Source organism: Oryctolagus cuniculus, chromosome 1 (genome assembly GCF_051225735.1).
Source record: "Oryctolagus cuniculus isolate XC-2025 breed Fujian yellow rabbit chromosome 1, ASM5122573v1, whole genome shotgun sequence".
NCBI classification, from domain to species: Eukaryota; Metazoa; Chordata; class Mammalia; order Lagomorpha; family Leporidae; genus Oryctolagus; species Oryctolagus cuniculus.
In genome coordinates this window covers 208,731,882-209,020,239 of record NC_142867.1, presented here as the reverse complement: position 1 = coordinate 209,020,239, position 288,358 = coordinate 208,731,882, and the positions used below count along the sequence as shown (strand labels likewise).

General features: G+C 42.9%; 3 protein-coding genes and 1 pseudogene across 5 annotated transcripts; 1 reads left to right on the top strand and 3 right to left on the bottom strand.

Annotated features, from left to right (window-relative positions):
* Positions 1–61,291: 61,291 nt before the first annotated feature.
* Positions 61,292–61,628, bottom strand: LOC100355999 (mitochondrial import inner membrane translocase subunit TIM14 pseudogene; annotated as a pseudogene).
* Positions 61,629–76,188: 14,560 nt separating this feature from the next.
* ABCA1 (ATP binding cassette subfamily A member 1) lies at positions 76,189–213,685 on the top strand. Of its 3 annotated transcripts, none has more exons than XM_008257418.5 (50): positions 76,189–76,514; positions 101,057–101,217; positions 115,981–116,074; positions 121,186–121,327; positions 122,064–122,182; positions 141,841–141,962; positions 143,875–144,051; positions 157,884–157,976; positions 161,154–161,394; positions 163,395–163,534; positions 163,868–163,984; positions 166,555–166,752; positions 167,468–167,673; positions 168,519–168,695; positions 170,540–170,762; positions 172,048–172,269; positions 173,251–173,455; positions 174,508–174,621; positions 175,922–176,093; positions 177,084–177,215; positions 178,127–178,269; positions 178,487–178,624; positions 179,425–179,645; positions 180,975–181,053; positions 181,890–182,092; positions 183,199–183,247; positions 183,425–183,538; positions 184,504–184,652; positions 187,073–187,197; positions 188,348–188,446; positions 190,007–190,196; positions 191,399–191,493; positions 192,440–192,472; positions 193,985–194,090; positions 194,805–194,879; positions 195,358–195,527; positions 197,127–197,304; positions 199,608–199,723; positions 199,832–199,976; positions 201,822–201,945; positions 202,810–202,939; positions 203,216–203,336; positions 204,098–204,160; positions 204,899–205,005; positions 206,013–206,154; positions 206,526–206,660; positions 208,004–208,107; positions 208,719–208,811; positions 209,439–209,682; positions 210,280–213,685. In XM_008257418.5, the coding sequence occupies exons 2-50, from the start codon at positions 101,152–101,154 to the stop codon at positions 210,418–210,420; spliced, it is 6,792 nt and encodes a 2,263-aa protein (XP_008255640.3). In that variant the 5' UTR covers positions 76,189–76,514; positions 101,057–101,151; the 3' UTR covers positions 210,421–213,685. The 3 variants fall into 3 exon arrangements, 2 of the variants coding, with proteins under 2 accessions (XP_008255640.3, XP_008255697.3); XM_008257475.5 differs by lacking the exon at positions 180,975–181,053 and adding an exon at positions 180,875–180,947; XR_016224583.1 differs by lacking the exons at positions 184,504–184,652; positions 187,073–187,197; positions 188,348–188,446; ... (18 more) ...; positions 209,439–209,682; positions 210,280–213,685 and having other exon boundaries at positions 180,875–181,053.
* Positions 213,686–220,080: 6,395 nt separating this feature from the next.
* Positions 220,081–234,786, bottom strand: NIPSNAP3A (nipsnap homolog 3A). The gene is made up of 6 exons (XM_002708134.6): positions 234,657–234,786; positions 231,613–231,823; positions 229,365–229,523; positions 227,204–227,353; positions 220,873–220,959; positions 220,081–220,781 (listed from the first exon to the last, which is right to left on the bottom strand). The coding sequence occupies exons 1-6, from the start codon at positions 234,714–234,716 to the stop codon at positions 220,705–220,707; spliced, it is 744 nt and encodes a 247-aa protein (XP_002708180.1). The 5' UTR covers positions 234,717–234,786; the 3' UTR covers positions 220,081–220,704.
* A 39,625-nt stretch (positions 234,787–274,411) lies between these two features.
* Positions 274,412–275,356, bottom strand: OR13D1 (olfactory receptor family 13 subfamily D member 1). Its single transcript, XM_008257694.2, has one exon. The coding sequence runs from the start codon at positions 275,354–275,356 to the stop codon at positions 274,412–274,414; it is 945 nt and encodes a 314-aa protein (XP_008255916.2).
* Between the last annotated feature and the right edge of the window lie 13,002 nt (positions 275,357–288,358).

Sequence of the window (288,358 nt, the reverse complement as noted above, 5' to 3'; positions counted from 1 at the left end):
AGGTTGGACATGAAATTACATGAAACCATTGGCTTTTGTATCTTAATTGGCATGGATATGCATGCACTTCGCAGCAAACATAGTAATATACCTGCTTATGGGTTGTTGTTCCAGAGCTCATTGGGGTGTTATGTAATATATAGTATATACGTGATACTTTTTTTCTAATATCTACCTCAAAACAAACTTGATCCTGGGGCAGGCATTTGGCTTAGTGGTTAAGGTACCAGTTAATATGCCCTCATCCCATACTGGTGTGCCTGGTTTCCATGCCCAGCTCTGCTCTTGACTCCGGTTTCCTGCCAGCATGTTCCCTCGGAAGCAGCAGTAATGGCTCAAGTAATTGGATTCCTGCCATCCAAGTGACAGACCTGGACTAATTCAGCTTCTGACTTCAGCCTGGCTCTTTCCTAGCTGTTACAAGAATTTGGGGGAATGAACCAGAGAATGGAAAATCACTATTTCTCTCTCTATCTCCCTCTCAAATAATAATAATAATAATAAAAGCTAATTGGGTCCCCAAAGCACAGATAAGGAGTTATGGAGGTACAAAAGGGGCCCACCATTTACGAAGTATAGGGGGTTGACTAACCCAGTATAAAGTGATGAGTTAATTCTGGTTTAGGGTGATCCCTGAATTCAATGACTTGACTTCTGTGTAAGTGAAGATGTGTGATAGAATCAGGCATTGGAGAGATATAGCTCCAAGCCAAGGAACACGAAGTACTGTGAGCAACAAGCAGACGCTGTGAGAGGCATGGGGTGGTTTCTCCTTCCGAGCCTCAGAAGGGACCAGCTTTGATGACACCTTGAATTTCTACTTCTGTACTGCTAAACTATGCGAGAATAAATTTTAGTGTTTTTTAAGCTACCCAGTTGTGGTAAGTTGTTACACTGGTCCTAATAAAGCAATATGTTGGCTGGTGCCGTGGCTCAATAGGCTAATTCTCCACCTGCGGTGCTGGCACACCCGGTTCTAGTCCCAGTTGGGGCGCTGGATTCTGTCCCAGTTGCTCCTCTTCCAGTCCAGCTCTCTGCTATGGCCTGGGAGTGCAGTGGAGGATGGTCCAAGTCCTTGGGCCCTGCACCCGCATGGGAGACCAGGATAAGCACCTGGCTCCTGGCTCCTGGCTTCGGATCAGCGCAGTGCGCCAGCCGAAGCGTGCCAGCCACAGCGGCCACTGGAGGGTGAACCAATGGTAAAGGAAGACCTTTCTTTCTGTCTCTTTCTCTCTCGCTGTCCACTCTGCCTGACCAAAAAAAAAAAAAAAAAAAAAAAGCAATATGTTGGGCCAGAATCAACTTAGTTTTAGGAATAACAATTAGAATATTTTAAAATCTTGCGAGTTTTACTAATTTGTTCAACAGAATATCTCCTTTAGTAAATGAATAGCAGTAAAACTACAGCCTACTAGGAATACTATTCTTTTTAAAACAATGTTAATAAAATATCCATTGCAACACCATTTTTAATATAAAGCACTGAAAACTAAGTGTCTACTTATAAGCAATGACAGAAGTAAATTTTTTTAAAGATATATTTACTTGTTTGAAAGGCAGAGTTATAGAGAAAGAGAGATCTTCCATCTGCTGGTTCACGCCTCAAATGGTCGCAATGGCTAGAGCTGGGCTAATCTGAAGCTGGGAGCTAGGAGCTTCTTCCAGGTATCCCACATGGGTGCAGAGACACAAGTACTTGGGCCATCTTCTGCTGCTTTCCCAGGCACATTGCAAGGAGTTGGATCAGAAGTGGAACAGCTGGGACTGGAACTGGTACCCCTATGGGATGCCAGTGCTGCAAGTGGCGACATTACCTACTATGCCACAGCACCAGCCCTGACAGAAATAAATTATAATGCAACTATACTAAAGAAAAATAGCTTAAAATTCACTTTTTATGACATGAGAAAACACTATGCAATAACGTTAGGATACAGGGCCGGCACTGTGGTGTAGCTGGTAAAGCTGCCGCCTGCAGAGACGGCATCTCCACTTCTGATCCAGCTCTATGCTGTGGCCTGGGAAAGCAGTAGAAGATGGCCCAAGTCCTTGGGCCCCTGCACCTGTGTGAGAGACCCAGAAAAAGGTCCTGGCTCCTGGCTTCAGATCAGCACAGCTCTGGCTGTTGAGGCCAATTGGAGAGTGAACCAGCAGATGGAAGACCTCTCTCTCTCTCTGCCTCTCCTTCTCTCTGTGTGTAACTCTGACTTTCAAATAAATAAATAAATCTTAAAAAAAAAGAGTTGTCAGAACTCATCATTCTATAAGATTTACACATTTCACTGTCTGTATGCCCTACAGTGAATACATCTAAGAAGAAGAATTATAAACAGATAGTGAACTATAGCTGGTTTTTGTAGTGGTATGAATTACCAACCCTGATATGTACTTTCTAGACTTAAGTAAACGAGTAGATAAACTGAGGGTGCTAGCTTTTTCCCTTTTGGAGAAGGGAGCTAGAAACATGAATAGGTAGAAATCTAGAATATACTCTGAAGTGTTGGATGATAACAAGAGATATTGTTTGATTTCCTGTTTTAAAATATATATTTAATACATATTATATGATATACAGATGAATATATGAAAAGCATAAATAAACATAAAAATGATTATATATAGATAGAGATAGTCCCTAGCTCTGTGTGCTGAGAGGACTGGAAGAAATGACTAAGTAGTACCAATGAGCACACACAACACCCACAACTTGGTTGCTAAATATCATCTTTCATTAAAAGGAACCAAGGCTCCTTGGAGAAATGAATGGCTTGTTTCAGGGCTGGGATCAGGGAAGCATTAGATAAACCTAGATTATTGTGTTTTAGAAAGTAAGGAATTTCATAAAGAACAAAGGAAAGAACAGAAAAGACAATGTGAAGAGGTCCTACTGGACAAATATGGGGTAGCTTGTGCATCAAAATAAATAATGGTAGTAATGGAATATAAGCTATTAAATAAAAGTAAAATCTATGAGGCCATATTGATAGCAATAAATGAATACATGAGTAAATAAATTAAAATGAGAAAGGAAGAGAGTTCTTTCATCCAACTAACAAATGCAGATAAAATGATGGAGATGGAAAATCAATGGATACTGAAACTAGCAGTGATGATTTAATAACGAATAGAATTTTTATATATCATTAATTAATTTTAAAAGGAAAGATAGGGACATTACAGTAGAGGAAACTGGCAGACTCCACTTCTACCAAATGATGAAATTTAGCAATGTTCTTTTTATTCTGACAAGGTGCACTGAGAAGAATATGGCATTCTGTTGGTGGTATTCCTGCCTAGAAGGCAAAACCTGAATCTAATCAAACAAATCCAAATCCAGGAACATTGTAACAGGTTTATACAAAATCCAGGGACAAAATAACAGGTTTATACAAAAATATCAAGGTTAAAAAAAGGGCAAGATCAAGAAATGCAAAAGAATGGGTGAGGAACTATTTCAAGTTAAAGGAGATGAAAAAGATGTGAGAATTAAATATAATATATGAGTCTAAGATTTGACATTAGATTAAGAAAAAACGTCAAAGGACATTGATGTGACAAGTGATGAAATTTGAATATAGATTGTAGAATTTCAAGCTGTTCTGGTTATCATTGATTCTAAAATTGCTACCCTCTCTTTTTTTTAAATTTTATTTATTTATTTTTGACAGGCAGAGTTGGACAGTGAGAGAGAGAGAGAGACAGACAGACAGAGAGAAAGGTCTTCCTTCCATTCGTTCACCCCCTAAATGACCTCTACAGCCAGCGCGCTGTGCTGATCCGAAGCCAGGAGCTAGATGCTTCCTCCTGGTCTCCCATGCGGGTGCAGGGCCCAAGCACTTGGCTCATCCTCCACTGCCTTCCCAGGCCACAGTAGAGAGCTGGACTGGAAGAGGAGCAGCCAGGTTGGCGCCCCAACCGGGACTAGAACCCGGGGTGCTGGTGCCGCAGGCGGAGGATTAGCCAAGTGAGCTGCAATGCCAGCCTACCCTCCTCTTACCTGTTATTTCCTGTTCCATTTTTCTGTGCTAATGGTGCTAGCTACTTTTAGTGATGAAACTTTGGAAATAACCAATCCTCCAATTTCAAGGATATTGGCATATAATGGTATATATACCATACAAATCATGTATACTTAAAAAGGTAGAAAGTGAAATTAAAATTATGAGTTTATTTTGGTGCAAAAAATTTTGGATTGTAAAAAATTTTTTTCAGAATATGTGGAAAATATATGTTATGACAAAACTATACATAGATTTTTTGCACCAAAGTATATTCAATACTCTAATTTCATTTTTTCCATGAAAATTTCAAGATATGCATATATACATAATATACCTATTTAACAGTGTATGAAGTACTATATGGTTATACACATAGTTGCATATTCATATGTAAGGGTACTTCAGAAATTTCATGGAAATAGAATTAAAAGATTATTTTGGTGCTAAAAATAGTCTTCATTTGCATAGTCTTTTTAATCACATGTATTTCTATGAACTTAAAAAACAAAAGCTTATTTATTTCAGAGGCAGAGGAACAGAGAGCTCCGAACTACTCCCAACAGCTGGGGCTGGGCTAGGCAAAGCTGGGAGTCAGGAAACCAAACTACATCTCCCATGTGTGTGACAGGAAGTTCTTGAGCCATCACGTGCTGCCTCCTGGAGTCTGAATTAGCCAGAACGCGGAGTCAGGAGCCAGAACCAAGAGTCAGACCCAGACACTATGGCTTGGAACATGGACATCTTAGTCAGTGTCTTATCTGCTAGGCTAAACTCCCGCCCCTCCATGAGCTTTTGTGAAGACTCTGCGTGTATAATCACATGGCCATATTCTAATTCTTAGGCAGTATATAAACTGGAAAATCTATGGTGTGTGTTCTCCCCCAAACAGAGGTTGGCCATTCTGCTTCTGGGCCTATGATCAAGCCATCAGAACAAATCCCTCTCTTTCTTTTTCTTTTAGGTGATTGGAACCTAACGTTCAATTTCCATTGCTTCTTTGCTTACTAGTCATATAACAGGCAGTTTCCAAGTTACTGAAACTCTGAGCTGTAGTTTTCCTATCTGTAAGTTGGGAACAATAAGAAGTTACTGGTTACTGGTGTTACTTTGGGAATCAAAAAAAAAAAAAACAATGCACACAGCATCTCAAGCACAGTGCCTATTCACTGTGAGGGGTCATCTGCAAGTTCTCCTACCAACTCCTACTTATCACTTCTTTGTGAAGTCTTCCTCTAGTCCCCAGGCAGAGCCAGATGCTCTATCTTCCTTGTTCCTGTAACTTTTTCTTTTTTTTCTAAAAGACCCATCTCTCGTGAAAACTCTAGATCCTCTAATTAGACAAAAATGTTTCCCTCTGGCGGGGACTCAGTGCTGTGACCACATTCTGCCTTGAATCACTGTTACTTGTGAGCATTATTTTTCCTTCTTAATGCGCCCTTTTACCACTCAACGCAGCCCCTGGTCACAGGATTGCTGGAACTGCCTCTGATTCATCTTGGAAGCCCCAGCAGTGTCTGCTCGTGGATTCTGTCATTTGTTTAAGATACAATTCTTGAGCAAGGAGGCAAGGAGATGACTCATATATACAGTACAGTTTTGGCCCTTTTTTCTGTGTAGGCCTGCTCAGCAAACCACTTCCCCATTGCACAATGGGGAGGGTGGGGCTGCTCTCAGTGTGAAAATCAGCCGGGGTTACTAGAAGTCATTCACCTACCTCTGGATTAAAGACGGTTAAAAAACATCAAATCATGACACGGCTTCAAACCTGGGCCTCTCTTTGTCACTGGAAATGTCAGGACAAAAATCTAAATCATTTTGTATGTACAAAATGTAATACAAACTCTGAGCAGGACAAGGATTAGGAGAGCTGATGAAGAAGTAAAAATGGAATATGGTGACTGGATTGTAATTCCCATGGGCAGAGTTTTAAAGAAGTTGTCTCAGCTGAGCAGCAAGGAAATTGCGCAAATCATGGCTATTTAAGATTAATTCCAAAGGTTGTATTTTATATTTTGGTATGGTTTATGTGACAGATGAATTGGGACTTTTTTAACCACCCAAGTGTTTACTGAGCTCCTGCCATGTGCCAGTGCTATGCAGTAAATGGCTGATAGAGAGATAAACAAACAGCTTTTCCTTGCCCTCATTTTTTTCCTTGCTATGAAACAATCCATGTTGACTGCATTTGTCCTGGTCACCAAATATGCAGATTGCTATAAGGAATGTCTAGAATGTTTATAAAGCAGTTCAGATGTTTTGGTAGGTCCTATATAAGAGCTCTATGTGCTTGTTTTTCAGGACAATATTAATGTGCTAAACATCAACCATGAAATTGCATTTTTGAGGCCATCCTGCTTTGGGCTTTAAAATTTCTTAATAGTCAATCCCTCTGAATTTCATTTGATTATCAGTTTTAAAAATTAAAACTTGTTTGCACCATTTAACAAAGAAATAGCGTTTTCATTACTTCTGGGATACAAACATGCTACTGTGAGTGGTGTTTCATTGGGTTGTTTTTCTTTAACATCCATTCCTCAATCTCATAGAACGTTAGAACTAGGTGGAAAATTTAGTATCATCTAACCCAATGCTAGTCAAACATTTCCAGTCATTTCACAGCCTTTGAAAATGTGTCTTTTCTGTGGTCAGTAGGTTTGGAAGACTTTTGCCTACTAAACAAATTATGTTTAATGATTAATAACTAATATTCTATTTTCTTATAGACATAACTACCAATTGGAGCTTCCAGTTAGCATGAGCTAGCTAATTGGAATTAGAGGTGGAGAGTGTGGCTATTGATTCTGGAGTCGTATTACCTAGCTTTGAGTCTTCTCTACACCACTAACTAGCTGTGCAACCTTGAAAAAATTCCTTAAGTCTCTGTGCTTCACTTTCCATATATGTAGATCAGTGATGACAGTAGTACATAGTATAATGAGGCTTCCTGCATTATCAAAGCCCAAAGAAAAGGCAGCTTTTATTATCCTGTCATACATGACATAAGGTAAATATATATTCCCACTAGGGTTTCTGAAAGCACTAGAAATATTTTGGTTTGTGAGTACTCATTACTACCTCTCAAGACCTCAGTGATAGTCCAGGACCCCAGGTTGTGAATCCCTATTTCAGAATAAATATCTCTGTTAAAGATGAAGAACTTGGGGCCAGTGCCGTGGCATAGCTGGTGAAGTGCCATCCCATCTGGGTACCAGCTGCTCCACTTCCAGTCCATCTCCCTGCCAATGTCCTGGAAAAGCCACAGAGGATGGCCCAAGTGCTTGGGTGCCTGCACCTACTGGGAGACCCAGAAGAAGCTCCTGGCCCCTGGCTTTGGATTGGCCCAGCTCCAACTGTTGCAGCCATTTGGGGAGTGGAACAGTGGATGAAAGATCTCTCTCTCTCTCTTTCTCTCTGTAATTCTGCCTTTCAAATAAATCTTTGAAGAAAAAAAAAAGATGAGCAACTTGGGAACCAGCACTTAGTCTAGTGGTTGACATGCTGATATTCTGTATTGGAGCACCTGGGTTCCATTCTTGGCTCTGGCTTCTGACTCCAGCTTCCTGCCAATTCCAGACCCTAGGAGGCAGCTGTGATGTCTCATCTAACCGTGTTCTTGTCACTTACGTGGGAAGCCTGAATTGAGTTCTGGCTCCTAGCTTCAGCCCTAGCCCAGCCCAGTCATTCCAGGTATTTGGAGATGGGATTACTCTCTGTATATCTATCTTTTCTCTTCTGTTTCTCTCAAACAGATTTTTTTTTTTTTTTTTGAGAATGACAAGGAACTTTTCAGAGAAGTGAGTTGCCTAGGGACACACAGGTACTCAAGGCCAAGCACTAGCACCAGAACCTGGAACTTCCAGATTGTAGGACGGTGCACTCACCTACCGGGCTAATTGGAAGGCTGACCAGAAAGGTCACAAAGCATCTGTATCTGGGGGGTATGAAATAAACGTAGAGTGGAGATGTTAGAAGCACGAACTCATTGTCATGGCTCTTGTGCATGCTGAAAGCAATCAAATCCTGAAATTCTTTTTCATTTGGAACGCTAGGAAACTCCTGACACCTATAATAAATATATCCCAGATGTCAATTGTCCAAATTGTTCAAGGTGACCATGGCATAGAACATCCTCCGGAAAGTGCAGTAAAGTATAACAGAGAGGGGCCAGCATTGTGACACTGTGGGAAAGGCTGCCACCTGCAATGTTGGCATCGCATATGGGTGCTGGCTGCTCCATTTCTGAACCAACTTCCTGCCCGTGGCCTGGGAAAGCAGAGGAAGATGGCCTTTGTTTGTGACACTGCCACCTACATGGGAGACCTGGATGACTTTCTTGGCTTCAGCCTGGCTAAACCCTGGCTGTTGCAGCCATCTGGGGAGTCAACCAGTCTCTTTTTCTGTGTCTACCACGCTCTCTCTCTTTCTAACTCTCTCAAATAAACAAATAGATAAATTAAAAAAAAAAGGCAGAGAAATGTAAATAGCCCTATAAGACCATAAATAAGTTTATAAATATTAATCTACAGTAATTTTGAAGAGTTTTAAAATAAATTATGTCACACAATAAACTATATACTGATTATGACATCATTATTGAAATAAAACAATGAGTTCACCTGAATGTGCAGAAATTCAATGATGATGATGATGGTGATGATGGTGATGATGGGTGCTGATGACTACACTACAGCTGCCCACTAAAGCACTGACGGATGGAGGTGGTGCTGAGAAGTGGCCACAATGCAGGATGACGTCAGCAAGGCCCTGTTCACAGCTCCCGCCCTGACTGGGGACTCTGGCCTCAGCTACACTCATAGCGTGTAAAGTGACTTCCTCAGACCCTTCTGAACAGTTTCCCAGTCCTGTCTCAAACAATTCCCAATTATTCCCTGTCGGGAACCTCCTGAGGAATGAAAATTTGAGAACAATAAGCCCCCAAATGCCAACAATGATGGTGTTCAGTGTTGGCCAGAACTCATTAATACTCATATTGCAAATTGATGCAACTGTAGGAAGGACAATTTACTATCACATTAAATTACAAAACTTAAGTCATTCCACCTCTGGAAACCCTTTCCAATTTTTTTTAAAGATTTATTTATTTATTGGAAAGGGAGAAAGAGAGAAAGAGAGATTGATCTTCTATCTGCTGGTTCACTCCCCAAATGGCTGCAATAGCCAGGGCTGAGCCAGGAGCCTGGAACTCCATCTGGGTCTCCCACATGGGTGCAGTGGCTGAAGTATTTTGGCCATCTTTCACTGCTTTCCCAGGGGGCATTAACAGGGAGCTGGTTAGGAAGTGGAGCAGCCAGGACCCATTGTACCACCAGTCCTATTTAGAAACCCCTTTTAAGAGAACAATTTGAGAAACATGGACCAAGAGATGTTCACTGCTGTCTAGCAGAATTTTACAATAACAAAACAAGACTCTTAAAGGCCATCAATAGGAATCTGATTTAAAATTATTGTATACAGGGTCTGGTGCTGTGCCACAGCGGGTTAAAGCCATGGCCTGCAGCACTGGCATCTTATATGGGCACTGGTTTGAGTCCTAGCTGCTCTGCTTCCTATCTAGCTCCCTGCTAATGCACTTGGGAAAGCAGTTGAAAATGGCCCAAGTGTTTGGGCCTTTTCTCCCGCATGGGAGACCCAGAAGAAATTCCTGATGCCTGGCTTCAGTCTGGCCCAGCCCTTTTGGGGAGTGAACCAGCAGATGCAAGATTCCCTCTCCCTCTCCCTCTTCCTCTCCCTCTCCCTCTCCATCTCCCTCTCCCTCTCCCTCTCCCTCTCCCTCTCCCTCTCCCTCTCCCTCTCTCTCCTACTCTTTCTGTAACTCTGCCTTTCAAATAAATAAATAAATCTTTAAGAAAAAGTCATTTAAGGAAAAAAAGTACATATTATGAAAAAAATAATGGATGGATTTAAATTCCTTCAGTGCCAAAATAAACTTATCTTTAAAAAAATTTATTTATTTGAAAGGCAGAGGTATACAGAGGCAGAGGCAGAGAGAGAGAAGTATCTTGCATCCGCAGGTTCACTCCCCACGATGGTCAGGGCTGGACCAGGCCAAAGCCTAGAGCCAAGAACTTCATTCAAGTCTCTCACATGGGTGCAGGGGCCCAAGCACTTGGGCCATTTTCTGATGCTTTTCCCAGGCAGGGAGCTGGATTGGAAGTGGAACAGCCGGGACTTGAATGGGCACCCTATGGCATGCTAGCTATACAGGCAGCGGCTTTACCCGCCACACCACAGTGCCGGCTCCTAAGCTTATCTTTTAATTCCATATTTCCATGAACTTTTTGGAACACTCTCATACATATTCAGCTCTTAAAAATTTAATGATCATAGTATATGATCATGAAAGTTTTATTTGCTTAGTATTAAGATTGTGTTTGTTTGTTTGTCATTATGTGTCTCCCCAGTATAAAATACACAGCTAATTGTTCATTGCAGAGGCAATGTCTGCCTTGCCACATTGCAAGTTTCTCCAAGTCTCTGAAACAGTGTCTAACTCACAGTAGGTAATTCAGTAAATATTGATTGAATAAGTGAATGAAAGAAATTAAAAGGTAGTTTCCATTACTTCCTGTTCTTTTGAATGAGTTTTTATTTATTTACTTTTACTTAATTTGAAAGGCAGAGAGACAGAGCTCTTCCATGCACAGGTTCAGTCCTCAGATGCCTCCAAGAGCTGGTGCTGGGCCAGGATGAATCCAGGAGCCAGAAGCTAGGAACTCAACCAGGTCTGCCGCACGGGTAGCAGAGACCCCAGCACTGGAGTCATTACTGCTGCATTCCCAGGGGTGCATTAGCAAGAATCTGGATCAGAAGTTGAACTGGGACTTAAACCAGGCATTTACCTGGGATTCAGGTGTCCCAGGCAGCATCTGCACTGCTGCCCCAAACATCTGCCCTTGGCCATTCTTCCTAACAATGTGTTCTTGTCTTGGGTCAAGTTTCCTAGCAGAGCCTGAGACAGGGCTTTGGTGGGAGTATTTATTGAGGGAGTGCAAACTGGAGAGGGGATGTGGAAAGGATGAGGGAAGTAGGATAGGCAGGTAAGGGGTCAAGCAAAGATGTTGCTTCAGGTCAAATATAGCCTTGACCTGACCCAAGGAGGCTTCTGGAGCTTAAATCACACCACAGAATTGGTCACCCAGAGGTGAGGGACCTGAGGTTTTAATTCTGTATCAGTCAGTATCAAGTTTGGGGGTAGGGGATGGGGAATGTGACCACCCAGGAGAAGTCAGCTCCCATTCTAACAGGCAGGAATTCCTGGAAAAGGAAGTCCTTATAAGTCCTTGGCAGTGAACATTAGAGGCAGCTGAGGGTCAGACAAGTGCCTGGCCTACAGGAAATCTGGGTGGGGCACCAACAGTCTTTCCTGTGGCAATTCAACCCTCCCTAGTTTTACTCACATTAGAAAAATTCATCCAGGGGCGACATTTAGCCTCACGGTTAAGACACTTGCATCCCGCATCAGAGCGCCTAGAATAATTTCCAGCACCAGCTCCCGACTCCAGTTTCCTGTCAGCAAAGACCCTAGGAAGCAGCAGGTGAGGAAGACTCAAGTCACTGGGTGCCTGTGAGCCACATGGGAGACCAGGACTGAACTCCTAGCTCCTGGCTTTGATTTGGCACAGCCCCAACCATCACAGGCATTTGGGGAATAAACCAGTAAGTGGGAGCACTCTCTATCCCTGTCCTTCAAATACATTTTTTAAATTTTATAAAAACATCATTGATAAATGTATTCATCGTTCTCATTTCTTATCTACCATATATACAAATATAGAAAGGTAAACAAATTTATTGCTTTCCCTAACTGATAAAAGTTTATACAATATTATCTTTGAATAACATGTATTTATTTAAGATATATACCTAACACACAGCAAAGTAAAAAAAAATTCATCAAAAAAAGGTAGATTTAACTAAATCAGTTGAACTGTTGGCCAAGAAATGAATACTTTCATCGTTCCTGAATTAGACTTTGTTTTTGGGCTATGATTGATGTTTGTGCTTCAATTGCAATATATGTCAGTGTTTGATAGGTCTTATTTGAAGTTTTTGAAATGTTAGCTTTTAGTTTAAAAATTTCCCCTTTTTTGGAGACAAGCAGCAAAGCTACAAATCCATACAAGAGATGACTGATGATTAGAGGAGAATTTAAGGCTTGACTAATCCACACCGCTAAGGTGTGAGAAATTGAGGCTCAGAGAAGAGAAATGATTTAGCTAAGGTCACACATCTCACTGGGGGTCGAAATGGGACTCAGGGCCCAGATACTTGGCTTCTCTTCTGTGCTCTCAAAGTGACTGCCTCCTGGTTCCCTCAAAGGAATATCAAAGCAGCAGGATAGGTATAGCTTGCATTTAAACTTGATCTTTCTTTGTAGTAACCCTGACATTTTTCCCCCAGTGGCAATGAACTGTAACAAAAAAAAAAAAAAAAAATCCAAATCCTCTGGGAATTAAAATTTTCTGTGCTCTCACTATCCTGAATTCAAGTGTGGGGAGGACAAAGGGCAGAGCGGGTGAGACTTGGATGTCTCCATCGAGTTTAAAATCTTTGCGAAATGCTTTAGAGGCTTGGTGTTCTGTGTGTCACAAGGCTCAGAGAAGAACTGGGGTTCACACTAATTATTTACAACAATCTTCCAGGGGAACTGCGTGCATCCTCTGTGGGAAGGTTTTCAGATCCCAGACCTCCTGCGTTTGCATCCTCAGGAGGCTGGGCTCTGATAGGCTACTCCTGGGAGCAGAGGAAGTCTCAAGGCAAGACATCTCCATGGAAGGGTAATTACAGTCTTCAGACAGAATGGGGTTATGCTTAATTAACAGTCTTTCTTTCCCCGAGGGCTCAACACTTGCACAAGTTTTTCTGCGGATAAGTGGGAAGAGGCAGATATTTCTGAGTTTAGCAGCAGGCTCTGAAGCCTATCTTGTGGCTAAAGGCAAACGAATGGGCTGGTCCTGGTTGATCTCTGACCTCTGATCGGGCACTGACTCAGGACGGGGAAGGGGAAAGCCGCTGCCACTTTTCCTGAGCTGATTATGTCCCTGGCATCTGGGTGGACACTTTACCTTCATCACGCTCTTCAGTCCCCACAGTGACGTCGTCGTGAGCAGGGTGTGGAATTCCTTAGTTTATAGACAATGCATCAGGCCAACAGCAAGGTGATGGCCAAGGCCAGAGATGATGAATGAGTCAAACCCTGGGTGGCAAAGCCTCAGCTGCCCGTGTTCCTCCCAAGAGGATCAAGAAGCATCCCCCAGTGCTTTCTTCCCTTTCCAGCTCTCTTAACCCCCTGGGTTAAGTGGAGGCAGTTTCTGGTACAGAGTTCAATTCTACTGAATTCTTATTTGCCTAAAGGTGTAAAGCCATCCTTGTTTTTTCCTGTTTTGGGAAAAAGTCTCCATCCTTTGCCTCTCAGCCAAAGGCCACCTCCTTGGGGAATTTTTCCCTCCTCAGTGTGCTAAGTTGCTCTGTTCTCAAACTCTCAGATCATCCTGTGTTTATAAATTCTATATTTTTATTGGGCCCCGTCCGAATAGGCCCTGGCATCCGACAAGGGCTGGCTGTCATGAATTCAGAGTGCCCGGAGCAGGGCAGGGCAGGGCACAGCGAGCCCCGGGGGACAGCAGAGCTCTCACCAGATGCAGCTGGGCCCTGGGCTGCTCCTTCCTCCTGCGGCCACGGGAGCTGTGGGACGCATCTGTGCTTCAGTAGGGAAGAGGTAGACAGGCCCACCTGGGCCACAGACTTCTGTGTTCCTCCGCCCCCTATCTTACCTGAAAACCTGACAGCTCGAATCCTTCTCAGGTTTCCAGTGCACAGCTCCCCCCCCCCCCCCTTTCCTGGGGGAAGGCTAACCTTCGTGCCTGCACAAGATGAAATTCTTCATATTCTCTTTATATTAAATTAAATTTAATGAATAGCACTTACTACTTATCAAGCCCCCTTTAAATATTATATATAATTAACTTTGCTTGCTACCTTTAAAATTACCCCCCATAAAGTAATTTTGCAACCATTTCATACATATATGGGGAACTTGAGACTAAATGGTGTGCGAAACACACACCCTGGCAAGATCTGGGACTGAAATCTAGGACCTTTTGCTCCAAATCTTATGCTTTTCTCCCTTGGGAGCAGGGACCATACCATATGCACTGACCTACCTAGTGCTTCCTGAAGAGTAGGAGCCCATTCAATGGAATGAAAGGCTTTTCTACTGATAGATTAGCAGCACTAATCACTTGCAAGAAGCACATGAGAGACAAGAGGGAGGGGGTGCGAGCCAGGGCTTGCTGCATCCACTTTCTGAGTGACCCCATAAAGTTTGTGGAAGGCAGACATTTGGCACAGCCTTTAAAAAACCACTTGGGAGGCCCACATCCCATTTTATGGTTCCTGGGTTTGAGTTCTGGCTCTGCTTCCCATTCTAACTTTCTGCTAATGCACAGCCTGGGAGGTGGCAGATGATAGCTCAACTGCTTGGGTCCCTGCCACCCACATGGGAGACCTGTGCTGGGTTACTGGCTTTACCTGGCCCAGCCTTGTTGTTGTGGGTGTCTGGGGAGTGAACCAGCACATGGAAGATCTTTCTCTGTCTCTGTCTTGCAAATAAAGTTGAAAATTTTTTGAAGTTTATAGAAAAATGGAATTAAAAGATAAGTTAATGTGTCTTCCATGAATGTGTTGAAGATTCCTTATATTTAATGATATCCTGCTGGACCCAGTAAATCTTTCACCAACATTTCAAAAAGAAGAATTTGAAATTCCAGCAGGACTATAAACTTTATCTGTTCCTTAAAATATTTGGACCTCATGTTAAAATTCTTCCACTCCTTATACTTTGGCTTATTCTTCTTTTGTTCCATCATCGAGAAATACTTATTGAGTGTCTACTATGTGCCTGGCACAATTCTAGGCACTTCATCCAATTCCATTTTCTACCTTCATTCATTCCTCGATAAAGTCATTATTATTTAACTGTACTTAAGGCATGGGATTCCACCTGTTATACATTTTGATTGAAAGATTTATGGGATAATCAGGAAAGAAAGAGAGGAAACTTGGGGAAGTTTTCCCAACCAGCTGCAAGAATCTGTCCACTGTGGTGTGGGGGCTCAATGCCTACAACAGTGAAAGAAGTTGGCTCGGACACACGTTTCACCAGCTGTGTGGTGTGGGAAAATCAGCTAACTCCTCAGAGCCTCAGTCTCATCCATTACAAAATGGGATCACACTACCTCCTGCGTGAGACTGTAGAGGACCATATGGGAATTCAAATCAAAGTGTCTAGCACGGGGCCCAGAGTGGGCAAAGGTCTCAGCACATGCGGCTCTCACCGGGGTGATGATGTAAGTCCCCAGGCAGCCTTTCTCCTGCCAACCACAGCAGGCAGGCAGCTCACAGAGGCGTCTTGACAGAGGCAGCACATGATCCGCCCCTGGTCACCTCAGGCAGGCTGCGAGGCGGGGTTACATTAGGGCAAAAGACTGCCCAATCGAAGCCTTTGTCAGCAACGCTGTCTAGAGGCATAAGGCAGTGACATTCCGATTCGCTGACGGGAGACTCAAAGGAGGGGATTCTTGGAAAGAGATGAGGGTGGGAGGGGGCTGAGCTGCTTCTCTGCAGCCTTTTCTCTTTTCCTGCATTTCTCTTTGTGTAGCTGGGTGCCTCTGCTCCCAAGGCCTCCTTAGGAGAGGGGGAGGGATGCTTCTCTTTCTGGCCTTTGTGACTGGCGGCGGCGGGGTGGGGTGGGGTGGGTTTGAGTGTGACTATGTGTCTGTGCCCTCTTCTCCTGGGTGGTGTACTTTTTGCCTCATAGGAAATCTTGATGGGCAGGGGGAATACGTGGTTCCAACCATGCTTGGAGGATGGCAAACTCCCAGGTGTCTAGGGCTGAGGGTCGGGTATCCCTCTTCCCCCAACCCCACTTCATAAGTTGAAGGCTTCATCCCCAGCGTTGTGGGCAGGAGGTGGGGAGGTTATAAGGTTTAGATGAGATCATGAGGGTGGCACGTTCACGACGGGATTAGTGCCCTTATAAGAAAAGATACCAAGGAGATTATGTTTCTCTCCCTACCACATGATACACAGTGAAAAAGGGCTGACTCAAGTCAGGAAAACAGCCCTCACGAGGAACTAAGTCAGCCAGCACCTTGGCCCTGGGTTTACAGCCTCCAGAGCTGTGAGAAATCATCGTTGGTTGTGGAAGCACCTGTCTATGGCATCTTGCCCCTGCAGCCCCCGAGGAGGACTTGGAACGGGCCTTTCAGGAAAAGCAAAGCCTTGTTGCCCTTGAAGTTGCCCTCCTGAAGTTCAGCTCTGTACACATCTCAGAGTGGGTGCTAGGTATGTGTGCGGAATGCCCAGAAGTGCCCTCACCCGGGAAAAGTCACCCATTGCAGACAAGTGCAGCTTCCTCCCCACCCCCGACCCCTGGGGTAGACTGGGTTTGAAAATGCGTTCATTTGGTTATAAACTCACCCAACACATACCAAGGTCAACAGCTGTGAGCCGTGAACTGTCTCTGCCGGCGTAAACTAACAGCCCAACTCTTTCCTAGAGGGGGTGGTCTCTCTGTAATTCTGTAACGGGGACATCCAATAATGACAACTGCTGTGTCTTGCTTAGTGCCTGAGCATTGAACTTCAACAACTCGTGGGCCTGTGGGGTGGCAGGGGCAGAACCTGGTCTTGAGCTTTGAGTTTCATCCCTCTAAAAGGGCGCACACAAATCACAGGTCTGCTGGTCTGTGTGATCCCAGCACAGCCTCCTTAAGTTTCAGCTTCCCATCTGCAGAAAGGAAACAGTAATACCGTCTAGCTCATAGGTTTCCAGTAAGAGTGGAATGAGTAATGCCTATGAGCCTTGCCTAGCGACACGTGCTACCTGTATCCTTTATTTCAACTCGGGCAAAACCCCACTTAGACTGAAGGAAACGGCCCTTTCTGATCACATGACTGCGCATGTCACATGAATTGTCTTAGCCTGTTTCCTTCCCCCAAAATAGGAGGTCAGTTGCCTCTTTCAAAGGGTTGTGGCAAACAGTAACAATGCATTGCTCCCAGCACTGTCCCAGGCACGCAAATGGCCCTCATTGAGTGGTTTTCTCCCCCGCACCGTGCCTGGACCTCATTTCTGCACTGAGGTTGGGGGGAACAAGAATTTTCCAAGTCTGTTCGATGCCCCCGCCCCAGTGCCTCAGGCCTTGGGCTCTGCCACTTGCACGGTTAGATGAAACGCAGACTTGGAGGACCTAGCTGCGGACCAGGCCCGCGCACGCGCGCCTCGCCGTCGCCCGGAGCAGCGTCTGCTAGTTACCTTTCACCCAGTTCACCGCGGCTCGCCGCGCGGGGTAACTCGAGGTCAGACGCCGCGCTCTGCGCGCCTGCGCACCGCTCTCTGCCCACCGGGGCTAGGTCCGGCGAGCGTTTATTTTTGTGGTTTCGGTTCCGCTCTGAACTGACGGGTGTGGGCTTTGCGGACGTGCTCCAACTTCTGGGCCGGGCGGGACTGGGCACAGTCGCAGGCCCCCTCGACTCTCCTGCGTGCGCCACGCCATCACCTTCCTTCTTCCCCCGGCCTGTGGGCCTCAGGCTCCCACCTCTCCCACTGCTGGCCTCCGTTCAGCTCTGCCCACATCCCCTGGAAAGGAGCGGGGCAGGGGTGGGGCGCAGAGCTCGGGGCTTGCACACGGAGCCCACGCGCGTGGGAAGGCCACGTGGGCTCAAACTTAACGCTCCCACTACTGCCAGGGGGCCGCGCCTAACGACCGGGTTTCAAACCAGAGGCAGCATGTTTTCTGTTTGTTTCTTCTCTAACCAAGGCTGCCGCGCTCTCGGGGTTACTGCCGGGCACCGCGAGGCTGGGCGTGCGCCGGCAGCTGCGGCTTGCTCGCCTTCGGAAACCAGCCCCGCAGCAAGGCTTTGACCCTCCTGGCGAGGTCTGGGGTTCCCCACCACACTGCCCTCTGTGATGGCTTTCCGAAGGCCTGTTAGCAACTTGGCTCCGGGGGTCTTCCCTCTCCTGGGGATCTGACTCCTGCCCAGTGTGTCTTTCCCCGGTTACCTCTCTCTAGGTCTGACCAGGCTCTGCCACCAACTGGGATGGTTTGGGACATGTCCCTTTCCCTTTCCAGGAGCAATGTTTTCAACTGTCGGTGCAGATAATCCTCAGTCCCTTTAGCGCTAAAGTCAGGTGACAAACCCTAAGAATTTTCCATTCCATAACGTCCTATCGCCTCCATTTCAGACAGGGCCTGTGGGGAATGCTACCAAGAGTTACCATCAAAGTTAGGAATTTATTCCGTAAGCGGACGTTCGGAGGTTTTCTAGGCTCCTTTGAGAGGTTGTGTAACTGAAGATATTAACGTTTAAGGTTGGGTATGTTCGAGGATTAACTGACTTGAAGGCACCATCTCAAATTCTCTTGGACTTTCCCATTGCCAGAGCGCAGGGTATAAAGCAACCAGGTGGTGTGGATTCATTCTTAATGAAAGAAAGGTGTGAGTCACAGGAATGGGGTTCTATGCTTTCGCTTTATTATGAATAGATTTTTTTTTTAAAATATTTATTTATTTGAAAGGTAGAGTGGCAGAGGCAAAGAGAGAGGTCTTCCATCCACTGGTTCACTTGCCAAATGGCTGCAACTCCAGAGCTGGGCTGTCCCAAAGTCAGGAGCCAGAAGCTTCTTCTGGGTCTCCCACATAGATGCAGGGGCCCAAGGACTTGGGCCATCTTCTACTGCTTTCCCAGGCCATAGCAGAGAGCTGGATGGGAAGTGGAGCAGCCAGGACTGGAACCGGCGCCCATAGGGGATGCTGGCACTGCAGGTGGTGGCTTTTACCTGCAGTGCTGGCCGCATGAATAGATTTTTAAGACTCATAGCTGCTCAGTGTATCCCAGGAGGAAAAAAGTAAAGGCTGAATATAGAAAAGCAGTTCAGAGCAGTGTTAATCTGAGTGATCCTAAATGAGCCTATATATTTTAACAGGGATTGTTGTGGTATTCCGTACTTGGTTAAAAGGAATCTGCCAATGCCGTTTGAAAGAAATGGAAATAAGGTACCAACAAATACATTCCTACCTTATGTAATCCCCTTAATAATGCTTTAACTGAATACAAAATTATGGCTTCTGTTTTACAGAGGAAGGACCTGACACACTATAAAATTCAATAAATATGAGCTGTAATAATAATTATAAATGGCCATCCTCTCCCTGACCTCCAGATAAATATCTCTGCACCACCCAAAATCTCCCTACCCCCCATAAGCCCAGTTTTGGAAAGCTCCAAGCAGAAGGCCTTACCTAGCCTGTTTTTACTTCTTCCATAGGCAGGCTGTGTGACCTTGTGCTATAGACTCAACTCTCTCTGCCTGGGTTTCTTTCTCAGGTTGTATCCCTGGGATAAAGAATGGAAGTGGGTTGAGGGGGTCCTGCTCTCCTGTGTGGTGCTCAGATCCCACCTGCAAGGCTGGGTTCTGGTCTGAACACCATGTATGAAGACATGGACACTTCTGGGTGTTGTCCAAGATGAGCTGCCCTTGGCTTCTCTGACCTTTGCCACCGATGTTGGAGACTTCAGATTCCTGAGGCTGTAGTGAAAGCTGGAGCGGAATGTCGTCGGTTTCCTGTTTCCCACTCCCATGAGTGAGAATGAGTTTAAATTTAATTTCTAAATTTCTAAAAAGTCATTAAGAAGGATCGCTTTACATCTTTAGCAACGCCTTTGATGGCAGAAGCAGTGGCCTGTATGAGTTCAGGTAGGTGTTTTAAACGGTTGTGGGCTGGACAGAACTTAATGGATTTGTCTGCATTGTGGAAAAAGAAGAGGACAAAGAATTTGGGTCTCAGGCTACTGGGAAGTGAAAGCTCAAGTACAGAAGATGCCTTGGTCTGGATGTGTGTGTCCTCCTAAAATTCCTGTGTTGAAACTTAATCCCCAGTGCAGTAGTAAATTAAGAGGTGGGGCCCTTAGAAGGAGGTTGTCGGTTGTGGGGAGCAACTTGGACTAGACTAAGTTACTGGAATTAAGACTTATTCTATGCATCTGCTCTCCCACAATATGGCGCTGGGAGAGGAGTAAACAGCTTCTACGCAGCTGCCTCTCGCCAACTTGAGTGATGACCTGCAGGAGCTGATCCTGCTCCTGATTGGAGGAGAGCAGCGTACTTGGCGTGTGGGTAGCAGAGTTGGGATTGGTGGAAGAGGACTATAAAGGAGGAGAGAGACAACATGCACCAGGAACATCTAAGGGGAGCACTTGAGGAACATCTGAGCAGCCCCCAAGAGAGCCGGCCGGCGGTGTGCAGCTCCCCCGCGGAAGTGGGGAAAGTGGCAGGGGGGCCCGCCCCTCCACGGAGGTGGAGGGACAGCAGCCAACCCGGGAAGAACCAGCAGCAAACCCGGGGAGGGCCGAGCAGATAAAAGAACAGCGCAGGGTCCTGTGTCGTTCTTCCGCGAAGAGGGGGAGCGACAGTCGGTGATGGGATTAGTGCCCTTAGAAAGAGGCCTGGGAAACCCATTAGCCCTTTCTGCCCTGAGGCCACACGGGAGGCACTTTGTGTGACACAGGGAGTTCACAGCTGCTCTTGCCTCGGTCTTGGACCTCACAGACCCCAGAACTGTAAGCAATAAACTTCTGTAGTTTATAAATGACCTGTGCTTGGGCTCAGAGCCCAGGATGTAGATCTGGTCAAAGGCCTTATAAAAAAATGGGGAGATCGATGATGGATTTCAAATCGAGTTGTTGTAATGCAGACTCTCCCTTTCCTGAGAGGTTCAGTAAAGGTTGCAACACGTGTGAATTACTTGATTAGTTTTGTCCGTATTAATTAGAATAAATATCTAAGAGACACCATATGGAGAACAGCAAAAGAATCCCCAAACAGTATGTCTGAAGAAGCTGGTATTCAGAGCTTGAGCTCATCAAGAAGTATAAAGCACTCTTTGAGATTCAAAGAACTTGTGTGGAGATTGGTAGGCTTTCCATAATTCATAGAAAGGGAGGTCTAAACCACTTATCTCCATCTCAAGAGTCAACATCACTCCACTGACATCTGAATTTCAGATAAAGAACCGAACATAGAGCATGTACTTTTAAAAAAAAAAGATTTATTTATTTGAAAGTCGGTGTTACACAGAGAGAAGGAGAGGCAGAGAGAGAGAGGTCTTCCATTCTCTGGTTCACTCCCCAAATGGCTGCAATGGCTGGAGCTGCACCAATCCAAAGCCAGGAGCCAGGAGCTTCTTCCAGGTCTCTCACATGAGTGCAGGGGCACAAGGACTTGGGCCATCTTCTACTGCTTTCCCAGGCCATAACAGAGAGCTGGATCAGAAGTGGAGCAGCTGGGACTTGAACTGGCACCCATATGGGATGCCAGCATTGCAGGCAGCAGCTTTACCCACTAAGCCACAGCACTGGCCCCAACCTATTTTAAAGATGCATCCCCTGGGTGAAGGAGCATATCTGGTGTGGCTTAGGAAGACCCTTCTTGGGCTGTTTGTTCCCTAAGCTGGAAATTCTGTAGAGGAGAGAGCCACGTGTAGTAAGTGATTGCTCTCTTGGCTGAGATGGACTGGGGCGGGGGTGAGGGGGGAGGAGGGTGGTCCCTTTTAAAGGATGGGATACTTAGGGCAGCTGGAGGGTGGCCAAGGGCTCTATAGAGTCATGTGAGAGGATGCTGTAGGGGGTGAGTGCTGCGGAGGAACCAAGAACACAGGGTTCTTGAAAGCCAAGGGAGTTAAAGCTTGGTTGCTGATGGGACCACACTGTTCTTTTTTTTAAATTTTTTTTTTATTTTTTACAGGCAGAGTGGACAGTGAGAGAGAGAGAGAGAGAGAGAGAAAGGTCTTCCTTTTGCCATTGGTTCACCCTCCAATGGCCACCGCAGCCGGCGCGCTGTGGCCAGCACACTGCCACACTGCGCTGATCCGAAGCCAGGAGCCAGGTACTTATCCTGGTCTCCCATGGGGTGCAGGGCCCAAGCACTTGGGCCATCCTCCACTGCACTCCCTGGCCACAGCAGAGAGCTGGCCTGGAAGAGGGGCAACCGGGACAGAATCTGGTGCCCCGACCGGGACGCCCCGACCTGGTGTGCCGGCGCCGCAAGACGGAGGATTAGCCTATTGAGCCGCGGCGCCGGCCCCACACTGTTCTTTCCACTTCTTGTAGCCACTTCTCTTGGTCCCCAACAAGACCACAGATGGGTCCTTCAGGCCTTTGAGAGATGTCAGGGCTCATGAAACTGGCATGGAGGGAAAAGTATTGTTAAGACCCAGGGGAGCCGGCGCCACGGCTCAATAGGCTAATCCTCTGCCTTGCGGCACCAGCACACCGGGTTCTAGTCCCGGTAAGGGCGCCAGATTCTGTCTCGGTTGCCCCTCTTCCAGGCCAGCTCTCTGCTGTGGCCAGGGAGTGCAGTGGAGGATGGCCCAGGTGCTTGGGCCCTGCACCCCATGGGAGACCAGGAGAAGCACCTGGCTCCTGGCTTCAGGTCAGAGGGATGTGCCAGCCGCAGCACACCAGCCAGCCGCGGCGGCCATTGGAGGGTGAACCAATGGCAAAAGGAAGACCTTTCTCTCTGTCTCTCTCACTGTCCACTCTGCCTGTCAAAAAAAAAAAAAAAAAAAAAAAAAAAAAAAAAAAACACCCAGGGGATGATTGGCACAAAGGAGCTTCCAAGACAGCCCCTTGTGGGAACTTGACCATAGACAGACACTTATTGGAAGATCCAAAGAAAGATAGCAAACAGACCAGGTTTGGAAACTGCATATAAACTTCTCTGAACCTCAATTTTCTCAAGTATGAAAATGAGCTTTTTGAGACTTACCTTTCAGGGTTATTTTTTTTTTAAAGATTTATTTATTTATTTGAAAGTCAAGAGTTACAGAGAGAGGAGAGGCAGAGAGAGAGAGTCTTCCATCCGTTGGTTCATTCCTCAGTTGGCCGCAACAGCTGGAGCTGTGCCGATCTAAAGCCAGGAGATGGGAGCTCCTGCCAGATCTTCCCATGCGGGTGGAGGAGCCCAAGGACTTGGGCCATCTTCTACTGCTTTCCCAGGCCATAGCAGAGAGCTGGTCAGAAGTGGAGCAGCTGGGTCTCGTCTCGAACTGGTGCCCATATGGGATGCTGGTACTGCAGGCAGTGGCTTTACCCACTATGCCACAGCACCGGCCCCTGCAGGGTTATTTATAAGATGAGATGAAGCAGGTGAACATGCTTTGAGACTATAAATACACTACAGAAGTGTTATTTGCATGGCTTAGAAAAAATGGTGCTTGGAACATTGTTCATCATCAGTCAACACAACCTCTCAGATACATTTTGGGAGTGAAGATCCAATCTCACCCCCAAAGACAAATCAGTGTCTTATCCAAACACAGAAAAAGAGCCCTTCAGTGTCTTCCTGGTTTGGGTCAGCTTGCTGTCTATCGGATCGTCCACAATTTGTCACACTGAATCTTGCCACTGTGCTACAGGCCAAAAAGCTGAGCTGAACTGAACCGGCCAGCGGGAAAGTGCTCTCTCCTCTGGTGCAGTCTTCCCCATCCATCAAAGGGCGTCTCGTGATGACGTTTTGCTTGAGTGTCCCCCTCTTCTTCCTCTGGCAAGTCTCTCTGTCCTTCCATCAAATTGCAAGCAATTTCTCAGGGAGAGAAAGAGAGATTGCCTTCTCCTGGGATTCCTCTCCCCTTGCCATCGACTCTCCAGATGCATTTTTCTTCTCACAATCTGCACCCCCAAGCTCTCAAATAAAGATATTTAATAGCCATTCCCGCTGTATAACAAGAAATCGATATACTAAAGGAAAATATAGATTTCCAGGGTGGAACAAAAAGGTTCTAGGAAGCAGACCATTTGTCACCTTCATAAATTGTGCCAAAGCTTCTCCTAAATGAGACAACAAAGGTTCATCGGTGTTTTCCCTTTGATCTCATTCACCTCATAAACATTAAAGGTAAAGGGTGGTGACTATTTACTTCATACTCCTTCGGTAGGTTCAGAGTTACCAAATGGATTTGTGAGAATTTAAAAAGTTCACAACTTGGAAACCCCAGTCATGAAGGTAGCAACTAGGCAAGATCATTGCGATTTGTGGATAAGGACTGTGGACCTGAGGAAGACGGGTTATCCCTTTTAAATGTAAAGTTGATATCAAGAAAGGTAACTATCTGATAAACACTCAAAATGGTTAATGTAGGTTATCTTACTCTTGAAGCCTGCTGCTGCTTTGGCTTCCACAAACTCCACCCTTCCATTCACAAGCAGACTTAATACTAGATAATAATTACTGAACGTTTATTTGCTGTGCTCTGAGCATTAGGCTGGCATCGTATGCACCTCACCTCATTCAGTTCTCTTACCATTGCCCAGTGAAGCGTCTGCCTTGAAGATGGGGACGTGGTGGGGAGGATGTTACCCCCTTGCCCAACGTCTCCATTGAATAAGGACTGGGGCTGGTGAGCAGGCCCTGCTTGTCTGACCGCAGAGATCAAGCTCTGAAGCTTTGGTGTCCCTTGTCTGCTGCCTACATAATCTCTTCACTCAAATTTCCCCTATGTATTTGACTTTGAGACTTATGCTAATAAATTACTTTTAAATTTGCTGCTCTTTTGGGTGAAACCAACCATTGTGATGATGACACGACAATACCAACTTCCACTGAAGGATCTACTCTCTATGCCTGTCCCTGGGCTGAACCCTCAAAAGCCGAATAAATTCGGGTCTTTGTCATCCCCACACTCTCATCCTTTCTTCATGAGTCAATCAGGAAACAAAAACGGATAGGAACCAGCACTGCTCTAAGTCAAAAGTCCTTGAATTCTTTACTGGCAAAGTTAAAATGACAGTCATTTTCTGCTTATTTCACAGAGTAATTGTGAGGATTAGACTGGATAATTCATATAATAGTGCCTTGGAAACTGGTTTACTCTCCACCAAGTGTTACCGTGAGCTGTGTCTGTATTTGGTGTGTGCTTTGACGTGGCAACATCTCTGAAGCTCCGTTTCATCAATAGAAATGGGAAGCCCAGTTCCTGCCAATCAGGGTGTTGGGAGGGTTCAGGGCTGCCCGGGCCACAATACAGGGCAGGTGAATCTGTGTTTCACCAATAGTCTTTTAAAGTTTTTCTTCAAGGCCATGATCTTTCCAAGGTTCTCAATGGCCTCTCTTCCTCCTCTCATTCCTTGTTCCCATTTGCTGGTAACTTCTTCTACCTGTGTCGCTGACTCAGGTCAGACACTCAACTCTCTGACTGGTCTGAGCCCACTCTGTAGGGTGCCCCTGACATACAGGAGCCCAATCATTACTTTACCTGAAACACTCCCACAGCCTAGTCTATGCTGCAGTCACTGAACTTTCTCTGGGGTCTTCTAGCCCCATGCTGGAAATCTTATTAAAATACAACTTCTGATTTCACAGAGCTGGGTTGGGGCCTGGTTTGGCATTTCTAACCAGCTTCCAGGTGATGACAATGCTGCTGGCCCACCTTTGAGAAGTGAGAATGTTGCCTACCTGCTACACCAGAAATCAATCAATCTCGTAGTCTTCACAACAGAGCTTTTCAAAACATTTTTATTTTATTTATTGAAAGGCAGAGTTAGAGAGAGATGGCGAGAGGAGCTCTTCCATCCACTGGTTCACTCCCCAAATGGCCAGAAGAGACAGGGCTGGGCCAGGCTGAAGCCAGGAGCCAGAAGCTCCTGGGTCTCCCACATGGGTGCAGGGGCCCAAGCACTTGGGCCATCTTCTGTTTTTCCAGGCCATTAACAAGGAGCTGGATTGGAAGTGGAGCCAGGACTTGAATCAGCATTGATGGAGGTGGCTTAACCAGGTCCATCACAATGCTGGCCCCTTCAGCAGGGCTTTTATAAGCTCTTAACCATTGGCCCTGGGTGGCAGAAGCTGCTACCTACCTCCTAATTCCACTTTCTGCAACATGATAGAGCCTCCTCCCCTCACCAGTTTTAGGTAGGCACCCGCCTGCCTGGAACAGAGACAAAATGTCCTTGTCGTCCTTCCTGCTAGCTATGGCTTTAGATTCTGGATAGAAGCAGACGTGGCTGATGACGCTTCCCAGAGCTATCCTTAAAGGGAGGGGAGAGGCCTATTTTCCTCCCTTTCCTCATTCCTGTTGGGGCAATGTCCTCAAGGTGGCTGACGCTCAGCAGTCAGTTTGGGCCACGAGGTGGGTGCGGCCTGCAGAGCAGTAGGGTGGAACTAGCCTGACTGCCTTCAGTCCTCTTTCACGAGGAAGCACCCACTTGAGGCCTTCTTATTTAAGCCACTGATATCTGGGGTTCTCTGTTTCCCACAGTGTGGGAACTAACTGATGGGTGCTGAGAACCAGTGGACTCCCTTCTGTAGCCCCTGTGTTCCACCCTAGCCTCTGAGGTGCACAATAGTTTCTTTCTTTTTAAAAGATTCATTTATTTGAAAGGCAGGGTTACAGAGAGAGAGAGAGAGATCTTCCATCTACTGGTTCACTCCCCAAATGGTCTCAACAGCTGGGGCTCAGCAGCGCTGAAGCCAGGAGCTTCAGCTGGGTCTCCCACATGGGTTAGTAGGGGTCCAAGGACTTGCGCCCTCCTCCACGGCTTTTCCCAGGCACGTTAGCAGGAAGCTGTATTGGAAGTGGAGCAGCCAGCACTTGAACTTGTGCTCATGTTGGGTGTTGTGATGCAGGCAGTGGCTTAACCAACTGCACCACACCATGGGCCCTGACATGATAGTTTCAACCCTATCCCAGGTTCTGCATGAGTCAGCCAAGAGGTCTTCTCACTTTCTGTTTTCCAGTAAACTCTGTTCTCCTCCCAGAATCTGTACATCAATCATCTAGGAATCACCTGCTGGCTTTGTTTGAATATCAGCCAGAGTCTCTGTGGCCCTAGGAGTGGGAGAGACCCAGGAATCTGTATTTTAACACACATCTGAGCAATGTTGATGCAGGTGGTTTGTGGGCCGAATGTGGAGAACCAATGCCCAGAGTTTTTTGTTCTTGTGAATTTATAAAATTATGAAATATTTCAGTTCAACAGAAAACCACATAACAGTTTTAAAGAACTCCATACTCGAAGAATAAACCAAAATTTATTGTTTTGTTTATGGACATGTAGGGTTTTTTTTTCAAATATTGACTAACACAACTAATACAGGAATGAACACTATTTTATGTAGCTCCTTGTGCACACTTGGGAGATTTTAAGTATGCTCTCCATAAATTTTACCACCTTTGTCGCTTACTCAGGACAGTTTATATGCGTGAATCCACCTTGAACTCCATCAAGAGCCTTGAGAGCTCCGAGACACCTTATCATCCCCCTATTCCAGGGAAGTGAGGAGAGGCTGAGTGCATGGCTCCAAGTCAGTCGGCAGGAGAGCAGAAGCAGAACCTGAAGCCAGGATCATGCTTCCCTACTACTGTCCCTGGTGCAAGGAGCCTTTCCAGAACCAGCTGTTCCTCCACGCGTCCCAGTCACCACAAGCAGATTTTTATTTTTTTTATTTTTTATTTTTTTTGGACAGGCAGAGTGCACAGTGAGAGAGAGAGACAGAGAGAAAGGTCTTCCTTTGCCGTTGGTTCACCCTCCAAGGGCCGCCGCGGCCGGCGCACCGCGCTGATCCGATGGCAGGAGCCAGGTGCTTCTCCTGGTCTCCCATGGGGTGCAGGGCCCAAGCACTTGGGCCATCCTCCACTGCACTCCCTGGCCACAGCAGAGAGCTGGCCTGGAAGAGGGGCAACCGGGACAGAATCCGGTGCCCCGACCAGGACTAGAACCCGGTGTGCCGGTGCCGCAAGGCGGAGGATTAGCCTAGTGAGCCGTGGCGCCAGCCGCATATTCTTTCTTATGTCACACATTTCTGTTGTCTCACTTGAAACAACTGGTAGAGTAGATATTACTGGCTCACCCAATACTGCTGGCCCTTTCTTCGTTATTTCCAGACTTTACTTTTTGGGGGAATGGAAATAGGACTCGAACTAGCACCCATACAGGATGCTGGCCTCGCAGGAGGCACCTTTATCTGCTATGCTGCAGCACTGGCCCCAGGGTGAATGTTTTTAGCTAACTAAAGTCTGATCTGTACAGTGATGAATTCCAGGTTATCTGAGGACATTCCAAATCTGTTTAATTGAATCATTCTGATTCTCTGCCACAAGAGAACCTAATTTTTTATCTTGATCTAATGTTGTGGAAATTTCCCAGTCTAAGAATGCACATGAATTGTTGTAAGTGAAATACTAATTTCAACATTGTCTCTATACACTGCTGTATACTTGAGTTTTTAATAGTAACATAAACCCTAACACTGAAAGTAAGATCTAACACAATAATCAGTTGTTTCCCAAAAAATTGGGGCACATTAGTAAGGTTGGAAATTTCAATGATATGGAAAGATGTTTTCATAGTTGTGCTGAAATGTATCTAGAGAAACTACTATTTTGAATATCATGCATTATTGCTCATTGACATTTCATTTGAATCTTATCAGCATTTTCCTGATAAGTGCACTTATATTTATGCTTGGCTTCAGCAATGCTGAGCCACCTCACAAGAGGGCTTTGCAGAAATATAAGTGATTATGATTGTCATGCATTTTGCAAGTACAAAGTACTACCCAAATGCATAATACAACAGTATGGCACCATCTAGGGTGATACATGCTGCCTGATGCAGCTCCAGAAGACTCACTGAAGTATTATAAAGTAGACATCCTGTTATGTTCACAGCCAAAGCTAAAAATCTGGATTTTTGCTATGGATGTACCATGAGGTAACAAATAATTGACAACTTTTGTTCTTAATTCTTGCTTTTTCAAAAAAATTTATTTATTTATTTGAAAGGCAGAGTTACAGAGGCAGAGGCAGAGCAGAGAGGGAGAGAGAGAGGTCTTCCATCCACTGATTCACTCCCCAAATGGCTGCAATGGCCAGGGCTTCTTCCTACCTGGGTGCAGGGGCCCAAGGACTTGGGCCATCTTCTACTGCTTTCCCAGGCCACAGCAGAGAGCTGGATTGGAAGTGGAGCAGCTGGGACTCAAACTGGTGCTCATATGAGATGCTGGCACTGCAGGCGCCAACTTTACCAGCTAAGCCACAGCTCCAGCCCCATTTGTTGCTTTTTAAATATTTATTTATTTATTTGAAAGGCAATGAGACAGACAGAGTGATCTTCCATCTGCTGGTTCACTCTCCAAATACTTGCAAAAGCCAGGGCTGGGTCAAGCCAAAGCCAGTATCCCAGAACTCAATCTGGGACTCTCACATGGGTGGCAGAAACCCAAGCACTTGAGTCATCATCTGCTGCCTCCCAGGCACATTTGCAGGAAGCTGGATGAGAAGCCCAGCTGGGCTTGTACTGGCACTGTGATATAGGATGCAGGGGTCCCAAGTGGTGACTTAACCCACTGTGTCACAACACCCACCCCCTAATAATTGCTTTTCAGTGTTTCCTTTTCCTGAATACAATTTTATCTCTGATTTAAACAATTATTCATTTGGAGCATGAGTTCATGTTTAATAGTACAAGCATTCATACAGAATCAACTAGACTATGTTAAGCTAATTATTAATTAAAATCAGTATTAACAGCTTGTAGGTGAGTTGTTTTTGTGAACATGTTTAAAGATTAAAATTTGTGTTAAAAATAGCCAGAAGTTAGGGTCTGAAATCCCTCCAAATAAAGAATTCTCTGCTTTCTAAGCAACATACTAATTTATTAATTCAACAAATATTTAATGTGATAGATACAAAATGCCAGTCATGGGGAAAGGAATCTGGGAGCAGTATCATGGGGATTATATGGGACAGCATATATGAAAATGCCCTGTACACCCTCAGTTGCTATTAAACAGAACCAGTAACAGAGGGACTTCATACAAATAGAGGAGGCAATCTAGAAGAAGAAGAAATAAGGCCATAGTCTATTCTGACATGGGCTTTGAAATGGAAGGTGAAAATTTGGCGATTGAAATCTATAGCAGTGAGCAACTCCCTACAGTCCCTCAGGACACCAGGACAGACGATAGCTGTCATGCTCAATGGGCCGAAGGATCCGTGGTACTGGATCAAAGACAATGAACTTCTACCATGAAAGGTTTGACAACATGTTTGTCTGGTGACCCCCTGACCTGATCAAGGGACTCTTAAACTGCCCATGGGAGGGGGAAGGGAAAGGTGCCTAGACAAACCTGTTCAACCTGTTACCATGGAGGATGTATAGAACAGAGAGCAGAAACATGGTGTGGGAGTTTCCCAGTGAGTCACATGAAAAAATAATCGGGAATTGGAAACAACACTTAGACCTTTGATATCCATGTGCCAATGAGTTATACCTAGGTGGTAAACAACAGGCACTGGGAATCATAACAGAAGACAATATGTACAATCTCTTAGAGCCCACTGAGGCAGGGTAGGAGAGGAATCAACTGCTGTGAGTCCCTGTTGCATCAGGCAAGATGGCTTCAACGACACCCATCATGGTGCCTAGCAAAGGGCAGTTATTATTTGAAACAGAAAAACAGCTATAAAACCCTTGTAAATTCCTGATCTTCTTGTTACCCCTACTCCTGTCTCAGTAAGTGGACCATAATCTATTCAATTTTGCAAGCCTAGAAACCCAGCACACTGTCTCCTTTGTGGAGCAAATATCAACTCTTGTTGATTATACCTCATAAATATTTATGGAACTTGTCCATATTTCTGCCTCTCTACTCTCACCACTTTATTACACCATCATCATCTCTGGGTCTATGCGAGTAGTTTCCTAACAAGTCTCGATTTCCGTTCTTATTCCACTCTGATCCCATCCTCAGCATGCAGCCAGGGCCTCCCCTGGCCCTGCACTTAGTTTCTTCTCTGGATCAAACACATAATAAAGAGAATGTTTGGAATCTGAAAAAAAAAAAAGCCATTGTTTTCGAATAAAATTCACTTATCACCTCCTATGTAAAATCCAACCACTGTTTCCTGTCACTCCTGGGTAAAGTCAAAAATAGTGCCTTAACACAGCCTATAGCATCCACGTGCTCTGGCCTTTTCCCCAGCTCTCTGGCCTTCTCCCTCTCTCCTTGTCTCCCATCTTTGAGCTCCTAAAATATGCCAGGCTGCTTCTTTGCAGCCTCTCTTTCACTCTCCTAAAACACTTTTTCCTGCCTAGTTAATTCCTGTTTATCTTGCAGACCCCAGTTTGCCTGTTGATCTTCTCTGGGAAAGCTTTTCCTGACCACCCATATCCAGGGAATATTGCTATTGTACACACTCATGGTTCCTTCTGTTTCCTTCAGTTTGCACGTTTTTTTAAAAAAATTATTTTTGTACTGGATCCCTCTCCCACTTGACTATAAACAGCAGGGGGCAGGGGGCAGGGAGCATGCCTATTTTGTGTTATGGACAGTATGCCTGACAAAATTCCACACACATGGTGAAATTCTCACTATGTATTTGTCAAATAAACAAAGCATCTATAACCTGAATCTGATTTTTTTAAAAAGATTTATGTATTTATTTGAAGGGCAGAGTTAGAGATCTTCCATCCACTGGTTCACTCCCCAAATGGCCACATTGCTGGAGCTGAGCCAATCCAAAGCCAGGAGCAAGGAGCTTCTTCTGGAACTTGAGCCGCCTTCTACTTTCCCAGGCTAAAAGCAGAGAGCTGGATTGGAAGTGGAGCAGCTGGGACATGAATTGGCATCCATATGGGATGCTGGCACTGCAGGCAGAGGCTTAGCCCACTACACCACAGTGCCAGCTCCAACCTGAATCTGATGTAAAGACTAAATTTTAAGAAATCCCTATAATGGTGCCACATGTTGATGGGGCAGAAGCTGGACACGTGTGGAGACAAGGGGTATATGAAAACTATCTGTACTTTCTGCTCACTTTTCTTGTGAACCTAAACCTGCTTTAAAAAAATAAAGGCTATTACAAATTTAAAATCAAACTATTATTCAAAATTTAAAATTTATATAAAATTAGAGAAAATAGTCTAATGAATTCCCATGGACCCACCACTTTAGATCTTAAATATAATTTTGGTGTTTAGAGGTATTAGTGGAATTTTTTTTTTTTTTGACAGGCAGAGTGGACAGTGAGAGAGAGAGAGACAGAGAGAAAGGTCTTCCTTTGCCGTTGGTTCACCCTCCAATGGCCGCCGCGGCCGGCGCGCTGCGGCCGGCGCACCGCGCTGATCCGATGGCAGGAGCCAGGAGCCAGGTGCTTTTCCTGGTCTCCCATGGGTGCAGGGCCCAAGCACCTGGGCCATCCTCCACTGCACTCCCTGGCCACAGCAGAGAGCTGGCCTGGAAGAGGGGCAACCGGGACAGAATCTGGCGCCCCAACCGGGACTAGAACCCGGTGTGCCGGCGCCGCAAGGCGGAGGATTAGCCTAGTGAGCCACGGCGCCGGCCAAGTGGAATTATTTTTTAAAACATTACTTGAGATTTCACAACAGGTATCATAGAACACAATGATTTATATAGATACTGTCGCTCCCCCTCTTCACGGAGGAACGACACAGGACCCTGCGCTGTTCTTTTGTCTGCTCGGCCCTTTCCGGGTTTGCTGCTGGTCCTTCCCGGGTTGGCTACCGACCCTTCCACCTCCGTGGAAGGGCGGCTCCCCCTGCCACTTTCCCCACTTCCATGGGGGAGCGGCACACTGCCAGCCGGCTCTCTCGGGGGCTGCTCAGATGTTATCCGGATGTTCCTGGTGCATGTTGTCTCTCTCCTCCTTTATGGTCCTCTTCCACCAATCCCAACTCTGCTACCCACACGCCGAGCACGCTGCTCTCCTCCAATCAGGAGCAGCTCCTGCAGTTTATTGGTCGAACTGGAGGCAGCTGCGTAGAAGTTGTTTACTCCTCTCCCAGCGCCATATTGTGGGAGAGCAGATGCATAGAATAAGTCTTAATTCCAGTAACTTAGTCTAGTCTGAGTTGCTCCCCACAGATACTCTGTGGGGAAGTCACAGATCCTTTTTTAAAAAGGCTTCATAGGGTGCCGGCACTGCAGCTCAGTAGGCTAATCCTCCGCCTTGTGGTGCCGGCACCCCAGGTTCTAGTCCCGGTCGGGGTGCCAGATTCTGTCCCGGTTGCCCCTCTTCTAGGCCAGCTCTCTGCTGTGGCCCAGGAGTGCAGTGGAGGATGGCCCAAGTGCTTGGGCCCTGCACCTCATGGGAGACCAGGAGAAGCACCTGGCTCCTGCCATCGGATAGGCGCAGTGCGCCGGCCGTAGCGCACCGGCCGAGGCAGCCATTGGAGGGTGAACCAACGGCAAAGGAAGACCTTTCTCTCTGTCTCTCTCTCTCTCACTGTCCACTCTGCCTGTCAAAACAAAACAAACAAACAAACAAAAAAAAAGGCTTAATAGGAAGCTTTCTAGTTCCGATCCCTAAAGGGTCTGAGTGACTTTCACAGCCGTCTCAGCGCAGTGGGACAGCAGGGCATGTAGCTTTGGCCATTTTGCTGTACTCTTTGGGCATCATAATGCCCTGGTCCCTTCAAGAGCATTGGAAAGCAACACAAACACCTTAATTCATTCCAGTGGTCACTCACCCTTACTTGTCAGCTCTTGTGGACAACAGCCAAGACAGTCAGTCACTGTGAGCTATAAAATAAATAAGTAAAAGATATGAAAACAAAATGTCTATAAGATAGAGTTCCAGGCTCCTGCTTTTTGCCTGGTCCAACTCCAGCTGTCACTGCCATTTTGAGTGAACCAGTGGATGAAGGATCTCTTTCTCTGTCTGCTTCTAACTCTGCCTTTCAAATACATACATATTTTTAAAAAAGACTTTCGTTTAAAGAAAGACATACAGTTCCTTGAATGTGTTGGTTGCTCTCCACCTGCCAGGCCTTTGCTGTGTGTCTGTCCAGAAGACACTCCTGTCTTGATCCATCCCTATTCTACAGATCTCAGTTTGAGTGGCCCTTTTCCTGGGAAGTCATTGCCAATCCTCCTACACTGCCTTAACATGGATGCCTTCTTTGCAGTCCAGTCTTATTCTTTGCTAACCTCTGACCCGCTTGTCTGATTCCCACTTGAAAGAAGAACCAGTGACTGACACAGTTAGCCACTAAAATGTAGGCATTAAGCAACAACTTAGAAGCTTTGGAGAGGTCTAGATTCAAGTATGATCCCAGCATGGACTGGCTATGGGTCTGAAGCAACTTCTTGAGTCTGATCCCTGGTTTTGTCACATTTAGAAAAAAATACTTGCTTATATATGTAAGAAGCAGAGACAGGGAGAGAGAGGGCTTCCACCTGCTGGCTCACTCCCAAATGACTTCAATGGCCAGGACTGGGCCAGGCTGAAGCTGGGAGCTAGAAACCCAGTCCAGGCCTCCCACGTGGGTGGCAGGGGCTCAGTGACTTGTGCCATCTCTGCTACTCCCAGGTTCTGCACTGGCAGGAAGCTGGAATCAGGAGCCAGAGCCAGGTATCAAACACAGGTATTGTGATGTGGGGTGCAGGTGTGCTAGCTGGTATCTTTAGATACCACCTGGCTAAATGCCTGCTGGGATTTTGAATAGCTAAGACCTACGTCAAACAGTTGTCATGGGGGGTATGAGAAATTCTGAATATAAAGCTCTGAGAAGATTGAGCACTTAGCACATAGTTAATGTTCAACAAAGCACTGAATGAAAGAAAGAAAAGAAAAGGAAAGAGAGGAAGTGAAGTGAATGATTACCCAGGCAAAAACCAAACTGATGAACAATCCCGTCAAGTGTTAATGAGAATCTAATCTTGAGGATTACTTTTCTCTACTTAGCTATGGCCAAATTAGAAGGCCCTCAACAGTCTGAAGTTGAAAAAGTGTATGTTTATACTCTTTTATGGAGAAAAACATGCTTTTCAGTTCTTTGTGAGTGGTTACCCTGAAAGGGAATGGGCTGAACTTTCCATTTCTCTCCTCAGCAGATGAGGAACTCATCCATATCCTTTATTAATTTCAAGATTGCATTTGCTGGGCACTGACTACAGAGCACTACAGCCAACACAAATCTGCAATCACGTGATCTTTGCAACCGTGCTTCCCCCTCATTCAGGAATTGGCAACATTAACCACGCAGGAGGCAAAGTGGTGTGATAAGAGATTCGATGTGCGCCTCCTGTGCTTTTGGCCTCTCCTTGCTGGAACAGGGGTCCTGAATGAAGGATAATTTCATTTTTTCTGGAAAGTTCAGCTTTAAGCACCCCCCATAAGCCTGGCACTGTGGGAGAATCTCAGGGGGCACCGAGGGAAGAAGGGCCCAACTCCTGCCCCAAGGAGCTGGCTATGTGGTTGGGTATGTGGGGCATAATTACACAAGATCAGAGCAAGCTAAAGAGAAAGCCACAGGAGAGAAGCAAGGAAAGTGCTTGAGGCATCAAAGGAGGAAAAGCTCTACCAGGCTGGAGACATCACAAAAGGCTTTGTTCATTCATTTATTTATTCAATGAAAACTATTTATTAGGTGCCTATTACAACAAAGCCTTAAGTTAACTATGAGGAATAAGATATAAATGGGCCCATATTCTTAACTTCAGATTTAATAGTAAAGGGAAAAGACACATATGTAAATAAACTATGTAATTCATTTATTAAATATTTATTGGATATCTATTAAGTCTCAGGCTCAAGCATGAAAAGGAAAAAAAAAAAAAAAGGTCTGTGTGGTAGAAGAATCCATTGTACGGTTCAGGAGATGGGTGTGTAAACAAAAAGTTTCATTATCGTGTGCTAGGTGCCGTGATAGGTATTCCAAAAAACTGCCAAGTCACAAGGTGGAGGGTGAAGGGGCAGTTAATGTTAACTCTGGTGTCCTGGAAGGTTTTTGAAGGGAACACAATAGAAGAGGTATCAGAGGATCACTATGGTTTGGATGTGGCTTTAATGTGTCTTCCAATGTGCCTGTGCTGCAGGTTTTGTCCTCAGTGTAGGTGTGCTGGGGGTGGGGGAAGCTTCAAGAAGTAGAAGTTTGAAGGTGTTCTTTGGGGGTGCTACCCTCAGAAGGGATTGAAGAGTTTTGATGATGCCCCAGTTAGTTCTCTTAAGAGTGAGTCATTATAAAAAGAGCAAGCCTGATCCCTCCTCTCTTCCTGTCTGTGTGATCCAGTCCTCTCACTCCTGATTCTGCTGCTACAATGCTGTCCACCAGAATGTGATGCAACTGGGGTACCCCAGTCAGAGGTGGCCCTACGTTGTTCTGACTTCAGTCTTCCCAACTGTGAGCTAAATAAGTTTCTTTGCTTTGTAAGTTATCCAGCCTCAGGTATTTCATTATAGTAATGGAAAATGGATTCATACAAGGAGGAAGAAGTGTTCCGGGTGGGAGGAAGAGTATTTGAGGCAGGTTCTCCAAGGTGGTTGTAATTAGAAGCATAGAGGCCAGAAGGTAGAGGGCTTTTAAGCCCTGCTGCTGAAGGAATGAGGTGTTGGCTGCAATGACTGCTCAGAGGAGCAGGTGAACAATTGAGGCAGAGGGCACACAGGGAATATCAAGGAAAGGCTCAGTGTAGCAGGTGTCTTAGAGTTTTAAGCAAGAACTTGTTAGGAGGAAAGACGGTAAAAGTATTCAATTAAGAAAAAATAGCATTCCTTGGGGTGATGGTCCCTCTTCTTAGCTTTTATAGGTGAAAATAATGGAGAAAAGGAATTCCAGAAAAAGAAAAGCGAGACAAAAGGCTCACATTTATATAATCAGGAAGGAGTCAAAGCCTATGGAAGTGGCTTTTCCTGTGTCTCTGTAATCTCAGTGGCCTCTGCCTGGTTTTGCCACTGCCCATTGTACAAATTAATATAGTAGGGGTGTCCTCTATCCACGCCTTTTCTTCTTCAAGTGTGGCTCTTGGGTATTCATAGTTTTCTAAGGTTAAGAGACCAGACTTGTTTTTAAGGCCTCTAGATGAAAGCTAACTGCTACACACCTTGAGGGTCCTAGAACCAAAAGGTTTCCAATGCAGAAACCACTGGGCCCAGCTCCTCCTTCCAGACTAATCCATGCCAAGGCTTTGGGGCTTGGGTGGCCAAAAAGGAACATCTCTATTTTCTCTTTTGATTCTAGAATAAACTCAGAAATAAGATCAGAAGGCAGACCAGTGATCAAAATATCAGCTTTTAGTATTGGTAAAGCTGACCCGGACAGTGTGGCTTGACTTGCAGCCAAATGGGTTTTCAGAGACGTCCATCCCCATCTTTGCTTACTCTGAAAAACTGCCAGCTGCCCTGTGCAGGTCAAAAAGCTGCTTGGCCGTGCTCATCACAGGGCAGACAGAAGGAAAGTGACCTGTAGACAGGCTGGCCCTGTAAAGGACACACAGAGAGAACAGGGAGGGGCAGGTTCAGCAGTCGGGCTGGTCCCCTTTTCCCTTTGGGGAGCAGCCTGGAGTTCCTCCACACTTTTGCTGTCAAGAGGGGTAGAAATTCCCTGCTCTCTGTGGAACATGAAAAACAAGGACTATTGACACATTGACCCCCTTAGCGCTCACCCAATACACACACTAACCGCCTTCTTTCGTGGAAGGATTTTTATTTCCTATCACCTGACTAAATAAACACTTAGTCATTTACTTCCTTAACCAGGAGTCTGCAAGCTCCCGAAAGCTGCAGAGCATCATTTTGCAATTTTTCCCTCTCTCCTCCCTCACACAGACTGGGAAAGGAGAAGGGAGGGAAGGAAGGAAAGAGAAAAGGGAAAAAGGAAGGGAGGGAGGGAGGAGTTCATGGAGGGAGGGAAGGCAGGCAAGCAGGGAAGGAAAGACCAGCAGCTTTTCCCTGACTCCAGATGGCCCCCAGTCCTTCTGTCCCCAGGCTGGAGCCAGAGTCCATAGCTGCAGGCTCTGGGACCAGTCCTGACTTCTGACCAGTCTCAGGTCCCCGTGTGTCCTGCTTCTTAGAATGGAGCTCTTGCTGCCTGGGATTCAGCCCCAGCCAAATAATTCTCCTGCCTGAATTCCCTACTCTAATTGGTTCTTCTAGAGATAGAATGATCTATGAAAACCTTCATTCTTAAGGCAGAATCTTTGCTTTTGGCCCCTTGTACTGCCTGCATGAGCTAGTTCCTACCACAGGCAGTATGGGATTCCAGCACCCGCCTCCCTCTCTCCAGGGTCCTCCTTGACAAGGCTCCCTCAACTATTCTGAGCAAGCGTTGCTGGCTTTGGAGTCCCTGCCACCCCTCTCTGATTTGGCCTGTTGGGTGTCATCAGATTCTTGCTCTGACATCAGGAATCAGGAATCTGACTTCTTTGAAGCAGCACGCGACCACTGACACACATCCAAATTAAGGCTGTCACTGAGGAGTCACCTGGGAAGGCTGCATTGCCTGCCTAGCCCAGGGATGCGCTATATTTCAACAACATTTCCGGAATTCCTCTGTTGGAATTTCATGGAGTCACAGTTGGAAGAAAACAGCCCAAGAACCACCGCCCACTGAGTCCTAACCTCTACTATGCACGTGGGGACACTCGGGCTCTGGGAGTCTGGAACCATTTAGAGCACACATCCAACTGCAGGCTAAGTTGAAACCTGCCCTTTGCTCTCTAACACATGACATTCCTTCAGGGCTGGTTTACAAGCCACAGAAGAAGTGATCTCATAACTCCAGATCAGTGGTTTTTCATCTCTTTAGTTATTTATTTATTTATTTTGTGGAATCAGGAAGTCTTTGGGGGAATCCAATAAAACCTGGAAAAGTGAGCCCTCAGGAAAGTCCACATATACTTAAAACTTCTACACAATCCAGGATGAGAACTCTTCCCCTATTAACAAACATTCCCCCGCCCCCTCGCTCCTCCCAAATCTCAACAACAGCTCTTATGGAGCACAATCAAATTCCTCATTCTCCAGACCTGCATCCAAGTGACTTTTGGCTGTTTCCACATATCAAATCCCTGAAGGGACGAGATGTTCCAGTGCTGAAGAGGTCCAAAGGAATGTGTTGTAAGCTCAAAAAGCATTTCCAAAAAGAGCATTCGAAAAGCAACCGGGGAAAGTCAAGGTCCCTGCACAATGTAGCTTCTCCCGAAGGCTACCTGGAGGACACAGCTCCCGCGGACCTGCTCTGGTCTGCTCTGAAGTCACTAGCCCCTTTGCTTCCCAGGTGAAGTTCATGCCGAGGCTTTGGTGCGGTAACTTCTTAGCTGCTAATTCAATGAGGCACAACTGCAAAGTGTAGCTAGGCTCCCTCTCAGCAGAGACGCTTTCCCCATGCGGGTTTCTGGCATCTCTCCAGGCGGTTATGTGTCTTCCTTCCTGTTCCCCAGCTTTGTATAAACCTGTCTCTCTGTTTGCATCTCTACCTGTCCCAGCAGACTTTGGGTACAGACCTGAGGGGGCAGAGACTCCACTGATGCATTGCATCAATTATAGGCCCATTTGACACTGATGAAGAGAACACCATATGTTAGCCCTGCAGAGACCAGGGGCAACCAAACAGTGCTGCAGCCTCACAAGAAAGGTACACAGACAAGCAATACCCCAAGGACGGGAGACCAGGCCTATTCTTTAGGAAATACAGGAGATTTACAGCATAGTGTGGTCTCTTTGGGGAAGGGTTATCTTTTAAGCTAAGAGCTGACAAGCATCTTCCCAGGGCCCAGCACAAACTATATTCTCAATCTTAAACAGGATTTCCGGAGGCAAAATCCCCGGTGTTCACTCACTGAAGGGTAATTGCTCACCCTTCAATTTTTAATTTAATTAAATTTTTCCCTCTCTCCTCCCTCACACAGACTAGGAAAGGAGAAGGAAGGAAAGAAAAAGGGAAAAAGGAAGAAGGGAGGGAGGGAGGAGTTCATGGAGGAAGGGAAGGCAGGCAAGCAGGGAAGGAAAGACCAGCAGCTTTTCTCTGACTCCAGATGGCCCCCAGTCCTTCTGTCCCCAGGGTAATTTAAGAGTGGCTGCAGTGAACCAGGGCCTGAGGGTTCTGAAAGCTGGGTAGCAACAGGTGCAGCTGATCACCTCCTTTAGCTCTTTCTGAGACACCCAGGAAGTGGGGGTTAAAGCACTAGACTTAAAACTCCCATAGGTTTCAGTCCTGGGGTTCTGCCACTGACGACGTGTGTGGTCTCCATTGTCCTTCGGTATAATGATGCCTCCCAGAGCCAAGGAAGCTATGAAATCCCTTGCAAACTTAAGGACATACAATGAATCGGTTCATCTACTTCTCATCTATTATCTAGTCTATCACGCGGCTGCTCCCAGCTTTGCAGGGGAACTGGAAATGAGAACTGGCAAGGTCACTGCTTCGCAGGGCCTTGTACCTCCAGCCTTTCGCCGCCTCGCGTGACCTGGATTTGGCTAAGAGGGGGCAGTGTGAATTCCAGGCGGGCTAAAAGGCCTTGGCTGAGAAGCTCTAGCGGGATTTCACAACCCAGCAGGGAAAGGCTTCCCACGGAGAGATCGGGGTAGGGGGTGGGGAAAGCTGCAATTCTGCAACCTGGCAGGAGGTGGGAGGGTCCTGAAAAGCAGGATGGGACAACGAAAAACCTGATGATGTCCCCCCACCCCCCGCTAACGGCCACGGCCAGGAACCCACGCGATCACAAACTCGAGCTGCAGGCCCTACCTACATCCCGCAGAGCGCGGGGAGACGCAGGCTCAGCATCTGCACATGCGCGCCGCTTGTGCCGCTGGCGCCGCAGCGAAACACTCAGCAGCGCCCTGATTCCCGGATTAAAAGCTATTTCTCCGTTTTTATTAAATTCCCGGTCCCTGCCTTCAATTCCTAGTAATTTCAGGGTCCAAACGCTGCTGGGCAGCCGTGGGCTCAAGGAGAAAGGAGTCAAGAAGTGTTCGGGACTGGAACTACAACTCCCAGCAGACACCGCGCTTGCCCCGCCCTCTTGTGGGCGGACCCGAGGGGGGGCCACTGCGGCTTAAAGCGGCGAGGCTTCCCCGATCTTAACCCGGGAGGCTGGGGAGCGTGGGTGTTTGCTGTTTTCTCTGCTGTGACTGAGCTAGCAAACAGCACACTACAAGTAAAGAACGTGTAAGCGTGTTTCGAGGCTTGTGTTCGGGTTCGGCAGCTTGTTGCCGTTGCTTCACGGGTGCTGAGTTGCTGATTTAGGACATGAAAACCTCAGAAATCGTCTGTCTGTCCCATTTCTGTAAAAGGGAGCGTTCTCTCCGGCATGTCTAAGCTGCTTTATTTTCCTTCCTAGTTTGCAGTGTCAGTGGATGACAGTATCATTTATTTTCTGGAAAGACTCAAGGGAAGTGTGTTTAAAGAAACCCTGCAATCAGAAAAGTCAAAACATGTTGACTTGATAAATTTCGTGCTTTAATTTTCTGGAAAGCCAACATTGTAGTGAAGCATCTTGAAAATGTGGAACACCTGAAATCGTTTTTGTAAAGCACAAATTTAAAATCTGTTTTACATTGTAACCTAATCGTTACATAGGATGTAGGGAGTGAGGTTTGAAACTGCCACTCTGTTTCTTGTTGTAGAAGGCAAAAAATGCCAGCTCTCAGATGGTTTGGGGCATAGCTACTTTCTAGTATGGTAGCATTGGTCCTCACCACTATGGTGGCTTTCTGGAAGGGAGTAGTTACTCTGGTTGGAACTGACTTGAGCAGCTAGCGGCTCAGATCCAGTTCTCTGCTAATGTGCCTGGGAAGGCAGCAGATGACAATCCAAGTACTTGGGCCCGTGCCACCCATGTGAGAGACCCGGATGGAGTTCTTGGCTTCTGGCTGCAGCCTGACCCGGACCTGGCTGTTGCAGGCATTTGCAGAGTGAACCAGAGGATGGAAGAGAGTCTCAGTCTCTCTCTCTCTCTCTCTCTCTCTCTCTCTCTCTCTCTCTCTCTCTTCCTCCCTGTCACCCTGCCTTATAAACAAATAACTCTTTTAAAAAGTGACTTGAGATTTTTGACTTGCACTACAATTGAAGAACTCCCTTACTGTCTTCCTACCCCCAAGTCCTTACCCTGATTTCTTACAGCCACTGAAAAAACAACCTCCACATGCTAGCAATGAACTCCTTTTCTTGGCAAGCAAATTTTAAGAGCCTCAGAGGGAGTCAGTTCAGAACTTGAATGCAGAATAGTTTTAGAGTTGGGTTTATTTCTTTGTTTCTGGACTTGATGGCTTCAGCCTGTTTGTTTTATGACTGACTGTGCATTGTCTATTTAGTGTGGCGTTTGTGGATAATCTGAGTTTTCTCAACTGTGCCAAAAACGAACAAGATGTATAATTTTCTGTCTGATCTTTTTGGGGGGCAGTCCAGCAATGGGCATCCTGGAAAATGTAAATAATAGTTGACATATGGTGATTTTAGAGGTGACTAGAGCAGCTATGTGCTCTGAACAACCCCCTCCATCCTGTGCATTGTGAAACATTAAATAAAGGAGAGAGCAGTACTTATAATATTTGGTAGTATTTAGATTTTTTCCAAATTTTCAAGTGGTATCTTTATAGTCATGGATAGAAAAAGTTTTCTGGCTACCAGCTCTGTTTTTAAGTATTCAGTTTGTCAAATACTAGCCAGCGCAGTAAAAAAGAAAGCCTAAGATAAAACATAATGTCATTATGTATAAAAACACTCTGAGAAAACTGACAAGTTATTCACACTTTTAAGAAAGGACAGTTGGAAATAAGTATAATATTCAATAACCAATTTTATCACTATCAGCAACAACAAAGGACAAGCATTAATTTGACAAAAGATACCACTTAGAGAAGTAACAAAAACCTCAAGACCTGGACTAAATCTTAAAAAGGAAGAGTAAGATATTTGTGGAAGAAAGTATAAAATTTTATTGAAAATCATTAAGAAAATATTTAAATAAATGGATAGATATGTCATGTTCATGGATGGAAGGACTCCATTTTATAAAGCCATCCATTCTCAGGTCTATACAGTTCATGCAATCTGAATCAAATTGTCACTACTGTGTGTGAGTTTGTGTGAATTGATAAGCTTATTTTAAAATTTATATTGGAGGTCAACAATTCATGAATAACATTTTTCAAAGAATAAGGTAGCTGCTGTAGTAGATATTAAAGGTTTGCCCTACTAGCTATCAAGACATTTTATTACACTGTGGTAATGAAGTAATGTGGTATTGTTGGGATAAGGCAAATAGAGAACCGAATGGGACCTGTGCATAAATGAGAACTTGTATGTTACATGATGGATAACTGGGAGAAGACCGTTCAAAAGATGGTGCTTGGAATAACTGGTTAAACATAATAATAATAATAATAAAACCCGGATCCTAACTCTCATCATATAAAAAATAAAGAAATAAATAAATTCTAGGTGAATTAGAGACTTCACTGTGCAAAGCAGGCAGACATTTGGCGCAGTGGAAATGATATAACTTGGGACACCTGCTTCCCATTTGGGGACGTTTGGGTTTGAATCTTGCTCTGCTTCTTATTCCAGTTCCCTGTAAATGCTTCCCGGAAGGCAGCAGGCAATGGCTAAAGTACTTGGGTTCCTGCCACCCATGCAAGAGACCCAGCTGGAGTTCTGGATCACTGGCTGTGGCCTGACCCATTCCCTGGCTTTTGTGGGCATTTGGAAAGTGAACTAGTAAATGGAAAATCTCTGTCTGTGTCTCTCTCTGTCTCCCTACCCTTCAAATAAATAAAAAGTAAGTAAAAATAATATAAACTATGTTTAATGTTCAAAAACATGAAAGGCAAAACTTTAAAACTTTCAGATGTTCTGTATGTCTTTATGAATTTGATCTTGGAAAAGATTTCTTAAGCAGGCCACATAAAATTCACACTAAAAGGAAAAGGTAAGTGAAACTGACTACATTGAAAACAAGCAAGCGCTCAAACAAACAAACCTTCAATACATTAGGAAATAGAAAACAAAAGTGAAAAGGCCAGGCAGAGACTGGGAAGACATATACAACTCAAAGGGAGACATGGGGTTGGTATCCAGAAGAGTTAACTCCGACAAATCAATAAAGCAAAGACAAATGACACAATGTAATAATACAATATAAAATTAAGCAGGATATGACTTGGCAGTTCTCAGGAGTGGAAAACTGAATGGCTAATAGATAGTAAAAATATGCTTAGACTCACTGGTGACCAGAGAAATACTAATTAAGACAACAGACACTGTTTCACATTTCTCTGGAAAAATGAAAAAGGCCCATAATATCAAGTGTTATCATAGCTGATGAATAATAGAAACTCATATATTGCTGATGTCATTGAAATTGGCTCAGTTTGGCAATGCATGCCATGAAAAGTCAAGATCGCAAAACAAACCCATTGTAGGCATTTATTCTAAAGAAGCTTGTGCACATATGTGTTGAAAAATATTCATGGCAGCAATGATGAAGATAGCCAAAAATAGACAGCAATGAAACTGTTTCTCAAGAGAAGAATGGATAATTAATTCATTCAATAGAATACCATAACGCAGTAAGCATGAATAAATTAAATTGCATTATCAACATGTATAAATTTCAAAAATGTAATTTGTCAAGAAGAGCAGTTACAGAATGATGTATACAACGTCAGTATTATACCACTGGACCAGTGTTGCTTGAGGTGCCCCCCTTCCTATCAGAGCATTGGTTCAAGTCCTGGCTATACTGTTTCCAAGCCAGCTTCCTGCTAATGCACCTGCAAAGGCAGCAGAAGATGGCCCGAGTACCTGGGTCCTGCCACCCATGTGAGGAATCAGCATGGAGCTCCTGACTCCTGGCTTTGGCCTGGCCTGGACTTGGATATCTGCAGAGTATTATGTTTTGCTTTGTTAAAGATATTTAATTGGGAAAACCCAATTCTACTAAAACACTTTATCCCTTGTTTCCTTATTGTATTGGTAGTACTGTCATGATCATAATTGGCTATTGGAAAATTTTTTTTTTTTTTTTGTAATAAGAGCAGATAGGACTTGTTGACTCATTACCACCTCCAACTTCACACCTGGAGTCACAAGTCCTCCCGGCTGGTCTAGTGATGTATATGACCTTGGAATGTTTTTCCATGTATCAGCAAACAACATTTATGAATCAGGCGCCCACATTTGCACAGTACTGAGTTCCTAATAAGCAGGTTTAAAGAAGGCACTCTGCGGGCCTGGTAGAGCCTAAGGTATCATTCCTGTGGGCTTTGCAGGCTTCCTCTGGGACCACACACTGTCACTGCTCACTCCTTTATATCCTCTGGATTGTTGTGACTGTTTTAGTGCCTGTGCAGTAGTCATTCAATGTACTGGCTAAAGATGATATGGAAGCGTTTTATGTCTTTTTTTTTTTTTTTTTTTTTTGACAGGCAGAGTGGACAGTGAGAGAGAGAGAGACAGAGAGAAAGGTCTTCCTTTGCCGTTGGTTCACCCTCCAATGGCTGGCGCGTCTGGCACGCTGCTGCTGGCGCACCACGCAGATCCGGAGCCAGGTGCTTCTCCTGGTCTCCCATGGGGTGCAGGGCCCAAGGACTTGGGCCATCCTCCACTGCACTCCCTGGCCACAGCAGAGAGCTGGCCTGGAAGAGGGGCAACCGGGACAGAATTCAGTGTGCCGGTGCCGCTAGGCGGAGCCTATTGAGCCACGGCGCCGGCCCTGCGTTTTATGTCTTTAAGGAAAGAGAAAAGCTAAGCCTTTGCCATGGGCAGTTGGCTTTTTCTCTTCTCAATAGTTTTAAATACACATTTGCTGGAGACCAAAAGACAGATATAGCTTGTTTCAATTTATTTTTATTTTTATTTTTTTAAGATTTTGTTTATTTATTTGAGAGGTAGAGTTACAAACAATGAGAGGGAGAGACAGAGGAAAAGGGCTTCCTTCCATTGGTTCACTCCCCAAGTGGCCACAATGACCAGAGTTGTGCCAATCCGAAGCCAGGAGCCAAGTGCTTTTTTCCTGTCTCCCACATGGGTACAGGAGCCCAAGCACTTGGGCCATCTTCCATTGCTTTCCCAGGCCTCAGTAGAGAGCTGGATTGGAAGAGAAACAGCCGGGATTAGAACCTGCACCCATATGGGATGCTGACGCCACAGGCGGAGGATTAACCAACTGCCCTATGGCACCGGCCCCTCAATTTAACTGCACCCAGGGAAGAGGAAAGTCATCCCTGTGTAGACCACAGGATGCAGCTCCAGCAGCCAAAAAGCCAGCAAGGCGGGGCCAGCAGCCGATAGCATCTACCCATAAATACACTTAAATTCATTTTATGGGGTTTATTCCCATAAGAAGTAAAACTGAAAAACATTCACCTGTATATGATAAAGTTCTGGAATAAATAGCAGCAGTTTAGATAAACAAAATTTCTTGGTTGACAAAGCTATAGTGCACACAGATTAATGCAAAAAGTTCCATTTCTAGCAAAACAAAGGACAATTCTGAGTGCTATTCTGCCTGAAAGCTTGCTTTTTTAGTTTGTCAATGGCTATCCCATACTGACTTTCTCTTGGCCAGCATGGCTGTCCAGAGCACAGGTTTCAGACTCCCAGGCTGGTGAGGAGAAGGACTTATTTCTCTTATAGAGAAGTGATGTGGTAGGGCTTTCTTATTTGATGAAAATGGGAAATGGGCAACTGTTGGTGAGTCCTGAAGATACCTGAGGGAGCCATGTGTGTTAGAGGTCAGGTGAGGTCTGCCCCTAAAGGCGCCGGGTGCCTCACCACCTTCCCAAAGAACCAGGAGAGGATTCCGTCTGTTCTTCTATTCCTAATTGGTGGAATGCTTAACCAAAAATGCTGATTATCCACATGGATAGTGAAACTCCTGGGGAATTTTGAGTGGAGAGTTTATTTCTTTGGGATTACTCTCCCACCTGGAGAGCTGGGAAATTAATCCTTCACAGCATGCTCACTTCTGGTTTGCAAGTATTTCATCCAGTTGTTATTAAAGGAAAAAAAGCTATTTCCTTCTTTCTTTTCCTTCTTTTCATTTTTTTCTTTCACCCCCTTCCTTCCTTCCCTCTTTTCGTTAATCCACCCACCCATCCATCCATCCAGTATTTACTGGGTACTTTATTTTTCTTTTTTTTAAGATTTATTTTATTTATTTGAAAGGCAGAGTTAGAGAAAGAGAGGAAGAGATAGAAGGAGATCTTCCATCTGCTGGTTAACTCTTCACTTGGCCACAACAGCCAGGACTGGGCTACACCAAAGCCAGGAGCTAGGAGCTTCATTTGGGTTTCCCATGTCGGTGGCAGGGACCCATCTTCCGTTGCATTCCCAGGCACATTAGCCTGGGAGCTGGATTGAAAGTGGAGCAGCTGGCACTCAAACCAGAACCCAAATGGGATGCCAGCATTGGTGGCTTAACCCATTAAGCCACAATTCTGGCCTCTGTGTACTTTCTATGCCAACCTCATTAGACAAATGACTGTCAAATGGAAAGAGAGATGGTGAAAGCCTGTTCAAGTGCACAAGGACAGTGGAGATAGAGAGTAGGGCAGAGAGATGAAGGAGTTGACAAGAAATGACAACCAGTAGGAGGTGAAAGGTGATAGAGAAGAAGGGACCGATGATAACTCCTGACTGGAAGCTGATCGCCTGATCATATGAAGTTCCATAGTCTCTTCCAGGAGCTCTGCAACTGTGGTAAGTCCTGCAGTGTGTCTTCATTTAAAACACTCAGACATGCCACTCCAAGGTTCTGGTTGAGATTTTCACCTGTCAGTCAATATGCTACCATCCAATGATGTGTGCCACAGTACATAATTAAGTGGTAAGAAACTTTAATGACCTAAATGAGTAAATGTTCCCCAAAAACATATAGAATATGTTATAAGAAGAGCTAATGAAACATGGAGCAATCAAATAGTCCAGGAGACCAACTCTAAAGACAGCACACTAATGAAAGAGAAGGGCAATGGACTGAGACATGCAAAAATATCCTGGGACCAATTATGTACAAATGCTGAGGACAAATCAGTAATACACCCGGATAGACAAAGTAAATATTTTTAATAACAAAGAGCGTTTCAGGAAGGGAGGGAGGGAGGGAGGGAGGGAGGAAGGAAGGAAGGAAGGAAGGAAGGAGGGAAGGAAGGAAGGAGGGAAGGAAGGAAGGAGGGTAGGAAGGAAGGAAGGGCATGATGGTTACATGACTGTCACAGCAGGAGGATTTCTCTTGACCTACTGTTGGAGGCACCTGGTCTATCACAAGAACTGCTCCCGGGGCACAGGCAGGGCAGAGAGCTGCAGAGACATACAGAAGGGTGACTCAGTAGACATTGCGATGTGGCTGCCTCTAATCACAGACCATATGTTACTTTCTCAAGAGCCTGATGATTGAATTCATCAACTGTCTCCAAAAACATAACTGTTAATTTTGCTTATAAGGAAATGAATAACTAAACACACAGATTACAACTGTAGTAAAATGTGTTAAAATATGATGGTGTGTGGAGGTGCCACATGCCGGGGAGGCCAGGGAAGGCAGTGGTGTCTGGCTGGCAGTTACCTTCTGTGTCCTTCAGTGTCACACACGGGTCCCAAAGACATTGCCGTTTCCTTCTACTTGTTGTACTTCCTAAGACAGGTGCAGAGGCCAAAGTAATTTTAGAAAATTTTCTAATAATAAAAATAAAAGCAAAATTAACTTTTGCCTATGGTGCTAGGGAGAAGAATAGAGCTGGCTGAAGGCGAACTTCTTCAGTTACCTGAATCCAAGCCCAGAAATTTTCTTCTTACATCCTCCTGTAACTGAAAATTATACTTTACTTGTTAATTTTTATTTTTAAAGAATTATTTATTTGAAAGGCAGAGTGATGAGGGGTGAGCAGAGAGTTGGAGAGAGAGAGAGGTCTGCCATCCACTGTTTCACTGCCCAGATGGCCACAACAGCCAGGGCTGGGCCAGGCCAAAACCAGGAGCCAGGGATTCCTTCTGGGTCTCCCACATGGGTAGTCAGGACCCAAGCACTCGAGCCATCACCCACTGCATCCTAAGCACAATCCCAGGGAGCTGGATCAGAAGTGGAATGGCCAGGACTGAAACCAGGCACTGATGTGGGATGCAGGCGTCCCATCTGGTGACCTCACCTGCTGCACCACAATGCCTGCCTGGCCGTTTGTGTTTACATTTACTTTAGGAAAAGTCACTCTTTTTAATGTAAAGTTACATAAATGCCATCAAGTAGTTTATTACCCACTAAAGTACCCTTTGTTATCCCTTTGTAGTCAACTAGTTCTTTTACCTTTAACCCCTGGAAACCACTGATCTACTTTGCTTTCTCTTACCTTTGCCTTTTCCACAATAGCATGAAAATAGAATTATCTCCGGCGCCGTGGCTCACTAGGCTAATCCTCCGCCTTGCGGCGCCGGCACACCAGGTTCTAGTCCCGGTCAGGGCGCCGGATTCTGTCCTGGTTACCCCTCTTCCAGGCCAGCTCTCTGCTGTGGCCAGGGAGTGCAGTGGAGGATGGCCCAAGTGCTTGGGCCCTGCACCCCATGGGAGACCAGGAAAGGCACCTGGCTCCTGGCTTCGGATCAGTGCGATGCGCCGGCCGCACCGGCCATTGGAGGGTGAACCAACGGCAAAAGGAAGACCTTTCTCTCTCTCTCTCTCTCTCTCTCTCTCTCACTGTCCACTCTGCCTGTCAAAAAAAAAAAAAAAAATAGAATTATCCAGAAACACAATAACTTTTTAGTTAAAGAACTTAAAAGTAAAAGCCAGCCAGCCAGCCAGCCAGCAAACAGAGAATAAAATCAGAGTCCTGTTTCCTGAATATTCTAGTTAAGGAAAACCTGCTATGTTACACATTTCACATCTTCCTAACGCTTCCAAAAATATACCTCCCGGTCAAAGCAACCCTGGGTTTTCTGTTTCTCATCCTTGATTGCTTAAGAAATTGAAGGGGGTGGCAAATTTGCAGTCCTTTTCTGTATGACAATGTTACTGAGTTTGGCGGGACAGAGGAGACTTGCTTTGCAATAGTCTGTTGGGAGTTGGGGTGAAGCAATGTGTTTTTCTAGGAATTTTGTAAATACAATGTGAACTACTCATTCCATGGGGTTGAATCAGGATTTTCCAGAAAGAGAGCCGAGAAGAGTAGGCACATAAAAATTTTAAAAACTAGAAAGGCCTTTATTTGTGAAGGTCAATTTCCTACATAAAGGAGCAAAACATTTCCAAAAACAAAAGGTCACAAAGTATGCAAAGGAAAACTCATGCTTGTAAAACGGTTTGGATGTCCACAAGCTCAGATGCAGACAGGCAGGTACAGCATCAATTGATGCCTTATTCTCCACCACTGTTTCTTATCTCCATGATCCAGAACATACTAAATATAAAAACCAGTGGGACAAAAGCTGGGTTTTACCTTGAGTTACCCTTGGTCTATTATTGTTTTTTATTTTAAAGAATTTTTGGGTGTGGTTGTATTTTGCTCCATTCCATGAACTATGAAATTGACCACACCATGTATTAAAGATAAGGATGGGGTAAAAAAATAGGTGGTTTCTGGCCTTCTCCATCTTCATGAGTAGTGGTTATTATTTGGAATTGTATTGCTGTTGTTTGGTACCATTTTGGGGAAGTTCTTTTCTTTCTAGTATGTCGCTGTGTTAGCCTGTTTCCTCCTGCTTTAGTAGAACATCACAGAGTAGATAACAAACAACAGAAGTTGGCTCACACCTTTGGTGAGGGGCTTCTTGCAGCATCATAATGTGGTAGAGGAACAGGTGAGCAAGTATGAGACAAAGAAAATTAGATCAAACCTACCCTTTTATCAAGAGTTGACTTCTGCGATAATGAACCCCCTCCCTTTAATGGCGTTAATTTATTCATGCGGGCAGGTCTCTCATATCTGAATCTCCTCTTAAAACTGTTACTGCTCAACACTGTTGTATTGAGGATTAAGTTTCCAACACATGAACTTTGGGGGACATGTTCAAACCGTAACAATGCATTGGTTTTCCTGTGGATGAGTGAATCATTTGCATCAAGCCACCATGTATACCCATTGCCTTGTGTATATCACTGCTGTTGGGACACAGGAGCAGTGAAGGGCATCAGGGGAGATCCACGTCAACACAGTGATGGATCTAGTAGTCTAGGGATCCAGGGGGTACCACAGGAGTGAGAGCCCCATATTTTCTCACTTCCCAAGTTGTGATGGAATCAGGGCCCTGGCAAGTCATAAACACAGATTTTATTTGTGAGTACATTATATTCAAAGTCTTGTTTCAATTTGTTATGCTATTTTAATAAAAATAAAACCAAATTCAGCTCTGCAGGCAATATATCTAACTTGTAAGACAGTAGACGTCACAAGCCTGGTGAGCTTGAGGTCCAGTCCCTGGCATCATGTGGTGAGCAGATGGTCTGTGAGCACACAGCAAGGCCAACAGTGTGTTTACCAAGAGCAAGCCTTGCTCTAACCTTGTTTCCTTTCATGATGAGATTGACACTGCTAGAGAAAAAAAAAAAAAAACTCCTTAAAATCAGTGAATCTTGATTTCAGTCAGGTTAAAATGTTTCCTGGAGAACAAGGTGGAAGAAACTTAAACTTGACTGGTACAGTAAGTGGTTAATAGGCCAAGGACAACTTCAGGGAAAGTATGGCATTGGACTATTAATTGGTCCACAGGTTTATCCATAGTTTGAATGAAATATATAAGTACCTTTATATGTTTTTGAGAGACATTAAATACAATATTTATTTGATAGTTGATATTTGAATATCAAAATCAATGTTTTTTAAGAAGAAAAAAGTAGGCTGGCACAACATGCCAAAGTAAAAAAGGAGTGTGTGTGTGTGTGTGTGTGTGTGTCCGTCCATCCAGGAAAGTGGTCAGATAGCAGGTGAGGAGTGCATACCTTCCAGCTCTTGCAACTCTCAGAGTGACTTCCCTAGGGGACTCCTAGCTGTTCTCTGGCACATCTGCCCACTCATTCCATATTTATGTTTACCAATGAACTTTGTGCCAGAGCTTGCACTCAGAATCGGAGCTACAAACCTGAATTCAACCCCATCTGTAAACAAAACGAGTCCTCAATCTAGAGGGACGAATAGGCATTGTGCCTGCAGGTCGGCTCACCGAGCGCCCACGAGTGAAGTTGTGAGTGCAGAGTTCCTCGGTCACCAGTGAGACCACTGAACGCCAGCTGTGCAGACTTTCCGAGCTGGAGGCAGTGGTGGATCCGTGCTCAGGATCTAGTTTTCAAACAGTGGCTTGTGGAACCTCGGGTCATTTGCAAGCTTCCTTAGGGATTTCTGTGTGTGAGAAGGGAGATGCAACTGGAAGGAGTCTGGGATTCTTCACTCACACTTAAACCACAGCAGCTCCGCTTCTGTTTTATTTATTCGTTATCCCTATAGGAATTAATCTAAGGAAAGTACCTGCTACTGCTAAGCATTGAACCCTGTCCACTTCCACAGAGAACTGTGATGTCTGATGTCATTAAGGAAATATTTCTGCGGTGTGGTTACACATAAAGATTAAGACATCTCTCCATTCAGTGATTTGCTGAATTTCCACATAAGCAAAGAGCCTATGATTTTTCTCTCAGATGTTTGGCTTTTTCAAACTCCCTGAGGGCAAGACTTCTGCTGTTCTGTTTTTGTTTGTTGAGTGTCTAACACAGAGCCTGATATGTAAGGGTTTTCCAAATGTTTACTGAGTACATAAGGAAGGAATTAAAATAGCACCTTAATTGGACCCAAAACAAGAATTTTTAATGATTTTGAAAACAAAATAATCCTATTAACCTAATAAACTGAAGAAATAGGTGGTAGGTGATAGATGAATATGATGATGATGATAGATAAACAGACAGACTGACTGATGGATGATATTTTTTTCTTTCTTTAAGTGGGATCCTCTTCTTGATTATCACCAAAAAAGTATTAGCATTAACTAGAGCAGTGAAATCATGTATTGAATGGTGTCACAGAGGAGCTGAACATTTGGCTATGAAGTTTCTTCCATCTGCAAATACATAATCTCTCATCCCCTCTTAGTGAATCCTGGAATTTAAGTCATAATGATAGGATTCTGCCAAAAATACTTCTCAGAGAAGGGATATGTAACTTCCTTTCTCATGATGTAGACTCACTAAACAGCTGCCCTTATGAATTCCAATTAACAAAACGTGTTGTTCTATCTGGCCAGATTTTCAGACAAATCTAACATCCTTAGAATTCCTATAGCTGTTTCTAGGTGTGAATAGGAAGTATTCTGTCCAGAGTCACTCAATAACCAACTGATCTATAATTATTCTAGTTGGCCAGATTGAAAACTGTTGGTGGCTGGCACCATAGGTGGTATCTTTTGAATATGAGATAACGATAACATGACTAGTTAGTGCATGAAGTGGGTGATTTTCCTATTTTAACCAAAAATTTTAACCTGTAAAACTGCTACCCATGCACACACACACACCCACGCACACACCCAGAACCACAAACTCATGGTAAATAGTCTTCAGGAGAGAACAGAAGCCAAGATGTATAACCATAGAAGGTGATGGGTGATGTTCCTGGAAAAGAGTTAGCAAACAATAGCTCTAAGCTGATTCAAGAAAGCAGAGATAGGGCCCGAAAAGCTATGGGAGACATTAAGGATTCTGCTTTAGATTAGCAATCAATAGCTCTTAAATTTCATACAGTCTTTTAGGGTTGTATCTAGAGCAAGTGGAATTATTTTATAATTGTTCCTCACTTGTATTTGTACAATCTGAGACAACAAGCTTAGAAGAGAATGTGAGAATAAGATTTTTCCTTATTCTGGGAAGCTGAGTTCTATAGTTAAGGACACTGATACAAACCTTTTATTAAATAATATTGGGTTTATTGTTTCTTCTTTTATGAAGGTCAAATGGTTTTGGAAACAAAGCCCCATTTTCAGCTATGGGACTTGAGTGAGTAGCTGCTGTTCTTTTTAGATTCCTTCTACGAATTTCCCGATGACCCCATCTTCTCAGTGAAGCTTGCTCTTTCTCTGAGCTTGCTTTTCAAAACCTGGAACCATAGTTTATTTTTCCATCCACATTCAATATGAATAGAGATCCTATTATATTCCAAGTTCTGGAAATACACCAGTTACCCTTTCACTGTCTTTACCTTCAAGAATATTCTAGGAAAACGGACAAGTGCTCTTGGTAGATATTGCTGCATAAAAAGCTACCCAAAGTGTAATGCTGAAAACACTAGCAGTAGTTCATTTTGCTCACAAATCTCTAATCTGGGCAGGGCTCAGAGCTCAGCTCATCTCTGCTCCATGTCTTCCAGGGAAGCGCAAGGTGGGGACTAGAATCACTTGAAGACTTGCTCACAAACCTGTCTGGAAGTTGATGGTGGGTGTTGGGTGGCCCCGTGGCTAAATAACCTAAATGTGGCCTGTGTGTAATCTGTTAACTTCTTCACTCCATGGTGTTTGGGTTCTAAGAATGAGAAACCAGCTGAAATTTTTTTTATTTTAAGATTTATTTTATTTATTTGAAAGAGTTGCAGAGAGAGATAGAGCCAGAGACAGAGAGAGGTCTTCCATCCACTGGTTCTCTCCACAAATGACCATGACAATGGCCAGAGCTGAGCTGATCCAAAGCCAGGAGCCCGGAGCTTTCTTCTGGGTCTCCCAGGCAGGTGCAGGGGCCCAAGGGCTTGGTCCATCTTGCACTGCTTTCCCAGGCCACAGCAGAGAGCTGGATCAGAAGTGGAACAGCCAGGACCTGAATCAGCGCCCAAATGGGATGCCAATGTTGCAGGCCGGGGTTTTACCCCACTGTGCCACAGTGCTGGCCCCAAAACTAGCTGAAATTGTATGGCCTTCTCTGACCTTGTTTCACAAGTCACACAGCACTGCATTTGATCCTTCAGGCAATGACAAAAGGCCACTCAGATTCAAAGGAAGGGGAATTGGTTCCATCTCTTCAATGCACAAGAGTCCATATGCAGACATGCCTTAACCTAATTACCGTGCAGTGAGAGAAATGCTAAGTGGAAAAAGTAAGTAATGGGGCTTGGGCAGAACCTAGGATTAACATCTAGCTCAATGGTGGAGGCCAGGAAAAGTTTCCTGGAAGAAATTATATATATCACCAATTCATGGACAGTGGTTTTGGATTAGCCAGAATGACCAGAAGGGTGGCACTTGTAGAAACAGGTAAGAAACAGCTGATCAGGTTCACAGAAGGGCACTTAATTGGCAAAGGCAAATGGAGAATATGAAGAAGAGTGACAAGGTATGAGAATGGAGAGGTGGCTACAGAGCCTGGTAAACCTTTACAGGGTCCTGATTTTAGCCTGTAGGTCATGGGGAAGTCATTGAAATATTTTAAGCAGGGAGTGATAGACAAAATTTGCATCTTACCAAAACACACATTATGGCTCTAGTGTGGAAAACAGTATGGAAGAGGTATGAGGTATAGACTGGCAATAATGATCCATTCAAAGCCTGTTAGAGTGATCTAAATAAAGCAGGGTGATGAAGCAGGTTAAGGTAGTAGCAGTGAGGTGAGGAGAACATGACAGAGTCAAGACCTGAAGAGTTAGCATTGACTGGATTTGGCAGTTGTTGGTTGGTGGAAGGGAGAGCAAGGAGTCAAGTGTGAGAACAAGACTTATGCCTTGGGTAACTGGGTGTTATAATTCATATTGGACACAGGCACAGGAACAGTTTTGGGAAGCAGGATAATGGGTCCTATTTTGAGTTTGGAGTATTTGTGGAACATCCAAGTGGAACTGTGCAGTAAGCTATTTGGACATAAAAAAAAGTCTATAAAACTCAAGTAGGAAGTTTGAACTTTGAAAAATAATGTAAGAGTCATCAGCATATTAAATTTATAGGTAGCAATTGATGATTTGGGCAAACAGAGTACAATGAAAGCCAAGAAAATACCGTGAGGATTACCAATATTTAAAGAATGAGAAAGTTGAAGAGAACCACACAAAATAGATAATAAACTAAGACTTTCTTAAGTCTCCATGAAATCAAGAAGTGAGACATCATAGATGCCAACTGACTATTGTTTCAAGAAGAGAATGGTCAACAATAATACAGGCTGTAGGGAGTTGAAGAGGCTCACGGGTAACCAGGATCAGTGGGCCCCTGACAGTCTGCTTTCTCCTGTACCCTCTGTGAGGTTAATCTCAGGGCAATGGGGGTCCCAGATGTCTCCTAAAATAAATTTTAATATAAATAAATCAAATGGAATTTTACTGAACATTCTGTGGGGAGATAGAGATATAATTGCAAATATAGGATCTATACCTGATTTATTCTCAGCTCCTTCTCCTGGGGGAGTGGGTCTCAAACTAAGGCAGGTACTGCTTAGAGATGACAACTCTTCCTCAGCCCCAACACACACACACACGATCTATGTAAGCTTATCGTCACTTTCTGATATGATTCCAATAGCTATAAAGGCTTATCTTCTGTAAGATAAAGCAGAGACTCAGATTTCTGGTGCTCAGGTTAGTCAATTATTTCCTTCTAAAAACCTCTTTGTACAAGTTCAAACACATGCACTTGGGCACGTTGTGGTTTTTGGCGACCGAGGAAAGAGGTGTTGGATGTTGTTGAGTCTGTGTTTTTGTGCGCATGAGTGCGTTTGGGGAGGCAGGAGGGGAGATACAGACTCCAGAAGCTAGGAAAACAGGGGATGTATGGAAAGTTGCTTCAAACTTTTTCCTCACTTCAGTCTCATGGCTCAGGGGCTGGTTGTGAGTCCCTAGGGAAATGACACCAGGGAAAGTCATGGGAGTTATGTTCATGAACCACTAGGGAGACTTGGAGTACACATGGTTCTGCTTCAGGATCAAAGGAGCCCATGGCAACGCACAGTGAATTAAAAATGCTCCATGCCCTCATTTCCCACCTTGGCCCCAGCCTGGACCCCGAGAACTCAGTGATCATTCTGGCTGAGAGACCAGATTGCATGTACTTGCATAACTTGCTGGTGCATCACAGAGACTCAGCAGAGCTGCATTGCCTGGACTAAAGGAGAGTCCTTGCCTCCTTTTTTTTTTTTTTTTTTTTTTTTTTTTTTTTTTTTTTAATTTGACAGGTAGAGTTATAGACAGTGAGAGAGAGAGAGAGAGAGAGAAAGGTCTTCTTTCCGTTGGTTCACTCCCCAAATGGCCGCCACGTCTGGCGCTGTGCTGATCCGAAGCCAGGAGCCAGGTGCTTCCTCTTGGTCTCCCATGCAGGTGCAGGGCCCAAGCACTTGGGCCATCCTCCACTGCCCTCCCGGGCCACAGCAGAGAGCTGGACTGGAAGAGGAGCAAGCGGGACTAGAACCCAGTGCCCATATGGGATGCCGGCACCGCAGGTGGAGGATTAACCAAGTGAACCACGCGCCGGCCCCAGAGTCTTTGCTTCCTATAAAGGGCCTGGGGCTGCAGACAGGCCAGGGATAGCGCAAACTATCATGGGTAGAAGAGCATTTGGGAGGAGGATAAATTCCTAAGTGAGCAGGTAGAGGCCCAGAGCTGATCAAGTTCAGGAGATCTTGATAATGTGACCTAATCTGCAGTGAAACCTGGGTTATGCAGCAATGCAATGTTTGTTATAAGCTTGCTGGCTCCTGCGGGACTTAATCATCTGTTGTGCACATAGCCTGGCAGTCAAATGTCCCAGGCTCCACCTTTGTTGCTAGCAATCACCTTGAGCAAGCCACTCAACCTCCCTGTGCCTTAGCCTCCTTCATGCATGTCCTCACCAGGCAAGATGAAAGCCAAGGTTTTAGTAATACCAAAGTCATCAGAGTTCTTGCACTACAAAGCACAGCCAGACATGCTGATGCCTAGGTCATGTCTCATTATTTGGCTCCTGTCCTTGAGTTCAGGTGGCCCCTGGCCAAGGGTTACTTTTTCCTTATTGTGCTCCGGGATGGAATTCCTGGTTATAGTCAGGCACTGTGGAATTGAAGGAACAGTGTTAGTCACAGCTTTTGCATGAATGTCTACATGGACCTTTATCTTAAGATAACTTTTTAGGGGCCAACGCTGTGAGGTAGCAGGTAAAGCTGCCACCTGCAGTGCTGGCATCCCATAAGGGTGCCTGTTCAAATCCTGGCTGCTCCACTTCTGATCCAGCTCTCTGCTATGGCCTGGGGAAGCAGTGGAAGATGGCCCAAATCCTTGGACCCCTGCACCCGTGTGGAAGAACCTGAAAAATCTTCTGGTTCCTGGCTTTGGCCTGGCTCAGCCCTGGATGTTGCCATCATTTGAGGAGTGAACCAGCAGATGAAAGATTCTCTCTCTCTCTCTCTCTTTCTCTCTCTCTCTGTCTCTACCTCTCTGTAACTCTGCCTTTCAAATAAATAAGTAAATCTTTTTTTTTTTTTTTTTTTTTTTTTGACAGGCAGAGTGGACAGTGAGAGAGAGAGACAGAGAGAGAAAGGTCTTCCTTTTGCCGTTGGTTCACCCTCCAATGGCCGCCACTGCAGCCGGCGCACCGCGCTGATCCGATGGCAGGAGCCAGCATCCAGGTGCTTTTCCTGGTCTCCCATGGGGTGCAGGGCCCAAGCACCTGGGCCATCCTCCACTGCACTCCCTGGCCATAGCAGAGAGCTGGCCTGGAAGAGGGGCAACCGGGACAGAATCCGGCGCCCCGACCAGGACTAGAACCCGGTGTGCCGGCGCCACAAGGTGGAGGATTAGCCTATTGAGCCACGGCGTCGGCTTAAATAAGTAAATCTTAAAAAAAAAGAAAGATAACTTTAAAAAATTATTTATTTATGTGAAAGTCAGAGTTACAGAGAGAGAGAGGAGAGACAGAGAGAAAGAGAGAAATCTTATATCCACTGGTTTACTCCCCAGATGGCTGCCATGGTCAGAGCTGGGCCAGGCCGAAGCCAGGAGCCAGGAGCTTCATCTCTGTCTCTTACGTAGATGCAGGTGGCCAAGTACTTGGGTCATCCTTGGCTTCATCCAGGCCATTAGCAGAGAGCTAGAATGGAAGTGGAGCAGCTGGGATATGAACTAGTGCCCAAATGAGATGCTGGCATTACTGACTATCTGCTTTGCCGCAACGCCGACCCCAAGATAACTCTCTTTTTTTTTTCTTTTCTTTTCTTTTTTTTAGAGATTTATTTATTTTATTTGAAAGGCAGAGTTACAGAGAGGCTGAAGCAGAGAGAGAGAGAGAGAGAGAGAGAGACAGAGAGAGGTCTTCCATCCGCCGGTTCACTCCCCTGATGGCCGCAACGCCAGAGCTGTGCAATCAAAGCCAGGATCCAGGAGCTTCCTCCTGATCTCCCATGTGGGTGCAGGGGCCCAAGGACTTGGGCCATCTTCTACTGCTTTCCCAGGCCATAGCAGAGAGCTGGATCAGAAGTGGAGGAGCCAGGACTTTAACCGGCACCCAGCACCCATATGGGATACTGGCACTTCAGGAAGTGGCTTTAGCTGCTACGCCACAGCGCTGGCACCCTAAGATAACTCTTAAATGAGTGTTTTATTGTCCTTGAGCCAACACACCTTTGACGAGTTCCTTCTAGATTGTAAGTCTGATCATGCAACATGTCAGTTTGCTGAACTGACAACTGAACGTCTTTCCTGGAAGAAACAGGAATGTGCCCCTTGCTGCTTTCTGCTTCTGCCTGTCTGGTCTCTGATTTTCCCCCATGCTTTAAAATTGTCGCCTTTTTATTATTTTTACAACCCACAGAAGTGGAAGTTTGCTTTTCAGACACTTGAATGGACTGTCTCTAGTGAGGATGTGACAACATGGTGCCCTGCTTTCTAGAATGGAAACTCTACTGCCCTGGCATCATAACCTGGGGGCCCTGGATGGGGACTTCCCCTGCCCAGGCTGCGCTCCAGGTGGCACAGCTGAACTGACTGGGACCTGTACACTCACTCCTGATGAGCAGCCAGGCTGGATGGGGACCACACAAGACCAGGCTGACAATGGCCTCATGTTGCTGTGCTTCAAAGTAATTTCAAAGGAAGACTGTCTTCCTCAGGGAACAGGCAGGGCTGCAAAAACAAAACAAAATTCACATGTGGTCTGATCGGAGGGCCAGTGGAAAGGACGTGCTGAAGAAGAACCTTTTAAAAGCACATAATTAATTCTGGAATGTGCTAATGCCATCTAAGCACATTACAGTGTAATCGTTATTGAATGCTGACTACTCATCAGTTATGTTCCAAGGACTTCTATATATATGTATTAATTCATTAATCCTTACCACACACTTATGGAGAAGATCCTATAGTTACGCTTGTTTTATAAACGAGGAAATGGAGGCATGCACATGGTGACTAACTAATCCAGGGTCACTCAGTTATGCAAGGGTTGAGGCTAGGATTTGAAACCAGACCACTTGGTTTCAGTGTGCTCACGCTCAGCAGGTCTACTGTCTCAGGAGCCATGGTGTTTCCACTGATCTGGAAAATGAAGCTAGGAGCTCCCTTAGGTGCACGAGTATTTCAGGCTACAGTAGAAGTGGAGGGGACCCAGTAGATCCAGGCCTGCTGGTTTGGCTCCTCAGCTGTTCCGCTGCTGACCATGGACACTGAGGCACCTCGGTTGCCACCACTCCTCACTGGGCTTAGCCACAGTGAATGACTTTACCTGTACCCACCCTGTGTTCTTCCAATCCCTGTGCTTTTATAGTGACATATATCCTTCCTGGAAGGCTGTTCCTCTAAGTTTGGGGGAATCCTCAGCTTTATGGACACCTCTTGAGTGTCAGCTCTTCTTTGACACTTTCTGAGACCTCCTTTTTGCTTCCTCACTATTGGCTTCCATCCTCACTGTAGCTTTTTCACCCAGTAGTGTAATTCTCGCCTCCTTCTCTGTCCTTTCGACTGTGGGCTCCTTAAAAGCATGGGTAGGGTTTACTACAGTGTATGGCACACAGTTAATGCCCCACAAATGTTTACTGGGAAAAAAAATGCCAAATGAATTTTCTGATCATCATCAGATAATCATGGGCATTCAGAGACTCTATCTTCAAGCTTATGTAAATAACTTTATTTTTGGTTCTAATTATTCTGATAATTTTCTCAATCTTTTCACTTATTTTGGCTTGTTTATATAAATTGTTGACACTTTAAATATACCATGATTTGATGATGAATTAGGCAACCATTCTAAAAATAATGATGGTGACAATAAAACATAGACGGGGTAACACTCTTGTTTTCAGGGCCAACTGTGGAATCTTCGCTTTCCCTTCCACCAGGTGGGCAGGTTTGTAGGTGGAACCTGTGATATGTTAGTTGTTCCTATAAGGGATATAATAGGAATTTGGAATCCTTGACACAACTAATGAATCTTGAGGGTCCTTAAATAGGGTCTTTGTTTTTTTTTTTTCATTTTTAAAAATTGTCCTCTGAGGTATTTTATTATAAAAAGTTGGTGCTCATAAACACATGCGGATATGAACTGAAAATTCATATGTTTACTTCATTTTTTAGCTTGACCTTCTAGTAAATCTTTAGTTCCATTGATTTTGGCTGCTATATAAGGAGATCTCCCCTTGTCTGGGTTATTTCAGAGCATAATTCGTCGATGTGCGTCTCTTATTTTCCTTTACTGGTTGTAGGGCTTATGCCTAGTATTAACGCTGCTTCTCGTTTTGTCATTTTGGGTTCAATCCACCTCTATAATAGCCACCACTGAAGGCAGATTTTGGTAAACTTTGAAAAACTTGTTTTACTTGTGGCTCCATACGATTCATGGCTTGAGAAACATAATGGCCTGCAAATCCTGCAGCAGCAATGGTCAATCCAACCGTTACCATAGCTCAGGCTCAGCTCCCCTGCCTTCACTGGGAGCACGGTGCATCCCAGTCCAGAGGCCACGGCTACCAACCAGATGCCTTTACCCGAAAGCGAAGAGCCACCAGCAACATGCACAAACAAATGGAGTCTTTAAAAATGAGATAAGCTCAAGGATAATATATAACAAAAGGGCAAGTCAGAAATTGATTTTAGTTAAGAGTTACAATGATAACTAATTACAAATCTTGCCTTTGCCAAGGTCTGATGGCTCCCTAAACAGTTTTTCCCCTCAAAGAAGCATTTTATTTAAGGAATACAAACTTCATGCATTTCGTAAGTACAACTTTAGGAATATAGTAATTCTTCCCACCATACCTCCCCTCCCACCCACTCTCCCACCTTTCTTCCTCTTCCCTCTCTCATTCCCAGACCCATTCTCCACTAAGATCCATTTTCTATTAACTTTATACACAGAAGACTAACTCTATACTAAGAGTTCAACAATTTGCACAAAAAGCAACAACAAAATGCCTGTTCCTCAACAGTCTAGACAAAGACTGTTCAAAGTCATTGCATCTTGAAGTTAATTTCACTTCTTTTTTTTTTTTTTTTTAGGAACTTAATTCACTGTAAAAAAAAAAAAAAGCACACAAAAACCAACATCTTTTGCAAGCACTTAAACATAATGATAATACAACTCCAGTTTTGACTTTGTCAAGGTCCCCTGGGTCGGTGCCTTGAGCCCTCAACTTCTTTTTCCCTTTTCTCTGTCACGGCATTGACCCTCTGCTGCTGCAACGAGTTAATACACAGTCCTTTGCCTTGCTGCACACCTCCACAGACCCCTGCTCCCTTGTGATGTGTCTATACTGTATTCTTCCCCTCCTGCACATTAGCTTTATCCCCTTCTCTTCTGCGGTTTGTTTCCTTGGTTCCCCCCAGCAATGGCCCAAGTCAAGGAGCCCTCTGCTCCTACCTTTACCCAGAAGGTGGCTTTTAGGGCAGCCTCTTGGCTCAGCGTTAGTGCCATTTACTCACTCACCCTGCTCTTTGGGGTGCTTGGAGTCTAAAGCAAGACCCCTGAGAATTAGCTTGCTTTTTAGGAAGGTCATTTTCTTAGTCGTTGGGGGAAAACTGGAGCTCTTAGCAAAGTTTCAACACAGAGAGTCTCTCCCCACCTCTACCCGTTCATTCCCACCAACAGCATGAGAGGTCTTCAAAGAGTTCTTGGAAAACACATGTTATGAACACACTATTTATGGATTCAACATTTTTTGCACACAAAAATATATTTATGTTTTAATTCCATTTTCTGCAAACTTTTGGAAGTGTCCTTGTATCTTGGCTTTTCTACTTTGAATCTCTGCAGAATGTTTTACAAATGCTTTGAAGTGGTTGTAAGACACCTGCTGCTAGGGAAACACTTTTTGAAAGAAGTTTTCTTTATGAAGCACTGAGTACAGCTGGCTGTAACCTATTTTTGAGCCTGTCTCCATCCGGCTGGGTGGAAGGCGACTGGTAATAATAAAGTGGAAAGTTTAATAATTTATGCCAGTGTTTGAAGAAATTCAGTTGGATATTTCTATAATCTTGAAATAGAGAAGGAATCTGTCAACATCAAAGCCAGAAACACTGAAGTAAAATATTTAAAAAAAATTTTTTGAAATGTGGGAAAAATATTTGCAACATATGCAACACAGCCAGGGAGTTAAAATGCTTGATTTAAAAGAACTTTCAAAAATAAATAAGGTGAGGATTTATGCTGGATTTTAAAAAGTCGATAAACAGGAAAAGATATCAAGCTTACTAATAATTAAAGAGACTATAAATCAAAATGACAACAAATTATATTGAATATAATTTAAAAACTGATAAGAATGTTGATAAAGTTGATGAAAAATTAGGCTTACTCATACTAATAAATATCTATTAGGAGTGGCTAGTGTAAAAAATACTGAAACTACCAAGTGCTGAAAAGGATGTGCAGCTATTAGAATTCTTAGACATTGCTGGTGAAAAATGGCACCGTCGCCCTGGAAAACAGCTGGACAGCTTTCTGTAAAGGTAAACACGCACTTACCTGATGGACCGGCAAGCCCCCTCTGGCTATTTACACTGGAGAATGAAACTTATATTCACACACACACACACACACACACACACTTGAATGTGAATGTTTATAGCAGCTCTACTCATAACTGTAAAAAACTTGGAGAAAATTCCTTCAGTAGGTGAAGGGATAAGCAAACTACGGCACATCCAAATACTGAACTAGTACTCAGCAATATACAAGCAAACAAAAGACAGAAGTATTGACACAAGCAACAACATGGTTGACCCTCAAAAGTACTATGCTGAGTGAAGGAAGCTGGTCTCAAAGATCTCATTCTATGTAATTTCATTTTATATAATATGTTTGAAAAGACAAAATTAGGAGGACAGAGAATTGGACTGTGGTTTTCAGGAACTGACTTGTGTGCAGTGACTGACAAAAAGGGACAGCATAAGTGTTTCTTCTCTGGGAGATGAGGCTGCTCTGTTTCTGATTTTAGTGGGGGTAACACAAATGTATACATGTGTTAAGATTCATAGAACTAAACACCAAATTAAAAAAATGCAAATTTTGCTCTATGCAAATTATAATAAAAACTACCTGAGGCATTCTCATATCCCATTCATGAGAGTTCACATCAGGGTCAACTTTTTTGAAGGACAATTTAGCTTTATGTGGCAAAATGCGAAGTTTGTTCTTCTACTTAGCAATCCCATTTTGCAAAAATATGCTTGAGTCTTGGGCACACGTGCAAACACAGTACAAAGCTGATCATGATGGCATTTTTATGACTATGAAAAAGAGATTCAAACTAAATGTCTATCTGTAAAGATTTGCTTTTAAGTTATGAGAGTGGAATCTCACATACCCATTTAAGATAATGATGAAAATATGTATTTGTGTACCTGGGAAAATGATAATCTTCAAATGTACATCTATGGTATAAATTAATTTTTTTGACAGGCAGAGTGGACAGTGAGAGAGAGAGACAGAGAGACAGAAAGGTCTTCTTTTTGCCATTGGTTCACCCTCCAATGGCTGCCGCGGCCGGCGCACCACGCTGATCTGAAGCCAGGAGCCAGGTGCTTTTCCTGGTCTCCCATGCGGGTGCAGAGCCCAAGCACTTGGGCCATCCTCCACTGCACTCCCTGGCCACAGCAGAGAGCTGGCCTGGAAGAGGGGCAACCGGGACAGAATCTGGCGCCCCGACTGGGACTAGAACCCGGTGTGCCAGCGCCGCAAGGCGGAGGATTAGCTTATTGAGCCACGGCGCCAGCTGGTATAAATTCATTTTTAAAAACAAGAAGGATAGATCCAAATATACACATATATTCATAAAAAAAGTTCTGAAAGAAAGTACACCAGACGTACTGATGGAGACCATCTCTGGACAGTGGGCTTATCGTGAGCCTCACTTTCTTTGTGCCTTTTTTTCTTTACAGTCATTTTATCGTTCTAGTTTTGGTTGTAGTCTAGATATTTGATAAGCATATATTGCTTATGTATATTTAAAAATACTTCATTTTTATAAAAAATATGCAAAATTTGAAGGCTTGACTTTTAGAGCATGTTAAAATTTTCCCAAGTAAAAATAAATTTATTTCAATGTCATATACCCTTTCAACCAGACACACATACACACAACACACACACACAAACACACACACACAGTTTCCTACTGAAATATACTACAAGAGTGTTTAGCTGCATATTTCTGGGACTGCTGAGACCAACAATACTGTTTCCATTTGTACCCTCTAATGTATATGCCTTATAAATACTCTTCCACATTTTTGTGCAATTGCCTTTGATATTTAAAATGTAAATGTTTGGCCTGAAGGAAAAGGCATTTTTATGGTTAAAAATCAAATAATGCACCTTAGTAGAGTTCAGAATAATTTCACACATATGGTGATTGGGAGAATGAAATGCAAAGGTTACTCTTTACTAAATTTAGAAATTATGTCCTGATAGATTGATGGTTGATTTAAATATAACTTCTTGTCAAGTGTCTGTTTTTAGAATCAAATTACTATGACTCTACAGTTTCCTTGAAATCTCATAGTCTCACATTTCTGTTTGCCTTCACATGGTTTTAGGAAATGAAGAGTGTGAAACTGCAAATTTATGGTAGTGGTTTTATATGACACACTGGCCATTTCATAGAAATATAAGGGGACAGATTGTCTGCATAGAAATAATTGCCGTTATCTCACTGAATCTTTGGTTGTTCCCAGTTCTCTTTCCCACACACTGAAGATGCATTTGGAAATGTTTTTGTCTCTTTAGCTGCCCACGTATTTTTCTGATCTCTCTGTTCTCCCACTTTGCCTTACTGGGCACCCCTGGGGAGTGCTGATTTTTTTTTTTTTTAATCTTGCTTGGTTTGTTTATCTCCAGGCTTCAGTTCAATAAACAAAGTGGCTTAGATCAAACTCTGAGCTCTGATGGGGTTGGATGTGTGCTTTGGTCTCATTTTTGGTCACCAGAGAGTGTTGCTTCTGACCTCTGGGACTCTTCCCTGCTGATTTTACTATGCCTTTGATACTGCTGGAGAGTGAAATCTTTGAGGAAGTGCTGTTTCTTTTGTTAGGGGAAGTAATGCCTTTTATCGCTTTGTGATTAAAGTTGTGTTCAGTTATAATCATAAACTTGGTTCTAAAAAAATCTTAGACTAGCCAAAGTATAAACTAAGAACTCTGTTTCTGTGCCTTTCAAGTAATAATCTTAAAAAGTTCTTTTTAAAAATCCACAGATTGACGTTTAGGAAAGGAGTCACATGTATTGAGTTACTGTTGGATGTTGAGGAACAATGACATTGTTGCTTGGGATAATAATAACAACAATTTCAATAAATGGCAATAGTAACAGCTGTCATTTATTGAGCATCTATCATACACCAAGAACAATGCCAAGCACATCATACGAACTAACTCATCTATTTGCCCACGGCAACTTAACAAGGCAGCTTCTACTCCATTTGACAGATGAGAAAACAGGCGCAGAGATGTGAAGTAACGTGTCTGAGAACACACAGATGTGTTCCACAGATAGATAAAAGGGATGAATCAGAAGATAAGAAAGAAGGTTTGAACATACCGGACTTTTCACTTTGTAGTGAACTAAGTGGTTTAAAACTCGGGTTGGTTTAAAATTCTTTCTTTTCTTTTGCATTTTATAAATTTACTTACCAAAGAGTTCTAGCTATTACCCATTTTTCTCTCTCCAAATTCTCTTCTTTCCTTTATTACTGTGTACACATGCTTTCAAATACGTGAGGATTGATTACTCCCATGGGCTAATTTATGGTTTGCATTTCTGCAGTTGTAAACTTTCTCTTCCCACAGCTTACCTACAAGCTCTGCTTTTATAGCATCTTTGTTATTTAAAAACAGCATATATTTATCCTAGAAATTCTTAAAAATATAGACATGTAAGAGAAAAACTGCTTATAATCCCATCCACAAAAAAAAAATGCCGTTAGCACCCAAGTGGGATTCTTTCCAGCCTTTTGTATATATATGCATTCAATGGAAAGGCTATAAAAGCATTAATAACTGTTGTACTACATATGAATCATGTATACGCATAACTATAACTTTGCTTTTTTCCAAGTAACAGTTATCATGGGCAGTTCCCCCTATCGTGACTTTTTTTTTTTTTTTGAAAGATACAGTTACCGAGAGGCAGAGACAGAGATGAGACTTTCCATCTGCTAATTCACTCCCCAAATGGTCACAATGGCCAGAGCTGGGCTGATCTGAAGACAGAAGCCAGGAACTTATTCTGGGTCTCCCATGTTGGTACAGGGGCCCACGTACTTGGGCCATCCCCTGCTGCTTTCCCAGGTACACTGGCACGGAGCTGGATCAAAAGTTGAGCTGCTAGGACTTGACTCAGAGCCCATGTGGGATGCCAGCACCACAGACTTGGAGGCTTTGCCTGTTATGCCACAGTGCCGGCCCCATATCATGACTCTTGAAAAGCATTTTCTTTTTCGTAGCTATATAATACTCTACCATATGAATTTAGCAAGGTTTATTTTAGAGCTTTCAAGTAGTTAGATGATTAAACATTTTTAAAATGTTCATGTTTATATATAATATGGAAACAGAAATTCTGAATATAAGCCTTTGACCATATTTTTGGATATTCCCTTGGAATAAATTCCTCCAAGTAAAATGAGTAGATCAAGGACTCTTGATACATGTTGCTGAACTGATTTTCAGAATGTTGAGACATTCTGTACCCTACTAGAACCTTCAGTTTTTATGACTATTATTACATCACATCCCTCATTTCTCTCACCTATTTTATTTTTTGTAGATGCCTTAGGGATTAGACCTCCAAGTTAGCTTTCTTTTCTCATTTAGAGAGAGTGTCCATGGCTGCCCAAATTTGGAGCTAAGTAGGCAGATGTGGGGATTTTCTGCTGGACTCTGGGGAATGATGGCGTCCATCAAGAGTCGGTCAACAGGAAACTGGGTTTAGAGTTAGCCCAGCCCTTACTGAGGGCTGACGCTCATTCCCTAGTATTTACATGCTGGGACAAGAAGGCAGCTAAGAGATGGTTCAGATTTCACAGTATCAGTCACCAGAAGCAAGGCAACAAAGAAGTGACGAGAAGGCTTGCTCCTGCAACACGGTCACAGCACACCTGGCCATTTAGCCTTTGAGGAGGCCAAAAATATTTGTCCTCCCCAGACAATTTCAGAAACCTTGAAGAGCCCTGAACAAGGATGGGTCAAAACCACACAGGACCATTAAAGTAGACACCAATGAGAAAACCATGTATGCCTGAAGGTATCGTCCCCAAAATGTTGAAGGGGAAAAACAAACTTGACTCTCAAGGGGCTGAAGAGAAAAGGGAACCCGAAACGTTTCCTAGAGTGCCTTTTGTTTCTTAATTACTTACTCTCATCTTCCTAAGTCCCAGAGCAGGAGATCTCCTGGCTCAGAAGTAAAACAGTCTCTCATTCCGGCAATCATAGCCAGGAATATGAATTCTTCAGTGGCAAAAAAGTACTGTGAATAAGGAGAGATATGCAGATTTGTCACTTCTATTATAATAAGTGCTTAACTTCCTTTACGCCCCTGGGCCCAATTATTTTTCTCTCAAACTTCAGGGTATTGACTACTCTCTATGAATTCATTATTTTTGCTAATGGATCTGAGCGGGGGCAATATTTGCCTATTAATTTGGATATTTTAAAAATGATCTTTCTTCTTTGTCTATCCTGTATGCCTCAGCTTTCCACCTAATGAGGGAATATATAATATCTCTTCTCCTTTCTGTCCCTCTTGCCTCCTGCTTCTAGAATAACAGCACAGTGGGGACAGGGGTGGGGAGGACAGAAAGGCTGCTGAGCAGTGGAGAGAGGCTAAGTCTGCAGAATGGGGGCAGGTAGGGGTGGGAGGGGGAAGGAAGTGGCTGTAGGAGGCACCAGGGAATACAGTTAAGACTTCAAAGGCCATCAACAATCATGTTTTCAATGGAAATCATGTTTTAAATGGATTTTTTAAGGAATTTTGAGGATATTGTTTTTTCCCCTTCACACGCATGGGAGAACTACAGAGAGTCATGGGCAACAATATGATTAGATTGTTTTTGTTTCTGTGTTGATTTGCTCAGCTTTTTTCCCTTCCCAAGCAAAACTTACTCTATTACAGTAGGGAAGATAAATAGGAAGAAGAAGAAACTAGTGTTAGGAATGGCAGTTTGGAGCTTAGTGCAATACAGAAACCCAGATGTCTGGCTTGAACTTGGGCAGTAGGCATGCAGAGAAAGGGACAGATTTAAAAAGTATTTGGGGGGCCGGTGCCTGGCTCACTTGGTTAATCCTCCACCTATGGTGCCGGCATCCCATATGGGCGCTGGGTTCTAGTCCCGGTTGCTCCTTTCCCTGCTGTGGCCCAGGAGGTCAGTGGAGGATGGCCCAAGTAGGAGACCAGGAGGAAGCACCTGGTGTGGGGAGCAACCTGGACTAGACTAAGTTACTGGAATTAAGACTTATTCTATGCATCTGCTCTCCCACAATATGGCGTTGGGAGAGAAGAAAACAGCTTCTACACAGCTGCCTCCAGTTTAGCCAATAAACTGTAGGACTTGCTCCTGATTGGAGGAGAGCAGCGTACTCGGCGTGTGGGCAGCCGAGTTAGGATTGGCGGAGGAGGACTATAAAGGAGGAGAGAGACAACATGCACCAGGAACATCTAAGAGGAACATCTAAGGGGAACACCTGTGCAGCCCCCGAGAGAGCCGGCCGGCGGTGTGCCGCTTCCCTGCGGAAGTGGGGAATGTGGCAGGGGGAACCGCCCTTCCACGGAGGTGGAAGGGTCAGTAGCCAACCCGGGAAGAACCAGCAGCAAACCCGGGGAGGGCCGAGCAGACGAAAGAACAGCGCAGGGTCCTGTGTCGTTCCTCCACGAAGAGGGGGAGCGACACCTGGCTCCTGGCTTCAGATCACCATAGCTCCAGACATAGCAGCAATGTTGGGGGTGAACCAATGTAAGGAAGACCTTTCTCTCTCTCTCTCACTGTCTAACTCTGTCAGATAAAAAATAAATAAAAAGTATTTGGAAGGTGTGATTGACTTGACCTTGATGCTTTTTGAATGAAAAGAGAAAGATGGACACAAGATGAACAAGTTAAACAGGATCAATAAGGTTTATTCTAATATCTGGATGATGATATCATTAAATGACACTTTATAGAAAGGCAGATGGGGGTGAGTGTTTAGCCTAGTGGTTAATATGCCCATGCCCCACTTCCGAGTACCTGGGTTTGATTCCCAACTTCAGATCCTAACTGCAGCTTCCTTCAGGGCACCCCCCTGGGATATAGTAGTAAGGGCTCCAGTAACTGGGTTCCTGACACACATATGGGAGAGCGGGACTGAGTTCCCACCCTGTTGTAGCCATTGTGAGCATTCGGCGGGTGGTGGGATAGAGTGGTGGTGGTGGTGAATTAGTGGATGGGAGCTTTCTCTATGCTGTCTCTCTCTGCTTCTCAAATAAGAAGCCAAAATTAAATAATTAAAAAAATTTCCGATGGAGGAGGGAAATTTAAAAAGGCAAATGGGGGTGGTGAGTGTAAAATGAGATAAATTTATTTTGTGTATATGTGTATTTTGCAGAATGCCCTGCTAAATGTTGTACTGATAAATGTGAACAAGTGCTTTTCCAAAGACCAAACAACAAGAAAGAAAGTAAAAGAAAGCTCTGATGGGTTTGCGTAGGATCTCACATGGTGTTAACTATTCACACCACTGGTGGATTCCAAGCTTGCTCCAGGCAAGGTGGTTACTTGAGGAGCTGGGAGAAGTAGCAACAGCTCTCCTGAGCTGGTGGGAGCCTACTCCTGCTCACCACCGCTCCTGCTAGGTATTCCATTTATGCCTTAGGGAGCATAGTTGTGGGACCTGGACCAAGAGGGTAGAAAACAGCACTAGAGGAGCATATCAGAATAAAGGGAAAACCAGTATTAGGGAGTATATAAAGAAATTTATATCAGAGGAAAGCAGAGTGAAAAGAGGGGCACGCGTTTAGGTTAGAACGCCCGGGTCCCACACTGTAGTCCCTGGGTTCCATTCCTGGCTCCCTTCCAGTTCCCACTGCTAATTCCAGCTTCCTGCTAATGTGCACCCTGGGAGATAGCAGGTGACGGCTCAGATACTTGGGTCTCTGCCACCCACCGGGGAGACCTGGATTCAGTTCCTGGTTCCTGGCTTTGTCCTGGCCTAGCTCCAGCTGTTACGGGCATTTGGGGAATGAACCAGCAGATGGGACCTCTCCCTCTCTGTCTCTCTGCATCTCAAATAAATAAGTGAGTAAATTTCTAAAAGAGGCAGAAGAATTAAAAGAGAACTAGATTTACTGAAACACAAAAGAAGAACTCATTTCAGGAAGGAAAGTGTGGTGGATAGAGTCACATATCAAATAGCCTGACGACTTAACAGAAGTCATCTGCAATACCAATTAAGAGGTCTTTCTGAGCTGGAGTAGTTTTCCTCTACATTGTTTGACATTAAAAATACTTAATGATTGGAAAAAGAAATCACCTCTTTCCTCCACATCCCACTGTGCCTCCCCATCCGGCCCCTGGATATGGACCAGGACAGATTCAGAGCTGTAGGGATGAAAACCTCATTGCAATAGTTTGAGAGTTAATGAAAAGGAGAGAGCAGAGATGAAATCTTCCTAACAATTTGGCTCTTAAGGGGACAGCTTGAAGGAAGGAGGGTTGGGAAGGTGACTTTAAAAGAGTGATATCTCAATCACCTAGAAATTCATCGAAGTTTATCTGAATCCAGGCTAGTACAGAAGGGATAATGGTTTTGAATCTTGCCTGCACGTCTATGGGAGTCCTTAATAAGAAAAAAGATCGGCCGGCGCCACGGCTCAATAGGCTAATATCCACCTAGGGGTGCTGGCACACCGGTTTCTAGCCCCAGTCAGGGCGCCGGATTCTGTCCCGGTTGCCCCTCTTCCAGGCCAGCTCTCTGCTGTGGCCCGGGAGTGCAGTGGAGGATGGCCCAAGTCCTTGGGCCCTGCACCCGCATGGGAGACCAGGAGAAGCACCTGGCTCCTGCCTTCGGATCAGCACAGTGCACCGGCCGCAGCGCACCAGCCGTGGCGGCCATTGGAGGGTGAACCAACGGCAAAGGGAAGACCTTTCTCTCTGTCTCTCTCTCTCACTGTCCACTCTGCCTTTCAAAAAAAAAAAAAAAATCACATTGTTCTAATTAAATTAAATTACACTGAGGGTCAGTGTGATCCTTGGTCTGCTCCACAAGTAATGGTATTCCTCGTACTTTTTAATGTGACCATTGATTGCTTAATGATTTGTTTCTGTGTCTAGTTGTGTATTGGAATTAAGCTGATTCAAATTTCAACTGTAGGTCTTTTTTTATTCCTCCTCTTTGTTTGAAAGATGATATATCTATTTTTGAAAAAAAAATACGAGGTCTCCCATTTTCCAGATATTCTCTAAGATGACATCTATGAGATCTTTGTAATCATGACAAATTCAACTTGAAAAGTCATTTTAGAACACTTTCTTTTTTATTCTTAATTAACTTCCTGTAGCAGTCTATTTTTTAGTGTTTCCAAGAACCAAATAGTATGGGTACCAAGCAAAAACACATATATGGTGAAAATGTTTCATATTTTAACAATGGGTATATGTGCATTTATGCAGGCTAGTTCACAGATATAAGATCACTCTTCAAGCAAGAACTTTTAGATCATCTCTAATTTAAAAACCCAATGGAATGATAAAATTGAGCCTCTCTGTAGCTCCATGACCTCCAGCAACATCTCCAAGGCCACAGCTGCCTGAAGGTTGATTCTGTAATTAGAAGATGCCAGGGTCATCTCAGAATAGAACCTCAAGCCACCCAGGCTGCAGTTATGGAATCAGTCTCTGCAGAGCAACAGCAGCAAGGAAGGGTCTTCCTGCTGATTTGGGAAGGATCACCTGGGGTAGGGATTTGGGGTTAGCAGGAATCAAGAGACTGGGGAAGGGCTCCCTGAAGCATATCAACCTACAGAAGCAAGGGCTGGAGGGATAGTATCCATACTTGCAAGCTGCTTCTTCAAGGGGCAAGTCTCTTAAGCTCTAATTCTGGAATTCAGTACTTTTGTAATATGAAGCTATCACATTTGCAGCACATGGGCTTGATGTTAGCAGACTTAGGTCTCTGGGTAACTTAGCCTCCTTGTTGGATTGGCTTCTTGTAACAGTAAAGATCAGCAAGTTGGGGGAAATGGGCATGTTTGGCAAAGTAATTAATACGCTGCTTGGGGTACTTTCTTTTGATGGTAAAGTGCTTGGGTTCAAGCCCTATCTCTGCTTCTGATTCCATCTTCCTGCTAAGGTAGCCTCTGGAAGGCAGCAGGTGATGACTCAAGTACTTGGGTCCCTGCCACCCACACGGGAGATCTGGATTGAGTTCTGGGCTCCTGGCTTTGCTCTGGCCTACCTTCGGCCATTGCAGGCATTTGGGGAATGAAGAGGTGAATGCAAGATCTCTGTCTTGGTCTCTGTCTCCCTGACTTTTAAATAAATAAAGGTAAGTAAGTAAAAGTTAAATGAAAAAGATCAACAAGATAAGCATATGTCAAACATTAGTGTGTTCATGTGTTCAGTGTGAGGCAATGAGCAGATTCTTGATACTACAGATTATTCTTATACATAATCAGGTTTGGCCTTGGGGTCGCAGACTCCTGCATTTAGTCCATGGTTTTCATTTTCTTAAAGGGCTAACAACCTTCCTTCTCCAGCATCCTGTCTTTGTCTTACTTCCACAGGATATGTGGTCTCTCATTCCCCATTAGACTGATTTGGGTGGTGGGATTTTAAAATGCTGTAATAAGTGGGAGAAAGAGGAGGGGGGTGCTGAAGCCCAGAGAGACTTCAACTTGCCCTATAGACATGCTAGGAATAGTAACCCCTCCTAAAGCTTTCCTTTATTCACAAAGGCTCAGAGAGATTATTATTATTTTTTTATTTTAAATTTTTAAAAGATTTTATTTATTTATTTAAGAGGCAGAGTTACAGACAGTGGGAGGGAGAGAGAGAGAGAGAAAGGTCTTCTGTCCATTGGTTTACTCCCTAAATGGCCGCGACAGCCGGAGCTGCGCTGATCCGAAGCCAGGAGCCAGGAGCTTCTTCCCAGTCTCCCACGTCGGTGCAGGGGCCCAAGGACTTGGGCCATCTTCTACTGCTTTCCCAGGCCATAGCAGAGAGCTGGACTGGAAGTGGAGCAGCTGGGTCTCGAACTGGCGCCCACATGGGATGCCAACGCCGCAGGCGGAGGATTAACCTGCACCATGGCACCGACCCCAGAGAGAGATTATTTCTAACTCTTTCCTAATCCTGGACTTTCAAAACTTTATAGGCCATAGGTGACACCTGAAAATGACACCGATTTTCAGCTACTAGTACCCTCTCAGTCTATAGTGTCATTCCTCCAAGGAGTTTGAAGATGTCAACAAACTTCATTTTCAGAAAATCCCTGTGAGGCTAAAGAGAGCAATTACATTCTCTCTACAGAGGAAGAAACTGAGGCAGAGAGACTTCATCTACATGGCAAATCCTGTGGTTGGGTCAAGTCTGACCCTGGGACCCAAGGACTGAGGCAAGACGGATCCCTCCCCTATGCCCTGGGCTTTGGAAGGCTTGGGTGTGACCACTCCTCAAATGCTACTCCTTCTTGGCAAGGGAAGGCATCCATGGGGATAAGGGACTGTGCCACCCAGGATCGTGAGGACCCGGGGCCCTAGAATTCTTGCCCCAAGATCCTTGTGTGCAGTCGCAGGGTCTGCTGGGGCCCATTTTCTGTCCTCGAATGTTCACAGAACCATGGACTTGGGCCTCTGTGCTTGAATTGTGGTCCAGAGGTACGAGTGCCTGTGGAGTTGAGGGGGCACAAGCAGGGTGTGTGTGTGTGTGTGTGTGTGTGTGTGTTGGGGGGTGTGTGTCCACAGGCAGGCAGCGGGGGTTCTGTGAGATGCTGGAGCAGAGCGGGGCTGGGGGCAGCTGTCCCTCTCCACCACATTCTTGCCAAAATCAGGTCAAACCGTGAGCAGTCTAAATGTGAACCTGCCCTTCAAGGTTGCCCGACAAAGGCGTCTTTGTCAAGGTAAGAGATGTTTATTTTACCGTCCCTTGTCTTGATTTAGGACCTAAATATTTAGACAGATGGTATGTGGGCCTCCGCGTGCCCTCTTGTCTCTGCCCCTCGCACGTTTTTGGGTGCTCTTGCTCCTGACTGCCAAAAAGCCCAAGGGAGCATTGGAAAACCGGAGAGGTTATATAATTTCACACAACCGCGATTCTCGAGCTGCACTCGGCAAATACAGACGAGCTTACCTACGAGCCCTGTGTATTTATCACGGGGGCTCTGACCAGTCACAGGAAAATAAAAAGCAGGCTGCTCCACACTGTTCCATCCCCCCAGCCCTCCGTCTCTACTTAGGAAGAGGTGGAGCAAGACGCTCTTCAGGCTTCCCCGGAGGGCTCTGGGGTGCGGGGGCTGGGGGTCTCCCAGGGAAAACCAAAGGCAAGGTTTGTGTTGGAAAACAAAAGCAGCCAGTCATTCCTACTCCATTTAGGTCGCTGAAAGCAAAGACTACAGGGCTGGCGTCCCGAGGGGTTCCAGCCCGGAGCTCCCTCTCTCCCAATCCCAGCGACTGAGGAAACGAACAAAGCGGGGGCGGGGGGAAGGCGGAAAACTCAAGTTTTGAGGAAACCGTTCCCGCCGGCGCTGTTGGCTGCCCGGAACTCAGAGGAGTCTCGGGTGCAGCCCCAGACCCGCGTCTCCCACTAGCCCTGGGTTGGCTGGCCCCGGGAGGGGCAAGGGGCGCGGACAGCCCACCCCCGGACCCCACGAAACCGGCAGTGCAGGCGGCGCCCTCCGCCCTCCGCCCCGGGCCGGACGTCGCCCGTTTAAGGGGCGGGCCGCGGCTCCACGTGCTGGCTGCTGAGTGACTGCACTACATAAACAGAGGCCGGGCCGGGGGGCGGGGAGGAGGGAGAGAACAGGCTTTGACCGATAGTAACCCCGGCGCCCGGCACAGCCGAATCTATAAAAGGAACTAGTCGCGGCAAAAAACAGTAATTCCGACGGAGAGTGAGTGCGGCCGGGACCGGCCCAGCCGCGCCGACACCCCTCTCCCCAAGCGCGGGCGGACAGGGCTGGGGGCGCCCCAGGACCCCCGCAGCCAGGGCCTATTGCTTCCTGCGCTTTGCTCCCTAATTTTTTTTTGCCCCCTCTTCTTTTCCTCCCCTTCTCCGGAAGGGTTTGTCACGGGGTTGGGGGAAAGAGGCGCAAACAAAAGTGGAAAGCAGGTAAGAGACTTTCCAGTGACTTGGGTGTTATTGTGTGGGGAAGCGGTGGGATTCGGGGACTTTCGTCCGGACCCCGACATTCCCACCGTTTGCGATGCGAATAGAGTGGGGCGGCGTAAATGGGAAAAGGTGTCTGAAGACGAGACCGGCCACCCTAGGACCCGGCGCTTGCTGCGCTTGGGGCTCGCGCGGCGGCCGTGGAGCCCGGGCAGCATCTCCGGGCTTGGAGACCCAGGAGCGGTACCTGCGGCGCCGCGGGGCGGGGGTTCTTGCGCGTACTCGGGGCGCCGCTGCTCCGGTCGGGAGAGGCGCGGGTCCTGCACCGAGCGCTTCTCTTTGTTCCGGAGCGCCTGAGCCCAATGCAAACCCCTCTGGCCGCGGGTCTGCCAGCGCCCACCGGGACCTGTGCTAGCTCCGAAGCCCCACTCAGAGCTTGGGCTGAGTTAGGCTCGGACCTGGGGTTTGACTCCGTGCGCCCGGGGACTGGAGCTGCGCCTGCTTGTCCCCCAAGAACGCGTGTAGGAGGTGTCCCAAACAGGGTCCATTGTGCTATTGCTCGCTTGAGGCCTTGGGGGTTTTGTTTGACTTGGGGATGGCTTGTCTGCCGTCTTCCTGCGTTCCGTGGGGCTGGTGTCCTTGGCGCATGGTGGGGGGGGGGGGAGGGATGAGTTTTGTACCTTTTAAAAAAACGCAAGACTTCGGGAGAGCTCGCGGAAACTTGGAGCTGGGGTGCCCATTCCTTCCTCCCCGCTCTGCCCTATCTCCCTGGCCTTTGTTGCTCGTGTCGTGGGGGGCAGCTTCAGGCAGGGCACGGATGGGGAAGCCGGGCAGAGGTGGTGCAGCAGAATGACCGCGAGTAACCCCGGCGGGCGGCGCAGAACTTGCAGCTTGGCGGCTGAGCTAGGCTGTGCTGTGCGGGTGGGGGAGCTGGGCGCCGGCTGCGGGAGGCCCCCAGAGACTGACCCGCAGCGCCTCCTGGCTGGGTGGCCTAGGAATCGGCCTGTGGTGGAGTAGGACAAGACTCCACGGGGCGTTGGCGCCCGCGGGCTCCTTGATCGTGAATCCCGGTGCAGACCGGGAGGAACCTTGGGGGTTGAGGTGAAAGAAAGGCCGTCTGTTTTTTGTTTTATTTATTAGCCTTCTTTCTGACTCCAGAGCATTGCCAAATCAGAGAAGGTTCTAGGGGCATCAGCCTGTGGCCGGGTTTTGTGTAGGTGCATCTCTTTTTCAGGAATTACCAGAAGCAGGAGAGAAGATGAAAAATGAAGACAGAATAATAAAGTGTTTGGCACTAGAAGTAATTGCCTTTCCTTTTGTGCGGGCATTGATCCCATCAGCTTTTAAAACCCAAGACTTTTCAGTGACACCTCAGAAAGGAAGTGAGTGGTGTAAACATTCATAAAATCAAGGACAGATTTGATATTTTAAACAACTTATCTGGTGGTGAAAATCAGCAAGTAACTTTTTCTGTATGTTCCAAGCCCCACTCCCATAAAGAAAAACTGACAACAATAGCTTGGAACCCAGATCCAAGTTTTGATTTTAGACAAAACTTATAAACTAAAGGGGCCAGCACTGAGGCGTAGTGGGTAAAGCCACTGCCTGCCGTGCGGGCATCCCATATGAGTGCCAGTTCAATTCCTGGCTGCTCCACTTCAGATCCAGCTCTCTGCTATGGCCTGGGAAGCAGTAGAAGATGGCCCAAGTCCTCGGGCCCCTGCACCCGCGTGAGAGAGCCAGAGGAGGCTCCTGGCTCCTGGCTTCAGATCAGCGCAGCTCTGGCCATTGAGGCCAATTGGGGAGTGAACCAGCTGATGGAAGACCTCTCTCTCTCTCTCTCTGTAACTCTGCCTTTCAAATAAAGAATAAAGGAGAGAAAAGTGAACCTATCACATCTTCTTAAAAAAAAAAACAGCTAAAATAATACTTTCTCATCTCTTATATTTCAACCTATTAACACAAAAGTGATGGGGGCTTCCTGTTATTCTCATTCTTACCAGAAACTTCCAAAGCACAGAAAGCATGGGAGCATGGAGAATATTCCCAAGGAGACTCTCTTCAGACAGGATAATTTTTCATGTACACAGTTTTGGTGTGAGCCTGTCCCCCAGGTGCTCTCATAAACCATTAAAATAATTTGTGATAGGGATTTTTGGGAAAACATTAGCTATACAGAACAAAACAGTTATCTATTGGAGAATAAGCAGTAGGACCATAGGGATGAGGGGATGGAGACTCCAGCCTTCGTGATGACCACAGTCTAAATGGGCAAGAATTGCTACTGTAGTGTAGTGAGTCACTCATGAGTTTCTTTGCAGGTGCAGCCTGGTGTTGCAGAGTGACAGATCTGTGACTGTGACACCTGTGGTGTGGGTGTCTTCCCTGCAGAGGAGCACTGGAAATCTGCTTGCTTACGAGCATTTAGACTGACTTCTAAATGAAGTGTGTAGTGGACGCTGGACAACTGCGGCTCAGAGTGTGTTTACAGTTCATGTGAAACGTCCATTAGTCTAAGGTTGGAGAAGGGTGATTAGGGCTTGATGGTTTTCAACCTCTGCTCAAGGAAGTCCCAAGGCAAACATTAAAAATGAATGAAACTCAGCAACTCAGCTTTTTACTACCTTTTGTAGCACTTACCTAATACAGAGAGAGGAGTTGGAATATTTTTCTGGCTTTTTTTTGGGGGGGGGGTGGGTGGGTGGGTGGGTGTGTCTCCTTTCCTATAAACCAGGATGTTTATGCTATACTGTAGTGATTGCAAATTAAGATCTTTGCAAATTAACTGTGAAACTTTTTATCAAACAGTACCTTACACGTAGTGTGTGTGTGTGTGGGGGTGCAAACTTGAAATCTTTACTTAGTATACAGTTGGTCTTCTGTTTATAAATTTAATTAAAAATGAATCTTAATGAAGAATGGGATGGGAATGGTGGTGGGAGGGTGGGTATGGGGGGCAAGAACCACTGTATTCCTAAAGTTGTACCTATGAAATTTGCATTCATGAAATAAAAGCTTTAAAAAAAGAAATTAGAAACAACAAAAAAAATTAAGATCTTTGCTTTTTCAATTTTATCTCCTAAAATATTTAAATGGATATTGCTTTACACTCTTTTAAATTAAAAACCTTTGGATATCAAAGAAAATATCAAAATGTATGTGGCTTTTGCATTTCTAAAATATTCTTGAATCTAGATACTAAAGAACTAATGCAATTATGATGTTTCTTGTGGTCAATTATTCAAGCATCAATTTTCAGAAGATTCTGAATACTTTATGTGCTGGGAGTGGGCTTACTCTAAAAATGGAGACCGTTTTCATATCTGCATGGGAGAATTTCCAGGAATGCCAAAGATATTACAATTTTTATTTTTCAAATAAATTTTGAAGTTTATTTTCATTTTATTTGAAAGGCAGACACACACAAATCTTTCTTTTGCTGGTTCACTCCTCAAATGCTTGCAGCAACAGCTGGGCCTGGGCCTGGGCCTGGCTGAAGTCTGGAGCCCAGAACTCCATCCAGATTTCCCACATGGTGACAGAGACCCAAGTGCTCAAGTCATCATCTGCTGCCTTCCAGGATGCACATTAGCAGGAATACTGCAATTGGAAGTGGAGCCAGGACTTGAACCCAGTCACACGATGTAGGATGCAGACATTCCCAAGTGGCATCTTTACTGCACTTCTCACTCACCCCTGCAACGTTTATTTGATAGACACTTACATAGTACTATGTGCCAAGTATTGTTCTAAATACTTGCTTAATCTTCACAACAAACCCATTATTATCCCTATTTTACAGATTGAAAAACAGAGAAGCCAAGTAGCTTGTCCCTGGCCACACATTTTGCAAGTGGCAGAGCTAAGATTTGGACTTGGCCAGTAAGTTCCAGAATTCTTTAACTTCCACATTAAACAACGGGGTGGCAGGATTTCAGCTGCTGTGTGAGCAGGGCACTTCTAAGGATGCTTAGTGTATTCTCTGCATGCATCTGCTGTAGCCCTTATCAGAATCCACAGTCTGAATTGTATTTTCCTGTTGCCATGAGTGAGCCAGCCAAATTCTCTTCAGCCGGTTGAGACGTTGGCTGCCTAGGGATCGCCAAACCATGCAAAGAACAGACAGTAAAATTTACTCAACTCTAATAATTTTTTAGTTTGGTTTAAAATGAAAACTATACTATTGCTTCAATCAAATATTTGTAAGTAGACTCTGATCTCAAATGTCTTCTTGTGTCAGACCTCGAAAATAGAATGTCAGGGTATTTGGCTCTGAAAGCATTAGGAACAGAAGAAAAGGGGAGAAGAACTGTGAGTTGAGCTGTTAGCCCTAACTTAGGTGGTTATTTTTTGGTTCTGATACTATGTGATTCCTATTTGTCCTAGGCCTAATTATGTTGTGGACCTCTTGGAATAAGCTCTTCCTCAGTTACTGCTGTTATTGCCTCAATATCAGATTTACCCATTTCTTAGAAAAAAGTTTCAGTCTGCCTTATCAAAGTGAACTAGCATGGGAACAGCTTTTCTTATTAATTAGTATAACAAATTAGAAATAAACTCTCTGAAAACCTCTCTCAGTAAAAAGTTATGCTTACTCTTTTTTAAAATGAAGTCCTTTTATTTGACACTGGTTCACTCCCCAGATGGCCACAATGGCCGGAGCTGGGCCAATCCGAAGCCAGGAGCCAGGAGTTTCTTCTGGTTTTCCCATACTGGTGCAGTCACCCAAGGACTTGGGCCATCTTCTACTGCTTTCCCAGGCCATATCAGAGAGCTGGATCGTAAGTGGAGCAGCCAGGACTTGAACTGGCACCCACATGGGATGCTGGCACTTCAGGCAGCGGCTCCACCTGCTGTGCCACAGCACAGACTCCTATGCTTACTCTTTTTTTTTTTTTTTTTTTTTTTTTGACAGGCAGAGTGGACAGTGAGAGAGAGAGAGACAGAGAGAAAGGTCTTACTTTACCGTTGGTTCACCCTCCAATGGCCGCCACGGCCGGCGCACTGCGCTGATCCGAGGCAGGAGCCAGGTGCTTCTCCTGGTCTCCCATGGGGTGCAGGGCCCAAGGACTTGGGCCATCCTCCACTGCACTCCCTGGCCACAGCAGAGCTGGCCTGGAAGAGGGGCAACCGGGACAGAATCCGGCGCCCTGACCGGGACTAGAACCCGGTGTGCTGGCGCTGCTAGGTGGAGGATTAGCCTGTTGAGCCACGGCGCCGGCCCTATGCTTACTCTTGACCTACTGTATTCTGCTATGGTTTTAAGCATTTTACATGGAATAACTCAGTTCTTATCAGAACCTCATGTGATAGATATTGCAATTATCTTCATAGATGAGGAAGCTGAGATATAGACAAGTTAGGTAGCCTGGTTCCACAGTTTGGAAGTAGTGGAGTTGAGGTTGCACCCCAGGCAATCAGCTTCCAGGCCAATGAAATATTAGCAAAAAGCAAAAAGTGGTTCCCTTTTTGATTTGGACATTTCTACCTGAAAATAGTTTCCTGACCAGGTAATGAAGTTAGATGTTATTAGAGAGGCAGGGTTCCGGGTACATGAAGCCAGAGGGTGAAAATCCTGTATGTAAAACTCTCTATACCCGGGCTTCAGTTCCTCTGCTTTCTGTTGAGGACGTAGCTGTATTATGGCATTAACTGTAGCAAAGGAGGAGTGCTAGACCTGGTGCCCGAAACAAAGCCTGAAAAAGAACTTTTTAAGTACAAAATCCGATATCTTTTGCAAACCTCTTTTAAGATATTTAAGATATCACTTAAATGTTATTCTCCTTGTGAAACTCTCCCAAATCCATACTTCCCAACTCTGAATTGAAATTAATTTTTCCTTTTTTTTTTTTCACGCCCATGGGACTTGGATTACCACACTTCATGTCATGCATTTAATTGTGCTTTGTAAAAATTATTACAGCAAACATTTATTTGCCTTTCTTTTGAGTGACTGCTTTTCTAGATGGAGGTCCTTACACCCTCCCCATTAATGTGGACAGGGTTGAGTCCCTAACGACTTGAACAAAGAAAATGGGAGCCTCCTGTTTGCTTCTTGTATTTTCAAAGATTACTAAAGACAATGGAATAATCACAGGAGAGCATTGGAATCAAAAGACATGGGAGATAACTGCAGTTAAGTTTAGGTCTGCAATAGGTTGAGAAACTGGAGTGTGTACTTCAGTGGTTTAAGCCACATTACTTTTATAGAGTAAACAATTCTGTTTTGCTAGTTTCGTTTTCCTTTTTGAAGCAGTTGTGACTTGAGAAAATGCTTGTCTGTGACATTCCACATTGAAGCATTGTGAGCGGTGCCTTAACTTATTGTTGATGAGCATGAGGTAACATGTGATTTAGAAGTTATTTTAAAAAAGCAAAATAACCTCATATGCTTTGGATCTACTCTTTATACATTTTTTTTATTTTTTTTATTTATTTTTATTCGAAAGGCAGAGATACAGAGTTTTAGTGAGTGTGGATGTTTGTTTAAAATTGTGCAGTGTTTTCTAAGCCAAATCCAAATTCCAGGAAGCATTTGGAAGTCAAAGCATTTTATCTGGCGTTGTTGAAGCTGATGTTTTGTGATAACTGCTGTTTAGTATGTGACATTTCCTGGAAGGAACTTTCTAATAGTTGGTCCGTTAATAAAGATTCCCTGAAGCTACCTTTAGAGTATTTATGTAGTTCTTCCTAAATAAGTAAATAGATCATATTATTAGTATCAGCACATCTTGAAATATATGGGCAGAAACTAGTGAAAAGGTACATGGATATGAGAGTCAAATTGGTGTGGATTAGAATTCTGGTCCTGTCCCTGATAGATATGCAAGTTGCCAATCTCTCTTCACCTCCATTTCTTCATCCATAAAACAGGTATGTGTGTGTGTATGTGTGTGTGTGTATTGTAAAGCATATAATATAATGCTGGTGTTGTCAGTGACTAAAAGCTCGAGTTTCAGTTTACTTCATCTCTAGTTTTATTCCCATGTTACTTACCTTGATATTCCAGACATGAAAAAGCTGATGGCAGTGACAGTACTGAACTAAGTTCCGCAGTGACAGTAATGAACTAAGTTCCACACTTAGACTAAATCACTAATTTCCTTTTTTTTTTTTTTTTTTTTTTTAAGATTTATTTATTTGAGAGGCAGAGTTAGAGAGGGAGAAGGTCTCTTCCACCCACTGGTTCATTCCCCAAATGGCTGCAAGCAATGGCTGGGTTGGGCCAGGCCAAAGCCAGGAGCCAGGAGCTTCATCCAGGTCTCCCACATGGGTGCAGTGGCCCAGGGTCTTGGGCCATCTTCCATTGGTTTCCCAGGTGCACTAGCAAGGAGCTGGATCAGAAGTGGAGCAGCTAGGATTTGAGTCGGTGCCCATAACAGGTGCCGGCGCTGCAGGTGGTGGCTAAACCTGCTGTGCCTCAGCACTGGCTCCTAGTCTTGCTTCTTATGGTGGAGTCTTGTTAAGCCAATATGTGATTAAAACAAAAGCTGACTCATTCCTAAGACTCATTAATGCTCTAATTTGAGTGCCAGTGCCCAACCTAGGATGAAAATTGGACTGTGCCTTATAAGAATATCACTAAGTACCTTGGAAGACCCTCAGTGGGGCTAGGTGAGTAAGACAAAAATTTTTCTAAAACCATGTCCTGAATTTGTGGTTTCAGAGGTCATAACAGATTTGGACTGGAAGGAAGAAGAGAGGAAAAATTTGCAAGAGGTGTCTGAGTGGTGGGATGGGGAAGGAACTACTGAGAAATTGTTTAAATGTCATTTCCCTGTTTACTTGTGCTTTGCAAAATTCCTGTTAGACGTCAGGTTGGGAATAATTGTTTTTGCCAAGAGTCAAACCAAGCTTGTTTTCTTGAAGAAGCAAGTCCCTGGGGGATGGCAGCTTGAAATCAATTGGATCTGGTATTTGGATGTTTGGAGTTTGACATAAAGCAACATTGAATGCTAGTAGCAGCTTTCCTTGGAAAGGCAGAGAGAAAGTGAAGGCCCAGATGAATGAGTTTGGACCTGTAGATCCTTCCTCACTCCAGACGTAGGGCCTTGGGATGGAGGTGGAAGATTTTTCCTTAGCTGTGGTGAACTCGATTTTGGTACTGGGATAGAGAGGGAAGCAAGAGGTACCTACAAACATTAACAGTCACAACAACAAGGTAATGTACATATATTTCAAAATTAATGTGCTAAAAGACAAATGATGCTATTAAACTGAATATTTGTTGAGCACATATTCATTTAAACACCGTTGGCTATGTGAAGGATTATGTGGTAAACAAATGTCAAATTAGAGTGATTAGCGCATAGTATGGCCCAGTAGCTGTCAGATTAATCTCCCTCTACAGGTTTTCATCTTTTCTCTATTTCAAAGGCTTTTTCCTGCTATTTGGCTCCTTTTTGTTTTGGAATCACACAATCGCCTTCCATGTTTGCCATTATTTGCACTGTACTCTCTGCTACAATGTTTATCTACTGAAATGTTACCCACCAACCATGCTTTGGGGAACAACTGGCTAGGGCTTCTCATTCCTCATCTTTTCATCCTGTTGAATCTTCGTGGTAACCCTGAAACAGACAACCCTGAAACAGACAACACTTCATCTGGTTCAAGTTATTTACATTGATTCACATTTTTATAATTCAATAAATTTTTTTTAAAAATTGGAAGTTGAAAACCAGCATCAGTTCTCATAAATACATGAGCATTTCAAAATGAGTGAAAACAAACTACTTTTGTTGCAGTCTATAAAATGAACTATTGCCTTCCTCGGGGCTCTGGCTAACTCTGAGACTCGCTTTCAGGGAAATTAGGAAATTAGCAGGTGTTGAAGAGAAAGCAAAACAGGAACTCTCCTTAATAAAATTTTTAAAAAGGCTAAAGAAGTGCTGAAGAAAATAACATTTTCTTCTGTGATTTAATATTTAATATCGTGCATTCCCTTTCCTGACGTCCCCGTGGTACCACTTACATTCATCTTGTGTGACCTCCCCCACTGGGGGAAACACGGGGGCTGCCTGTTATTAGCTCCATTTTTCAGGTGATGCACCTGACAGACACAGAAGTGAAAGAACGTGTTCCTGCTTCCTGTATGTGGCTAATGGCACAGCCAGGGACTCAGGCTCAGGTTGTGCTGACTCCTCAGTTCGTACTTGTTGCGTTTCTCATGCTCCCTCCCCCATGACGCCTCTCCTAAAACATGTAAGGGATGTGTCTCTCTGCTCCCAGAGCGCTTTAACGTCCGCTGCTGAAGTGTCTCAGTTTGCACTCTACCAGCATCATGGGAGGAAGCAGAGAGAGATTTTTGATGTTGGAATCTACGGTGATGGTTTGCCATGCTTTGGGAGATGTATGAGTGTTTTCCATGGCTATTGGGTACCTAGTTCTGGGCAGTTTTCTTAAATCATCTACTGCAATATCACAAAGATGTGTTTCCTCTTCTGTGACCCAAAGTGGTAGAACTGCTTGCCTACTTTCCTTCTCCAGCTGTCATTAACTAGAAATTAAAAGCTTAGTCTCTTGCCTTTTCAATGCAGGCTTCTTTCTACTGTACCAGAACAGGGTAATCTTTACAATGCTCTTTTAGGAGAGACAAAAGAAAATTGTGCTTACTGAAAATGGACACTGAATCCTTAAATATTGGACTGACCTCATTTAGTTATTCTCAAGCTGTTGGGCACTTATTTATTCTGTCTGTTGGGCCAATTTGAATCCTAAAGGGTTTTTCAACTGGAATTTTTTTTCCTTTTTCCCAAGTAAAAGTTGCTCTTTGGTTTAAGTTCCAATCAGAAGGAAGTCTCCTGAATGTTGAGGGTTTCCTAGGCACTGTATCTTTATGCCAAAGTACAAAATTCTAATGCTAATTTTGGCCAGTTAGAATTAATTGTGATTCAAGGCAGGTGGATTTTCTTTCCTTTTACTTTAATGATTGGGTTAATTATAATAAGGACCTTGAGTTCAAAATAAAGAAAGCTTTTGGTCAAGTAGTGTTTATTCAGTTGTCAATCTTATTGCAGGCTTTGCAAATTTAGTGGAATTAGCACCATTTTCCAGTTTACAACTCCAGTCACATTTCACAGGATCACAGTGTGGCTTTCTCCTCCGTGGGGCAAATGGAGGCTTGTCTGACACTTGGTTTGCCTGGCTTCTGTGAAAGGGAGGGCGTGTGCCCCAGGAGCCTGCCGAGACAGGAGTGGCCCTCTGTCCTCAGGCGGAGTTTCCGCTGGGCTCTCACCTGTTGTAAACTTAGCACAACCTTGTTTGGGGGATTGCATTGTGTGAGCTTTTGAAATCCTCCCATGAAAATCACAGTTGTAAAGAGGAAGTTAGCAGAAGGTCCACCCAATAATTTAGGTCCATTTTTTGCCTTGAGTACTTTTTTTTTTCTTTTGGCACACAGAATATTTGGTTTGTGAACATACATGAGCACCTTCTAAACTCAGGACACTCTGAATCTTGATAATATGGTAGTAAAACAGCTCTATTTCCTTTGGAGGGTCCTCCCAGGCCCCAAATAATATTCATATTTCTAGTAATTAAAAAGAGAAAAGCTAACACCCTTACACTTCTGTTTTTTTTTTTTTTCCCCAGAATCACATGTATGTGATTAATTTAGCTAGATAGCTGGCAAAGTGGTTTGAATTCTTGAGAAGGAGTTTGGTTAAGGTGTGGAGGACAAGACTTAGACCCTGTGCCTCTGAGCCTGCCCTGGAACCCTGGTTAAATTCTCACTTATCTGTTTAGCTGGCTCTCCATGGGCTGTGACACCTGCTAGCACACTGTCTCAGGGGAAACTCTGGAGAAAGCTGGTGGTGTTGTTCCTCTATTCCATGATCTAGAACTGGACAAAAGCCTGGCTAACTCGGTTTGGCAAAGGTAAAGGGAATAAAGTGTTAAGGCGGAAAATTGTATCCAGGTGTTGATGGGCTTTATTGAGTGAGTTCTTGAGCCTGTGAGTTCAGAGTTCAAGGCTCCTGAGCAATGCTGACAGCCCTGTGTTGCAGGTTGAGCCCCTAGGGAAGGTGTCCTTGGCAGGTGGTGTGTTTTCAGGGCTTCTGGAGCCTCCACCTGGCAGATTCCAGATTCTCTTTTGCTCACATGAAGTTGATGAAAGTTGTCTTTTCCAACAATGCACAGAGGCTTTGAGGGAAATCCGATGAAATGCACTTCAGCTTGAATTTCCGTTGCTTTGAACTCAGCTGGAAATTTTGTCATAGTTTTGGGCTAACTCGCACCTTTATTTTCAGTAAAATTTCTGATTTGTTACTGTAAGGAATCCACTTTAACTATCTTGTCTTGGCCCTGAGGTTTTACTTGCAGGGGCCTTTAGTCTACAAAGGTTTATGGAGCACCAGGTCACTCTGGCTGGGTGTGGTGAAGAATGAGATGTTGAGTGTAGCAGAAACCACCTGATAACTGGGCACACTGGAGAAGATGGTAGACAAGGCTGAAATGATGGAGGGAGTGTGGGCTAGCCTTCCAAATAGGTCTTTGACAGAGGCTGGGGGAAAGGGGTGGAGAGGAGAACTGAACTAGTTGCTGTAGACTTGGGGGAAAATTGCACGATAGTGTAGGTGAGTGGTGGGAGTTCCTTGCAGGGGGATTTATGATAAAACAACAATCAGAAGTGACACCAGCACACTAGAGGGATGCCGCTATTTCTCCCAGTGAGGAGTGCACTAGAGAGCGCTCCAGTTTGCTCTGGAAAGGCTCCTGAGGGAAACAGTATCTTCTGTAGACAAAAAAAAAAAAAAAAAAAAAAAAAAAAAAAAAAGGAGAGATCCTTCAGTTACACTGCCCACTCTATGCCCCACCCTCTGTGACATCAGCAGCACTCATCCTTATGATAGCACTGTACTTAACTTGGTTCTAGGAACCAGATAAATATTTTATACGTGTATTAGCTCTGCTTTATGGACAGGCTACAGGGCTCAGGATGGTCAGGTTCCCAGTGCTGATGGGTCGCAGAGTCAGAATTCAAACCCACCCTTATCCAACTCCAGAACCTTCCCTTCTTCCTACTGGACTGGTTAATTAAGAAAGCCTACGCGATAAGGATTTGGCACACGGTTTCATGATGGAACAAGTCCAAAGGGAAGAAAAGACAGTGTAAGATATAGGTTTGCCCAAACCCCACATGCTTTTGTTACAGGTGAAACAACGGTGGAGAAAATATTATTATCTCAGTGCTTTGTCTCACATGAAAGAAAAAATTCCAAGCAGACAAGCGGAGAGATAGAAGCAAGATTTATTAGGGTCAAAGACCTCCAGCCAGAGCAGCATAGAGGGGGGGCTTCCAAGAAAGGCAAGAAGAAGGGGCCATGGCACTGGGGTTTTTAAGCATAAACTGAGGAAACACTTGACAGTCAGATTGACGTTCAGTTACAAGGCAGGGACTAAACCCATAAAAAGAACAGATTTGCAAGCCTGTCTAGCTTGCTCAGGATAAAACAAAAGCCATCAGAAGGGTGAGATATCTAATTTACTTCAGAATAAACTGGGAGCTCCGTAGGAATGCCACTCCCTTGCTGCTCTCGTGATTGGAAGATTTCAAGTAGTGGGCAGGCAGGTACTTCTAACTTCGCTAAAGATAACTTCTGTTTTTATTCTTTTTATTTGACAGGTAGAGTTTACAGACAGTGAGAGGGAGAGACAGAGAGAAAGGTCTTCCTTCCTTCCAGTGGTTCACTCTCCAAATGGCCGCAACGGCCGGAGCTGCGCCGATCCGAAGCCAGGAGCCAGGAGTGTCCCCCCCCCCCCCCCATGCAGGTGCAGGGGCCCAAGGACTCGGGCCATCCTCCACCACTATCCCAGGCCACAGCAGAGAGCCGGACTGAAAGAGTAGCAACCGGGACTAGAACCCGGCGCCCATATGGGATGCTGGCACCGCAGGCAGAGGATTAACCTAGTGCGCCACGGCGCCGACCCCTAAAGAACTTTTTGGGGGAACATTTTCCACCCTGAATTTCCACTGACTGCCTATTAACCGGTCTGACTCCTCACACTTTGAGCACTTTTATACAGATAAACCCTTCAGCTGGGAGAAGACATTGACCCTTTCCAGATGTAAGGCAAGCTAAATGATTTTTGGTGTAGTCACTAAAAGAGCACTCCCAAAATTCCCTTGGGAAACCTTCCCACAACAAGGAGTGGTTTTCTAATCAAGATTCTCCCTTGGGGCCAGAGTTGTGGTGCTGAGGGTTAATGCCTCCGCCTGCAGCACGGGCATTTCATATGGGCACCGGTTCGAGTCCCAGCTGTTCACTTCCGATCCAGCTCTCTCTATGGCCTGGGAAAGCAGTGGAAGATGGCACAAGTGCTTGGGCCCCTGTACCCACGTGGGAGACCTGGAAGAAGCTCCTGGCTCCTGACTTCGAGAATCAGCTTAGCTGTGGCCCTTGCGGTCATCTGGGGAGTGAACCAGCGGATGGAAGACCTCTCTCTCTGTCTCTACCTCTCTCTGTAACTCTGTACTTCAAATAAATAAAATAAATTTTTAAAACAATCAAACAAAAAGATTCTCTCTAAAGAAAGGGTCGCTGATGGAGGCTGGCTTGCTTGTGTTCTGTAGCTCAGGGTGTTTATGAATTCAGTAGTTCCTTCCCTTCACATCCCTCTTATTTTGGGCTTTATGGTTGCAGTTAAAAAGCGTTTGATGTTTTTTCCTTTGACATATAATGTTGCTGGTCCCCCCCCCCTTCCCTGGGTGGGGAGGTTCTTCCTATGTGCTACATACCCTGGACCAGAGAAAAAGCAAATAGCTGTGTTGTTTGCTAAAGGCTTCCTTTGAAGGTTGCTCCGTGTTTGTTTAGTGGAAATCAGCAGGGGAAAAGGGACTGTCTCTACTATTTTGTTAGAATTTCTCCATAATTCTACCAGCATGAAACAAAGACTTGGGTACAGCACAGATCTGCTGTTAGAAATCCTGGCTCTGAAGAGTTTCGGACGTCCTGAGACTGTTTAACTGTTAACATCTGAAACGTTGAGGGTGAGGAATAGGACCTTTGTTTGTCTCAGTAATGTAACAGAAATCACTTTAAACTTTTAGGATCTCCTTTCAAACAGAGTTGTTGACAACATGAGGAATTACACTTCTCAAAGGCTAGTTACAGACTGGTACAGTATTTGTGGACTTCTTTTCATTTTTATGTATTCATTTCATAGCCTTCATTTTGAAAATTATGAGCAAATAATTTTGTCTAAGAAACTAGCTATGTATTCCATGGTGAAAGAAGGATGTGCCGTTCTCTTTAATTTTATGGTTAACAATAATCAAGCAGTGTGATGCATTTGACATTTTTTCGTAAAGGTTTATTTAAATATTTGAAGGACAGAGTTAGAGAGATATCTTTCATCCTCTGGTTGACTACCTACATGGCCACAATGGCTGGGGCTGGGCTAGGCCAAAGCCTGGAACCTGGAACTCCACCTGGTCTCCCATGTGGGTGGCAAGGACCCAAGTATTTGTGCTGTCAAGGCTGCTTCCCTAGGCACATTAGGAGGGCTATGGATTAGAAGCGGAACAAATGGGACAAATACTGACGCCCATATGGGATGTCTGTGTCACAGGCAGTGGTTTAACCCACTGCACCACAATGGCGACCTCTATGCCTCTGGTATTTGTAAACTGCCCCTGCTTCTTGAGAAACAGATTGCTGAAATTAATAAAATTCATTGAGTGAAACTCTGTCTTTTAAATGGGCAGGGCAGTAACAGAGCCTCTTATAGAATGATAGTATTCTTGTATTTTAAAAATATTTTATTTTCATCTGTATGAAAGGTAGAGAGAAACAGAGATCTTCCATCTGTTGATTTGATCTCCAAATGCCCACAACAACTAGGACTGGGCCAGACTGAAGCCAGGAGCCTGGAACTCAGTCTCGGTCTCCCTTGTGGGTAGCAGAGACCCAACTACTTAAACCAACACTTGCTGCCCGCTGTGTAGAAGTGGAGCTGAGATTCAAACCCAGACATGTGGATGTGAGGGTCCCAATGACTTTTTAACTGCTATGCCAAATGTCTGCAAAGATAGTCGTCTTATTTTAGAATGATCGAATGACTTCATTTTATCCTTGACTTTTACCTTGGAGTAAAAGTCTTACCCCTTTTGTCTTTTCAAATTTGAGCATTAAAGTGTTGACTTTAAACTGTTGACAGTGGACCATAGCGCTGTACCAGCCCTTGGCCCTTTGTGGGTCTCTAACTAAGGGCTGTTTCACAGGAACTGTGGCTCTGCAGGATGACTGGAAGTGCAAGGGCATGCAGATTAAGGGCCTCTAGCAAGGCCACCCTTAAGGTTAGAGAGCCCAATGGCATCTGGAGGCCAGGAAAGGTTTTTTTTTTTTTTTTTTTGACAGGCAGAGTGGACAGTGAGAGAGACAGACAGAGAGAAAGGTCTTCCTTTTTGCCGTTGGTTCACCCTCCAATGGCCGCCACGGCTGGCGTGCTAAGGCTGGCGCACCGTGCTGATCCGAAGGCAGGAGCCAGGTGCTTCTCCTGGTCTCCCATGCGGGTGTAGGGCCCAAGCATTTGGGCCATCCTCCACTGTACTCCCAGGCCATAGCAGAGAGCTGGCCTGGAAGAGGGGCAACCGGGACAGAATCCAGTGCCCTGACCGGGACTAGAACCCAGTATGCCGGTGCCGCAAGGCGGAGGATTAGCCTAGTGAGCCGCGGCGCTGGCCGAGGCCAGGAAAGTTTAATGGAGGGAATTAAATTGGCTTTAGGCTCAATAAATCTGATAGGTCAGCCTGGGAGAAATCACAGGATGACTCAAAACCCTGTCCCACTCCTATGACAGCCACGTCCCTTTTTCAGTCGTGAATGCAATAAACGTGTTCCAGTCCTGTGTTTTGGCCTTCAGTTAACTGCGTTAGGCCCCTCTCTGGAGGAGGCTCCTGATGCAGAGATATACGCTCCTTGAGGCAATTTAGAGAACAGGCCTTGGGGCCTGCCCTGTGGCATAGTGGGTGAGGCCACTGCATGCAGTGCTGGCATCTCATGTGGACGCTGGTTCGAGTCCTGGCTGCTCTACTTCCCATCTAGCTCTCTGCTATGGCCTGGGAAAGCATTAGAGGATGGCCCAAGTCCTTGGGCCTCTCTGCACCTATGTGGGAGACCTGGAGGAGGCTTCTGGCTCCTGGCCTCAGATCAGTGCAGCTCTGGCTGTTGTGGCTAATAGGGGAGTGGACCAGCGGATGGAGGACCTCTGTCTCTCTCTGCCTCTCCTTCTGTGTGTAACACTGACTTTCAAATAAATAAATAAATAAATAAATAAATAAATTTAAAAAAAACAGGCCTTTTCCAGAGCAAGCATGCTCAGCTGGACTTACAAGTTTCGTGTCCTAATATCACAGGACCCGGCACATCTCTCTGGAGATTAGGCACATGAGTCACATCTGTGATTCCTGCTTTTGCATTAACATCTCATGAATAGGCAATCAGTTATGCTTTAGCACCAGCACATTTTCATCTCATGTCTGATACAGTCAAGTCTGCCTCCTGCTTTGTAGTTTACTGTCTAGCTGTCTGTTCCTATAAAACATCTAGAACACCATAAACATGTGAAATTTTTATTTGTCCATTTTGTCACAATAAAGAAGAACAGAGCTACTAAAGGATGGGCATTTGGTACACTGGTTAAGACCCCACTTGGGACACCTGCGTCTCATATCTACCTGGATTTTAGTCCGGACTGTGCTCCCAGGTTCAGCTTCCTGCTGATGCATACCCTGGGGGGCAGCAATGGCTCAAGGTGTCAGGTCCCTGCCACCCACTTGGGAGATCCGGATTGAGTTTCTGATTCCTGGCTTCAACTTGCTGCAGCACCATCTCTTGTGGGCATTTGGGGAGTGAACCAATAGACGACAGATCTCTCCCTATCTCTCTTTCTGCCTTTCAAATAATTAGAGAAAGTACTGAGAGCTGTTGTTGAAAATTTCACTTTCAGTCTCACTTCATATAACTATCCAGGGATTTAGCCAAAAAGCAGAATACACACACACACACACACACACACACCACATTTATTTAAAGTTAAGAGAAATAGTTATCATATAATCACTGTTTTTGAAGAACAAAGATTAGTTGCTGACTATACATTCTGGATATGTGAACTTTTTGGATAGAACTTGTAATAGAATTGCCTTCAGAAGAACCAGCAAAATCAAAGGGAAATAGCTTAGTGGGAGTAACAGTTGTTGAAAAACTATTTCTTGAGACACCAAGGGGCCAGCTCTAAGTCTTGCTTTTTGGGGGCCTCGGCCTCTCTATAAGATTATTTCAGAGACTATTTATATTAAAAAAAAGATTATATCAGAGGTGTGGTAGGAATAAGCCTCAAAAATCCCTTGCAACTCCATCTGCTAGATAGAGCAGACAGATGATGTATGGCCCTGGGAAGGGCTTCCCTCACCAGCCCCCAGGGCCAGCCAGCTTCTCTTTCCCAGTGAGACATGGCCCTTGCATGGAGCATGCTTGCAGACTCTCCTCTGTGGCCTGGCCAGGCACCAGAGCTGACTCCCTCCCTTAGATTGGAGCCTAACGCGGAGATCATGTGCTGTTGACAGAGGTCTTGCAGGAAGGAAAAGAGCAGCCCAGCCTTTTGTTACTGCGCAAGCCAGCAGCTTCTGGGAGCAGCACAGACCCCTGCATTTTCCCCTCGCTCCATTTCCGTCGACAGAGTCAGTACTGTAGGGAACGTAGAGGATGGTCAGGGCTAGGAGTTCCTGTTTTTTTTTTGCTTGTACCAGAGTGCTCAGTAGGGACTAGGGGGTATTACTCCCCCTTCACATCAGGCTTCCTGTTAGCCTACCTTTTTTCTTTTAGATTTATTTATTTATTTGAAAGAGTTACACAGAGAGAGGAAGAGACAGAGACAGAGAGAGAGAGAGAGAGAGAGAGAGAGGAGAGAAAGATCTTCCATTTGCTTCATTTTTTTTTTTTTTTTGACAGGCAGAGTGGACAGTGAGAGAGAGAGAGAGAGAAAGGTCTTCCTTTGCCGTTGGTTCACCCTCCAATGGCCGCCACGGCTGGCGTGCTGCGGCTGGTGCACCGCGCTGATCCGAAGGCAGGAGCCAGGTGCTTCTCCTGGTCTCCCATGGGGTGCAGGGCCCAAGCACTTGGGCCATCCTCCACTGCCTTCCCGGGCCACAGCAGAGAGCTGGCCTGGAAGAGGGGCAACCGGGACAGAATCCGGCACCCCGACCGGGACTAGAACCTGGTGTGCCGGCGCCACTAGGTGGAGGATTAGCCTATTGAGCCGCAGCGCCAGCCCCATCTGCTTCATTCTCCAAATGCCCACAATGGTCAGTGCTGGGCCAGGCTGAAACCAGGAGTCAGGAGCTTCTTCCAAGTCTCCCATTCGGGTGCAGGGGCCCAAGGACTTAGGCCATCCTCTGCTGCCTTCCCAGGGCCACTAGCAGGGGCTGGATTGGAAGTGGAACAGCCAGGCTTCAACCCAGCACCCATATGGGATGCCAGCATCGCAGCCGGTGGCTTTACCTGCTATACCACAAATCTGGCCCCTCTATTTTTGCTTTTGCCAGTATCATGGAGTCTGTCTGGCATGGCAGGTTTTGGTTTAGGGAAAAGTGAAAAGAACTTGCATTACTTAAGTGACCTCCTGTGTGCAGTCTGTGCTCCGTGCTCTCACTGGGTTGTTGTAAGCTGAGCCATAAGAAGGAAATTACTATACTCACTCGGTCCTCTCTGTTGCTGTACTCACTTTATTTTTTCCTCGCACTCCTACCATCCACTGCCTTAACAAGCCTCTGTTATTTGTCTATTTTCTGTCTCTTCTGCTGGAGCACAAGGTCCCTGAAGGCAGGGACTTTGCCTCTGTCATTCACTATTGAATCTGTGAGGTCTGAAGCCCCTTGTGACACTCCATAAATATTGTTCTGGCTAACAAGGGCCTTGCAGAGTTAAGACTGCAGTTTGTTTTTGTGTGTGTGGAATTAATAAGTGGTGATGAATATTTATTTACTATGCCCCTTCCAGACTCTGTGCTATGCAGTTCTTAGGTGTTCCAAAGCATAATTTGATTTGTAGGGTATGTTCATTATCATAATGAGAGGTGGATTTTTTTGTTGTTGTTCTGCTGTCAGGTTTATTGATGTATAATTTGCATTCATTAAAATTTGCCCTTTGTAAGTGATCAGTTTGGTAAGTCTTCACGAATGCATACAGTTGGGCGACACTTCCGCCACCTAGAGAAGATTGCAGGCGCGATTGCAGCCGTTCTCTACCATAACCCGTAACTGTTGGCCACCGCTGAGACTGATTTCTGTCTGGGCTGTCTCATGTTTTCCAGAATGTTGTAGACGTGGGATCATGCAGTAAGTCGTTTGTTGTGTCTGGCCTATTTCTCTTTTGTGTAATGCTCTAGAGATTGAATTATGTGGTTGCACATATCAGTAGTTTGTTCCTTTGTGTTGCAAGTGGTATTCTGTTTTTATTTATTCGCCAACTGATAGACAACTGGGTTGTTTCCAGTTTTTGTCTGTTCTGTGTAAGACTTCTGCAGACATTCATGTTCAGGTCTTTGTGTGGCAGCATTCTCATTTCTTTTGGGTAGCTGATGGAATGGCTGGACTATCTCATGAGTGTTTGTGTGAGATTTCAAAAACCTCACGGAAAAATGGAATTCAGAGATCATATGCATTTTCCATGAACATTTTGAAGCTTCCTTATATATAATAAATATTACAAGAAACTGCCAGTTTTCCAAAGTGGCTCTTCCATTTGATTTATCTATAATTAGTGAATTGACTTCCAGTTGTTCTAGACACTCAGTAGCGTGGTTTAAATTTTTAGTTTATTGGGTGTATAGTGGTATTTCCTTCTGGTTTTAACTTGCTTTTCTGTGTAACCAATGACATTGAGCCTTTTTGCTCATTTAGGAAGGTTATAGTTGAGCGATCTGTTGTGTTTTTTAGATATACATAACTTTAAATTATTGCTGGCAGTGGAAATGAGAGTTTCTGAAAACACATTGATAGAAGATTCGAGCAGTGACCTGTTCCAGTTCCATAGTGCACAGAACAAAGTGGGGGTGGGGAAATTATGAAACTTTGGTGAGGGGTGACCCCCTGGGAGACTGCCAATGAGAGATCCTGAGGCATACCTCTAGGATTTGAGCATGAGGATTGGTACAAAAGCCAATTTCATGGCCTGCTGGCCTTGGGAGGCCTGCTTGGCCCACAGCGAAAGCTGGTGGTTATGGGAAGTAGCCTTAGAGTCAATTACATTTTGCAGGGTGCCCCAGGAGTCAACTGGGAAGTGCAGTAGTCCCTCGTGGCCATCTGGGCTCCTTCTCTGGGGACAATTTGCCTAAATCATTTGATCAAGCCTAAGAAATCAGTTATCACAGTCCCAGGAGCCACTACCCTTGAGTTCTCAGACCCTATTTCTCATGTCTGTCTCTTTGTTAATTAATTAAGCAAACATCCCTGAAGTGCTTATTACAAGCCAGCACTGTTTTGCTTGTTTGGGAAAATAGTAGCGAAGGAAACAGGAACGGTCGCTGCCTTGACTCTGAAGGTGGGAAAATCCTGCAAGGGAAGATGGACGCTGCTGTGGGAGCCCCTACCAAGGGCTCCTCGCTGGACTGGCAGTGCAGGGGAGGCAATCTGGGAACGACTCCTGGGGAGCTGACGGGTTCACTCTAAGGGTGAGGAAGAATTAGCCAAGCTGACAATGCACAAGAAAGTGTTTCAAGACAAGGGAGCAGGCCAGTGGAGTGCCAGTGATGGGAGAGTGCAGCACCTTCAGAGCCTGGGAGTGTTTTCCAGGGCATGGCTTAGCAGGTGGGAAAGGTGAGAGGGTAGGCTAGAGGCCCAGCAGGGAGCGCAGGTAACGCTTCGTGAGGCTGGATCTGTCCTCAGGGTGGTGGGAGCTAGCAGAGGGATGGATGCAGGTGCAAGAGTGGCACGTTCAGGTGTTTATTTTAGTCTAGTAACTTTGGGTGCTCTGTGACTTGGGTGGCAGGGGGCAAGCCTGGATCAGGGAGGTGAGTGAAGTGGCTTTTGTGGTCATCCAGGAGCAAAGGGAAGCCTGCTGACTTGCGATGACTAGTGGAGTGGACCCTTTCCAGCCAGCAACTGGAAATGGATACGAGGGCAGAAGTGAGTGTGCTACGCTTTGAAACGTTGAGAAATCTAGTACATAGTACTGCCTTTTTTTTTGGTGGGGGGGAGGTTTGGTTTGTTTGTTCACTTCCTTGGAAAACTGATGTGGAAATGTCCCTTTGGCTTCAGTTACCTGTGTAGAAGGGCTTGGGCATTGCCAAACCCTTCTCTCTGGATGGAAGCGCTCCCAGGATTGATCACTGTGTTCTGAGATGGAGGGAGGGAATCGTACAGGAGGCCAGGCAATGGGGAAATACTGGGAAAGGATGCTTGTCTGTTTGCATCCAGCAAAGCTGGAGCAGAACTTTCTGCTGCTGCTCTTGGCTACTTGTTTATTTGGCTTTTTTTTTTTTTTTTTTTTTTTTTTTTTTTTTGACAGGCAGAGTGGACAGTGAGAGAGAGAGACAGAGAGAGAAAGGTCTTCCTTTTGCGGTTGGTTCACCCTCCAATGGCCGCCGCTGCAGCCGGCGCACCGCGCTGATCCGATGGCAGGAGCCAGGATCCAGGTGCTTTTCCTGGTCTCCCATGGGGTGCAGGGCCCAAGCACCTGGGCCATCCTCCACTGCACTCCCTGGCCATAGCAGAGAGCTGGCCTGGAAGAGGGGCAACCGGGACAGAATCCGGCGCCCCGACCGGGACTAGAACCCGGTGTGCCGGCGCCGCAAGGTGGAGGATTAACCTATTGAGCCACGGCGCCGGCCTACTTGTTTATTTGAAAGACAGAGTGTGGGTGTTGGGCAGGGGATAAATCTTCCATCCATTACTTCACTTCCCAAGTGCCTGAAGCAGCTGAGGCTGAGCCCAGCAGAAGCCTGGAGCACCTGTGTGGGTGGCAGGAACCCAAGCACTTAGGCCATCATCTGATGTCTCCCAGGCTTAGTAGCAAGAAGCTAGACTGGAAGCAGAGTATAGTTAGAATGCTGGTGTCTAAAAACTGTGCCTCAGCCTGTTACTGCACAATGCCTGCTCCTGGAATACTTTTGCTAACCTCTGTTATATCTCCCAGGGGGTCCCTGGCATCAGAACCCATGTTTGGGGAGATCCAGGAACTCCACTTTTAGGAAAATGTTCTCCCAACAAAAGCATCCTCTCCTCTCCTCCCTTTCCTCTCCCCTGCCCCCCTCCACTCTCCCCTGCCCCCCTCCACTCTCCCCTGCCCCCCTCCACTCTCCCCTGCCCTTCCCTTCTATCCCCTCTACTTTTTCATGAACATTGTATAGAGGTATATCTTCTCTTTCTGTGAACTTTTCCACTCAGGGTTTAGAGGAGGAGTTCTGTACTGGGGTTTGGCCCTGGGGACCCCAACACCAGGTTATTCAGATTTTGTCTGTCCTACTTTGCCCCTTTATACCTTTCCAAAAACCCACAGTGGATTTGGTAGAAATAATAGGGTATATCCTGTTTAAGCAGGGTACGGGCATTTCTTTGTGAGAGGGTACTGAGCAAACAGAGAAATACAAATGAAGAGACAGAACGTTATAACTTCAGCATGTACATTAGGCCATGATGGAAACTTATTTGTGCTATCTCTTTAAGTCCTTAGAACACTATACAAGAAGGCAGGTGTTGTCATCTCCATGTTGTAAGGAGGAAATTGATGCTCAGAGAGCATAAAGCCTTGGGCATGGACGCGTGGCTGGGAAGCTGGAGTTAATTCATGTCTGGGAACATTTAGCTGATTAGTTTTCCCTTTTTAATAGAAATGTTTTGTACCAGCCTCTTCAGTACTACCTTGGGGATCTGAAAAGATTCTTTTAGCTTCTAAATCAACTGATGATGCCTGGACAGAGGTTTTTTGCATGAGAACAATGTAGCTAATTATTTATTTCAGTGTTTCTGGAATGCAACCTCCCTCCTAAGCCACTTATGAAACAATTTGGGATTACAAGCGTGGGTCTCACCACGCCATCTTGCCTCTCAGTGCTAGGAGACCAGTTGACACCTTTAAACAACCAAGTGCAATCTGATGCTATGCTGGTTTAGGTCTTTCTCTTCTTGGAGTGAGACACTTTGGGGATCTGTATCTTTCGAGAGGTCTGCTGATAAGGAAAAGAAATAGGGTGTAAGATTTGAATTTTGGAGGAATACCTGATTTATTGCATTGCCATTGGATGAGTTGGATCGTCTCTTCCTCTTGCACACTGCAAATTCTCTGCAATCTTTCTTCTTTGCTAGAAGTTTTTAATTCAAATCGTTAAGGGGTGAGGGCAAAAGGGTAATATCCTGATAGAGATTGAACTTTAGTCCAATACTTGGTTTTCTAGGTATAAGTGATTACTGCACTCTTAAGTCTTTTTCCATTTCTTTCTCATGTTTCTCACATCCTACCCCTATATCACTGGAGGCTATGATGATGAACTGGGCACTGCTTTATAAGGAAAGGGGCTTCTGGTTTCTACTGAGGACTCATACTGCCAAGTGCCAACAGGAACTCACTTTAACCTGTTTATCCCTCCTGTCTTTTTCCATTTTTCATTTTCTGTCCCTTCCCTAGCTTTAATGTTGGCATAATTATGTGAGATTATTCCAGCATAAATAAATACACCCTGTTGGGTGGGCAAGTAGGACACATAGAATGTGTCTTTTCTGTTCGTGAGAATAATAATAGTAAAATATAGTTCATGCAGCCCTTCAGGGAGGCACCGTGACACCTGACAAAGAGTAGCTTGGCCACGTGCTCAGGTGCAGAAACGCACATATATCCTGGCTGTGAGGGCTTGTCAGTTTCATAGATGACTCTCTGTGCCTGCCTTAGCAGACTTGTCTCTCCGTGGGATTGTGTTTTCCTTCCACAGAGACACAGCGCTGGCGCTGTCCTCATCACCTGGGAGCCAGGTGTTGGCAGCATCCCCTTGGTGCTTACTCACAGTCCTCGAAGACCTGCTGTGGCTTTCCAGATTGGGAAACTGCTTTGTTGATGGTGCCATTTATCATTTGAAGGACCCCGTATTGTTGGCCAGGGGGAAATTTAGTCTGCAGAGAATTTCAGGGAGTTGTGTAACTCACTCCAGGCTGGAGACACAATTTATAAATGCTGTTGACATTTTATAGGAGTGTATGCGGCCGGGGGCGGGGGGGGGGGGCAGGGAGGATTCCAGTATGGCATTTTCATCCTCAGTGTTTTGGCCACTCAAGTCCATTTTCGTTAGTGCATTTTTCATTCCTAAATGATCTCTCCAGTGGAGCTAACGTGATTAGGACCCGTGGCACTTTAGCTTCAGGCTGCTGCCCGAAAACCTGAAGCTCTGTTTGCTTGGCGGGTCCTGAAAGGCAGGAACTCTTGGTATACTGAGGAGCAGTGTGACGCAGACCTGGGGTCGTAGGTCTCAGGTGAGAGGGCTGGAGCAACAGCCTCACTGGTGTGTGGCTTTGCAGTGATCACTGACGGCTGTCTCTCCTGTGCTTTATCTTTCAGTTAATGACCAGCCACAGCGGCTTTGCTACAAGCTCTGGCCGCTGCCTCCAAGGGCGAGCCACAAGCAGGTTGCCGTGGGTGCCTGCTGAGGTAACATGGCCTGCTGGCCTCAGTTGAGGTTGCTGCTGTGGAAAAACCTCACGTTTAGAAGACGACAAACAGTAAGCTTGGGGTTCTCGGTGGGGAGTAGGGGTGGTGGGTTTTGATTTGGGGGTTGAAGGAGGGAGGGCTGGAGCTCTCTTGGTTTTTTCATACAAAGACTGAATGAATCTGGCTCTGGCTGACACAGGACTGTGCAGCCCTCATGTGGCCTGGTGGCTTATCACGGAGGGAAGGTCTGCAAGCGGGCAGAAATGCTAGGTTTGGTTTGTTCTGGTGCCAAGGCGTGAGTTCTGACCTCTGGAACCCGGCACCGAGTTGCCCATGTCCAGCCGTCTTCCCTTTTGCTGCAGCCCTGGGAGCTGTCTGGCTCTCCAGAAGCACCTCTTGGATCCCTGTACGTCTGAGAGTTGCGAGTGAAGTGAGTGAACGGCCCAGCTCCTAGAGGTCAATGCTTGGGTCTTCCGGTGTCTCTGCACTCCCTCCTTCCAGCTCTGACTGCAGGCCTGGGGGAATATAATAACTGGGATTTGTCTTATTTCTGTGGATGATTCTAAGCCATTCACCTCCCAGATGGGCGAGTAATGCTTTGAGTAATCCTGAAAGATCATCTTTATTGCATGTGAATAGTGTTTTCCCAAGGAATGTGAGGGCTCTAAGGCAGGGTGAACTTCTGGAAACTCAGATGTCAGCTCTTCGCTTCTTTATCTCTCAAACACTTCCTTAGTGATCCCATATAGTCCTTTGGATTTAGCTGTAGTTGGTTTCCAAATCTCTGTTTTCTATTCTGCCTTTGTCCTGAATTCTCACTTGATGGCTTAATGAAGCTCAACCTGTCTGTAACCACACAGATCAACTTTTGGAGAGATTTAAAGAGTTTAAGGAACTTTGGTAAAAATTTAATTTTTCTCAAAGTAGAATAATGCTTGGATTTTCTGTAGTAGAAAATGTTGAGATGCATGTTCACTAAATTTCTTTTTATTATAATGTTTTTGAAATATTACATATATGTATAACTAGATGTAAACCCCTTATCCTTATTGGCTACAGTATACCACTGTGTATGTTTACAGATTAAATGCAAACAAAGTTATAAAACTAGTCCAGTTCAAATTGACACTGTAAATGTGTTGAGGTCACTGATGTTGGTTAGCTGAAACCAAATGATGCATTGAATGGAAGTATGAAAGCAAACACTATTGTGGCAGTTCTTTTAAGTTTGTCCAATCTATATTTGTGCTAAAGATTCAATTCTGCATCCTTTTTTTTCCCACTTGAACCATCTTCATTGGATGCCATTTGGCTTTCATCTATGAATCTCATAGATTGGAGTCAGCTTCTGTTCATTTCTCATCAGCCTACTACAATTATACTTGTGCCAACACAACCACAGACACAAATATAAACTTGGGTTTTGAAATTTGTGCCAGAACTTAGTTCCTTTTTTTTAAAAAAAGATTTATTTATTTATTTATGTGAAACAGTTACACAGAGAGAAAAGGAGAGGCAGAGAAAGAGGTCTTCCAACCACTGATTCACTCCCCAGTTGGTTGCAATGGCTAGAGTTGTGCTGATCCAAAGCCAAGAGCCAGGAGCTTCTTCCAGGTCTCCCACATGGGTGCAGGGGCCCAAGGTGTTGAGCCATTTTCTACTGCTTTCCCAGGCCATAGCAGAGAGCTGGATTGGAAGTGGAACAGCTGGGACTCGAGCTGGTGCTCATATGGGATGCCAGCACTGCATTTAGAAAATATGCATATGTGTATTAGAATTTGTTTTAATGATCATTGAAATGAAAATATAAAGTGTTTGGGACCCACATAAAGAGTTCAAATAATGTAATCCCTTGGTGATATGTATACAGATTGTAGTTTGAGAAACACTGGGTTCATTCAACCTCTCATGCTACAAATGGGGAACCTGAATCCTCAGGTTAAGCAGGGACTGAAATTGATGTTTTTTTTTGTAATGATACTAATAGTAAAATATAATGTACAGTAAATAGTATATTAATATAATTAAACCAAACAGGATGAGCTTCGTGTGCTAGGTACTAAGTGCATTATTAACGGTATTACTCCTCTTACGGCTTCATAAAGTACTGTTATTTCCTCATGTTGTAGTACACAGAGGTAGAAGTCATTTTTCTGAGATCCAGCCCACCAATAAGAAACACAGGTTTTCAATCCAGAAAACTTGACTCCAGAGTTGGTTCCAAATCACCGTCAGATTGTCTTTCAGTAGCATCATTGTTTGTCCTGTGTTGCATCCAAACCTGAGGATCCTGACTTCTTTGCCTTTTTCCTCTGCATTCCTCAGTTCTCAGGTTCTAGTGTCCCCACATCCGATGTATTCATCCTTATTCTCATTTCTTAGCTGCTGTGTGGTCCGTGACCTCTGCCTCTTCTCAGCCTGGCAGCCCATGTGATGGGAAATTGTGTCTACCGTGGTGTGTCCATTAGTGAGTTCTGGGAAGAACCAAGTTGTCTTAGCAATGAAAGGGGTGCTCAGGTAGTTCAGTCCATTTGTCCCATTTTAAAGATGAGAAAGCTGAGTCACAGAGCAGGGAAGGGTTTTCCCCAGGGTCAACCAAACAGCAGCTGGGCTGGGACCAGGGTCTGGGATCCCCAAAACTTGGTCCAGGCCTCAGCCTCGCCATCACAGTGATTTTTTTCCCTTCTCCACGTGTTTTGCAGCCACACAGCTTGGAGGGGGAGGACATGGCCTTTCTGTGTTAGCCAGGGAAGGAATCAGGAGTACAGGGGCCTGGAATAGGAAGTGGGGTTGTGTCATCCAGACTGGGCCAGTCTCCACTGGTCTTGAGCTTTTTGCCTCTTGGTCAATATTGTTTCTGCCTTTGGAAGGGGTAGGATTAGAGAGATGAACAGGCTTACTCAAAGGCAATCTGTAGCTTTGTGGTGGAGTTCTGGTTGAAGTGGGAAGTAGGGATATAACACCCTGATACAAAAGGGTTTTTGTAGCTGCCTGCCAGCCTCTTTCAGTTACCTCCCTTCCTGATTAAAAGGAAATGTGTTCTGCTGAATCACAACAAACATGCTTTATTTCAAGTCGCACATGCTTAGATTGTCACAACTGGGAATGGTATGGTCTGCCCCTTATACAGGTGATGGAACTGGCTCAGAGGGGGCAGGGGTCCAGGGTGAGTCAGTCTTGAAAGTAGCATCAGAACCAAGCTCCTGGTGGCCCTGCAAGCCCAGAGCCTTTGTAGCAGCATTTTCTCTCTCTACATGAAAGGTTGTATGCCCCTGAGTCTTCCATTTTGATGGGGTACTACTACCCAGTCCTCCTGCCTTGGATAGCTAGATTATATTATTTAAATATTAGGGCACTTTAGGTATTTTGTCACCACTTTGTTGGCCCAGCTCGTTAGATCTGCCCTGTCCATTGGGTAGGAGAAGTTAGCAGCCCCATGACAGCTGTTGCTCATAATGTGTGGAAATTCATTGACTGTTTCCCTTCTGCGATCCTAGAGAGTGAGCCCTTGTCTCTGGAGCCCAAAACACAGCTTGGCACTGGGATGTGCTTACTATTTGCTGAATGAGTGGTAAATGGGTTAGTGGTCCGTCAGTTCGCAGGTCTTCAGGCGGCTTCCCTGCCCTAAGAGCCTTGTGTGCTGCCTCTGGAAGAATGGAAAGAACATGTGAAAACCTGGAGCTGGACAGCATACTTTAGAGCTACCCTTCGGGAAGACAGCATTTGTCCTCCCACTCTGTCCTTGTTTGTTGATGAATCCTGGGGATCCCTCTTCTCCGCTTTCGTTGTGCAGACTTAGGGGACCCACCAGCTAGGATTCATTTTCTACTCTTCCGTTAGGGGAAGAGTACTTGAATTGAGTTGCAAAAGTTGAGGGCAAAGCTCAGTTTGGGTCCAAAGTGACAGCTTGTGTGGGTGGCAGTCATTCAGCACAAACAGGGCTTGGGACAGGAAGGGAAGAGGACTTCAGAGTTCTTAGGATCTTCATCTGGCTTTAGGCTGACCCAGAGGCCAAGGTCTCCATGGAGCAAGTGGGACAAAGTGAGGGTGGCTCCTCTTTTCTCTTTATGCTTAATTCTCTCAATTAGGTAACATTAATTGATGACAGAAGGTAGATCATTCAGATTTTATCAATTTGAGAACTACTATTTGGGAAGTCCTTAATGACAAAGAATAGGTTTCAAGGTAAAAAAAAAAAATTAAACTCTTCCTTTGTGAGCCATTAGAGAAGAGGGGAGGAGCAGGCAGCATCTTTTCCCTAACTTTCCAGTTTCACTGCCATATTTCTTTCTTGACCTTAGCCCTAGCCCAGTAGCGAAAGTGATTCTCATCCTAGCCTGGCCACTGTGCCTCAGTGGTCTAGGGAAACTCATTTCTCCTAAGCTTTTGTTTTCACTTCTATGGGATAACAAAAGAACAATTTTAATGTTTCATTTGGATAAATATTTATTGAGCATCTTTCGCATGGGATACTGTGCAGGGTCTATACGGGCACTTCAAAAAGTTCATGCAACATGAGATTAGAAGGTGTGTTTATGTTAGTGTAAAACTTTTTGAAATCTATGCAGTTTTTTCATAATGTGCATTTTCTTGAATCCTTTGAAGACCCACTGTATGCATAGATTTAAAGAAGTTTTGTATCAAAATAAACAGGCCGGCGCCGCAGCTCACTTGGCTAATCCTCTGCCCGTGGCGCCAGCACCCCGGGTTCTAGTCTTGGTTGGGGTGCTGGATTCTGTCCCGGTTGCTCCTCTTCCAGTCCAGCTCTCTGCTGTGGCCCTGGAAGGCAGTGGAGGATGGCCCAAGTGCTTGGGCCCTGCACCCGCATGGGAGACCAGGAGGAAGCACCTGGCTCCTGGCATCGGATCGGCACAGCTCCAGCCGTAGTGGCCATTTAGGGGGTGAACCAATGGAAGGAAGACCTTTCTCTCTGTCTCTCTCTCTCTCACTGTCTAACTCTGCCTGTCACAAAACAAAACAAAACAACAAAAAACAAAACAAACTTATCTTGTAATTCTATTTTTTCAAATTCTTAAGCTCCCTCATAGTGGTGAACAATACTGACAAGATCTCTGCACATATGGTGCTTAGAGTTTAGTGTAAAAAGCAGGTATGAAGCACATCACATTAGTAAAAACCTTAACTGTGGTAAGTAGTACGAAGATACAAACCACACAAAGTATAGTACTACATTATACACTAACAAGTATGGGTAGGGACTTCATTTATTATTATTTTTTCTAAAGATTTATGCATTTATTTTGAAAGGTGGAGTTACAGAGAGAGAGAGGGAGAGACAGAGAATCTTCTAGCCTCTGGCTCCCTCTCCAAATGACCACAACGGCCGGGGCTGGGCCAGTCTGAAGCCAGGAGCCAGGAGCTTCTTCCAGGTCTCCCACGTGGGTGCAGGGGCCCAAACACATAGGCCATCTTTCACTGCCTTCCCAGGCACATTAGAGGGGAGGTGGATAGGAAGTGGAACAGGTGGGACCTCCACTGGTGCTCATATGGGATACCAGTGCTGCAGGCAGTGGCTTTACCCACTATGCCACAACGCCGGCCACCATTTATTATTTTTTAAATATTTGTTTGTTTATTTATTTTCATCTGCATGAAAGGCAGAGGGAGAGAGAAGGGCAAAGATTTTCCATCTACTTTTTATACCCCAAATGCCAACAATAGCCAAGGCTGGTCCAGGCCAAAGCCAGTAGCCTGGATTTCAGTCTGGTCTTCCACATGAGTAGCAGGGCTCCAAGTACTTGAGCCAGAGCTTACTACTGCCCAGGGTGCACATAGCAGGAAGCTGGATTAGAAGTAGAGCAGCTGAAACTCAAATCGGACTCTGATGTGGGAAGCTGTGGTTTAACCCACTGTGCCACGATGCCTGTCCTGCACCTTCACTTAGAATGTAATGTGAGTGCTGTGAAGTTCAAGCATCAGTTAACCAGGCGAGGGTCACAGCTTGGAGATCAGACCATCACATCCTGGCGGTGACTAGGTGCATGTCCCTGTTCACGGAACAAAGAAGCCAGGGACACTGGTGGAAAAAGGAAGACTGGCTGGAGAGGAGACCAGATTTCACAGGGCCTCGAAGTTGGGAAAGGACAGTTGAATTTTAGTTTATGTGCGAAAGGCGTCCCTGAGGTCTGTGGGCCGCAGGCACGCGGGTCATCAGCCTTGTGGTTCTTGGCAGAGAAAACTTGACTGGCAATAGCCCAATAAAGCAGTAATAATCATTACGTACATACATACTGTTTTATGCTGTTTTTGCTTTTCATTCAATGTTGTTTAATGTGTATATTCCTGTTTCAAATGATCTTTATATTTATAGTAACTATTGCCTGTGTTTTGTTGTTTTCAAAGTACTTTGATATCCATTATCTGTTCTTAGCAGTTCTGAGGGATGCATTACACAGTTATTCTTAAGTGTTGAAATTTAACTGAAATGTGATCCCTGTTAAACATAAGAGTAGGAATAAGAGAGGGAAGAGATATATAATTTGGGACATGCTCAAGCTGACTTGCCCCAAATGGTAGAGTTAGAAACATACCAGGGGACTCCAATTTAACGATTTCTGTTTCACAGGTGAAGACAGGGCTGTTAGTGAGTTACTAAGAGAAAGGCTGAATAGTTGGGCTCCCAATCTTTTGTGAGATGATGGCATTACCATTCCCAGTAACTTTATAGTAATCTGTCAACACAGTTTTTATTTCATAAGTTCAAATCCTATTGCCAACATTTCTTCCCAGTGTTTGCTGTTATAAGGAAATTACTATAGCGACTTTATTGGTAAATGTTTGTCATAGTGGTTAAGATGCAACTTGGAATGTGGTATCCCATATGCGAAGACCTGGGTTCTGGTCTTCTTCACCCCTAATTCCAGCTTCCCATGAACACACACCCTGAGAGGCAGCAGGTAATGAATTGAGTGATTGGGTCCTTGCCACCCATATAGGAGACCTGGATTGAATGCCTGGCTCCTGGTTTTGACCTGGCCCAACCCAGTATAATTTGGGCATTTGGGGACAAACCAGTGGATGGAAGCTGGGTCTCTCTCCCTCCCTAGCTCTGCCTTTCAAATAAGTAAAATTTTAAAAATTCATACAGATTTTATCATAGAGCTTTTTCTTAACGTTTGTAGTATTTCCTTAGGCCGGAATCTCAGGGGTAGAATTACTAGGTCAAAGGGAATGGCCCTGGAAATGTATGGCCAGATGGCCCTCCCAGGGATCAAGCCTGTTTAAAAAGCCACCAACAGTGCGTGAGGCTACAAAGTTCCAGAAGGCAGGCATGGTTTTAAAAACGGCCTTTTCCCTTGTATGTTTATCTGATTTGATCTTTAAGATATCAGTTTAAAGTTTTTGTGCCTAATTGAAGTGTGTGTGTGGTGTTAGGAATGAGTCTAGCATTCATTTTTCTTTACATGCATATTGTGTCATTACAGTGACTTTGGTTAAACAGTAACTTCTTTCCTAGTTATTTTGGGAATATTTATGAAATCTTATCTGTATGGGAGGCTATTTTGGAGATATTCCTTTGGGCATTTGTCATTTTTATGTTGGTGCTGATATAGCCCAGAGAATGTGCTCCTACCCCGATGAACATCTGATATCTGGGGGAACTCATTGTCCCACACTTTGTTGCCTCTCCAAATATTCTCTGGTCTCTTCTGAATCGCATTATCTTGTAAATTTCTGAAAACTATCTTCGTACTATTTGAAGTGAAGTTATGTTAAATCTGTAAATCAACTTGGGAAACCTGAACATAAAATATTCCCATCCAGAAGTATGGCTTAGATCTCATTAATTCCCATCTTCCTTTTTAGAAAAAGAGAGGGAGAGACAGAGAGAAAAGGAACTTGCATCCGCTGATTCACTCTCCAGATGGCCGAAATGGCCAGGGCTGGGCCGGGCTGAAGTCAGGAGCTAGGAGCTTTATCTGGGTCTTTCACATAGGCGGCAGGGGCCCAAGCATTTGGGCCATCTTTTTTTTTTTTTTTTTTTAAGATTTATTTTATTTATTTGAAAGGCAAAGTTACAGAAAGGCAGAGGCAGAGGCAGAGGCAGAGAGAGAGAGAGAGAGAGAGAGATCTTTCATCTGCTAGTTCACTCCCCAGATGGCTACAATGACTGGAGCTTGGTTGATTTGAAGCCAGGAGCCTGGAACTTCCAGGTCTCCCATGTGGGTGCAGGGGCCCAAGCACTTGGGCCATCCTCTACTGCTTTCCCAGGCCATAGCAGAGAGCTGGATCAGGAGTAGAGCAGCTAGGACTTGAACAGGTGCCCATATGTGATGCCAGCATTGTAGGTGGTGGCTTTACCTGCTATGCCACAGTGCTGGCCCCATTGGGCCATCTTTGGCTGCTTTTCCCAGGCCATTAGCAGGGAGTTGGATTGGAAGTGGAGCAGCTGGACTTGAATCAGTGCCTATTTAGGATGCTAGCATCACGGGTGGCAACTTTATACCCGCTAGGCCACAAAACCAGCCCCCCCCCATCTCCTTTTTTTTTTTTTTAATTTACTGGAGCTCTATGGTTTTCTTTATGTAAGAATTATATGATTTGCATTCAGTTTATAACTGTTTTTTGTTTGTGTCTGTTTTTACTATAGTTTTGTTTTCTCCTCCCCACATGATATTAATTTAATTGTCTATCACAGGCTTAAAGTAGTGCTTATACTTAGAAGTATTTACCTTGATTTTGGTTAATTTATCCATGTTTTCAAATGAGTTTGAGTTTTTAAGTAAATTTTGTAGATTCTCTTGAATTTCCTTGCTGTACACAGAAAGGATATTTTTGTCTCTTCATTTCTGATTTTTTTTTATGCCCCTTTGTAATCTCAAGAATCTTCAACTCAATACTGAAAAGCAGTGGCTTCTTTTTTGAGCAATGAATTGAATTTTGGGGGTGATACCATTATTCAGAAGACTCTTGCCCAAGGCTAAATTTTATTCCATGGGTTTTCTGTGTTCTTGAAGCATGGCCCTTGCTCTGCCCAGCCTTGAATTAATATGGCCATGACTGTGTCCTTAGCCCAAGGTAGCTAACTGCATTCACAGAGTGACTGGGTTATAGTTTATGGAGCTTCTGAAACCTGCAAGAAAGGTTAGTCATGAATACTCCAGGGCCCGTGTACCTCTGTTGTATGTGAGATATCTGCTCAGCTCTGAATGCATTCAAAAGTGTTTTGCTACATATTGAATTACATAATGATGATGATGATGACAACCAGTATGTGCTAGACTCTGTGCTAAGACTTTTTCATGACATAACATTTAATCCTCACAGTAAGACTAGAGCAGTGGTTCTCAGCTCAGGGCAGTCTCTACTGCCCGTCATCTGGGACGCTAAGTAATGTCTAGAGATATTTTGCATTGTCAGAATCCTGGGAAGGAGACAGTGTGCTACTGGTATCTACTGGGTAGAGGAGAGAACGCTGCCAAACACCGTACGTTCATAGGAGATTCCCCCTCAGTGGTTCGTCTGGCTCCGAATGTCAGTGGAGGGGATCTTGAGAAGCCCAGCTGTGGCGGTGCTTGCTCATCTTATCTCTGTGGTATAGACAAGGAATAGTGAGAGAGGAAGTGAAGAGATGCTTCCATGCCTCCCAGAGCATCTCGGCGTAGCATTCATTCAACACCAGAGTCAATACCCAGCACTAAACAAAGGAGTTTCTGAAATGGTGAGAAACACCTTTTGAAAACGTTGTTCCTCCACCTCTTCCCACTCCTGGATCGAGGAGGAGTCGAGTCGGGTGCACAGGTCCTAAAGCAACATCTAGGGGAGTTTCCTGAAGGATTACCCAGCAGTGAAGGGCCAACTATTCCAAGCTATTTCTGAGAGTCTCTGCTTAGGAAATGTGCTCATCTAAGAAGGGTGGAGAAATCTCATTTTGGTAATGAGTGAAGGCAGAATGGCATTCGTGGCAGAAGTCAAGTTAGGTGTCTAGTGGAAGGCTGTTAGGGAAAGAAATACCTAAAACGTGTCCTGAGTTTGGAATGTGGATTCTGTGTTCAATGACAGAAATAATTTTAGAGCTGTGGGGTAAGTGGGCACAGATTTGATTTTGTCTTTGTGGTTTGGGTGATGTGAGCTTTGGAAGCCGTCCATTCATTCATTTGTCCATTCATATGTGTTAGTAATCTCAGCTCATCAAAGACTTTGAAGAATCTGGAGTTTCCGTACTCTGGTGTGGAAGGGGCACATGGAGGTAGAGGTGCATAGTGGCAAAGGGCATGGATCCCCGAGTCAGTTGACTTTGAATCCAAGCTCTGCAATTTACCAATCTTGTATCTTTGGGAAATTTGTTAACTCCTTGAGCCTCAGTTTCTGCATCTGTGAATGGGTATAGTACTAAATGGGTTGGTTGGCAATTAAATGAGTTAATGTAGCTACAGCACTTGGTGTGTAGCTAGACCTATTGAGGTATTATCTTATTATTATTATTATGACTACCTGTCTTTCCCTTACCTGGTTCCCTAGTGTTCTTATACACACTGACTTCAGCTGCTGAAAATGGTTTGCAAGTTTTCCTTTGTGTCCTTTGTTTCAGTGCTGTGGGGAAGATTTATTTATTTTTTTTTTAGCTAGCCAGCATATTTTGAGCATCTGCTGCACAACAGGGTCCTAGATGTGGTGCTGCAGAGGTGTCCAGGGACATAAGGCTTGACTCAGTGCTTAGCAGGGCTGGCAAGTGCTGGGTTCCTCTTAAGTGGCATATATATGTGTGTGTATATATATATATATATATATATATTTAAAATTGATTTATTTTACTTATAAAGTCAGAGTAGGAAGAGTGGGGAGAGAGGGAGAGAGGGAGAGAAGAAGAGGGAGAGGGAGAGGGAGAGAGAGAGAGAGAGAAAGAAAAAGATCTGTCTGCTGATTCAGTACTCAAATGCCCATAGCTGGAACTGAGCCAGTCTGAATCTAGGAGACAGGAATTGAATCTGGTCTCCTGTGTGAGTGGCAGGGAGCCAGCTACTTGGTCTATCGCTAGCTGCCTTCCAGGGTGCGCATAAGCAGGAAGTTGGATTTGGGAGGAGAGCTGGGACTTGAACCCAAGCGCTCTGATATGGGATGCAGGCATCTCAAGTGATATCTTATCTGTTGTGCCAAATGCCTGCCCCTTACACAGAGTATCTTAACAGCTGTGTGCCCCAAGCATAGCTCCGTGAGGCAGCATGATGGGCTTTAAAGCTTGCATTTAGGGGTCAGTAGGTCTGAGTTCAGTCCCGATGCAGTTTCTTAGCCTTACCAGGCTGTAGCTCATTACTTTTCCAAACCTAAGTTTCTTCACTTCTTATTTTCTTTTAATAAACAGATCTTTTTTAAAAAATGATTTTTATTATTTATTTATTTGAAAGGCAGAATTACAGAGAGGCAAAGAGATCGAGAGATCGAGAGAGAGAGAGAGAGAGAGAGAGAGAGAGAGAAATCTTCCACCTGTGGGTTTACTCCCTAAATAGCTGCAGTGGACGAAGCTGGGCTGATCCAAAGCCAGGAGCCAGGAGCCTCTTCCTGGTCTCTCCTGTGGGTACAAGGGCCCAAGGACTCAGGATGCTTTCACTGCTTTCCTAGGTGCATCAGCAGGGAGCTGGATCGGAAGTGGAGCAGCTGGGACTCAAACTGGTGACCATATGGGATGCCGGCACTGTAGATGGTGGCTTTACCTGCTACACCACGGTGCCGGTCTAAGTTTTTTCACTTTTAAAATAGAGATGCTACTGCCTCCCTCACAGGATTATTGTGAATTAAATACTGGAGGTGAGATATAAACAAATTCTGAGTCCACAGTGGGCGCTCAGCATTGGCTGTAACCACTCTAAGTCTCTAGGCTTAGGGAAGATGAAAACGTCTGACCTCAGTGGAACCTGCTGAGATGCCCAGTGAAGCAGGCGCCCACCTGGTGCACCTGCTGCGTCAGGTAGGACTTAATGGTCCCCAGAGTCTGCAGACCTGGTTACTAACCTCAGCCCTGTCACTGACTAGCTCTGTGGTGCACCCTTCCTGGAGCTATAGCCTTTTCTACATGTACAACAGAGACATTAGTAATTCCTGCCTCATAGGTTGTTTGAGGGTTAAATGGAACAATACACATGAACTATGCCTAGTACATACTGGATTTTAAATACATACTGGCTCCTGTTTGTCTTAAAAGTACAAATAGAGGCTTCAGAGCTTCACAGTTGATGATTGTTTCTCTTATTCATAATTTTATTTTTCTGAGTTATTATTTTCCAAATTCATTTACATTTCATTTTTAAAAAAGCCTAGTCCTGTCTTTGTTAATATTTGTATGTGATATTATTTATCTTCAAGCTTGGAATGCGTGCAGTTTTGTGTTCTGCATTTTTCTCTTAATATTATATAGTTAACAGTGTTTCATAAACACTGATATAATGACTGCATAATATGTTGTCAAATGGATGTACCATTATTTAATCATTTCCCTATTGCTGTGCAATTAAGTTGTTTCCAATATTTTGTAGTTACAATGTTCCAATGAATAAATAAAGTCATATATCCAGCTTTTTTGATATTTTAAATTTAGTTCCCTAAGATAAATTCCCAGGAATATTACTTGGGCAAAGGAGATAAACATGACTTTTGAATACATATTGCCAAATTGCTTTCCCAAAGGGCTCAGCTGATTTGTGTCTGTGTGTTCATTATTTTATGAACTTCAATGCATTCCCTTACACAACAGACATTTTTGAAGCCCTTATCATGTGGGGACCTAGTGAGAAGTGACAGGAGGGAGAAGCTCATGTATAAATAGGGCCCCTGCTGTGCCAAATGCTGATAAAGGCACTGAGGACCTGGGGACCTTGGAGAAGGGACATGCGGCTCAGCAGGAAGAAAAGCTTATTTTCAGAGTCATGGTTGTGTTCTTTGGCAGGAAAGAAATGGCTTTCTCCTGCCCTTATTGAGATATAACTGAAAAATAAAAATTGTGTATATTTAAGGAATGCAGCATGATGTTTTGATATACATACATATCAATTTTAAAACATGAATTGCAAAATAAAATGATATTCTCTTTGAAGAAAAATAGGACATTTGTACTTGGTGTACGAGGCCCATGTTGTGGTATTTTTCTGTTTATGTTAATAAATTTTAGTACCTTTTGCTCCTAAAAAAATAGCTGAATGTCATTAGTAAGCTTTGAGATTTCAGGATGTGTTGCCTCTTTGGGATTTACAGAAATATTTAGCAAGACTGTCCTAATCTTTGGTCTTGAAAGGGACCCCATTGTCAGCGTGGTTCCTTCCAGAGAGGGATGGTTTGCATTTTTTCTTTGTCTATGCAACTGTTATCTATAGTATTCTGGTAACAGGGATATTTTGTTCTATTATGGAAGTTATAGATGCTCATTATGGAAGATTTAGAAGATGTAGGAAAGTTAAAATATTCACCTTTCTACATTCACAGTTATTATCTTATTTCCTTCCTGAAAGCAGATTCAAAGCAAGTTTAATGCAGGGGCTGGCGCTGTGGCACAGTCCTCCTCCTGTGGCGCTGGCATCCCATATGGGCGCCAGTTCTAGTCGTGGCTGCTCCACTTCTAGTCCAGTTCTCTGCTGTGGCCTGGGAAAGCAGTGGAGGATGGCCCAGGTCCTTGGGCGCCGGCACCCACGTTGGGGACTAGGAGGAGGCTCCTGGCTCCTGGCTTCGGATTGGCGCAATGCCGGCCATAGCAGCTATTTGGAGAGTGAACCAATGGAGGGAAGACCTTTCTCTCTGTCTCTACCTCTTACTGTCTGTGGCTCTAACTCTCAAATAAATAAAATCTTTAAAAAAAACTATTAAAAAAACCCAAAGTTTTGCAAAACCCTATCAAAGGCCTTTAGAAATTGAAAAACTGATTATTTAAAATTGCAAAAAGTCAAATGACAAACAAATACATCCCCCCTCCCTGCCTCTGCCAACAATCTGAAGCACTAGCAACAGCTGAGAGGTCAGATTATGGTCTGTTCATTAGTGGAAGAATGTCCAGCAGACATGAAGATCCGTGTTTTAAGAGAATATTTTATGCAATGGAAGATGCACCCAGTATGATGCTGAGGGTATGGTGAAGAAGCCAGTGATAGAAATAGGGCCAGAGGAACTCACTGTGGGAAGTGTGTGCCTGGGTTGTGTGGGAATCCAGGAGAAGGACGTCTAACTCAGGCTGGGGTCACAGGAAAGGAAGCTATGGCACACTAGCACCATAGTGTTCCACCTGACTGCTCATTAGTACCCATTAGGTCTCCTCCCATCCCGCCTTCCTTCTTAGACTCCAGTAATCACTGTTTTAGATTTATCTGGAATATATGTGTGTGTGTGTATTAAAACTTACACATGTGAGAGAAAACGTACAATATTTGTCTTTCTGCAGTAGGGTAACTATAGCATGATAAAGGAAATGGAAAGACTAATTGCCTTGTATGTTTTTTTTTTTTTTTTGCTGTATGTATCTGTTGAAATATTGTGCTAGTTTCTCTGTAAAATACATATGTATTTCATGTTATCCACAATTTAAAAAATAAAATAAGATAAAAAAGGAAATTATCCCCCCCAAGTTGAGTCATGAAAAATGAGTAGAAGTGAGCCCAGTGAAGCAGGAAGGGTAGCCTCCTCCCTTGCTTGAGGCATATGGGAATGGAGTGGTATATTGTTGTAGAGTGGGAACTGTAAGCAATTCAAGATTATTAAAGCTTAGACAGTGGTAGGAGGGGATGGAGAAGTAGATCAATTGCTAATGAACTTTTCAGTGGATTTCCCAAAGCGCAGTAGCGTTAGAAATCTGTGTGACTTTAAATTCATGGTGCTCTGTCTTACTTTGCACTCAGTGTCAGCTGTTGCTGGAAGTGGCCTGGCCTCTGTTCATCTTCCTGATCCTGATCTCCGTCCGGCTGAGCTACCCGCCCTATGAACAACATGAATGTAAGTATGTGGATCGGGCCTGAGACTCACTCCAGGCAAGCCATGACAAGGCAGTGAACATGGGCTTAATTTGACTTTTTCAGAGACATTGTCTTCAGAGAAGACCACAAATGGTTTGGAACAGAAGATCTAGGCTTCTCATTTTTTTGGAAATGGGAAGATCTCAGGAGACTATTTTCAGTCCTAGTGAATGGAGATAATAGTAGTTATCACAATACCCAACATTTGTTTCACACATTTTAAATCTAGAAAATAAAATAACCTAAGAGTTTAGAAAGTGGTGATTAAGAAGCGCCCTTAAGGCACTGACTTAATGATATTGTCTCATTCCTGCCAGCCAGTCTTTCCCATATGTGTGATCTCTTATTCATGTGGTTGCAAATCAGGGAACACCTAATTTTAAGCAGCATTTGTGTAGAACTTCACAGTTTGATAAATGTTATTTCACTTGATTCTTGTATAATAGACTTTATTATCATTTGCTTTAATTTCTCTAAAATTAAAAAAAATATTTAAAAAGTAGAGAAAAGGAAAAGAGAGAGAGAGTGAAAGAGAAAGGAAGACAGGTCTTTCATCCACTGATTGATTCCCTAAATGCCTGCAACAACTGGATCTTGGCCAGGCCAAAGCCTGGAGCCTGGAACTCAGTCTGAGTGTCTTCCATGGGTGGCAGGAATCCACATACTTGAGCCATTATCTGTTGCTCACCAGGGTGTACGTAGGAGGAAGCTGGAATCAGGAGCAGCTGTTCCAATATGGGATGTGGACATCCTAAGCAGTGTCTTAACTGCTGCACCAAACGCCCAACCATGCTTTAATTTATTGATGGTAAATTGCAGCTCAGACAGAATCCAGGAATTACCCCAGCTAATACATCTAGTAATAGAAATGAAATAAAACATAGGCCATCTGACCCTCAATTATGTGTTTTGATGATGGCCTTTACAAGTGGAGAAAATTCCGTGGTGGCTAAGAATAGAACATGTGTTCTACATGTCAGATGTTCTGGGCTTGAACCCTCGTTTTAGCATTCACTAGGCATATTCTCTTGGGCAAGGGACGTTAGCTTCTTTGAAAAAGAGGTGTAATAATACCTGTCTCACATAATTGCTGCTGGGGTTATCATCCCACAGGCATAGTCATACGAATGGGCCTGATGACTGGACTGACACTGAAGAAATGTCCACATGTAAAGGATAATATTTATGTGGGAGTTGCAGCTGGAGGTTTGGTTTCTCCATCCCAGGGACTTTTCCTAATACTGATTAGCTCTGCACACACCCCCACCTGACACCTAGGCTTCCAGGATACTATTCTTCCAGGAGAACATTGAAGTAGGCTCTCCATTGTGTTTCTTGGTCTGTTCTGGTTCTTATCAACAGCATATAGTGGCAGTTATTAACACTGGTAATCCACATCTTATATATTCAGCTTAAACACACACCCAACCTTAATAACATTCCCTAAGATATGATTCTCTGAATCACACACAAAAAAATCATAAAATGAAATTTATACTCAGTTTATGGACCTGTGAGTTGGCTCTGCTTTCTTGGAATCTGAGAGAGGTTGGTTTGGTTGATGAGCAAATGCTTATTTGATTTTATTTAAGCATTGCCTTGAACCTCACAGAAATAAATATTTTAGAGCAAACTGAAAGGTTTTTTTTCTTCTTTTTTTTTTTCATTTGCTAGGTCATTCGCTTTCTAGAATGATCACAAGCAGGCAAAATAGTGTAGTGGAAATGGCACAGACTTTGGCATCAGACAAATTAGGTGGATCCTAGCTCTGCCAGTTGCCGGGACTGTGTTCTTGAAGGACTGAGGGATTGATTCTGACCAGCTACCTGATTTTCATAAAGGCAGTGACATTCTTTTGTATATATTCTTTTGTATATAGAAGACAGATTAGTCTTTTATAATCCACCTATGTATTGCTTGCAACCTTACCTTTTTTTTTTTAAGATTTATTTATTTATCTGGAAGGCAGAGTTAGAGAGAGAGAGAGAGAGAGAGGAAGAGATAGAGATCTTCAATCCGCTGGTTCACTCCCAAATGGCTGCAGTGAGCGGAGCTGTGCTGATCTGAAGGCAGGAGCCAGGAACCAGGAGCCAGGAGTTTCTTCTGGGTCTCCCACATGGGTAGGCTCCCAAGCAGTTGGGCCATCCTCCACTGCTTTTCCAGGTACAAAAGCATTAGCAAGGAGCTGGATTGGAAGTGGAGAAGCTGGGACACAAACTAGTGCCTGTATGGGATGCCAGCGCTGCAGGTGGCAGCTTAACCCGCTGTACCACAAAAACGGCCCTTTACCTTCTGTTTTTAACACCTTTAGGGACCTAGTTGGAAGGGCATAGTTCAAAGCTAAGGTGAAACTTGGAGAGGTTTTGTCTCTGGAGCAAAGAACGGTGTAAAATTCTCCCCATAAACCTTTCCCAGTTCAACCTAGAGCCATCAAGGTCTTCATAATGTCCCTGGATCCTGGGAGTCCATTATACTACTTGGTTGTTGTCCTGTGCACTCTATGTCCAGGCTGCATCTTGCAGTTAAGATGGGACACAATGAGCAAGGAAGGGTCTCTGCTTCCTTCACCAAAGGACAGCCTGGAATACCTCACCATTGCTGCCCTGTGCTGCTTTTGACCCACATGACGCTGACCTTAGTGTCAGTATCTTCTGGGGATAAAAGGAGGGAGTCCCTTGGTCCTTCGAGTATTTGGTTGGCTTATATAAATCTCTTTGAATGAGAAGCAGCTGACTTAGGCAAGGGGCCTTGTTTGGTTTTCCTTGAACTATTAACAGAGGAGATAGAGATTAACAGAGTAACTGGTCAACAGGCCAGAGTCCCTGCAGAGAGTGGCTCTGGTGGTCAGATATTGTCACATCCTTGCTCTGGGTGTGGTCTCTCTGGTTGGAAGGTAGATAGAAGAAAACAACAGAAGGGCCCTGATACTGAAATGCAAAGGGCAGCAAGGTTCTAACTTAGGCTTAACTTGTGGGGAGACTCTGTTGGCCTCTGCATGAAGATGGAAGGCTGTAACCATGAGAAGGAAGGAGTGTGCTGGCTGGACAGTAGCAGAATAAGTACTAGTGTAGCCTCAGGACCACAGTGCCTGGAAAGTTCTCAGAGGCTCATTTGCTGAGCCTTTATCCTGTGCTGCACACTCTGCAGAAGTGCTGTGCTGGTAAGACCTCACACCATGTATACCACAGCTCTGTAAAGTAGATTATAATTTCCTCAACGTTTTGCAGATGAGGAAACTGAGGATTTGTGGATCAGTGGCTTGGCCAAAGTCGTTGCTTAGCAAGTTGCAACGATGTTCATGAGTTCTAATTGGAGCCTGTGAGCTGTGCTTCCTATGGGTTGGTAGCTCTTTGGGGGTCAGAGATGACCCTAAGAATGTGATGAACACTGGAGCCACAGCCCTTCTCTCCGAATGAAAACTTCTCGGTCCTTGGCTTGAGAGTTCCTGGCTCAGGGCACATTTATCTTGGTCCTCATGCATGGCACCCATAGGTGACTGCCACAAGCCAAACTGCCCTTGAAGCCCAGAGCCAGCCCAAATATGCCCAATCATTCTGTTTGGAAGAAGCCCCCTGTAAAGGAGAGGAGAGTGAAGAGGTGACCTAGTACGGGGCCTCCTTGTTTGGATGCTGATGAAATCGTAACAATAGTAGCCCCACGTCAGTGTATTTTTAAGGTGTTCTTGAGGAGTTATTCGGCTGGAAGAGGAGGTGAGACTAACAAATGTTTAGCAGATTGGAGAGAAGCCCAAAAGGGATTGAGAATAGTGAGATTATAAAAGAGGCTGCAGGGGGCTGGCGCCGTGGTGCAGTAGGTTAGTCCTCCACCTGTGGCACCGGCATCCCATATGGGCGCCGGGTTCAAGTCCTGCCTGCCCCTCTTCTAATCCAGCTCTCTGCTATGGCCTGGGAAAGCAGTAGAAGATGGCCCAATTGCTTGGGCCCCTGCACCCGTGTGGGAGACCTGGAAGAAGCTCCTGGCTCCTGGCTTCAGACTGGCGCAGCTCCAACTGTTGCGGCCATCTGGGGAGTGAACCAATGGAAGGAAGACCTTTCTTTCTGTCTCTCCCTCTCACTGTCTGTAACTCTACCTCTCAAATAAATAAATAAATAAAAATCTTAAAAAAAAATAAAAGAGGCTGCAGGTGTACTTGGAAGGGATTGGATTAGGATCATGGAAATGCAGATTCTACTCCCAGTCGTGCCTAGGGACTCCCAGAGTGTTTTTCACTGACGATGATATCTTGCTGTACTTCCCTCCTTCGAGTGTGAGGAAGTGGATTAGGTCATTCCCAACCTCCCTGTCTGCCCCTCCTCCATGTGACTGAGAGGTGAGGTTGGCAGGAAAAGATGAACAATGGTGACCACTTACTGCTTCTCCAACATTGGTGTCATGAACTCCACTCTGCAGATGATGTCAAGTACATTAAGAACTTACATCTGATGCCAACTTTCGTTTTTTTAAAGATTTATTCTATTTAGTTGTAAGGCAGAGTTTTATACATATATACATATATATGTGTGTGTATATATATATATATATATACACACACACATATATATACACATACACATACATATATATATATATATACACACACACATATATATACACATACACACACACAGAGTGAGAGCGAGAATGAGAGCAAGAGAGAGAGAGAGAAAGATCTTCCATCTTCTGGTTCACTCCCCAAGTTGCTGCAACTGCCAGGGCTGGGCCAGGCTGAAACCAGGAGCCAGGAACTTCATTCGGGTCTCCACGTGGATATTGGGGCTGAAGGTGTTGGGTTGCCTTCCACTGCTTTCCCAGGTGCATTAGCAGGGAGCTGGATAGGAAGTGGAGCAGCCTGGACTTGAACTCTATCATATGGAGTGCTGATGTTACAGGCAGTGGCTTAACCCATCGTTCTGCAATGCTGGCCTGTAAGTTTCTAATTCAGGCTTGGATTAGTCCAGAAGAGGGAGGTCTCTGGGCTGTGGAGAATGTGATAGACAGATTTGGGATGAGGCATTGTGTAGGTGGAATCTCAAAATCACTTCAAAGAATTAATGTTTCTCACTGTGTTTTTCCTGTCCTGTATTTCAACAGGCCACTTTCCAAATAAAGCCATGCCCTCCGCAGGAACACTTCCTTGGGTTCAGGGGATTATCTGTAATGCCAACAACCCTTGTTTCCGTTATCCAACTCCTGGTGAGGCCCCTGGAGTTGTTGGAAACTTTAACAAATCCATGTAAGTACCAGATGAGATTTTTTTCCCCTCTGACTTGTTCGTTAACATTTATCCTTCTCTTCTTGTCTTTCCCTTCTGGAGAATTTTGAATGAGTGGATTTGCGTGAAGTTGCCTTTGTAAAAGCACAGAGTCAGGCTGTGAGTTAGAGTGGGCTGAGGACTGTAGGAGGTGCTTCAAGACAGTTCTGAGGAAGCTGAGGCCAGGGCAGGAAGCACCACATTATAATATTCATTTGGCATAAACTCCAAAGTCCTCATGGCCCTTCTTCTAAACAAAAAGATTAAAGTTATATTTTATTAGTGTATTGGTATGAAGATGAATGTAATACAGACTGGATTCATTCATTCATTCCTATTTTTATTTTTATTTTGAAAGACAGTAAATATTTTCTGGGCCCTAAAAGTATCCTGGGACCTAGGCACCATGCCTACTGTGTCTCATGGATAAGTTGGCACTGGGGGTGAGTGTGTGTCTGTTTCTGTGTGTGTGATGGTCTGAGCATTAAGGCTGGTCAGATTTGCATGAGGAAGAGCATCGGGCAGGGATGATGGGTGAGTGGATGGGGGCGTGGATTGTCAATGAAGTTGGCTATAGGGAGCAGCAGGCATGGCCAGGGCCTGTCTGTGGATGGGCTGGAAGCCAGGTTGGAGTACATGTACTTGGCAGCCAGTTTACAAAGCAGCAGAGGCAGCTAGCCTAACTTAGCCTTTACTACTCTTCTTGCGCCTTTTCCAGTGTGTCTCGCCTGTTCTCTGATGCCCGGAGGCTTCTTCTATACAGCCAGAAAGACACCAGCATGAAGGACATACACAAAGTTCTGAGAACGTTGCAGCAGATCAAGAATTCCAACTCAAGTAAGCCAAGACCTTCTGTGCACTGAGGGTTGACCTGCACCAGGGCCAGAGAGCAGTCCAGGTGGCCTGGGGCTGGTTCACGTGAGTGCTTCCCTAAGGGGTGCTCCCCCCCGTGGATGGGCAGCAGGGCCTCTCCGCAGATGGCACTGCAGAGGACACAAGGGAAGATGGTCACTGCAAACAGTGGTTGCACTGGGTCCCCCGGGGGAGGGAAGAAAGCTCAACAGCAGGCCATGATATGTGCTCAGTTATGGATAATAGGAGTACAGGTTGCTGCCAACTGTGTTTTTTTGAGGTTGGCCATATGGTTGCTAAAAATGGGCAGATTTATAGAAAAGGGATACTTCTAGGTATAGAAGTTTCAAATTAAATTTGAAACTTCAAATGGAGTAGTGAAAGTTATCAAATTTGAAACTTCCTATGGAGAAGTGAAAGTTATGCAAATCGTCTCTGCCCCTAGTTATGTGATTTGGCCCGATGGGCATTTGAACTCTGAACTTTAGAAGTGAACTCTTTGCTTCTGCTGTGGAACGTGCCCAGGTGATTAATTGCATGCCACTGAGGAAGTGTCTGAGGAGGAGCTGGCAGCTTGCTGAGGGACTGACTGCAGAAGTCCCTGGGCAGCCTCCCAGGCAGTGGCTTGCCAAGGGGACAGAGGCCGGTGGGAGCTGTCTGCCTGGTGCAGGCAGTGATGGTGTGCATGGTCTGTAGAGAATTTAAAAGCAGTGGTGAAGCCGACTGAACGTTGGCCTGCTTTTGATTATCACCGTGAGCCAGAGTCCTAAACCACGCCGATGATAACGTGCTCCTCCCCGCCATGGTGCAGCGACTGCCGCTGCACCGGGGAAGTACTGTGTTTACTCAGCTTAGTGCTTGGGAACGCATGGCAGGGGCTGGACTTCGCTGACAGGTCTCCAAGTGGACATAGTGTAAAAGTACTGGAGTTCAAATCGTATCTGGATTGGCGTTTTTTTCTTGGGCAGACCGAAGACCGAACTGTGTTTTCCTTGGGTTGGAAGAGGCAGCAGGCAGTGTGAAGCCTGTTGACGAGGGAAAGCAAAGCTGTGTGGTGGTGTCACTTTGTAGCAGAGAGGGAGGTTGCTGGGCCGAGGCCCCTGGGTCAGCTGCAAGGAGCTTCCTGTTGGACTACTCCTGGCTGTATGGCCAAGCCATCTCGGTGCTGTTTCCTTGACCTGCAGGCCCCAGTTCTGCACTCACGTGTCTGTTCAGGTGCAGGATACACAGAAGTGGCACAACTGGTCAAAGCCTCCATCCCTCAACTCCTGGAGGGTCCCTGCCTGGTTGACCAGAGGCAGAGCTGGGGTTCTTTCTTGTATCATTACAGACAGTGTGACACAGAAGGAGTGCTAGGATGCGTTGCTTTGAGCTGTGTGACTTCGTGAATTAGCCCTTTGGGGCTACCTGTTCTTATCTGTGAAGTAGGGATAATATGAAACCTATCTAGGATTGCTATGAGGAATAAATGAGATAAAACATTTACTTGCTTAAAAATAGCATTTGACGTATAGGAAGCAGTTAGTGACTACAGATATCATTTTGGAATGGTAACATCTCAGCCAAGCCATTTAACATCTCTGAGCCTTAAATTTCTTCAGTTATAAAATAATATAAAACCTGTAATCTAACATGGAAATATGAAACTTGGTACAATGTCGGGCCCCCATTTATTGAACAACTGCTTGATGTTCTTGCATAATGGCAAGTTCTGAGCATCTGGCCTTGTTCTTCTGCCTCTGTTTGTGTACCCATTGAAATAGGCTAGCTGAGGGGCCGGTGCTATGGCGCAGTGGGTTAAAGCCGCTGCCTGCAGTGCTGGCATCCTATATGGGCTCCAGTTCAAGTCCTGGCTGCTCCACTTCCAATCTAGCTCTCTGCTGTGACCTGGGAAAGCAGTAGAAGATGGTCCAAATCCTTGAGCCCCTGCACCCACGTGGGAGACCTGGAAGAAGCTCCTGGCTCCTGGCTTTGGATCAGATCAGCTCTGGCCATTGTGGTCCTTTGGAGAGTGAACCAGCAGATGGAAGACCTCTCTCTCTGGCTCTACCTCTCTGTGTAATTCTGTCTTTCAAATAAATAAAATAAATCTTTAAAAAGAATAGGCTAGCTGATAGGAGTGAGTCGTCCAGTTCCAGGTCTTAGTGGAGGCTGTCTTAGAAACAGCACTGTTTTCTCCTTTGAGCAGCCAGAGAATGAGTAAGAGTGGATTGCAGAAGCCAAATCTATGTCCGAAAACATCTGTGCGTGTAGCTCTGAAGAGAGAAGGTCTCTTCTCATTTTTTTTTTTTTTTTTTTTTTATTTGATAGGCAGGGAGGGCCAGACTGGGCCAGACTGAAGCTGGGAACTGGGAGCTCAACCCAGGTCTCCCATGTGAGTGACAGGGATCCAACTACTTGAGCCTTCACCTGCCGTCTCCCAGGGTGTACATGAACAAGAAGCTGGAATTTGGGATGGTGCCAGGACTCAAACCTAGGCACTCTGATATGTGATGTGGTGGCTTAGCCCCAGCCCAAGCACTTGCCCCTTTCCTCTGATTTTAATTGTGCTGTGTCAATGCTTATTTCGCATCTCTGTGTTTTGCTCAGTGTGGCCCCTTCCCTGCCCTGCAGCTGTTTTTTGAATTCCTCCCATCTGTGTTTGCTTGTTGTACAACATAAAGCCAGGTCTCAGCCTAGAGGGAAATGCTTCTTCCTAGTAGAAATAAGTTAGCGGTTTGCTGATTTTTGAATATCCCTTGTTGAAGGTTTGGGAATGTCAGTGTAGAACCCAACTTGGGGAGCTGTGTTTATCTGCACCGACCACCTACTCATGGCGTGATGGACTTTGCCTTCTTTCCTGTGTCTCTCAGGGTTGGGCAAATCCTTGGAATGGGTCTGGAGTTCAGATCCTCCTTCACCTTCTCTGCCACACACACTGCTACCCAAGGTGGAGACCTACCTCTCGCAGGGTAGCTATGTTTGTTGGGTGTTGATAGCTCTGACTGTCAGAAAATATTCACTACCGTGTTATGCCTTCTGGACAATGAGTCCAGTTCTCTTCCCTTTGAAATATTTGAAGACAGCTCTTCTATTTTTTTCTCTCTCTTTCCTAGGTCTTTGATTTTTCTAGGTGAAATGTCCCTCATTTCCTGTTACAGAATGTTTTTCCTTCCAATTTCTCTATTACTGTGTGTTTCAGTCTATCTGTGTCTTCTTGGCTTTTACCAGAAATTACAAAAATATTCTACCATGGAGGAGAAAGGGACTTTTGCCTCCCCTACTCTGAGTGCTATGTTTCTGTTAATGCAATCTCAGATTGCAGTAAGCTTTTTGGCATTCATGTCACCCTGTTGACTCATATTCCATGTGCAGTCAACCAAATTGCAGTCTTTTAAATACACAGAATTGCAAATTACTTGTTCTCCTTTTCTTAATTGTCCTGTTGGCTTTTTGAACCCAAAGGGAAAATATCTGTCTCTTTTCTATTTTACATTTTCAGATTTCCTGCGCCATCTCATCCTACCAAAACCCAATTAGATTATAATATTGCTGTGGATTGTATCTGTGGCTTCTTGTTGTTTCCTGTTGTCTAGGAATTGGATAAATAACTCTTTGTTCTCATCCGAGTGATAACTGCAGGACCAAGTCTTGAGACTTGGACCAGCCCCTGGAGACTGACAAGCCCTTTGGGTGCTATCAGTCAGGTTCCTACATATCTGCCAGCCTTCAGACTCTTGCTTCTGTGGCCCACTTGGAGGATTTATCTTCTTTCTTCGGCTTGTGTCTGTTAATTCCACTGGGCTATCCACAAATGAGTTCTGGGTATGGGGTTTTTACTAAAATATTAATTTTTAAAAAAGATTTATTTTTATTTGAAAGAGTTACAGAGAGAGAGAGAGAGAAAGAGAAAGAGAGAGAGAGAGAGAGAAAGAAAGAGAAAAAGAGAGAAAGAGAGAGTGAGATTTTCCACCCACTGGTTCACTCCCCAAATGGCCTCAATGGCTGGAGCTGGGCTGATCCGTTGCCAGGAGTCAGAAGCTTCCCCTACGTCTCCCACATGGGTGTCAGTTCCCAAATACTTGGGCCATCCTCTGTTGCCTTCCCAGGTGCATTAGCAGGGAGTTGGATATTGGAAATGTAGCAGCCAGGACTCAAACCAGTGCCCATATGGGATGCAGGTGCCACAGGTGGCAGCTTTACCTGTGATGCCATAGCACCGAGCCCTAAAATACTCACTATGATTTCCTGGACTAGAACATCACTTTATTTCCTTCAGAGTTTTAGAGACTTTTAGAGGTCATTCAGATCACTTATAGATAAATGTGTTGATGGACTCAATCAATGTTTATTGAATGCCTCATATGCGCCCATCACTGTTGTAAATGCTGAGACCCAGGGGCTTATAAAACAAATATGGCCCCTGTCTATATGGACCGTCTAGGGAAGAATTCGATCCAGAAAGGGGAAGTGACTTTCTCAAGTTTGCACAGCCGTGGGCTGGACGTTCTGGAAACGGAGCACGGCTCAGCCTCCGTTGCTTGTGCAGCTCTCTTTCTACAGTGCTATCTTGTGCTGTTTAAACAACCTCCCACCTCAGAGGGCCTCCAGTGGTAAGAACTTAGTTGTAGACAAATCTCCCAGTTATCCTCAAAATCATTCAAATGAGAAGTCTGAGAAGGAAGCCTTACAAAGCTGCCTTATTCAGTTTTCTCATCACTGGAACATTTTGGATATTTTATTATTTTCTTCATTAACCAGAGTGCAATCACACAGATTGAGTGGTGGCTAAACTAATGTTTGAGAATCAGCATGAAGAGCATTCATTCCTCTCAAATCCCTATCGTGATTGCAACAAAAAGAAATTCAAAATTTGCACAATTCTCAGGAACCCTAAGAAAGGTGACATCTCAGGCTCTGTCTCTGTAGATGCAGACTGGCAAAGACGAGTGCTCCTCGGGGTTAGTTTTGCGTGCTAGCTGGGTCGATTTCAGACAGCACAGGAATGGCAACTGTACTTGTTTACTTATGTAGTATTTATTGGAGTGGCAGAGGAAGAGAGAGACAGAGACAGAAACAGACAGAGAGCTCCTATTCATATACTCCCCAGATGAGGCTGGGCTTGGCCAAGGCTAGAAACCAGGAATTCAATCCAGGTCTCCCATGTGGGTGACAGGAAACCAACCAGGTGCACAGTGGCAGAAACCTGGAATCCGGAATGGCACTAGGATTCGAATCCAGACACTCTGATATGGGATGTGGGCATCCCAAGCACTGTCTTAACCATGAGACCAAAAGACTGCTCCAAAGATGACAACTTTGAATTCTCGCCTGTATCAAATTGCCATTTCATGGCTATGATGGCTTACGAGGATGTTGAATAGTTAAAAGAAATAATTAAATTAACTTCAAGGAAACAACCTTTTCTATGGATATGGTAAAACTTGTTGAGGATACTTTGTAAATAATTAAAGATTGGAAAACGCTGACATAAGAGAAGAAGCTTTGGACTTTGTGTTAAGATTCATTTAGGGAACAAATTTGGACTCTATCCTTCATTCATTGTGAACCTTGGTTCAGTTTTGATTTTTTTCCTGACCCTCAGTTTACCTCAAATACAGAGATTACCTGCACCGAGGGTCATGGAGCAGTCAATTTGCTGATGTCTGTGGATGACTGACAGTGAGCTCAGCGCTTGTAGTTTACACATGGTCAGTGGAGTAGCTGTCCTTCCACCTCTGATCCTGGCTGACTGTTGGCCTTTGCCAATGTGTTCACCCTTTTGGTCCTCAATTTTCCTTTCCTCAAAATGGGGACTTCAGTGAAACAATCTGAAAATACTTTGTTTTGGCAAGTCTGTCAGTCCTGGGGTGGTGAATCTCTTGGGAGCCACAGGTAGTGTGGGCTGTCCACCAGGCTGTGGTCCTTGTAAGCAGGACTGGCTGTCCCAAGCATCTGCACAGGGTAGGGATGTGGTGAGTATTGAGTGAGTCTTTGTGGATTAAGGGTGAAAGAACATAACATAGCTGCCCTTTTCCACACAGTATTCTAAGGGTCATTGTACATGCTTTGAAAATTTAAAAAACCCCAGCATTTGTAATTTGTAGAGTTGATTCCCTAATATAAACATAGAGTAAAAGGGCTCAAAATTAACAATCATGACAAAATCTCTTAAGACAGTTTGGCTTGCTTTCTTCCACAAGGTTTACCTTCTAGGACTTCACTGGGCCGGTTGCCATGAACCCAGTGGCCTAAAATGTTTTTACTGGGAAGCTAAAAAAATTTCCTATTGGGAACAGGCACTTGGCCTAGTGGTTCAGACACCCACCTCCCACATCAGAGTGCCTGGGTTGGATTCCCAGCTCAGTCTTTCAACTCCATCTTCCTGCTAATTAATGCAGACCCTGGAGGACAGTGGTGATGGCTCAGGTCATTGGATTTCTGCTACTAATGTGGGTGCCCTGGCTTGAGTTCCCAACTTCCGTGGTCTGCTCAGCCCAGCTCTGGCTGTTGGGACATTTTGGAAGTGAAATCAGCAGTTGGGAGCTCTGTCTGTCTCTTTCTGTCTGTCTCTCTGTCTCAAACAACAAAAGAATCTCCTGGTATGGCCCCCTTCCAAGGCAATCTAAGAGATCTTACAGTGTGTCTACGCAAAAGCAGGACTTTAAGAAATATATATTTAAAGGGTACCCTCCAAATTGTGTCAGCTGCAGTCCTCACAGACTTGCAGGTGCTCCTGCCAGGGCACTGGGGAGACAGGGAGAACTGCCTCCACCCTGAGCCTCCTCCCTCACCCTGCCCTTCTGCCTCACTCACCACTCTAAGCCATCTGCCTCTCTGGGCTCCCTCTTTGGTGGGCATTTTCATGTGTGGGGAAACCTAGAGCCTCTTTGATAGGTCAGTGCTGCTCAGAATTAGGGCTCAGCTGGAGAGGGAAGTGGCCTGCCGTTTTCGTTGCTTATTCATTGAAAGTTATCCCTTTGCTGTCTTTGCTGCTTGTTTCCTTTCTCAGCCACTTAAAACACAGTTCTTAGCCATACCTAGTGGGATCATTGCTCCCCCGTGAGCATTTCTGCTGAGATATGCACTTTGTCCAGGGCCTGCTCCTCTCCCAAATCCTGCAGTATTGACTCTGTTTCAACTGCAGGTGGCACTGTGGACACAGGCCCCTCTTAAGCAGTTGCCTCTGTAGAAGTGGTCAGAACTTCCTGCTTGGCTGGAGTTGGGGAATGTGTGTGCTGGGGCTGAGGTTTCTTCCCTTCCTGGGGTGAGCCATCTGCACAGTCCCTCTAAGAATTCCCTGACTCCCACTCTGTCCCATGTTTCCACAGGTAGCTGAGCGCTTGTTCACTGCTGCATTCCCCGTGGCTGCTCTGTCAGCCTCACCGTTACCTCTGCTGGTCTGGGGATACTTCTTCAACCTGTGTGTGTGTGTGTGTGTGTGTCTGTGTGTGTGTTTTGGAAGTGCATCTTTTTCAACTGTTGCATGACCACATGGGATCTGTGGTATGGCTGGATGCCAAAAAGCCAGCCTCCTCTGTGCATGGGACTCAGCCAGGACCTGAGCTGTCCGGGTCTCTGGCTGTGTTCCAAGTTACAACCACACTGATGCCTCTCAACTGCAGAAGCCCGGTGGGTACTGTGTGGGATGGTAGGAGGTCATTTTCTAGACTTGTTGGATTCGGCCACAGGGGCAAGTGGGACAGCTTGAGAGATGGCTTTCTTACAGTAGCAGGGGTCGGCAAGCAACATGTTTCTAGGGGTGCGTGTATTCCATGAGCCAAGGGAATGGCTCTCTCCGTGAGAATTGTGCTTTATGTAGTATTGAGTTGGGCAGTGCACAACCTCTATGGCTCTTTGCCTTGGTCTGGAGTGCTTATCTTAGCTTCCCCTGGTGAGGACTAGGGTGACAACTGGCCTCTCAGAGTGCTTGATTCGGGAACTTCTGCAGGTCGTCTCTCCAGGATGCAGATTCCTCTGAATAGCGTGAGAACTTCGGCAGGAAAGAACAAGGAAGAGCTTCGGACATTTTGTCACTGGGCAGGAAATGTCCCTTTGGCGGACACTCTACATCATTGAGGTCAGAGGTTGGAAAGGGAAGGGCCTGGAAGAGAGATCCAGGAAAGTGCTGCATGATCCCCACCATCCTGACTCAGGCCTTGAACTCCTATCCCTGCAGCTCTGTGTTTGCATCCAGTCGATGGTGTGGGTGCCATTTCCCACACATTCAGGGTACAAATCTGGTTTTCTGGGCCTTTCTAATGTGACTCAGGCTAGGATTTCGGTGAATTAGGCCTGAGGCTTGTGCAGGACGTTACTTGGGGGAAGTTACTAGGGGGAAGGGACTGTGCCTTTTTAGGTCTTATGAGATTTACTGGTAGCACTAAGAACTCACAGCAGGAACCTCTTTTTTTTCCCCCAAAAGAAACCTTTTATTTCAAGAATACAGAGTTCATGCATTTCATAAGTACAACTTTAGGAATATAGTGATTCTTGCCATCATACCCGCCCTCCCACTCACACTCTCACCCCATGCCTCCTCCCTCTCCCAATCCCAGTCCTATTCTCTACTAAGATCTATTTTCAATTAACTTTATACACAGAATACCAACTCTATACTAAGTGAAGAGTTCAACAGTTTGCACGTACACACAAAAAAATTCTGTTCCTCAACAGTTGAGACAAGGGCTGTTCAGAGTCATTGCATCTCAACATTAATTTCACTTCTTCTTTTTTTTGAGAAACTTAATTAACTGTAAAGAAGCACCCAAGAATAGTACATCTTTTGTGAGCACTTAGACATAACTATAACTTATGAGACATAAGAATATCCTCCACTTAATACATTAAAACAAATAAGTCCTTAAGAACAAGTTTTATCATTAATTAGTAAAGCACCTCAGAAAACAAGCAATGGCATTGGATACTTAGGCATAACTAAAACTTATGAGACATAAGAATATCCTCCACTTAATATAAATAGAATGAAATAAATCATTGAGAATGAGTTTTACAGTTAACTCTCGTAATATAACTCATTGAGGACAGAAGTCCTGCATGGAAAGTTAGTGCACAGTGACTCCTCATGTTAATTTAACAATGAATACTCTTCTGTATGACGTCCGTGATCACCCACGGCTCTTGACATGAGCTGCCAAGGCTTTGGAAGCCTTTTGAATCCGCAGACTCTGTCAGTATTTAGACAAGGCCATAAGCAAATTGGAAGTTCTTTTTTCCCTTCAGAGAAAAGTACCTCCTTCTTTGATGACCACTTCTTTCCACTGGGGTCTTCCCCACAGAAGTCCTTCATGTGGGACATTTTTTGCCGCAGTGTCTCGGCTTTCCAACAGCATGGACCTTTGATTCTACTTCATCTTTGAAAGTCAAAAAGACCTGAGCCACGGGGCCAGGGGGTCTGAGGTGACGTGGCAAGGGGTTTGACGGTGGTGGGGATTTGAGGGGAGAGGGAGTAAAATTAGCATCTTATAAATATGGCCTGGGTAGTAGAGTTTAGTGTTGGGAGAACAGCCTTGGCAGCCGGATGGTTGGGTTCAGATCCCAGCTCTGCTGTTTACATGACGTGTAACCCTGTGGCTGATTCTGTAACACCTCTGCGCCTTACTTTCCTGGAAATCTGGTAACAGTTGCACCTCCCTCAGGGATGTTGTGGAGGGTTCCTTGAATTTTCCCATCCATCCCATAATGCAGGGGATTCTGTTCTTTTTTATGTACATGAAGGAGCTAATTTCAGAGAGGCACAACTGGCAAGGGGCAGCGATAGGACTGGAACTGTAGTCTTCCGTGCTCTACTGTTGTTATATCCTCAAGAGAGCTGCTTTGTGTAGCCAGAAACTTCCCCAAGGTCACAGGACACTGTGCGTGTACTCTCTGGGATGAGGAAGGAGACAAGAGGGCTTCCAAGAGCAGTGCCAGACTTCCTGCACTTCCCGGTTTCGGGGGTAACAGGCACGGGTGAGATGTTTCCCAAGGCCGGCCGAGAAGGAACATCCTGTGACTCACAGCGGCTTCTTTCCTGGCTGAACCCCGTCATCCCATTTCAGCAGCCAGTGCAGCCAAGGGTACCGTCCCAGACTCCTCTGTCCATGTGCCCCCACTCCCTGCTGCATGTCATCTTGTTGGAAGGTCTGATGACAGATGTGTCAACATTATGTCATGGAATGGAAATTCCTTGAAATCTTTGGGTGGTTGCAGTTTATGGTGCACTGGTGAAAGGCTTTGAGTTTAGGTCTTAGACTTTCACATTTTGAAATCTTTCCATCTACCACGAGGAAGTTTTCCCAGACCTGACAAAGCTGGGCTGTGTCCCAGAGCCCAGGCCATTGGTTTCCATCCAGAGCGGGAGCTGGACCCATCTGGGCCATACTCAGGGGAGGTGCAGTGCCACACTGCAGTGTTGAAATATGGCTTGAACTAAATCAAATCAAAGGTCAGCTTTACCCAGACAAGAATAGAAAACACAATTGGCATTCAATTACAGAACAGTGTGTACCCCACAAACACCAGACTGCCTTTAGAAAGTTTTGAATTGTTAACATCAGAAAATGTTGCATGTCTCCTGATTTCCCAGTGTAAGATTTGTTTACCTGGTAGGCTTTAAAGAGCAGCTTGGGAGTCTTATTTTTTTCTCATTGAAGGCTTTCCATCCTGGCCCTCCTATCACTGTTGCATTGAGGCACAAAAAGGCAATCTCAAGAGTGACACTTTATCCAACTGAATGTAGGTAGTGATTCCATTTTACACTGTTAATATTTTATTACTTTCAGGGCTTAAAATAGCATGAGTAGGTTGGTATCCATATTCCCATTTTATTGACACTGAGGCTCAAAAGGGTTATATCCATTTCCCAAGGTTGCAGGCTAAAGTTGTGAATTGAATCCAGGTCTGTCTGACTTCAAGGCTGGGTATCTTTGCACCATCCCTTGCTGCCACGTTGCCTTAGCCTCAGAAGCTTGGGCAGTACCACCAGCTTTGTATGCCCACATGGTGATGGAGCATTTTTCAAGAGTAAAATGATTCCTCTGGAACACATCATGCTGAGTGAAGTAAGCCAGTCCCAAAGGGACAAATACCATATGTTCTCCCTGATCGGTGACAACTGACTCAACACCAAAAAGGAAACCTCCTGAAGTGAAATGGACACTATGAGAAATGGTGACTTGATCAGCATAGCTCTGACTGCTAATGGACAACTTAATACATTATCCCCCATAGTATTTTTTTTGTCTGTTCTACTTAATATGACTGGTTTAATTCTGTAATTATCACACAGTTATTCTTAAGTGTTGAAAATTAACCGAAATGTGATCCCTGTTAAACATAAGAGTGGGAATAAGAGAGGGAAGAGATGTATAATTTGGGACATGCTCGGGCTGACTTGCCCCAATTGGTAGAGTTGGAAACATACCAGGGGATTCCAATTCAATCCCATCAAGGTGGCATGTGCCAATGCCATCTCACTACTCCAAGTGATCAATTTCAGTTCACAATTGATCATAATGAAAGGACTAAGAGTCAAAGGGAGCACACAAACAAGTCTAGTATCTGCTAACACCAACCGATAGAATAAATAAAGGGGAGAGTGATCCAACATGGGAAGTGAGATACTCAGCAGACTCATAGAATGGCGGATGTCCTAAATAGCACTATGGCCTCAGAATCAGCCCTAAAGGCACTCGGATCTGGCTGAAAAGCCCGTGAGAGTATTTCAGGCATGGAAAGCCAAGACACTCTGGCAAAAAGATCTCTGTGAGTGAGATCCCAGTGGAAAGAACAGGTCTTCAAAGAGGGAGGTGCCTTTCTCTGAAGGGAGGAGAGAACCTCCACTTTGACTATGACCGTGTCTAAACAAGATAAGAGTCGGAGAACTCAAGGGGCTTCCATAGCCTTGGAAACTCATAACTGGTGCATAGGGAGATTACTGATGCCATAAACAGGAGTGTCAATTGGTAAAGTCAACAACAGGAGTCACTGTGCACTTACTCCTCATGTAGGATCTCGGTCCTTAACGTGCTGTACACTGAGGCTTAATGCTATAACGAGTACTCAAACAGTATATTTCACTTTGTGTTTCTATGGGGGTGCAAACGACTGAAATCTTTACTTAATGTACACTAAACTGATCTTCTGTAAAAAAAAAAAAAATTATCAATTCCCAACTTGACTCTCACTGGGATTAAACATGACAATAGGTCTGATCTGATTTCATCATCATTTAAAAAAAATCATCTATTATTTTTCACTTTATGTTTCTGTGTGGGAGCAAACTGTTGAAATACTTACTTAAGGTATACTAAGCTGATCTTCTGTATATTAAGATAATCGAAAATGAATCTTGATGTGAATGGAAGGGGAGAGGGAGTGGGAAAGGGGAGGGTTGTTGATGGGAGGGACGGTATGGGGGGGGAAGCCATTGTAACCCATGAGTCGTACTTTGGAAATTTATATTCATTAAATAAAAGATAAAAAAAAAAAAAAAAAAAAAAAAAAAAAAAGAGTAAAATGATTCCTTTAATTGCTGGATAGAGTAGAAAGAACCATAGATTTGTGGTCATAGCTGTTTGGGTTCAAATTTACCACTTGCTTGTTTTGTGACCTTCAGCAAGATACTGACTTCTTAAGTCTGTTTCCTCATTTCAGATATGGGAATAATAACCCCTTTCTCATGAGAGCTAGTTTTAGAGAGTCTGGGAGATAGTATATGTAGAGTCTTAGCAAATACGAGCCACCTTTTTCTGACCACAGAGCACTACCATGGCCTTGATACATTCTATTAATTATAAATGTTGCAAAAAGTTACTTATCCATTATATAAATGAATGATTATACTTAGACCAGCCCTAGAATGAATTCCATCCCAGGCCCTAACTTGTAACATCTTTTCCTTCCTTTGTTCTATTGACTTCTCTGAGGCCTACAAGCTGGTGCTAGTCCCTTGTCATGTGGTGTTTGGAGCATTTGGTCCTATTTTTAGTCAGAAACCAGCTCATCAGTGAGAACCCAGTGCCTTAAATTCTATTTTCCTTCTTTTCAACTCTTTTTCCTTTTTCTTTAAAAGATTCATTTATTTATTTGAACATCAAAGTTACAGTGAGAGAGGGGGAGACAGAGAGAAAGGTATCGTGCAGCCATCAGTTCATTCCCCAGATGGCCACAGCAGCCAGGACTGGGCCAGGCTGAAGCCAGGAGGCTGGAACTTCTTCCATGTCTCCCACATGGGTGGCAGGGTCCCAAGGACTTGGACCACTGTTTTTCCCAGGCCATTAACAGGGAGCTAGATCAGAAGCAAAGAAGCAAAACAGCCGGGACGTGAGCCAGTGCCTATATGCGATGCCAGTGTCACAGGTGGCGGCTGTACCTGCTATGCCACAACGCCGGCCTCACTGTTTTTTTTTCCTTTTGCCTCTTATGTTTGATCCAATCTTTCCTGTTGGTAGACTGTGTTTCTTCATAATTAAAAAAAAATATTTGAGAAAAGTTGAGAGAGAGAGAGAGAGAGAAAGATTTATCCACTCTTTAGTCCCTAGATGTTCACAATGGCCAGGATTGGGTCAGGCTGAAGCTGGGACTCAGTCCAGGTTTCCCGCATGAATGGCAAGAACCCAAGTACTTGAGCCATGACCTGCTGCCTCCCAGTGTTACCCACCCCAGGTTCTTTGGCTCACTCCCAAATAGAAATCGACAAGCGGCAAACATGCAACCAGACCCAGGGTTTATTGAGGGCTTGTGCTTAAAACAAGCGAGGTAGCATGGGGGGAAGAGTTTCCACTGAGTTTCCAGCTGAATGGGGGCTGAACCGGTACTTTTCTAGGATTAGGTAGGTGTGGCAGTGTCTTCTCAGCACATAATGCTTTTTAATATCTGCACCTGGCCTGGAGTTCTATCCCATCAGCCTCTGCACATGACACTTCAGTTTGCAGCTGGCTTGGTGTTGTTCTACACAGGCACTGTTAGTTTACACAGGAACCACCCCAAATGGCAGTGTCGCTTATATCACCACCCCAGGAAGGTCATCTATTGGTTTCATTGGGCTATTCTGGGCACGCATGCAAGTTGGGAAGTCTCTAACAGGGTATTACGGTGTCTTTGGGCTTTGGCTTCCTGCTTCTGATTGGTTTGGAGCAGCCGATGGATACACAGGGGCTTGATTTAGTAAGTGCCCTGCCTGCCTGTCTTCTCCTGAGCCCTGACCAACAAGGTCTGCCCAGAGAGGGCTCTGCCATCACCGCCAAGCAGGCAGCAGCTGTTCTTGATGACGGTAAAGCCCAGGTAGAGCCCCCAGCATCCAGAAAACAAATGCAAACAGCCCAAGAGATAGCCTGGAAGACCCCGGAGCGTGTTTGGTTCCAGCCCTTTTATAGCAGACAAGCGTTTCAAGATTGTGTTTACAGGACCCGACAAGCTTAGGCTGAGTAAAGCCAAGAGGAACTGATTTAGAATTTGGCCCGCCAGCCCTGCCCCACCCCCACCGCAGGCCTGCGACCCACACCCTGGGGTCCCTTTAAGAGTTGTATGTTGAAGGGATGCTTTGTCTGCATCTCCTTTCTTCCTTTACCTTCTCCAGCAGCTGAGTGCTGTGGTTCCTTTTTGCGTGGAGCCAAAGACACAACGGAGATCTTGAAACCCGAGCTGGAACTAGAGGGCACTGACCGAGAGTAACCCCAGCTGCTCAGCGGAGGGCTTCCCCCCTCCGCTTCCTGCACAGCCCTTCCCTCCTCCCTCCTCCCTCCTCCCCGCAGCTCTCCCTCCTCCCTCCTCTCTCCTCCTCAGTCTTCTGTTCCCAAGGTGGAGCCAGGCCTGGCTCAGGCTGGAGAGGAGCGAAGGGGAGCCCTAAGGGCCAGGAAAGCATGCCCAGGACCTGGTGACCGGAGGCCTGGCCAGCCCACAGACATGCATGGTCTTGTTCTTTTATCTTCACATGTTTCCCCCTCTCTTCTTTCCTTTGTCCTGCCCTGCACCCGTAGTGTGGCCTTGGGAAGTTGGTAGGCTGCTGTTTGCTCCTCCAAGGAGGCTGAGCTGAGTAGATCAAGCATTTTGTCCCACATTGAACAGATTGTAGCAGGAAAGCGCTCTTGCCTTTTGCTGGGTAGTGGCCTTCAGCTTTCCCCGCCCCACTGTGGTTTAGTGAGTAGCCCACCCCCCTGATGTCTGTCTGCTGTGACGAGGGCCACACCTTCCCAGTTACCCATGTGAATACTGGAAGTTAGCACGTTCGTGTTCTTGAGCTTCGGCTTTTCTAACAACCTGAGAGTGTCATTTGCCTTATTTCCTATCTGTGGAGACTGAGGCCCAGAGAGATCAAGGGGGAAAGTGAGGGTCATGGTCACACAGCCAAGGAAACGGCAGGGCCAGGACTTGAATTCAGATCTTGTGATGCTGCATTCGGGGCTGATTTCATTTGACCCGGTGTTCTTTTCAACCGTGGATAAGAAGACCTCAGAGGTCATCTTCCCCAAGCTACAGTTTACAGATAAAAATATCCAGATCCATGTTTACTCATTTGGTCAAAGCCAAATGACTTAGTGATCGTACTTTCTGCTGTTTCTAGTTTTGCCTGGAATGACTGTTCTTTCTTTTGGTCATCTTCCACTTATCTCCTTCCTTGTAGTGACTGGCAGGTGTGGTCATCTGCACTGATTCTCTGTAAAATGCTGCATTGATTTATTCTTTTATAAAGCTCTGAATAGACAGATCAGTCATCCTCAGCTTTTCCTTTACCTTATAGACAGTATTAGCAAAAAGTAATTCTGTTTGACTCAGGAACTCAGCCTGGCAAATGTATAATACACACATACTCACATATATACACACACATACCTTACATCACAAATTCAACACCTGAACTTAGTTGGCAAAGTCATATTGTGTTCTTATCATAAATCCTAGCCTTGAAGGTATTTCTTTTTAATTTTTTTCCATTTTATGATTGACACATAATTATACATATTTATTGGGCACAATGTGATGATTTGATTCATGTAAACATTGTGTAATGATCAAATTAGAGTAATTAACATAGACATTGCCTCAAAAGATCATTTCTTTGTGATGAGATCATTAAAAATCCTCTCTTCCACTTATTGTGAAATGTACAATATATTAGTAACTACAGTCACCCTACAGTGCAATAGAACTCCAGCGCTTTTGCCTCCTGTTTAACTGTAGCTTTCAAAGCATCTCTTTTTCTGGGAGAAAGATGTACACACAGACAGTTGCTGGTTGATCTACGTGGTGCTCAAGGAAAACATAGAATGTTACCAGGAGGCAGAAGAAGGCCACTGAACCCAGCTTGGGAGTAGGAAGGTCAGGGCCGGTTTCCTGCAGGAGGTGACTCTCGGTGAGAGAAGGGCCCTTTCAGCTATCTGACATTTTTCGTATTCTTAGCTTCTCTGCCTATTTTCCTGCCAGCAGCATATTGGGTACAAAGCCATCCTGCTGTGTCCCCACACTTCTCTTCATTTCCCTTCCTACTCCTCACATCGTAGGTGTTGAAGAATTTCCTCTCTATTCATCTGTTCACTTATTCCTTCGTTCACCAGCTTTTGTTGAGCACCTGCTCTGTGCCTGGCACCGTGACTGCAGGGTGTCTTGGTTCCTGCCATGAGGAGCGTTCTGACTGTGTCCTCTTGGCGCCAGCCGAGTTCTCTCCTTGAAGCACTTGCAGTACTTGGGCAAATGCTTCCATGAACTGTCTTCCTCTGGCTTGCGGATGCCTCCTGCTGCTTTTGTTAGTTGGTTTCCCTCTTCCCCTCCCTTATCAACACAAAGTTCCTGGAAGGAAGGGTTTCTGTCCTTATCTTCTCTGTACACTGCGTTGGTGTGAAGTGGTAAAGTTGAGTGAAGAAAACCTTTTCCATAATAACAAAATTATTAATTGGGTGCCTTTCTTGAGCTGCTTGCTCACTGTTCATGCTTTATCCACGAATATCTCTAGTCCTGTATCTGTGAAAGGTGGATACTGTTGTCTTCCTTCATAGGCAAGGAAATGTGGGATCAGGAAGGCAAAATGACTTTCCCGCAACCACACAGCTAATTCACAGCAGAGTGCAGCATCAGGTTTAGGTTTTTCTGGTCCCAGTCTCTGATTTCACCTCCACACCATTGTTTCTTCAAACTTGGCTAGAATCACTTGAAAAGTTTTTCAAAAATTCTTATGCGTGGGTCTTACTGGAACAGTTTGATGAATTGTTCTGGGGTGTGGCCCGAGCTTTGGGAGTTTTGTAAAGCTTCCAGGTGAGCCGGACAGGCAGCCAAGTTTGAGAACCCGTGTGCTGCACCGTGTTGCCTTCCTCTGTCCACATGGGTTGCAGCTGCAGGTGTTGGCATCGGAGTCTCAGCACACGTGTGGATATCCATGTGATCAGACTGCAAGTTCTTTGTCGCCAGGCATCTTTAGCCCTCCCTGCTGCTTCCCCACCCAGCGATCCGACCACATGATGCACACGATGCATGCAAGTGCATGTGTACGGCCCAGGGCTGTTGACTGTTGAATCAGCCTTTTGATTCTTGTGTCATGCAGGGGAACCACTGATGGGCAGTTGGAGTGTGATCGCATCCAGCTGTTCCCATCTTGCCTGTTGACATAACTGGAAGAGTCTTATAAACACGCTGAGCACGCCCGCTGGCCTCGAGAGTGTTGCTGGATGACCCAGACCCGTTGTAAGTGCAGCAGGGGTCAGCGTCCTACACTTCTGCTGCCTGCTGTGGGAAGGCGCAGTCTGTCCAGAGTCTCTAGGGCAATGTGGTATACTACTCTGTTTCTGCTTCAGAGCACTCTGTGGCTCCCTGGTCATGGTCATACATTTACTCTGTTTTGTCAAAGATTCATAGAGATCTTTTTCGGTACTTGTTTTACAGGTGAGGCTCATAGCTAGGTTAAATGACCTGGTAAGGAAATGGGTTTGGAACTCAGGGTTCTGGTTCTCAGTGTGGTGTTTTTCCCATTGTTGCATGGTAGTCAGGGCCTGCCTTTTCACAGTGGTCTTCTATGGACGCCACCAGCTTGCCTACCTTCCTCCCTGTTCTCTATCATTTGGGTCTGGGGGGGAGGGGGAAGCAGGGAAGACAGTTCCTGTGGTTGAGGGTCCTGCTGTCTTCTGGGGCATGGTGTACAAATAGACTTGACATCCTTGAGCTCTTTGTAGACCTGCTCTCTGGGTGTAGGAACAGCTTCTGGGCGTCATGAGTAATAACCAGGAACTAGCCCAGTAGGTGTAATGGAGAATGATTTCTCCAGCTGTGAATCTGGACCGCTGAAGTGTGCTTAAAGCGGAATGTGTCTGGATCCTGCAGCACTGATGAGAGTCTGGTTTGGGTTGCAAAGGCCCTCCTGCTCCTTCATCTCTGTGCGTTACTCTCTTGGCTCCCAGGATTAACTCCTGTCCTCATTAAGCCTCATGCTCTAGCCCTGTTTTTAAGTGAAACCTCTTTTAGAATTCAAATGATTTGGGTTTGCAAAGTTTGCCCCCTAGAGGTTGGTTAGGGCATGGGCTGCTGTTTGGCAAATGGTGCCTGCCTGATCATGTGATCATGAGAAGCTGGTGTTATCTGTATTGCAAAAAAGTTACATTATTAGAAGGGTGGGAAGGAAGAGAACAGGTGGATAATGAAATGAAATATGGCAGGGAAAAATAGTATTTCAGAGCCAAAGGGCCCCTACTTGGCATGAAGTTGGAAACCTCTTATTTTAGAAGTGAAAATGAAGTTCAGAAAGATGATATGAAATACCCAAGTGACACAGCCTACAACCCAGGGGACTAAAATTCTGAGTTTCTGACAGTGCTTTATCTGTTTTGCTGCACTGGATAGAAAAATTTTCTGAATGTACTCAGACGGCTAATTATTTAAAGAGATTCTGTGTAAAACCCTGTAGCAATCAAATCATTTAGTAGGATTAATCTTTTAATATATGCTTATGTGTTTTTCTAAGGCAGGCAAACCTAGACTTTTGATTTCCCTATCACATGTTTTATGTTTGCAATTAAAATTTCCCTGTTTGTGCAAGTGCTTTGATATTCATGATGCATTAAACCAGTGGTTCTCAAAGTGGGGTCCCCAGACCAGCATCAGCAGCATCACCAGGGAGCAGAGTAGGCATAGATTCTCTCGCCCTATCCCAGGCCCTGTGAATTAGAAAGTCTGGGGGTAGAGTCCAGCGATTTGTGTTTTATCAAAGCCCTCCAGGCAATTCTGAAGTTTGAGAACTGTTTCCTGCTGTGCATAAACAGGACATCAGCCAAAGTGGTTTATGGGAAAAAGGCTTTGAATCTCTCTAGTTGATGCTTTGTGACATGATGGCATTGGGAAGGCAGGAGTGCTGGGGTTAATGTCACAAATCTTGGGTGCGAGGAGCGAGACCAAGGAAAGGTTGTGTGTGGGGGTGCATGTGCATAACAGCACCGTTACACTGTGTTAGTGTAGGAGCACACGCTGAGTGTGGCTCAACATGTGATCAGAAAGCAGTTTTTCCATGTTTCTCCTGATAAGGCCTTGCCCAACTCACTTCTCTATGTGCCCATGCCAGAAGCCTGCAGTCACCCTTCTATTTAAAACAAGACCATAAATGTTGTGATGCTTTTCCCACCTGTCCCATTGTGCTTTTTTTTTTTAATTACTTATTGAATGAAAATAAAACACTCTCTTGATAGGTTTGAAGCTTCAAGATTTCCTGGTGGACAATGAAACCTTCTCTGGGTTCCTGTATCACAACCTCTCTCTCCCAAAGTCTTCTGTGGACAAAATGCTGAGGGCTAATATCAGTCTCCACAAGGTAAGCTGCCACCTTCAGTTTCCCCAGTGAGGCTGATGGAGTTAGAGCCCTGGGAAACACATGAATGTATCCCTGTCCTTGTAATGGTGGGGAAGGAGCTGGTGTACCAGATCAGCTCCATCTAATTTTACTGCCCTGCCCAAGCAGGCACTGCCAAGCCCTCTGGAGAATGAGGTGTACAACCTTGCATCTTGGGCCAACTGGTTGACATAAAGCTGTTTTTGTGCCTGTTGAGTGGCATTTGTAATGACTTCTTCCTAAAAGGGTTGCATTTTAAGTGTAGATGCATTAGACATTTAAAAAAAAATTTCACAGTTGTGAGAAAATAACCAAGGTTGAGGATTATTGACTTGGGGCAGCAATGTAAAAACTTCATGCTTCTTTTAAAGATAGACAAAGATGTAGAAGGATTTGTTTTTCAGTTTATAAATCTATGAAATAATATTAGTGTGTATATTGAATTTTAACCTTAGATCTTATAAAAAGCTTCCTTCGGCATCATCAGTTGTCCTACAGCTCCAGTGAGGTGGGAGTGGGTGCTGGACCCAGATTGCGTAGTTACTGACTTTTCAGAGGTGCTTCTCAAGTTCATTCTCTGGCAGAAAGGGGCGTGGCTTCCTTACCCTGCCTCTTGTCTGCATCCTGGCCTGTGGTCACAAGAAGCAGAAGCGGTGGAGATGTTTATGCTTGAAAATACGGTCTTTGCTGCACATGATCTAGAATTTTTAAAATTAGAAAAATGTGCTTACTGCTTGCCCTTATGAAACTAGGAAAATATGCCTTGTGTTTACCAATTCCGTGGTTGGGAGATGGGCCAAAGGCAGCAGGCTTTTGAAAATAGTTGCATTCAGTACAATTTCCATTGCCCCCTGCCAGTTTCCTATCTGTCACATCTGATCAATTTAAAATAAGGGGCGTCCTAAGCATGGAGGTGGTCCTTGCGTGGTGAGTAGGGCTTCCACATCGTCAGTGTTCCTAAACACAGACCTGGAGGGTGGGCTGACAGCCCGGTGCGTGGACTTGTTGCAGAAAGGAGTGAGACTGAAGTGCACTTGATATCTGGCAGCAGGTGAAGCTTTAATGGAAACTGTGGCAGGACAAATGCTCTGTAGTGTTTCGAAAGCGGCATGGGTTTTGAGATGCTTTCGGCCCATCAGTCACGTTGGGCTTTTCTGCAAGCAGTCCAGGCAGCACTCGTTTGAACTAACAGGGGAGTTTGTGATGGCGTCATCAAGAGTCTGCATCACTCATTCCTTCAACAAATATTTACCTTCTGCAATGTTCTGACTCTATGGATACCAAGTGAACCTGATTAACAGAGGCTGCTCTTCCTAGAAAGCTTGTCGGCTATTGAACAGTCAGGGCCATCTGTATATGAAGAAGCGGAGTTTGTTTGGGCCCAGAAAGACTTTCTAAGTATATAAACTAACCAGGGAGAGGCTGTCCAGCAGATGTATGAATAGATAAGAATGACTTAGAATTGATCTACCAATGAGATGATAAGAAGCTTGGCTTTCTGGTGCTTTGCTCTGAGGCAAGTGAAATGAGGAATTCCAAATTCTGAAGTGACTTGAACACAGTTTTGTGTATCACTTAAATATCTGTACCTACAGATAATAGTGCTTTTTTTTTTATAAATTAGCCCAATCCCAGTTTAAAGATAAGTTTCAAAATTATGAGGAAATTTTTCCTCTAATAAACTTGGCCCCAGGAGTTCAGACTCTAGATTCCTGTTTGCTGAATCATGTGGTTCCCATTATTGCAAAAAAGGGTTGGACTCATGCTTTCTCTTTGCAAGATGAACAAGAGTGTGGGAGATACTGAGTCAGACACATCATGAAGGCTTCAAGACCTGGCTTCCCATCTGTGTAATCTTGTTTTGCTTATTTCTGTTTGCATCAAACACTTCCAGGTGTTTCTGCAAGGCTACCAGTTACATTTGACCAGCCTGTGCAATGGATCAAAATTAGAAGAGGCTATTCCGCTTGATGACCAAGAAGTTTCCCAGCTTTGTGGCCTACCAAGGGAGAAACTGGACGCAGCTGAGCGAGTTCTTCGTTCCAACATGGACATCCTGAAGCCAATTGTGGTGAGTTAGGGAAGCTTCAAGCATTAATGCTTTTGGAATGTGAAATTCTTCCTGGAACACTGTGACTTTGTTTTTGAAGAAACATAGGGCTGGCTGGAAGTTTGAGGCACTCTCACTCCATAGCACATTCAAAATGATCTTTCAAACTTTTGGGCTCTCTCCCAAGGGATGAATGGGGAAGAATGAATTGGGTGTGGCTGAGGCCAAGCCCACAAACCCTTGTGCCTGTTTTAATCAGAGAAGACCTGCTTTTTTGTATTTTTCATATTACAATTCTAAATAAGAGTTCATTTGAATGAAAAAATTCTTCTGATTTTTAAAGCAAAAAGTTTGGAAATCATTGATGGGAAGATGTTTAAAAGTCCATCAGGAAGGAGACTTTGCGGGCTATCACAGTCAAGCCCAGGAATTGGATAGGACCATACTCGGTAATTAGCATTAGTAGAAAAAAATAACCAGCAAAGTTTGCTGAGCTTAGAAATCATTAGTTCAGAGAAGCATTCCATGATGGCACAGTTCACTCTGAACCAGAGACTGCAGATGAGCAGAGCACTGCTGTCCTCAGTGTTGTGTGTAGTCGTTCCAGATGTGTCTCTAGGATTTCTGAGTGCTCTGCTGAAAGTCTTCTCCACCTGCATCATTTAACATCCAATATTCTGGTTTGTGAGTAGATGCTCTTCTTCTTTCTTTTTTTAAAAAATATTTTATTTTATTTATTTGAGAGGTAGAGTCACAGAGAGAGGGAGATACAGAGAGAGTGGTCTTCCATCCACTGGTTCACTCCCAAATGGCTGCAATGGCTGAAGCTGTGCTGATCCAAAGCCAGGAGCCTGGAGCTTCTTCCAGGTTTCCTAGGCGGGTGCAGGAGCCCAAGCACTTGGACCATCTTCTACTGCTTTCCCAGGCCACAGTAGAGAGCTGGATTGGAAAAGGAGTATCTGGAATCAGAACTGGCGACCATATGGGATGCTGACACTGCAGGCGTAGGAGTATCCTACTGTGCTACAGTGTCAGCCCCAGTAGATTTTCTTAAAACTGGAGATACGGCCGCTGCAGGAAGGATGTGCCTTGAAAGAAATGTTCCCAGTAACAAAATGAAATTGTAATCCTCCTGACTGTGTGCAGTGAGATTTCTTTATGGAGAGTTGGGTCCTCCTGGAGTGAACTGAAAATGTTCAGATTCTGCACCCTGTGCCCAGACCACATCCTAGAATGTGAACTTAGAAACACATACTCTTGGCTGGCATTGCGGCTCAATAGGCTAATCCTCCGCCTTGTGGCGCCGGCACACCGGGTTCTAGTCCCGGTCGGGGCACCGGATTCTGTCCCGGTTGCCCCTCTTCCAGGCCAGCTCTCTGCTGTGGCCCGGGAGTGCAGTGGAGGATGGCCCAAGTCCTTGGGCCCTGCACCCGCATGGGAGACCAGGAGAAGCACCTGGCTCCTGCCTTCGGATCAGCGCGGTGTGCCGGCCGTGGTGGCCATTGGAGGGTGAAACAACGGCAAAGGAAGACCTTTCTTTCTGTCTCTCTCTCACTGTCCACTCTGCCTGTCACAGAAATAAAAAAATAAAAATAAAAAAAGAAACACATACTCTTGCCGGGCTCTCAGGAAGTTCTTCTGTTCTTGATTCTGTGATGCTGCAGCTGCTGCCCAAGACAAAGTAGCAGTAATCCTGTGTGCGTATGTGGGGCTCCTGGGTGCCTCCTGAGGTTGCCACCCAACTCAGTCAGTGTGATGGGCTTAGCTCTAATGTTTAAGATTTGCTTTTGTTTGATTCCTGAGATAGTATAACCTATTCCAGTTTTTTTTTCTAAAAAAAGAATATCGAGTGCTTTGTTCAACAGACTGTGATTCTATTAGTATTTCCATGTTATAATTTCAAATAAGATGTATTTCTGTATAGGGATGTTTTCAGCCCAAAGTAACTGGCTTGTGCAGTTAGATAAGCTCATTGTGCAGACATTTGCAATATGTAAACATATTTTGCATTGTAAGACAAAGGGTCAACAGTTACTACCTTTGGTACAAAAGGATATTACAAAACCATTGCCATGGACTGCTTTGGGTGGCTTTACTTCACCACAAATCAAATGCTCCCTCTTTCTGCTGAAATAATTCAAATTTTGGAGAAAATGGTATTTTTAGGCGACATCCTGATTTATTCTGATGCCCATTAATTCTGTTTTACCTCTGTCTACTCGTTAAACGCCTATTGTGCGCACAACCCAGTAAACTGTCTTCACTGACCTGACGTCTGATTTACACTGGAAGTAGACTGTCAGTCAAGCCCTCATCTGACAGTTAACAGCCCAGGTTTCAGCTTGAAAATCTCTCTCATTTGAGAGAATTAGCAACATGGCAGAACACATGGAAATGCACCTTCAAAACCGGCAGGCACCTTACGTCCCATCTGCTGTGTTGCGGTTGTTCCTTGTGGATCAGCTGGTTCACAGCCAGGCGTTGATTAAGGTGGCTGCACATCTTGTGGGTGTGTGGAGCATCTCTGGGTCTACTCCTGCCGCTCTGCTATTGCCAAATGAGTTCTCTCCTAGCATAAAGCTAGGAGAGGAGACTCTTGAGTTAGAATACCATCAGTGGTCAGGATCGTTCGCTGTAAAGCTGACTTTGGTGGTGGTCTTTGGGATGAAATGACTTCCAGGCATTTTGGAATATGTCTTATTAAGGAGTTAAACAGAGTCTTAATTGGAATACTGATTGATGTTTGATTTACATAAAGTGCCCCTTTTCTCCCGCCACCTACTTGAAATTTCACCATGTGTGATGGTGGATGGCTGTGACATGTGATATTGTTGTACATGGAGTTAATTGTGCCAAGAGCTGCAGTAGGAGCAGCAACCAGATGCCAGACCCAATGTCGTGGGGAGAGAAACTGTTCTGTCTGTCTGTGCTTCTGTGGATCTTTAGGAGAGAAGTATTTAAACTGTTTTTCCTCTTTTTTTAAAAAAGATTTTATTTATTTATTTGAGGGGTAGAGTTACAGACAGAGTGAGAGACAGAGAGAAAGGTCTTCTTTCCTCTGGTTCACTCCACAAATGGCTGCAACGCCCAGAGCTGCACCGATCCGAAGCCAGGAGCCAGGAGCTTCCTCTTGGTCTCCCACACGGGTGCAGGGGCGCAAGGACTTGGGCCATCTTCTATTGCTTTCCCAGGCCATAGCAGAGAGCTGGATGGGAAGTGGAGCAGCCGGGTCTCGAACAAGCCCCAGAGGGGTGACTTCAGGAAGCAGAGCATCCCTCGACAAAGCATAAGACGCTCCTCCAACAGAGCCAGTGAATGTTTACTGTACATCTGCCTTGTATCAGTCACTTGAAGTTCAGCGATGACTAAGGCAGATATGATGCACACGGAACTTTCGTTCTGGTGGGCACTGAGGGCCAGCTTGAAAGCTGAGACTGGGAACTGGAGGAACTCTTCACAGGTTCTGGGTTTGTAGGGTGAGGGTATCCTACCGTCTCAGCTTTCTTCCTTTTGGCTTTGTAGAGGTAGATTCTTCAACTTGTTACAGCAGACCTAAAGCATTTATGTGGGTTTTGGCAGGACTGAACACCTGCTTTTCCTCTCCTTAAGTTCAGACCTTTGTGGAAAGTATCAGATTTTGTTTGGCTTTGATTGATTTTCCTGCCCACCTGCTTACAAAACATGCTTTCTCCCTGCAAGCAATTGCAATTCTCATCATTTGGTATTTGGTAGAATGATGCACTGTGCAGATTAATTCTTCAGCCTCCATTGTCACCTAATTCCTATGGGGAAAAGGGAGCACAGAACCAAGGGATAAATTGGTAAATTTATCACTGTGTTAATGTGACTTCTCAACCCCATCTGTACAGACGTTTTTGCTTCACTCATATTATTTCTTCCTTGATTAGTGCTGCTTTATCTAAGATGAAGGTTTGATCTTGTCCTGAATTGTGTGGTAGCAGATCTATTTCACTGTGCTTAGAAATAACAAAAATTGAGTATTTTAATGCATGAAGCACATCAAAATTAAAAGCTAAATTGTCAAATTATTTTTAAAAGATAGTATCTCCTTCAGACATGAATTTCATGATTTCCTACTTCAATAAAAAATATTAAAATGTTCCTCAAAGAAAATCTTTTCTGTCATGTAAATCACTGGGAAGAGATAGTGATTGCTTCTTGGTAGTCATTCTCTTTGGACTTGGTATGTGGTTTACTTGTTTTTAGTTTGACTAAAACATAATTAATCCTAACACTGCGTTACATCGTCTGCATATAGCCGAAGTACACTAGAGATTTGCATTTGCTTTAAGGAAGTGTTTAAGAGAAGTTTGAAATGTTCCAATGAATACATTGTAACATGCATTTGAGGGAGGAAAACAATTTTTTTATTGTGTTGAAAATATTGTTCAAATGTATGTATACCCCCATTTCACATTATTTAGTAGTATGGTTCCTGAAACACTTGGATGTAAATAAGATTTGTGTAGACTGAAAATAATTTTCAGTTGCATTTTAATTTCACAGATGTTCTGTCTTCTCTTTCTGTTTGTGACTTTGAATACATTAGTAATGTTCTCTTTCTGTCTTCATTTTGTGTAGTGACAGTCTATAAACCAACACTGAAATTCATTCATTCAGCCAGCATTTACTAAACAGGGTCAAGGAGGCAGTGGTATTCTCTGAATTTCTATTCTGATAGGAACATGGGTGGGAGTGACCAGGAAAAGACCGGATGCTATATAGAGTTATAGATGCCCTGCTAACGGGGCCTCCTAACTCAATTGTTTAGGATCAGAAAAGTTGAGATCCAAAGAATGGATGTTAGCCAGGTAAGGAAAAGGGAGTAGAATGTTCTAGACAGAGGATATGACATGTGCATGGGTCTAGAGAGGAGAGGGAAGAAAAAATGACATTTATACAGTTATTCCTGATCAACAAACATTTTGAATGCTAACAGAGGTGGAAATGCTAACTAATCTGACCTGATCGTCACACGCTAAGTACACTTGTTGACTTTTCACATATGTACAATTAAAAGAGTTGAAAATACCTTTAAAAAAGGAATAAGGGCCGGCACCGCGGCTCAATAGGCTAATCCTCCACCTAGCGGCACCGGCACACCAGGTTCTAGTCCCGGTCGGGGCGCCGGATTCTTTCCCGGTTGCCCATCTTCCAGGCCAACTCTCTGCTGTGGCCCGGGAAGGCAGTGGAGGATGGCCCAAGTAGTTGGGCCCTGCACCCACATGGGAGACCGGGAGAAGCACCTGGCTCCTGCCTTCGGATCAGCACGGTGCGCCGGCCGCAGCATGCCGGCCGCGGCGGCCATTGGAGGGTGAACCAACGGCAAAGGAAGACCTTTCTCTCTGTCTCTCTCTTTCACTGTCCACTCTGCCTGTCAAAAAAAAAAAAAAAAAAAAAAGGAATAAGAAAAATAAAGTTGCATTTTTGGTTACTGCACCTGATTGAGATAGCTCAGAGTGGAGCAGATGTAGCCCTGGGGAGTTTGGTGGGAGAAGGACTGGCTGGATGTGATGCTGCAGAGGTGGGCACAGGTCAGCCAAGGCAGACTTTGCTCAGCAAGGCCAGGACCTTGGGCCTCCTTCCTAGAGAAAGGGGAGCCACCAGAGGCTCCAGAGGTTGGAGGACCCGATAAGGTGAATACCAGAGTTTTGCTGTGAATTTAAATGTTGAATGGCCTTTGACGCCAGACTCACACCAGCCCATCTCTTACCCTACTGATACCTTTCTCTTTCCTTTTAATTTTTCTTTTACAACTTTTTATTGGATGTCTAGTTGTGATGTGCCGAGAACTGTGCTACACTATGAGTTTTATTTTAGTAAAATACTAGCTCAAAAATGGAAGTCATGTTGACTTGGTTAGGTTATTGCCTTTTCTCATTTTTCAGTCTTTCACAGCTTATTAAGCTAGAGAGGATAGAAAGAACCTAATGAAGCCATTGGAAGGATGGGGCACAATAGTACAAGGATGGAGAAACCTTTGTCATTCTATGGCACTGTCATGCTTTCAGGAAATGTTAGTCTGCTGTGATGAGCACATTTTGCAGAAGTGGGTGGGAGTTTTGAGTAATTAATATTTGGGTACTCTTCCTCTAGTGATACCACAGCATTTCATTAGGATCTAAACACTGAATAATACATCAGTTCTTGTTGGCTTGATACAGGAAGTGCAGTCCCTCTCTAAAGGTTTTGTTTTTCCTCTTTCTCCCCCTTTCCTTACTTCCTACAAGAAAATCACTGCATACAGTGGGGGAATGATGAGTTCATAGCTAAGAGAATGTTTTTGGTTAGGAAAAATAATGGCAGGAATTCCAAGCTGTGAGTTGTTAACTGGAGTCTTTGGAAATAAGATCTGGCAGCTTTGTCTGCCATTATAATGCAGGGAGGTATGCACAGGAGACCAAGGTTAATAGTAGGTACAGACACGTGACTCTCAGACTTCATTTTGTGTTCTACTTCAAGGCAAGAATTGATTCCTGAGATTAATTTTATTCAAGGAGGCTGTATGTCTTTCAAAGCTGATAGTTAACTCAAACTGACATGCATCTTTTTTACCTTTCCTTTATTTCTGTCCAACCATCCTCCCTTTTTTAGCTTTTCTAGAATTAAAAACAAAATTAGGAAATAGCTCAAACATATAAAAAGCAGAGAAAATAGCAAAGAACAGTCATGTAGCATCGTCCATCATCTTGTCATATCTGCCTCCAGTTCGACCAAGAAATAAAATCTTACAGATGCAATAATACCACCTGTGTGTTCTTCTGTCTTTGCTCGGAGATAACATCCCTGTCCTGCAGTTGGCTGTTTTTAGACTTTACACTTGCATTCTGTCAATTACAGTGTATGATGATGACCTGCGTGTGCTCTTGCTATCTAATTGTGCATATGTTTTTTCATTTTATATTTTTTTTTGAGATTTATTAGTATCGATACATATGGCTCCTGATTCTTCTAGTCTTTTACTTGTTTTTTTTTTTTTTTTTTTCAGGTTGTTTATTGGTATCTTTTGATACACAGTTTTTATTTTTGAAAGTTGGATTCTCCCCCCTACCATTTTGGTTTGGATTTTTTGTATTATATTTAAGAAACCATTTCTTATTCTAAATTCACGTTTTCTCCTTTATGTTTTAAACTTTCCTTTTTCCTTTTTTCTGCTTAATATACCAATAATTTGTTTTTATGTAGAGGTAGGACATTGAAAATATATTATTTTTTATATGAATAGCCAGTTGTCCTAGTTATTGAATAGTCTGTCCTTTCCCTGCTAATTTTTAATATGATGTCTTTGCATGAATTTCTTTTCTCAGTTTTATAATACCAGGCACAGAAATATTAATTGAAATCTTGAGCAAAATAGCTGGATAATCCAGGCTTTAAAGTCTATGCTGAATTTGAAATGTGTGTGTTTATTTAGCTCTGTGATGTCAGCCCAAATATATATATATAATTCAAGCACCTCCTTGAAAATGGAAATTTGTTTGTATTGACTACAGGTTGTCAATGCTGTTAATGAATACTGAGCATTTAATCCCAAATACATGACTATCGTAAAAAGGATCCTAATAATTGCATTGATTGTTCTTCCTCATTATTTATCAGTAGATTTAGCCAATGCTGCATTAGACATCAGAGCCAAAACCAATCAATTAAGTAAGCAAACAAACCAAAGCCTAGACTATTGACAATAAAGTTGAGTTGTAATATGTGGCTTTGCCTCTGTGTCTGCTTGCATGAAGGTCTGATACGCATGGCAGATTTACCAAAGTTATTATGCTTATTTATTTCCATGGCCAACTACCTTCGTGGGTTAAATGCACTAGGCCCTGTTATGTGTTGCAGTTCTGCTGAATTCCTGAGCTCATAAAACTTGAAGAATAAGCTTGCCCCCAAAGTTAAGACATTTAGATGGAGAAACCTGAAGGAAAAAATCATTATCTCTGAAAATTATTACCTTCTCAGATGGAGAAGACATTCCAGGGACGATGGGAACGCTTCACTGATTTGTACCTTTCAGGGGGTAGAAAGACGGGATGGTGACAGCGTGCTGCTGTCAGTTCTGGGGGTTTGGGAACATCATTTGTGTTTTGGCGATTCATGTCTTTAATTGGTGTGACACATCTGGCCTCCCGTGGGTTTGGCATGCTTTGGATCCGGCTCAGGGCCAAATGAGCTGAATAGCCTCTTTTCACGGCTGCACAGTCTGAAGCAGATGGTAGCATGTAGACCAGGCGTGGAATGGGCGGGCACTGCATTCTGGAAAAGAATGCTGTGAAAGACAGGCTCTGTGAACATTGTCCAGTGCTGCCTAAGTGGCCTCAAACTTCAGGGTACAAAGGAAACCCTAAAGGATTCCTGGGTCACCCTAGTTATGAATGCATACAGAGAAGATGGCTGAGGATCTGCATATCCTACAAGCGCTGTGTTGATTCTGGTGCAGGAGCTCCCAGACCACAGGGTGTTGTGAAACCTGGTCATTCACACTTCTCTGCCATGATTTTGGCCATGTTCAAGTGCAGTTGGTGCCACTTTTTCTTATATTTCCTTTTAATAAGTTCACTTCTTTTGAATAAATGTAATTAGATAGGAAACTATCCTTACTGCTATAAAAGTAAAAGTCAACATCACTTAATATAAATGGAAGGTATATGTGAATATACATTAAGATAAGTCTGTGTGTATATATAGCTGTGTGTGGTGAGTGTTTATGTATACACATATATAAAATCATAGGTAATGAGTTTTCCTTCAGGTTTTTCAACTGTCGACTTTGGGGCAAGTTCATGTATATAAGAGAGATATGCACACTCACATGTATATATAAACATACACATTCATATCAAAACACAAAAGATAATATTAAGTTCATGAAATATATATGTACTTTTTATATAATATTATATATTTCATCCACTTATCATTATCTTTTTTCCCCCCAAGTTTGGCAAACACTGAATTTATTTATTTATTTTTTAAATTTTAAGGTCAGTTTATTAAGTTCAATGATGAAAGCTATCAGAAGAATATTCTCCTGAAAATTATTTTTTTCTTAGAAAAAAAGAAAGGAAAATCAAAACCCTCTCAGCTAAGCCACAGATGCTGTGGCAGTCAAGCCTCTCTGCAGAAGGGGATAGTCCATTAGTTGGTTGAGTCACTTCCTGGGTCAGCAGGATTGAGGTCTGGATCATCATCATCATCCTCCAGCTCCAAGTCATCCATTTCCTGGAACAAAGACTCATCTACTTCCACATTGTTGCCAGCATCCTCCAAGAACTGGATATCAGATGTGTCAAGATTATGATCTGTTTCAAACAGCTGGCAAACACTGAATTTAAAAAAGGGTTATAGGGGCCGGCGCTGTGGCTCCAGTAGGTTAATCCTCCACCTGCGGCGCCGGCATCCCATATGGGCCCCAGTTCGAGTCCCAGCTGCTCCTCTTCCAGTCCAGCCCTCTGCTGTGGCCTGGGAAAGCAGTAGAAGATGGCTCAAGTCCTAACCCTAATCCTAACCCTAATCCTAACCCTAACCCTAACCCTAACCCTAACCCTAACCCTAACCCTAACCCGGCTTCGGATCGGCGCAGCTCCAGCCGTTGTGGCCATCTGGGAAGTGAACCATTGAATGGAAGACATTTCTCTCTGCTTTTTCCTCTCACTGTCTGTAACTCTACCTCTTAAATAAATAAATAAAATCTTAAAAAAAAAAAGGGTATAGAGGGGGAGAAAGTGATCTTATCCCAAACCTTCAGGAATTGGAATGAGAATGTCTTTATTTTTCAGTGAAGAGAATGTTATAATTTCAGAAATAGCACGTTGGGGGCAGATGTTTAGTACAACGGTGAAGATGCTGCTTTGTGAGGGACCATTGTTATGGTACAGTGAGTTAAACCTCTGCCTGTGACACCTGCATCCCATATGCCCTGGTTCAGTCCCTACTACCCCACGTCTAATCCAGCTCCCTGCTAATGTGCCTGGGAAGGCAGTGGAAGATGGCCAAGTTCTAGGGTCCCTGCACCCACCTGGGAGACCCAGATGGAGTTCAGCTTCTGGCTTCAGCATGACCCAGTTCTGGCTGCTGTGGCCATTTGGGGAGGGGTCCCTCTCTGCCTTTCAAATAAATAAATAAACCTTAGGAAAAAAAGATGCTTGTGGTGCCTGCATTACTTATTAGAATGGCTGTATTTGTGTCCTGGTTCTGCTTCTGAATCAGTTCCCTGCTAATGCACACCTTGAGAGGCAGCAGCTTATGGCTCAAGTACCTGGGTCCTTGTCGCCCACATGGGAGGTGCAGATTGAGTTTCCTGGGTTCCTGGCCCCCATCCTGGCTATTGCAGACATTTGGGATGTGATCCAGTGAATGAGAGATCTCTGTCTGTCACTCTTCTCTCTGTTTCTACCCTCTCCTCTTCCAAATAAATAAAAACTTTTTAGAAAAAGATTTATTTGAGAGGCAGAGTCACAGAGAGAGAAAGAGAGAGACAGAGAGAAAGGTCTTGCTTCTGTTGGTTCATTCCTCAAAGGGCTGCAATACCTGGAGCCTGGCTGATCTGGATCCAGGAGCCAGGAGCTTTTTCTAGATCTCCCACATGGGTGCAGGGGCCCAAGCACTTGGGCCATCTTCTACTGATTTCCCAGGCCATTAGCAGGGAACAGCTGGGACATGAACTGGTGCCCACATGGGATGCTGGCTTAGCCTTCTATGCCACAGAGCCAGCCCAAAACATTTTTTAAAAAATGGCTGTGGCACTTTTTCCAGTGGAGGGAGGGTGTCCCAATAGGAGGAAAGGCCTGAGAGCTCGCCAAGAAACGGAGGGGGGGTATTTGCCTTGTTAAGAACTAGAAAGCCCTGTTTGTAGAGGAGAGCCCTCAAGTTTTGGCAGTAAATTCTCAGGAAAGGGGGAAACAGAGGCACGGGCTAAGATTTTTCATAATTATGAGGACTTTCCATGTGCTGTGCACTGTTCTCTGTGTTCATGTTCATGAACACTGTGACATGTGCATAGCACGAGTGACTTTGCTGTGTGGTTGAGGAAAAGGACACCCAGGGAATCTGAGTCCATTTGCCCAGGATTCCATAGCCTCTTCAGGTCCTCGTGACCAGAGAATGGGAGAAGGGGAAGAGAGTGGCAAGAGTCGTAAGAACCTTATTTCCAATTAGACTTCAGGGAAGAAATAGATAACTACCACATTCTAAGTTTTAAAACTGTATATGAATTTGGCATTTAAGATTTGTCCTACCTGTGTTGTTTTTGCTACACATGCATCTATCATCTGTGGGCTTCCTGGTAAACACAGAAACACTTTGCCTGGGGCTGGTGCTGTGGCACAGTGGGTCAAGCTTCCGCCTGCAGTGTCCTCGTCCCATATGGGCACCTGTTTGTGTCCTGCTACTCTGCTCCAGGTCCCTGCTAATGCACCTGGGAAAGCGTGGAAGATGGCTTGGGCCCCTCCACCCACTTGGGAGACCCGGATGAGCCCTGGCTGTTCTGCCCATTTGGGGAGTAAACCAGCCAATGGAAGATATTCTCCCTCTCCCTCTCCCTCTCCCTCTCTTCCTCCCTCTCCCTCTCTTCCTCCCTCCCTCCCTCCTCCCCTCCTTCCTCCTCCTTACAAACAAACAAAACAAAACAAAACAAAACACCTCATTTTGCCTCTTGTAGCTTCCAGTTAAGACCTCTCAGTTTGTAAAAGTTTGCAGATTCTTTGTAGGTGCAAGTCCTAGTGTGGTAACTTTCGGTTTTAAATGAAACTGAAGAGACACAGTGGGAACAAAACACCCCATTTGATTTTGCTTATGAGCAGCTCCCTGTGGAAGGAACAATCATTATCATGATCCTTTAGTTGTGTCGTAGAGACCTACCTGAATCCCTCAGAGGATTGTGAGTGCTCTGAGTTCTCATTGGGATACCGGGACTCTGATGAATAAGCCCTGTAGAGGGGCTGATGAATCAGGCTGGACAAGTTCTTGCATAGAACCTTTAGACAGATTTTCTCAGAAAGGCACATTGAGGGTTATGCTTGGATATCATGATGACCATAATGATAGTAACTTAATCCTCTGTATTTGGAGTTCTTTTTACTTAAAATTTAAAAGTGTTTATGCATTTGAGAGGGGGAGAGAAAGAGAGAGAGTGAGCGAGCTCTTATTTTTTGGGTTTGCTCCCCAACAGCTTGCAATAGCTAGGACTCGACCAGGATGAAGCCAGGAACTAGGAATTCAATCCAGGTCTCCCATGTGCGTGTCAGTGACCCAGCTTACTTGAACCAAAGAATTCTTGTGTACAATGCAGGTGCCTTAACTGGTATCTTAACCACTGTGCCAAATGCCCACTCCTGGAGGTCTTTATATATATGTTCTTGTTTTCCCTAGAAACCTTTTATTTAAGGTATACAAACATCATGCATTTCATAAACACAAATTTAAGAACATAGTGATTCTTCCCACCCCGCCCTCCGTCTCACCCATACTCCCACCCTTCTTTGGAGGTCTTTTTAAAAGAGAGCATCCAGACTGCTATTTCTCAAAGGTTATGAGTCCCATCCATTTCCAGCATTTACTGTGTAGTCTACAATAGAATTTCACAGCAATCTGATATCATAATGTCAAAGCAGTGCAACTTTCTCCTGACTTACATGTCTCCTGTGATACTGCATGAAACTATACCTATGAGTTTTCCCGGGAAATTTCTTTTTGCTATGTGGCAAATATAATATGGTGAAACTGACCATATCTCTTTTCTTCCTTTGGAAACCTGAAAACTCAGAACCAAATTTGAGGTTACTCAATGATACCCATACTGACCTCAGAGCCTGTGAATCATAGCTTTTTTTTTTTCTCTTTAGCTCAATCTTTCTGCCCTAATTTATCATTTCCTTGGCCCTAATGAATTTTTTTCTTATATTTCCCATGCCTTTAGGTAGCACATAATAGCAGCAAAACATGATTTAGTAAATATAAATATTTGATTAAAACTAGATATAAAAATAAGTGTTAAAATTTACCACTATTAAAAGTATTACATTTCTTGGACTGGCGCTGTGGTGTAGTAGCTTACGCCTCTGCCTGTGGCACTGATTTGAATCCCTGCTGCTCCACTTCTGATCCAGCTCCCTTTTGATGGCTTGGGAAAGCGGTAGAAGATACCCCAAGTGCTTGGGCCCCAGTTCCCGAGTGGGAGGCTGGAAGAAGCTCCTGGCTTCTGATTTCAGATTGGCTCAGCTCTGGCTATTGTGGCCATTTAGGGAGTGAACCAGAGGGTGGAAGGCACTCTCTCTCTCTCTGTCTCTCCCTCTTCCTGTAACTTTGCCTCGCAAGTAAATAACTAATTTTTTTAAAAAAATTATTAAATTTCCAGTGTTCCAGACAATACTGACTTGAACAGAATGGAAGAATGTCTTCTTACCCTGCTTTTGACAGCTTTAAATTTTACAATTACTTCTTTCTTGTGATCATGGCAAACTTGTTTTTCAAGGTCACTTGCATGTTTCCTGTCTTGCCGGATCATACAGTTGGGAATTTATGGTCAGAGTTGTATTGGACACACACAGACTTCTCACATGAGAAATGTTTATCTATTTAATGTTAACCTGCTTTAAATATATATTCATACACCACTTAAAGCCATTCATCAAAGAATTAGCAGTTCTTATCTGAAGAAAGCAACATGCACACATAGTTTGAATAATTGTATTGTCTTCTTTCGATTAGGAATTGGTCCCTTGTTTTTTAAACTGAAGATTGTAAACGGTTTTAATTAACTTGTTTATTTTTAGTAGGGATTTCAGGCTTACATTTGAGTGCAGAAACAAAGTTGTTTTTTCTTTCTCTCATTCCAGGCAGAACTAAACTCTACATCTCCCTTCCCAAGCAAGGAGCTGGCTGAAGCCACAAAAACTTTGCTGGATAGTCTCGGGACTTTGGCCCAAGAGGTAAGTTGTGTCTTTCCAGAACCAGAAAGTGGAGCACCCAGTGTCACGTTTTGAAATTCCAAGCTTGGCTCCGGGTGGTTTGAATATCATACGAGATGTAATATCAGTTTTGGAAGTATAAGTGATATGAATAAAGAAGTGTTTTTGATCTCTTTAGAGATGCAGAAACCAAGACTCGTAACTTCAGAATTAATAAGTTAGTGGCATCAGGCTCCATGTCTGGCCTAGAACTTTCTAGAACTTTGTCCTTAGATAATAGCACGTATGTAGAGAATTGTCTTTCTCACCCCCATGCACTTCTGTCTGACCAGCAGCTGCTCCATGTTGCTTCTTCCGTGGTAAGGGCAGACACTCATTTCACCAAAACATGTTTGCTAACTAAAGGGGATAACACAAGACCCCTCATTCAGCTCTCCCCCTTGTAAACTTCTGCCATTGATGCTCAGTTTTGAAATTCGGTTAATGAGCATTCAGTTGAGTTTGGCTTTTCGGCCCACGTGCTGACAGATGTATGAGGATAATCTTTGTCCCAGGATCCCCGGGCTGTAGGTGCCCTCTGATAGCAGTTAACCTTTCTCTGACTCCTGACCTGCAAGGGCGCCACCTTTCTGAGTCCCAGGCTTGTTTCAGTTTAGCTGTGCAAAGCAGGAGCTGTCTGGAGTCCTCCTACGAGGAGCTGAGTCAGGGGCCAGTGGTCACCAACAATGCAGGCTTTCAATTGATGTTTTCTGGCAGTAAAAGTATTGCATGTTTGTTGTGGGAAATGCAGATTACTTAGAAACGACGGGAAGCCCTGGGGTGAAACACTGTCTAGGCACATTACCGTGTTTCTTTCTGTCCTTTTGTGTTCTCACCTTTCTTTTAATTCTGCTCCTGTGTCTCTCACTGAAGAGGCTTGGCTTACAGGTCCCCATTCAGGAGGTAGCGCCCTCTTGCAGCCTGCTATTTGGTACTCTGGTTATGAAGTCTGGTGACCTTTTACTAGGTAGAGGAGCTGGGCCAGCTGGGGCTCTTCCAGAGAAAGAGAAATAGAAACTGCTCTGCACGTCCGTCGCTTCTTCCCCAGGGCCCTGTTGGCTGACATCGACATGCCCTGCCCTGCTCTGCTCTGGCAGGTTCCCTCCCAGCCCTCCTTCCCCCGATTCCATTTTGGCCTTAGGAAAGCAGAGACGGTGCGAAGGGAGGCCGAGGTCTTTCATCTCAGGTTTGGTTACAGCCGTTTTCTCCTACATCGCTGGCCCTGCCTTTAGTCTGGGTGCAGTGATTGGAAGCACGTGCTGCTCCTGCGGCGGAGCTGGTGGAACCTCTCCAGCTGAGCACCATGCGTTTTTCTTGGCAGCTGCTGCTTGTGTCCTGCTTGCTCTTGGTTCAGAACAAGCAAGGGCCACATGCTTTTCTCAACAGAGCACCTTCAAGCCACTTTGATCCCAAGTGAACGAGTGTCAAACTTGCTCTTTCAGTGAGACAAGTAGGAGAAGATAAATAAATGCACTTGTTTGGTCAGTGTTTGAAAAGAAAGTTGGTTGTTTCAACCAAAGCACAGACCTTTGAAAAGAAAAGATAAAGGAAGCCAGAATTTTCCAAGGAGCTACCCTTGGTTCAGGCAGTTTCGCCTCATTTCCCTGTATAATCCACATGGCATTTGTGAGGCAGGTTATATCACACCCATTTTACAGGCAGCACAGAGGGCCAGAAGAGTGAGGCAACTTTCACTGAATTGGCGAGACAGGGATTTAAAGCCTGACTGTTGGATTCCAGACCTCATATTCTTGCTTGGTCCTTTCTGTTCTGAAACTGGGAGTTTCTGAACTCCCACAGTGACTGGAATAGCAAAAGAGATTCTTCAAAGAAAAAAAAAATAGTAGGACCTGGCAATTAGGTGGAAGTGGGGATTTTAGGAGAAACGTGAATCAAAGCTGACATGAGTTTCACATCTGAGTGGTTGGGAAGTTTCACATCCAGGTGCCTGACAGCGTTGGGAAGGTGGGAGGTCTCACCTAAGATACTCACCAACCACTGACCAGGTGCCTAGCGTTGTGAACACACGAAATCCTCTGCTCATAGCAGGGCTCATGTAGGGTGGGAGGCAGAAGTAAATAGGTCAGTCTATTGTGTGACAGCAGGAATACGTGAAACCAGTGTGGTCAGAACAAAGTGAATAGGGAGAGAGTGGCCAGAGATGAAAGCGGAGAAGGAGGTGAAGGCTATCCTGGGGAGACTTTGGACTTGTGCTGAGTGAGACGGAAGCCGGGAGGGGGTTTGGAGTAGAGCAGCATGCAATGTGACTGTTTGTAGACTGTTCGCACCCTGGCTCCTGGAGTGAGGATCTTGAGACTGGTATCTGGGCGAGGAAGCACAGAGACCATTGCAAAGAAGGACTAGGAAAGCATAAATCAGTTACGTATCATTCACTCAACAGACATGAATGAATTCACTCATCAAACACAACCACCATGCATGAGCTGGAGGGCCAAGCCCACTGCTATGGGTCAGGGGATGTTGCACAGAGCAAGTGTGGAGCCCGAGCTGAGGTGTAGGAGAACGAGTAGGAGTTTGCCCCTAAGCCAGGTGCCAAGAAGGGTGGACGGTGTGGAATAGCTCAGTAATTTATGGTATCTCTGCCCAAAAGTGTGCTGGCTTCATGTGAGAACTTTGTTCTTTTGGTTGAGGGGAGGAGAGGTGGTGGTGATGACACAGCCTGTGGAAGGAGAAGTGAGTGGCCTTTGCCTGCCATGGTTTACAACTGTCAGAGTGTCTAGGGTTGTTTTGTCAGCCAACAGAAGGAAGGGCGGCCTGTCTACCTCACCCCTTCCCATCCCTATATACCAAATGGTTATGGAAAGAGAAAGCAAGGAAAAGCTGCCTACCTGTTTGTGGCCTCATGGAGTATGCTAGATGCTTTTTTCTTGGGAGAGAAATCTTGGTGACATGGCCCCCCCGGAGAGCCTTGTTCACACCTGGGCATGGAGGCAGAGGTGAGGATGTACAGGTCCCAGCAACCGGCAGGCTGTGGCAGGCAGAGAACAGGGCTTCGTGATGCTGTCAGACAAATCGTGTCCTGGGACATAGCGTTTGAGAAGTCAAGAAAATAAGATGTTTCTTTCCCGTCTCTGTCCCCTCCCTCACTCTGCCCTTCACTCCCCTCTCCTCTCCTTTCCCTGCCCATCCCTACACCAGCTGTTCAGCATGAGGAGCTGGAGCGACATGCGGCAGGAGGTGATGTTTCTGACCAACACAAATGGCTCCAGCTCCTCCACTCAGATCTACCAGGCCGTGTCGCGCATCGTCTGCGGCCACCCGGAGGGCGGGGGCCTGAAGATTAAGTCTCTCAACTGGTACGAGGACAACAATTACAAAGCCCTGTTTGGAGGCAACGGCACTGAGGAAGATGCTGACACCTTCTATGACAACTCCACGAGTGAGTGTCTGTGCAGACCGAAGCCCTGTCCCCGCTCCTGCTGTCCTGTGGTTTCCATGGGTGGGATACTGACAGAAAGACAAATCTTGTACCGTTTCACTTCGATGTGGAGTCAACAAAATAAACTCATAAAAGCAGAGAGTACAGTGGAGGTTGCTGGGGTGGCGGTGCAGGAAATGGAGTGATGTTGGTCAAAGTGTATGAAGGTTTTGGCTGTACAGGATAAATAAACTCTGGAGATCTGTTGTCCATCATGGTGACTGCAGTTAAGGACCCTGTTCTGTGTACCTCAGATTTGCTAAGAGAGTAGTTCTAAGTAGTTTCCCCATCAAAAAAGGTAACTGTGACATGATGAATATATAGATTACCTTTCACAGTGTAATCAGGTTGCGTATATAAAAAATATATATTTAATTTATTTATATATAAGATTATATATATAAGATTATATATATAAATATATATAAGATTATATATAAATATATATAATCTTTATTTGTCCATGATACCTCAGTGAAGCTAGGAAAAATTTTAAAAAGGGGTGAGATACTTATCTTTTAATTATTATTAATACTGGGGTAAGCTTCATAATAAAAACTTGAAATAAGTAACAGGACTAATAACAACAAAAATTAACAGTTCTGTTAGGTTTCCTATGTAGTATGCATTCTATTTAAGTTATCTTATTTCCATCTCACAATAACCTCACAAGGAAGGTTCTATAACCCCTCTTTTCATAAACTCAGGTTAAGTGACTTGGTCAAAGCCATTATCAGAGCTAATCCACAACAACCTGGATTCAAGGCCAAGTCTACATGGCTCTGTGCTTTTCCTGGTAAACCGCACTGCCTCTGAAATCCCTGTTACTGGTGGGGTGTGTACCATCACACTCAGGCATTTGATCTGCTGTTTGTTTTGGGTTCTTAGCTGCAAGGCAGTGTTAAAGAACCTTGTCACCCTGTATCTGCTTGCCACGTTTGGGCAGTTTTGTGGGGATGTGTGGCAGCAGGGATCCAGTGTTACAGCTGGAGACAATGGCGTCTTTTTCCTTGAAAACATGATGCAGGTGAGCCTTTCTTCATCTGCAACCAGAGGTGTGTCCTTTGGCCACTCGGTGAGGCAGCTTTTTGTGCCTTGCTGTAACACAAGACCCTTTCATTCTTCCCTGCGCTAAAGGCCTCCAGACAGTCACAAGTCGCCTTACAAAGCTGAAGAGGATGGCGGCATAGGCAGCTTTATGAAATGCCATCTCCTACGCTACCCCAGCCTGCAGACTGACCCCAGAGAGCTTTCCTTTGTGCAGTAGACAGCATTGTGAGAAAGTCTGCTTTTTTAAAAATGTGTTATTATTTTTTTGCCAACACGAGGGATGCTTGGTACCTAAAGAAAAATCCTGAAATTCAGAATGAAATTAAGAAAAAAAAAAACAAAAAACAAAAAAATCCTTTTGACTGATCAAAAATATTTGCCTATTATAACTTGATATTTGTCCATGTGGAATTTTTATTAAATGTAAGTGTAGTTGTGGTGAGATACACCAAAGAAAAAAATTTGAGTTTTTTCTGGAAAAAACTAAAGCCTGAAATCAACCCCCTGGTTGTCCCCTTAAGAGTATGGTTTGCTTTCTGTGAAAGCAGAGTGCTGAGGCTGGCGTGACCGCATGGCTCTGGAGGGCTTGTGCCTGGTGGGAACGTCTTTCTAGACCAGCTCAGTGGTGGGTTATCCATCCTCAGTGTTGTAGTAAGCGCTGATTATTTATCAAGTGTCAATCTAGAGGCTGTGTGTGCATCTTGGCCAAGGAGCTCTTCTGAACTTTATTTCTACAGCGGAGCATATTGTGGCTCAGCCAGGTAGTTATTTACTGCATGCCTACTAGGAAACGGTTGAATTAGAATTTGAACTCAGGACTTGCTGGCTGGCTCCAAAGTCCTGGTAAGTTACAGTGTTCTCGTATGGCCGTGCATATGAGTGAGTCTTCGTCTCTTCCATCATCTTTGCAGCTCCTTATTGTAATGATTTGATGAAGAATTTGGAGTCCAGTCCTCTTTCTCGCATCATCTGGAAAGCTCTCAAGCCTTTACTTGTTGGGAAGATCCTCTATACACCTGACACTCCAGCCACGAGGCAGGTTATGGCTGAGGTAAGCTGCCCAAGGCCAAGGACCCCTTCCCTGAATCTTCCCGTAATCAGGGTCAGAGAAGCAAAGCCAGCTTCAGATGGAGACGCGCAGAGAATACTCATAGCCCTCCTGGGATTTCCCACGAGTGAGACCCTCAGGTGTGATCCAGACCTGAGCTGACTGCTGAGGGCCAGCTGCCTCGCCCTGGGGCTCTGGATCACAGCCTGGGGACAGGAGGACTTCCTGAGGGCTCCTGGGGTGGGGGAGAGGTTCTGCCCAGGGAGAAGCCGAATCACGCATTGTCTCTGCCTCCTCTCTTCCTTCTGTGGTCCCTGGCTCCTCACCTGACTCCAGGTGAACAAGACCTTCCAGGAGCTGGCTGTGTTCCATGATCTGGAAGGCATGTGGGAAGAGCTCAGCCCCAAGATCTGGACCTTCATGGAGAGCAGTGAAGAAATGGACCTTGTCCGGGTGAGTGTCCCCTGCGTACGCTGCACCTGCTTGAACCAGAGGGCAGAGTTTCTGGTAGCTTTCCCCGAGAAGACTGAGATGAGAATTCTTCCAGTTTAACCAGTGATGACGTAGTGAGCATAACGCAAGGGCCGGGGCTGCTGTCTCTCCAGAAGTGCAGAGGCCACGGTGCGGCGGTAGCACTGTGCATGTCAGCATCAATCCTTTCATGCCCAAATGTTGGTTTCCCATGCAGCTTAATGAGGGGTGATGTTCAGAGGTAGAGCATGGTGATTGCAGGATCTTAAGTGTTTTCATTTCTGGCTCCAGCCCCTGAGTCCATGGTAGCGTCTTCTTTAGCCTTTCTGTGTCGTGGAAGGAGGCCTGGGAGCAAAGGCGCAGTCTGATGCATAGACAGGGCTGAGATACTCATTCCCACGGCTGCGCGTGAGCGTGGAGCTGCCATTGCTGCAGGGAGGGGACTGCACTTGGAGCTGCAGAGCCACTCGAGATGGCTAAGTGCTCTGGAGACAATTGCACTCCGAGGCGGAGCTGTCGGAGCTGGAGCAGAGTGTCTGCCATCCGATCACATCCTCTCTGCGCCGAGTCAGAGAAGCGGCAGGCTCTCCCTCTGCCTCTTTTCATCTCTGTTGCCATTAAGAAGCAGGAGAGGATACTGCCAGCTTTCTTGCCCCGATCCAAGGGGCAGCTGGGTCTTAGGGGCTGTACCCACCTGGAGGGAGCTCTTCGGAAGGTGAGGACTGATCCCCGGCTCCCCTGGGAGAAAGGTGGCCAAAGAAATGTGGTGATGAGAAGTCCATCTCCTTTGTTGTGCTCGTCCTGTTACACACCTGTGGGGTTCCTGCAAAGGGGCCTTTAAAAACGAGGGGCGTTTGCGAGAAAAGTGCGAACAATCATTTGCGTGGATTTACACTAGCAGTAATAGCTCCGGCCTTTAAGCATGGCTCCCTGTTGAACTCTAGTCTCGCCTTCGTGAGGGAGTCACATGATCCTGCCACGGACAGCACTGTGGCCTCAGGCCTCTTCTCCTTGGAATCCACATTTCTACCAGTTGGACTTTTTCTCTCTGTCTGGGTCTGGGAAGATGATAAAGGCCCTCTGGTGGAGGGATGCAGTGAGTTCTAAACTGAGGACAAATATGAGGGGACTTTAAAAAATTTGTGGAAAATAGAACTAAAAGATAAGTTTATTTCACAGTCAAAATTTCCTTGAAATCCATGTCCATGGAGGGTTGTTCAAAAAGTTCATGGAAAATGCATATTATGAGGAACCCCTGCATAGGTTTCGATTTTTGTTTTTTAGAAAAAGAATCTTGTAGATACTTCCTTACCCTTCAGTTGAGAATTTTCCTTGGACGCTCCAAGTGCTCCTTAGCTCTTTTAAATGAGACAGGGCCCTTATGAATGTGGCAGAGGCAGTCATTAGGAATAGAGCATGGAAAATCCATGAGGTACAGCAGGAGTTGAAGAAGTGGTGGCTAGACAGAAAGGCCTGGTGTGCCCTGCAGGACACACCAGCTGGGGATCTTTGCTTTACACTCTGGAGGACTGTGACAGAGTTTTAAACAAGGGGAGATGACGATGTGTTACTTTGTGTGACAGATGAATTGATGAGAGAAGACAGATAGATGGATGGGTGGGTGGGTGGATGGATGGATGGCAGGCAGAGACCAAGGCAGAGGCTCTGCATGTGAGTGCCCAAGGCACAGTGCAGGACATGGGGCCTGGTGACTGTTCAGTGGTGGAGCAGTGAAAGAGGGAAGCACCAGCATGATTCTTGGTTTCTAACTGGTGAATTGTGGGGACTGGGATCCCCGCAGTGGGTGGTCAGGCTAGAGACACAGTCTAGGGAGTCATTAGCCCATGGGTGGAAGTCAAAGGAGCCTCTACCTGCTTTCTTCGCTCGCTTAAGGAGTGCTTAACTCCACTTAGTGGTTTCTGGTATGTCCGGGTGATGTTGGAGGCTTCTGCTTCTGCTTCTACCGGGGCAGCTCTTACCTTCCTGTTGTCTGTGCCATGGCATCACTCCCTCTGCTCGGTTCTGTCTCAAGACAGGAAGGTGATATAATACAGTAGGGAGGTGTACTACAATCAGAGCTTTGCTACTTATTTGCTGTGTGTCCTTTTATTAATGATCACCCTTACTGAGCCTCAGCTTTCCTGTTTGTGAAATGGGAAATATAGGAGTCGTGTGAGGTAAAGCATATACATCACTCAACATAGTAACTGTAGAAGTAAATATTGTTATTCCTGTTGCTGCAATTAATGCTGTTAAGCTGAGCTTTTTGGTGCAGTAGAAAGCATGTGGATTCTGAATCCAGGCAGGTCTGACTTTGAGTCATAGCTCCACATCTGTTAGCATGATGATCTGGCCAAGGTTAGAACCACATTCTATTTTGTTTTCCAACCTCAGTCTTCTTAACTATAAAACGAGGACACTGTGCTCTACTTCACAATTTTCTATGAAGGTTGAAATAGAGACAATGTACGTGTGAGGGCTTTGCACATCACATGGTGCGCATCAAGATTTAGTTGGTATTCACTGCTTGTACACTCTCGTTTGGATGGCAGACGCTGCTGGACAGCAGAGGAAATGGCCCCTTTTGGGAACAGAAGTTGGATGGCTTAGATTGGACAGCACAAGACATCATGAGGTTTCTGGCCAAGCACCCAGAGGATGTCCAGTCTGCTAATGGCTCCGTGTATACCTGGAGAGAAGCTTTCAATGAGACAAACCAGGCCATCCAGACCATTTCTCGATTCATGGAGGTGAGGAACTGCCCTGAGGGTCATTTAGGAAATGCCTACACCTTCTTTTTCTGGGATGTCATAGTAGGTCTTGGACAGGAGGAAACTTAAAAAAAAAAAAAGTGTAGTCCTACATACAGCAATGTTCCTCAAGCCTTGTCACAGGGCTTGGCATACAAAAGGCACACCATAAATGTTGACTGAGTAAATGAACACGCCTGAAGCTAGCTTTATTCTTTGTTGATTCAAGAGTGTTTCTACCCATTGTCTTCTAGGTTTTCCTATGATTTAATTTCCTAGTGCCTAAGGAAACAAAGAATTCCCTTAAAAAAGGATGATGTATGAAATATACCTAAAACCTAAGTCAAGACAGATTAAATTTGAAAAATAATTCCAAAAATTGTGTTGCAATAAGGATGAATTAAAGGTTCTTTGGTCTGTCTCTGGATGATTGCTCTGACTCAAAATTGCAAAGAAAACAGAGAGGAAAATAAGAATTGCTCATTGTTTCAACTTCTTTTCCTCCACAAAGATCAGTACAAGCAACTTAAATCTAAATACTTCCAGCATTTATCTGAAATTTCAGTTAAAAACCAAAATGATCCTTTTTTGGTTGGAGATTGGGAAACTCCTTCAGAGGCCCTTAGACAATGAAGTTTTAGTGTGAGGCTCTTAGGGTAGGCACTGCTTGTTTCTCTAGCTGCCTGAGTTCTCACTGGGGCTGTTCCTCTGTCAGTGCGTCAACCTGAACAAGCTGGAACCCATAGCAACTGAGGTCCGGCTCATTAACAAGTCCATGGAGCTGCTGGATGAGAGGAAGTTCTGGGCTGGAGTCGTCTTCACTGGGATTACTCCAGACAGTGCTGAGCTGCCCCCTCATGTCAAGTACAAGATCCGAATGGACATTGACAATGTGGAGAGGACGAATAAAATCAAGGATGCGTAAGTTGAATCCCTTCCCACCAGCACAGTTGGGGGAAGTCAAGAGCAGGTTTTATGACTAGGAGTACTTAATTTAAATGAACAATTTGGTAGAAATTTCAACAGAAAAATCTTTGGTGGTCTGATTTTGGTATGTTCATTCCTGAAGGTTATTCTTTCTTTCTTTATTCTGTTTTCTTTTAAAGCTTCTTTATAGTTTCTGTTTTTAAAACAGATAATTTTTTATTTGAAAGGCAGAGTGGTATGGATCAGGCTGAAGTCGGGATACAGGAGCTCCCTGTATATTGCCGATGTGGGTGGAAGGGCCCCAAGCACTTGGGCCATCTTTCACTACCTTGCCAAGCACGTTAGCAGGAAGCTGGGTCAGAAATGGAGTAGCTGGGCCTTGAACTAGTGCTGTGATATGGGATGCTGGCATTGTAAGCAGCAACTTAACTTACTGTGCCACAAGACTGGCCCCGGGCTATTTTTTCAAAGGTTGTAATATATCAAATATCTTTTGATTCAACATTTCCACTCAAGGGAATTTATCAAGGTTCTCCCTGTTTGCTTTATCCATTTATTATGAAAAGAGGCAAACAACAAGAAAAAGGGAATGGTTAAGTAAATTTGGTATGTTCACTTGATGCCCTGTTACATAGCCAATGGAGAGGAAAAAAAAAAACAAAAGTACTATGTTCATTATGATTATATCTATTAAAAATATGAGTATATCTCAACTGAGACCAAAAAGTGAGACACAAAAATAAAATTAGTGGCTTAGTAAGGATAGTGGATTGTGGGCAGTTGGATTGTTTTCTTGTATGGTTCTGAAGAATGCTTGATCACCTGTGGTTTGGTTTTAGGTACTGGGACCCCGGTCCTCGGGCTGACCCCTTTGAGGACATGCGGTATGTCTGGGGGGGCTTCGCCTACTTGCAGGACGTGGTAGAGCAAGCCATCATCAGGGTGCTGACAGGCACTGAGAAGAAAACTGGTGTATATGTACAACAGATGCCCTATCCCTGCTATGTCGATGACATGTGAGTCACCTACAAACCATCATCTTTATTTAGCTAGTTAATTCTGTACCAGGTGGAGTGTGTGTGTGTGTGTGTGTGTATGAATGAAATGGAAACAAGATGCTAGATGTAATAAGATGGTTAATTGGTCATCAGATGCCCGGTGGTCACAGTTTCCAGCACATCAAAGACAGAGGGACAGACACATGCACATACTTGTCACTCTCCCTCCTTTTGTATCCATGAATATCAACAACTTAGAGTTTTATACTTGATGCATTTTGCTCTAGTCTGCAAGTTGAAGAGGTACCATGAAAAATACATGTAAGTGCAAATGTCCACATACTCCCAAACACAGAAACAGCAGTATAGACTGGTCAAAGCAGGTTTTGTATACATTTATCCATTCTTCTAAGTGTTGAACCACATTTTGAAATGAGTCAAATGAAACTGACCAAAACCTCTTTCTGTTAGACTTTTAAGATAATCTTTTAGTGCTTAGTCACTAAGCTCACAAGTTCTTGTTGTGGGAACTGTGCCTTTGGAGTTAATGATTTTGTAAAAGAGAGTAGTCATAGGTGCAAATTATCACAAGCATTTGAAATATGTCATGTCTCTTCCAAATTCTCTCATTTTCTCTTGCTTTGTTGTGTGTGTGTGTGTGTGTGTGTGTGTGTGTGTAGGGATCAGGGTACAGAAGGAACAGGGGTTTTCAGCTTATACTTTGCTCTGTTTTGCATTCAACAACCTATTTCCTTGTGAGGTCAACTGCTACTTTTTTAGATCACCAAAAATTATCCTATTTTTTACCTCCAAAATGATTAGCCAGAATTTTCCAAAGGAAGACTTTTCCAAAGATTCCTCAGGCAAAGTTTACTCTAGAAAGGCTGTCTTAAGACAGAGAATTCCAGACCACTTACACTAGGAGTTCAGAGGCATAAGAGGCTTTGCCTGTTGTCAACGTAGCAAGTAAATGTCTAAGCGATAAAACTGGGACTTGGACCTTAAGTTTCAGGGTCCAACATTTGTGCCCTTTTTACTTTGGAACACTAAATCCTCTCTTCTAGTTGAGAAGCTAAAATATTATTGATAGGAGCTGCCTAAAGTGTATTTCTACACTGTGATTAGAGTTAGTCTAAACAAGCTCGTAATGAGAGCACCTTGGAGATCTTGAACTTTTGTGAAAGAATAACTTGGTTTTATGTTTTGGTTTTTAGTACTTTATATAATGCATCTTTTTTTTTTAATTTTTTTTTTTGACAGGCAGAGTGGACAGTGAGAGAGAGAGAGACAGAGAGAAAGGTCTTTCTTTGCCGTTGGTTCACCCTCCAATGGCCGCCACGGCCAGCGCGCCGCGGCCAGTGTACCGCGCTGATCTGATGGCAGGAGCCAGGTACTTCTGGTCTCCCATGGGGTGCAGGGACCAAGCACTTGGGCCATCCTCCACTGCACTCCCTGGCCACAGCAGAGAGCTGGCATGGAAGAGAGGCAACCGGAACAGAATCCAGTGCCCCAACCAGGACTAGAACCCGGTGTGCCGGCGCCGCAAGGCGGAGGATTAGCCTAGTGAGCCACGGCGCCGGCCAATGCATCTTTAACTTATCAGCATCTCATGGTTACCTAGTTATTAAAGCAAGCCTCCGAAGAAATTTTGCTTGGCAAAACTTTGTTAGGTTGGTTTTTGTGTCTATGTTGAAGTGCTCAGGAAGCATTTGGTAACCTGCATGTTTCGGAGTCCAGAGGGCCTGCCCTTCTGTGGCCCAGGTCTGGTGCTTCCGCTAGTGTGCAGGCTCATTGCTGTTGGTCCAGAAGCCTGGCTCATGTGTGTCTTTCATTCTCCCCCGGCCCTTCCTGGGGGCCTCCAGCTTCCTGAGGGTGATGAGCCGGTCAATGCCCCTCTTCATGACGCTGGCCTGGATTTACTCTGTGGCTGTGATCATTAAGGGCATTGTGTACGAGAAGGAGGCACGGCTGAAGGAGACCATGCGGATCATGGGCCTGGACAACGGCATCCTCTGGTTTAGCTGGTTCATCAGCAGCCTCATCCCTCTGCTCGTGAGTGCCGGCCTGCTGGTGGTCATCCTGAAGGTAAGGCTGCCCTCATTGCTTTTCCCTGCAGGGGAACAGCTCAGCGTGGGTTAAAGGAGAAGAGGAAAATACTCTGGGAGGGTAGGGGTCTCACCTGTCAACTCCCACAGTTCTTTCCTCTTATAGTTAGGGAACATGAGGCTCAGAGGGGGCAGCCATGAGCCCATGGTCACTCAGCTGGTTAGTAGCTAAGTAGGACAAGAACTCAGGACCCATGCATCCTGGGTAAGCCCTGTACTATGTACTAGGCAGTGGTTCATAGTAGCATCTGAGAGCTGTTTGTTTCCTTGGATGAACTTGGTGCTGATTTTTCCTGAATTTCTAAAAATGGTAGTCAGAAGAACAACTATTATAGTGGGATAGGTTGTCTGGAAGCAGATGCTGAGACAAGGTTTGGCCTGTAGGGGTGTATTAGGGAACTGGCGCCCATATGGGATCTGGCACCACAGGTGGAGGCTTAACCTTCTATGTCACAGCGCTGGCCCCACCAACATTCAATTTACTATCAGCCACCAACTGTTATAAAGGAGCATGTACTGATTGCCAAATGGTGTTTAAAGCACATTCCCTGTGCTTGCTGTCTTACTATATCTTCACTAAATAACTATCTAGCATACAAGAAAATGAGGCTAAGGGAGGTCAAGGGCTTCCCTGGGGTCACAGAGCAGGATGCCAGAGCCAGGACTTGAATGCAATTTTTGCTGAAAGCAACTCCTCTCCCTTTGCTATCTGACTGCAAGGGGGCCAAGCTCTGTCAAGGGTGCTGGCCCTGTGACTGGTGTATGGCAGCTTCTCTGGGACCACTGCATGCAGATGGGTCATGCTGAAATACACCTGATGATGAGAGTTAAGCTGGAAGTACCCACGTGAGTTTAGAGGATTGTGGGAATGCAGAACCCACAGAAATCAAGGTTATCTGGTTGTCTTCCTTGGCTTTCAGAGAGAAAAGTTGTGTGTGGTGTTATCTCCCACAATGTTTTCTTGGTACCAATAGTAACAGTCCAGTTACTATAACCTATGGGAGAAGCAGCAAAATCTCCATTGAGATGTAGCAGAAAGCCTTGGAGTCTGCTGTATTCCTAACTCTGCCGTTATTTTTTCATTGTAGTCTAGGGTAAGTCATTTCCCTCTGGAAGGTCGATTTCCATATCAGAAAAATGAATAGCATTGTTGCATTGCATCACCTCCAGGATGGTTTGAAGAAACCCTGACTTTTTCCAAAGGCATGCAAGGGAGTGCTTAGGCTTGGCGAGGAAGCACATTGAATGGCTCTTTTCCTTCCCAGTTAGGAAACCTGCTGCCCTACAGCGACCCCAGTGTGGTGTTTGTCTTCCTGTCTGTGTTTGCCGTGGTGACCATCATGCAGTGCTTCCTCATCAGCACCATCTTCTCCAGAGCCAACCTGGCGGCAGCCTGCGGGGGCATCATCTACTTCACGCTGTACCTGCCCTACGTCCTGTGTGTGGCATGGCAGGACTACGTGGGCTTCACACTCAAGATCTTTGCGGTGAGTAACTCTGGCTCTTCTGCAGCAGCTGTGATAGGGGAGGTGTTTGAATAGTCAGCAAATTGAGAACAGAAGAGGAGTCTCTTCCCAATGGGACTTGAACCTCTGTTGTAAAGTCGAAGCTCTTTGAAGGCAGGAATTGTGTCATTAGGCTGTTTATCCTTAGTTCTCATTTTTCAGAAAGCCAGATGGTGCTGTGATCCTGGCTTGAGATAAATGGCATGGGGAATGATTTTAATTAACAGATGTCATTTCCCAACTGTGCTGGCCACGTGAAGCTCACTACAAGGTCATGGCTACAGATATAACTTAAAGCCCCCTTGAGGTCAAAAATGGCTCCTTCTGGACTCTGTCTTCCTTGTAATCCAGTATGGCATTTCTATGAGCAGTGTTTTCTGAACTGAGCAAGGCTGAGGAGCAGGTGCTCCGCCTTCCCACACACCCCTGACTTAGACATTTCTTTCCTTTGTATGGAGTAGAGGCCTTTGAAGGTATGTGAGTCCCTGTAAGAACACCTTTCCAGCTGTCCCCTGGGCCACTTACAAGGAAAGCTGACCGTCACTCATAGGATGCTTCCTCTGCAAAGTCTAGGCCTCATAGGCAGCAGTAGCCCCAGTCAGACAGTTCTGGTCTTGAGCATCACGGGCTGGGCAGAGAGCCTGAGAGGCGCTATGTCTGTGTGTATGGGGGCAGGGAGGGGAGGGTTGCTGAGCCTTGGAAGCATAAAATTCTAAAAGCTTTTTACTCTACCACATGTGCATTTCGAAATGTGTGTGCATAATGAGTGGATATAAATGCAATCATTTCCTATGCTACAGGGGAGCCCACTCCCCTAGAGGGACTCTCTGGGTAAATTTTTCCATATCCTGTAATAGATCCATTTTGCAAATTCTAATGGCTCCAGGTGGAATTTACATTAGAAGTGGCAGAAAGATGAGAGCGACAAGGAACTAGATAAGTGACTTGGCCTCCTTCTCACAGAGCCTGCTGTCTCCTGTGGCCTTTGGCTTTGGCTGTGAGTACTTCGCCCTTTTTGAAGAGCAGGGCATTGGGGTACAGTGGGACAACCTCTTCAAGAGCCCCGTGGAGGAAGATGGCTTCAGTCTCACCACTTCGGTCTCCATGATGCTATTCGATGCCTTCCTCTATGGTGTGATGACGTGGTACATTGAGGCTGTCTTTCCAGGTACTCTGGGCTTCTATACTGCTTTGGCCATCCACTGGGCATATGTGATTTCTGGCCTCAGAGCTTTCCTTTTTCTCGGGTGGAATTTCTGCAGGGCATGGAGCTCCCTGGGATATGGCTTGGGCCTTAGACCCTTGGCTAACAAGTAGTCAAAGGAGAGGCAGCTGATGTTGAAAAAGTCCAGCTGTCATTGCTAATAGAGCACTCACTTCTGAGCACTGTGTAGCAGGCATTGTGCAAAATGTTTCATATAGTCTGGTTCATTTAATCCTTATAAGGTTGCTCTGAGCTAATTGCTGCTATACGGAGTGTTTTTCAAATGAGAGACCCTTGACTTAAGAGTTAAGGAACTTGCCTGTGATTACATGGCTGGTAAATATTGGTGCTTGGAAGTAAACCCAGTTGGGTTACACTGGGTCAGTGAACCCAACAGATTCCTCTCGGTGTTGACTCAATTCTATGTCCCTAGAGATCTACCATTAGGGGAGGGTTCTGTTTTCTTAGTACAGGTTGTGAATAATAGAATATGGTGGCCTTAAGCCCTTGCCTGAGATTTAATCAAATTAGCATCCAGTAAAAAATCAATTTGGTTCTTTCCTTAATGAATCTTCTTGACTAAGTGCAGGATGAATCTAGTTGGGGTAAATTTTCATCCCAGATCTAATTCTAGGAGAGTAAGGCTTAACTCTCTTCCATAGGAGATATATTTGTAAAGTATTTATTCCCCCTACCTTAACTTCCTTTATTGAGTATGCAGTTTTTCATGGTACAGATCTGAATTCATATTCTGAGTCCTTAACTTATGGCTGAGTGACTGGTAGGCTAAAGTTTCCCAGTGGAGATGGCCCCTGTCCCTTGGGGTTGTTGGGTGAACTCTGAGAGGTACAGAATGTTTATCATCATAGTGGGTTTCAGCATATGTTAACACCCTCTCCCCCACCTCCTTTCCAGTCTGTTCCTTCTCCTAAGGGGGTAGGAAGGAGGGTGGGTCTGGAAACCTCTGGATTTCTGGCATGGTGCTCAGCTTGTCTGACACCTGTGCTTGCTTTCAGGCCAGTATGGCATTCCCAGGCCCTGGTATTTCCCTTGCACCAAGTCCTACTGGTTCGGCGAGGAAAGTGATGAGAAGGGCCACCCTGGTTCCAGCCAGAAGGGAGCATCAGAAAGTAAGTGCTGCTGGCCCGCCCTTCCCTTAACTAGTGCTGTTTGCCCCGTGACTGTTGGAGGCAAGTGATGACGCTTGCCCTTTAAAAGACTCTTCATCCACTCTGGGGGCAGAGAAATCGCATGGCAATGCCTCTTTCCAAATTAGACCATGCCGTTTGTGTGCAGTGCTACTGACTTAGAGTCACTGTCTGGTCCCTAAGTCACACTTTGCTTTCTTGGCTTCTCGGACAGTCTCTTTTGACCCCTGTATCTTTAGCCTTCTCTTGCCACTCACATGTCTCATTCTATTTTAATAAGGTAGAAGGAAGAGATGGAGATGGCTGGGATTGTGTATCCGTGAGCCAGCCTTGCTGCCTGCCTTGTCAGGGGGATTCATGTTTAAGGCTGTATCGGTTGGCACCAAGTCACTGCCCCAGAATGCTAAGTCTCTCCTGGCTCCTGACTGTGGGTGGAGAAGCAATGGCTCTGCCTACTGGGCTTTTTTGTTAAGCTCTTTCTGCCTACTGTGGCTTCCTTCCATTGTTAATAGGCCCTTCTTCTGCTGATTTCCTCTGTGTCCTTCCTTCATTTGGAAGCGATATCTTAGTGAGCTCACTTGCCCCCTGTTCCAGCTCCTTTTTAGTCTCCTGGATCTGCTCACAGTTGCTGGAGCATGTGTTTCTGTGCATTTAGTCTGTGCAGTTTTATCACAGGTGTTGATTCATGTAATCAGTAGCTCAATCAAGATTCAGGCCTATTGCAGCATCCAAAGTTCACTCATGCTACTGTTTCATAGCCAGAGGCATTTCCCTTCTCCCAGTCTCTGACATCGGATAACCACTATTTTTTTTCTCCATTTCTATAATTTTATTATTTCTAGAATGTTCCGTAAAAGGAACCATATAGTAGGTAGCCTGTTGATTTTTTTTTTAACTTAGTATAATTTCCATGTGATACATCCAAGTTGTGGTGTGTATCACCAGTTCATTCCTTTCATTGCAAAGTAGTATTCCCTGGTGTGGGTGTTCCAGTTTGTGGCATTTTTAGATGTGTTTTTAAGCATCTATTATCATCCTATATTTTTTCAAGTCTTCCTTCCTCTCCAAAAGTCTACAGTGCAGACACTTTTATTATTGTGTTCCAGTCACCAATATCTCTGCCCAAATTGGTCCTCACACGTGTGTATAGCCTCTTGCCTGCCGGTGAGTTCAGAGTGGTCTTGAAGAGAAAACAGTACTGTAGGTAGAAGCACAGCGCCCAGGTCTTCACACCCCACTCAGTCAGTAATCTCTGTGGGTTCACCCTTCTCTCTTCTCACAGTTTGCATGGAAGAGGAGCCCACCCACTTGAAGCTGGGCGTGTCCATCCAGAACCTGGTGAAGGTTTACCGAGATGGCATGAAAGTGGCTGTTGATGGCTTGGCATTGAATTTTTATGAGGGCCAGATCACCTCCTTCCTGGGTCACAATGGAGCGGGGAAGACCACCACCATGTAAGAAGAGGGGTGACTCACAGAATCACAGTGTGGTTTCCACCTAAGGAAATTGTCTGGGTCACTGGGGCAAGGGCAAAACACAGGAGATGATGGATGTAAAATCATTATCTAACCAGGAGGCTGCACTCAGAGTGCAAGATTTTACTAGATGTCAATCTTCAGCCCGAATCAGGGGGATCCTTTGTATGACTTTCCATGTAGTTCTTGGTATTCTGTAGTGTTCTTGGACTCTGGGGCCATGACTGCTCTGAGGAAGGGTCTCCTTTTGAGCTGGTTTGGTCAGAACTGTAAAGTGAGAATCTGGAAAGAAAGGTTGGATATGTTAGAGGGGGGTGGCAATTTCCAGAAAGTGTCTAAGCATATGTGAGAAGCATCTGGACAGCTGGCTTTGGTTGCCATGCCTGGGATCTACAAGGATCTTACCATGACAGCCTTGGATGGGACAAAAGCCATAAAGCCTCAGAGGTAGCCTCAGTGGTTTTCAGTGTGTTTCCTCAACCCTTCCAGAGGTTGTGTCTTTAGATAGGATACTCTTTTCCTGTTTTTCTTTTATCTTTTTGTTTAATATAAATCAAAATATTACGAACATGGTAGAACAATTTTAAAAGGCATTCCAGAATCTTACCATCTAACACAAACTTTGTTTTTTTCTTTGAATAACTTGTTCTGGTTTGTCAATTTTTTGTGGGCATGATGTTAAATATATAAGACATTTTTTAAAGTATACTTTCCAGTGCAGATTGGATACTTTGTTTTAAAAATGCTTATGCCAAAATTGCCATTCCTGACACATAGGCCTGATTCTAGTTATTCCTTAACATCGAGCACTTTTTTGCCTTGTTGGGGAGGGGGTCTGTTGGGGTCTGTTAGATAGGAATTAGGGGGTGGGAGGGTTGGTGCCCTCTGTTCTCTCTGCCTGGCTATGCAGCATCTAGAGGGGAGGGTGGGTCAGCCCTGACTCCTATACTGTTTGGTTTCTAACCTCAGGTCCATCCTGACTGGGTTGTTCCCTCCAACCTCGGGCACCGCCTATATCCTGGGGAAGGACATTCGCTCAGAGATGAGCACCATCCGGCAGAACCTGGGAGTCTGTCCCCAGCACAATGTGCTGTTTGACATGTGAGTACCAGGCCCTTTCTGGATGTGTGTGTCATGAAGTCGTGGGTGTAAGGGACTTAAGCATTTCTCCTTCTTTGGGGATGGCAGGTCTTGCCTCCCTCGACATGTGAGGCCTAGCTGTCCCTTGATTTTAGGAAAAGTGGAGTGAGTTTCTGGATGATAGATACTGCACAAGTCCAGCCAGCAGATGGGGGCTTGGAAGCAGTACTCTCCATCACTGGCATTCTGAAGGGTCCCTTGGCCCACATCTTCCCCAGTGGCCTCAGTTCTCCCTGTTGCAGTACCAACCACACCTGGCAGGGCCTCAGGGCACCTTCTTACAGTGGCCCTGTGTTTCTTGCTCAAGACATTTGCTCCCACTCAGATTGTCCCAGTAGGAAGTAGGGCCTCCAGGGAGCCCCAGTATTAAAGTAGAGGAAGACCTGTGCTCTGACCTTGGGTGAGTCCTTTCCTCCTTGTGAGCCTCAGCTTCTGCTGACCAGATTTGAGCATCGTGGGCTCACAAGAGTCCCTCAGGGCCTCCCTTCTTTGAGTCTCCGTTTCCTTGAGGCCAGGAGGGCCAGTCCACGTTAATTCCAGGCCAACATCTTGGTTGACTTGGGTTACAGGAAAGCTCTTTGAGGACCACACATTGGGAGTCTGAAATTTAACTTTGGAATTGTCCGGTAGCTGGGGCAAGGCTCGCTGGGGACCAGTTGGAAGGGATCTGTCCCATTCCTGAGCAGCTCAGGTTTGTTGCTGTGGTTCTGCCTTGAAGTCTAAAGATCACTTTTCAGTGATTGGTAAAATATTTTTTAAAAGGTGGAGGGGGAGAAAAAAAAACGTAGCCATTCTCTTTTGCTCTGGTCAGGAGACACTATATTCTGGTGCATCCTGCAGGGCCCAGAGCTGACCTGCCCCTCTATCCCCAGGCTGACTGTGGAAGAGCATATCTGGTTCTACGCCCGCCTCAAAGGGCTCTCCGAGAAGCACGTGAAAGCAGAGATGGAGCAGATGGCCCTGGATGTTGGTTTGCCACCCAGCAAGCTGAAGAGCAAAACAAGTCAGTTGTCAGGTAAGCCTGCAGCTACTTTCTCCTTTCTCCCTCCCCTCTGCCTCCAAGTGGGCGCACACACAGGAGGCACCGCTCTCCCAGCGTCCTGGGCTGGGTGAGTGGGGAATAGAAACTGGTCCCTGGCTATGTCCCCAGGTGGGTGCTTCCACCTGTCTCTCATCACCTCCACTTCACTCACCATCTGGGGCTGGTCCTGGAGCCTGTCTATTTCTTACAGGTGGAATGCAGAGAAAACTCTCTGTGGCATTGGCCTTTGTCGGGGGATCCAAGGTTGTCATTCTGGACGAGCCCACAGCTGGTGTGGACCCTTATTCCCGCAGGGGAATATGGGAACTGTTGCTGAAATACCGACAAGGTAACTGTCCTGCATGTCTTCCAAGTCACAGACTGGGCAGGGTTGAGGTGGTTGACAACTACGGCTGGATCTCAGGGCTCTTCTTGCTAGGACAACAGACTTGCTTCTCAAGGAAGATGAGAATCTCTTTTCCTTAAAGCTTGGTGCTTGCACATGGCATGGAGGTGGGAGGCCTGCTTATGCTTCATTACTTAGGGGCCTGCAAGAAGAAGAGAAATGGGGATGGAGGACATTTCCTCCGTACCACCACCGGCCTCCCCAGTCCCCATTTCTCTCTGGTGTAGAACTCACACATACGTGTTTAACTACGTTCCCCCCTAGATCGAGTTCCAGAGAGTAGAGTCTGCCTTTGCTCATCTTTTTGGCTCCAGTATGGTGCACTGAATTTATGTTTGTTGAAAAACAACTGAAGAAGAAGTGAGTGGAAGGAGTGGGAACAGGATTAGCAGTGTGCTTAGTGACAGTATGAGCACAGCTCTGGCTGGTCCTGCTGAGATTTGGAAAGTCATTATCTTGGGTCAGTTTCCTTACCTGTACTAAGAGTGGCATTTTCCTCAGAGAGGATGAAGTTACAGGAGAATGCACGTAAAGGAACTCGCACAGCGCCTGGCACATGGCAAGTCCCCAGAGTAGTGCTGCTCTTTACCAGTGTAGCAGTCACAGCTGTCCGGGGTTGAAGGCCACATCCAGATCTTTCTGCCATGCTTTCTCCTGCTAATATCTCTACAGTCCCTACCACTGTGAGCAGTGAGAACTGACAGTCCTCACCTGTCCCCCATCTTTGTGGTTGTGCCTGGCAGGCCGCACCATTATTCTCTCCACACACCACATGGATGAAGCGGACATCCTGGGGGACAGGATCGCCATCATTTCCCATGGGAAGCTGTGCTGTGTAGGCTCCTCCCTGTTTCTGAAGAATCAGCTAGGAACGGGCTACTACCTGACCCTGGTCAAGAAAGATGTGGAGTCGTCCTTGAGTTCCTGCAGAAACAGCAGCAGCACTGTGTCATACCTGAAAAAGGTGAGTTGCAGTGTCAGCGCTGGGCTGGTGCTGGGTCCGGGCCATCAGGACTTGGTGACTGTGAATGGCTTGTCCGCCTCTGCCCCATTCTGCATTGCTGAGCCACACCATCCTCCTGCTCTGTAGTCTCTTTGGAATCACATCAAAGCTCCTGCATGAAAAACTTAGGAGACCTGTTCCCATTGTGCTAGTTCTGTTGAATCCTGCTTCCTTTTTCTTACTGAGGCCCAATGAATAATGGAGAAGGTCTTCAAAGGACTACATTATATCAAAGAAGAAATTAAGAGCCTTGGCTACCGAATGCCCTGCTGTTCCAACTCATTACCTTTAAAGCTCATTGACCTTACCTTATAAACTATAAAACAGCAAATATTTATTAAGCACCAACTTCATGCCACATGGACTTTGGGCATAAAAGAAAACAATGCTAATAATTTTTGTGGCATTGTTGCCATTTACAATTCCTTTTTTACATATATCATCTCAAAGTGCAGAGCAACCGTTGAAAGAAGGTATCACAATTATTATCCCAGAGGAGAGAAGTGATGCTTACAGGGATTTAGTAGCTTATTCAAGGTCACCTAGCAGGTAAATAACAGAGGTAGAACCAGAACCCAATATCCAGTTACATTTTCCTTTGGAGTACAGTAAAGGCCTGAGATTTAGTTATGTTGAAAGTAGTAGCACTTTGTACATTGCATCCCAACCTTGGACCTAGCCCATTTATTTGCCTTTTGACTTTAGCCTCCTTAGTCAAATGTGGTGTTAAGGACCAGCCACATCAGGGTTGCTTTGGAACCTGTTAGAAATGCAGCAACTTGGGCCCAGCTCAGACCTATTGAATCAGAATCTGCCTTTTAGCAAGGACCCCAAGTGACTGAATTCCCATGGCAGCTTGAGATGCATTGAACTAGACAAATGGCCAGGTGAATCCTATGCCCGAGACCATTGGAGAATGCCTGCTTGGAGCATTTACTGACAGATAGCAGTTCTGTTGACAGCTCTGCTTCCAGAGCTCTCATCCCAAGGAGGCAAGGCTGTTCACACACACTCACACTCACACTCTGTGGCTGGTAAGCCAAGGCTGCAAGCTGCATGCATCCCAGGAAAAACCTTTTGCTCCAGTTCTTGGTGCAACAGAGCTTCTTGAAAGCCCTACCTGGCGAAGGTGGTGGTGGCTGAACCTTGCTCGGTCCCTGACCCATTCTCACCTCCTTCTTTGCCATCAGGAGGACAGTGTTTCTCAGAGCAGTTCTGATGCTGGCCTGGGCAGCGACCATGAAAGTGACACGCTGACCATCGGTAAGGACTCTGGGGTTTCTTATTCAGGTGGTGCCTGAGCTTCCGCCAGCTGGGCAGAGTGGAGGCAGAGGAGGAGAGGTGCAGAGGCTGGTGGCGCTGACTCAAGGTTTGCTGCTGGGCTGGGGCTGGGTGGCTGTGGGAGTGGGTGCAGCTTCGTGGTGGGTTGGCCTAATGCTTGCAGGGGAGCCTGGGGCTTGTTTGGGTTTCTGGTAAAGTTGTGTCCCAGTAAACTGAGATGAGTGGGGGTTGGAGAATCCCTTAGAGGAAGGGATATGGCTGGACACTTGGCGGTCAGGAGTAAGGAGCTGAGGGCCAAGCCAGTAAGGAGGAATTTGAGTTTATTACATAAGGCTGGTCAACAGTAGCAGCATTCCAGGACTTACTCAGTAGCTGTACATAGGAGGCCAGTGTCACCAGTACCATATGCTTACAGAAGTCCTGACCCTGGCTACATCTGCCCAGTCCTAACAGCTGGCATTTCTCAGGAAGACTTCTGCTTCCATGAACTGATTGACCCTCTACTAGGATAAATAGAGGCAGCCTCATGTAGAAGTTTTGGAAAGGGTGAAGAATTCTGTTTAGGTTTGTTTGATCAAGTTTTCCACTGAAGAATCCTAGAGTATAGGCAATGGACACCAGGTTTTCAACTTCCAAAAGTTGTCAGTCAATCAGTCCATCAGTCTGTCCATCCATCCATCAACACATCATGCATCGAGTACCTGTAGCGTGTCTGGCTTTGGTGCTAAAAGAAGCTGAGGAAGGCTCTGCCCCCAGAACGCTCAGGCCAGTGATGAACAAGGCAATGACTGAAGCATTTGGGACAGGAGTGGTGTGTGAGCCGAGGGCCTCCGAGGAGTAGGAAAGGGAGCAGGTGAGGATGGCGGGACCCTCCCGTGGAGCCTTTGAGCTGACAGAGCCATCGCTGCACTCTGTTCGCTGCAGATGTCTCTGCTATCTCCAACCTCATCAGGAAGCACGTGTCTGAAGCCCGGCTGGTAGAAGACATTGGGCACGAGCTGACCTATGTGCTGCCGTATGAAGCTGCTAAGGAAGGGGCCTTTGTGGAACTCTTCCATGAGATTGATGACCGACTGTCAGACCTGGGGATCTCCAGTTATGGCATCTCAGAGACCACCCTGGAAGAAGTAAGTGAAGTGACTAATTAGAATATAGTCTGTCTTTCAGAATACTGCAAGGCTGACAATCCCATTGCCAGACAGGTAGCTTACACTGGGTATGGGATTACCATGGAGTTGACCATTGAGCTTTCAGGTCATTGACATCTGAGTAATGTTGACCCCATTGAATCTATGAATATCATAGTGGGAAATAGTAGGAAGGAAGTGTTAGGATTATTCGCTGGTGTGGCTGTGCCATGGCCAAGTATGCATAGGTAAGAACCAACATTAATAGATAGTCTAATAGGGCCAGGTGCTGAGCTTGGTGTGACTTTTTCCTTTTTGTTTTTAATCATAACCTCATTTATTCCTTATAACAAGGTGAGAAAATTGACAGGGACGCTGAACTGTGATTTCACAATCAGGGATTTGGGGCTTCAAAGCCCATGTTCTCTTTAGTGTATAGCAATGCCACTCTTTAGAGACTTAACATCACAGACTTAAGGGCTGGAGGCTATATGAAAGGTGTTTGACCCAGTGGTCCACAAGCTTGACTCTTCAGTGGAATGTCTGGAGATTACTGACAGTAAAAATTCTAAGGCTCAACTCCAGGGCCTTTGAATTGGGATTTGTAGAGGTAAGGCCTTGAAGTCTGTAGTTTTATTGCACGCTTCCTATGCAGTGCTCTATAGACTGAGCATGGAAAGCATTGATCTCATTCAGATTCCCCTCTGATGTTTAAATCTCAGCCGTAATATTTCTAGTAATGGAGAACTCATTTTTTTGTCCTGATCATTCTGTTTTGGATAGCCTTTCGCAGTGCTCATCTGCACAGAGTTAGGGCCACAGACTTGAAAGACGCCACTTGACTCGTTCCTTGTAGGTTGAGCACAGATTTCTGCTGCTGCAGTGTCTTAACATCATGGCTTTAACTTAACAATGATTGGATTGATAGCTCTCACCACTGAGGACATGTTTGCTGGGAGAAGTGGATTGTCTCAAGTGACTTGACAAAGTATTATTATACCTTCTACTTTCTTTAAGAGGCAACATACCATTTAATAATAATCCTAGCCATGATGACTGTTCTCATAATACTGGTACTTACAATGTCCTCCACTCTTGTTTTGCAGATATTCCTCAAAGTGGCTGAAGAGAGCGGGGTAGATGCTGAGACCTCAGGTGATCCTCGAGAGGGGCCTTCCCAGGCTTTGCGTGGTGCCTTCTCCCCTAACTCACCAGTGGCATACCTTCCCTTTGAGTTGTTTTATCTCATTCTCATTTTTAGTGTTACAGATGGGTAAGATTTGTTCTGTTGCAAATAAAAGGAAATGCGGTATTCCTTCCTTTTGCCTTCAGATGGCACCTTGCCAGCAAGGCGGAACAGACGGGCCTTTGGCGATAAACAGAGCTGTCTTCGCCCTTTCACTGAAGACGACGCCATTGACCCGAATGATTCGGACATAGACCCAGGTTCGTTTGGGCCAGATCTGTGTTCTATTGTTTGAACATGATTTTCTCTTTTATGGTCTCACCTGTTTTCCTTTCATGGCCTTTTAGCCAAGGTGATGGATCCCTGCAGGATCAAAAGAGAAATAAGAAAATAAAAAAAGCTACTTTTCCAGCATTGTACATGTGGCAAACCTGAAAGAGCCTGTTCTCATCATTTCTTTGAGATCTTTCAAGAGATCCATATAAAGATAGTGTCTCTGATTCCATTTATTTATTGTCTTTTCTGTAGGGTTGAAGTTTCTTGCAAACAGTAGATGTTTAATTGTTGAATAAATGTTCAGTGAATGAAAGGGGAGTTTACTTTGAGAATTAATTGTACCCTTAGATTTAGATATTTTGGATGAGATGTCCTTGTATCTTAGACTTAGATGGAGAGGATAAGGAAGAAACCAAACAAATGTTGTTAAGACATCAGAGCACCTGTTAGAAATCATTAGCTTAAGACAAGAGCAGAAAACCTTGTCTCCCAATAACTTTTCACCTGAGTGTGGGCTGTTATGTTCTCCCTGACTTGCTGTACTGTCAGTACTTAGATCATTTGAAGTGAGTCTACTTTACCAAAAATATGGTGAGACTAACTGCCATTGTATGTTCTTAAGTGTGTCAGCTTGAAGTTGACGATGGCTTGATTTACTTGGATGATTTGCTGTGGCATCCAGTTTTGTGTGAGCATACCTCCCCCGCTGTCCCAAGGCACCTGCATTGTCTGTGTTCAAAAACTTGTACATGGACACTGCTGCTGTTGACAGTTTGGGTTATAACTTTGCCTTGGATATAAGATTTGTCATGAAAAACCTTTAATTCTCAGATATTTTTAGCTTCAACACAAGCCTCCAAGAGGGCTGATAAAGACACCCTAGGAAGGAGCATGGTAGTGTCAGAAATGCCTGCGATGACAAGTGACCTTCTGTGTTGGCTTCTTGCAGAATCCAGAGAGACAGACTTGCTCAGCGGGATGGATGGCAAAGGCTCCTACCAGGTGAAGGGCTGGAAACTCACACAGCAGCAGTTTGTGGCCCTTTTGTGGAAGAGACTGCTGATTGCCAGACGGAGTCGAAAAGGATTCTTTGCTCAGGTAAGATACGCGGCTCCAGGCCAGGAACTCTGGCTTCATGGATGCGCTGCGGGCCCTCTGACCATGAAGGCAGGATAATTTTGTGGTCAAGAGATGGAAATCCGGCCGGCGCCGCGGTTCACTAGGCTAATCCTCCGCCTAGTGGCGCCAACATACCAGGTTCTAGTCCCGGTCGGGGCGCCAGTTTCTGTCCCGGTTGCCCCTCTTCCAGGCCAGCTCTCTGCTGTGGCCAGGGAGTGCAGTGGAGGATGGCCCAAGTCCTTGGGCCCTGCACCCCATGGGAGACCAGGATAAGTACCTGGCTCCTGCCATCGGATCAGCGCGGTGCGCTGGCCGCGGCGCGCCGGCCGTGGCGGCCATTGGAGGGTGAACCAACGGCAAAAGGAAGACCTTTTTCTCTGTCTCTCTCACTGTCCACTCTGCCTGTCAAAAAAAAAAAAAAAAAAAAAAAAAAGAGAGAGAGAGAGAGAGAGAGAGAGAGATGGAAATCCTGGAGCCATATTATCTGGATTTCAATCCAAGTTCTGCTTCTTGCCACGCGTGTGTTTGCTGGCAAATTACTTCCCTGTGCCTCCATTTTCTCATCTATAAAATGAGGATGATAATAGTTCTTATGATGCAGAATTATTATGAGGATAAGAATGAATAGTGCCTGTGATGGGGCCTGACACTGGAAGTGGTGTGTGTGTGTGTGTGTGTGAGAGAGAGAGAGAGAGAGAGAGAGAGAGAGGTAGGGAGGGAGAGAGGGAGAGAGAGACTTTTTTATTTTAGAGGCGAGTATAAAAGGAATGAAGTTTAGAAAAACTGGTTGAGCAAATTCAGCTTTTACAACATGAGAGATGTTATGCCAGATGTACTTGACATACAAACTTATTAAATGCATGATTTCTAAGTGGATGTTGAACTCAAACTGATAGAGAAGAGAGCCAGAGGGATCAGAATATAACTGGCAAACTGAAAAGGCTCGTTACACTGTCGCCTGTGTGTCAGCATTTGCATGCTGGCGTCTTTGGTAGGAAAGTTAATATTATTTCACTACTCAAGAAGTTGGAGAAAGGGTCTGCAGAGTCTTCCTAGCAGACTGTGGGGGTAATGCCAAGAGCATGAGTTTGGAGCATACTGATCTGGATTTGAATTTTGGTTCTCTTACCTATTGACTGTGTGGCCAAGAGCAAGTTGCTTAGTCTGATCCGTAGATACCTTGTTTGATAGTAATAATGATAATATTACCATAAATATTAAATAGGGTAGTGATGGTAGTTAAATAAGATAATTCTCATTAAGGTTTTTTCCAATAGAATTATTCATTCAATGGTAATTTTTAGCATTGAAACTGGAATACTAGCATCAGGGTCTCATTTGAAAAAAATTTTAAAAATCAGTTTACCAATTTGAAGGGCAGAGAGAGAAAGAATGAGCGAGAGAGCACAGACAAGAATGAGGGTGAGATTGGTTCATTCCCCAAATGCCTGAAACAGTTAGGGCCAGTTCAGGCCAAAACCCGGAGCTGGGACTTAATCCGAATCTCCCACATGGATGCCAAGGACCCAAGGACTCGAGCTGTCATCACTTGCGGCATTCCAGGGTGTGCTGGGAATGCAAAGCAGAGCTGGGACTTCAACCCTGGTGCTCCAATATGGGATGCTGGTGCCCCAGGTGGCAGGTTAATTGCTGCCGCTAACACCCAACCTGAAGGATACATTTCTCAGGAAAAAGTGGAAGGGACTTCGGGTTTATTTATAATGAAAATACGAATCATTGTTTTCAGAGAAGGTATAGGTAGAAAGTTTGAATAAGTTCAAGAAGGATATAGTTTTTTTGAGGTGCTCACAGGAGGCAGTGGCTGCTCTTGCACCTGAATGGAGCCCTTGTTGTAGAGCTGGTTTTGTCAGAGTGTGGGATCCCAATGGGTCGCCTCCTCTCTGTCTCCAGATTACAGAGGAGAAAACTGAGGCCAGAGGGAAAAGTGATGTTATGAATACACATGTAGTAGAACCAAGACTGGGGCCTTCTGGCCCCTTGTCCAGGACTTGTTCTCTTAGGCTTCCTCTGAGCTGTGCGAGGCTCCTGGCCCAGCGTGGTCTGGCTGAGTCTTCATGGGGAAGAAGGGCAGGACCCAGTGTTCTGTGTCACTCTGACATGTGATTGCTGTTTACTCTTGGAGTTCCCAGCTTGGTGCCACTGCCAGGTTCCACAGCCTCTGGCCTTGTGCTGCCAAGGTGGAGGTTTAGTTTTCAGGCTCCGTTTTTTCCTAGCCACTGAGAATGCTTTGGTAGAGTTCAGCTATGGGTCTTATCCCCCCCATTTCTGTACTGGCAGGTCTGGGAGGCTGGCTGGACTCCCAGTGGCTTGTCCCTTGGCCTTCCTAACACTTAACACTTTTCCTATCATCCCCTTTCCCCTCCACTTCCTGGTTATAGATTGTCCTGCCAGCTGTGTTTGTCTGCATCGCCTTGGTGTTCAGCCTGATCGTGCCACCCTTTGGCAAGTACCCGAGCCTGGAACTTCAGCCCTGGATGTACAATGAACAGTATACATTTGTCAGGTACATGCTCGCGTTCTGTGTCCCAGGAAAGAGGGGTGTTCAAGCAGGGAATGGATTCAGGAATGACACAGTGGAATGGATGTCATCAGCTTTGGCTAAGACCCCTGCCAAGCATGCATAGGACTGCAGTGAACTAACCTGGAAATAATGGGCGGTCCTCTTTGAGACTTTTCAGCCCTTCCCCTCTTGATACTGCTGGTTGTTAGGAATAGCCACATGGGTTTTAGCTAAAATAATCTACCCTTGCTAAGATCTCTGATTAAGTTATAAAAATGTCTGGACTGTTATGGCTGTTTTGATTGTGTAATTGAGTCACAGGGCTTCCATATGCCATCAAAATGTGGAACCTCCAGGTTCTTGTTTTTTGCACAGTACAATTCATGTAATTGTTATCTGTCCCTTTAAGTTGGGTACTAGCTAGTACCTGTCTTTAGATAAGAATACCTCCTACTCTGTAGCAATCTTTTGCATCAAAGGAGTTTCTGGATCCTGTTTGGCAGAAGTTGTCTTTAGTCCTGTAGAATTTGTAGACCACTAGATGTGGGATATTCATCAGTGATACATATATATATAATTGTCTCTTTTTCCCTAACCCCATGTTTTCTTCCTAGATAGTTCAGGTATCCCTTACTTTTTCTTTTCCTACCTGCTCACTCTATGTCGCGCATAGCTTTAGAACATGGCATATGCTTGTGACCTGTGCCCATTATTTTTTTGTACTTTTTAGGTGTCCATGTAAAACACTCAGTAAATAAAATCTTCCCTGTTTTTCTTTTTTTTCTTGAAAATTCTGGTTGTCTGTGCCAAATGGATAATTGTGAAGTACTTTTGAAATACAAATCTTAATCTTACAAATTAAAATACATGTTCAAATGTTTATATAGGTACATGTACACACACACACACACATATATATATATATATATATATACACACCTTCATACATACAACCTAGTTATACAAGCTCCACTTTCGAGTTCTGTGTGTTACTTTCATGCCAAATATCTGGCCAGAAGCTGAGCTCTTTGTGGGAGGGGATTTCTGTAGCTTATTCATTTCTGTTTTGAGAGTCTGCCACATAGCAAGTGCTGTTATCTTGATATCTGGTTTCAATGAATTACTGAGCTGGCTGTCTCTCATGTACCCATAGTAATGATGCTCCAGAGGACATGGGCACCCAGGAACTGCTGAACGCCCTCACCAAAGACCCTGGCTTTGGGACCCGGTGTATGGAAGGAAACCCAATCCCGTGAGTGACACTTCAGCCATATGCTGACTTCTTGTTCTTGTCCCATGGCTTGATTTTTAATACATTACATTTATCAGTTGCATGCCACAGTGTGACTGCCAACATTTGTCCTTTGAATCATTATTTGTCTCTAAAAATCCACTGTACTAATCTAATCAAGCTATCTAGTTTAGGCATAAAAACTTGGAGAGTCTTCTAACATCTTGCAAAGCAAATCATTAGAGACATTAGTTTATTGCTTTAGGATATTAATATTTGATTTCAATAGCACTTTATGCTTATTGATCAAATGTTCTCTTCCTTTCTTCCCTCTGATTTCTTTATCTAAGTGCTTCAATGGGGTGCCATTATATATAATTTGCAGTTTGCTTGCTAGCTTCTTCACTTTAACGACTTGAAAAGATGATATACTTTTAAAATGTGTACTTTGTTGTGCAGTTGCAGATTTTTAATCATATTTTCCTTAAAAGTCCTTTTTCAAAAAGTAGACAGTAGGTAAACAAAGTCGATGAATTTCCTTATGACTCTAAGTGTGTTTAGTAGAAGGAGGTCCTTGTGAGTAAAGGAAATGAACAGGTGAGGAGCTTACGAGACAGCCAAGGCTGGGAAGGGTGAGCTCAAGTTTCCAGGTAGGTTTCCTAGCAGAGTTGAGCGACCACAGTGATTTCTGAAGAACTTAAATTCCTAGTTTTATAGGGTCAGTCATCTTCTTTAAATGACAGCAGAGAGCATGGCACCTGATTATTCAAGAGTACATCAGAAAGCTCATGGAAAAATTGAGTTAAGAGACGTTTATTTTGGTGCAAAAAATTTGAAATCTATGCATATTTTTTTCATATATATTTTCATGAACTGTATGAAGACCTTTTATATGCACACATTTTAAAACTTTTTGCACCAAAATTAACTTATCTTTTATTTCTAGTTTCTGTTAACTTTCTGAAGTAACCTTGTCCAAGGTCTGGGTCAGATTTCTAAATGGAAAGCCACTCTGTAATTGTTAGCTCTTAACTGATATTACCCAGATACTAAATATTTTTTAGTACTTAGTACTTAACAGGTGGTAAGTCCCAGCAGCCAATATTAGCCCACAAATAATAACATCATGAGGGTGGAAAAGGACATAGACATAGCTTATTGGGATTTTCTAAGACCTTGGAGACTGCACATTGTTTTGTAGATGAGATAGAAAAGTGAGATAAGATGATGCAGTTATCTGGATTCCCTGCTGCCCAGCTGAACTGAGTGGGTTCATGGATTGATGCCAGTCTCGGAAGGGTCTAGAAGAGTCAGGACAGGGCTGAGAGTTAGCCCACAGGCCCAAGAACTGGATCCTGACATCACAGGGCTCAGAGTGTTGAGCGTGGGCAGTGCCAGCTATCAGAGGCAGTCTGATGGAAGGGGCCCCTGTCGCAACTCTCACTGATATCAAACTAGGTCTTTCAACAAGTGTTAGAACTGAAGGAAATTGACTGGGATCCTTCTTAGTGGTATTCACATTTGTCTCATCTCTTTTGAGGATTTTTTTGAAGGTCTCACCTTCATTTCCTCCCTTTGCAGAGATGTGCCCTGTTTGGCAGGGGAGGAGGAGTGGGCCACTGCCCCAGTTCCTCAGACCATTGTGGATCTCTTCCAAGATGGGAACTGGACCATGGAGAACCCCTCACCTGCCTGCCAGTGCAGCAGTGACAAAATCAAGAAGATGCTGCCTGTGTGTCCCCCTGGGGCAGGAGGGCTGCCTCCTCCACAGGTGAGTCACCCTCTGGGCTCTGTGACGGAGCAGATGCAGCAAAACCTGGGCTGTAGATTCTGCCTGAGAGACAGCAAGAATAAGATCCCTTGTCAGGCTGGCTACCTCAGTCTTGATCCACTCCTTGTCATAGGGAAAAGCATGTGAGCATTGAGGGAAGAGATCTGGACAACATTGTGCCTATGCCTGTCCCACAGTGGTGGTGCCATGGGCAGGCGGTGACAGGCTCCGCTTCCATACCTGCTTCTGCCACAAATGAGCTGGTGGCCTTTGGCAGGCCGTTTTAACTCCATGGATCTGTTTCCTCATATCTGACATAAGGAAGCTGAGTTTTGTCAATCCTGTCATTCTCTGAGACTGCTGAGTTTGGGGAGGACTCCTGAGCTGCTTTTTTTCTTCCCTGAGTATAACTTCTGGTTATTGGTAACTATTGGTAATCCTGTGCTGCTTTATCAGTGTCTAGGTTGCAGGCTGAGGACAAGCAGGTTTAAATGGATGTGTGGGGAGTGGGTGTTGTGGTATGGTGGATTAAGCTACTTCTTACAATGCCAATATTCTATATTGGAATGCTGGTTTGAGTCCCAGCGACTCCTGATCCAGCTTCCTAATGTGCCTAGAAAGGCAGCAGAAGGTGGCCCAAGTGCTTGAATCCCTGGGACTCATTGTGGGAGACCCACATTGAGTTCCTGGCTTTTGGTTTTGGCCTAGTCCAGACCTTGCTCTTGTGGCCATTTAGAGAGTGAACCAGAGGATGGAAGATCTCTCTGTCTCTCCTCTCTCTGCCTTTCAAACAAACAAAACAACAACAGCAAAGATAGTAAGGTATGAGGATTTAATAATGTCTGGATTACTTGTATTTAAAATAATAGCTAATCTAGTTATTAATATAATTCCTTGAACAAAAGAATTCATTAGATGTAATTAATGATGCTGCTCCTTAGAAAAGAAGAATATGTCAGTATTTATTGTTCAGATATTCAAAATAATATCTTGGGGATGACTTTGGCTTTGGTGTAAATACCTGACCAGTGCTGAAGGAGAATGGATAATGTCTTAGGGGTTGACTGAGGTCAGTGCCTGAGCCCTGTAGTCAAGGTTCCAGTCACACAGTAGGTGACATGTGTCATTATTGTCCTTGATTTGATTTCTGTTCCAATTCTTGTCTGTGAAGACCCATGCTTTTGGCTCTTATATGGTTACAGAGAAAACAGAACACTGCGGACATCCTTCAGAACCTTACAGGAAGAAACATCTCAGATTACCTGGTGAAGACATATGTGCAGATCATAGCCAAAAGGTGACGATGTACTGAAGGTGGCCCTGTTTTATTAAAGGCCTACAAGCAGTAGACCAGAGTAGTGGGGGAAATGCCAGCTGATGGCCTGATGGGGTCTACTGGACATTTAGGATATTTTCCCACTCTAGAAAAGATGCTGAAATATTGTAAACATTCAGTTGGTAGATTAAATGTTGAAGCAGCTTGGTTTTAGAATGAAAATAAACCTGGACTAAAATTTGAATTCTACCACTTGCTAGCTGCTTGGCCAGGGGCAACCAGTTATTCCTTTAAAGGCTTAGTTTGTATAAAATATGATATGAATTATGCTCTTATAAGTTTATTGTTAGGATTAAAGGATATGGTACAAGTAACATGCCTCAAGTACTCTCTTGTGGATAATGTGTGGTGTCATGAAGAGAGCCCTGGGAAGACTCAGTAGCCTGTGTTGGCTGTAGAGCCTTGAAAAAGCATTGTAGCTTCTTGAGGGCATGGCTGCATAGTGTCAGGTTCTTAACTGATGCTCGGGAAATATTTGTTCTGGTGCCTTACCATCAGTCTGATCACTTGGGGTCTCTGTTCAAGTTCTTGGTGAATTTAAATGACAACGATATGCTGGAAGGATAATGACCACAAATTTCCAGGAGTGAAACATAACCTCTCCATATGTCATTTACAATTGGACTGTTCTTTTGAATTGGAAAAGCTTCTAGTTCAATCATATCTTTGTCTGTAAGGTATGATTCTCATATAAAGAATAATTATAAGATGGAGAGAAGAAAAGCCATGCTTGGAATGAGCTGTTTCCCATTGGCACAATGCCACAGTGTCAGTCCAATCATAGGACTACTTCTGTCCCTTTCTTGTAGGTACCCTCAGGTAGTTATTTACCCCTTTGCATTATCAGAAATGGGATCAGCATTTTCTTAGAACTGATTTTTTGTTTCTTTGTCTTTATTTTGTGCAGTTTAAAGAACAAGATCTGGGTGAATGAGTTTAGGTAAGTTGATCTTTCTGTACTTACAGTTTTCCCTGGGACCTCAAGCTCAGGAGGATGACTGATGTGGGCATTTGAATCAAGAGAAGGTGTCAGTTTGGGGATCGTTTGGCCCTTGCTCTTGGGTGCTCCTGGTTGGGTGCCACCTCAGTGAGAAGGAGGACATATGCCCTGCAGAATTTATGAAGCACACAGAAACATAGACAGATGTAGGTTAGCTTGCCTTGGAGATTTTGCCTCGGGCATCTCTGGTCGGTGCTCTGCTGCCACCTCAGAGGTCTCTGAAATACTTGGCACACTGATTTCCTTGAGAAGATTCAGAAATTTCCCGTGGATCTTCACGGGAATTTAAAGTAAGTGCAGTGTTGTGAGGGAATACCCATCCTAGTTACACTTCTCAGAGTCCTTTGGGTTTCTGGGGACTCAAGAACCAGTTCTTCAGGCCTTAGACAGGGGATCAAGAAAGCCTTGGAGGAAATAAGAGGCATCAACATCAACTTATTTTCAGTGTCTATTTCAACCCATTTGTTCTTCTGGGTTTTGAAGGAACAAGTGAGACTGCGAAAGGTAGAATCTTGAAGCCAATGTGTACATTATTGATGCGGCTGTGTCAGGACTCAGAAATCTCTCTGATACTAAGGCCCACTTTTCCCTGAGGGTCGGGGTCTGCAGAACTCTGGAAAGAGCAGACACTGGTCCTTGTAGTAGACCCCAGGCTAGGAAAGGGCCAAGGTCTATCATTCAACCCTTGCTGGCCACCTAGGATGGTGTTGGCCACCCACTCACCCTGACTGCCCCCTCCTGCAGATCTGCAGACCAAGTTCAGGCCTGAGTGACCAGGGAGGGAGGAGCCCCTGTGAGGTTAATGACCTTTTCTCAGTGTCTCACTATCTAACTCTGTGTGTAATCAGGCCGGGTCTTCCTCATAGGGCCAGGAACCATGAGCGTTAAAAGACTGCCAGGGGCCGGCACCGCGGCTCAACAGGCTAATCCTCCACCTGCGGCACCAGCACACCGGGTTCTAGTCCCAGTCGGGGTGCCGGATTCTGTCCTGGTTGCCCCTCTTCCAGGCCAGCTCTCTGCTGTGGCCAGGGAGTGCAGTGGAGGATGGCCCAAGTGCTTGGGTCCTGCACCCCATGGGAGACCAGGAGAAGCACTTGGCTCCTGCCGGATCAGCGGGGTACGCCGGCCGCGGCGGCCGTTGGAGGGTGAACCAATGGCAAAAGGAAGACCTTTCTCTCTGTCTCTCTCTCTCTCTCACTGTCCACTCTGCCTGTCAAAACAAAAACAAAAACAAAAACAAAAAAACAAAAAACAAAAAAACAAATAAACAAAAAACAAAACTGCCAGGATCCCTTTGAGGAAGCCAAGGTGTAGCTTCTCTGAGTCAGATTTTGGCCCTGCTTTGGATAGGAAATTTGTCTCGTGGGACTTGTACACACTCATGCAGTGTCTCCTGCTGGGTGATACTATGGGACACATGGTCTGGGTTTTGATGGCTGGTTTTTCTTCCAGGTATGGCGGGTTTTCCTTGGGTGTCAGTAACTCCCAGGCACTTCCTCCGAGCCGAGAAGTTAATGATGCCATCAAGCAAGTGAAGAAACACTTGAAGCTGGCCAAGGTACAGTGTCCATCCTGAGCCTTTTCAGAAACATGGGCCTGGAGCTGCCGGGACAAGGGGGTAGTTGGCAGGTAGATCTGATCACCTAGCCACTCCTTGTTTTCAGTACACTTGAATACAGAGTCATCGTGAGTGTCTAGTGATTTTTGAACCAGATAAGAATGAACTGTAAACCAGACCTCAAATACATTCTTTTTCCTAAAAATGTGATTGGCTAAATAGGAAAAGAATCGTTTTGATTTTTAAGCTAGCAGGCTGTTCTTCAGGACCTGCTAAGCACTCACTTGTTCCTCTATTCTCAAGTCTCCCGTCTGTCAGTGAACATGAAGGGGGCCAGGTGGCATGCACTCCAGGATCCTGAACAGCAATGATAGTCTGACGGCTCATGTATCCGACACATGCAGTGTGTGTGCTCTTGGCATGATGCTGGGGGCATGTTAACGAATCCTCATCACCCAGTTCTATCCAGACATTAGACTCTTGGGACTTCGAGCCATGAGATGCCTGTGTGATTCCTCTGAGACGTAACACCAGTGTTGTAGATTTCTGATGACTTGGTTCTCGGGAGCCATTTATTCACTGGCTTCCAATTTAGTTTCGATGAGCAAGGTGATAGTGTCATTGCTCTTCACAGAGTTGTCCTGTTGTCCCCGGATTCCAGGCCCCTTTCCCTGTGTGGACAGTCTCAGCTGAGCGGGTTTCTCTTGTTTATAGGACAGCTCTGCAGATCGATTTCTCAACAGCTTGGGAAGGTTCATGACAGGACTGGACACCAAAAATAATGTCAAGGTAAACGACTCTCTGTGTTCTTGTAGTTTCTGGGTACAAAACCATCTTTATGTTCTCTGAAGTCCTTTTGACTCATGGTCAAGTGGATAGGAATATTCATGACAGAAAAGAGGACAGTCTAGCGTAGTGATTAAGAGAATTTGCTCTACCACCAGACGTACCAGGTGAACCGCTGTGACCTTGGCTGAATAATTTAGCCTATCTAAGCCTCAGTTTGCTCATCTGTACAATGGCAAATAATCATGGCTATTTGCAAACTGTTGTGAGGATTAAATGCATTCAAGATCCTCAGCACAGTGCCTGGCCATTCAGGAGTGGTTGGTATATCCTGTGTGCACTATTACTGTGTTGTGTTCTTTTGTCTTAGCATATGACTGGACATTCTTTCTGCAGTTTAGGTGCATGTTTTCTGTGTTGTACTTCTGTGTCCAGGACCTCAATTTGGGAATATTACCTTGTACCTGATGTTTTATTTCAGGTATGGTTTAATAACAAGGGCTGGCATGCCATCAGCTCTTTCCTGAATGTCATCAACAATGCCATTCTCCGGGCCAACCTGCAGAAGGGAGAGAATCCTACCCGTTATGGGATTACTGCTTTCAATCACCCCCTGAATCTCACCAAGCAGCAGCTCTCAGAGGTGGCTCTGTAAGTGTAGCTCCATCTGAATGGGTGCAGTGTGGAGACAAGAGTGTTGGAGGAATCGTGGAGGAGGGCAAGGAAACAGAAAACTGATTGTAGGGTAGCACTTTGGGAGACAGCTATATTATGGTACACCTGGGTGGATCTGGACACTGGGCAGAAAATGGTCAATATAGGAACTGGCTGGCAGGGCTTCTTGAGTTGTAGCAGAAAAATGACACAAATACGTAAAAATCATTACTTTTGGTGAATTAATATAAAGCAAGTTAAAATTATTGATAAATATAATTTAAATATAAATATATATGATATATATGATAAATATAATTTAACTCAATGTTAACATTAGTTTTAATAGAAATTTAATTATAAACAAGTTCTTTTTTTAAAAAAAAACACTGTTTTAAACTCTGAAACGTGCTTTAGTTAGCTTGTGTGTTTGATTTCTGAGTTAAGTGTATATGTGCACACATCTGTGTATGTGTATGAGAAGTATAAAGCCAGTAGGATCTAGTTTAAAGTGTGTAGCCTTTGGAATCCTAGAGATCTGAGTTAGAATGTGGTCTCCAAACTTTCTAGATATGTGGTATTAAATGTGGTAATTCCTATAGATTGCCACACTCAGAACAGAGTATTCTACAAGATATATCTTGTATTCTACAAGATATGGTGCATGGCACAGTTAGTGTTTCTGTTTAACTCCAATAGGGTATCAGCGTATGTCACTAGGATCTTTGTTCTTTTTTTTCAAAAATATTTATTTATTTATTTGAAAGTCAGAGTTATACAGAGAGAGAGAGAGATCTTCCACCCGATGGTTCACTCCCCAGTTGGCCACAGGGGCCGGAGCTATGTTGATCCAAAGCCAGGAGCCAGGAGCTTCTTCCGGGTCTCCCACGCGGGTGCAGGGGCACAAGGACCTGGGCCATCTTGTTACTGCTTTTTCAGGCTATAGCAAAGAGCTGGATTGCAAGAGGAGTAGCCAGGACTAAAACCGGTGCCCATATGGGATGCCGGTGCTTCAGGCCAGGGCATTAACCTGCTGCCACAGCGCCGGCCCCATCACTAGGATCTTTGTAACAAGACTCTATTTTTTGGGCTTCTAAGATGTTTTCTTATAAAAAGAATCATATAGGATTTTTCTGTGTAATACTGATATGCTCTGGCTTTTGATTTCTTTACAGCCAGAAAATATTAGCTTAATAAGAGTAGCTTTATAGTAATATTTATTCCTTACTTAGTTTTCAAGTCACACCAATCTTTTTTGTGTGCGAAAGTTTCCAACTTACTGTTCCTGTAAGGTCAAGAACAGTGGCCCAAATTGAACACATTAGAACATTCTCAGACTTCCTTTAGTAGTTTCATTATGGCAGTGGACTCTTTTTGACCTCAGTGAAATCACTTTTGCATTTGAATTGTCAGTTTTCTTCTTTTAAAAAACTTGAAAATGATTCTATTTAACCCTGAATAAAATGTAGTTGGTAAGCAGATGTTTTTGTCTGGGCCGTGTCTTGGATGTGTGTGTGTATGTGTGTGTGCCCTTGTTTCTTGAGTCTCCAGCTGTATCAGTGACCCCTCAGATCCTCACTACCTTTGTTTTTTCAGGATGACCACTTCAGTGGATGTCCTCGTGTCCATCTGTGTCATCTTTGCAATGTCCTTTGTGCCGGCCAGCTTTGTTGTGTTCCTCATCCAGGAACGGGTCAGCAAAGCAAAGCACCTGCAGTTTATCAGTGGGGTGAAGCCTGTCATCTACTGGCTCTCCAATTTTGTCTGGGATATGGTAAGGATACGGGCCTGCTGCCTCTTTATGAATCTCCCTTGGGGCGTGGACAAGAATGGGCAAGGAAGAAAGAGTCTCTGTCTATCACCAGGAAGTGTTCTAGCTGGTCTAAATCTTTATTATTTTTTAAATGCTTACTTATTTTAATCTCAAAAGGCAGAGCTACACACACACACACACACACACACACACACACACAGATCTTTCATCCACTAATTTACCCACCAAATGTCAAAACCAGGAGCCCAGAACTCCATCCTGGTCCCCCATGTGAGTGGCAGGGCCCAAGCACTTTGGCCGTTTTCTGCCACCTCCCAGGTTGCATTAGCAGAAAGCTGAATTGGAAGTGGAGTAGTTGGGACCCAAACAGGCACTGGAATATGAGATGCAGGTATCCTAAGTGGAAGCTTAACCTGCTGAGCTACAGTGCCCTCCCTAAACATTTTAGGAATAAGGAAAAGGCAGAGGCAGTGTATCCCTCCATGACAGCAAACAGCACTGGTTACAGAGCTGATCTCACACTAGAGGGAACATCTGTCCACACTGACTATAATACCATCGTCACTTAATTTCCCATGTGAGAACTTTCCCAAGAAATGTAGAAATGAAAAGACTTTAGTCAAAACCCCAAGCCAGTACCTCTAACTTCTCTGAAGTGTTTTAATCCTGAGTCAGGGTTTTAATTGCCTTATAAGGAAAGCTGTCTGTCATTTGAAAACTCTTATGTTTTACCAGCAGCTTATCCATCCATTGCAAATAGTTTTTATTCTAGCTGTAATACATTCCTCCTGTTTGAATCAATATGGAGGATGTCAAAGCATTCTGAAGTTCTAATTTTTATAAAGCAGAGTTGATATATATCTCCCTATGGTTTCCATTACTTCTAAGCCACCTAGAACAGATCTAATTCTTCTCCTTTTGGACAGCCCTTCCGATACCTAAACACAACTCTTAGTTCTAAGTCTTCCCTGGATAAGATGAAATATGGGAACACACTTTGTAATCTCTAACGCACTGTGCAAATGTGAGTGATGATGGAGCTGCTTATGGTGTCTGTGCTGAGTATCCCAATCTTCAAAGATTTGCTGCTGTTCTGATCCGATTGCCCTTCTGTGGCCACACTCTGTATTGTTAATGTTCTTTTTGAAAAGCAAAGTTCAGAATTAACTTTGTGTCCACACTATGTTCTGAATGGTTTTGAGTCTACAGGGAGTCGATCTTTACCCTGTATGCCCATTACTGCAGCACAAGAATACTGCATTTTAGAAATGGCATTGTCTTAGTGGCAACTTCGTAGTGAACTGAAGCCTCCATTTCACATGTTAAATTGGGTCTCTTTCATTCTACACTAATTCAGTGGGTTTTTTGGGACCCAAACTTTGTATTTGTGCCTTATGAACTGCATTGTCCATTTGCTTTGTTTTCACCTTGACCCAGTACTTATTCTCTTAAACTTAAACTTATTCTTATTAAACACATACAGAGTTTTCACTATGTATCTGACCATGTTAGGTGTGAGGGATTCAAAGATGAAAGACTGAGATCTTGACTTCAAGGATGTCACTTATATTTTTATGTATTAATCTGTCCTTCCCTGCTTTAGGGCCTCTGAAATTTCCTATACACATGTCTTCATGTACGTTGTTGATAAACATGTTGAGTAGGATGGGCCTATGCAGAGCTATACAGCCTGAAGCTGCAATTCTTCTAACAGCTGACAAACCTCCTACCACCTCCCTGCCTGTGATTTGCTTTGCCAGCTATGAATTCTCATAATTGTCCTATGATCAAGTCTTTATTTCTGCATTTTAATGCCTGATGCACTGTCAGGACAGATTTTAAAATTATCCTCAGTGTGATGAAACAATCCTGACATTCATGTTATGAGTGCTTACCTCATAAATAGATTACATGTGAGATTGAACTTGGGCAGACTATAATATAGCATTAATGATGAAACAGACACATCATCTTCAGGAAGAATAATGGAAGCTTATTTGCTGCCTGCGAAATTGAAATTACTCTGGCTGGGAATCCATTGTTCAGTAAGTTTACTGAGCGTGACACCTTTGGCTTAGCTGTGGGAAAGACAGAAAGGGCATGCAGTTTATAAAATCAGCCAAGGGTAAAATGCTTGTCAAAATGTATTGTCCAGTATTTTGATTAATAGTTTAAGTGGCTTCATTAATTCAAAGTTATTCTCCAATATGTTCATCTGCCCTTTCTTGTCTGATGATGGTGACTTGGAATGTGTTGATTATTTGACTTAGGGGTCAACTGTATTTCCTTGTTTTCACTTTTAGTGCAATTATGTGGTCCCTGCCACACTGGTCATCATCATCTTCATCTGCTTCCAGCAGAAGTCCTACGTGTCCTCCACCAACCTACCTGTGTTAGCCCTTCTACTCTTGCTTTATGGGTAAGGCACTTGTGGGTGGGGGAATCTCATAGTTGATTAGGCATGCACAGCCTGACGTCAGAGGAAGGCAGGGCCTCCCAGTGGACATGTATCTCTGTGCCTCACCAGGTGGTCGATCACGCCTCTCATGTACCCAGCTTCCTTCGTGTTTAAGATCCCCAGCACAGCCTACGTGGTGCTCACCAGTGTGAACCTCTTCATTGGCATCAATGGCAGTGTGGCCACTTTTGTCCTGGAGCTCTTCACCAACAATGTGAGTTCTGCAGAAGGGGCACCTCCTGCTAGGATGAGTGTCTCTGCAAGCCAGAGGACAGTGTTCAGTGGGGATCTCACTTCGCTTGTCTGTGGCACTGACACCACCAACAGCTCTGTCCTTTTTCAGATTCTTCCTTGGGTTCACACAGTATGTTTCTCTCCTGCTGTGCCTTATGTTTCTCTGGTCAGGCCTCTGTTTCCTTTGACAGATTCTGTTACCTTTCCTTTTGTTACATTGTTGCTTCTTCTTGATCCTCTGCCACCTTTGCTTTTCACTCTACCTACCAACTTCAAGTGATGCCATTCAATCCCAAGTGTTCTGCCACCACCTCTTTCTCTTTCATTGTTACCTCTCAATCTGTGCCCTTAGCCTTGCGTGTTCACTTAAGCTCTAATCTCTCATTCTTACCTGAATAGTAGATGGCTCTAATTAGATAATTTAAAAAATTATTTATTTTTATGTACTAGAAAGGCAGGGAGAAAAGGAGAGAGAGAGAGAGAGAGATCCATCTCATCTACTGATCTACACCCCAAATGCTTGTAAAACAGCCAAGGCTGTACTAGGCTAAAGCCAGGAGCCATGAACTAAATCCAGGGATCCAACTACTTAAGCCATCAATTGCTGCTTTCCAAGGTGCACATTAGGAGGAAGCTGGAATTGGGAAAAGAGACAGGACTCAAATTTCAAGCACTCTGATATGGGATGTGGACATCCCAACTGGTGTCTTAATGACTAGGCCCAGTGCTTGCTCCCAATTAGGTTATGCGTAGGTAACCCAAGTGAAATCTGTCATAAGTCATCTGTCTCTTGCCATCCTTCTTTACTCAGTGATGTTGCCATCCACTCAGTTGCTCCAGCTGGCTGTCTTAGAGTCACCCTAGAGGCTTTGCTGTTGCTTCTTTCCCAGATTCAGCTAGTCTTGTCATCAGTTTTCCCATAATTGATCTCTGCAACAAGGCTCCCTGTCCATTCCCATAACCATTGCTTTTGTCCAAATAGCTTAGCTTAGCACATGAAGGTTTTCATAAGTGCACAGCCCTTCCAAGCTTGTTCCTACTACATATATTCCCTATGCACTGTGTGCTTCAGCTGAGTTGTCCCTTAGACTCAGCACATTGCTGAAATGCCTGAAATTACCATTCTCTGTATAACGGTCTGGTTGTTATCTCCCTTACCCAAGGTTTAGCTCATATATGAAACTTTCCTTGTCTGCACTGTGGCCATTGCTTTTTCTTTTCTCTGTGCTCTCAGAACCCTCAGTTCATGCCTTTGTTATAACACAGGTCCAGTGATGCAGTAATTCCTTGTTTTTATGTCTCTTCTTCACAGTGAAGACTTTGTTACTGGGGTTTGCTTTCCCTCTATGTTGGCATAGCACATCCAGCATATAGCATTTTACTCAGTTGCTGGATATTTGATTACTGTTGCCCTGTGGGGTCATAATAAGTTCTGATGTATTTTAAAAGAATTTTTAAAAATCCAACAAATATTCAAATATTGACCTAGACACAAGCAGTTGACTTTTAAAATGCTAGCAAATGTTTTGTTATGGATTTGCTTCTGATTAGGTGTAATTATGTTTCTAAACTTTATTATTTTCCATATTCATAGCATCAGTCCAAATTTTCTAAAGAACAGAATTTTATTGTTACATAGAATCAGCTATGTAGCTGGATTTATTGGTATCTTAATTCAAAGGTCCAGTTTTGTCCTAGGGGAATCAATTTTTTTTCTTAATTCTTCTTCCCCACCCCCACCCCTGGCCCCACTTTTCAGACTTTGGTAAATTTTTCGTTTAAACCATGAATGACATTCAGTTTCTCTTTTTCTCTGTCATTTTAGAAGCTGAATAACATCAATGATATCCTGAAGTCTGTGTTCTTGATCTTCCCACATTTTTGCCTAGGACGAGGGCTTATTGACATGGTGAAAAATCAGGCCATGGCTGATGCCCTGGAAAGGTTTGGTGAGTGAAGTAGTGGCTTGCAAGTAGTGGCTTGAATGGGGATGGCAGTTTCTATACGTCTTGGTGCCCTGGCATTTATTTTGAAAGAGGCTGGTGACTAGAAACAGGACAGCTCCACCTCCTCCCTAATCCCTGTCTCCATAATGCTAATGGTTGGGTTTGTTGGAGTCATTGGAAAAGTCAAACCATAGCTTTGGGAATTAGATACAAGCCAGAGATAAGAAGGAAGGATGCAAACTTTGACTCCATTAGGAAAATTACAGGCCTGCAGATGTGGTCTCATACTATCTTTTACACAGAGTGTTAAAAAATAAGTTCCTGCAGTTCTTTCTATGCTTAAGAGTGTTTAAAAATATTTCTCGTATAGTCATATGACTATATATATGGCTACTATAGTGAAATAGGCCATGTTATTTAATGGAATGGAAGAGGGACTTTTTTAACCTGAAGGTACAAAGTAGATAAATAACGAATTTTACATATATCCAGGTTTAATTGAGTTAATAGGTTACATTATATGTTAGTGAAAAGATACCTTTTTTTATAATTTATTTTAGTATTTCTTATTGAGACAGACTTTATTAAAACAATCCTATATTATTTGTCTTGAAAGTCTTTTGAGTTTGTCTCATTAAAAAAGAAGTATTAGATATCTTACATGAAGTTGCAGATCTAATACAAGTTGGCTCTAAAATTCTGATACAGGTTCATACCAGTTTTCCTCAATCAGACTCAAAGAGTGGTCACCCTTGTGATTAACAGCCATTGGCATTCCTAGGAAAGTAGCTGAGTTTGGTCCCAAATTTGAGAAAGGGCCATGGTTCTGGATGCCTCCATTAGACCATATCTTGTTGTGTCTTCCAGGGGAGAATCGCTTTGTGTCACCACTCTCATGGGACTTGGTGGGACGCAACCTCTTTGCTATGGCTGTGGAAGGGGTGGTGTTCTTCCTCATTACTGTTCTGATCCAGTACAGATTCTTCATCAGACCCAGGTGAGCTTTTTCCAAAACTCCTGGAGCACTTGGTTGAGGGTCACAGAGGTGTACCATAGGGAGACCCTCATCAAAGGTGATTGGATTGAAATGAATTAAACTCAAAGTGGGTAATCAAACTGACCCTCCTAATATGAGCATCCCCAAATGTCCAACACTGCTGATTCTGGAAACTGTGGCAAGTAGGTTTTGCAGGACTGTAAAACTGGGTATTGACTGAGTATTGGTCTTAAAACATCGTTTGAAAGGTTGATTATTTGTAATTTTCCCCCTAAGACCTGTAAATACAAAGCTTCCTCCTCTGAATGATGAAGATGAAGATGTGAGGCGAGAAAGACAAAGAATTCTTGATGGTGGAGGACAGAATGACATCTTGGAAATCAAGGAGTTGACAAAGGTAAGATAGTATAGGCTGTCACGCTTAATCTTATTTCAGCTTTCTATGCCAGAAACTAGCATTTTACTGAATTGCTTGGTAAAAAAAATTTCAAAAGGTGCATCTGTACCAAACTTTTGCCAACTTAATGTAAAATATACCATGGAGATTTCTTAAACAAATCATATTGAGAATATTTTCATGTGTCAATTCTGTTCTTGAGTATGTTTTGCATTTATATTGATTGGTTATTAAAACACAGTAATACTGTATATCTAGTCAAAGCTGAGGATGGGAGAAATTATTTTAAATTTCATTGTCAAAAAATCTGGCACAGTTCCATTGCTCAGGAGGAAGGTCTGTTTTAGCTCTCTTTAGATGCCAGAATTGCAAAGTTTTACTCTTTATATGTATTGTATATACTGTAAAATTTACCACATTGATTATAAATTTCTGTCCTATAGAATTTAATTTTCAAAATATCTACACATCTTTATATTTTAAATAAACAAATTATGTGGATATTAATGACCAATGTTTTTCAAATGACTTATTTTAGATTAAAAAATGAACAGAAATTCATATTTATTGTGAGCTTCAGATCAGTCAAAAGCCGGTTGCTACAGAGATCACACCAATACTGTTAGCATGTCAAATATGTGACTTAGTCTTACTGATCAGTCTTTTTTTGTGGTGTGTTTGGGTCATCATCCCCCTCTCCCATAGTTGTTGAGGAGAGCTGTGAGGTACTGGGGCTCATGAGGCTTTGCATTTTGTTGCAGATATACAGAAGGAAGAGGAAGCCTGCTGTTGACAGGATTTGTGTTGGCATTCCTCCTGGTGAGGTAAAGACGCTTTGTCTTCATTGTGTTTGTCCCGAATAATTCAGGCTATCTGTACCCAGTCAAACAACAATGTCTGTAAGGGGTGCAAGTGGTTTTTAAAGGCTTTTCTATTTCAGACTGTGTGTAGCAATCAGTCATGGAGAGGATGTGGACACTTATGTCAAAAGAGAATGACTGTGGATAATCTAAGGCCATTTAAGAAAAGCATGCACATCAAAAATGTGCTTTTGCAATCCATTTGAGTTGATGGTGAACTTCAAAATTTCTCCTGTTTCATTTCCTTTGTGTTCCTACATTCCCTGTGGCCAGATTAGGAAGGGTAATTTGACTAGTTGACTTTCATTACTGTTTTTTACACTTTAACTTTGATCTCAGTCTGACAACTCAAAGGTATTTATAAATATGCCCAAATTTAAAATAGTACCATTATAAAAGATATTTAACTATCTGCAAGAAGAGTCTTTAAAAAGTTCATGGGGAATGCATATTATTAAAAAACCTATAAATAGATTTCAAAATTGTTTCATGCCAAAATAAACTTACCTTTGAATTCCATTTTTCCATGTACCTTTTGAAATATGCCTGTATATGATGTCTTAAAACCAAGAACATATTTGACTCTTCATTGCTGTTTAAGAATAATGTTTTAGGATCATGTCATATAAAAACCAAGCTGAGGTGGATTTCTCATAAGAGTCACTCACATTCCATACAACTCACCTGATCTTCCTTTTCCAGTGCTTTGGACTTCTGGGAGTGAATGGGGCTGGGAAATCATCCACTTTCAAGATGCTAACTGGAGATACCACTGTCACCAGGGGAGATGCTTTCCTTAACAAAAATAGGTAAGAAAAGAAGTGGCCTGTATTTTGTCACAATTTTTTAAAAGCTTATTTAAAGATAGTTTTTTTTATTATGTTGGTACTCTTTAGAATAAAAATGTTAAAATAGTAAAGTATTAAGAACATAAAAATCATCCATAATTTCCCAACCTATAATTGCTATTTACATTTCCTTTCAGTCTCACTTTATTTTTGTAATAGCTTTATTCAGGATAATTTATCTAGTGCGATTTACTTGTTTTAAGAATACAATAATTTTTAGTAAATCCACAACATTGTGAAACCATCAGTACAATCCACTTTTAGAACTTTTCCATCAACCCAAATTTATCTTAAAATACACATATAAATATATCATAAAATTGGTATCTTCCTGTATATAGATCTTAAAATTGGTTTTTATTTTTAGTGAGTAATTATGAATATTTCCTAATGATTTACATATCCTAAGATGCAGAATTTTACATGGCTACATAAAATCCCCCTATGTACATGTACTTACAATTTATTTAACTAATTCTTATTAATGTTAGATATTTATTGGTTTCCATTTTTCACTATGTAAATATGCCCTTGTAAACATCTTTTATTATTTGCTTAGGGAAAATTCCTATAATTTAAACGATATATACTTGCCAAATTGCCCTCTCTAAAGAGTATACCGATTGATGGAGCCACCAATAGGCCATTTTCTGCCCAGGTCACTAAGCAACTTGATCTTGGAGACCTGTAAGGCAATGTTATCCTGAACTCAGGAATTCTGAAATGGGACTGAGGCTGCAGACTGAGGTGTTGGGAAAGCCAGGAGCAAGGACAGAGCAGGGCAGAAGCACGAACCCTGACTTCCAGAAGAGCTGAAGTTGTGGGGGCAAAAAGACTGTTCCATCAAGCAGCACCAGGCATATTGGTGTCTTTGTTGTGCACACGTATACTGTATAGGAACAGTCCAGATTCTCTGATCAGAACATTTCTAAATACTTAAACTTGACTAGTTTTGTTTTCTTTCACAGTATCTTATCAAACATCCATGAAGTACATCAGAACATGGGCTACTGCCCTCAGTTTGATGCCATCACAGAGCTGCTGACTGGGAGAGAGCATGTGGAGTTCTTTGCCCTCTTGAGAGGAGTCCCAGAGAAAGAAGTTGGCAAGGTACCATGGGCACCAGAAGGGCCAGCCTGCCTCTCGGCACCCTGACAGCACGCCGTATGGCTTTTTCACACCTGACATCGACTTCAGGCTGCTTTTTCGCATAGAGGCAGCAGCACGAAATGTGGGATTTTTGTACTGATTCCAGGGTGGGGGTGGCACAAGGGTTGGGTGAGCATGTATGTTCTGGAGGGAAGGGATGGATCACTGCTCCCACCGCTCCAGTCCCTTCTCCCTGCTTTTGGCTCCTCGGCAGTCTCCAGGTTTCAGTTAACAGAATCTAGTCCTACTCAAAGAACTGTCAGATCTAAATGTAAGAAGCATGAAAAAATGACCAAGCCAGACAAACGTCAAGGTGCTCTTTATTGTCCTAGGTTGGTGAGTGGGCAATTCGCAAACTGGGCCTTGTGAAGTATGGAGAAAAATATGCTGGCAACTACAGTGGAGGCAACAAGCGCAAGCTCTCAACAGCCATGGCTTTGATTGGTGGGCCTCCTGTGGTGTTCCTGGTGAGTGTGACTGTGGGTGGAAATTTTTTTTTTTTTTTTTTTTGACAGGCAAAGTGGACAATGAGAGAGAGAGACAGACAGAAAGGTCTTCCTTTTGCTGTTGGTTCACCCTCCAGTGGCCGCCGCAGCCGGTGCGCTGCGGCTGGCGCACTGCGCTGATCCGATGGCAGGAGCCAGGTGCTTCTCCTGGTCTCCCATGCGGTGCAGGGCCCAAGTACTTGGGCCATCCTCCACCGCACTCCCTGGCCACAGCAGAGAGCTGGCCTGGAAGAGGGGCAACTGGGACAGAATCCGGCGCCCCTACCGGGACTAGAACTCGGTGTGCCAGCGCCGCAAGGCAGAGGATTAGCCTAGTGAGCTGCGGCACCGGCCGGTGGAAAACTCTTGTTCTGGCTTGATTTGAAAACATTTTTTCAAAGTCCTGTTTGCCCAATGTTGTTGCATTACTGGCTTGGTAATGGCAAGTTCCCTCCCAGGAATAGCACAGCAGTCTTGGAGAAGCAGAGGGAAGCTTCTCTCTCTGTGCATACAGCAGTGGGAGCTTCTCCCTCACACACAGACATGCTCCAGTACCTTATTTTTTTGGCTTGGAGAATCCCAGCCCAGTTGTGGGTGATGCTGGATGTGTGATTTGATCTTTCTCTGGGTCATTCTTTCTGCCCATCTATATTTATGCTCTGAAGACGGAGTGTGGACACGTCAAGATCCCTAAGATAGCAAAAAAGTCATAGTTCTTTACACACATATGGATGATAAACAAGATTGGATGGACCGTGACCCTTGATGCATTTTCTTCTGAAGAGGAGAAAGGCACTGAAGTTATTATAGGAGGAAGCCCTGGGTTGAGGTTTTATTGTTATTCAGACCATATGGGTCTGGAATTTATTTCTCTCAGACTAGCAAGTACATTATTAGCACCACAGGGTAAGCTGGAGTGAGCTAGATTAAAAAAAAGAAAAGGAAGAAATTTTACCCAAACACTATACTGACTTTGACAGATGTTTCAGATAAAAAGTATCTTCAGCATTTATTTATTATCAGTCATGAAAAGATGACTGAAACGAATGTTTTTCCCTTCCTTATTCACCTGGAGAAATTTATTTAACTTTACAAGAAATTACAGTATTTGAGTTTCCTGTTTCAATGAGACATTTATAAAGGTGGCTTTGTTACAAATGAGTTTAAAAATTACTCTGGCTTTTTTTTTTTTGTCCATCAAGAAAACTAGAATGGTGAGTTAAAATTCAGGCTATTGTAAGAATGCTTCTGCATTTAAAAGCAAATCTAACTTTGGTGATTTTTCTCCAGCAAATAATTCAGACTTATTTTAATTCTGATTACAGGATGAACCCACCACAGGCATGGATCCTAAAGCCAGGCGATTCCTATGGAATTGTGCCCTAAGTATTGTCAAGGAGGGGAGATCAGTAGTGCTTACATCTCATAGGTTTGTAGTGAAGTCTTGGCTTGGTTTCTACAGTGTGTGATTTTTAAATTTTCCAAGTAGCATATGTGTGTAACTGGTAAGAATTATAAAATACAGAAAGACAAAGATGAAAATAATTATCACCTGAATTTGTAACATTTGGAGAAAACCATTATTACCATTTGGACTATGTGTATTTGCAAAATTGTGCTATGCAAATCTATATATAGTTGTAGGTGTGTTTTTTTTTTTTTACAAATTAAAATGCAAGCATAGTGTATAGAATCTGTTTTTCACTAAATGAAATATGAGTTGTGAACATTATGTCAAACTGGTGAATTTAGATGTGTCATCATTTCTTATAGCCAGATAGTGTCCATTAGGAAATGCCCTAATTTATTTAATTATTCCTCTTTTTGTAGACATTTGGATTGTTTCCAACTTGTTCACAATTGTTGATAGCACTGCAGTGAACAGCATCATCTCTATATCTTCAAGTATTTGTAACAGGGTGTGATTATGCCCTAGGAAGCTAGGAATCTGTTTCTTTGAAACACCAGATGTCATGGTGCTATTCTGATGATTATAGGAGCATCTCTGTAAAACTAAAACCTCATTTTGTTTTCCCACAGTATGGAAGAATGTGAAGCTCTTTGCACTAGGATGGCAATTATGGTCAACGGGAGGTTCAGGTGTCTTGGCAGTGTCCAACATCTGAAAAATAGGTAACAAAGATAATTTCTTTGGGATTGTGTCTAGTGAGAGAATGATTATTTTCAAACGAATTATAATCTTGTGAGGAAATGTTTATAATGGTGGCTCTAAAATAAAGAGGGAAGAACTGGGCAAAATGGTATAGTGGGGAGGATGAGTGCCCTGAAGTCAAACTGAGCTGCATTCAAATTCTCTTCTTATTATGCACTGCCTGTGTGGCTCTCACGTAAGTTATTCACCTGAGTTTGTTACTTAGGAGTGACTACCTCCTAGCTTTGTTACATAGAATAAATGAAAAAATGTACGTGTGTCAGTATAGAGTCCAGGCTTTTAAGTCAAACACCAATGGATTTCTCTCCTGGCTATATCACATGAGTTTTGTGCCTCAGGCACCTAACATCCTGGGCATCAGCTTCTCTGTAACATCTGTCAGACTTCAGGGTTCCAGGTGAGGTTAAATGAGATCATGGGTGGCACTCACATAGAATGGATACAATGGTCATGTCTTTCAGAAACTTATTTCTGGGCCTGTCAGTGATCTCCATTTTTCATGGCACAAGTTGGGTTCTCAGAGTTAAATATTCATTTGAGAATTTGCTGGGGATCCTCCATTTGGATGTTTCTCCCTCTGCTTTTAGGTTTGGAGATGGTTATACAATAGTTGTACGAATAGCAGGGTCCAACCCTGACCTGAAGCCTGTTCAGGAGTTCTTTGGACTTGCCTTTCCTGGAAGTGTACTAAAAGAGAAGCACCGGAACATGTTACAGTACCAGCTTCCATCTTCATTATCTTCTCTGGCCAGGATATTCAGCATCCTCTCTCAGAGCAAAAAGCGACTCCACATAGAAGACTACTCTGTTTCTCAGACAACACTTGACCAAGTAAGATTTGAGCATCAAAAATATTTATTTTTCAGATAATTCCTGTCCTCCCACTCCTGCCACAGGTTTGAGAGCAGTTTAGACTATCTGTGCTTGAATTCCTGATCTATGATTACTAGCTATGTTTCTTAGCAAGCCTCTCTGAATCTGATTAAGGGAGATGATGCTGTTTACTTTGTGGGGTTATTTTGAGAATATATTGTAATGATGCAGGTTATAACTACCATTTATTGAGTATCTACCATGGACTAGGCATTTTGCCAGGTACCATTTCCCATATTTAAATTAGATAACAAAAAGTGGCAAACAGCTGCTGGCATTAGGTATTCAGTAAATGTTTTCTCCCCACTCTTATTTAACCAGGCCTGTATATACCAAAGTAATGAGATGACTGAGCCGTTGGTAGTCTGTGTGGACTGAATACAGAAGGTCAGCTGTTAAATGATGACCGCTTTTATTCCTTCCTCCTTCATACATAGCAGTCTGGTTCATCTGCATTCCCCTACCTTACCAAATTTCAGCATAGGGAGAAATGCAACTAGGATAATGAAAGAGGAAGTTGAGAGGTTTATAAAAGGTCCATCTTTCTTGTAACAGGTATTTGTGAACTTTGCCAAGGACCAAAGTGATGATGACCACTTAAAGGACCTGTCATTACACAAAAACCAGACAGTAGTGGATGTTGCGGTTCTCACATCTTTTCTGCAGGACGAGAAAGTCAAAGAAAGCTATGTATGAAGAATCTTGTTCATACAGGATGACTGAGAGTAAGGAAGAACCACATCTTCCTTTGCACCATGTGAAATGTTCCAGAGGAAAGAACTGCAAGTTTTTGTGGGAAGAAGTTAACTGGATACTGTACTGATACTATTCAATGCAATGCAATTCAATGCAATGAAAACAAAATTCCATTACAGGGGCAGTGCCTTTGTAGCCTATGTCTTGTATGCCTCTCAAGTGAAAAAGACTTGAATTTAGTTTATTACCTTATACCTATGTGAAACTCTAGTATGAAACCCAGCGGACATATGGGTTTGAAATCATACTTTTATGTTTTTTTGTTTTTTTTGTTCCTGTGTATTCTCACTGGGGTTGCAACAATAACTCATCAAGTAATCATGGCCAGTGATTATCAAAATCAAAAGGCATGCAAATCCTCATTCATTAAGCCATGCCATGCCAGGAGACTGGTTTCCTGGTGACACATCCATTGCTGGCAATGAGTGTGCCAGAATTACTAGTGCCAATTTGCTCAGAAAATCTGAAGCACCATGGTGTGTAATGCACACTATTGTGAAAGCTGCTCTGCCCAGAGTCTGTCAACATCATTAAATGTCAGGTGACAAAATGGTGCCATGTGTGACTAAAGTCTTGCTTTGATCCCCTCTGTGATGAGCTGCTCTAGTGGTGGTAACATGCAAAATAAGGCTATCTCTGGACACAAGAAATCTTATTCCAGTGTTAGGATATCCTTTCCTTGGAGACATGGGGCTCTACAGTTCTGTTCTGAGATTCTTTAAATATATTTCGATCCTGGTAAAAAGCAAAGAATCAGCGGCCAAACTACTGGGTCTGCAAGCTGCTGAAGTGAGGGTGTGGGGATTAAAGAGATGGTGTGTTCAAACCTAGGGAAGCTTGTGCCTGCTCGCCCTGCTTGTCTACTAACACGGTACACTGCATCTCAAAATCTTTGTTTTTTGACACAAAGTATAGTATTATCACTTTTTGAATTAATCTACAATGTGGAAAGATGGAGTTGTATTTTGACAAAAAAATCTTTGTATTTTTGATGTCATTGGGAATTTTAAGTTCTATTAGTGGCTTCTGAAACTTTTAAATGTTCTTTTTGAACCCTGTGGCATGGAGGGAGTATGGCTTACTGCTCACTAGCGTTATTTTCCTATGTAAGTTTGCAAATCGATCATCTGACTGGTACCTAGTGACTAAAAAGCAATGTGGTGGTCAAGATCTCATGGCAGTGTATCCGAGTCGCCTTAAGATCATTTAGAATACTCTTACTATCAATCAAGTATTTTTTGAGTAAATGTTATAGCTAAGTGAATATGTATGTATGGATAGGGATGAGGAGAAACTGTCTCAGTAGATTTCCTGTGCCATGTTATTCAGCTGACTTGTTTACAAATATTGGTTGTTTTGTTGTGGTTGTGGGAGCTCACTGAAAATAGGTCGGTCTTTTTTTTTTTTTTTAAACAACAATGCAACAGTCAAAGTGTAAGGGTCATAAGAGCAAACAATAAATTCAAAGAGAAAAAAGAACTTGAACAGCACACTTGTGTTTATGACATTTAGTACTTTCAAATAATTGGCTTGGCAGAGATGTTAGATATCCCATTAAACCTTAATAACCTCAAATTTTGCTTTTTTAAAAATAACTAAAAAGAGTAAAAACAGTAAATGGATCCAATTAATTTTTAGACTTTTCTAACCCAGTCTTACTTCTTTAGTCAGCAAATACTGAAAAATATTTCACTTAATACTTAATGGCATCTGTATTGACAAAAAAAATATGAGAGAATTAGTGTATGGCAAAATTCAAGTGGTTTTTCCATATAACCACTAATTTCTTCAACATCTTCAAAAATTGAGATATTTACTCTAAAGGTGCAAGATTTCAGATCTAGCTCAAATTCATCTGTTATATATTATTAAATTTACAGAATTTTATATAGCTCATTGCTTGAAAGAGAAAAAGACCATTAGAACTTAATGTTGTTTTCTAAAATGTTAAGTAAGGAAGGCATATTTCTAATAATGATTGGGATGAGATGTTGTATTTTATGGCATCTTCAAAGATATAAAAAATTCCTGGAATAATTTAGCTTATCTTGTTTAATATTTTTCAAAATCAAACTTCTCATGTTCTGATTGTTCATTATAGTAAATCCATGAGCAACTCCTCACTTTTAATTACTCTGACTTCAAGGCCATGTATTTTTTAAAAAAATAAAAGGGCACTGTGAACTATTTTGGAAAAAAACACAACATTTCAATGTAATTTAAAAGGATATTTTCTAAAGCTGGAAACAATCTGTAGTTAAATATTAACATAATTAATATTGTGTTATCTTCTAGACTATCCAAATAGTAATCTTTTAAATTTTTTTATGTAAACCTAATTATGGTAGACATTTTTCTAATTCTATACGTGATGCAGTAAAGTTTTTATGTGTTCCCTGTGGAAATTTAACTAAGTGAGTTTCAGAGGTTCTCAAGAGAAGTGTTCAGAGATTTCTGTGCTTGCTTCTTTTGAACCCCTTAGAAAACTTAACTGTGAAGATGAAAAATACAAAAAACAAAAAACAAGCCCTCCATAAGTCAATGCCCAGTCAATGCCCAGTACAATTCATTGTTAAACCAACTGAACCTCAAACTACTGTATTTCAGTATCTGTACTGAAAAGATATGCTTTGTGACTATTAAATGTTGCACATCATTCATTTACTGTATAATAATCATTGACTAAAGGGATTTGTCTGTATTCATGTGGTTGTATATATCAGGTAAAATTCTTTCCAAAGAGCCATGTGTCATATAATACTGAACCACTTTGATATTGAGATATTAATTTGTACTCATTACTATTTACTAGTATAATGTAATACTGTAGTAACTGCTCTAATCCTTTTGAGAATCATTGCATCTCTTTTTATACAATGTTCGTATTTCCATAAGGTTAGGTGTGCTACTCTCCCTTCTTAGCCCCAAGGTGAAGCTGTTTTTGTGCTTTTCTTTATCATTGGCCCTTCATTCCAAGCACTTTATGCTGTCTGTAATGGATCTATTTTTGCACTGGAATATCTGAGAACTGCAAAACTAGACAAAAGTTTCACAATAGATTTCTAAGTTAAATCATTTTCATTAAAATAAAAAAAGAAAAAAATTTGTATTGTCAATAACTTTATACAAAGTATTAAAAAAGCATATTTCTATGTTGTAATGAGTCACAAAATAAAGCTGTGACAGTTCTGTTTGTGTACAGAAATTTACTTTCATGCATTCGTAGCGCCACCTACTGTTACTATGTTATAAAGCCATTACAAAAGGAAAAAATGTCTCCTGTGGAGGGATGCTATTTGGATCAAAAGATGCAATTTTGGAAAAGGTTCAAATGTCTTGGTAATCTTAAAAGAGAACTGAGGGAAGTAGCAGAAAAATTTTTTAAAGTTGCTTTGCACATTCATGATTAAATTAGGATGTTGCATAACCTGTATTAAGAGGTTTTGAAATAAAGTTACTCTACTTAATGATCATGAAACTGCAGAGATCTCTGAAAATCCTCAGTAGCTACATTTATTTAATAGAAACTTCACTGGGTATTGAGAAGTGGACAAAAGCAATCTTTAGTGCTCTTTTGTTTATTCAACCAAAAATAGAAGGATAGTGTGGCAGGTATACTGGGAAGGTACTGGAGGGGTGGTAGTGAGAGTGAGAAGAGAAATGATACAGAGACTAATATCAGAGATGCCTTCTCTTTTTCCTATAAGTGCCATGTAGTCTACACAGAAGTAATGCTGTAATAAGACAATGTGGATATATTTTTCATAGCTCAATAAGAATCAGTCTCAAATGGGGCTGGTACTGTGGCATACTAGCGTAAGCCCCTCTGTCTGCAGCACTGGCATCCATATGGCACCGGTTTGTGTCCCAGATGCTCCACTTCTAATTCAGCTCCCTGCTGATGGCCTGGAAAAGCAGTGGAAGATGACCCAAGTTCTTAGGCCCCTGCACCTGCGTGGGAGATCAGGAAGAAGCTCCTGGCTTCTGGCTTCAGATCGGCCCAGCTCAGGACCTTGCAGCCATTTGGGGAGTGAACCAGTGGATGGAAGATCTCTCTCTCTCTCTCTCTAAAACTCTGCCTCTCAAATAAATAAATCATTAAAAAAATCAGATTCAGAAAAAGGTGTCTGCTTCTCTTTGTTCTGAAGAACTCCTATTGAACAAATCTTTCTAGGCAGTACAGGAGTCCTGGCTCAACTGGGACCTCTTTGAAATGACTGTGATGACCAGTAAGAGAGCGGTGTTTTTGCTGAGCATGGGTCTGAACTTTATGTGTGGAAGGTTTTTGGCTTGCATTTGAACCTAGATGACCCCTGGTGTCAGAATCACAACTTCATTCACCTGTCTTTGAAGTTCCCATTACAGTGACTTCAATGAAATTATGAAATTTTTTTTGTGTGAAAAATGACAAGGGAGAAGAAATGTTTTTCCCCCAAAAATGGTACTTCCTTAAGGTAAAAATGTGTTTCCCATGAGTCTTGACCAAAATATATTTCTAATCAAGAGAAAAGCCTGTAAGAACTTTTCTAGACTGAAAAACTCTGGACTCTTTGGAGTGCTAATACATATGTTAAGTATAAAAAATTTTAAGAGAAAATTAGCTACTATTTTCAATTATTTACTGCAATGTTGGCTACTTCCTTTAATCTTCAATTAATATCTTCCCTGTAAGGTGAGTATTTTCATTTTACATATGAGTAAATTGTGGCTCAGAAGATAAGGAACGTGTTTCAAATTACAGGGCTAACTGTGAGGGATCTTTTTGTTGAAGCTGGGCATCAGCTAAAATTATCCTTGTAAAATCTGTTTGGTATCATTACTGATTAATTTAACAAATACTTACTGAACACTGTTGTGTGCTAGATGTTTTCCTAGGGTCTGGGGATATGAGCAAGACAATGGATGTGTGGACAAACAAATTAATAAATCTAGATAGCAGTAAGTGCTAAGAAGAAAATAAAATATGGTAATAGGGTAATGATAGAGGAGTCAGACACAGTCTGAGGAATGCCATTTAAGCTCAGATCCAAATAAAGTGGGCAAGAACAACATCTGAAGACAGGTGGAAAGAGTGCTTTTGGAAAAAAAGGACATCTAGCGCAAAATCTCCAAACTGGGATAAAGCTTCGTCATTGGTGGGGAAAAAGAATTCTAACATCCGTAGTACAGAGTTAGCGAGGGGAGGTAGGCAATGGCATTATGGAGATGGTAAGGACCAAATCTCATAGTGTTTTTGTCAGCCTTGTTAAGGAATGTGTTTTTATTGATAGCGCAATGAGGATCCACTGGAGAGTTTCAAAGAGAGTATGAGTGTGATCTGTTTCATAAAGAAACAGGAAGACAGGGCAGGGGGGAGGCTAAGTTAGAGATGATGATGGGCTGGAGTAGGGTGGTGACAAGGCACACAGGAAAGGTAAACATTCAGTATCGGCTTTGGAGATAAAGCCAGCCGGGCTTGCTAACAGGCTGCACACAGAGGATGAGAGAAAGAGATCAAGGTAATTTCTGGTTTGTGACCTAAACTAGAAAAAAGGCTGGTTGTATTAAAATTGTAGTTGGTATTTCAGTCTGGAGTTCAAGGACAATGATGGAAGATTAAAAAAAAAAAGTGTTTTGGATTGAATGAGCCAATCTAGAGCGATCAAAGATGGGAAACATCCTGAAGCCTGCCATCTAGAGAGAAGTTACAGGAAGAAGAAGGACTGGCCAATAAGGAGGAGGAAAATGCGATGAGGAGGTTGCTCAGAGAGCTGCCTTTTGAGGAAGGCAGAAGTGGTCATCAATGTCTGACACTGCTGAGAAGATGGGCAAGGTAAGGACAAAGAATGGCTATTGAATCTGGTAAGACACAGGTCCTTGCTGACCTTCAAGGGAGTCACTGCCAACCTGACTGCGGTGGGCTCAGGGAAGAAGGAGAGGTCAGTAAGGGGAGAGAGCAAAGAAACAACCTACAGGGAATTTTTGCTTTCAAAGGAAGCAGAAAACAAGACAATAGCTGGCTCACACAATTTTTGTAGATTACTTTCTTGTCTGTTAATAGTATAGGATGCACTTGGGCATCTTCCCACCTTTCCTTTCTGATGTTTTATTTTGTTTTGAATCCTTTAGGTATTTCTCCAAAGCCTTACACACTCTGGCTGCTTCAATTCTACCACTGACTTGCCCTTCCTATCACACAAATTTTTCCAGTTTTCCCATGCAATTATCAATAAGCTCATTCTGTTAACTGCTCACACCTCTTGTTGGCTCCTGGGCCAATAAGATGTCTTTAAAGGAAGCCAACCATTCTCTCCTCCTAGGGCAATGTGCTTCTGCCAAGATGTTTACAGAAAGGACACTTAGGTGACAGAAGTTACCAGATGGGTCTCTTAGTATCACACCTCTTCCACATAATACAGATTCACACACTTTGATGACTGGAAGAACCACAACTTCAGCAGCTACAGCAGGTTCCTAAGGTTTCCTCAGGAGGTTAAGAGCTGGTGCTGAGAATGAAGTCCAGACTTTTGGTTCCAAAGAGGCATTTGCTTGTTTTTTGGCAGTTAATGTAGGTGAGGGTGGAACAAGACCAGATACTTGGCATATCTGTTTCTCTTCCTGGAAGTGAAATTGAAATACCTTCATAGTCTGTGATAGCATCTTGTAACACCAATAGGCAACAGTATTATTTTTATTTATTGATAGCACTCATAGCTAGAAGTCATTCACTGTTTCTTCAAGGATACTTTCCAAATAAAAACACTTCCAGCCAGCCATATCATAGGTTAAGGATGGTGTAATATAATGTATGGAGGAAAAATAGGCTTTTTAAAATAAAACCACAAACAGCTAATATGATAATTCAATCAGTGAATAAGTGATGGCTTACCCCATGTCAGGTACTGGTAAGCCTATCATAGTTAAAATAAAATCCCTGATGTCATGGAACTTGGTTTCTAGTTGGAGGAGACTTACAATAATAAACTGTCCATAAGTAAAATATTAATTATTGTGAAAAGTGACAAAGAAAAGCAAGGCTTTTAGAACAAGAACACAATTGACTGGGTGGCTTAAACATTTATCTGTCACAGTTCTGGAGGCTGGAAAGTCCAAGACCAGGGTGCCAGTAGGAATGGGTTCTTGCGAGGAACCTCTTTCTAGTTTCCTCACACAGTATACAGAGACAGAGTGCTCAGGATTCTTCAGCCGTTATACAGGTACCAACTGCAGTTGCAATAATGAGTGTAACTCCCACTACCTCATCTAAACCTGACTAGCTCCTAAAGGCCCCACCTCCAAATACCATCACACTAGGGAGTAAGGCTTTAACATATGAATTTGGAAGGGGGCAGATATCAAATTCAGTGTATAACAAATAGACTGAGATTTTAAATAGGTTGTCAAGAAGGACCTCAAAGAAATGAACTGATCTATGAAAATGATCTATGTGGATGCAAGTCTAGGGAAGAGTATTCTAGGCAGGATGAAGAGAGCTCAAAGAAAAGTCTCTGGGGTCATATTGTTGCGTGGAAGAATAGATGTGGTGAGGCACAACAGGAGGATAGGTCATGTAAGAACACACAGGTCACAGTGAAGGGCTCGGAAGGTGGGGTGGGGTGGAACAGAGTGATACGATCTGGCCTATGTTTTAGATTATTTTGGCTATTGTTTTGAAAACAGACTGAGATAGAGGCCAAGGGATCAAGGGTCAGAGATCAGTTAAGAGCCTTTCTCCAAAATCTGGGTGATAATTGGTTTGAACCAGTATGGTAATGTAGGAATCTAAAGCAATCAACTTCCGGATATTTGTAATTTGCTGATAGATACATCATGGAGTGTGAAAAGAAAGAAGGCACCAAAAATGTCTCTTGAGGTTTGTAACCCAAGCAAATGGAAAGATGGAGTTGTCATTACCTGTGGCAGGGTTTTTGGGTAAAGATCAAGAGCTCAGTTTCAGACGTGAGGTCTGAGAGGTCTAACAGATACTCAGGTGGAGGTAATGAGATGGCCTCTGAATAACATGAAGCTGTATGGAGTAGAGTGTACAGATGAATCTGAAGCCATGGAGATTGGGACAGCTGATGCAGGGAATAAGTATAAACAGAAAAGAGATCTCAGCACAACATAGGAGGTCAACGAGACAAGGTGGAGACTAGGAGGTGTTAATAAAGAAAGAAGGCTTGTGTAGTCTATTAGTGTTTTATAGAAATGAAGAAACATTTCCAGAAGAAAGGAGAGATCAACTGCTAACAGGTCAAATAAAATGAGGACAGAGAAATGAATTCGACAAGAGCACTCTGGAGGGTGTGGTGACTAAAGAATGTTGATGAGCTAATGTGAGGAGAGAAAATGCAGGCAGGAAGTATGGACTATTCTTTTGAGTCATTTTGTAAAGGGAAAAATGAGATGGTAAGTTTTAATTTTTCCAAAGATGGTAAAAATAGTATCATATTTGCTGAGAAGGATCCAGCTGAGGGGAAAACTGGCTTCAGGAGAAAGAACTGCTGGAGGCATATCCATCAGCAAGTGACTGTACAAGGGAGGGGTCTTCTTTTGATTGGAGGGTGGCGTATGACTGCAGAAAGTGGGTTCGGACTTGAGCAAAATTTGTTCTGATTGTTTCTCTCCTCATTGAAGAGGCAAGCTCGTCACCTGGGAATGAAGATGGGTGAGCAGGTTTTGGGAGTCATCTAAGAGAACAGAAGAATAAATGAACTAAAGAAAAATAATACTATGATATGAACCTGTATCTGTAAATTACTTCAAAGTAGATCTCTTGGAGGGCAAATATCTCTAATAGCAACTTTTTGGAAAAAGTAAAACTCCACTTGGATGTAAGTATTAAGAATAGGGTATATGATTTAAACCAAGTAATCCTATTTTAGTTCAAACCAGGAAATCCCTTAGGATAATTCTGAGTGTATCCCTCAAAAAGATTAAAATATTAGTCCTTTACTTTAATATAGTATGGATTAAAGACAATTGATACTTGTAACCTTAAAATAGTACAATATTCTAAAGTAAAATATTAAGCTATTTTCTTTAGTATTTTAGATTTAACAAAATTTTTATTCAATTTTAACTTTTAATTGGTAACCATGTATACATTAAGCAAACACATATGTTATATTTGCCAATTTCCCTTGGATGGCTAATTAGTAATTTACTATTTAGAGTTATGATATGTTTTAGAGATGTAAAACACAGCTACAAATACAGACTATTAGGAGAGCATAGAATACCAAACTAGTCTTAGAAGGTAAAGGCATATAGTCAATTGGAAATTAAAGATGTCTCAAGGAAAACCATAGAACATTTATGGCATTATTCAACAAACTCTCCTTCTGGGGTTACTACCATGTTATTTTCTGATGAAACTTAACACTTAACTAAAGTTGGTAAATTATTGCTATGACACTACCCTGTAACAACATAGTAAGAGTTCCAGAGAATATAAATATAAGATGCAAATTAATAAAATCAGAATGGATACATAGACTTTATTAGGGCAAGCATTTCCACAGCTATAACAATGTCCTTAAAACAAATAAATATCCCAAGAACTTTGCTAAATAGTGATACTAAATGAAGCCAAAATCAGTAAAACTATAAATGAACACATTTCAGCACATAAACCAAGTATTCTTTATTTTTTTAATGGCATGACGTAATTACATTATTTTCCTGGTTACATTATATGAAAACCACAATGAATAGATAATAATTTACTTTTCCAAAGTAAAGAAATATACTTGATCTATTATTTTTATGAATTCCGTTTGATGCTGCAAAATAAACATTACTGGGAAAAATTTTTTAAATCTTAGAAAAAACAGATACAATGAAAATGTAGATATTATATATGATTACTATAAAAATATTGTCAGGCAGGGAAATAGAAAATCATTATTTGAATATTGTAAGAACACAATATAAAGCAAACGGTTATCAAAATACACAAGGAGAGACATTCTGAAACAAATAAGAAAACACAAGATCACAAAGTGGGTGACAGCCATTTCTAAGGTATAATAGGTACTGAAATGCCATTGGGGAAATGAGCAGAACTATTTCCTGAAGTGGTGGTGACAAAGGACAGAAGTGGCTTTCAAAAATGCAAGAACTACAGTGAGTTAACTTACCACTGTCTGCAAATACAAGTGAGGAACTCTTGGGAGAACTTAAGCACCATTAACAGACACATCATACACCAGTTAGTGAAGCTGTTGATATTTTGGAAGCAAACTATTTCAATGGTGAAAATGATGCAGGAATCAGAAGCATATTCTGCTGAGACACTAGATAGTTGACACTTTCCCGAACTGGAAAAACATTTCATAAAAAGGCACACAGAGTTAGTGACTAAATCAAATTTGTTCTAAAAAATAATTCATGCCTAGTGGAACAGCTTACCAGCCGCCACAACTCTGGGATCCTCATGAGACAGATGTCTCCCAGCAGCACGGCTATCCATAGTTTCATTCCACCAAAGAACATGAACTGCAGAAATAAACCAGAAGTTGATGCTAAGTAATACGGCATTCAGACATAAAAAACACAAGAAAATGACTCAGCAATGTTGTCTTATCTTGTAATCAGAATAGTGATGTCAAAAGAGTAAAGCCAAACATGTTAGTTTTACACAGGTTGAGTTTTCCTAATTCAAAGTGCTTCAGATTTCAGTTTTTCAGATTTTGGGATATTTGATACATCTTATAAGTTGAGCATTCCCAGTCTGGAGATCTGAAATGCAGCATTTTGGATTTTGGATTTCCCATTAGGGATGCTCAACCTGTATTAGTTCTTTAGAATAGGTTTCTAAAGATAGTTTTTAAATATATAAAATATCAGAAAAGTCAGACTTTGGAAGGGAATTTATAAATTAATCAACTTGGAAATAGAAGACTGAAGGGGGATACAAACTAATACAGCTAACAGTACAATTAAGGCTAGATCCAGATTTCATTACCTCTTATATTTATTTAAAAAAAGATTATAAAACTTTGTGGTAGAAAACTTAATGATAAAAAGAAATTAGTGTAATCTTAGATAAATAGAGGTCTAGATAAACTTCTATTAATATTGGGTATACTTCCTTAAATGGGTAAACCAAATTAGGGTCTTACTGTGCATTAAATTAGTAGATTTTTAAAAATCAACGAGGCTGGTACCGCGGCTCACTAGGCTAATCCTATACCTGCGGCGCCGGCTCCCCGGGGTTCTAGTCCTGGTTGGGGTGCCGGATTCTGTCACGGTTGTTCCTCTTCCAGTCCAGCTCTCTGCTGTGGCCCGGGAGTGCAGTGGAGGATGGCCCAAGTGCTTGGGCCCTGCACCCACATGGGAGACCAGGAGGAAGCACCTGGCTCCTGGTTTTGGATTGGCGTAGTGGCTATTTGGGGGTTGAACCAACAGAAGGAAGACCTTTCTCTCTGTCTCTCTTTCTCTCTCACTGTCTAACTCTAACTCTGCCTGTCAAAAAAAAAAAAATCAACAATGAGAATTTTCTATGTCATATACATATTCTAAAGATTAATTTATTTATTTGATACACAGAGTTAGAGGGACAGGGAGGAGAAAGGTCTCCCATCCACTCGTTCACTCCCCAAATAGCTGCAACAGTGCAGCTAGGAGCCAGGAGCTTCTTCCAGGTCTCCCATGTGGGTGCAGGGGCCCAAGCACTTGGGCCATCTCCCACTGCTTTCCCAGGCCTTTAGCAGGGAGCTGGATAGGAAAAGGAGCAGCTGGGACTCAAATGGGTGCCCATATGGAATGCTGGTGCTGCAGGTGGAGGTTTAACTTACCATAGCACAGCAGCTCCGACTCCTATATCAAGTATATTGTTAATGGCAATATGAATTCCTTCTTATTTATGACAACTTTTTAAAAAAATGTTTATTTATTTTAAAGAGTTATAGAGAGAGAAGGGAAGAAAGAGAAAGAGAGAGAGGTATCTTCCATATGTTGCTTTACTCCCAAAGTGGCTGCAATGGCTAGGGCTGGACCAAGTTAAAGCCAGGAGCTTGGAACTCATCCAGGTCTCCATGGGTGGCAGGGCTCAAGCTTTTGGACCATCTTCTGCTGCTTTCCTAGATACATTAGCAGGGAGCTGGATCAAAAGTGGAACAACTGGTGGCAGATATGACAGTAACTTAACCTGCTAAATCACAATGCTGGCCCTGAATATAAGAACTTTTTATCCAAACCTTTTATTGTTGACAGTTTGGAATATTCTCAATATTTCAGTATTCTACAAAATACTGAAATAGATTATACTGTACATAATTATCAGCAAGTTTTTCTTTTTTTATTTATTTGACAGGTAGAGTTATAGACAATGAGAGAGAGAGCCAGAGAGAAAGGTCTTCCTTCCGTTGGTTCACCCCACAAATGGCCGCTACGGGTGCTGCACCCATCCGAAGCCGGGAGCCAGGTGCTTCCTCCTGGTCTCCCATGCGGGTGCAGGGGCCCAGGCACTTGGGCCATCCTCCACTGCCCTCCTGGGTCATAGCAGAGAGCTTGCCTGGAAGAGAAGCAACTGAGACTAGAACTTGGCACCCATGTGGGATGCTGGCACTGCAGGCGGAGGATTAACCAAATAAGCCACGGCGCCGGCCCCAGCAAGTTTTTTGCTAAATAAAATCTATGGGGTGGGTGCTTGGCATAACAGATAATTTACTGCTTGGACATCTGCATCCCCCATTGCAGTACCTGGGTTCAAGTCTTGGCTCTACTCCCAGTTCCAGCTTCCTGTTAATGTGCGTGCTGGGAGGCAACAGGTGATGGCTCAAGTAGTTGGGTACCTGCTGTCCATACGGGAGACTCAGAATAAGTTCTTGGCTCCCTGCTTTGGTCCTGGCCATTGTGGGCATTTAGGGTGTAAACTGGTGAATGGGAGATTTCTATCTGTCTCAATCTCTTGATATCTCTCTGCTTTTTCAATAAAAAATTAATAATAATAATTTAAAACTTTACTACATTAGCTGTACAGATTTTTGGAAAATGTAGATAAAGGAGAGAATAAAAAGCATTTAAAAATATTTATTTATTTATTTGAAAAGCAGAGTTATGGAGAGGCAGAGAGAGATCAGTCTTGCACCTGCTTGTTTGCTCCCCAAATCGCTGCACCAGCCAGAGCTATGTCAGTCTGAAGCCAGGAGCCAGGAGCTTCTTCTGGGTCTCCCCAACTTGGGCCATCTTCTGCTTTTCCAGGCCATAGCAGAGAGCTGGATCAGAAATGGAGCAGCCAGGACTCGAACCAGCACCCATATGGGATGTTGGCACTGCAGGCAGTGGCTTTTACCCACTAGACCACAGCACTGTCCCCTAAAAAGCATTTCTAATCCCATCATCCCCAAATAACCACTTTTACATCTTGGTGTATCATTTCCATATTTTTACATATGGTTATATATTTACTTAAATACAAACAATGTTTATGTTTATATATTTTTATGATACATATGATGTATATATATATTTCTACTTGAGTATTACAAATGTATTTATTATATAAGTTGGTACTTTCATGCTGTTTCCAGCATTTCCTTTTTGTAATCAAAGTGCACATAAACTTAGAGCCGCATCTACATCTAAACCTACAATAATAACATTCTTGACAACTACTACTGATATTTATTGTGCACTTCCTATTTGCCAGGCCTGGCTTTTAAAGCCTTTTTATGTATTAATTCATTTAATAATCTAGGTAGTAGGTTATTATTACTATCATTTTATGGATGAGGAAACTAAGGCAGAGTGAGGTTAAGTAAATTACACAATGGCATGAAGTCATGAAGTGATGGGGTGGGATTCGACCCAGGCAATCTAGATCTGATATACAACATAACATAGTAATTAATATAAATTAATATTTAATATGAACTCCTAGAATTTAAATTGAGAGAACCTAAGAACATATATTATATACATAGATAAGCTTACACAGATGCAGTATATACTATACTTTGTCCTCCAGAGATGGTATACCAATTTATATTCAGTACACAGTCATTCTTCCACTATGCTGATAATAAATTTAAGTTTAAGAAATGTGTGTATAGAAGCCAGCACTGTGGTGTAGCATCCCATATGGGCACAGGTTCAATCCCTGGCTTCTCCACTTTGGATCCAGCTCCCTGCTGATGGCCTGAGAAAGCAGTAGCAGAAGATGGCCCAAATTCATGGGCCTATGTACTCACATCAGAGACCTGGAAGAAGTTTTTGGCTTCTGGCTTTGGCCTGTCCCAGTCCCAGCCCCAGTAGCTGCAGTCATTTGGGGAGTGAACTAGAGGATGAAAGATCTCTTTGTCTCTCCCTCTAGCTAACTCTGCCTTTCAAATAATTGTTTTTGTTTAAAAAAATTCTGTGTACAAAAGTTTTCAGTAGTTTTCTTATAAAAGTTATACATATTTAATATAGAAAATCAAAGAATTTAAAAAATCTTTTAATTTTACAATTCAAATATAACTGTATTTTGTATATGGTCAAATTTCTTTTGTATGTAACTAAACATACCCACAATACACATCCATGTATATAACCCAGAAGAAATGCTAGCAAAGATAATTTTTAAAAATGGAGTCTTTCTATTTGTACTATCACATTTTTTTGCATTTTTTCAAAGGAGTCACACTCAGTAAATGATTACTTAATTTCTCCCTGACCTAATAGCCTACTATGTAAGTATGTCTTTGCTGGGTGGAAAATGATGCAGTTACTGCTTTAATCTGCATCTCCTTTCAACTTTATTTAAAATTTGTATTTATTTTATTTTATATGAGAAGCAAAGAGAGACATCCATTTGCTGGTTCACTCAGCAAATGCCTGGGAGCTGGACTCAATCCAGGTGTCCCATGTTATAGCCATCTTTATGTCTATTTTTTCATAATTTACATTTTTCTTTTAGCTTTTGTATTTCATTTACAGTGATTTGGGGCATGTATTATAAAATCATCAGTTGACTTCCACCTGTCCTCACAGTTGGCCTCGCCTCGCCTCGCCCCACCCTCCCCTTTTTTCCCAGTACCTCTAAAATCTGCACCTGGGGCAGCTCCACCCAGCCTGCGCACTAGGCTTCAAGGCTCATCCCAGCAGCCCTCCTACTTGTCTTGGAGTAGCGTCCATGGGGGCAGAGGAGGTGGACAGAGCCTAGAGGGCAGCCGGCTCTCCCGGATTTCTTGGTCTTTCCTCCTTGCCACTCTTCCTGCTCTGCCTACTGCCAGTGCCTCTCCAGGGCCATCTATTTTTCAAGGTAGCTGATTTGGCAGGTGAGTTGTTAGACACTCCTTAGTGAATTCCGACTTCTATGGCCACTGTCCTGCTGTCTATATAACCCAGCACTTTTGTGGGGTCTGTGAGTGTCCGCATCGGCAGCTTTAACCGGGTGGTTTCATTCATGTGGCAGCACCAGTTCTGCTCACCAAAGGTGCCCTACTAGGTACTCTCATTTCATGCCCAGCCCCAAGCCAGCAAGCTGGGCTTCTGACTCAGTTAAAGTTTGAGGGCAGGTTGAGATGGTTTCTGCCTGAAGACCTCCAATCATTTGCTTTACAGGATAAAACTGAGGGTGCAAGAACACCAGCTGTCTGGAGGGAACCCGCCACTAGATGGTTCTAGTAGTCTTTTACCCCTATACCCAAGTCAGATGACTGATTTGCACATCAGGACCTGTATGGACTTCCACCTGGGTTCCCTCTGGTTTTGCCCTGTAGAGGCATTGTTCACTATCTTTCAGGTCCTAACACATGCCTTCGTGCCCTGCCTCCCTGGCAGGCCGCAGTTTTCTTCACGTAATTTGGGCTTAGAAATAAAGTGCCCATCCATGAATTCACAATATTTTAATAATTCTATGACTACAACTTTTACATGTACTCTATAATCCATTTGCATTTTATTTTTGCATATGTGAGATAAATGATAATTTTCATAATTTCTTCCTCTTTTCCAATTTGACAATAGGTATTTTTAAAGATTTTCTGATTACTTTCTTTGAACATATGAGTATTACTAGAAGTTGAATTTCTGGGTAAAGATCAGGAGCTCAGATTTGAATAGGTTAGACATCCACTGAACATTCAAGCAGGGAAGCCGAAGAATCAATTGTGTAAAATGAGTCTTTCAAATATTTTATTAGCTATTTTTAGACATTTATCCTTCCATAGAAACATTACACACATTTTTTAGAATTTCCCAAAAAAGTTTTTCTGAAATTTTTACTGCTAGAGTGTTAGGAAGTCATGTTGATCATGTATATGCATTGCTTCTAGCCTGTTTATTTCAAATAACATGCTGGACTTGATATTCTTATGGTCATTTATATATGTATAACAGTTTTATTTTAAAGTAATAGGAAATGAGTAATTTTCCCCTTTGAGGTTGTCCTTGTTTTAGCATTTATAAAAAATAGGTATTACATTTTCATTTAGAAATAGCTCTCTACCCAAAGTGATTTTTTAAAAAATAAAAGTATACACTTAGAGGAAAAAAGATGAAAATAAATATTTTGAGGCTCTCTTCAGTTTTCATTATTTTGATGTATTATAAAAAAATCAACTCAGCATATGAAAGAACATGATATTAACATTGTAAGAAATGTGTATCTATTTTTGCCACCTTTAAAATTACAAAAAACCCACAATAATTTGTCAATAAACTAGACACCATAACGAAAAAGAGAGGCAAGTTGACCCTATGAACTTAGATCATTATACACTGCAATTTCATAGAAGAAATGAATTAACTGTACCTCTGTTGAGTGCTCCATATTCTGTGTGGAAAACACCTACTAATTTTGTGTATCCTAGAGCAACATGGGCATTGACTGCCCTTTTAAATGCATCACCCCACAGAGCTGGGCCACCTGGTTTCATCTGAAAAGTAGCCAGTTCATAGACTCCTAGAATAGGGAGAAAAAAATCATATTACAGAAGACATTCAAGGCATTTTTAAACAAGATTTATTTACTTGAAATAGAGATCAATCTTCCATCTGCTAGTTCCCCCAATGGCCACAACAGCCAGGGCTGGTTTCCCACGTGGGGTGGCAGGGCCCATGTACTTAGGCCATCATCATTGCCTTCTCAGACTCATTAGCAGGAATATGGATTGGAAGCAGGGGAGCCAGGATACTAACTGATATGGGATGCAGGTTTACCAAGTTGCAGCTTAACCTGCTGTGCCACAAAGCCTATCCCATTCAAGCAATTGTTAATAAGGTTTATTTGAATCCAATAGTGGAAGGCTACTGATTTTAAAGAAACATCCATATATACTTATTTATATAGTCATATTTATTAATTCCTTGCATTATTTTTCCTGGCTTTTATGTTTAGAAAGTCCTTGTTCATGTTTAAGGGTCAGGTATTAAGATTAATCATAGAAGAGACAAAAGGACTAAAATCTATTATATAAGCAACTATCCGAAATCTTTTCAATCTGTCAAATTTGTCATTAAAACAGATATGGAGATCTAAAATGAAATAGGATATTTTATGAATTTTTAACAATTTTATTTAATGGGGTGGGGAAGAGAGAGAAAGCAAAAGAGAGCAGATATCAATTCCATCCACTGGTTCACTTCCCAAATAAATATCCACATCGCTGGTTGGGACTGGGCTTGGCTGAAGCCAGGAGCTGGGAACTCAATCCAGGTCTCCCACATGAATGGCAGGAACCCAGTAGCTGAGCTATCACTGCTGCCTCCCAGGGTCTGCACTAGCAGGTAGCTGGAGTCAGGAGCTGGGGCTGGACATGGAACCCTTGTATTCCAACGTGAGATGCCAGCATCTTCACTGCCAGACTAAATGTCCGCAACTGAAACAGGATTTTTGAGCCGCTCAAGTCTTCTAGAAAAGAAATGAATAAGTATTTTCTGATCTCCTACACTTCCCTCTTCTTTTCAATTTTGGGAGGAAATACCCTTTTCTTCGTATAATTTCACCCTGTAAAATTCCATTTCTAACAGGAACAGCAAGAAAACTGAATTTGTATCTCAATTCTTGAAGGAAAAATTCCTGAAGGAGAGGGTCTTATTGCTCTTAAATATCCATGTAAATTCTTGAAAAGCTTTTTATCTCTGGTCAGAAGTACTGGGTAGAAAAAGAAACTAGAGACAAGTAGATTAGACAAGAAAAAGGAAGAAAGTGCAGTTACTGAAGAATTATGGGATATCACTAAGACAGGAGAGGAGATGTGAGTAGACAGGATTCAAGTAAGACTTCAAATTTCTTGTAATCTAAAATATACTACAAAGTTAGGAATAAGGGAGAAATAACATTTAACTTAGTTTATGCTTTTCTAATCTGACCTTTGTTTAAAACTGGATTGAGGTTATAGTTTCTTTAAGTCAGCGAGAAGTAAAATCAGCAAGAAGACAAGTCTTAAGGAATTATTTTCAAACTGAGAAACAGGAAAGAAGACACAAAAATTAGACTACAGTAACATAACTTGGCAATTTGTTAATTCATTACCGCTAATTTTATAAGCAAAGTTTTACTTAATGAGTAAAGATTAGCTATAATTTGTGGAAAACACTTTTATATTTAAGCATGTCTATTATTCAAAATTATGCCAAAATACAATATCCCATCCTTTACCTATCCACATGTTCCCTGCTTCCAGCGTATGACCTCTCAACCTTTACTGACTAAGTAGACTATTTCTACAACAGAGTATGCTTTAGAAATCAATAAGATCCCATTTGGGGAAAAAGATGTCAGCATTTACCTTTTTTTTTTTTTTTAAAGGATAAACTAAGAGCTTCAATTTATTTTTATCTCAACAACCACAGTATTTCTATAAAAAAACACGATTAATTTCATTGTTTTTCCAGTGGAACTTTGGCCTTTCCAGCTTAAGAGCTTAAATATCGCAGTCATCAACTCTCAAAACGTCTCAGGAAGGACTTACCTTCTTTTGGAGGCTTTTCTAGTTTGCACCATGGTACCAGGTAAGTAATTTCACTCTCTTGTTTATCCACAAGAGGCAAATTTGGAATGAGGAATTGTTCTTGCCATTCCTTATCTTTGGCCAAAGCTTTCCGAACTTCAGTTCGATGAGCAAAATTATCTATGGGAGGAAGGAATTAAGAAAAACTAAGAATTCTCAATTTAAAATTGCCTCTGCTTTTCTGGATTTCATTCAAGTTAGTGTTATGTTCATGGATAGTATAGAGAAACATCATGTTTTGTTTTTGGAGGTAACCACATAAACATATATGGTATCTGCCCTTATGTTGCAGTTTAAATGGAAATAGAAATATTAAAAACTAATTATAAAGTCATATAATGGGCTTAATATGCTCTAACACTTAGGATATAGTTCTGTGAATTAGGTAAATTACTGACTCTATGCCTCAGTTTTTTAGTTTATGAAAAGGAGATAATAATGTAATATCTATTTCCATTGTTAGAAGGATTAAATGAATTAAAACATAAAAAGAGCTACAAACTCTTGTTAGCATTCAATATATGTGGACTACTCTTATTAATTTAATCATGGCATTTAGCTGACAGTACTACTTTAAAGAAAGACTATTTTTCCTTGGTGGTAGTGGTGATAAGTGGTCAGATCGAGATATACCTTGAAACAAATTTAACGTAAGTGAAATTAAAATTTTCTTTTTTAATGCCTCTTTTCCTTTGCACAAATAGCTTTTAAACAAATAGTGTTCATTGTCTTACTTGTCATCCATTCATTTTCCCCAGCACTTATTTTTCTTCTTTCTGAGTTATTCAAACAGGTATATTATACTTTACCAATTTATGGATGTAGAACTATATTTACTATGAGGACTTCATAAGACTCATGACAAAAGTTTTAAATGGTGGTGTTAGGGATGAAGAGTAACAACCAATTTTACACTAAGTCAAGTATATCAGGATTTTATTAGTTGTTTCAATGAGCTACGATTTAATCTGTACCATACCTAAAGCATACATTGTTTCAACGGGGCTTATTCCATTACAATAGGGAAAAATCCTAAAATATGCCCATGTTAGGTATGTAATGACTACTTTCATGTTGAAATACTTTACAAATATTAATTTGACACAGATGACAAAACACTAAATGAAGTAACTAACAGCTTGCGCCTATCATTAAGTCCTGATGTGGACCCTGGAGTAACAAACGTGATGATTCCTGTAAACCCGTTCTCTTTCCTCTGCGAAACCAGCATTGGGCCACCTTCAATATGGAAAGAACTCTGATTCTTTTTCTTAACTTCCCTAGGGTGGTATAATAGGGAATTCCCTGAAACTCTTGAGTAAAGAAATGAATAAAAAGTAATTTCTAGGGAGTGACTGTGACACCTCCAACCCACATTGGAGTGCTTTTGTTCAGTTCCAGGCTCTGGCTCCTATCTCCAGTTGCTTGCCAATATAGATAGACTCTGGTTAGGCAGCTAGTTCAATTCATGGGGTTACTGCCTCCCATGTGGGAAACCTGGACTTTATTTTCAGCTTCTGGCTCTGGCCTTACCTAACCTCTGCCACTGTGGACATTTAGTGAACCAGTGGATGGGAATTCTCTCCCTTCCTCCCTCCCTCTGTCTGGCTCTCAAATAAGAAAAAAAGTAGTCTCTAAACCTAACAATTATTAAATCTCAGAGTTAGGTCAGGCTTAAAAGCTGACAATTATCCCCTTTAAGACTCCATTTTTCCTAAAGCCCTCATATGCTTGAATATTTCTGACAATATTTATATTTAGTTTCAGTTTTAATAGAAGAAACTACTTACTTCCTTTTGTGATCTTAACTCACTTGGGCTTCTGTGATTACTGCTTTAAATTCTTCAAAAACTATCTTTACAAAAAGCCACTCTAAAATTTTTTTGAGATTAGTCCCCCCCCCTTTTTTTAAATTTGAGAGGCAAATCAATGAAGAGTTTACATTTACATATGTTGGCTCACTCGCCAAATGCCAGCATGAGACAACACTTTTTCCCATTTAGGTTAACCTAAGAGCTCTTTAGAGTAAGGAGTTATCAGAACTGTAATTCTGGGAAGAGTAATAATTGAATTTTTGGTAGTGTATTATTTTATAACAGTTTTACTTAACCTGCATATAACCAAGTAATACAGATCCAAGAAATAAGTCTCATATAACATCTAACAGAATGAAAATCTGTGCTAAACATTAAAGGTGGATGACTCTTACCATACTTCCAAATATGAAACACTTTATTCATTCTACCACCAAATTCAACACGCCAATAGCCAACCAATTCAGAGTGAGCTGTCCGAAGATGAACATTTTTCTTAAAATTTTCCAGGAATTCATTCATCTTTGAGGGCTTTAGAGAATAAGTACGAAATTCATAAAATGTTCCATCTTTTTGTCTGGGGCCTGTGGCAAAAGATGAGCACACCTGAAGAAAGAAAATGTAAATGTTTTCTGGAAGGCAGGATTTATTATATTGTATTACAACCGAATCTGAGTCTGGAAACAAGGGATACTCAGGAAATTCACAAGCTAGGTGTGTAATTTTCTTGTCAATTCTCTACACATGTGTTCATGTAGAAATGTCAATAAAGATAATTACTTTTATTTATTTTTTTAAGATTTATTTATTTGAGAGGTAGAGAGAGAGGGGGGTATCTTCCATGCGCTGGTTCACTCCTTAAATGGCGGCAACGGCCAGAGCTAGGTTGATCGGAAGCCAGGAGCCAGGAGCTTCCCCCGGGTCTCCCACCCAGGTGAAGGGGCCCAAGGACTTGGGCCATTGTCTGCTGCTTTCCCAGGCCATAGCAGAGAGCTGGATCAGAAGTGGAGCACCTGGGAATCGAACCAGCACCCATATGGGATGCCAGCACTGCAGGTGACAAGTTTACCAGCTATACCACAGTGCCAGCCCCGAGATAATTACTTTTAAGTATGCTGAATATTCAGCTACTATTTCCTAGTGGGGGATTATCCTTAGTCACTTTTTCTTGAGAAAGCTGTTCCTAAGAAGGCATTAGGGTCTTAAAGATATTCTTTCACTCGAGAACTGCAATTAGGAGTCTTAAATTTTCAAAAAGGTTTCTCCTATTTAGTCAATATTCCATCTTGAGTCCACATAATGTGTGTCAGAATTATGCATACAAAGTAATTTTATAAAATATGCACATCTTTTGGCAGGCACAATGAAAATATGTTTAATATCAGAAAACTTTTTTTAAAATGGAAATTGCTATTGAGGGTGAAAGTATTTCCTAAATTCCATGAAGCAAATAACTGCTTAAAAAACAGGACTGGAACGTAACCAATGTATTAGTAAGCTATGGCCTATCTAAATAGATTTCATTATAGTGATAGAGTATATGAATGCTGAAATAGGAAATTTTAAGGAGTCAGAATTATCTAAGGCACTATTGTAATCACAGATGTTAAAGAGTTGCAGATTGGTGCCTCCTCACATGGGGCACCATAAACATTAGGAAAAGAGGGGCAGAATAGAGAGGAGGCAGCGTACGGATTTACAGGCAGACCAAATTTATCCAGAGAAAATAAATTCATAGAGGTGGGTGACCAACTGCCTGCATGTACATGATGGAACACATGGCAGAAGGCCCTGACCTCTAGGGGCTGGGCCTTTTTCTATTTTAGGAGGGCTAGGGATGGGGTGGAGGTAGGGGGCAGCAGGCGGAGGGCAATTCCTGGAACTGGTATTTCAAGTGTTCCAGCACCTGGTCTTTCTGGAGGCTGGGGTGGGGTGGAGTATGAAGGCAACATGGTGTGAGACCCAACTGAGATTCAAGTGCAAGGAGTAAATTCCAATGTTTATCTGTCTTTTGGGCAATGAGCAAGGGTGGCTGAAGCTTATGCCTTCCTTTCATCAGATGTAATGTGAAAGGGGCACTTAATATCTTCAGTTGCACCAAGTTGATGGAACTATCCCTTCTTTTGTAATATGCTATGTAAATTTTTAATTCCTGTTCTGAGTGAACTTAACTTTTATTAGGAAATGCTTTGCCAGAAATTGTCCTCTGTGTCATGGACACGCACATAAACAAATATATATCTGCAAGTTACACAGATATGTATACACACTCAAGGCACTGTAATTTACAAATGCATGCCATCTAAGTCTGATTCGCATGTATGCATTCCTGAAGCTAATTACATCAGAAAAATCTATGAAATCGGTTTTGGTACCTACAGGGGTATGGACAAATTAGGGCTTATATTGACTATTTGGTATGTTTAATGAAAGCTAGGCTTTATACTTGTGTATAAAGCTTAATATAATTATGTAACTTGAGCTGCTATACTGACGTCTAGTCTGTTACATTCTTAATGCCCAAATGACTAAGCTTGCCATCAAAAACAAGTGCAGCTTCCCTTTAATTTCCACTGAAAGAATGTTTGTGGAAGATTTTTTTGTGACTTTTAACTAAATCTATTAACAGGACCTAGAGTTTTAAAAATGTTATAAAATATGGTTAAAAATATACCAACATGGGGCTTTTAGACAATTGCTTTTAAAGACTGCATGGCCGTTAATGCTTCCTCTTGCTGTTCACCGGAAAGTCTGTCTCTAGAACAGGCAACCTCTCTTCCTATGCCGCCCAAGAGAAAGAGGTAAAAAGCTAAGCATCAAGAAGGAACAATCATCTCTGGGTGAGATGACAGTTGCTGGCCTGGAGCAAAACTTCATTTGCACCGCTGTCACCTAGGGTTACAGGAGCTCCTCCTCGCCCTGTTTGCTGGGAGGGGCTGGACTTTGCTCCCTCGGGGACCGACCGCAGGGGAAGCGGGAGAGCCGGCAGCGGCCTCTTGGCTTCAAGGTTCCCCTCAAAATGCTGGGAAGTGTGCAGTTCATTTAAAAGGGGAGGCCGATTCTGTAGCGAGCAGCTGGTTAACCTTTCTCCCACTTTCCGTGGCTAGTAAAGCCACGAATCAACACCAGGCCCTGAGACCCACAAGCCGCGAGCGCTCGTCCAGGCGCCGCCACTACCTCACTGGCGACCCAAACGCCCGCCCGAGCCGGCGCCTCGGCTGTGTCTGCAGGGCAGCTCAGCTTTTCTCTCAGGGGAGTCAAGTCCTCTGTCCTTTTGAGTCGGACAGGAAGCGACCCTGACAAGCAGATACAACCCTGGTCGCCCCTCAGGAACGCCGCCCCGTTCCCGGCATCAGCTTGAGAGCTGGAGAGCGCATGCGCGGCCCTCCCCTCCCCTCCCCCCAGAGCCTCCGGTCCGGGGCACCCTCGCGGCGGGTACCTGAGGCGCCAGTGTCCGCGCAGCTAGCGCCTTAGTCAGGCTGTGTCGGAGGACAAGCATGGCGGGGCCTGGAGCGCTGGCAAGGCAGCTAGTCTGTGTCCTGACACTCGCTGTCTGTGGCCTCCCGACTGGAAACGAGCAGCGACGAATGGACGAATGGCGGAGGCGGGGGCGGGGCCGGCAGGGTCAGTCCCGCCCCGGGTCCGGGAAGCAGGGGCGCTGTCCTCTTGGCGTCTGCCCTGTCAGCGCTGACTCTTGGATTCTGCCTTTGTTTCCTCAATGGAATTGCCCTGAACGTCAGAGGTGTGAGACGATTCTGAACGCTGAGGTCGTTCCCGTCCGTTCGCCTCTCAGGACCACACCGCGTCTGCTCCCGTGCGCGGAGGCGGGCATTAGCAAATGTGTGTGGAACGCGCGCGTGTGTGTCCTGGAGGAGGCTGGCTGTGTGGACACGTGCGCGTGTAATACCTGGCATTTGTACTTATCGGGGGTTTTGCTGAGGTGAAGCTTTGTAGGGTGTAAGTGACACGGAAGCAGATCAGCAAGATTCTCCTTTCTCCATCCCCGTTGCACCTCGGCTCAGAGGACTGGGGTCCTGAGCCTGATGTGAGGACGTCACATTCAAACCTACATCGTTTGAAATCAAGTAGTTCCGTAAGCTTTAAAAGCCAAACAGCCGACCTCAGATCAAGTCCTTTCTGATTATTGGTCCCCACAGTAACTTCATTTACCGTATTCAAATTGTTTCCTCTAATACTTGTCTCTGTCGGTTACATTAGCAGTGGAAGGTGGTCCAAGTAGTAGGGCCCCTCCTGGCCTTGACTTGGCCTGCGGCAGGATTCATGTACCGAGAAGACACCAAGGCTTTTTTTTTTTTTTTTTTAATTTGACAGAGTTATAGATAGAAAAGTCCTCCTTCCGTTGGTTCACTCTCCAAATGGCTGCCACGGCCAGTGCTGTGCCAACCCAAAGCCAGGAGCCAAGTGACTCTTTGTGGTCTCCCTGTGGGTGCAGGGGCCCAAGCACTTGGGCCATCCTCCACTGCCCTCCTGGGGCACAGCAGAGAGCTGGACTGGAAGAGGAGCAACCAGGACAGAATCCTTCGCCCATATGGGATGCCAGCGCCGCAGGCAGAGGATTAACCAAGTGAGCCATGGTGCTGGCCCCGACACCAAGGCTTTGAAATAGGAATTACTCTTTTATTCTGACATAAGGTCAAGGTGGAAACAAAGAGGAGTATTTCCTTATATATGGTTTTAGCCTCTTTGTCTCTGCATTAATTGGATATTCTGATGTTAAACTGTGGCCACAGGATTGATACAATGATGCTCATGGGAAAGTAGTTACTGAAGTTTTTTTTTTTTTTTTACACACATACTAAGCCATCTGCTGTCTGGCAAGTGTTAACATCTTTGCTCTGTGCTAACAAGCAGAGTCTGAAATGGTTACATATAAGCAGATAGTAACTACAGTTGGAACATTCATTGGCAAGCACATAATAACTACATTTCATTCCCAGGACAGATGCCTCCCTTTTTCTTCTTCTAACCTTGGGACAGCCTCTGCTACAACTTTAATAATGTCTGTTAGAAAGAAGTTTAATTAAATGATAACGACCTCTGCCACAGGCCCAGATTTAGCTGTCCTGTCCATTTGGAGAGTGAACCATTGGGTGAAAGACCTCTCTATCTCTTCCTTTAAAATAAGTAAAACATTGAATTTTTAAAAACAAGTTAGTGATAGAATCCTTAGCTTGGTGTGGCCGTGTGGCTAATCCTAGTCAGTGGGACATGTCAGTGCTCTTATAACCTTTGAATGATCCAAGTGGTTGGAAGAGAGGTTGTTGCCTTCTTTGTTTCTTCTTCATTTCTGCTTGCTGGAATGTTGATGTCTGACTTGAGTTTTTGGACTGTGGTAGAAGGAATATGCTGAAGATGGACAGACAAGCCATTAATTACAGGTGTTTTATTTCTTTTTTTTTTAGGTTTTTTTTTTTACATTTTATTTTTATTTTTATTTTATATTTTCCCAAAGAAACCATTTATTTAATGAGCACAAATTTCTTAAGTACAACTTTAGGAATATAGTGATTCTTCCCACCATACCCGTCTTCTCATTCCTACTCCCATCTCACCTCCTCCTGTTTGTCCCATTTCCAGGCCCATTCTTCTCTCCTTACATTATAGCACTTATCTCTCCCTTTTACTCTGAAGTTGGGAAAGTGAGGAGGATGTCTTCCTCCACTTTCTGTATGTCATTTGTCAAGGAGTATCTCATATTAAATGGGAATTACATAATTAGTTGTTGGAAAAAATGAATAAATGGTAATATACAGAAATGCCTTGGAATCTAAATCATTATTTCAAAAAAAGGCATACTAGAGCAATAGTAAGCAGTACAGAAGAATGTAAGTAAGATGAGTTGGGGGGCAGGACTTACATCGAGGCACAATTTCAGGTTAGTTGACACAATGTAAAGATGTGTTTTAGATGCCTACAAATATCCTTGTGACAACTCAGAAACTAGTAGGACTAGGCACCATGTGACCAATGCCCACTTGTGTTATGCTGCTAGTTAGCAAGAGACACCCTAATAGTTATCTTTTTAGGTCTTCTTCCAGCATTGTTTCTGGTTAATTCAGGTTTTGTTGAGTTCTCTATATATTTATTTGTTTTCTATTTTTGGTACAGGAGATTTTTCTAAAAATATTTGTAGTTGGGATCCTTGTGAATCAGTTTATATTTTGAAGTAAGAATAAAAAACATTGAAAGTTTTTTTTTTTTTTTTTTTTTTTTTTTTTTTTTTTTTGACAGGCAGAGTGGGCAGTGAGAGAGAGAGAGAGACAGAGAGAAAGATCTTCCTTTTTTTGCCGTTGGTTCACCCTCCAATGGCCACTGCTGCCGGCATGCTGTGGCTGGCACATCGCGCTGATCCGAAGCCAGGAGCCAGGTGCTTCTCCTGGCACCCATGCGGGTACAGGGCCCAAGCACTTGGGCCATCCTCCACTGCACTCCCGGGCCATAGCAGAGAGCTGGCCTGGAAGGGGGGCAACCGGGACAGAATCCGGCACCCTGACCGGGACTAGAACCCGCACCGCTAGGTGGAGGATTAGCCTATTGAGCCGCAGCCCTGGCTTGAAAGTTCTTTCAGCATAGCTAGTACCAGTTAAGTAATGGGCTCCACTGTGAAGTTTTCTCAGTGGACTCTTTCACTAAGAGAACTCCACTGCCCCATTCATTACTACCAGTAAATTATTTCTTTAGTCAATTACTCTATGCTGAACTACAGCACACAGTGTTCCATCTGTGAAGTATTAGCCTTCTTTCAATATCCTGTGACTAAGGAGGGAAATGAGGCTGGATGTCTCAGTATTTGATAGGTAGCCATTCATCTAATTTATTTAAGACTAGTTCTGACCCCTTCAGCTGTATCTAGTGTTCCTACTTGTGGTTAAATCTTTCAAGAATATACTAATTAGGATAGACTGAATGCTATAATATATATAGACAACTAATATATAATGTCTCAAACACACTAGAATTTGGTTGCTTATTCCTTAAGAATCTCAGAGGGATTTTCCCAGTTGACAAACCGTTCTTTTTCATGCATTGAATTAAGGACCTGGCCTTTTTCTACCTCCCGATTGTGCCCTCCAGAGCCTCAATATCAGCTACATCCACTCAGCAAAAAGGTAGAAGGGAAATTCAAGAGGAAAACACAGATAGTGTGGGGTAAAATTCATGTCTATAACTTAGGGAAAACATTGGTAAGTGCTGCCGGTTGCCAAAACAAATTTTCTATTTATCTTCTCATAGGTTTTAATTATTCTTGAAATTCTATGAATTCAGTTTTATCTCTATTTGCTGTATGAGAAAGGTGAAGTTCTGAGACATAAATATACTTGTTTTCAGGTTCACTGCTATTAAGTGGCATAGCCAGGGCCTGAATCCAGATTATAAAACCAGTTTAGTTTACTATTTTTAAAAGATAATCTCTAAGGTAGTTTTAGATTTTTAAGTAGCATTTAAAAAGAAGTGTTTTTCTTTGACTTTTTTTTTTGCATAAATCCCTAAATTGCCTCAAAGATATATTGAATCTAATCTAATCTTATCTATCTATCTATCTATCTATCTATCTATCTATCTTTGAAAGTCAGAATTACAGTGATAGAGGGATGGACAGAGAGAGAAAGAGAGATGGATCTTCCATCTGCTCTGGTTCACTTGCCAGAATTTCATCTGGATCTCACACATTGATTTCAGGGGCCCAAACACTTGGGTCATCTTCCATTGATTTTTTCCGAGCCATTAGCAGGGAGCCTTGTAGGAAGTAGAGCAGCCAGGACATGAACCAGCGACCTGGCAACTTTACTTGCTACACCACAATGCTAGTGCCTTGGGTAAATATTTTGAAAATTTCGATTTTATATCCGGATTATCTGAGGAGTCCAAAAGATAAATAGTCTAAACCCAGATAAACCTTACAAAAAATCAATGCTGGGTTTAGTAAAATAGGCTACTGTGATGTAGAATACCTGGGTAGTTATTTTATATTAGATTGACAGAGATGGCCTATCTTATGAAGAATTTTTCTTAGGTATGGAAGTGTACCTAAGGTATCTTACATTTAAAAAAAAAATAAAGTTAATACCTGTGACCTGTTGCTAAGCCTAAGAAATAGAATGCTGTTAGCTACTTAGAAGCCCAATATGTGTTTCTTTCTCATTAAATTATTTTCTGTACAATACCTTCCCTCAACTCCCTTAAGTAACTGATCCTGAATTTTGTGCCAGTTGTTACATTGATTTTTATTTTAAAACAAAAGATTTATTTATTTATTTGGAAGACAAAGAGAGAAGGAGGAAAAGAGGAAGCAAGGAAGAGAGAGGCCATCTGCTGGTTCACTCTCCAAATGGCTGCAATAGCCAGGTCTGGGCCAGGCCAAAGCCAGGAACCAGGAGCCAGGAAATCCTCCTGGGTCTCCCACAGAGGTGACTTGAGCCATCATTTGCTGCTTCCTAGGTACATTAGCAGGGAGCTGGACTGGAAGCAGAGTAGCTGGACTGGCACCAGCATTCTGATACTGGATGCAGGCATCCCAAGTCGAGGTTTAACCTACTGAACCACAGTGATCACCTCCTATTGAATTTTTTTAAAAAAATTTACTTGTATCTGTATTTAAACCTAAATGATATGTTGTTTTGGCTTTCCAATTTTAGAACTGGAATCATTCTATTTTTATTATTATTTTACATGATTTTAGCCTTAATATAATGTTTCTGATAATTCCTATTTTGATATAATACCAGTATGATTAATTTCTCTGCTATATGCCATTTTATTATATGGATGTGCCTTTTTCTATTTGTCCATTTGAGTGTTTCGAGACAAAGCTTTTTTTTTCTTTTTTATTTGACAGGTAGAGTTAGTGAGAGAGAGAGGCAGAGAGAAAGGTCTTCCTTCTGTTGGTTCACCCTCTAAATGGCCACTATGGCCAGCGGTGTGCTGGTTTGAAGCCAGGAGCCAGGTGCTTCCTCCTGGTCTCTCAAGTGGTTGCAGGGGCCCAAGCACTTGAGCTATCCTCCACTGTCTTCCTGGGCCACAGCAGAGTGCTGGACTGGAAGAAGAGCAACCAGGACTAGAACCCGGCTCCCATATAGGATGCCGGCGCCACAGGTGGAGGATTAACCAAGTGTGCCATGGAGCCGGCCCCAACAAAGCTGTTTTGTAAATATTGCCTGTATCCTTTGGAAAAATTTATCTAGGGTAGGGATTCTTACCACTTTTTTTTCCACTGTAAAACCTTTGGAAATTTTGAGTCTATTGACCCTGAATGTTTTTATATATGTTGTAACCATGTTATAAAGAAAATAAATTATATTGAGCTAAAATCCTCACAACATAAAAACTAATTTTTGAAAGGGAAAAAGGTTTATATCTTTATCAAGGTATTAAATGTGCACTAATGGCAGGTGTCTAAGATATCATTTTGAAATAGTGATTAGTATAAAAGAAATTTTGTTGGGTTGGCAATAACTGTAAATGAAATTTGACAATATCTATTATTTTTATTGGCTAAAATTCACAGATCTTCCTAAAATTGTGATATATTGCCTGCCATCACAAACAGAGGAAAATTTAAAATCTCAGTTAAAACTTGATAATAACAAACATGTAACTTATACTCATCTAAGTTACCAGACCATCTGAATTCTATAAATAGATTCCTTTGGGCTCTGTGTACTGTAGGTTACAAAACATTACTTTACAGTACATACTTAGGAGTGAAATTGCTGGATCATAAGATATGTACAAGGGCATTTCAAAAACTCCATGAAAAATGGAATTAAAAGATAAATTTGTTTTGGTGCAACTAACCTAAAAATCTGTATGTAGAAGGTTATCTTCAGAAAGTTCACAGAAATGCATATCATGAAAAAGCTGCATCTTTACTAAATAATTTCAAGCTGTTCTATAAATCTATACTGTTAATAGCAGTGTATGAATTTTTTATGATCAATGGTCTGATTCTGATGAGAGTGAAGATGTATTTTTACAACTCCAGTAACAAATAGGTATCAGTTGAAACATAGTGGAAATTTTATGAGGTGGACAAAGGAAAAAGCAACTTGATGTTCCTGCTTGTTTTGTTCAAGGTCAGGCTCATGCAAATACGCAGGTCTGAAGTAGATCCAATGCTGGCTCACGTCCCCGGGAAAGCACTTTACTTGTTTAGTGCTATGTTATTTGGTCACTAGATGGTGGCATAGACTAGCTTTTCCTCATAAGGCATCAAACAGTATTTGCATATGTCTATTTCATTTCTGAGTTTTTATAGCAAGCTATGGATATTTAGAATGGAGTTAACTGACAGTGATTTTTTCTTTTGTGATTCTTGATTATGTATTGAGAAAAAATTTTAGTAAGGGTAAGTTAATCTAATCTTGGTGAGTTGCTTGAGAAGCACCTGGCTCCCGCTTTTGGATCAGTGTGGTGCGCTGACCGCAGCGTGCCGGCCACGGTGGCCATTGGAGGGTGAACCAACGGCAAAGGAAGATCTTTCTCTCTGTCTCTCTCTCTCACTGTCCACTCTGCCTGTCAAAAATAAAAAATAGTAATAATTTAAGTTAATGGTAATAAAAATCAGTGTTCCTTCGTAATTGTCCTACTCATATCACTGAATATTTGATAAGCACTTATGGTATGTTTAACATTTAATTAAATGATGTTGGAAAGGAAAAGGACTACATCTCTCTGGGCTTGTCAACATGTTTTATTATTAGTATTAGCCTCTTTTCCATTACACTTTTAGAATAAGTGACTAAAGATTTATGATTAGCTTAATATATAACTCTAGAATACATCTATTTCATTTTGTTGCTATTATTGAAGTATTTCTAATACTAACATGAATATGAATAAATTACCTGTATAAATAAATATATAATATCTAAAAATTATGTTATATATATATATATATGTAAGTAAATTGACTTTTTTGGATTTTACATTGGAAGGTGAATTTTAGTGACAGTGGCATTTTATGACCTGTTATCAATAAATGCAATTATTTCCAAAAATAGGCTTTGCAGGTCTATTCCTTCGAATAATCCCTGTTCCTTGCAACTGGAACTGGGGAGAAATTTTATGGAGGAAGTTTTTCTGGGACTCTAGTTATTTGTTTTAGATGATGATGATGATGATGATGATGATATGGGTTACATCTTTCCTACTATAAAATGAGGCACATTCTAGCTTTATGTACTCATGTACTTTGCTTGTGATATATTTTTTCATGAAGTTCCAAATGAACACCCATCATCCAATTATTTATAAAAAATTTGTTTTCCTTGACCTGTAAGTTGTCTAAGATATCTCCTAGTTGAGTAATTCTCTGTTTAATCTGTTTTAGCTTTGCTTGGCTAGTGTTGGTTGCTAACTTTTATACTCATAATCTGCCATGACCATTTTTTAGAACTTGTAAGTATTAACTTAGTATTTTCTTTTTTTTAAACTTGAATTTAGTAAATATAAATTTCCAAAGTACAGTTTATGGATTACAATGGCTTTTCCCCCCATAACGTCCCTCCTACCTGCAACCTTCCCATCTCTGGTTCCCTCTCCCATTCCATTCACATCAAGATTCATTTTCAATTCTCTTTATATACAGAAGATCAACTTAGTATAAATTAAGATTCCAACACTTTGCACCCACACTGAAACACATAGTGTAAAATACTGTTTGATTACTAGTTATAGCATTAAATCACATTGTACAACACATTGACAGAGATCCTACATGAGGAGTAAGTGCACAGTGACTCCTGTTGTTGACTTAACAAATTGACACTCTTGTTTATGGTGTGAGTAATCACCCTAGGCTCTTGTCATGAGTTGCCAAGGCTGTGGAAGCCTTTTGAGTTCGCTGACATCGATCTTATTTAAACAAGGTCATAGAACAGAAATTGATCGCTTAGGCTAGTGAGATGGCATTGGTACATGCCACCTTGATGGGGTTGAATTGGAATTCCCTGGCACATTTCTAACTCTACCATTCGGGGCAAGTCAGATTGAGCATGTCCCAAATTGTACATCTCTTCCCTCTCTTATTCCCACTCTTATATTTAACAGAGCTCACTTTTCAGTTAAATTTAACACCTAAGAATAATTGTGTGTTAATTGAAGAGGTCAACCAATAGTATTAAGTAGAACAAAAAAATACTAAAAGGGATAAAGTATTAAGTTGTTCATCAACAGTCAGGGCAAGGGCTGATCAAGTTACTCTTTCTCATAGTGTGCATTTCACTTCAACAGGTTTCCTTTTTGGTGCTTGGTTAGTAGTCACCAATCAGGGAGAACATATGATATTTGTCCCTCAGGACTGGCTTATTTCACTCAAAATGATGTGTTCCAGATTCCTCCATTTTGTTGTAAATGACCAGATTTCATTTCTTTTTTTTTTTACTGCTGTATAGTATTATATAGAGTACATGTCCCATAATTTCTTTAACCAGTCTACTGTTGATGGGCATTTAGGTTGGTTCCAGGTCTTAGCTATTGTAAATTGAACTGCAATAAACAGTAAGGTGCGGACAGCTTTTTTTATTTGCCAATTTAATTTCCTTTTGGTAAATTCCAAGGAGTGGGATGGCTGGGTTGTATGGTAGGGCTATATTCAGGTTTCTGAGGAATTTCCAGACTGACTTCCTTAGTTGCTTTACCAGTTTGCATTCCCACCAGTAGTGGGTTAGTGTCCCTTTTTCCCCACATCCTCGCCAGCATCTGTTGTTGGTAGATTTCTGAATGTGAGCCATTCTAACCGGGGTGAAGTTAAACCTCATTGTGGTTTTGATTTGCATTTCCCTGATTGCTAGTGATCTTGAACATTTTTTCATGTATTTGTTGGCCAATTGGATTTCTAATCCAATTGTCTATTGAGGTCCTTGGCCCATCTCTTAAGTGGGTTGTTTGTTTTGTTGTTGTGGAGTTTCTTGATCTCTTTGTAGATTCTGGTTATTAAACCTTCTTCTGTTGCATGGTTTGCAAATATATTTTCCCATTCTGTCGGTTGCCTCTTCACTTTCCTGTTTTTTTTTTTTTTTTTTTTTTTTTTTTTTTTTTTTTGAGTACAGAAACTTCTCAATTTGATGCAATCCCAAATGTTAATTTTGGCTTTGACTGCCTGTGCTTCCAGGATCCTTTCCAAGAAGTCTTTGCCGGTACCTATATCTTGCAGGGTTTCGCCAATGTTCTCTAATAATTTGATGGTGTCAGGTTGTAGATTTAGATTTTTAATCCATGTTGAGTGGACTTTTGTGTAAGGTGTAAGGTAGGGGTGCTGCTTAATGCTTCTCATGTGGAAATCCAATTTTCCCAGCACCATTTGTTGAATAGACTGTCCTTGCTCCAGGAATTGCTTTGGATCCTTGATCAAATATAAGTTGGCTGTAGATATTTGGATTGATTTCAGGTGTTTCTACTTTGTTCCATTGGTCTATCCATCTGTTTCTGTACCAGTACCATGCTGTTTTGATTATAACTGCCCTGTAGTATGTCCTGAAATCTGGTATTGTGATGCCTCCGGCTTTGTTTTTGTTGTACAAGATTGCTTTAGCTATTCGAGGTCTCCTGTGTCTCCATATGAATTTCAGCATCATTTTTTCTAGATCTGAGAAGAAGGTCTTCGGTATCTTGATTGGTATTGCATTGAATGTATAAATTGCTTTTGGGAGCGTGGACATTTTGATGATATTGATTCTTCCAATCCATGAGCATGGAAGATTTTTCCATGTTTTGGTATCCTCCTCTATTTCTTTCTTTAAGGTTTTGTAATTTTCATCGTAGAGATCTTTACCGTCCTTGGTTAAGTTTATTTCAAGGTATTTAATTGTTTTTGTAGCTATCGTGAATGAGATTGTTCTTTCTTTCTCAGCTGTGGCATTGCCTGTGTATACAAAGGCTGTTGATTTTTGTGCATTGATTTTATATCCTGCTACTTTGCCAAACTCTTCTATGAGTTCCAGTAGTCTCTTAATAGAGTTCTTTGGATCCCCTAAATAAAGAATCATATCATCTGCAAAGAGGGATAGTTTGACTTCTTACTTCCCCAATTGTATCCCTTTAATTTCTTTTTCTTGCCTGATGGCTCTGGCTAAAACTTATAGAACTATATAGAATAGCAGTGGTGAGAGTGGGCATCCCTGTCTGGTACCAGATCTCAGTGGAAATGCTTCCAACGTTTCCCCATTCAATAGGATGTTGGCTGTGGGTTTTTCATAAATTGCTTTGATTGTATTGAGGAATGTTCCTTCCATACCCAGTTTGCTTAGAGTTTTCATCATGAAAGGGTGTTGAATTTTATCAAATGATTTCTCTGCATCTGTTGAGATAATCATATGGTTTTTCTTCTGCAGTCAGTTAATGTGGTGTATCACATTGATTGTTTTGCGAACACTGAACCATCCCTGCATACCAGGGATAAATCCCACTTGGTCTGGGTGGATGATCTTTCTGATGTGTTGTTGCATTCTATTGGCCAGAATTTTATTGAGGATTTTTGCATCTATGTTCATCAGGGATATTGGTCTGTAATTCTCTTTCAGTGCTGCATCTTTCTCTGGTTAGGGATTCAGGTGATGCTGGCTTCATAGAAGAATTTGGGAGGACTCCCTCTTTTTTGATTGTTCTGATTAGTTTAAGATTTGGAGTTAGTTCTTTAAATGTCTGGTAGAATTCAGCAGTGAATCCATCTGGTCCTGGGCTTTTCTTTGTTGGGAGGGCCTTTATTACTGTTTCTACTTCTGTCTGAGTTATGGGTCTGTTTAGGTTTTCTATGTCTTCCTGGTTCAATTTAGGTAGGTTGCATGTGTCCAGGAGTCTATCCATTTCTGATAGATTTCCCTGTTTGCTGGCATACAAGTCCTTGTAGTAATTTCTGGTGATTTTTTTACTTCTGTGGTGTCTGTTGTTACACTTCCTGTTTCATCTCTGATTTTATTGATTTGGGTCTTTTCTTTTTTTAGTTAGTTGGGCCAATGGGGTGTCAATTTTGTTTATTTTTTAAAAAAACAGCTCTTTGTTTGGCTGATTTTTTGTAATGCTTTTTTGGATTCACTCCTGTTGATTTCTTCTCTGATTTGAATTATTTCTCTTCTCCTACTAGATTTGGGTCTGGTTTGCTGCAGTTTTTCTAGATCCTTGAGCTGCATTGAAAGCTCATCTATTTGGTGCCTTTCCAATTTCTTGATGTAGGCACCTAATGCTATAAACTTTCCTGTTAACACTGTATCCCATAAGTTTTGGTATGTTGTGCTGTTATCCTCATTTACTTCCAGAAAATTTTTGATTTCTCTTTTGATTTCTTCTTGCCCCATTGTTCATTCAGGAGCATGTTGTTCAGTCTCCATGTGTTTGCATATGCTCTAGGGATTCCTAAGTTGTTAATTTCCAGCTTCATTCCACTGTGGTCTGAGAAGCTGCATGGTATGATTCTAATTCTTTTGAATTTGCTGAGACTTGCTTTATGGCCTAGTATGTGGTCAATCATAGAGTAGGTTCCATGCACTGCCTACCCATTACTCCACAGCGCCAGTCCCGAACATATATATTTTTGAAGTTCCTAACATGAACAAAAATAATATCCCAATTTGTAAGAGGTTTTCTTCTGTATGCTTTAATGAAAATTTATATTTTTCTTCAAAACTTCCTCATGCAGATTACATTCATGGGAAGTTTATTCTTTTGTTGGTGTTTTTGTATACTCAATAAAGTAGATTTTCTAACTTGCTATATATATTAGAAGAAATACTACTGGGTTTTATATACTGATTGTATACTTTACAGCCTTTTTTTTTAAGATTTATTTGTTTATTTGAAAGTCAGAGTTACACACAGAGGAGAGGCAGAGAGAGAGAGAGAAAGAGAGAGAGAGGGAGGGAGGGAGGAATTGGTCGGTCTTCCATCCTATGGTTCACTCCCCAATTAGCTGCAACAGCCAGAGGAGTGCCACTCCGAAGCCAGGAGGCGGGAGCTTCTTCCCAGTCTCCCACGCAAGTGCAGAGGCCCAAGGACTTGGGTCATCATCTACTGCTTTCCCAGGCCATATCAGAGAGCTGGGTTGGAAGAGGAGCAGCCGGGTCTTGAACTGGTGCCCATATGGGATGCCAGTGCTTTAGGCCATGGTGTTAACCCGTTGAGCCACAGTGCCAGCCCCACTTTACAGCCTTGATAGAGCCTCTTACTAGTTTCAATTTTTCTTTCCTGACTTTTTACATAGAGCTCCTACATTGACAACCTTATTTTCAGAGAGTAATGACTGTTCAGGTTTTCCCTTTCCCGTCTTTAAATTTCTTCTCACTTCTCTTCTGCCCTCTCCTCTTTCTTTCCTTTCAATTTTCAGTTTTCTTTTCTCTTTGCATTTCCCCTGCTTCCTCTCTCTTCCTGGCCACCCTCCCCTCATTCTCAAAGACTTATTTTATTTAATGTATTAAGTGAATGATATTCTTAATGTCTCATAAGTTATAGTTATGTCTAAGTGCTCGCAAAACATGTATCATTCTTGCTTGCCTCTTTAAAATTAAGTTTCTAAAAAAAAAAGAAGTGAAATTAACTTTGAGATACAGTGACTTTGACTAGCCCGTGTCTCAACTGTTGAGGCACAGTTTTTTTTTGTTTGTTTGTTTTTATTTTCGTGCTAATTATTGAACTCCTTGCTTAGTATGGAATTGTTCTTTGTATAAAGTTAATTGAAAAATGGATGTTTGTGGAGAATGGGACTGGGAATGGGAGATGGAGGAGAAGGATGGGTGTTGGTTCCAAATTTTAGTTGTTGTGAATAGTGCTGCTATAAACATGGTGGTGCAGGTATCTCTTTGAAACATCATGTTCAACTCTTTTGGGTATATACTCATTTGTGGGATTGCTGGATCATAAGGCAATTCTATTTCTAGTTTTTTTTTTTTTTTTTTTTTAAGAAAGTGCCACACTGTTTTCGATTTCTACCAATGATTTGTAAGTGTTCCCTTTTGTACAGATCCTCACCAGTATTTGTTAATCTCTGTGTTTTGGATTTTAGCCATTCTGACAGGGATGAGGGGATACCTCATTATGATTTTGATTTGCATTTCCTGGATGGCTAGTGATGTTGAGCATTTTTTCACTTTTTTTGTCATTTGTATTTTTTATTTTAAGAACTGTCTATTGAAGTCCTTTGCTCATTTCTCAGCTGGATTAGTTGTGTTTTTTGTTGTTGTTGTTGTTGTTTTTGAGTTTTTACAGTTCTGATACATTTGAGATATTAATCCTTTTTCAGATAGGTGGTTTTAAAATATTTTTTCCCCATTCTATTGGTCATTTCCTTTGCTGTGCAAAAGCTGCTGCTGCTGCTGCTGCTGCTTCTTCAAGATTTATTTATTTATTTGAAAGTCAGAGTTACACACAGAGAGAAGGAGAGGCAGAGAGAGGGAGAAAGAGAGAGAGAGAGAGATCTTCCATTTGCTGGTTCACTCCCCAGTTGGCCTTAATGGCTGGTGCTGCACCTATCCAAAGCTAGGAGCCAGGAGTTTCCTCTGGGTCTCCCATGCAGGTGCAGGGGCCCAAGGACCTGGGCCATCCTCCACTGCTTGCCAGGCCACAGCAGAGAGCTGGATCAGAAGTGGAGCAGCTGGGATTTGAACTGACACCCACATGGGATGCTGGCACTGCAGGCGGTGGCTTTACCTGCTACACCACAGTGCTGGCCCCCATTTATTTGAAAGACAGAGTTAGAAAGAAAGAAAGAGAGAAAGAGAGAAAGAGAGAAAGAGAGAGAGGTCTTCCATCTGCTGATTTGCTTCCCAAATGGCCACAATGGCTGGAGCTGGGCCGATCTGAAAACAGGAGCCAGGAACATCTTCTGGGTCTTCCATGTGAATGTAAGCGGTCCAAGGATTGGGCCATCTATTATTTTCCCAGGCCATAGCAGAGAGTGGTATCCATATGGGATGCCAGCACTTCAGATAGTGGCATCAGCCACTACTCCACAGTGCTGGCCCCTCATGTATTTCATATATGCAGTTTTAAGATCATAATGATTCTTCCTATCCTTCCCTCCCACCTTCTTCCTATTTTCCTTTTATTTTTTTCTTTAATTTTTATAATAACATGCTTTCAATTTACTTTATAATCACAAGCTTAATCCTCCACTATATAAATAATTCAAATTCTCTAATTAGTGATGTTAGGTATTCTTTTTTTAAAAAAAAAATAACATTTGTATATCATTTAAAAATGCCTGTTTTTTCATATTAGTTCAAATCCTAAACTCATTTTTCATATGAGTTGTTTGTAGTTGTATTGTTGTGGCCTGATAAAATTTGTAACTATTGAGTAGTATTTTCCTTGGAAACTTTTAAATGTTTGAGCACGAAATGGTATACACACATAACTGTCAGAATTTTAAAAGACAAATGTTTAATTTAACACTGTGTCTACTTAATATCTCTATAATCTTCCTGAATAGTATAAGGACTTAAAATGTTCATCTCCATTTGCTAACCCTTCTCATCATCTTTCATGTTATTTATCTTCAAGATTTCATTTTTACTTTGTTTTCAAGTCTTCCAACTTCTTTTTCTCCCTTGATCCCTCACAGTCAGTAACAATCAGTATTTCTGTATTTACCAATTTCTTTCTTTATTACATTTTATTTGCATACCAATTTTTTTTTTCCCTCTGGATGGAAGCAATTTCTAGGGCTGCCTGCGTGGTAAAAAGTAATCTGGTTATTTTTCCCTCCCAAATGTCTTTATTTCCCTTTCCAGCCTGAAAGATAATTTAGTTTGATATAGACTTCTAGATTTTCAGTCATTTTGTTTAGACAGTTTGAAGATAGTCTTCCATTGGCTTTGGGCCTTTATGCTCACTGGCAACATTTAAACTCTATCCTTTATTTTGAAGCATTTGGAAAAATAAATGCTGTATGCCATCATGTTGTCGTAAAACATGATAATGTCAATCATAAATAAAAATAAAGAATGTGCTCTATTTTTAAAAATTTGTAAGAAATATTACATTGGGAAGAATTATGATATTCTTAGACCACTTCTGTTTCCTATAAAAGATATTTTACTATTGTATTTTGATTATTTATAAACATGCTCATCTACTTATGTTAATTTTAAAACATGATTTACTTTATTATAAACACTATTATGTATTTTGAAAGTATTAATTGAAAACTGCTTTTGAAATGTTTTGGATTTTGAAACTTAAATACGCCTATTAAATTATACTACACTATCTAGATGTTATGAGGCACATCAAAGAACAAAACAAAGTTTTTTCTGCAGTATGTTTTTCTAAGGATTCTCATTTTCCTGTTATATTGTAAAAATAAAGTATAAATGCTATAATTCATAATTATATATTTAGAGAAGATATTTATGGCAAATCCTAACATAATATACAGATTGAAACATAATACATTTTTTTAAATAATTTTTTTGACAGGTAGAGTTATAGACAGTGAGAGAGAGAGCCAGAGAGAAAGGTCTTCCTTCTGTTGGTTCACTCCCCAAATGGCCGCCACGGCCGGTGCTGTGCCAATCCAAAGCCAGGAGCCAGGTGCCTCTTCGTGGTCTCTCATGAGGGTGTAGGGGCCCAAGCACTTGGCCCATCCTCCACTGCACTCCTGGGCCACAGCAGAGAGCTGGACTGGAAGTGGAACAAGCGGGACTAGAACCCAGCACCCATATGGGATGCCGGCACCACAGGCAGAGGATAAACCAAGTGAGTCATGGCGCCGGCCCCGAAACATAATATAGTTTTACAACACTATAGACTTCTGTGGAATCATTTTTAGAACTTCTAATGCTTCTACCATTTTAGTAAGACAACTAGTTTCAAATATGGTAGAACTCTCATAGCCTCACCAAAAGCTAGGAAATATAGGGCACAACTATAATCAGTTTTACCTTGTGCCTTTTGAATAATATTTTGTAGTTGTCTCTTTTTTTATTACCAGCAGATTTTTTTGGTTATTATTTGTTTTGTTTTGCCACATGTTTCTGAATTGCAGCCTAATGTATGAGAAAAATATTAAATACGCAGAGATACCTAAATCAGCATGCATTTATTTCTCATGAAGACATCACTTCCTTCTAAACCAAGCTCAAAGTGACAGATATAGTCTTTGTCCTTTAATTGTCTTGATTTGTTTGTCACTCACTGAGTTATGCATTTTTGTTATCTTTCATCGTACTTTTGATCAAAAATATAAAATTTACTGTCAGTGATTATTTTATAATCAATACTAGTAATGTTCATGATAGTGAGTACTAACTCCCCATGTATTACATGTGCAGATTAACACTTACATTCTGTAACCACCTGAATCATTAATATAATACAGCTACTATTTGTCTGTGTTGTTCTTAACTAATAGTGCCTCAAGTTTATAATTATTTTTGTCACATATCTGGTGTGAGAAAATGAGTGGTATAGAAATAAATGTTTCAGCCTACTTATAGATTATTTGAATTGAACTTCAACTTCTTAAGTTTTATTAGGATTCCAGATCAGAAAAAGCTTTGGGAAAACTGTCTATGTAACTTAGTTTCTTTAAGAATAGCAGTGTTAAAAGGTATATAGATTATCATGTGTGGATGTAGGAATGGCATTAAAAACTACATGAACTAAATTGTACTGAAAAAATAGAATTGCAGAATGAACCAAATATTTTTTGTGGAGATCTGTGCAATCTGACATAAGGAAATAAATAGTCCTGTTAAAAATAGCCAAAGCCATATGAGGGAATATCACAAACAGTGCATGCCAAATAAGTTTTCTTTTTTTCCTAATCACCTCAGAACCTGATAAATCTTCTGATATATATATTTTTGTTCTTCTCCCTGTGTGCATATCCCGCAGGAATTGCAACTGAAACTCTAACAAGGGTTCAGTAAAAGTTAAGTTTCATAGGGACCAATAAAATTTATGGTTAATTTCTGTTTTGTAAGAATTGTAAATACTCTATTAAAAAGTTTCACCTCTTTAAAATAGTACAACTTTTCCTAAGTTTAAAATAATTTTAATGATGTTTTTTTCACATTAAAAAATTTTTTTAATGGTGAGCAAATTTCTTGTATTTCATATTTACAAATTTAGGAGCATATTGACACTTTCCACTCTACCCCCCTGCTCATACTCCCACTCTCCCTCATTCCTTTCTTATTCTTTCTTTTAATTTTTACAATGATCTACATTCACTTTGTTTAATATTCATAAAATTAACCTACATAAAGTAAATAATTCAACAAATAGTAAATAGAAAAAAATACTGTTCCTCAACTGGAGAAACAAGGGTTATAAACAGTCATTGGGTCTCAAAATGTCAACTTAGTTCATATCCATTACATTTTTTTTTGTACTCTATTGGTAACCACAGATCAGGGAAAACATATACATGGCATTTGTCTTTTTTGGACTGGCTTATTTCACTAAGTATAATGGTTTCCTGTTGCATTCATTTGGTTGTGAAAGACATGATTTCAGTCTTTTTTTATTGAGTTGTATTCCATAGTGTATGCATATCACATTTTATCTGGTCATCAGTTGACTATTGTGAATTGAGTTGCAATAAGCATGGGGGTACAAATAACTCTTTCATATGCTGATTTCATTTTGTTTGGGTAAATTTCCAGGAGTGGGATTACTGGATTATATGGTAGATCTATTTTCAGCTTTCTGAGGAATCTCCACATTGTCTGCCACAATGGCTATACTAGTTTACATTCCTACCAGCAGTGGATTAGTGTACCTTTTCCCCACATTCTTGCCAGCATTTATTGTTTTTTGATTTGTGCATAAGAGCCATTCTAACTGGGGTGAGGGGAAACCTCTTTGTGATTTTTGTTTGCATTTTCCTGATGACTAGTGATCTTGAGCAGTTATTCATGTTTATTTATATTTGAATTTCCTCTTTGGAAAAATACCTTTGCCCACTTTTTAATTGGATTGCTTGCTTTGTTGTCGTTGAGTTTCTTGAGCTCTTTATAGATTATGGATATTAATCCTTTATCAATTCATAGTTTGCAAAGATTTTCTCCCATACTGTCTTTTGCAAAATATTTTTATTTTTTGTAGCTGTTGTGAATGGGACTGATCTTACAAATTCCTTCTCAGCCATGATATTGTCTTTTTCTATTTATTTATTTATTTATTTGACAGGCAGAGTGGACAGAGAGAGAGACAGAGAGAAAGGTCTTCCATTTGCTGTTGGTTCACCCTCCAATGGCTGCCACAGCCAGCAAGCTGCGGCCGGCGCACCGCACTGATCCGAAGCCAGGAGCTAGGTGCTACTCCTGGTCTCCCATGGGGTGCAGGGCCCAAGCACTTGGGCCATCCTCCACTGCACTCCCGGGCCACAGCAGAGAGCTGGCCTGGAAGAGGGGCAACTGGGACAGAATCCGGCGCCCTGATCGGGACTAGAACCTGGTGTGCCAGCGCAGCAGGCGGAGGATTAGCCTATTGAGCCGTGGCACCGGCCAATGATATTGTCTTGTTTCTACAAAGGCTATTGATTTTTCGTGTGTTGATTTTATATCCTGCTATATATTTTTTCATTTTTTTAAACTTTTATTTAATATAAATTTCCAAAGTACAGTTTATGGATTACAATGGCTTTTCCTGCCCCATAACTTCCCTCCCACCTGCAACCCTCCCATCTCCCGCTCCCTCTCCCATTCCATTCACATCAAGATTTTCAATTATCTTTATATACAGATGATCAATTTAGTATAAATTAAGTAAAGATTTCAACAGTTTGCAACCACACCAAAACACAAAGTGTAAAATACTGTTTGAGTACTAGTTATTGCATTAATTCACATTGAACAACACATGTGGGACAGAGATCCCACATGAGGAGTAAGTGCACAGTGACTGCTGTTGTTGACTTAACAAATTGACACTCTTGTTTATGGTGCCAGTAATCACCCCTAGGCTCTTGTTGAGTTGCCAAGGCTATGGAAGCCTTTGAGTTCCCTGACTCCGATCTTATTTAGACAAGGTCATAGTCAAAGTGGAAGTTCTCTCCTCCCTTCAGAGAAAGGCACCTCCTTCTTTGATGGCCCATTCTTTCCAGCGGGATCTCACTCACAGAGATCTTTCGTTTAGGTGTTTTTGTTTTTTTTTTTTTTTTTGCCAGAGTGTCTTGGCTTTCCATGCCTAAAACACTCTCATGGGCTCTTCAGCCAGATCTGAATGCCTTAAGGGCTGATTCTGAGGCCAGAGTGCTGTTTAGGACATCTGCCATTCTATGAGTCTGCTGTGTATCCCGCTTCCCATGTTGGATTGTTCTTTCCTTTTTAATTCTATCAGTTAGTATTAGCAGACACTAGTCTTGTTTATGTAATCCCTTTGACTCTTAATCCTATCATTATGATCAATTATGAACTGAAATTGATCACTTGGACTAGTGAGATGGCATTGGTACATGCCATCTTGATGGGATTGAATTGGAGTCCCCTGGCACGTTTCTAACTATACCATTTGGGACAAGTCCAGTTAAGCATGTCCCAAATTGTACATCTCCTCCCTCTCTTATTCCCACTCTTATATTTAACAGGGATCACTTTTCAGTTAAATTTAAACACCTAAGAATAATTGTGTGTTAATTAAAGAGTTCAACCTGCTATTTTACCAAACTCTTACAGTTACAATAGTCTCTTAGTGGAGTCTTTAGATTCCCCTATATATAGAATCATGTCATCTGCAAACAGGGATAATTTAACTTCCTCTTTTCCAGTTTGTATACCTTTGATTCCTTTTTCTTGCATAATGGATCTGGCTAAAACTCCCAGGACTATATTGAATAGCAATGGTGAGAGTGGGCATCCTTGTCTAGTTGTGGATCTTAGTGGAAATGCTTCCAACTTTTCCCCATTAAATATGATATTGGATGTGGATGTCATAAATTGCTAATTGTGTTGAGGAATGTTTCTTCTATATCCAATTTGCTTAAGGTTTTTGTCATAAAGTGATGTATTTTAGCAAATGCTTTCTCTGCATCTATTGAGATAATCATATATTTTTATTTTTCAATTTGTTAATGTGGTGTTTCACATTTATTGATTTGCATATGTTGAGTCATCCCTGCATACCAGGTATAAGTCCCACTTAGTCTGGGTGAATGCTGTTTCTGATGTATTGTTCAATTAGTTTTTGTTGAGTGTTTTTGGATCTATATTCATCAGTGATACTGATCTACAGTTCTCTTTCTTTGTTGTATATGTTTCTGGTTTTGGAGTTAAAGTGATGCTGGCCTCATAGAAAGAGTTTGGGAGGATTCTCTCTGTCAATTGTTTGGAATAGTTTGAGAAGAATTGAAATTAGTTCTTGAGAAATCTGGTAGAATTCAGCAGTGAAGCTATTTGGTCTCAGGCTTTTCTTCCTTGGGAGGATCTTTATTACTTATTTAATTTCCATCTTGATTATTGGTCTATTTAGATTTCTATGTCTTCATGACTCCATTTTGGTAGATTGTATTTGTCCATGAATCTGTCCCTTTCTTTGGGATTTTCCAATTTGTTGACATATAGCATTTTGTAGTAATTCCCAATGATTGTTTTTATTTCTATGGTATATGTTGTATCATCCTCTTTTTCATTTCTGACTTTATTGATTTGGGTCTTATCCCTCTTTTTTTTGGTTACTTGGGCTAGTGGTCTATCAGTGTTGTTTGTTTTTTTCAAAAAAACCAACTCTTCATTCCATCAATCTTTTATATGATTTTTTGGTTTCAATTTTGTTTAATTTTTCTAATTTTAATTATTTCTTTCCTTCTACTAATTTTAGGTTTGGTTGTTGTTTTTCTAGATCTTTGAGATGCATTGATAACTCATTTTTTTGATGCCTTTCCAGTTTCTTGACGCAGGCACTAATTGCTGTAAATTTCTCTCTTAACACTGCTTTTGCTGTATCTCATAAGTTTTGATATGTTTTATTGTCATCTTCACTAATTTTCAGGAATTTTTTATTCCATCTTTTATTTCTTCTGTGACCCACTGTTCACTCAGGAGTATGTTGTTCAGTTTCCATGTGTTTACATATTTTCTAGAGATTTTCGAGTTGTTGATTTCCAGCTTCATTCCATTGTGATCAAAGATGCATGATATGATTTCAATTTTTTAAAAAATTTGCTGATACTTGCTTTGTGGTCTAGCACATGGTCTGTCTTAGAGAAAGTTCCACACTTTTTGAAAAGAATATGTATTCTTCAAATGTGGGAAGAAATGAGCTATAATTAGGTCCGTTTTTTCCAGAGTGTTGCTTAGCTCTGTTTTTTCTTTGTTGACTTTCTGTCTAGTTGATCTGTCCATGGATGAAAGTGGGGGTGTTAAAGTCCTCCCTCACTTTTGTATTGGAGTCTATGTCTTCCTTTAGATCTATTAACATTTGTTTTAAATAGCTAGGCACCCTGACATACGCATTTATTATAGTCACATCTTCTTGTTGAATTGATCCCTTAATTATTACATTATGCCCTTCTTTTTATCTTTTAATAATTTTTATGTGAAAGTCTGTTTGAGGGACTGGCACTGTGGCATAGCAGGTAAAGCTGCCATCTGCAGTGCTGACATCCCATATAGGTGCTGGTTCAAGTCCCAGCTGCTCCACTTCTGATTCAGCTCTCTGCTATGGCCTCAGAAAGCAGTAGAATATGGCCCAAGTGCTTGGGCCCCTGCACCATCATGGGAAGACCTGGAGGAAGCTCCTGGCTCCTGGCTTCAGATTGGTGCATCTCCAGCCAATGAGGCCAGTTGTGGAGTGAACGAGGGGATGGAAGACCTCTCACTCTCTCTGCCTCTCCTCCTCTCTCTGTGTATCTCTGACTTTAAAAAAATAAATAAATCTTTTTTAAAAAAGAAAGTCTATTTGTTATTAGGATGTCTGTATCTGCTCATTTTTCCTTTCCATTAGCATGGAATACCTTTTTCTAATCTTTTGCTTGCCATCTGCATGTATCTTTGTTGGTGAGGTGTATTTCTTTTTGTAGAATTTTCTGCTTTTTAAAAAAATATTTATTTATTTGAAAGAGTTACAAAGAGAGGTAGAGACACAGAGAGAGAGAGAGATCTTCCATTCACTGGTTCACTCCCCAGATGACCACAACGGCCAGAGCTGCACCAATCCAAAGTCAGGAGCCAGGAGCTTCCTCCAGCTCTCCCATGTGGGAACAGAGGCCTAAGACCTGGGCAATCCTCTACTGCCTTCCCAGGCCATAGCAGAGAGCTGTATCGGAAGAGGAGCAGCCTGGACTAGAACTGGTGCCCACATAGGATGCTGGTGCTTTAGGCCAGGGCTTTAACCCACTGTACCACAGATCCAGCCCCAGGGCTTGTTTTTTTAATTCATTCATCCATCTGTATCTTTTAATTGGAGAATTTAGGCCATTTACATTCAATGTTACTATTGATAAGTAACAACCTGACTGACATTTTTCCATAAATATTCCTATTGATTGTTTTGGATTTTTGTACTTAGGAAATTTTCTGCCTTCACATCCTTCCATAATGATGACTATCTGTTTCTGTGTGTAGCTCATCCTTTAGCATAATTTTAAGGCTAGAGGAGTGGTGATAATTTCTATTTGTTAGGGAAATTCTTTTTCACCTTCATTCATAATGAGAGCTTTGCAGGGTACTGTATTCTTGGTTGACAGTTTTCTTTTTTTAAGACTTGGATTATGTATCTCATTCCTTCTTAGCCTTTAGGGTTTCTGATAAGAATCAGCTGTGAGTCTAATTGCAGATTCTCTGAACATAATCTGCCTTTTTCTAATGCTCATTTTAGAATCCTTTTTTTTTTAACTTTAATTAAAGAATATAAATTTCCAAAGTACGGCTTATGGATTACAATGGCTTCCCCCCCATAACGTCCCTCCCACCCGCAACCCTCCCCTCTCCCACTCCCTCTCCCCTTCCATTCACATCAAGATTCATTTTCGATTCTCTTTATATACAGAAGATCAGTTTAGCATATATTAAGTAAAGATTTCAACAGTTTGCTCCCACACAGAAACATAAAGTGAAAAATAATAGATGATTTTTTAAATGATGATGAAATCAGATCAGACCTATTGTCATGTTTAATCCCAGTGAGAGTCAAGTTGGGAATTGATAATTTCTTTTTCTTCTTCTTCTTTTTTTTTTTTTTTTTTTTTTTGCAGAAGATCAGTTTAGTATACATTAAGTAAAGCTTTCAACAGTTTGCACCCCCATAGAAACACAGAGTGAAATATACTGTTTGAGTACTCGTTATAGCATTAAGTCTCAATGTACAGCACATTAAGGACAGAGATCCTACATGAGGAGTAAGTGCACAGTGACTCCTGTTGTTGACTTTACAAATTGACACTGTTTTATTGTTGAAATTTTAACGATAATGTGTCATGTTGAAGATCTTTTCTCATCATGTCTTAGGTGTTCTCTTTGCTTCCATTACTTGGATGTCTCTGTCTTTCTCATTTTTTCTGTCATTATTTCACTGACTAGGCCTGCTAATCCACTCCCTCTTTCCACACCTTCAGGAACTCCTGAGGCCTGTATGTTGTTTGTTAATATCCCATTAACCTTTATTTTTTTTTGACAGGCAGAGTGGACAGTGAGAGAGAGAGAGAGAGAAAGGTCTTCCTTTGCTGTTAGTTCACCCTCCAATGGCCAGCACGGCTGGTGCTCTGCGGCCGGCGCATCGCGCTGATCTGAAGGCAGGGCGCCGCAAGGCAGAGGATTAGCCTATTGAGCTGCGGCACTGGCCAATATCCCATTAATCTTGAACACTGTTTTTACTTTTTTTTAAATTTTAAAATTTAATTTAATTTTTTTTAATTTCTAAAATTTTTTTTCTAATTTTGTCTTTTTTTTTGTTTGGTTTGACTGATATTTTCAAAGATTTGTGTTATAGCTGAGATACTGTTTCTTTTTCTTTTTTTTTCTTTTGACAAGATACTGTTTCTTTACCAAGTCTGTTGTTAATGCATTCCTCTGTATTTTTTATTTTACATACTGAATTCTTCATTTGTAATATTTTAGTTTGATTTCCCTTTAAAATCCCTATCTCATGGGAAAATTTTCATTCATGTCATATATGGATTTAACTCATGAATTTTATTCTTCCTGTTTGTGACTAATGCTGTGATCATTCTTTTGAATTCCTTTCAGGCATTTCATCAATTTCTTTGTCTTCACATTCTAATATTGAAGTGTTTTTGTATTCCTTTGGGAGAGTCATGTTAACTTCCTTTTCTCATTTCTTGTATTTCTATATATTTTTTTTTAAATTTTTGACAGGCAGAGTGGACAGTGAGAGAGAGAGACAGAGAGACAGAGAGAAAGGTCTTCCTTTGCCGTTGGTTCACCCTCCAATGGCCGCCGCGGCCGGTGCGCTGTGGCCGGCGCACTGCGCTGATCCGATGGCAGGAGCCAGGAGCCAGGTGCTTTTCCTGGTCTCCCATGGGGTGCAGGGCCCAAGCACCTGGGCCATCCTCCACTGCACTCCCAGGCCACAGCAGAGGGCTGGCCTGGAAGAGGGGCAACCGGGACAGAATCCGGCGCCCCGACCGGGACTAGAACCCGGTGTGCCGGCGCCGCTAGGCGGAGGATTAGCCTAGTGAGCCGCGGCGCCGGCCTTTCTATATTTGTTTTTAGGCATTTGTGATAATACTTGTTGGTTTTCTCCTCTGATGGGTTTTATCTTTGAACTATGCCTCTGTGGCCTAGTGGAATGTATTTTTGTCCAGTGAATACCCAGGAGTTTTGTACTGGATGTGGCCAGGGAACTCTGGTCAGTGCTCAAGGGTGAGTGGAGAATCCAGAATGATACAGAAATTGGTGTGCTAGAGCTTTATTGTCAGCAGGAGAGAGGGTATGATCATGTCTGTTGGCTTGTTCACAACCTCACCTCCTTTCATCCTTGTGGTCAATGACCTGGGTTATCCCATGCTGGGTACAGCCCCCATCCACACTGGCACGTGAACTGCACAAAGGATCTGCATGGTCCTCAGTGTAAGCAAGGAACCCTCTGCAATTACCCACTCAAGGCAGTCAGGGAGCTCTGAGCTCTGATGCCAGACACAGTGATTTCCCAGATTCCCAGTTACACACCACGCCCTATTGTGCAGTCATAGAAATACCACAGCCACAGGGGTGCTCCCACACTCACAGGGTGTGGAGGATCCATTGAGCCCTGCAAGCAAGCCCCAATCACAGAGAGAGCAGAAATGTTCCCAGGGACAAGCTGCCTGTGGGTACTCTATCTTGGCAGTTTGAGCCCCAGAGCCTGTGATATGTCGAGAAGCTAGGGACACCGCATAGTGCCCAGCTGCCTGTCAACCCTCCAAGCCAGACAAAAAGTCAGTGGGGAATGCAGATTTTTCCCTTTTGTAAAATCTCCTGGTCACACACACACACATGAGAGTCCCACAACCTCTACAACTGTCAAGATGGTGTCTTTTCTCCACCAGTTGCTGGACACCTTTGTTGGGTAATTTGGAAAAAGAAATATGCCTTTTTTTTGCTTGCATAGGTGGGTACCCTACTCTTGACTAGGGCTCCAGGTTGGACTCAAAGTCAGTGTCATCTGCAAGATACTCCCTTAGGCAGTATCACCAGTGACATAGGCTGCCACAGTCTGCTCTAACTTTGGTCTCAGATGCTGGCATCTCCTCCAGCCCCCAGCTATGGAAGTCACGTGTGGTGTCCCCGCTTGCTGCTGTAAATATGCACCTTCTACGCTGCTTTATGGTGTCTCTGTTCCGCAAACTTCTCTCCAACCATCCCCTGAGGAAGCTTGCTCTGCTTTTCTTCTGCTATTTTCCAGTGGTCTAAAGCAGCACGTCTTTTCCCTATTCAGGCATCTCAAAATCTGTCCCCAGTGATGCCATTTTTGATCCAACTTCTACCCTTCCTCATTCACTGATACAGCATTCATTCAAGAGATGTAGTTTTGGCAGGTTTTTTAAATAGTTTTTTCAATATGGTATTATGAAAAATTTCAAACATAAATCATAATTGAAAGAAATTTAGATTAAACATATAACCATTAAATAGGTTCTACCATTAACATTTTTAAAAGAGGTTTATATATTTATTTATTTAAAAGGCAGATTCAGTGTGTGTGTGTGTGTGAGAGAGAGAGAGACAGACAGACAGACAGAATCTCCTATATATTGGTTCATTCCCCAAATGGTCACAGTGGCTGGGGCTGTGCTAGGCTAAACCCAGAAGCCTGTAAGTCCATCATGTTCATGTCAGTGACAAGGGCCCAAGCACTTGGGGCCTATTCTGCTGCCTTCACAGGTACATTAGCAAAGAGCTGGATTGGAAGTGGAACAGCTAGGACTTGAACTGGTGCTCATATAGGATGCCAGTTTCACAGATAGAGGCCTAAGCTGCTATGCCACAATACCACCCCATTGCTCTGATTTTTAAAATACCATTGATACTCACATGAGCTTTACGTGTAGTATATAATCTTCTGAAAGTAAAACTAGCTTCTGTGCATATAGTCAGTTATAGGAGAACAAAGGTGCAATCAGGGGTATGATTTGGGAAGCTGTAGAGATAGTCTATATGGTGGCTTGGAATAGGATAATAGTCATGGAAGTGGTTTGATTTATAGTAAACTTTGAACATAAATTCAATTTAATTTGCTGGCAGGTTGCCTGTGGGTGTATGGTGTTGCCCCTTTCTGAGATGGGAAAGACTTGGGAAGAAGTAGTTTTGGGATGGGAAAAAATGAGGTTTCAGTTTTGGACATCTTATATTCAAAATGCCTGTTAGACTAGATCTCAGGGCTGGAGATACATATATAAACGTAACTATTTCCTAAATTAATATCTTTTTATTCTAGTCATGTTGCTGTGGATTTGTTCTGAGAGGAGGAGTGCAGTGGGGGCAAGAGGCACGGAGTCACCACACAGACACCGGGAGTTGGGTGAAAGCGGGCTAGCGGTGAGCAGCCCACACACTCGTTTATTTCAGTTGGTGCTGCAGCTTATATAGCCGAGGCAGCCAATCCTGTCAAGGGGCAGTTTATGCCCTAACCAATCATAGCCTGTTGCCAGGCAGGCTCCTTTGCCAGGTGGGTTCTGAAGCCATTCCTGAGTAATTGATGCTAGCTTGCCAGTGGCCATCTTGGCATGGCCTTCTTATTCTACCACATGGTCACTGCCAATTTATAAGCTCAATAGTCAGGGATTGTATCTACATATAACTGGGTTAGGTGGACTCTGCAGATCTAGTATATTCAGATTTCTGATGCTCAGAATGAACCATATATATACAACAGAGGGAATTTTATTTTAATCAAGGTTATTGCTAATAGTATGTGTTATGTGGAATAGTCATATTGCCTATATTATATGAAGAGAAAATTCTCTTAAAAGACAAATAGGTGTGGGGAGCAATTCGGACTAGACTGAGTTACTGGAATTAAGACTTATTCTATGCATCTGCTCTCCCACAATATGGCGCTGGGAGAGAAGTAAACAGCTTCCGCACAGCTGCCTCCAGCGCAGGGTCCTGTGTCGTTCCTCCACGAAGAGGGGGAGCGACAATAGGCTTTATATAAAAAAATAAAATGCAATGATGCAAAGAATCTACTGACTAAAACTCAGCTCTGTCAATGTTTGTGGGATTACAAAGGCAAATAGCTCACATGTTCTTTACCTAACCACCTTTCAATAAAAGAACAGGTATATACATTACCAGAGAAATATAATCTTCATGTAATAAATAATCCAAAAACTATATAGATTGCTATAGGAATTTACAGGAAGAAGAGGTAGCATTTTGGTAGGATGATAAAAAGGATTCTAAGTTAGAGGAGACATTTTAGTGTTTTCTTGAGTTTTTATAGATAGATTATGGGCAAGGCAATTTTAGATAGAATGGTAGGAGCAAAAATGCAGCGGCAGCAATTATAAGGCAAATAATCTCATTTGCCTACAGCATAATAAAGATGATCTTCAATTAATTCATTCAACACACATTTATAATAAATGCCTATTTTTCCTGAGTATCAATGGCCCTTAAATAAACATTACTTTCGTATCTTGCCTCCAGGAAACCTACAGTCTATTAGAGGAAACAGATGTATGGGCAAATGTATGTGAGTCACAGGACATTAGTCCTGCATACCGGAGATAAATCCCACTTGGTCAAGTGGAATGATATTTCTTATGTGTTGTTGGATTTGATTGGCTAGAATTTTGTTGATGATTTTTGCATCTATGTTCATCAGGGAAATTGATATGTAGTTTTCCTTCTCTGTTATATCACTTTCACTTTTAGGAAATAAGATTATGCTGGTTTCAGAGAAAGAACTTGGGAAGATTTCCCCATTTCAATTGTTCTGAATAACTTGAGAAGAATTGGAATTAGTTTTCTTTATTTTTAAATTTTATTGATTTTATTATTTTTAATTTATTTTTAAGGAATAGATATTTCCTAAGTACAACTTTAGAAATATAGTTATTCTTCTCACCATACAAACCCTCCCACTCATCCTCCTCATCCCTCTCCCCTTGCCAGACCAATTCTCCATTAAGATTCATTTTCAATTAACTTTGTATGCAGAAGACCAAACCTATATTAAGTAAAGATTTCAACAATTTCACACATGTGCGTGTGCAGACACACACACATAAAACTGTTTAAGGACTACTTTTACAGTTAACTCTCATAATACAACTCATTGAGGACAGAAGTTCTGCATGGAGAGTTAGTGCACAGTGACTCCTATTGTTAATTTAACAATTAACATGTATGACATCAGTGAGCACCCAAAGCTCTTGATATGAACTGCTTAGGCTATGGAAGCCTTTTGAGTCCACAAACTCCATCCGTATTTGGACAAGGCCATAAGCAAAGTGAAAGTTCTTTCCTCCCTTTATAGAAAAGTACCTCTTTCTTTGATGGCCACTTTTTTCTCCTGGGGTCTTATTCACAGAGATTCTTTATGTAGAACATTTTTTGCCACAGCATCTTGGCTTTCTTGCCTGAAATGCCTTCATGGACTTTTCAGCCAAACTAGGGAACCTTAAGGGCTGATTCTGAGGTAAGAAACACTTAAAGCATTTGTCATTCTATGAATCTACTGTGTGGACTGCTTCCTATGTTGGAACATTCTCTTCTTTTTAATTCTATTATTATTACCAAGTACCTGATGCTATTTATATGATCACTTTAACACTTACTCCTATCTACATGTTCACATTAACACTTAATATGATCACTTTAACAATTTATTTTAAAGATTTATTTTATTTATTTGAAAGACAAGGTTTCAGAGAGAGGTAGAGACAGAGAGAGAGGTGTTCTATCCACTGGTTCACTCCCCAGATGGCTGCAACGGCCGAAGCCAGGAGCCAGGAGCTTCTTCCAGGTCTCCCACGTGGTGCAAGGACCCAAGGATTTGGGCCATCTTCTACTGCTTTCCCAGGCCATAGTAGAGAGCTGGATCAGCCGGGACTAGAACCAGTGCCCATATGGGATGCCATGCTTCAGGCCAGGATTTTAACCCACTGTGCCACAGCACCAGCCCTGATCACTTTAAACAATTAAGATGACATTTTTACCATGAAGTTTAATGAGATTTGGAGTCCCATGACAAGTTTTCTTTTTTAAGATTTATTTATTTATTTAAAAGTCAGAGTTACACAGAGGAGAGGGAGAGGGAGAGAGAGAGAGAAAGAGAGAAAGAGAGGTCTTCAATCTGCTGGTTCATTCCCCCATTGGCTGCAATGGCCAAGCTGTGCTGATCCAAAGCCAGGAGCTTCTTCTAGGTCTCCCATGCAGGTGCAGGGGCCCAAAGGGTTGGGCTATTTTTCACTGCTCTCCCAGGCCATAGCAGAGAGCTGGATTAGAAGTGGAACAGCTGAGTTTTGAACCAGCAGCCATAAGGGATGTCAGTACTGCAGGCAGCAGCTTTACTTGCTATGCCACAGCGCCAGCCCCCCATGACAAGGTTTTAAACTGTAGCCTTAGAAGTAAGTCCATAGGAATGTATGCAGAGCTATACAGCTTTAGAGTTACAAACTTCCTCCTTTCTCTTTTATTCACATTCTTATTTTTTACTGAAATTTTCAATTGACTTTATGCACATATGATTAACTATATTAAATAAAGAGTTCAACAAATAGTATGAAGACGAAAAAAAAATCAAAAAACCAAACTGTTCCTCCATAGTCAAGATATCCCTTCTCAAAGTGTCAATTTTACTTCTACAGATTTCATTTTAGGTGCTCTATTAGTTCTCACAGATCAGGGAGAACATATGATATTTATCTGTTTGAAATTGGCTTATTTCACTCAGCATGATGGTTTCCAGGTTCATCCATTTTGTTGCAAATGATAAGATTTCATTTTTTTTTCCGCTGTGTAGTATTCCATAGTGTACATATCCTATAATTTCTTTATCCAGTCTTCTGTTGACAGGCATTTAGGTTAATTCCATGTCTTAGCTATTGTGAATGGAGCTACAATAAACATGAAGATGCAGATAACTCTTTTGTTTACCGATTTCATTTTACTTGTGTAAATTACCAAGAGTGGGATATCTGGGTCATTTGGTAAGTCTATATTCAGATTTTTGAGGGTATCTTCATACTGTCTTCTATAGTGGCTTTTCTAGTTTACATTCCCAACAGCAGTGGATTAGGGTACCTTTTCCCTCGCTTTCCTACCAGCATTTGTTGTTTGTTGATTTTTGTGTGAAAGCCATTCCATCTGGGGTGAAGTGAAAGTTCATTGTAGTTTTGATTTACATTTCCTTGACAGCTTGTTGTCCTGGACAGTTTTTCATGTATTTGTTGGCCATTTGAATTTCCTCTTTTAAAAACATCTGTTTAAGTCCTTTGCTCATTTCTTAACTGTGTTGTTTGTTTTGTTGTTGTGGAGTTTCTTATCTCTTTGTAGATTCTGGTTATTAATCCTTTATCAGTTGCATAGTTTGCAAATAATTTCTCCCATTCTGTCGGTTTCCTCTTCACTTTGCTATTTCTTTTATTTCTCAATTTAATGTAATCCCATTTGTTAATTTTGGTTTTGACTGCCTGTGCCTCTGAGGTCTTTTCCAAGAACTCTTTCCTGTGCCAATGTCTTGCAGGGTTTCCCCAATGTTCTCTAATAATTTGATGGTGTCAGGTCGTAGACTTAGATCTTTAATCCATGTTGAGTGGATTTTTGTGTAAAGTGTAAGTTAGGAGTTTTGCTTCATACTTGTGCTGTGGAAATCCAGTTTCCCAGCACCATTTGTTGATAGACAGTCTTTGCTTCAGGGATTGGTTTAAGCTCTTTGGTCAAATGTAAGTTGGTTATAGATGTTTGGGTTGATTTCTGGTGTTTCTATTCTGTTCCATTGGTCTATCCATCTACTTTTGTACTGGTACTAAGCCTGTTTTTTTTTTTTTTTTTTTTTGACAGGCAGAGTGGACAGTGAGAGAGAGAGACAGAGAGAAAGGTCTTCCCTTGCCGTTGGTTCACCCTCCAATGGCCGCCGCGGCCGGCGCGCTGCGGCCGGCGCACCGCGCTGATCCGATGGCAGGAGCCAGGAGCCAGGTGCTTTTCCTGGCCTCCCATGGGGTGCAGGGCCCAAGCACCTGGGCCATCCTCCACTGCACTCCCTGGCCACAGCAGAGGGCTGGCCTGGAAGAGGGGCAACCGGGACAGAATCCGGCGCCCCGACCGGGACTAGAACCCGGTGTGCCGGCGCCGCTAGGCGGAGGATTAGCCTAGTGAGCCGCGGCGCCGGCCCTAAGCCTGTTTTTTTTTTTTTAAATATTTATTTATTTATTTGAAAGTCAGAGTTACACAGGGAGTGAAGGGGAAGCAGAGAGAGTGGTCAATCTTCCATCCACTGGTTCACTTCCCAGATGGCTGCAACCATTGCAGCTGGGCCAGTCCGAGGCCGGAAACCAAGAGCTTCTTTCAGGTCTTCCACATGGGTGCAGGGACTAAGGACTTGGGCCATCTTCTACTGCTTTCCTAGGCCTTAGCAGAGAGCTGGATTGGAAGTGGAGCAGCTAGGACTTGAACTGGCACCCATATGGGCTGTCGGCACTGCAGGTGGTGGCTTTACCCAGTACACCACAGTGCCATCCCTGAGGCTGTTTTAAATATAACAGCCTTGTAGTGTGTCTTAAAATCTGGTATTGTGATTCCTCGGGCTTTGTTTTTGTTGTATAAGATTGCTTTAGCTATTTGAGGTCTCTCATGCCTCCATATGAATTTCAGCATCGTTTTTTCTAGAGATGAGAAGAAAATCTTTGGTATTTTGATTGATATCACATTGAATCTGTAAATTGCTTTTAGACGAATGGACATTTTGATGATATTGATTCTTCCAATCCATGAACATAAAAGTTTTTTCAATTTTTGTATCTTTCTATAGCTTTCTTTAATGTTTTAAAATCTCATCATGGAGATCTTTTATATCCCTGGTTAAATTTATTCTAAGGTATTTAATTTTTTTTGTAGATATTGTGAATGGGATCTCAGAAGTTCTTTCTAGGCTGTGACATTGTGTATACAAAGGCTGCTGATTTTTGTGTTTTGACTTTATATCCTGTTAATTTACAAACTCTTCTATGAGTTCCAATAGTCTCTTAGTGGAGTCTTTTGGATCACCTATATATAAAACCATGTCATCTGCAAATAAGGATAGTTTGACTTCCTCCTTCCCAATTTGTATCCATTTGATTTCTTTTTCTTGCCTAATGGCTCTGGCTAGAACTTCCAGTACTATATTGAATAGCAATGTTGAGAGTGGCCATGCTTGTCTAGTACTGGATCCGAGTGAGAATGGTTCCAACTTTTGCCCATTCAAAATGACATTGGCCATGGGTTTGTCATAAATTGCCTTGATTGTGTTGAGGAATGTTCCTTCTTTTTTTTTTTTTTTCTTTTTGATAGGCAGAGTTAGAGAGAGACTGAGAGACAGAGAGAAAGGTCTTCCTTTTCCGTTGGTTCACCCCCCAAATGGCTGCTATGGCCGGTGCGCTCCGCCTATCCGAAGCCAGGAGCCAGGTGCTTCCTCCTGGTCTCCGATGCGGGTGCGGGGCCCAAGCACTTGGGCCATCCTCCACTGCCTTCCTGGGCCACAGCAGAGAGCAGGACTAGAAGAGGAGCAACCAGGACAGAATCCGGTGCCCCAACCGGGGCTGGAACCTGGGGTGCTGGTGCCGCAGGTGGAAGATTAGCCAAGTGAGCCATGGTGCCAGCCGAGGAATGTTCCTTCTATACCCAATTTACTTAGAGTTTTCATCATGAATGGGTGTTGTATTTTATCAAATGCTGTCTCTGCATTTATTGAGATAATCCTATGGTTTTTGTTCTTCAATTTTTTAATGTGATATATCACATTGATTGATTTGTGAATGTTGAACCATCCCTGCATACCAGGAATAAATCCCACTTGGTCTGGGTGGATGAACTTTCTGGTGAGGTGTTGGATTCAGTTGGCTATAATTTTGTTGAGGATTTTTGTGATTATGTTCATCAGGGAAATTGTTCTGTAGTTCTTTGTCTGTTGCATCTTTTTCAGGTTTAGGAATTAAGGTGATGCTGGCTTAACAGAAAGAATTTGTGAGTATTCTCTCCCTTTCAATTGTTTTGAATTACTTAGAAGAGTGAGTTCTTCTTTAAATGTCATAAAATTTAGCAGTGGAGCCATCTGGTCCTGAGCTTTTCTTTGTTGGCAGGAATTTTATTACTGATTCATTTCTGTCTTGGTTATGGGTCTGTTTAGGTTTTCAATGTCTTAATTGCTCAAATTAGGTAGGTTGTATGTGTCTAGGAATCTATGCATTTCTTCTAGGTTTCCCAGTTTGTTGGCATAGAGCTCTTTGTAGTAATTTCTGATGATTTTTTTTTTATTCCTGTGGTATTTATTGTTACATTTCCTCTTTCATCTCTAATTTTATTAATTTGCCTCCTCTCTCTCCTTTTTTTGGTTAGTTCAACCAATGGTGTGTCAATTTTATTTTTTCAAAAAGCCAGCTCTTTGTTTTGCTAATCTTTTGTAATGCTTTTTGGTTTTAATTTTGTTAATTTCTTCTCAATTTTCATTATTTCTCATCTCCTACTAGTTTTGGGTTTGTTTTGCTATTGTTTTCCCAGATTTCTGAGATGCATTGATAGCTCATTTATTTGGTGCTTTTCTAATTTCTTGATATAGGTAGCAATTCTATAAACTTTCATGTTAACACTGCTTTTGCTGTATCCCATGTTTTGATTTTTGTATTGTCATCTTCATTTTTTTTTCAGAATTTTTTTCAGTTCTCTTTTGGTTTCTTCCATGACCCACTGTCATTCAGGAGCATGTTGTTCAGTCTACATGTGTTTGCATGTGTTCTAATGATTCCTGAGTTGTGGATTTCTAGCTTCATTCCATTGTCATCTGAGAAGATGCATGTTATGATTTAAATTTTTTTGAATTTTCTGAGTCTTGCTGTATGGCCTAGCATGTAGTCAATACCAGAAAAAGCTCCATGCACTGGTGAGAAGAATGTATATTCTGCTAGTGTAGGAATGAAAGATCTGTAGATATCTGTTAGGTCCATTTGGTCTATAGTGTTGATTAACTCTGTTGTTTCCTTGTTGATTTTCTGTCTGGTTGATCTGTCCATTGCTGAAAGTGGGGTATTGAATTCCCCCATTACTATTGTATTGGAGTCTATGCCTCCATTCAGATCCCTTAACATTTCTTTTTTATTTTTATTTATTTTATTTTTATTTTTTATTTTTTTATATTTATTTATTTAGACAGGTAGAGTTAGACAGTGAGAGAGAGAGAGAGAAAGGTCTTCCCTCTATTGGTTCACCCCCCAAATGGCTGCTATGGCTGGAGCTATTCTGATCTAAAAACAGGAGCCAGGTGCCTCCTCCAGGTCTCCCACAAAGGTACAGGGGCTCAAGCACCTGGGCCATCCTTCCCAGGCCACAGCAGAGAGCTGGACTGGAAGAGGAGCAACCGGGACTAGAACCCGGTGCTCATATGGGATGCCAGCACCATAGGCGGAGGATTAACCAAGTGAGCCATGGCGCTGGGCCCCTTAACATTTCTTTTAAATAGCCGGGTGCCCTGTAATTAGGTGCAAATACGTTTATAATAGTTATATCTTCCTGTTGAATTGATCCCTTAATCATTACTAGTGCCCATTTTTGAGTCTTTTAACAGTTTTGTTTTAAAGTCTATTTGTCTGATATTAGGATGGCTATACCAGTTCTTTTGGTTTCTGTTAGCATGGAATATCTTTTTCCATTCTTTCATACTCAGTGTGTGTTGGTGAGATGTATTTCTTGTAGGCAGAAAATATATGGGCTTTGCTTTTTAATCCATTCAGCCAGTCTGTGTCTTTTAATTGGAGAGTTGAGGCCATTTACATTCAGATTGACTATTTTTTTATTTTTTATTTTTTAATTTTAATTTTTTGACAGAGTGGACAGTGAGAGAGAGACAGAGAGAAAGGTCTTCCTTTGCCGTTGGTTCACCCTCCAATGGCTGCTACAGCTGGTGCATTGCGGCCGGCGCACTGCGCTGATCCGATGGCAGGAGCCAGGTACTTCTCCTGGTCTCCCATGGGGTGCAGGGCCCAAGGACTTGAGCCATCCTCCACTGCACTCCCGGGCCACAGCAGAGAGCTGGCCTGGAAGAGGGGCAACCGGGACAGAATCCGGCGCCCCGACTGGGACTAGAACCCGGTGTGCCAGCGCCGCAAGGCAGAGGATTAGCCTGGTGAGCTGCAGTGCTGGCCTCAGATTGACTATTAAGTAACAGCTTTGCTGTGCTATTCCCCATAAGTATACCTATATTTTTAGTTTGGATTTCTTTTTTACTTTTATTGGGAGATTTTCTAACTTCACCTTCTTTTGTAGTGATGACCAGGTTTCTGTGTTTCTGTGTGCAGCACATCTTTAAGCATCTTTTGCAAGGTCCGAAAGATGGTGATGAATTCTTTCAATTTCTGTTTGTTATGGAAATTTTTTTTCACCTTTATTCATAAATGAGAAGTTTGCAGGGTACAGTATTCTGGGTTAACATTTTTTTTTTCTCTTAAGACTTGGAATATATCTCACCATTCTCTCCTAGCCTGTAGAGTTTCTGATAAGAAGTCCACAGTGAGTCTAATTGGATATCCTCTGAAAGTAAACTGGCATTTCTCTAAAGCACATTTTAGAGTCTTTTGTTTATGTTTTACTGTGGTGAGTTTGACTACAGTGTGTTGTGGTTAAAATCTTTTCTTATCATGTCTGTGAGGAGTTCTATGTGCTTCCTGTATTTGGATGTCCCTTTCTTTCTCCAAATTAGGGAAGATTTCTGTTATTATTTCACTGAAAACTAATCCTTTGTTTGCATGCCTTCAGGAACTCCTAAGACCTATATGTTGGGTTGTTTGATAGTATCCTACAGATCTCCAACAATGTTGTTTCGATTTCTAATTTCTTCTTCTTGTTTTTGGTCGCGCTGTAAAATTTCCTGAGATTTGTCCTCTAAGTCAGATATTCTTTCCTCTGCTTCACTGATTCTGTTGTTAAGGCTTTCTACTGCATTTTTTATTTGTTCTGTTGAATTCTTCATTTCCAAGATTTCATTATGATTTCTCTTTAAGATCTCAATTTTGTGGGAGAAATTTTCTTTCATGTCATGTACGGATTTCCTTAGTTCATGGATTTGATTCTGAATAATTCTAACTAATCCTCTGATCAATTTTTTGAATTCCATTTCTGGCATTTTTTTAGAAAACTTTTATTTCATTAATACAAATTTCGAAAGTACAACTTGTGGACTACAGCGGTTCCCCCCCATAACCATCCTCCCACCCACAAACTATCCCATCTCCCGCTCCAAAAAAAATCTCCCATCCCATTCTTCATTAAGATTCATTTTAAATTATCTTTATATACAGAAGATCAAATCAGTCTATACTAATTAAAGCTTTCAACAGTTTGTACCCACACAGACACACAAAGTGTAATGTACTGTTTGAAGGCTAGTTTTACCATTAATTCACATAGTACAACACATTAAGGACAGAGATCCTACATGAGGAGTAAGTGCACAGTGACTCCCGTTGTTGATTTGACAATTGACACTCTTATTTATGATGTCAGTAATCACCCAAGGCTCTTGTCATGAGCTGCCAAGGCTATGGAAGCCTCTTGAGTTCACAAACTCTGACCTTATTTAGACAAGGCCATATTTAAAGTGGAAGTTCTCTCCTCCCTTCAGAGAAAGGTGCCTCCTTCTTTGATGGCCCATTCTTTCCACTGGGATCTCACTCACAGAGAACTTTCATTTAGGTCATTTTTTTCTGGCATTTTTTTAAATCTCTTCATCTTCACATTCTAGTATTGAAGTGTTGTGTTCTTTTGGGGGTGTCATATTGTATTCCTTATTCTTGTTTCTTAAATTTCTGCATTTATTATTCAGCATTTGTGGAGATACTCATTGTTTTTTGTTGTTGTTTTTTTTTTTTTTTTTTTTTTTTTTTTTTTTTTGGTCTGGGGGCTTTTATGTTTGGACTATGCCGCTGTGTAATAGTAGAGTGTCCACTTTTTCAGTGAATACCCAGAGGCACATTGTGGGTGTGGCCAGGGAGCTCTGTTCAATGCTCCAGGATGAAGGGAGTGTCCAAGGTGATACTCAGGTTGGCATGGTAAATCTCTCTCTCTCTCTCTTTTTTTTTTTATCAGAGGGGAGGTTTGTTCTGTTCTGTTTGCATAATCTCAGCTCACCTCCTCTCCTCAAAGGAGAAAAGTGCCTGGGTGCTCGCCTCAGTGGGTATAATATTTGTCCACGCTGCCACAAGAACTACACAAAGGATCTGTGCAAAGTTCTCAGTGTAAGCATTCCCGAGCACCTGGCTCCCTGTCAATTTTTCTCACAGACTCAAGAGTCTCTGCTTGGCTGCTTGCTGGGTGTGTGGACATAAGCTGACACAACTGTTATGTGTGTCCAAAATGGCATCTGCCCTCTGTCAGCTTGTTATCGGAGGCTGGTGCAGGGTGGTTGAGGAGAGAGAAACGTACCCTCCCCCTTTTGTGTGTTCCTCTGGTTTGGCAATACCCTTGTCCCCCACAGGGCTCAAGCCGGATTCCCTCCAGGCTGTTCTTGTGGCTTTATCTCTAATGGCTTGGGTTGCTGCAGACTGGTCTCACCTCACTCCAGAGCTGGTGCTGAGGTTCTCAGCTGCTGGGGTCCAGAGTTGTGTGTGTCCACACCCTCCACGTAGGTCCACAGCATCCCTCAAATTGTGTGGAATTTCCTCTGCCATTTTTTCCCTAAGTCTTCCCTGGGACTACACTCTCTCCACTTTTTAAAAACTATCTTCTCCTAGACTGGAGCAGTAAGCTCTCTTCCTATTCTGTCATCTTAATCCAACCCCTAAAATTTTGTTCTTATAAAAGGATAATTTATTGACTCATAAAAACTAAAAAGAATCATTGTGAATATAACTATAGACATAGCTGGATCAAGGAGTTAAAATGGTAGCATCAGACACCCTTTCCCTCTTTCTCTGAATTCTATTTTTACCTCTCAGGCTTTCTCCACATACTGACGAAATTGGTTCCAGGCTCATATTCTATCAATTTAGTAGCCTAGCCAAAAGAGTGCTTCTTTTTTCATACTGGAATAGTCTTGAGTTTGATAGCCTGATATGCTATGCTGAATCAGACACTGTAGCTATAGGATTTGCTTTTTTTTTTTTAGTTGACTAGCCTTTTGTTTTGGAAATACTACCATTTATAGAAGGTGGGATTAGCCTTAGCCAGCACCACATGGACTGAGAAGACACCTTTTTCTTTGTCAAAAGGAGGTGCTTTCTTTTATCAGAAGAGGGAATGATAGGCAACAACCAATAGATGTTCAATTCAAAGTGACTAAAAATGAGACCAAGACAACAGAAGAAAGTAGGTGAAGGAGGGAGGATGAAAGAAGGTGGAGGAAAGAGCAAAGAGGGAGAGAAAAAAGCCACAAAGAGAAAGGAGAGATTCACCTCGATAAAAGCCATATGCCCTATATAGGGCTAGTTGGCAGAGCTACATACTGCCTCAAACTATAAAGTGAAGACATTGCTCAGAAGGTTTATATGAACATTCTATGTAGAAAATAACGAGAATTCCATATTTGGCTTAGACATACACACTTAGCACTGGGTTCTGTAACTTTATTTGTGACTCAAAAAAATGTGGAGGTTATCACATGCCTTCAGGCCTTTCATATTTTCCATAGATGCAAGTGTCTGCTAAGGATTTTCTTCACAGCTTCTTTTACATCTTTGTTCCTTAGGCTGTAAATGATGGGATTCAACATTGGGGTTACCACCCCATAAGACAGTCCAATTATTTCATCAGATGCTTTTGTGTACTTTGTCTTAGGCTTCATGTACATAAAAAGAGCTGAACCATAGAATAACGTGACCACGGTCAGGTGGGCTGAACAGGTAGAAAAAGCCTTCTTTCTTCCTTCAGAAGAATTAATTTTCAGGATAGAAGAGAGGATAAACATGTACGAGATGGAAATTAACAGTAGAGGAATCATCAGTAAAACAATACTTGCAACTGTCATGATAAGCACATTCATGGAGATATCTGAGCATATGAGTTTAAGAAGAGCCAGGATCTCACAACTAAGATTATCAATGATGTTATTACCACAGAAAGGTAGAATCATTGTCAGTACTGTTTGCACCAACGAGTTCAGACAGCCTATGATCCAGGACCATGCAGTCATTTGCATGTATAACACCTTCTTCATGATGATGGGGTACCTCAATGGGTTGCAGATGGCCACATACCGATCATAGGCCATCACAGCCAGGAGGACACATTCAGTGGAACCCAAGCCAAGGGAAATAACCATCTGCAGAGCACAGCCAAGGAAGGAGATAGATTTTCTCTCAGACATAAGTATGACAAGCATTTGAGGAATAGATGATGATGTATAGCAGATGTCCAAGAATGAGAGGTTTCCAAGGAAGAAGTACATGGGGGTGTGGAGGCGAGAATCCAGTATGCTAATTATGAGCAGGAAGCTATTTCCCAGGAGGATTATCAGGTACATAAGGAGGCAGAGCACAGATAGGAAAAACTGGAGCTCTGGGTATTGAGAAAGTCCTACCAGAAAGAATTCAGTCACTGCAGAGTAATTTTCAGCTTTCATGTGTCTATGTCATCTGCAGGATTTTGAAAAGGACATGAATCAAGGAAATTAAAATATTTGGTATAGATGTCTCAAATAACTTTCACTTCTATTACTTGGTTTTATTGTTGAAAGAGCCCCTGGAATTAACAAAGGCAGAGATATTTATTTTATTAATAATGATATGAGAGATCAATACTGCTTAGCATCACCTAGCAGCAGAGACTGGAAATTGAAAACTGGAAAATGCCAGGCCTCTAATCACAAAAAACCTAGGAACAAACTACTTTCTATTTTCTTTCTTTTTTTTTAAAGATTTATTTATTATTTGTAAGGCAGAGTTACAGCGGCGGGGTGGGGGTGGGGTCTTCCATCCGCTGGTTCACTCTTCAGATGGCAGCAATGGCTGGAGCTGTGCCTATCCGAAGTTAGGAGCCAAGAGCTTTTTCTCGGTCTCCCACACCGGTTGAGGGGTCCAAGGACTTGGGCCATCTTCCACTGCTTTCCCAGGGCATAGCAGAGAGCTGGATTGGAAGTGGAACAGCAAGGACTCCACACCCCTATACTGTTAGTCACCAAGAACTACCTTTCCCCCTAACTTTTACATTTTCCAGTTGTTTTAATTTTGCTATTCTTTCTCTACCACTTACCTCTTAGCCGCATATTTTGTTTTTCCAGGGAAGTTCATATCATTTTATAACCATTTATATGTATTTTTCCTTACTATCACATTTGCCTCTATCAGTCACATACCTGAAATCCTTCAGCCTTTGTCTTTACTCTGCAAATCAATATACATTTCAGTCTTAAGTTACTCAATTTTTTTGCCTTTTTTTTACACATTTTTCCATCCCAGCTTATTTTCTGTTAAGTTGTGCTTATGTGTATCTTTATCCCTACAACATTAAAAACTCAACTGTACTATAGTTGTTTCATATTTATTCATTTGAAGCATTGAATCATGATTATAGACTTATTTTATAAAGGATTGTATCTCATACTTTGTTATTGCATCACTGGAGTAGCTTTCATCTCGTTGGTTGTGGTTTAAAATTGAAAATGTTTCCTTTCAATCATATTCTTAATACCATAACTATATCTTTGATTCTTTGTATCCAAAGAGCCTGCATAGATGAATGAAAGGCTTACTTCTTGACTGGTCATGGATGACAGCATACCTGTTTTCCTTTAAGGGATAGGAGAGGAAAAGTCCTTTCCCCCATTCCTTACCTATACAGTTTGTTTCTCTTAGATAATATTACCTCTGGTGATTTTGCATGATTAATGAAAAGAGATGATGGTACCAGTGTCTAGTATGTTGGAAAATACTGTCTTCCTGCACTGCTTTTCTGTCTCCAGCCATGTTGGGCCTATTTCCAGAAAGGAATCAATTGAGGCAGTAGTTTTAATTTGTTGGGAGAAAGTTGTGAAAACAGATAAGTGAGAAGGTGAAGAGAAAAGAAGGGGAGGAGAAGGAAAAAGAGTCAATATTTACTGTTAAAAAATACACTAAACAGGCTGGCGCCGCAGCTCACTAGGCTAATCCTCCGCCTTGCGGCGCCGGCACACTGGGTTCTAGTCCCGGTCGGGGCTCAGGATTCTATCCTGGTTGCCCCTCTTCCAGGCCAGCTCTCTGCTGTGGCCAGGGAGTGCAATGGAGGATGGCCCAAGTCCTTGGGCCCTGCCCCCCATGGGAGACCAGGAGAAGCACCAGGCTCCTGCCTTCGGATCAGCGCGGTGCGCTGGCTGCAGCGCGCCGGCCATGGCAGCCATTAGAGGGTGAACCAACTCCAAAAAGGAAGACCTTTCTCTCTCTCTCTCTCTCACTGTCCACTCTGCCTGACAAAAAAAAAAAAAAAAAAAAAAAATGCACTAAACTACACTAAACATTCATATTGTGGGAGTGGGATTGTTGAAGAGAAAGAGGAATGGCTGTTTTTATCTGTTCAAAAAAGGTCCAAGGTAAGGGAAGATATTCTTCTAAAATTAAGGGTGAATAAGAGGGCAAAAAAAGAATAGCTTCACAAAAAACATTTAGTTAGCCCATCACACAAAAAAGACATATCTTAATGCCTATATTTTCTTTTCTTTTCCTCCTCTCATTCTGCTATTTATGCTCTTACGATGGTGTCAAGGGAAGAATTATTGGGTGGGTTTGCTTCCCAAAATCTTCACTAGCAGAGAAATATAAGAAAAAACACTGTGTTTCTATACAGAAAATCTCAAGAAATGTCTGCTGGCCCACATCTAATCACATTATCACTCCTAGGTGCCTCAAAGATAGAAATTCTGCACTGCTACTGATACCCCTAATGTTCTTTAATGACAATGCTGGATTTCTTTTGATCCCCTCCAAATACTGCACTCTTTCTTGTCTATGCCTTTGTACTTGTTCTTAAGCTGGAAGAGCCTCTTCTGAGTAGAATATTATCTTTTCTAGTAAAACTCCTTATCTTTTGTTGTGAGAATTATGCCCTTGCTTTGTTTTGTTGTAGAACTCTGGGATTGTTGCTCCTTTTCTTTTACTCAGGTATTCAGTCCAGCCCATGCCATATGTATTGTGATATGTAATAGAACTCCAATTGTGAGTACTAGATTTTCAAGATGGACACTGGATGCAGAGTGCTTTTGACAGTTATTTTACAGTTTTAAGAAACAATTTATATGTTATATATTTTAATGTGAAAATTTATTGCAAATTTATTTTATGAAACTAAAATTGTCTTTTTACTCAAATAGTCAGATAGAATGAAACTATAATCCATATAATTTATAAATTAAGAATACAAGATACATCCAAACTGTGTACTAAACTGATGTCATATATTTTTATTAATGCATGGAATTCCAGAATACTACCTGGAGACTTTTGAATATAATATATGAAACAGGTAGATATAAAAACTAAAATATAACAGTACTTAAAAATTTAGTAGAAAGGGCATTAAAAGATGTCTATTTTGATGCAAAGTATTTGAAATCTATGCATAATGTTTTCATATGCATTTTCTGTGAACTTTTGAATACTGCTCACTTAAATACCAAAGAGCATTTGATAGAATACAATTCTTAGTAAAACTTTTTAGTAATCTAGACCTAGCAGAATAAATCATTAAGATGATAAAAGGTCGTCTCAAACAACTGGCCAGCATAATTGTTGGTGAGATGCTGGACGTATTTTTCAAATGTTATTAAAAATGGAATATTACTATTATCTGATGAAATAGAAAGGCAAGAATAAGTGACATTGTAAGTACCATCATATTTGAAGTCCAATCATGCTTTAATATTAATTTTTCCTTTAGGAAACTGGAATTCTGGCGTGTGTTGGTCATGATATAACATATAAGGTATAATATATAACATGTAATATAATGTATAATATATGTAATATATAATAATAACATATAAGGTATAATGCCACATGAAATTTTACCAATGCAAATTGTGTTCTTGGAGAAGAATTAAGGACAGAGGAGGGACAATGCAGTTAGGAGGATTTCTAATAATGTAGCTTTCTCTGAAATGTGAGAGTTGGGGGCATTCATAATTTTCTTTATTTTTTCCATAATTTCCAAATAATTATTAATTAATCTAAACTTTATTTTTATAAATACCAGAAATAACATTTTCAAGTTTTCTTTGAAAAAAAGAATAGTGGCAAGGACATCCAGAACTTTGACACTAGTTTTCTGTAAAACTTGAATAAGAAATTAGTCAATGGACAGGAAATTGGAGAAGAGCTTTATGTTGCTTTATATTACAAAGACTAATTTAATGCCACAGTGTTGTGATTTCAGCCAAACAACCTTGCACAGATATCTACCACCAGCAGATACACTGACATAACCTCAATCATTGCTAATGGAATCTATATAATCCATCAATTTGAATGTGATAAAGCTTAGCAGCACAGATAGGATGCACTATAAAGCATCCAACAGTGTCACACAGGAATAAAAAAGACAGAGGAAACACTGGAAGGAAGCATGGGGAAGCAGTAAGGGCTTCTGTTACCTCTGCTCTTTCCTCTGTGTCATAAAGAAGTAAAATTTCAGTTTCTTGTTTATCCAGGTTTTTTTTTTTTACTCTCTCCATAAAGACTTTTATAATTGGCCTTCACCATTTGGTTGTCACCTACGGAAAGAAAACACATTCTTCTTCAACCATGGATAGTGAAATAGTCACCCTTCTCCCCATGTTTACCAAAAGAGAGAGTAGTAGTTTGTAAAGGATATATACCCAACTGAACTCCCTGATTTTAAGCTAAGGAACCTTTTGAGCAGTGTATATACTCACCTTGGAAGGTTTCCTGAGGAGAAAATCTTCAGCACATAATATTGCATCCTGTATTCTGCGTCATCTAGTTTTTCTTGCTGTTTATAAAACATCTTTGTTCTTCACAATATGAGCTCTCTGGCAGGAGGTCCCTAGTGCTTCTCTGATAAATGATCCCCTGAGGGCTCTAAAAGGAACTTACAACAAGCAGGACTATGAGTTAGAATTAAGTGCATTCCTTCCTTTTTTTTTTTTTAATAGTCCTAAGAATTATTCTACTTATTTTCCCCTACTAACATTGCTGCGTGAATACAAAGTGCAATTCTCTGTTGCTTCGAATGCAGCTGAAGCTCTTGTCTTAAGGAGCCTCTGTCTGTGCAATAGGTTCCCTTCTGGTATAGAATAGAACATGCTATTCTGCATGTTCAAATAGTTTCTGGGTCTCTTCCATGTATGCCTACCATTATCCAATCCTCATCCCCCTTTGTTCCTGTTGCTTATAAGGTATCTTTATGGAGAAGTACTGTGGTTTAATGAAAAGGGCAGTTTTTTTGGATTAATGGGACATAGAGTAGCTTATTAGCTATACTAACCTTGAGCATGACACTTCATATGAGCATGACATAAAATATGGTAACAATGCCTTCATTGTAGTGTTGTTTTGAAGATTAACATAATATACCTGAAAGATCTACACACAGAAGGAGTACTCAATACATACTTTATTAGTTTAATCTGAACTCCCAGGCTGCTGTTCTTTCATTTTCCATGGTAAAGAGAAATAACTAACTTCAAATGATGCTCATATATTTTAAAGACATTGTCTTCACTCAATAATTCCTTATTTTCCATGTTTTTGGACCATTTCATTAAATATTTTTTAAATAAATGATCATTCAGAATTCATGGTCCCATATCCTCTGTTTTTTGAAAATAGATCCCCCAAACTCTTCCAGTCTACTTTATTTGAGTATCAGTGCAGGATCCTTGAAATATCTACATTCAACAGATAGCATGTTTAGTTGTGACTATAGTCTTCAAGGAATTGATTGTAGGTACAAATGTGGTTCTCTCTACTTAGCATTCCCTTTCTCTAGTGTGTCAGTAAATGTTTCTGAAGTGCAAAGAAATGGTTTCATACTGAGATATAGTCGACTATGAAGTCATTGAGGGTTTTTCTCTTTAGTTTGAACTGTCTTCCCTTTGATCTATAATCAGGCTATGGTACCCTTTGGTAAACATTGCCATAGTTCCAGATGGCTGCTAGTAGGGGTGGGAGGCATAAACCAAAAGTGAGCTTTCATCTCCAATAGACATTCATATCATAAGTTTGAGTCAATAGCAAATTGATCTTCCACCTAGGTACTCTAACCTCTGTGCTCTAAGCATGTCCAGGGAACTCGCCAGTTGTTCTGATAGCCAAATTTTTATTCTCTTCTAAAAGACCCTGTAATCTCACAAGTGACTTAAAGTTGAATTTTAAGTTTTTCTGGAGATAGAAACTTTTAGATATAAGATATAGGTAATGTCTCAAAGAACTAATTATATCTTACTCATGAAATGATACTTTTTCTTCTTTATTTTGCCTGATAATAGAAATATATATTCATTGCAGAAAATTTGAGACAGAATACTAAGTGGAACAAATGGAAGTCACTTATAATTTTGCATGTAACTATTGATATTTTGACACATTTGAACATACACTGAATATAACAAAAATTTTGGCACACTGCGTTTGCTGTTTTATAAGGAGTTTTATTTTTAATTTTAAAATTAAAATTTTTACTATTATTAAAAATATATTTATTTGAAACTCAGAGTTACAGATTGAGAGGGATAGAGAACAAGAGAGAGAGAGAGAGAGAGAGAGAGAGAGAGAGAGAGAGAGATATCACAATGGAGAGTGCCTTCATCCTCTGGTTCACTCCCAAAATGGCCTCAATGGCTGGATCTGGGCCAGTACAAAGCCAAGAGCCAGAAGCTCCTCAGGGGCCCAAGCACTTGGGTCATCCCACTGCTTTTCCAGGCACATCAGCTAGGAGCTTGTTTGGAAGTGGAGTAACCGGTATTTGAATTGGTGCCTGTATGGGATGCCCGTGTGGCAAGCGGCAGCCTCACTGGCTACACCACAACACAAACCCCTCTAAGCATATTTTAAAATTAACAATATATAGTATTTGTTTTCTCATGTTATTATTTTCTTTATAAAATTTTATTTAATTTATAAGAGTTTTATGTATTTCATGTATACAGATTTAGGAACATAATTGCTACTTCCCTCCCTCCCACCCTCACTCCCAGTCCTTCTTCTTCCTCTCTCTCCCATTCTTGCTCCTAATTTTACAGAGATCTACTTTCAGTTTGCTTAATGATCAAAAGGTTAACCCTACACTGAGTAAAGAGTTCAATAAATAGTATGAAGAAAAAAACCCACTGTTCCTCAACAGAAGAGACATGGGCTGTAAACAATCATTGACTCTCAAAATGTCCATTTCATTACACTACACTACATTATAAGTGCTCTGTTAGTTACCTTGGATCAAGGAAAACATGATATATGTATTTTTTTTTTTTTTTTACTTTTTTTGTTGTTGTTCCCTGTGGCATTCCCTCCCTGAATGCTATCATCCCCTTGGAAACTTTTGTTTGTCTATTTGTTTTTTTTTTTTTCCTTGTATTTCCTTTTATTTTTTTTAACTTTTATTTAATGAATATAAATTTCCAAAGTACAGCTTATGGATTACAATGGCTTCCCCCCCTATAACGTCCCTCCCACCAGCAACCCTCCTCTTTCCCTCTCATTCCCCCCTTCCATTCACATCAAGATTCATTTTCAATTCTCTTTATATACAGAAGATCAGTTTAGCATATATTAAGTAAAGATTTCAACAGTTTTCTCCCACACAGAAACATGAAGTGAAAAATACTGTTTGAGTACTATTTATAGCATTAAATCACAATGTACAGTACATTAAGGACAGAGATCTCACATGAGGAGTAAGTGCACAGTGACTGCTGTTGTTGACTTAACAAATTGACACTCTTGTTTATGGTGTCAGTAATCACCCTAGGCTCTTGTCATGAGTTGCCAAGGCTATCGAAGCCTTTTGAATTTGCCGACTCTGATCATATTTAGACAAGGTCGTAGTCAAAGTGGAAGTTCTCTCATCCCTTCAGAGAAAGGCACCTTCTTCTTTGATGACCTGTTCTTTCCACTGGGATCTCACTCACAGAGATCTTTCATTTAGGTTGTTTTTTTTTTTCCCCCAGAGTGTCTTGGCTTTCCATGCCTAAAATACTGTCATGGGCTTTTCAGCCAGATCTGTGTGCCTTAAGGGCTGATTCTGAGGCCAGAGTGCTGTTTAGGACATCCGCCATTCTATGGGTCTGCTGTGTATCTCACTTCCCATGTTGGATCGTTCTCTCCCTTTTTTATTCTATCAGTTAGTATTTGCAGACACTAGTCTTGTTTGTGTGATCCCTTTGACTCTTAGACCTATCAGTGTGATCAATTGTGAACTGAAATTGATCACTTGGACTAGTGAGATGGCATTGGTACATGCCACCTTGATGGGATTGAATTGGAATCCCCTGGTATGTTTCTAACTCTACCGTTTGGGTTAAGTCAGCTTGAGAATGTCCCGAATTGCACATCTCTTCCCTCTCTTATTCCCACTCTTATATTTAACAGCGATCACTTTTCAGTTAAGTTTCAGCATTTAAGAATAACTGTGTATTGATTACAGAATTCAACCAAAAGTATTAAGTAGAACAAATAAATAAAAAAATACTAAGAGGGATAACGTATTAAGTTGTTCATCAACAGTCAGGGCAAGGGCTGATCAAGTCACCGTTTCTCATAGTGTTCATTTCACTTTAACAGGTTTCCTTTTTGGTGCTTAGTTAGTTGTCACCGATCAGGGAGAACATATGATATTTGTCCCTTTGGGACTGGCTTATTTCATTCACCATAATGTTTTCCAGATTCCTAACAGGGATCACTTTTCAGTTAAAATTGAAACACCTAAGAATAATTGTGTGTTAATTACAGAGTTCAACCAATGGTACTAGAACAAAAAAAAAATACTAAAGTGGATAAAGTATTACATTGTACATCAACAGTCAGGACAAGAGCTGATCAGGTCACTGTTTCTCATAGTGTCAATTTCCCTTCAACAGGTTTCCCCTTTGGTGCTCAGTTAGTTGTCGCCGATCAGGGAGAACATATGATATTTGTCCCTTTGGGACTGGCTTACTTCACTCAGAATGATGTGTTCCAAATTCCTCCATCTTGTTGCAAATGCCTGGGTTTCGTTGTTTTTGACTGCTGTATAGTATTCTATAGAGTACATGTCCCATAATTTCTTTATCCAGTCTACCGTTGATGGGCATTTGGGTTGGTTCCAGATCTTAGCTATTGTGAATTGAGCTGAAATAAACATTAATGTGCAGACAGCTTTTTTGTTTGCCAGTTTAATTTCCTTTGGGTAAATTCCAAGGAGTGGGATGGCTGGGTTGGATGGTAGGGTTATATTCAGGTTTCTGAGGAATCTCCAGACTGACTTCCATAGTGGCTTAACCAGTTTGCATTCCCACCAACAGTGGGTTAGTGTCCCTTTTTCCCCACATCCTCTCCAGCATCTATTGTTGGTAGATTTCTGTATGTGAGCCATTCTGACCGGGGTGAGGTGAAACCTCATTGTGGTTTTGATTTGCTAGTGATCTTGAACATTTTTTCATGTGCCTGTTGGCCATTTGGATTTCCTCTTTTGTAAAATGTCTATTGAGGTCCTTGGCCCATCTCTTAAGTGGGTTTTTTGTTTTGATGTTGTGGAGTTTCTTGATTTCTTTGTAGATTCTGTTTATTAATCCTTTATCAGTTGCATAGTTTGCAAATATTTTTTCCCATTCAGTTGGTTGCCTCTTCACTTTCCTGACTGTTTCTTTTGCAGTACAGAAACTTCTCAATTTGATGCAATCCCAAATGTTAATTTTGGCTTTGACTGCCTGTGCTTCTGGGGTGTTTTCCAAGAAGTCATTGCCAGTACCTATATCTTGCAGGGTTTTTCCAATGCTCTCTAATAATTTCATGGTGTTGGGTCGTAGATTTAAGTCTTTAATCCATGTTGAGTGAATTTTTTGTAAGGTGTAAGGTAGGGGTCTTGCTTCATGCTTCTGCACGTGGAAATTCAGTTTTCTCAGCAGCATTTATTGAATAGACTGTCCTTACTCCAGGGATAGGTTTTGGATCCTTGATCAAATATAAGTTGGCTGTAGATGTTTGGGTTGATTTCTGGTGTTTCAATTCTGTTCCATTGGTCTATCCATCTGTTTCTGTACCAGTACCATGCTGTTTTGATAACAACTTCCTGTAGTATGTCCTGAAATCTTGTATTGTGATGCCTCTGGCTTTGTTTTTGTTGTACAAGATTGCTTTAGCTGTTCGAGGTCTCTTGTGACTCCATATAAATTTCAGCATCATTTTTTCCAGATCTGAGAAGAAGGTCTTTGGTATTTTGATTGGTATTGCATTGAATGTATAAATTGCTTTTGGGAGCGTGGACATTTTGATGATATTGATTCTTCCAATCCATGAGCATGCAAGATTTTTCCATTTCTTGGTATCCTCTTCTATTTCTTTCTTTAAGGTTTTGTAATTTTCATCGTAGAGTTCTTTAATGTCCTTGGTTAAGTTTATTTCAAGGTATTTGATTGTTTTTGTAGCTATTGTGAATGGGATTGATCTTAGAAGTTCTTTCTCAGCTGTGGCATTGCCTGCATCTACAAAGGCTGTTGATTTTTGTGCATTGATTTTATATCCTGCTACTTTTTCAAACTCTTCTATGAGTTCCAATAGTCTCTTAATAGAGTTCTTTGGGTCCCCTAAATAAAGAATCATATCGTCTGCAAAGAGGGATAGTTTGAGTTCTTCCTTCCCAATTTGTATCCCTTTAATTTCTTTATCTTGTCTAATAGCTTTGGCTAAAACTTCCAGAACTATATAGAATAGCAGTGGTGAGAGTGGGCATCCCTGTCTGGTACCAGATCTCAGTGGAAATGCTTCCAACTTTTCCCCATTCAATAGGATGTTGGCTGTGGGTTTTTCATAAATTGCTTTGATTGTATTGAGGAATGTTCCTTCCATACCCAGTTTGCTTAGAGTTTTCATCATGAAAGGGTGTTGAATTTTATCAAATGATTTCTCTGCATCTGTTGAGATAGTCATATGGTTTTTCCTCTGCAGTCTGTTAATGTGGTGTATCACATTGATTGTTTTGCCACATTAAACCATCCCTGCATACCAGGGATAAATCCCACTTGGTCTGGGTGGATGATGTTTCTGATGTGTTGTTGCATTCTATTGGCGAGAATTTTATTGAGGATATTTGCATCTATGTTCATCAGGGATATTGGTCTGTAGTTCTCTTTCAGTGCTGCATCTTTCTCTGGCTTAGGGATTAAGGTGATGCTGGCTTCATAGAAAGAATTTGGGAGGATTCCCTCTTTTTCGATTGTTCTGAATAGTTTCAGAAGAATTGGAGTTAGTTCTTCTTTCAATGTCTGGTAGAATTCAGCAGTGAATCCATCTGGTCCTGGGCTTTTCTTTGTTGGGAGGGCCTTTATTACTGTTTCTACTTCTGTCTCAGTTATGGGTCTTTTTAGGTTTTCTATGTCTTCCTGGTTCAATTTAGGTAGGTTGCATGTGTCCAGGAGTCTATCCATTTCTGATAGGTTTCCCTGTTTGCTGGCATACCGGTCCTTGTAGTAATTTCTGATGATTCTTTTTATTTCTATTGTGTCTGTTGTTACATTTCCTTTTTCATCTCTGATTTTATTGATTTGGGTCTTTTCTCTTCTTTTTTTAGTTAGTTGGGCCAATGGGGTGTCAATTTTGTTTACTTTTTGAAAAAACCAGCTCCTCGTTTGGCTGATTTTTTGTAATGTTTTTCTTGATTCACTCCTGTTGATTTCTTCTCTGATTTGAATTATTTCTCTTCTCCTACTAGATTTGGGTCTGGTTTGCTGCAGATTTTCTAGATCTTTGAGGTGAATTGAAAGCTCATCTATTTGGTGCCTTTCCAATTTCTTGATGTAGGCACCTATTGATATAAACTTTCCTCTTAACACTGCTTTGGCTGCATCCCGTAAGTTTTGGTATGTTGTGCTGTTATCCTCATTCTCTTCCAGAAAATTTTTGATTTCTCTTTTAATTTCTTCTATGACCCATTGTTCATTCAGGAGCATGCTGTTCAATCTCCATGTGTTTGCATATGCTCTAGGGATTCCTGAGTTGCTAATTTCCAGCTTCATTCCACTGTGGTCTGTGAAGCTGCATGGTATGATTCTAATTCTTTTGAATTTGCTGAGACTTGCTTTATGGCTTAGTATGTGGTCAATCCTAGAGAAGGTTCCATGTACTGCTGAGAAGAATGTAAATGCTTTATATGTAGGATGAAAAGTTCTGTAGATATCTGTTAGATTCAATTGGGGTATAGTGTCTTTTAAATCTACTGTCTCCTTGTTGATCTTCTGTCCTGTTGATCTGTCTATTTCTGAGAGTGGAGTATTAAAGTCCCCCAGTACTATTGTATTGGGGTCTAAGTCTCCCTTTAAGTCCCTTAACAAATCTTTTAAATAAACCGGTGCCCTGTAATTAGGTGCATATACATTGATAATCATTATATCTTCCTGTTGACTTGATCCCTTAATCATTATATAGTGTCCCTCTTTGTCTCTCCTAGCAGTTTTTTTGGTAAAGTTTATGTTGTCTGATATTAAGATGGCTACGCCCACTCTTTTTTCATTTCTGTTGGCATGGTATATCTTTTTCCATCCTTTCACTTTCAGTCTGTATGCATCTTTGTTGGAAAGATGTGTTTCTTGTAAGCAGCAAATAGATGGGTTTTGTTCCTTAAGCCAATCAGCCAATCTGTGTCTTTTAACTGGACAGTTCAGGCCATTAACGTTCAATGTGACTATTGGTAAGTAGTAACTTTGCCCTGCCATTTGCCAAAGATATGTTCTAATATATGTTTTGAACTTCCTGTGATCTTTTGCTGTGAGGTTTCCTTCCTTTACCTTCTTTCATATTGATGACCGTGTTTCTGTGTTTCTGTGTGTAACACATCTTTAAGCATCTTTTGCAGGGCTGGACGAGTGGCGACAAACTCTTTCATTTTCTGTTTGCTGTGAAAGGTCTTTATTTCACCTTCATTCACAAATGAGAGCTTGGCAGGATATAATATTCTGGGCTGGCAGTTTTTTTCTCTTAGTACCTGGGCTATATCTTGCCATTCCCTCCTAGCTTGTAGGGTTTCTGATGAGAAGTCAGCTGTGAGTCTGATTGGAGATCCTCTGAGAGTAATCTGATGTTTCTCTCTTGCACATTTTAGGATCTTTTCTTTTTTTTTCACTGCGGTCAGTTTAATTACAACGTGATGTGGTGACGATCTCTTTTGGTCGTGTTTATTAGGGGTTCTATGAGCTTCCTGTACTAGAATTTCTCTGTCCTTCTCCAAACCTGGGAAATTTTCTGCTAATATCACTAAAAAGGCCTTCTAATCCTTTCTCCCTCTCCATGCCTTCAGGAACTCCTAGAACCCGAATGTTGGGTTTTTTAATAGTATCCTGAAGATTCCCAACAATATGTTTTAGATTTCTAATTTCCTCTTCTTTTCTTTGGTTTGACTGTATCCTTTCCTGTTCTCTGTCTTCTTTTTTTTTTTTTTAATTATTTTTATT

Coding starts and splice junctions, on each gene's coding strand:
- ABCA1 (XM_008257418.5), top strand. CDS start 101,152: ATGGCCTGCTGGCCTCAGTTGAGGTTGCTGCTGTGGAAAAACCTCACG. Junction 194,880..195,357: donor ACACCAAAAATAATGTCAAG/GTAAACGACTCT, acceptor GTTTTATTTCAG/GTATGGTTTAATAACAAGGG. Junction 199,977..201,821: donor TGGAGCTCTTCACCAACAAT/GTGAGTTCTGCA, acceptor CTGTCATTTTAG/AAGCTGAATAACATCAATGA.
- NIPSNAP3A (XM_002708134.6), bottom strand. CDS start 234,716: ATGCTTGTCCTCCGACACAGCCTGACTAAGGCGCTAGCTGCGCGGACA. Junction 231,824..234,656: donor CGCGGACACTGGCGCCTCAG/GTACCCGCCGCG, acceptor TTCTTTCTTCAG/GTGTGCTCATCTTTTGCCAC. Junction 227,354..229,364: donor AGAAAAGCCTCCAAAAGAAG/GTAAGTCCTTCC, acceptor TCCCTATTCTAG/GAGTCTATGAACTGGCTACT.
- OR13D1 (XM_008257694.2), bottom strand. CDS start 275,356: ATGAAAGCTGAAAATTACTCTGCAGTGACTGAATTCTTTCTGGTAGGA.